The sequence below is a fragment of the Papilio machaon genome, chromosome 22 (genome assembly GCF_912999745.1).
Source record: "Papilio machaon chromosome 22, ilPapMach1.1, whole genome shotgun sequence".
Taxonomy (NCBI): Eukaryota; Metazoa; Arthropoda; class Insecta; order Lepidoptera; family Papilionidae; genus Papilio; species Papilio machaon.
The window spans coordinates 5,271,535-5,559,892 of record NC_060007.1 but is presented as its reverse complement, the minus strand read 5'-3'; the positions used below and the strand labels follow the sequence as shown (position 1 = coordinate 5,559,892).

At 34.2% G+C, this 288,358-nt stretch overlaps 21 protein-coding genes and 1 non-coding gene across 25 annotated transcripts; 11 read left to right on the top strand and 11 right to left on the bottom strand.

Moving 5' to 3' along the window:
- The first annotated feature begins 52,464 nt into the window (after positions 1 to 52,464).
- Positions 52,465 to 54,597, top strand: LOC123722256 (spermatogenesis-associated protein 21-like). Its single transcript, XM_045683450.1, has one exon. The coding sequence runs from the start codon at positions 52,465 to 52,467 to the stop codon at positions 54,595 to 54,597; it is 2,133 nt and encodes a 710-aa protein (XP_045539406.1).
- Positions 54,598 to 75,740: 21,143 nt separating this feature from the next.
- On the bottom strand, positions 75,741 to 77,986 carry LOC106709594 (ommochrome-binding protein). Its single transcript, XM_014501420.2, has 2 exons — positions 77,863 to 77,986; positions 75,741 to 76,642 (listed from the first exon to the last, which is right to left on the bottom strand). The coding sequence occupies exons 1-2, from the start codon at positions 77,873 to 77,875 to the stop codon at positions 75,765 to 75,767; spliced, it is 891 nt and encodes a 296-aa protein (XP_014356906.2). The 5' UTR covers positions 77,876 to 77,986; the 3' UTR covers positions 75,741 to 75,764.
- A 14,343-nt stretch (positions 77,987 to 92,329) lies between these two features.
- LOC106709530 (coronin-7) lies at positions 92,330 to 107,778 on the bottom strand. 2 transcript variants are annotated; one of them, XM_045683475.1, is made up of 23 exons: positions 107,700 to 107,778; positions 106,929 to 107,310; positions 105,103 to 105,289; positions 104,807 to 105,010; positions 104,066 to 104,287; positions 102,735 to 102,862; positions 101,992 to 102,132; positions 100,807 to 101,352; positions 100,425 to 100,536; positions 100,024 to 100,140; positions 99,613 to 99,733; positions 98,963 to 99,061; positions 98,610 to 98,707; positions 98,351 to 98,464; positions 97,470 to 97,712; positions 96,496 to 96,755; positions 95,812 to 95,933; positions 95,039 to 95,177; positions 94,165 to 94,296; positions 93,912 to 93,986; positions 93,463 to 93,598; positions 92,867 to 92,982; positions 92,330 to 92,591 (listed from the first exon to the last, which is right to left on the bottom strand). In XM_045683475.1, the coding sequence occupies exons 2-23, from the start codon at positions 107,235 to 107,237 to the stop codon at positions 92,499 to 92,501; spliced, it is 3,714 nt and encodes a 1,237-aa protein (XP_045539431.1). In that variant the 5' UTR covers positions 107,238 to 107,310; positions 107,700 to 107,778; the 3' UTR covers positions 92,330 to 92,498. The 2 variants fall into 2 exon arrangements, with proteins under 2 accessions (XP_045539431.1, XP_045539430.1); XM_045683474.1 differs by lacking the exon at positions 100,807 to 101,352.
- A 2,810-nt stretch (positions 107,779 to 110,588) lies between these two features.
- Positions 110,589 to 113,514, bottom strand: LOC106709531 (ras-related protein Rab-30). Its single transcript, XM_045683561.1, has 4 exons — positions 113,075 to 113,514; positions 112,654 to 112,837; positions 112,027 to 112,178; positions 110,589 to 110,842 (listed from the first exon to the last, which is right to left on the bottom strand). The coding sequence occupies exons 1-4, from the start codon at positions 113,243 to 113,245 to the stop codon at positions 110,741 to 110,743; spliced, it is 609 nt and encodes a 202-aa protein (XP_045539517.1). The 5' UTR covers positions 113,246 to 113,514; the 3' UTR covers positions 110,589 to 110,740.
- Positions 113,515 to 113,820: 306 nt separating this feature from the next.
- On the top strand, positions 113,821 to 115,012 carry LOC106719778 (speckle-type POZ protein-like). Its single transcript, XM_014514224.2, has one exon. The coding sequence runs from the start codon at positions 113,905 to 113,907 to the stop codon at positions 114,925 to 114,927; it is 1,023 nt and encodes a 340-aa protein (XP_014369710.1). The 5' UTR covers positions 113,821 to 113,904; the 3' UTR covers positions 114,928 to 115,012.
- Positions 115,013 to 115,763: 751 nt separating this feature from the next.
- LOC106719789 (probable RNA-binding protein EIF1AD) lies at positions 115,764 to 116,722 on the bottom strand. Its single transcript, XM_014514234.2, has 2 exons — positions 116,488 to 116,722; positions 115,764 to 116,177 (listed from the first exon to the last, which is right to left on the bottom strand). The coding sequence occupies exons 1-2, from the start codon at positions 116,608 to 116,610 to the stop codon at positions 115,830 to 115,832; spliced, it is 471 nt and encodes a 156-aa protein (XP_014369720.2). The 5' UTR covers positions 116,611 to 116,722; the 3' UTR covers positions 115,764 to 115,829.
- Positions 116,723 to 116,962: 240 nt separating this feature from the next.
- LOC106719735 (DNA polymerase subunit gamma-1, mitochondrial) lies at positions 116,963 to 131,586 on the bottom strand (the record flags this gene model as incomplete). The annotated part of the gene is made up of 18 exons (XM_045683448.1): positions 116,963 to 117,158; positions 117,393 to 117,509; positions 117,820 to 117,988; positions 118,421 to 118,556; positions 119,003 to 119,175; positions 119,709 to 119,889; positions 120,608 to 120,731; positions 121,056 to 121,225; positions 125,710 to 125,840; positions 126,160 to 126,265; positions 126,736 to 126,951; positions 127,073 to 127,659; positions 128,125 to 128,338; positions 128,634 to 128,782; positions 129,683 to 129,885; positions 130,628 to 130,785; positions 130,869 to 131,064; positions 131,330 to 131,586. Coding segments are annotated over 18 exons (3,483 nt in total), but the record flags the coding sequence as incomplete, so codon positions are not given.
- Positions 131,587 to 132,210: 624 nt separating this feature from the next.
- Positions 132,211 to 133,870, bottom strand: LOC106719744 (AP-1 complex subunit mu-1). The gene is made up of 2 exons (XM_014514188.2): positions 133,768 to 133,870; positions 132,211 to 133,617 (listed from the first exon to the last, which is right to left on the bottom strand). The coding sequence occupies exon 2, from the start codon at positions 133,608 to 133,610 to the stop codon at positions 132,342 to 132,344; it is 1,269 nt and encodes a 422-aa protein (XP_014369674.1). The 5' UTR covers positions 133,611 to 133,617; positions 133,768 to 133,870; the 3' UTR covers positions 132,211 to 132,341.
- A 304-nt stretch (positions 133,871 to 134,174) lies between these two features.
- On the top strand, positions 134,175 to 142,474 carry LOC106719726 (peptidyl-prolyl cis-trans isomerase D). Its single transcript, XM_045683530.1, has 8 exons — positions 134,175 to 134,440; positions 134,911 to 135,048; positions 135,389 to 135,495; positions 137,746 to 137,934; positions 138,240 to 138,362; positions 140,490 to 140,655; positions 141,486 to 141,589; positions 142,055 to 142,474. Exons 1-8 carry the CDS (start codon positions 134,362 to 134,364, stop codon positions 142,307 to 142,309), a joined length of 1,161 nt encoding a protein of 386 aa, XP_045539486.1. The 5' UTR covers positions 134,175 to 134,361; the 3' UTR covers positions 142,310 to 142,474.
- Positions 142,475 to 149,734: 7,260 nt separating this feature from the next.
- LOC106719755 (centrosomal protein of 97 kDa) lies at positions 149,735 to 156,913 on the bottom strand. 2 transcript variants are annotated; one of them, XM_014514199.2, is made up of 15 exons: positions 156,834 to 156,913; positions 156,608 to 156,765; positions 156,213 to 156,357; positions 155,910 to 156,025; positions 155,417 to 155,616; positions 154,805 to 154,888; positions 154,363 to 154,519; positions 154,112 to 154,190; positions 153,695 to 153,883; positions 152,878 to 153,418; positions 152,404 to 152,525; positions 151,919 to 152,007; positions 151,318 to 151,428; positions 150,584 to 150,669; positions 149,735 to 149,900 (listed from the first exon to the last, which is right to left on the bottom strand). In XM_014514199.2, exons 1-15 carry the CDS (start codon positions 156,835 to 156,837, stop codon positions 149,789 to 149,791), a joined length of 2,193 nt encoding a protein of 730 aa, XP_014369685.2. In that variant the 5' UTR covers positions 156,838 to 156,913; the 3' UTR covers positions 149,735 to 149,788. The 2 variants fall into 2 exon arrangements, with proteins under 2 accessions (XP_014369685.2, XP_014369700.2); XM_014514214.2 differs by having other exon boundaries at positions 152,878 to 153,415.
- A 652-nt stretch (positions 156,914 to 157,565) lies between these two features.
- On the top strand, positions 157,566 to 162,847 carry LOC106719717 (GPI mannosyltransferase 3). Of its 2 annotated transcripts, none has more exons than XM_045683610.1 (10): positions 157,566 to 157,619; positions 157,942 to 158,213; positions 158,297 to 158,522; positions 158,716 to 158,863; positions 159,144 to 159,272; positions 159,700 to 159,852; positions 160,361 to 160,462; positions 161,472 to 161,654; positions 161,933 to 162,158; positions 162,625 to 162,847. In XM_045683610.1, the coding sequence occupies exons 2-10, from the start codon at positions 157,950 to 157,952 to the stop codon at positions 162,703 to 162,705; spliced, it is 1,512 nt and encodes a 503-aa protein (XP_045539566.1). In that variant the 5' UTR covers positions 157,566 to 157,619; positions 157,942 to 157,949; the 3' UTR covers positions 162,706 to 162,847. The 2 variants fall into 2 exon arrangements, with proteins under 2 accessions (XP_045539566.1, XP_045539565.1); XM_045683609.1 differs by having other exon boundaries at positions 157,577 to 157,624.
- Positions 162,848 to 165,097: 2,250 nt separating this feature from the next.
- Positions 165,098 to 200,886, top strand: LOC106719709 (hemicentin-1; the record flags this gene model as incomplete). Its single annotated transcript, XM_045683447.1, has 47 exons — positions 165,098 to 165,194; positions 168,357 to 168,644; positions 169,241 to 169,470; positions 169,864 to 169,986; positions 170,432 to 170,521; positions 170,647 to 170,787; positions 171,083 to 171,248; positions 171,461 to 171,633; positions 172,000 to 172,072; positions 172,247 to 172,275; positions 172,825 to 172,940; positions 173,168 to 173,289; positions 174,333 to 174,473; positions 174,622 to 174,735; positions 174,955 to 175,221; positions 175,862 to 176,028; positions 176,932 to 177,103; positions 179,248 to 179,496; positions 180,069 to 180,141; positions 180,950 to 181,164; positions 181,690 to 181,846; positions 182,587 to 182,711; positions 183,408 to 183,576; positions 184,101 to 184,195; positions 184,500 to 184,653; positions 185,023 to 185,144; positions 185,401 to 185,544; positions 186,028 to 186,162; positions 186,975 to 187,093; positions 187,194 to 188,828; positions 189,378 to 189,531; positions 189,644 to 189,761; positions 190,208 to 190,418; positions 190,678 to 190,897; positions 191,091 to 191,393; positions 192,035 to 192,216; positions 192,943 to 193,170; positions 193,770 to 193,932; positions 194,706 to 194,822; positions 195,241 to 195,335; positions 195,817 to 195,954; positions 196,123 to 196,209; positions 198,732 to 198,831; positions 199,249 to 199,362; positions 199,726 to 199,854; positions 200,282 to 200,407; positions 200,777 to 200,886. Coding segments are annotated over 47 exons (8,496 nt in total), but the record flags the coding sequence as incomplete, so codon positions are not given.
- LOC123722278 lies at positions 173,608 to 173,810 on the top strand. The gene has a single exon (XR_006756459.1). It is a non-coding gene; the product is annotated as a small nucleolar RNA U3 (small nucleolar RNA).
- Positions 200,887 to 201,589: 703 nt separating the features above from the next.
- Positions 201,590 to 203,282, bottom strand: LOC106708216. Its single transcript, XM_045683601.1, has 6 exons — positions 203,224 to 203,282; positions 202,939 to 203,150; positions 202,725 to 202,777; positions 202,306 to 202,404; positions 202,127 to 202,227; positions 201,590 to 201,599 (listed from the first exon to the last, which is right to left on the bottom strand). Exons 1-6 carry the CDS (start codon positions 203,280 to 203,282, stop codon positions 201,590 to 201,592), a joined length of 534 nt encoding a protein of 177 aa, XP_045539557.1.
- Positions 203,283 to 203,592: 310 nt separating this feature from the next.
- LOC106708226 (centromere/kinetochore protein zw10 homolog) lies at positions 203,593 to 207,179 on the top strand. Its single transcript, XM_045683577.1, has 3 exons — positions 203,593 to 205,169; positions 205,591 to 205,794; positions 206,601 to 207,179. The coding sequence occupies exons 1-3, from the start codon at positions 203,660 to 203,662 to the stop codon at positions 207,077 to 207,079; spliced, it is 2,193 nt and encodes a 730-aa protein (XP_045539533.1). The 5' UTR covers positions 203,593 to 203,659; the 3' UTR covers positions 207,080 to 207,179.
- Positions 207,180 to 208,638: 1,459 nt separating this feature from the next.
- Positions 208,639 to 211,461, top strand: LOC123722264 (proline-rich protein 4-like). Its single transcript, XM_045683539.1, has 3 exons — positions 208,639 to 208,727; positions 209,166 to 209,296; positions 210,311 to 211,461. The coding sequence occupies exons 1-3, from the start codon at positions 208,713 to 208,715 to the stop codon at positions 211,395 to 211,397; spliced, it is 1,233 nt and encodes a 410-aa protein (XP_045539495.1). The 5' UTR covers positions 208,639 to 208,712; the 3' UTR covers positions 211,398 to 211,461.
- A 974-nt stretch (positions 211,462 to 212,435) lies between these two features.
- LOC106708221 (UPF0587 protein GA18326) lies at positions 212,436 to 213,621 on the bottom strand. The gene is made up of 3 exons (XM_045683587.1): positions 213,298 to 213,621; positions 212,929 to 213,048; positions 212,436 to 212,551 (listed from the first exon to the last, which is right to left on the bottom strand). The coding sequence occupies exons 1-3, from the start codon at positions 213,545 to 213,547 to the stop codon at positions 212,436 to 212,438; spliced, it is 486 nt and encodes a 161-aa protein (XP_045539543.1). The 5' UTR covers positions 213,548 to 213,621.
- A 386-nt stretch (positions 213,622 to 214,007) lies between these two features.
- LOC106708225 lies at positions 214,008 to 221,638 on the bottom strand. The gene is made up of 8 exons (XM_045683504.1): positions 221,362 to 221,638; positions 220,028 to 220,893; positions 218,195 to 218,329; positions 217,256 to 218,081; positions 216,574 to 216,718; positions 216,075 to 216,138; positions 214,510 to 214,571; positions 214,008 to 214,267 (listed from the first exon to the last, which is right to left on the bottom strand). Exons 1-8 carry the CDS (start codon positions 221,517 to 221,519, stop codon positions 214,142 to 214,144), a joined length of 2,382 nt encoding a protein of 793 aa, XP_045539460.1. The 5' UTR covers positions 221,520 to 221,638; the 3' UTR covers positions 214,008 to 214,141.
- A 272-nt stretch (positions 221,639 to 221,910) lies between these two features.
- LOC106708215 (E3 ubiquitin-protein ligase SH3RF1) lies at positions 221,911 to 253,749 on the top strand. Its single transcript, XM_045683469.1, has 15 exons — positions 221,911 to 222,202; positions 225,670 to 225,795; positions 243,283 to 243,459; positions 243,630 to 243,718; positions 244,359 to 244,473; positions 245,119 to 245,218; positions 245,632 to 245,758; positions 246,170 to 247,267; positions 247,366 to 247,556; positions 248,434 to 248,612; positions 249,093 to 249,168; positions 249,648 to 249,715; positions 250,051 to 250,229; positions 252,993 to 253,097; positions 253,517 to 253,749. The coding sequence occupies exons 2-15, from the start codon at positions 225,682 to 225,684 to the stop codon at positions 253,692 to 253,694; spliced, it is 2,796 nt and encodes a 931-aa protein (XP_045539425.1). The 5' UTR covers positions 221,911 to 222,202; positions 225,670 to 225,681; the 3' UTR covers positions 253,695 to 253,749.
- Positions 253,750 to 266,082: 12,333 nt separating this feature from the next.
- On the top strand, positions 266,083 to 266,901 carry LOC123722268. The gene has a single exon (XM_045683584.1). It carries the CDS (start codon positions 266,153 to 266,155, stop codon positions 266,597 to 266,599), a length of 447 nt encoding a protein of 148 aa, XP_045539540.1. The 5' UTR covers positions 266,083 to 266,152; the 3' UTR covers positions 266,600 to 266,901.
- A 2,913-nt stretch (positions 266,902 to 269,814) lies between these two features.
- On the top strand, positions 269,815 to 270,459 carry LOC106708222. Its single transcript, XM_014499700.2, has one exon. It carries the CDS (start codon positions 269,852 to 269,854, stop codon positions 270,440 to 270,442), a length of 591 nt encoding a protein of 196 aa, XP_014355186.2. The 5' UTR covers positions 269,815 to 269,851; the 3' UTR covers positions 270,443 to 270,459.
- Positions 270,460 to 274,987: 4,528 nt separating this feature from the next.
- On the bottom strand, positions 274,988 to 284,114 carry LOC106708214 (nuclear pore complex protein Nup58). The gene is made up of 13 exons (XM_045683537.1): positions 283,918 to 284,114; positions 283,427 to 283,806; positions 282,879 to 282,995; positions 282,069 to 282,197; positions 280,879 to 280,929; positions 280,425 to 280,502; positions 279,587 to 279,717; positions 278,730 to 278,874; positions 278,294 to 278,437; positions 277,407 to 277,565; positions 276,583 to 276,711; positions 275,754 to 275,837; positions 274,988 to 275,297 (listed from the first exon to the last, which is right to left on the bottom strand). The coding sequence occupies exons 1-13, from the start codon at positions 283,995 to 283,997 to the stop codon at positions 275,170 to 275,172; spliced, it is 1,755 nt and encodes a 584-aa protein (XP_045539493.1). The 5' UTR covers positions 283,998 to 284,114; the 3' UTR covers positions 274,988 to 275,169.
- Between the last annotated feature and the right edge of the window lie 4,244 nt (positions 284,115 to 288,358).

Here is a 288,358-nt window from a genome sequence, read left to right as displayed (position 1 = left end):
ACGTTATATAAGATTTTTTCACGTTTTTGAAGAAGAAAAATGTTAGAGATAATTTAAAAAACTTTATAAGAGTAATACGTAAATATAGATTTTTACTCCCATCAAGCTTAAGATAAGGGCGTCCAGAATTTCCTTGACCACCCCCTCCCTTCTACGCAGCATTACGATGAAGGATAAATATACCAGTCCTTACCATTGTTGTATAAAAACATTAACTCCACTTAAAGCACATAAAAGCGATTTTATGTGATATTACAAACACAATATGTTTCCTCGTGCGATATGTTGTTATTATTACAGCGGGAAAACGAATAAAATAGAAGATTTTAGCGGCAGTAAATTATAAGAGATGGAAGTGAAATGTATTGTTTTATTGTAACCCAATGAAATAAGAAACAATACAATATAGAAATAATAAGTTTTGTAATCTTACTAATATTATAAATACGAATGTTTGGATGGATGGATGTTTGAAGGTATCTCCGGAAAGGCTCAACGGATCTTGACGAACGGCACAGATGCAGAACATAGTCTGGAAGAACACATAAGCTACTTATTACGTTTTTTTCCCGCGCGGACGGAGTCGCTAGCTAGTTGAAAATAAAATTGTTCTTATATATTCTTTGCCTTATAGATTCTTAATAAGGATTATAATTTATTGTTAATTAGCTTTTACCCGCGACTCCGTCCGCGCGGAATAAAAAATAGAAAACGGGGTAAAAATTATCCTATATCCGTTTCCTGGTTCTAAGCTACCTGCCCACCAATTTTCAGTCAAATCGATTCAGCCGTTCTTGAGTTATAAATAGTGTAACTAACACGACTTTCTTTTATATATATATAGATTTACAATATTTTATTATATTAATGTGTAAGTTTTGCTTGTACTTTACCGTGTAAAGCTATCATTCCGTATATATAGTTAAGGAATTAAATTCACTTACCTCTTATGTTTAAAAAAATTAAGCAAACTATCACTATACCTAATTGTATTATGCAGGTTCAAAAGACCATTTTACAGAAACAGAAATATACTTTCTCAACTGGATATGAAAACGTTAAAATTTACTGTATTTTTAATATTATTAGATAATTAACCCACAACATTCACTACAAACGACAAGCATGTTCTCAATTACAAAGTAATCAATTCGAATGACCATATTTAATGAGGTGCTGTGCGAAATATTTCTCACTCGATAGTCGAGCGCGCTAGTTCATAACTCAATCGTTCCAATTTCAATCTCGATTCAATGAATTGATATGATTTATATCATAGCGACAGGAAAAGAAATACAACTCCTATAAGTTGTACGTTCCCAAAACAAAGCTGGAGGTATTTCTAGACAATAAATTCTGGCCCGATGGTATATCTTTTCGACGCTTTGTAAATGAAGCCTATGAGTCGAAGAATGGCAGATTAGAGCAAACATCGTAACACTTTATGGGTGACAAAAACAAGTACGAAACAGTTCAGTTCATCAGTTTTAACTGCAAATCTGTTAAACGTTCTGTAGATGCAATAAGACGTTTGTGCCAGACAGCTACCTTGGTATGTCTCCAAGAAACGTGGTTGTTGGACCATGACATACCATTCCTAGGTCAAATAAATGAAAACTTTGAATACACTGGAAAGTCAGCAGTGGACACATCATCAGGGATTCTGAGAGGGCGACCGTATGGCGGCGTAGCGGTTTTGTGGCGTAAACATGTGTTTGATTCGGTATCTGTTGTTAGCTGTGTTAGTGTACGTTTGGCAGCTGTGAAAGTGTCGCTCGGGGACAAACGTATGTTGGTGTTCAGTGTATATATGCCAACTGACTCTAGTGACAACTTAGCTGAGTTTACTAATTGTCTAAGTGAAATCAGTGCAATTATCGAAAGTAGTAACATTGAAACAGTTTATATTCTTGGCGATTTCAACGCACATCCGGGTGAGTTGTTTTGTAGTGAACTTCTAGATTTTTGCAGCGAACAACAGTGGATTTGTGCGGACATTGAAAAGATAGGTTTAAACTCGGGTAATTATACGTATATTAGTGACGCGCACAACTGCCGACGATGGTTGGACCACTGTGTTGTCACACAATCGGCGTGGTTGTCAATTGCGGACGTGGGCGTGATTTCTGATGTGTATTGGTCTGATCATTTTCCCTTATGTGTAGAATGCAATTTGGATATAATTAAACCAAAGGTTAATTTTGCTAAATCGTTTTGCAATAAAGTAATATGGGGCGAAAGGGACAATGATCAGATAAAGTTGTATCGGGACTTATGTAACAGTAAATTAAAACTGATCAATTATCCCGAAGTATTTGATTTATGTAGTGATAAGCACTGTAACAATGTAGAACATAAGCAAATTATTGATGGAATGTACGCAAATATTGTATCTATTTTATCCGAATCCGCTGTACAGAGTCAAGTCGAAACTCGGTCGCGCAGACATGCTGGCCGGATTGTTGGCTGGAATAAGCATGTAAAAGATGCTCACGGGAAGGCCAGGCTAAAATATCAGCTGTGGTTATATCACAACAAACCAATGTCAGGCGAAATTTATAAAGACATGTGTTCCACTCGAAAAATTTTTAAAAGCAAATTAAGGTGGTGTCAGAACCATCAGGAACAAATAAAGCTTGATATAATTGCTACCCACCACAAGGCTAACAACTTTCAAAAGTTCTGGAAGTCTACCAAAAAGCTAGACGTTAGACCGGGCCTCCCCGTGAGTGTTGGAGGGGCTGATAATCCGGAGGGCATTGCTAACATGTTTTTAAACCATTTTAAAATTGTCTCTCCACTTGGATCGCCTCTACGGGTGCTCGATGACGGACATTGTCGTGAGGCCGACCATGTGCGCTTTTCCGCAAAGCAGGTGCACAATACAATAAGTAAAATGACTCGAGGAAAGTCCCCTGGTCACGACGGTCTGAGTGTTGAGCACCTGCAGCATGCGGGTCCACACATAGCTCGAGTGTTAGCTATGTTTTACTCGCTGTGTATGTGTCACTCTCATCTTCCTACCGATCTAATGCGAACAATTGTTGTACCTATTATTAAAAACAAAACTGGAGACGTTGCGGATAAGAGCAACTATCGACCCATCTCGTTAGCTACTATCATTGCCAAGGTGCTGGATAGCCAGCTGAACGCGCGTTTAGACCAGTTTTTGCGATTACATGATGCGCAATTTGGCTTCCGTAGTGACCTGTGCACGGAAACCGCCATTCTCGGACTTAAGCATACAGTACAATATTATACAAGTCGACGTACACCTATCTATGCTTGTTTCTTGGATCTCTCACGTGCTTTTGACCTCGTATCATATGATATCTTGTGGAACAAGCTACGAGAGAGAAATGTACCAGTCGAATTGTTGCGTATACTTCAGTATTGGTACCACAACCAGATAAACTACGTTAGGTGGGCCGATAAGCTCTCGTCGCCATACAGTTTGAATTGTGGAGTTAGACAAGGCGGGATAACCTCGGCGAAACTTTTTAATCTCTATATAAATGACCTGATTGTTGAGCTCAGCAGCAAGAAAATTGGATGTCGCATTGATGACGTGAGTATCAATAACATCAGCTATGCTGATGACATGGTGCTGCTGAGTCCAACAATCAGGGCAATGAGAAACTTACTGACTTGTTGTGAGTCATACGCTCTGACGCATGGCCTAGTATATAATGTGGCAAAAAGTGAATACTTGGTCTTTGGGGCAGGTGGTGGTAAATATCCAGAGGTCGTACCTGTAATTAAACTGAATGGTACTGAACTAAAACGTGTCTATCAATTTAAATATCTAGGTCATTATGTGACTGCCGACCTTAAGGATCAAGTGGATATAGAGAGGGAGCGTAGGGCGCTGGCAGTCCGATGTAATATGGTGGCGCGAAGGTTTGCTCGTTGTAGCAAGCAAGTAAAAGTAACGCTTTTCAAAGCTTACTGTCAAGTGTTCTATACGTGCAGCCTTTGGGCCAACTATACGCAGCGGGCTGTCAGTGCTTTACGCGTCCAATACAATAATGGATTCAGGATGCTGATGGGGCTGCCTCGTTTCTGCAGTGCATCTGGTATGCTTGCTCAGGCAGGAGTTGATGGATGCCATGCCATCATAAGAAAAAAGTCTGCTTCGCTGCTCTGCAGACTGAGAGCTAGCTCCAACTCCATCCTGGGCACCATAGCATGGAGATTTGACTCTCCGCTGTTACTAGGAATTGTTCGTAGATGCATTTCGAACAATAACCTAGTAACAAAATAATTTAAATATGAACTGTTTTATTTTACTAACATAGTCGTAGGATCTGTTGTTTTATTTTTATTTTCTACTAACACTTTATGGATGTAACTGGTCCGAAATAAAAGTTATTTTATTTTTATTTTATTTTTATATCACAGAGCGTGGCGTTCATTTCTGTTCCTGTACGCATGTGGGATATAAATCTAAGACCCTTTTTCCACTAAGCGACTATCCGAGCGTAAGCCGCATTATGACTGTTACTATGACCAATGTGAATCTCATCTTGACTTGGTTAAATATTTTGGAAGCCTGAGCATGAAGATGTAAGACTAAACACACTAGTAAAAATTGGGTCTAATTTATTTATTTCTTTCATGTGACATATTGGGAAAATATTACATATTTTTTTTTTTTATATAGTTACAATATTAGAATAACACACACTATAAACAATTTAACAGATTCATTATCTAATATATAAAATTCTCGTGTCACAGTTTTCGTCACCGTACTCCTCCGAAACGGCTTAACCGATTTTGATGAAATTTTGTGAGCATATTCAGTAGGTCTGAGAATCGGCCAACATCTTTTTTTCATTTTTTTTAACTGCGCGCGGACGGAGTCGCCGGCGATAGCTAGTATTATATATAATTAAAAATATGTTATTTATAAAACAATAGACAACATAAATCCTAATCGAAATTTATAATAATCTAGACTGTCTGGCGCCAGTCATGTGGATATGTGCACGCACTTAGTGTCACACTATCGGTCAGTCAGGCTTGTCGCTAAGGCTTCTTAGTATGGTAGTTATTATTATTTTTAGTATTAATAGTCCTTTAAAAATCAATTATATTACCAAGCAGAGATTAACTAAGTCTGTCTGGAATACCCTAATTAGATGGATTATATTACTTAAATTTAAGGATAAAAGAAAACAAAGTTTATTATGCTCCATGTAATTACTCTTATGTGATTTAACAAAATGAAAATTCATTAGCGTTTAATCTACTAATGAAGGCCCGGTTCCACATTAGTTTACTTTTGTTTTACATTAATTAATGACCCGTCAACTAAATTTTATATTAAAGCGCTGGTGTATTTAACTTGAGGCGATATTTTACTTTCGCAACATATTTAAAAGTTAGCCTTTTAATAGATAGTTTTGTTTGAGTTGAGATTATAAAAAAATTACGAATCTGTAAGAGATTTTATTAAGAAATGCTTTTGTTAAAAATTACGTATAAAATATACTTGAAAGTAATTTCTTATTTCTCGGTTTGTTAAACATAGAAATAAAATTCAATTATCTGGAATATTTATTGTTATTTATTGTTGGTATCTTTTTGAAAGTAATTTTGAATTGTTTAGTTTATAATTACGTATTATAGAAAATAATATTTTATTTTAATTTACTCCTCCCAAGTAGGGTTGGACAGGCAAGCGGCCGGCCGTAAAAAATTAAACAAACATTTAGGTTTATAAAACCTTGTGCGCCAACCCTACGTGAGTAGTAAAAGACCAGGGAGGCGATGATGAAAACTATCTAAAACGTACTGTAGAATTATACTTTTGACAAATAAAGATAAAGACATTTTTCAAGAGCGTAATAGAATTCTATAGAGGTGACATTTCGTGAGCAATATGTCTTATTGGATTCGCCATTTCCGGAAAATATATTGAAGAAAATCTCTTAGTCGGAAATCCCCAACCGAAGGTTCTTATCCTAATCTCTAAACAATGTTGTAGGCTTTCGTCCAGTATTTATGTCGCTTTCCTTAAAAGAATATGATTTGACAGAACATTTTATAGACCAATTTTTTTCCTTACTAGTAGTTGTACAACTGACAATATAACATAATTTTAAACTGCTATATAATTTTATCTGTTTTCAAAAATATGTCATGATTAAAAGAAAAGATGTTTATATTGTTGCCAAAAAAGTATTTATATTTCAAATACCAACGTAATTTAAAAAAAATAAAAAGAACATGTAATCGTAAGTTAAAAACGGCACTTTAGTTACACACACCAGCGAACAAAGTGCCATAATATAGTAAAAGTTGAACCAGGACATATAGTTAAAGTTACTAAGTGGATACCTAACAAAGTTATAAATATGATTTGCTGTATCATTTAAAGCGACACACAAATTCTATACTATATCTATTTACTATACTCGTAGAATTTAACGAAGGTCTACGATTGTCTACAATACCTTGTAGCGTAACCTACGACGTAGAGGCTCTACGTTACTATTCGTAGCAGATACCAAATGTGACTCGTTGTGTAAATACCCATAAGTAAATGACGTTTCCACTTCTAAAATTCTTGTCGTCCCTCTCGGCCTCTACAAAAAAAGAGGGACAACATTATAATGTACAATTGTTGGAAAATCATGATTTGTTCGATACGTTAAAAACAAGCATCTAGTACCTTTACTTCACCAGTAACTTAATCAAACCCTTAAATTAAATAGCTTCCACCGACATAATCTGAGTTTTACGACATATTTTATGCTACGCGTTACCTTTACGACAAAGTTTATTGCGACGTATTTCAAGTAGTTAATGCTACAATTCTTACGTTATGTCGAAACAAAATAAATTATTTTCATAATAGAATATCTTTTATGTTTTTTTTTACAATACATACTAAGGCATTATTACAAATATACTAAAATTGTACTTTTCAATTCGATGTAATAAATATTAAAATAATTTTTAGGCAAAACGTACACAAAAAGATGTAAACTCGCGACGCAAGGTTACAATGTTAAAAGATTTACGTTGTTTTGTGTACGAAGGCTCTTAGTGTTAAGTGTAATGAAACTAGATAGTAGCAAAATTATGACAATCACTTTAATACGTACTTACGTTATCTTAAGTTAACTAAGGAAAAAAAATTGCCAATTATTTTTTGTGTAAAATGGTTTTCTGTAACCACTTTCACGGTTTCTTAGCATCGAATATACATCATACATGAGATTGCTTTACTTTCGACTGCAGTGTTATTTTTACTACTACATTTAACAGTGGTAAACGGCAACGACAACATCTGTTAGACGAATCAGCCTGCGGTGTAATACCACGACCACACAGAAGACAGGCGTGAAGTGAAAGCTATGCATTTCGACTGATGAGTGTGGTGCTGTAGGATTAATTTTGGTCCACTGCCTTTTCCCACCGTTTTTTATAAGGAAAGGATGTGTAGGGGCAGTGGACGGGACGCATAGGAAGGGGAAGTATTCTCTTTCTGCGCCCCCTTCTCTGGCGATTAAAAGGCAACGCATCTGCAATTGCGGGTGTCTATGAGCAGTGGTCGTTTCGCTGTTTCAATGGATCAGGATGCTTGCTCGTTTGCCACCTTAGAATATATAAAAAAATATCCATATCCTTTACATTCTCTATCAAAAAATAGAGACACCAAAATGTAATTCATTGTGTATTTAAAAATGCAGTGACATATTTCATTTCCAAATTTTATAAATTACAATTAAATTACGGATTCCAATATTATATATTAAATTTATTAATTACTAAGATTAATTTCTGCTATAGTTATTGGAAAATGTGAAAAATTTATATAGAGTTCTACTTTGATATTAAAATGACATTATGAAAGTTAATTATACATTAATTATACGTTTCATTTTATTATAGTAAATGTTACTTAAAGGTCAAATTAATGTGCATAATAAGACAAGCTAATCTGAGCCAGTAGGAGGTGCTGCTATCGCAGTTGGTTCTATTAGATAATATATAAAACTTATTTAGATCTAGAATATTTGAAGGGAATAAATATAATTAAATATAAATTACTCTAGAACCTATACCTCTATACCTATAAAACTAAAAACCTTAACAAACAAAATATAAAAACTAAAATATATCATTAAAAGGAGTCCCTTTAGGCAAGGTTCCGAAGATACTGGCAGCGTTCCCCCTATAAATGGCTAGACTAATTCTTTGTCCGAGGTAGCTGCCAGCTCTTCAGTCCCCTGCGATGTCGACTAAACTTTTTACTGTTTACTTAAACAGCCTTCTAGAGCTAGGACTCCACGGACCAAGGGTCTCGACACCGAATGGGACAAATTCATATTCGCAGCCTAGACCCCTATATTTGGTAGCTTTAGCTTTCAGCCGCTTCACAAGCCGCACCAGCTCTGTTGTTGGTTCTATGTAGATAGGAAAGGTCTAGCGTGTCTAACCAGGTTGCATCCCATACCAGCACCCGACCAATCTTCCATGGAATCAAACTTAAATTGTATGTTTAATGTTTGTAAATATTTAGTGATGTCTACAGCGCACTAAATTCCAGATAAAGTGAAGCAGCGTAGAGCGTCATATAAATTGAATTGTCGATACGTCGCTCGTCAGACCGTAGTCGACTTCTGCGACAAACATTTTGCCTACAATTTCAGAGAGACGCAGATAATATACAATACATTATAATTATACTAGCTTTTACCTGCGACTCCGTCCGCGCGGAATAAAAAATAGAAAACGGGGTAAAAATTATCCTATGTCCGTTTCCTGGTTCTAAGCTACCTGCCCACCAATTTTCAGTCAAATCGATTCAGCCGTTCTTGAGTTATAAATAGTGTAACTAACACGACTTTCTTTTATATATAAGAGAAGATATTGCATCTGTAGATTTATATTATTTACCGAAATTAATTACATCAAACCATAGAATACTAACTAAACTTTATTTAACATTAATATAGAAAAATTACAAGAATTAAAAAATATAACATTAAAAAATAAACCAAACAAAACGTATGACAAAAGTTGCACATTAAGTTTGTACAACGCAAGCAGTTTAAAGTTCTACGAATCGTAGTTTCATTCTATGAAAACTTATTTCCACTCGCGCCATTTGTAAATACGTTTATTATAAGACTTCGTCGGTTCTAAGTTTGCACTTTGCTTGTATCTAAAAGTTATTTTTGTCACTGCAAATTTTCATTTCTGCAGAATTGCTTCACCTTTTCTCTTAAGTCAACTGTTTTATTTGATGCTTTTTAGAACTGGTTACTTTGACTTTAAATTTTTAACCGCAAGTTCCCATCCGCCAAACATTTGTTGTGAGAGTGCAAAAAGACAATGATAGGGCTTATAATATGTTGTTATACATATGTTTCGACAATGGAAACCCAGGATAATAACGGACATAATATCATAAGGATATATTTTGATAGATAAGGATTAGAAAAATTCTAGAGCGGCGACCACGGACAAGTCGACGCAGCGTAGGTAGGCCACCTGCAAGATGGACCGATGACCTGGTCAAAGTTGCGGGAGTGCACTGGAAGCGGGCGACACAGGACCGGGCATTGTGGCAATCGATGGGGGAGGCCTACGTGCCAAAGATGGAGATACAACCTGTACATTCCTGAAAAGAAATTCAAATATATGTATGAAGTTAACCAACCTGCCCGACTAACTTAGCCACCCTTAACTTAAGGTGGGCTACGAATACTTCGTTGAGGATATATGATAACGATGAAGTACATTAGTCGTATATTCTATATACATTAATATATGAAATATCTTAGTCAAATCCTCGAGTCAAATATCTCTTCTTAATCTTAGTTTTACGATATATTTTACGGTACATATTGGATTTACGACAAACTTTACGGCCGCGTATCTTACCTACTTAATGTTACCTTCCGTCCGTTTTATCATAATAAAATAAATCCGAATAATAGATTAATGGCAATAAATGTTTTCAAGCGAAGCTTTTACACGGACGTTTGGGGCACTCGCTGGTAGGCACTCAATGGGTGAAAAACGTCAGATTTACTACCGTTACCCGTTAATATTACCTCGATGCGCGGGCACTCAATCCGTGAAAAACGTCAGATTTCCTACAGTTACCCTTTAAACATATATGTATGTACTATCAGGGAATCTGGTTGTATTCCATCTTAAAAGCGTCAATCGATTGAACGTCGTTTTAGAGCTCATTTAGGCATAAGATAAAATTATGCTTGCTCTGAAGCAATTGCTGAGCGTTGTTCGTATGATTCCGGTTTGTGTCTAAATGAACCTTTAAATGTGTCTTTTCGAAAAAAGCTACTAAAATTATCACTAATTGGTGATTAGTAATAAGGGCCGGAGTTTGTCTCGTTGCAAGGAACAAAGCAATTTTTATAAGTGGAACACTGCGAACGTGCCTGACTGTACTATATATTTTTAAGTATACAGACAAGAAGCGAAGCTTTATTTTTTCACGTTTAGTTTCTGTACTATACTATAAAGCTTAGCTTCTTTCGGGCGTCTCTAAAAGGCACTATTGTATTTAATTTAACAACATTACCTTGTTAACAAATAAAGGGCTTGTAGTCTGGTTGAAGGTATTATACCCGTGTACGAAAACACGATTCATGACGTCACTAAAAACAATATTACCATTTAAAAGAAGCTCGTCTTTTAGTCCTCATGCTCATTGCTCATTCACGCATTGGCTTTTTAATATTTATTAGTTAACTGAACGTTTGGGATTATTTAAATTAAAAGTTTAATATCCCTCTGGTCATGTTTCAAATACTCTTCGCATAATAAAGATGTTGTTAACATGTAAAATTGGTTAATTAAAACTTCAGTTAAACCTGACAACCATTATAAACTTTTACACGTGGCCGAAGCTAAAATATTAATTGCCGCACCTTTAGCTGGTGCATTTTTAATTACCATCTCAAACATTTTTCATATTCTGAGCTACATAATTAAAATAAATACATGGCAACGGAAATTATAAAAAGCTACAGACTTTAAAAGAAACACATTATCCAGATTATTTCTAACATTAGAAATACGAACGTTCGGATGGATGGATGTTTGTTTGAAGGTATCTCCGGAACAGCTCAATGGATCTAGATAAAATTTGGCACAGAGGTAGAACACATAGGCTACTTATTATGTTTTTTTATAATTCCGCGCGGACGGAGTCAAGGGTGACAGCTAGTCGTTGTTAGTTAGACGGATGGAAGTTTTTTAAAAGGTATCTTCAGAATGGCTCAACGGATCACGATAGATGTAGAAGTTATTCTGAAATAATATATAGGTAGATATTTATTTTTATAATATATAGGTAATAATATATAGGTAGATATTTATTTTTATAATATATAGGTAATAATATATAGGTAGATATTTATTTTTATTTCGCAAGGATGGAGTCGCGAGAGCCAGCTAGTACTGAAAATAAAAGTTATGAAATTGAATTGTTTTCTAAAACCTTTATAAAATGTTTACTTCGTTATTAAAAATCATGCTTAATCAAAAGGAAGAAACATGTGAAACAGTGACATCTATTGGCAGTTTTTCTTCAATATTACTTTTAAAAATTCTGAAAAAAAAAACTGTAAAATAAAAGTAAGCCATTGTTTGATTTTAGTGCTTATTGATAAGACAGAGGCAGACGAGTGAATCGTAAAATTTCCACAGCGCTTTGCAAATGGCGGAATACCCTCGAAATATTGATCACGTAGTAAAGTAATGGACCGCTTTACCTTTGCTTGAACGTGATGGATCCTAAAATGGATATATTAATAATATAAATGTATGTGTTAAACATTTCTAAGACAATTTAACTTGTTATGTTTCAAAAATGGCGACACCTACGTCTAAATTTATTACAGGTTGCCAGTCAATTTTTTTTTTAAAAGAGTATTTAAAAATAATGCTGATCTATTATTGCAAACTTTCTATGACAAATTATGTACTCCCTTTTATTACTAAATATGTATTTGTTATATGTTTGATCAAATAAATGTAAAGAATCTGAAATCGAACTTTTCAATCTTATTCTGTTAACACATCTTAAAATTTAAGCCAATCTCTCACAAAAGCTTAATAAAGAAGTTCGTTACATTCAACCCCGCCATCTAGTGTGCAGTTTGTAACAACAATATCGTAAATTTAGCTAAACGCTGCAACAAATTGCTTTTCTACATTACATTGAATATACACGTAAATGGAATTTGTTTAACTTTATGTTACCACAACGGAAAATTTAATAAAACAAGTAACAAAAAAGTTGATGATTTCTTCGATACCAAAATAATGAAAGAACTGTTTTTGGTGATGAAAAAACTTACAATAACAAACTTTTTATTAATAGAAAAAAATTAATAATGACATGAATAACAAAGGAAAATGTATGTACAAAGAAGGTTGCACTTTGCGCACTGGCCACTCAACCCTAGGGCCGGTGTTGCCGCAACAGTGCGTCTCCACTATCGACACACATGTATAAAAACATATTGTCATCCATTACATTCTGTTTGAGAAAATAGAGACAACAATACTTTTTAATAAAAGTGTAACCGAAATCCAAAATAATGATTAGTGCGAACGTCATGACAAAATTACATCCACCAGATTATTGACTTAAACTAAAAATGGAACGGCTCACACTCACGCGTATATCGGATGTCGACTCCGATTGACTCGAAAGGAGGGGGTGCCGACACAGGATATACGGGTGAATGAAACCGGTTTCCATGTTTAGTTTATAATAATGTCTCACGAAAGTTTAAACAAATTAAGTTCGTAGCGTACGTAGGGCATTCGTTCATAGCTCGTTAAGTTCACCTTATGTTCGAAGGGCCTAACATTCAGTTAAATCTATATATATAAAAGAAAGTTGTGTTAGTTACACCATTTATAACTCAAGAACGGCTGAATCAATTTGACTGAAAATTGGTGGGCAGGTAGCTTAGAACCAGGAATAGGACATAGGATAATTTTTACCCCGTTTTCTTTTCTTTTTTTTTTATTCTGCGCGGACGGAGTCGCGGGAAAAAGCTAGTGATTACTAAAGGAAACACTTAGTGTAGCTTTATTAATGGAAATGTAGACAAAGGGTACAGCTCAAATATTTTATCTTGTTAATTATCTGACATTTTACAGATCAAGTAATTCCACAGAGCGGACATTTTAGATTTTTTTTATTTTCAACACTAGACAAAAAAGGCAAATTTCTTTCATGCAAATGTTTACAGCACATAAATGTGCATAGTTTAAGTAAAATGTGGCAGTGTCATGAATTTGTAAAGACTGCGGCGGTGGCGCCATCTAGTTTACATGTAAATGTAGAGCCCACGTTTACAAATGGCACAGTACGACCATAGGCGTAACAACCGACTCTGTTGTTAGGTTTCCACTGTTGTAAAACATTCTCATTTGTTTTGAAACAAAGAGTACACGAGCTGCGCAAAACCATAGGGTTTTGCGCAGCTCTTTTGGCAGTGGCAATCGACGGTAACATAGTCTCCTCGATTACTTTATTAAGTTTACACTACAATTAAAAGTCTTCTAAACTAGCATCCGCCTGTAATATTTTTGAAAAAAGATTTATTCAATACATTTTTTTTTTAATTGTAACATTGACAATATTAAAAAAAATAAAAACACAAATTGCATAACACCAAAAAATACTGTTAGACACTGTTTAGTTAAACACGTGTTTGAACCTTTTGACCGCTGCTGACTTTGATTATGGACGTCAACTTTGTTATATGATTCACCATAAATATGTATCATCACAATGTATTCGGTACAAGTACTTCATTATTTATTGTTAAAGATCGCATTGCGCAAGCTTACGCGTAATGTTTCAGTAACTATGATTGGTAAAAAATGACAGCCGGGCGCCTAGAGTCACGGTATAAAAGGGGTTGAAGTATGTCTCAGCTCAAATATATTTGACTAAGTTTTTTATGGTAAGCCTCGAAATATTTACTACATAGTTAGCGATGAGTGTTAAAAATAACTAATACCTTTATAAAATATGCCAGATTTTTTTTAAATTCAATATTGACCGATGTAGAGAATTTCTTTAGTTTAATTTCTCGGAAAAGGTTATTTCTAAAATTTCCTTTGTTTCGAATTTCATTTTTACAATATATTGCTCTATTGAAGACAAATTGCAGTAATCAAAGATGGAAAAAATGAGTTATTCGTTGCACCTGCGATTCTTATGAAACTTTGTAGAGTCGGTCAGCTCAACGTATTACTTAACTTACAATATCGGAATACTAGAAAAGAGAAAATGTAGAAAGATTTTATTTTCAACTGAATTCTATTTCAATCTACTAACCGTGGGTTTCTGAGACCAAAATAACCGTTCAAAATGTAGTTATTTCTGTTTTGTCAAAGAAAATGACATATTTTACTTTAAAGATTGTAAAGAGTTACTTGAAATAAACACATTTTTATTTTATTTCATTTTTTTTATTTTATTTTATATGGAGATTTTGGTCTCAGAAACTCACAGTAATCGTTTTTATATATCATTTATATCACAGCACTATATTAGTGTTTAAATTATTAAAATTTTTATCATCTACTTTGTCATTTCTGTGTTCTTATCTTACTCTAGTTCTCGGAATCAATTATGAATATATTGGGTTGGCAACTAAGTAATTGCGGATTTCACTCATACATGGCTTAAGTTGAATTTTTAGGTTTGTAGACGTAGTACAAATGTAAAACACATTTTGTTATTTAATAGTTGGCAATTCAGCTGTCAATCAGTAATAAAAGTTTTTTGATCGGTGGCGTAGTTTTCGCTTGGTCTTCTTTGAAAAATGGAAAATCAACAGGAACGTTTTCGTCATATTTTGCTTTTTTATTTCCGCAAGGGGAAAAACGAATTGCAAGCTCATAAAAAGTTATGTGCTGTTTATGGTGACGAAGCATTAAAAGAACGGCAGTGTCAAAATTGACTTGCCAAATTTCGTTCTGGTCGTCCAGTTGAAGTTGATGACGTCCTAATCAAAGCAATAATCGATTCGGATCGTCACAGTACAACACGTGAGATTGCAGAGAAGCATCGTGTATCACATGCATTGAAAATCACTTAAAACAACTTGGCTATGTTCAAAAACTCGATACACGGGTTCCTCTACATTGAACAACTAACGAAATTAAACAATGCAGTTAAAGAAAAGCGGCCCCAATTGGCAAATCGAAAAAGCGTAGTATTCCATCATGACATTGCAAGGCCACACACATCTTTGGTCACTCGGCAAAAATTATTGGAGCTTGGTTGGGATGTTTTGCCACATCCACCATATACTCCCGACCTTGCACCATCTCATTACTTTTTGTTTCGATCTTTACAAAACTCCTTGAATGGTAAAAATTTCAATAGTGATGATGATGTCAAATCGTACCTGATTCAGTTTTTTGCTAATAAAAACCAGAAGTTTTATGAACGTGGGATTATGATGCTGCCTGAAAGATGTCAAAAGGTCATTGATGAAAATGGGTAATACATTACAGAATAAAGTTATTTAGTTCCATGAAAAAATTGTCTTTGATTTTTTATAAAAAATCCGCAATCACTTAGTTGCCAACCTAGTTCAAAAATTCACGAAACATAATTATAAGCTAATTAAAAACGGGTCAATTCGCACATAGTTTTTTTTTTATATTTTCCAATTTCTTTTATTATAATCACGCTGGCAATTTGATTTCAAACCCTGCAGAGAATGTACAGTATTATAATGCCATTAGTGCGCCGCCATATTTCACGTTTATGAATACATCGCGCAGCTCGGGTTTAACATTCAATTTATGTATCGAACGGTTAAAAATGTCTATTGAAAAAGGTAATGCATGTTACATTTAATTTGCATATAAAATCGCTACAAAACGTTAAAATTAATTCATAAAAGAGGAGCGTAAAAATAGCGCAAAGACAATATCATTTTGAAATTTATTCTCTTACTAACAGTCACCCGCGACTGCGTCCGCGTGGAATTAAAAATAAACATAATAAGTACCTTATGTGTTCATTTAGACTATGTTCTACAACTGTGCCAAACTTCATCAAGATCCGTTGAGCCGTTCCGGAGATATCTTCAAACAAACATCCATCCATCCATCTAAACATTCGCATTTTATTAAAAGTAAGAAAAGATATATTGTCCATTTTTTGGTTTAAAAATTCATGTTTATGTTTCTAGTCACAGCTGAATAAAGCAAACAGTTTTGTCAGTTTCGCGATGCATGCTCGTATTTATATGCTAATAAGATGCTCATTTGGTTTGTACTTGGTAATAATATGCAAATGTGTCCGGACGTTACTTATGTCCTGTTCCCGGTATCAAATAAATTTTCACTACTCTACGTTGCTACACAAATAAATAAAGATTTACAATATTTACACAACACGTTTAAAATTTAAAGAAATAAAACATTATTTGATAAAAAGATAACCATAAATCAACCTTTTTTTATTTGAAAAAATGGCAAACGAGCAAACGGTCACCTGAATTCGCCGAAATAGCGAGGCGACCGTTGCCTATGGACATCCGCAAATGCAGATGCGTTGTCTACCTTTAATCAAAGGAGAAGGGGGCGCACAGAAATAGGACATTTCCCCTTCCTATGCGTCCCCTCTTCCACCCAATCCACTTCCCCTTGTCATCCGTTCCTAAAATTTCTTTTTATGTAAATGTGAAGGGGAAGAGGACTAAAATTAGGCCTCCGGCACCAACTTTTGAATAAAGAACAAAATTTTCGTGGCAATGTAAAAAATATAAAAAAAAATCCAGTCGAGTTCCGCTTCGATAAACAGTTGACAAGGTACCAGGATAGTAGGCTAATCTACATTATACTATCTGAAAAATAAACAATGACAGTTAACTGAAATCGAGTTCAAACAAGCTGATTAAGATTTAAACACGAAAAGGGCGGAGTCTATTACGTAGCACAAATGGTAACTCGTATAAAGCTTAGAGTAATTTTAAATAGTGATTTTTTTTCTTACAATTCCTTGCAATTATTTGCAGTTATAGGAAAAGGTGGATAAAGTTAACAAACAAGAAGTTAACAAATTGAAAAAAAAAAACGCTTTTCCTTAAGCGACTTAAAGAATTTAATTTTACGTTGGTTAATTCTTACTGTATCACCTAAAAAAATAAAGCTAGTCACTGTTCAGTTAAACGTTTTTAACCCTTTGACCGACGGTGATAAATATGACGTCGACGTGGTTATAAAAGAATATGTAAAATAATATGTATAACCAAAACTGCTTACTTACTTTTAAATCTGCACGGAGGCAGTCGCGGGCGACAGCTAGTAACTATTGAAATTGTTTTATGTTTAACTAGCTTTTACCCGCGACTCCGTCCGCGCGGAATAAAAAAATAGAAAACGGGGTAAAAATTAGCCTATGTCCGTTTCCTGGTTCTAAGCTACCTGCCCACCAATTTTCAGTCAAATCGATTCAGCTGTTCTTGAGTTATAAATAGTGTAACTAACACGACTTTCTTTTATATATATAGAATTGGTATGCAGACATACAGTAATTGATTTTCCTGAAAATTCACAGTATAATAAAAAAAACATCTCAGTACAAGACACATCAAATGAGCTAGTAGTGTATCGAGAGAGTTTCGAGTGTTTCAGAAGTAGCATTAAAGCACATCGCTAGTGCGAATTGGCCGCTTGTACGTGACTTTCTATTTATCATACTAACCATGCGTTTCCACTGCTGAAACAAGTTTATAAAAACATATGATCACACTCATTCTCTTTGGTAAGCAGCGCGCAAAATTCGCGATTACGCAAAAATTACATAGATATTATGATAAAAGAATTACAAATTAATAAAAGTTCGAAATGATTTTTTCATTTCTCTGTACATCTAGGCGTTATTTAAAAAAACCATATTAATTATAATTTAATATAAATAATGGTATGAAATTGATCCGCAGTGTACTAATTCGTTTTCATTTGATATCGACGTGGAGTATTTTAATTGGATGAAATTAATATTGTAATACTCATTTCCAAAGTACTAAATATAATGCTACGATATTTACATGTTACCGTAAAAATGTAAACATCGTTTATTTACATCTTCACTAATCTTACTAATATTGTAAATGCGAAAGTTGGATATTTATTACTCGGCTATGCCACAAAGTACAGATTTGAATGAAATTTGGCACAGAAATAGAACGTAGTCATGATTTACTAATACTAAAGATTTGTAAAACATACAACCTAATAATAATTTAGACAAAACAATCCTTTACGTATTTTCTTTCAACCTTAAATATTAAAGTTTTCATATAAATCTAAAATGAGATCAGTTTATAGTCTTTGTTATATGAACTACGTGCATAATTTAATAAAAATATAATAGGACATTTATTACATTAGGTTTTACTAAGAGGTAAGTTTTAAAAAGAAAGAACCAAAGAAAACATGTTTTAATTCATTATAATTTGTTTCCAGAGTTCGTATGTAAACATTAAAACCGAAACGTTTTGTCTCAGTTTCTTTGATAGAGAGTAAAAGGAACAACATTCAAATGTTTTTGTTCGTATGTTTCGAAATTTGAAATCCACGGTCAAGGTCATCAATATATCTGCGACTAATATGTCGAAAAATGTATATTATCAATGTAGCCAACATATAGACACTTCTGATCTTAATGAGACCCATTCATCATCCCAGAGTCGCGTCGTCTCCGTCACACTGATTAGCTTAATGCTGAACCTTAACCAGGTGTATTTAATGATACAGCCACGTATCATATGTAAGATGTTTCTTTTAAGTCACATGTGTAAAGTTTAATGCCTTGAAAATCCATGTGAAAGAAACGATACTGTACAACTAGCAGCACTAGATGTACTGATAATGCGCATTTGGTAATTTACAGCCCCCATACATCTGTATGCGTCGATACACTCCGTGTTATATGTATAACAATGAATGAATCTAAAGAGAGTACATGGTTCTCAGGACACACGTTACCAAAGCATGCGTTCCTAAACTCCTAGTATTACCTGCTATTCGTGTGGTAACAAATAGCGATAGTAACACGCGATAGATGACCACTCGCCGCGGGCGTGGGGCTCAGGGGGTGCGGGTGTCGTGGGGGACAGGGGGCTAATTGCGTCGCTGTGAGAGCACCGGCACAGCTCTGTCACATCGCATGAAAAGTGGATATTGCGACGGCTTAAAATGGAACAGGCTCACATATGTTTACATGAAAGCTAAACTGCAACTTTAAAATGTTTCTTTTGCAAATTAATTAAATAAAAAAGAAAACCTGAAAATATAGTTAAAAAGAATCTTTATCGACTAACGAGAGTACGTATCAATAGAAGTAACTTGTGCTACAACTGCTCAAATTGGAAATATGTAATCCCTATAACTTTAATTTGGCAACGGGAATGCATTTTTAATATTTTACGTAACGAAAATTGCTGAAAAAACTTGGTACTTGTTTTTTTATTTATTCGTCATTATCTAAGATAAAGACTCTTCAACAAATACGTTTAAACAATCGGATACATTGATAGAATACCTCAAAGATATGTGTCGGTGTATTCCCAACACATCTTTGCCTTTGTACCATAATTGCTAAATATATTAGTGAAGCGAAATGAACCGTAAATGAAAGTCATTTGTCTTTGTCGCCGAATCACTTCTCGTCTGCAGCAAGGGTTGATAAACTACGTAATTAACGCGGCAAAACTGTAGCCAGGTGTCGCAAACGTAGGTCTGGAGTACACGTTACTAAGTTAGCTCAGATGTTACCTTAAAAGTTTTATGGCTTTTATAATTATAAATACGAGTTACATATTGATTGCCGGAATACAATATTGCTTACGTATATTTAATTTTTTAGGTTTATTTGTAATTGAGTTGCTTTACTTTTTACCCGACTGAGAAAGAGGGTAATGTTACTCCCACGTAAATAAGTTTATTTTGTATGTATGTATGTAAATCCTATTTTGACGGCCTAAAGCCGATTTTGTCGTATGAGATGTCATTCGATTTGGCTTCTTTCCCGAAGTAGTAAACGTGATGAAATTCTAAAAAATAATGAAAACATTTTTTTCAAATCTCACTCGCCATTACTTTTTCTTCCGTCGTTTTCAAGTATATTCTAAAATCAAAGTGTTACATAAATACAGTTTATTTAGTTTAAATAATAAAATTTACAATGTCTGTTTTAAAACGCAGACAATAGATGGCGCTAGTTCATCTCTTAGAGCCACATTCAGTCGGTTGTTTTTAAAGATTCATTATTATATTAAAAATTACGTATAACATCTTATATTTTATATTTTTATTTTTTTCACATTTCATTAAAAAAAAAACAAAATGTACATTGACGATGTTAAAAATATTCCAAAGCTTATGACTAGAGTAGAAAAATGTAAGGTTTTCTATATCGGTATGAGCGCTGTTGTCAATAGTTATTACGTATCAGGTAAGTTTTTCCATCCAATATCTTTCAACGGAGCCCCCGATCTCGTCCCCTAAGTAAAGAATTTTCTCAGAAGCTATCTCACATATTCAATTTGTTGCCACAGTTTCTTACGAAACTTTGAATTTAGTATAATAATATTGTTTATAATTATTACGTTCAAAAAGGTAGAGGTGTTTAATGCCTGCATGTTTTTTGACGTAAAACATTTGATGCAATTATTTATTTTTACTAACAATTATTGTGGAAAAAGGATTATTGGTAGGAAAGAATACAGATTATTTGTGGTCGTACTTCACACAAAGTAAAGCAAGTTTGTTACAATAATTAACACAAAAGAAAGACTATAACATACTGTATTATACAGTAATATTCAATTTTCGTACGAGGAAGGAACTTAGTCAGCCATTTGGTCGGATGTGCGGTTTCGACGCTGAGTTATTTCCTCTCATACACATTACTGGTAATAATTTATGTGTAATTTATTAGCTTATTCTTCATATATTCATCAAATATTTCACTGTGTTTAAATGATGAAGACTGATAATACATTTATCATCTTTTCGCATGCGTTTTGACACTTTCGGTGTTTTAAAATGTGTTCTAGTCAATAATTTTTATAGCTCAATGTGAACACTACTTTAAGTTAAGTATTATACATATTAATACTAGCTTTTACCCGCTACTCCGTCCGCGCGGAATAAAAAATAGAAAACGGGGTAAAAACTATCCTATGTCCGTTTCCTGGTTCTAAGCTACCTTCCCATTAATTTTCAGTCAAATCGATTCAGCTGTTCTTGAGTTATAAATGGTGTAACTAACACGACTTTCTTTTATATATATAAATTGTTAAGTTAATTACTTATGTACTCCTTTAAATAAAAATAAAAGTAAGCGCTGAATACGGAATTACATGTTTAATAAAATATTTCACGGATCTCTAAACATACAACAAATAACTCTACAGAACTACAACGCTCTACATTTCCATTCCCAAGGCACGGTTACATAGTATTTTGACTAAGTAACCACATCAAGGAGAATTTGCAGCGCTGCAGCGCTTCAAGCTATTCAAAGTGAAGCGCTTTTGTAGCTTGACGGAGTGTGCTCACCCCGTCTTTGCGCTTTAAAGATGCCGAAACGTGCATTTTATGCGGTTTTCATTTCTAACAATTTACTCACACCTTTTGTTTCGCCAACCAAAATAAAAACACCAAACTAGTTGGAATTAATGTTATATTTTAATAGTGCATAATTAAGAAAAACAAGATTGTTAAAAGAAAAAGAAGCTGGTTAGTTTTACATACGACTATATACATATTCATCCCTTTCATTGTCTATGAAGAAATAAAGACAAAAAAAAACTTGAGAGGTGTCAAGGGACACCCGGATGGAACGAAGTTCCTTTCAATTAATTAGTGAAGGAACCAATGTTTATTCTATGAATAAAAAACTTAAGTCTTCACAAGAAGTACATTTTATTTCTATGAATTTTCGTTATATGTTGTCACGTCGTTGCCATGGTGATATTGCAAAAAGTGTCGTGACAACTTTTCGTAAGAATTTTTTCCGTCTAGTCCCCTTTCACAACGCGCGATAAGGAACTTCGTTCCAATATTTGTAAATAGAAAAATCCGCTTTTGATATCTTTCCTTAAAAATGGCATATTGCAATACATTGTTTTGAAAAATAAGTAAAGAATTTCAACGAAGTATACAAGTTTATGGCACTCATGAGTTATAACTATTGTCATATTAAAATAATGTTTATTACGAGTGCCATAGGACATAAAGTTGCATCCCGCTACAATGATACTCGGTCACGTGCCACACGTTTGATGCGGTGTTAAGCTCCCTTAACAATGCCACTCGTTATTTCACTTCTGGTGCCATGATACGTGATATCACAGATTATATGATCTCAGCATTTAGTTAAAAAAAAAACGCTACAGCTGGTTTTCTCATTGAAACAATCAAGAGTAAATTCAATAAATAAAAATCAGCATAGCTAAGTTGTTTAGGCTTGAAGTTGTCTATAAAAAGTTTTGTAACTTAATGAAGAACAGTCTTGTAAAAACGACTTATTCAACTTTGCTCAAAATAACACCTCCTTTCGTAGTACATCATAGCACTAGAAATAAAACCCTTGAAGTATTCTCAAATATTCATATTACCATTTAATTTGAATACAGTACGTTTGCTATCTTACTAATATTATAAACTAGCTTTTACCCGCGACTCCGTTCGCGCGGAATAAAAAAAATGCACACAAGACAAAAAAGTTCCTATGTCCGTCTCCTAGTTCTAAGCTACCTCCCCATCAATTTTTAGCTAAATCAGTTCGACCGATATTGAGTTATAAATAGTGTAACTAACACGACTTTCTTTTATATATATAGATGCGAATGTTTGCATGTATGTTTGTTTGAAGGTATATCCAGAACGGCTCAACGGATCTTGATGAAATTTGGGACAGATGTAAAACATTGTCTGAAAGAACACATAGGGTACTACTTATTAAGTTTTTTTTTTAAATTCCGCGCGGACGGAGTCGCGGTTGACAGCTAGTAATTAATATATTAGCAAATGTTCCAACTTGAAATGTAATCGAACGTGAAACACAGAAATCAACTTCGGAATCCGTTATTTGATGTAGAGTCGTAGAGAAAGGGTTCAACGGAGACCGCAACATCAAACATCAATTAATTCAACAAAACTGTATCCAACATATATTAAACTTTCAATTCTAGAGCTAAAAATAAGATATATGAATTCGTATTTTAAACTTAATTATCTTTTATCTTTTATTATAAAGAAAGATTTGTTTATAATTATCAACATTACTATTTGTGTTCATCATCAGCTAATACGTTTCCACTGAAAGGCTCGGAGCCTACCCTAAGTTAGGGGTGACTAGGCCATAGGCAACCACGCTGGCCAAGTGCGGGTTGACTTCACACATATCATTGAATTTCTTCTTAGATATGTGCACGTTGCATCACGATGTTTTCCTTCATCGTAAGAACGTCGGATAAATGTACATATTTAAATGGAAAAACACATTGGTACATGGCGGGATTTGAACCCAGGACCTGCAGATTGCAAGTCAAGTACGTTACCCTTGAGCCACCTACGCTCATATTCTTTCTTTCTTCTGATAGTCGCGACTTGTCTATTTAGCCGCCTCACGTTGCGTGTGTCTCCACTCAGTGCGGTTATTTGTCATTTATTAATAGTAAAAACACTATAACTTTTAAGATACAAATTGCATAAAAAAGGAGAACTATTCAAACATCAAAACTACATCTTGGAATTTCACAACGAATTGTTTGTTGCACATTAACGAGCGCAGTAACAGCTTGCTTTGAACAATTCCTCTACTGAATGAGGATATTTAACGCGCTGTAAACAATTAAATTTATTACTGCTTCCACGAACCTTCTAGATGGAGTTTTCACACTTAAATTTCAAGTTATTTATTTCTACATTTCGCAAAAGTTTTATATATTAAAGTCCAGAATTAAAAAAAAGACATATTAGATTCCAGAGACTGTTAAGAATTGACTAAAAAGTTTGTTTACAACCAGAAAAACTGGCTGGTATCCTTAGAACACCCTAAAAAGTTCTATGACAATCTGATTATTGATTTAGCAACACATTTAGCATACATATAAACATTTTACATATTAAATTAACTAAATATCAAACGGTCGCGTTTATTTTTAATAGGTTTTCGGTACGATTTAATTAACTGTACCCGCACGGCTTCATTCACTTGAATATCCATTCATTTTTGTTACGAAGAAAAACTTTGTTTCATTGTTTAAATTGCGAAAGACTTTCAAAAATATCAAAATTCATTGTCTATGCCATTGGTTGATAATTACCGTTACCATGGCAACCATTCATCTTTGCTGCTATTGGCTTGCACAATTGGGCTTTTTATTACGAAAAAAATTATTCAAAAATATGCTGTGACTGCTACGATCCTGAGTTATAAAGAATTTTGTGTTTACGCTTTATTATATTAATTTAGAAATACGTAATAATAACAAGATCTTGCGACCATTACCAGCCTCCATTAGTTCGTTCCACATTGTTAGAGCGGAAGTGAGTCGACGTCAGTTGAACGGAAACTTCCGGTCGATTGAACGCCTCTTCTTTCTCTGTTTATTTACTATATACCTAAACATATATACGTCATATTTGTGTAGTACTAGTAAATATTTTAGTAATATTTTACAATTTTAAAATTGCATTTTGATTTACGCGCCTTTCAATAAAAGTAGTAAGATTGTCTGACGTCATGGACTACTTGAAGACATCTATTACCCCATCTAAAGTTTTACTTCTATGAGAATTTACAAGATATTTTGTTGCTTCTCTGTTCGAGATGTTTACTTATCATTTTCTATTCACAACTGTTTATTGATAACACTAATATCTTACTTTTAATGCGCTTTAAGGGTAGAATATTACCAATTAAAAAAATCATATTCTCAGAAAACTAAAACCGTACAGACGCCCTGGCGGCTATTGTACTGGCGTAGGGGTCGTCAATTTACTTTCATGTTCGCGCGAACAACGTTTATGTTCACATTAACGAGCCACATCGCCGCTCTAACGACCACACGCGCACTAGACTAATACAACGCACAGATATTAAGTCTAAAAATTTGGAATATTATCACTGAGATATTAAGTAATTAATTAAAAAAAAAAACAATAAACCTAAATGACCTCCTGAAGAATCTGAAGGACCCAAACCTCGAAGTAGTCGAGGAAAAATAAGAAACAATAGGCCTTTCTGTTAGCTTTTATAACGCTACACAAGTGACTCCATCCTCCTGGAATAAAACAAAACTTAATTAGTGACCTATGTGTTCTTCCATAATATGTTCCACATCCATGCCAAATTTCATCGAGATCCGTTGAACCGTTCTGCAGATATCTTTCAAAAACATCCATCCATTCATCTATCCTTCCATCCAAACATTAACATCTATATATATAAAAGAAAGTCGTGTTAGTTACACTATTTATAACTCAAGAACGGCTGAATCGATTTGACTGAAAATTGGTGGGCAGGTAGCTTAGAACCAGGAAACGGACATAGGATAATTTTTACCCCCTTTTCTATTTTTTATTCCGCGCGGACGGAGTCGCGGGTAAAAGCTAGTTTAAAATATTAGTAAGATTTTGTTAATAATGGATCCGTAAAATATATAATTGACGTTTATAATGAATACGTAACTTATTAAATAAAAAAGTGTTTTAAACGTACATTCAATATCCCAAAATTAATATTGTACATTGTCATATAAACAATAAATAAAACTGGCACCTAATAAAACATGGCGCCATTCATATTTGACAGTGACGTAACAATCAGTGAACTATTTATATTTACGTCACCACCACAAACCGCAAAATGGATACCGCACACATACATTGCCGGTTTTCGTTCACTGGCCCGACATGTGTGTGCATTGAATTACCCAATTGTATTGGATACATTGCCGGTCTACCGCACATTACACGCGCCTTGATTACGATCAGACAGATAGTTGATAAAACATTTATAGCTTTGGACTTGCGTAAGCGATGGGATTTAATTTCCATAAAATCGAAAATAAAAAAGAAGTCTACTCATATTTTTAAACAACGAGAAGTTGTAATGAATCTATTAAATCACATTCCCACTTCAAATATAGATTTCCTTCTCCCACTTAGTCATTTTTGTCAATCTTATACTGATATCTTTCTTTCAATTATTTTTATCTTTAGCTTTACTATTCTATCTTTTGACTTTCATCTGGCAAACGAGCAAACGGACTGAATCCGCCTTAATAGCGAAGTGACGGCTGCCAATGGACACCAGTAATCGTAGATGCGTTATTTGTCTTTAATCCATGGAAGACGCACTGAAAAAGTATATTTTGCCGTTCCACACGCCCTCATTGGTCAAAACCACTTCTTCGTTGCACACTTTATTTATAAGTAAAGGATAGCAAATGGATTAAAAGTAGGCCTCCGACACGCATACTCATCAGTAGAGAAACGGAATTACTTCCACTTGACGCTTGTCTTCTGTGTGGTCGTCTTGAATCGGCGAGGTCTATTATTACAACAGATGTTGTGGCTTACGTCTACCACTGTTAAAAAATACCAAAGCGATAGAAACATTTAGTATTTTTCATATTCAATTAAACAATAAACTTTTTATATGGATTCTTTGATTAACGTATTTACATGTATCTAAGGCAATCTTGAGCAAATTTCAATTCCGTGATAATGTTCACAAATCCGTTTAATGAAGATACGCTGTGAGCAACGCTTAATAGTCTACTGGGAGGAGCGTGATTCCATTACCCACGGCAGTCTATGTTGTCACACTAATTTTGTATGTTAATTTGACACCTAAAATGTTGCGCTTTATATTATTTTTATAGTTTAAAACAATTCGAAGATCGAAGAAAAACAAATCAAGTTTTAAATCAACAAGTGTGGTGATTTTTTTTATTGCACAGGATAAAAACTCGCAAAGGTTTCGATATTTTAATGTGAATTATTTTAGGTATAAATTTAAGGATCACTTTATCTTCATGATTATCGGTTTTGGATTCCTTTTATGTCCGTCTTTTATTGTTTTAATTTAAGGGTCTTTTAATGTCAAGCAAAAAAACTCTGAGAAAACCACCGGATGTTGAAGTTAATTTATAAATACTTTGGAGTTTATTTTACGATTTCCATGTTCAAGTAAAAAGTATTTTTAATCATCGTAACTCGTAGTTAAGTCGTCGAGGTGCGATAGCAAATTAATTAGTGAAAGCTTCTTTGCCGCGGCGTAATTAACATTTTGATTAAGTCATTAAAATTAGTGTACATTTTAATAATCTTGGTTTTTCGTTTTTTAAATGTTTTTTTGTTGTTATTTACCGATTCATTTGTTTTGCTCCTAAATTAATCGTATTGTTAATACTTCTTACTACTGTATTTTTATTGCAATTTATCAAAACAACTAGCTGCCGCCCGCGACTCCGTCCGCGCGGAATTAAAAAAAATAACATCTAGCCTATGTATTCCTCCAGACTATGTTCTACATCTATGCCAAATTTCATCGATATCCGTCGAGCCGTTCTGGAGATACCTTCTTACAAACATCCATCCATCTATCTATCCATCCATCCATCTAAACATTCGCATTTGTAATATTAGTAAGATGTACAAAGAAAGGTTTTTTCGTGAACAAAATAAATATGTCTACCCCTCAGATAAAAAGGCGTGAGTTCACTATGTTTTTCAAGATCCCTGCCATCACAAAAGTAAAAAGCAATATCCTAAGTAAATAATTGTTTTTTCTACGAAATTTCTGATTTCAATTTCCTTGTGCGCTACGCAAACACCATATATCAGTGTGTCATGACGGTTGCGGGCATCGAATGCATCATTTTTATTTATCGCCCTCACCTATTAGTACATAGAACGGATCTTGGTTTTATTTTTGTAAACATTGAAGAATTTATAGAACGTTAAAATTGGAAATAGTTTGTTAGAAGGCCCTAGAAAGTATAGATAAACTAGCTTTTACACGCGACTCTGTCCGCGCGGAATGAAAAAATAGAATACGGGATAAAAATTATCCTATGTCCGTTTCCTGGTTCTAAGCTACCTGCCCACCAATTTTCAGTCAAATCGATTCGGCCGTTCTTGAGTTATAAATAGTGTAACTAACACCACTTTCTTTTATATATATAGATAGATTAGATGTCGCACGCGACTTCGTACGCGCAAAGATAAAAAAAAACTTAATTAGTAGCCTATGGGTTCTTCCAGACTAAGCTTTGAAACACTATCAAAGCCAGTACCACATTCACGTTCTAAAGTAAAGTGTTAAAAGAAGGCGTGAAATTAAAATAAAATGTAGACAGCTTTAGTTAGGTTAGAGGTTAGAACAAAAAAGAGTGACGAGAAACTTACATTTAACTCTGGAACATAAGATATTTTAACAAAATGTACCATAAAAAAAAATTCTTACAAAAAATGTTGCAGTTTACATTTTCCCCACCGCATTAAAAGCGGTATTATTAAAATGCTGAGAATTTTCTTAGTACTTCAATTATTCAGTCGGAGCGGCATCGTGTTTTTCTTTTCCACTGCAACGTTATTTACAATTAACTTCGACCGCATCCACACAATGAATTAATAACAATCTTGTTAACACGATATTCTCTGTATAAGAAGATCTTTAAATAGAAGTAACCTTGTGTTTCCACTGTCTTAAAACATATACAAAAACATATGGAAACATGGAAATTAAAAAAAAGCTTAAAAGTATTTATTAGATTCTTTACTATAATACATCTTTTCTCTATACTTATTTATTTTTTACTTACATTTATTTTAATTTAACTTAATTTAATTTAGTTTAACTTACTTTTACATTCATTAAAATTTAACAATAATTTTTTGATCCTACAGTCATATTAATAAATTTAATTTTAATAGTTTTATGTGACGTAGTTGTATTCCCAAGATTAACAAAGCATTATAAATAAATAAATATTACCCTGTTTTGACCAAATGAAATAAGAAATACAATATGTTTTGTTGAAAATCCACTATTAGATTAGGCTTATTTCCGGACTAATCGTTGGTTTCATAGACCGAAAAGCCTGTAAAAAATTATCGTCATCAATTATCTTTAACAAAACAGAGATAACAAAATGTTTTAAACAGAGATTATGGTCTCAGAAACCAACGATAATAGTACGGTTAATATCTGTCAAGTATGTACTTTCTTGCTTTCTCACCATCATTGCTGCTAAAATATTTTAAAACTTGCAGCATTATATTGCAACAACTCTGCCAAAACATTCTCCTGTACGAATCACAAAATGGACGAAAGAACACTCATCTTCCTTAGTCAGCCACTTAAGTATCGAAACCTCAATGTTAAAAATTACAATGAAAAACAAACAACTTGCCCTACTCTATGTCTTACTAATTAAAATGAAAAATCATCACAAAGCTTCATTTTTCTTTCTACCGAAAAATCTTCAATGTATTGCGAATCAAACCGGAATAGAACAGGCTTTATTTTCGTATATCTTTTTTCACTGAAATGAAACGCTACTACAGTTTCCTGAAAAAATGTTTAAAGGAAGTTTCGGCAACGTTTCATTTTAGAATTCTTTTTATTTATTTTTCTTTTAATCAAAATTGAGTACATTCACTTTTATGTCAATATAACTTATTTTTAAGTTAAGTATCTAAGTAAGTTAAGTACAGGCAGTGTTATCAAAAATCTTGTGAGCTTATTAAATAACTGTCAACTAAATTTAAATTTGATTTAAATGTATTCGTCTAAATATTTAATTAACAATTAACGCAAAATCGCAAACCAGGGGACGCTGAAGTACCACTATTCTTTTCTCAAAACAACCGAAGTTATTTTGAAAAAGTTCTAAGCAGCTTTTTTATTCATATAGGGTTATGTAAATTGTTTTACAATATCCTTGAGCCTATTCATGTGTTATAGCGCAGAAATATTCCCTGAGCGCACATTCAGCTTGTGGGCAAATAAAATCTAACGATACAATAATGTAACGATCCAGAAACAACTTCCTACCATATCGACGGACCATTTTATAGACACACTAGCTGCCGCCCGCGACTCCGTCCGCGCGGAATAAAAAAAAATAGAAAATGGGGTAAAGATTATCCTATGTCCTTTTCCTGGTCCTAAGCTACCTACCCACCAATTTTCAGTCAAATCGATTCAGCCGTTCTTGAGTTATAAATGGCGTAACTAACACAACTTTCTTTTATATATATAGATAGTAGTAGACTTCTATATATATATATAGAGCTGCGTCCGTACGTAAGTCCGTAAGTCCGAAGTAAAAAAAAACTTAATTGGTAGCCTATGTGTTCTTTCAGACTATGTTCTACATCTACATCAAGATCCATGCAGCCGTTCTTGAGATACCTTGTAACAAATATCCATCCATCCATCTATATAAACATTCGCATTTATAATATTAGTACGATGTGTGCACAAATTTTATTTCTTGATACACACAAGAATTCGCCGAAATAGCGGAGCGACCGCTGCTCATAGACATCCACAATTTCAGATGCGTTGTCTACCTTTAATCGACGGAGGAGCGGACGAACACAAAGAAAATATTTCTCCTTCTTATGCTTTTCCTCTTCCATCATATCCACTTCCCCATCCTTATAAGGTTGGGAAGGGAAAGAGGACTTAAATTATTTCTACGGAAAGTTATCATTTTACCTTTAGCACTTTGTGACACTACATCAATCTTTCGTAATTTTTCTCATCTCTGCCTACCCCGTAAGATCATCATAATCTCTATTTTAATTCATAATACGCAAAATAAATTATAGGCATTAATTACATCACTTTCTCATTTTCACGACCCATTGAAGTTCCTCAAAGGGAAAACAATATTTTCCCATGCGGGGGCAGGGGCGTGGGGAAAGGGGATAAGGGGGAGTGGCATCCGGCCGTTTTGTTTAGAGAGTGTCATTAGCAACTGTCAGGAGGTCAGGACTACGCTCCGTTGCCGATCAATTATCCCAATTGTATTTAACACCTTCAATGTTACAGAGGACGTTTTTTTTTGTGGAGATGTAAACGACGGTTCGAGTCACCTGTTGTTCTTTTATTTTTATGTTTAGTAGAAAAAGATGGTCTGGGAATTTAAATCGTTACATTTCTTTGCAAGAAGTAGCACTTTTTGAATTTCGTTGGAATTATAATTCAAGTATTACGGTGGAATAAGGCTAATGCTATAGACTAAGGCTAGACACATTACACGGTATACATCGAAGTGTCTCTGTATATAAGTGTCTTTTGATTCATCCATACATAAATAGTACAGACATTAATGTCGCAATTCCTGTCATAAGCTATTCGTACCGTTACATCTCAAAATACATCAAATTTAACATACCACAAAAATGTGACCTTGCTATTTTGCCGCACTATATTTTCGGCAAAGAGTTGTCACAGAATATTAGATTCAGAGTTACTCTCGCGGGTGCTATGTTTCACCGTGAGTGTACTATGTTCGGTTTGTCAAAACGTGACGCGAAGAAATGATAACAGGGACTACCATAACTTACGTTTTTACCTTTTAAATAAAACATGTGGAGGACGAAGTGAATGGAAATCTTTTCAGGAAAAAAATCACTTTTGCTTTCTTATTTATTAAACTTAATTATTACTTATTTATCGAATCCTTTTAAGTATAACTCTGTTATAAAAAGAAGAAATAAGCCAACTCAAATGAAAACTCAATACACGTGCGATCTTCACGGTAGTTTTTGCCTCGTGAGTTTCGGCCGTTACACTTGTTGAGAAGCATATTGTTATCTATTTTTTTTTTTCAAGATTTGAATGGAATGATGATTTATACAAGTAATTCGTCAGTCGAAATAAATAGGTAGAAATTAGCCAATATTTTTAACACAATTAAATAAAACTTCAACGATAACAAAAATAAAACGTCTATACAATCTTATTTGTTTAAGCAAAAACCGTTTTAGCTTTATTTATATAATTATATAATATGCCGAGTTATGCTGTGTAAGTAACATCCGTATGAAAATACATTATTTGATAAGATCTAAGACGTCGCCTATGCAGAGAAAAATGTATTTGTAACTCAACTCTATCATAGTAAATAAATGAAATCTGAGAGTATGTCATGGTTTAGCGAATTTTCTAGTTCATTTACAGATGTGTCAATACTAGTATCTCTGCAGTCGAATCTGACAGTTAAGTTAGTCCTACTTACAGGTAAAAAGGTACAAGGTAAAAAAAAATTAAAATTCTGTACTTATTACAAAATGTAAGTCGAAAAACCATTTTTTTAATTTTTTGAAGCTGATGCATGCGGATATATTAAAGGCATTTTTTTCTACGCTGATGAAGTCGGGGGCGAGCAATAGTATAAAATATAAACAAAACAGCACTCAAATTTAATATTATTTAAAATAGACTTGGTGCGCTTGAACATTTTCCACAAGTTGTTTATGTCGACTTGATTCTAGACGTGGAAAAATTTATTAGGTTCACTCTCAAGAGGCAATATTGTGCTGCATCAGGGAAGTGTGTCGAATACATGATGAGAGAAAAGTACATCCGTATTTCTTACAATATTCTCATTAATAATTAATTAAGTAAATCATTTTTCTATCAAAATTTTTTTTGGATAGAATGTTCGGGAACACTTCATTTATGAGTAGATATATAACTATGTTTATATGTTCAATTATTAAGACCGACCTTAACCTGTACAGTCATCCTGCATTATTTTTTTTTTAATTACCTTAAGTTATACGAATAAACACAAAATATAGTTTTATCTAACTAATATTATAAATGCGAATGTTTAGATGGATGGATGGATGCATGTTTGTTAGAAGGTATCTCCCTAACAGCTCAACCGATCTTGATGAAATTTGGCACAGATGTAGAACATAGTGTGGAACACATAGGAGACTACTTATTTAGTTTTATTTAATTCCGCGCGGACGTAGTCACGGGTGACAGCTAGTGTTGTATAAAAGATATCATTAAAGTTTTTTTTGTAATAAATATCAACTGAAACATTACTGAAAAATGTACTTAGTGCTATAAGTTACAATTGCAGTTGGGAAATGGTATTTGAAAACGTAAAGGCTAACTGCGTATTTAACGTAAAATATTACATACGTTACTCTGTAATGGTCACTGTAGTACTGAAATATGTAACTTCTAGAATATAAATTTACTTAATAAACGAACTTATAAATTGAAATTGTTATAAATGTGTGACTTGGTCTAGAGAACATTTTCATAGAGATATCAAAAATCTATTAATTTTTTAAATAAATTTACCTTCAAAAAATAAAGAATGCATTTTAATTAACAGTTGTTCTTATTTCCAAAAATACAAATTAATTTCAAAAACATAAACAGAAAAAGAATAAGATAAATGCCGAAAATAATTTACTACTTTATTTTACCAAAAAGCCAAGTTATTTTATTTTAATTTTGCATTGAAGACGCGAACGACCGCTAGTAATAATTTAATCTAACTAGTTACTTTAAAATACCAGTATGACCTTTGGTCACACATTTATCAAGCATTGTGTCAAAACATACACGAAAGAGGAGGGACACGGTCGACAGGATTTATGTGACGTCACGGGACAGGTGCCGCAAGTTATTTTGCCTTAAAATGCAAATGCCCAAGGATTAGTTAAAAATCCTACATTACCAAAGTAAGAACTCTTGAACTCCTGTCACTAATACTGCTAACAATCTTACTAATATTATAAATGCGAATGTTTGGATGGATAGATGGATGTTTGTTACAAGGTATCCCCAGAACGGCTACATGGATCTCGATAAAATTTGGTATAGATGTAGAACAGTTTGGAAGAACACATAGGCTATTACTTAAGCTTTTTTAACTCCGAGCGGACGGAATCGAAAGCGACAGCTAGTCCCTGATAAATTGTTTGGAGATACCTTCAATCAAACATCCATACATCCATCCATCCATCCATCTAAACATTCGCTTTAATAATATTAGTAAGATAAGATAGTAAGATTAGTAAGATATGAGCTTAACACAATTTTATTTTTAAATATATCAATACTCTCAATTGATGTCAAAGTTGGTAAAAAACAGAAAAAAATTGCGTTATTCTGCAAGTTGCTTACTTTTCACTTAGCGTCTTAACATAGTGCGATGACCTCGGAGAGAGCTTATGCACGTCGTTACACAGTCGCAAGTTTTGAAGGGCTTTTAGACCTCACCACCTGTGGCCACGCCAGCTGCTTTTTAAAATGTACTGCATTTATTTTTTATCTTCCTTCCTTAACTAATATTTTAACTACTCAATTTTAACTTTATCCAACAATTAAACTTCTAACGCGCCACCAAAATTGAAGTTATGCACTACAAAAAAAATTAAACCAATACATCCGGCTCGAGGGACCATGTTGCAAAACGCTTGTTCCATTTTAAGCCGTTGCCATATCCACTTTTCATGCGATGTGACAGAGCCGTGCCGGCGTTAGGCGTTAGGCGTAGCGACGCAATTAGCTGCCTGTCCCCCACGACCCCCGCACCACCCGAGCCCCCCGCCCGCGGCGAGCGGTCATCTATCGCGTGTTACAATCGCTATTTGTCGCCTCACGTTTAAAGCACAATTTTGCCTGACGTTATTTGGCTGCAACGACCCTATCCATGTCTAATATTGCAGTCTGTTTTGGTTACACTCTTTTCACAGTTTTTAGTTTTTATTTCCGAGTAGGAACTTATTAAATGGATGGATTGTTATTATTTTACTAGCTGTCGGAATTAAAAAATAAAATAAATTAGCCTATTTGTCTTTCCGGGCTACGTTCTACATCTAAGCCAAATTTCAGCGAGATCCATGGAGCCGTTCTGGTGATACCTTCTAACAAACAGCCATCCATACATCTAAACATTCATTTTATAATATTAGTAAGAGGAAAGACCAATACACTTATTTACTTATGCTACTATTGTGAATATATAGTTTTGAGATTTACAGTTTTTTTTTTTTCATTTAAATATACTTTTTTGCTCACATTGCAGTTAGAAATAATTGACTGATGCCAAGATTTTACAAGTCATTACATACAAGAATGGGATTTATCACAATGCAGATAAAATATAGAAAAACTTTATGAAATCATACTAATATTATAAATGCGAATGTTTGTTGAATTTTTGTTTGAAGATATCGGAACGGCTCAACGGATCTTGATGAAATTTGGCACAGATGTAGAACAAAATCTGGAAGAACACATAGGCTAGTTGTTAAGTTTTTTTTTTAATTCCGTGCGGACGTAGTCCCTGGCAAAAGTTAGTATTAATTATTTTGAGTAATACAATTGAATTGGAAATAAGCATTTAGTAGTCCCCTTCAGTCAGCGTAAATTAATAAAAGACTATTGTTTTCATTTTCAGATTCGCTGAACCATTTTAATTGCTTAATTCGATTTACTTGTACTCTCAAAATGCAAGTAAAAATTGATGTTTTTTCTCCGTATAACTTAATTGAAATATTTAATCTCTTAACATGTTTAAGATACAATTTAGATTTATATTATTTAATATTAGAGTAGACTTTCAATTATTTACTATTTTTTAATGTACAGTCAGCTGCACAAATATACATTAATAAAACATTAGAAACTTGTATAAGCCTTCGGTTTCAAAAATATGTATGCACGTAGTCATTGATACTATGAATTTGTGGTCGGAAGAATCTTTATGCTATATGTATGCACTTATACATCTTTATGGATAATTGAATACATATTTTTCAAACCTAAGGCCTAAACAAGCATCTAATATTTTTGCAAATGTAGATATGTATTTATGCAGCTGACAGTACTTTGGTTAAAATAATGAATAAAAATCATTATTAAATTTTTAATAAAAGAAAAGAAAATATTGTTTTTTTTTTCTCGTGAAAATATGTTTTGCAGCAGAGTATAAATTCGTACTTGCTTTGAGAGGATTTAAGCATAGCTCGCCAAGTCTCTCAAGTCGCTGCGCCGTGAATTCAACCCGAACGTGTTTGAGTGCGTCGTTTGCTTTTCAATTTGAGAATGTTTTTAGTTAAATCGATACGACTGAAAAATTATAAGAAGTAACAATTAGGCTCCTATATACACACTGCTTCAAGCAATTGGTATTAATCACTTCAACGACCTCTTCAGTTGAATTCTAAGATCAGTAATGTACCAAATAGGAATCTTATTTTAAAGTCGCCACTACATATGAAGTACATATATAAATTTGTAGTAATTAATGAAATTTAATATCAAGATTTAAATTTAAAGAAAAATTTATGCCAATGTTTCAAACGATTTAAAAAAAAAACAAAACATCTTTTTATCGAAATTGATAGATATTCTGTTTGGTACGTTTATGAAAACAACTTCTGGAAACTACTGGAAGGTTTTTATTACGTCATTCAATTTCATGTTTACTGTTTAATTTATAGCATCGTATATCTTCGGAAACGTTTTATATTTCCTTTCTATTCCAAAACAAACGGATGAGAAAAACGCTGTATATTGAAATTAATCAATTTTATTGTTTCACTTCAAGTATTATATTTTATAGCTTCTGATGGTTGAAGCTATAAATTAGCCAGATACTTTACAAGCTTTAGTATTATTTTCTATCATATCATCTCACTGTTCTTACTCCATATGAAAACTGGTGTATTGACCCTACGTGGGTACGGTCGATGCTCCAGTTTTCGTTCTCCATATCAATCTTCCGTCTTCTCAGTCCTTACTATCTTCTTGGTCATGTTACCTTTTACGCAATACACCTTTTACTAAGCCTACGTCTACCCGTTTACCCTTCCTATTTATATTAAGTTCTTCTAAATTTCTCATTGTCCAAATAGATTCTTCTTTCTAGCATATCTGTCATTCTTACTACTATATGCGAAAGTTGAGATGGAAGGATGTTTGTTTGGAGGTATCTCCGGAACGGCTCCACGAATCTTGATGAAATTTGGCACAGATGTAGAACATATTCTGGAAGAACACAAAGGCTACTAATATTAAGTTTTTTTTTTAATTCCGTGCGGACGGTGTCGCGGGCGACAGCTAGTTGATAATAATCCTCTAACGCTGCATATTGTTAAATATGAATTTTTAAATCGCTTTCGATACATAAATTGAATGTTAAACCCGAGCCCCGCGCTGTATTCATAAACGTGAAATATGACGGCGCACTAATGGTATTTTAATACTGTATTCTCTGCGGTATGGTTAAGCAAATAGCCACCTTAATTATATGTTAGTAAATCATAAAGTACTGTAACATATTGAAAGACATATCAATGTAAACGAATCAAACGTTTTCATACTGTGTTTAAAAAAATGTTCGTAATTTTAAGATCATTATTGGAACTGATAAGATATTTATGTCCCCAATATATAATATTCTTATGTATTCTCTAAAAAAAAGACAAATTAAATAGAAATTTGTTCGTACCTTTCATTTAATCTATGCTTTCTTATTGTCACTTAATCCACATAAACAAAGAACGAATGTAAGAATTCATCATCATCATCAGGCTTTATCTGCCCACTGCTAGGCACATGCCTTTCCCAATGCCTTCCACAATACGCTGTCCTGAATGTAAGAATTCACATTTAATTAACTTTTTTTCCATTGCAATATAGTCTTTGTTAAGTCCATACCAGGGGCAGTGTTCCATAACGTTGCCACTCATTTGCATAATATTGCGCACGACAAATATCTTATTAGCATACAAACACGCGGCCAACGTATACAGAATAACAGACAAGAGTTCTTTAGTCTACGTCGACTCCATGCAACTGTTGTCATGTTGCAAATCTATTCAGAATTGTGGAACAGAAAACAATGGAGTTATATACAATTATAATGATTAATTAAAAAAAAAATTGTGTCAACAACTAGATCTAGTTTAATGTCACAGAACAATTTTTACGTTTCATGAGTGAAAGAATTTTCAAACTTCATATTTCTAAATGAAAATTTCAGCACGTGTTTGTTAAAAATGTTAAAATTGTCGACCTTTTTAACAACTTGGATACTTTTATATTAGACTAGAATAACGATGTTAAGTAACACTTAACCTATTTAACTACAGGCGCATTAACCAAATAATACAAAATTACAGAAAAAATATTCCTTTATATCAAACCATCTTTACGATTTGCATTGCGTCTTTTGTTGGCTAAAGGAATGATGAAAGTTAACTAAGCGCTCAATGTATAAAGTGAAAAAAAAGTTACATTTAATATTTTCTATTGATGCGATTTGTGTACACAACGAGTGAAGGTCGACAAACGTCCTTCAACTGAATGTGGACGATTTCCTAAAGAAAACTGTATTACAAATATTTGCTAAAAATTTCCTCAAAGAAAATCCTTTAATTCTATTACAAGTCTCGAAACGCGACGGCCGTTTAACGTTTCGGCTTTTTTATTATACAAACGTAAATATTTTTTAAAGGAAACTTTTTTCGTCAGACATTTTAACCTTATAGCGACTTTTGACGCTTACAAGATTTAATTCAGTATACATCTGCTGTAATATTAGAAACACGGCATTTACAAATATACAAAAATAAATACGAAGTTTTATTAAAGGGACAGAACATTCATAAACGTAAATTCGTTATTTCATAACTACGGAAGCTTAGTGTAAATTTCTTATGCTACACCTCTATATAGTCTACGACATATGCTACGAAAATGCTATGGAACGATACGATATAACCCAGACATATGCTACAAATTCTTCTACAAATTGTATGACGAAATGTATGTGTGTGAGGGGGTGTACGAATATCATTCAAATCGTATCGAATCGAAAATTATTATTCGATCCTAAATTCAAATCTAGTTTTCGAAAATTTTCATATTATTATAACGATTCGATTTATTTATATTTCTGAGTTTTTTCGAATCAAAATTCGAGTTACAAATCCGACATTAATATTCGATTCGGAGTGAATAATTTGTAAGTTCGAATTCGCTTACCGTTATTGTACAAATAATCGGCCTACGAGTTATGCTACGAAATGTGCTACGATTATCTAATTTATAACACCACGTAGCAATTTCCCACGTTTACCTAATTAAAAGTTGTTGTCATAACATATATAAATATATATATATATATATTTAATAGTCGTAAGCTTATTTAAGTATCTTAATATTCATGGACGGTAATAATATTTGTTGGGTGCACGAATGGACCGTCTCGATTGATGAAATACCACGACACAGCAGAAGATAGGCGTGAAGTGGAAGTGATTCCGCCTTTTTTCCGACGAGCTAGCGTGCCGGTGTCCACGTTTCCCTTCCCACCTTTTTCTTATATGAAAATGATAGGAAGGTTAAGTGGATTTGGCGGAAGTGGGGACGCTAAGGATAAGGAAATATTGTCATTCTAAGCATAACCTCATCTTCATTAAAGGTAGGAAACGCATCTGCAGTTGATGCCCATGGGCAGTGGTCGCTTCACTATTTCGGCGAATTCACGCTCGTTCGTTTGCCGTCTTATAATATAAAAAATGCTAAAACTGGAAGTCTTTATCGAATTAAAAGGGACAAACAAATAAATTATAACCTTAATTACTTCGCTTTCTCATTTTCACGGCCCATTGAGGTCCCTCAAAGGGGAAACAATATTTTCTACTCGGGTCAAGGGGTGGAGGGCGTGTCATCCGTTCGTTTTGTTTAGAGTGTCATTACCTAATTTCAGATCAAGGTTCAATTATACACAGCTGCTGATCAATTAACAAAATTTATGTTACGAAGCTTGGCTTATCTATTTTTATTTCTAACTTTTCACTAAAAACAACAAATGATGAATGATGAAAATCTGTCAAGTCATTTAAGATACAGTGGGTTTTCAGATGTTTTGAAAACAATTAAATAATTTGAGAAATATAAAATAAAAACTCAAACCGGTGTAATTAAAATAAAACACAAATTCACATTCGTAGACTCTCACGAAGATTAAAAAACATTCTACAATTTCCTTTAGAATCGTGAGATATTTAAGCGTAACATTCTCGCCAATAGTTTCTAATCCCCAGACGCAGTAGATTACCAGCTTCGGTGAACGTAAGGGTACATTATTCATTCGTCGACTGAACACGACTAGACCCCGCGGGAATCCCACTAGAAATTCAACAAATATCAGACGCGTGTAGATTTAGCGTCGAAGAAAAAGTGTTTTACACAACATACATATTTACAAGTGTAGTTGCTACTTGTATACAATTTTATCTTAGTGATTTTTTTTTCTTTTATAATAATTTATTTAAAATTTCTTTTTAGTTTTTTATACTTTATTAAACAAATGGTTAAAATATAAAAAACAAAGACATTGTATTACAAATATTAAATATTAATAATAAATAACGAAATTTTGTGATCATTATTCATTATGTTTTTTTAGGAATACTTTATTTATTATTTATGAATATTTCATTTTTAATGACTTCAGCTCAATATTGTAGATTTGTGTTTACGTTTTTTAAACATACTTCAGTGGTTTCGATTCACTCGTATACCATCTCTTAAAAATTCTGTGTGTAGTTGATCCTGATCAAACATTCTGTAGAAGCAAACGTAAAGAGAGAAAAAATATAGGAAGCAAACGTTTCGTCAGAAATATATTTCAAACAATGGAATATTCTTCCACGTTTTTAATTTTAAAACTATAGAAAAACTGTAGAATAAACAAAAAAAAAACTTGAGAGGTGTCAAGGGACACCCGGATGGAACGAAGTTCCTTTCGATTAATTAGTGAAGGAACCAATGTTAATTCTATGAATAAAAAACTTAAGTCTTCACAAGTAGTACATTTTATTTCTATGAATTTTCGTTATATATTGTCACGTCGTTGCCATGGTGAAGTAGCGCTCATTCGTCGTTAACATACTATAGCAAAAAGTGTCGTGACAACTTTTCGTAAGAATTTTTTCCGTCTAGCCCCCTTTCATAACGCGCGATAAGGAACTTCGTTCCAAATGTCAGATGCTACATTTTTTTAACAATGTTGGTATCATCAAAAGAAAAATAATTCAATTGTTATGTTTCTGAATAAACTTATTTTTATAGTAATTCATATCTTGAGAGAATATTCAACTAGTAAACTAAATAAAATTACTTTTAATATTTAAACATCTAATAAAAAATTAAGACAAATCCGCGGACAACAAGTACTTATTCGTAATACACAAAAGGTGGATTGTATTTCGAATAAAAGCTTACAATATGTATTGAACTGTAAAAGTAAGTGTCGTGCAATCCGCGTTCGAGAAAACGAATTCAATTTTGAAATTGAAGGCTGCAGAGTAACCCGGTTCGATATTGTAGCTTCGACTGGTCGAGCTAGCGAACATTGAATTAAATAACTTTGTTACGATACTAGCTGGTGGTTAAAATACATTCAGTAAAAGTTCAATCTTACTAATATTATAAACTATCTTTTACCCGCGACTCCGTCCGCGCGGAATAAAAAATAGAAAATGGGGTAAAAATTATCCTATGTCCGTTTCCTGGTTCAAAGATATATAGATATATAGAAGATATATAGATAAGTTTAGATAGATGGATGTCTATTACATATATCCATAACGGCCAAACGGATTTCGCTATAATTTGGCACAGATGTAGAACATAGTCTGAAAGATATACCTGCTTACTTAGTTTTTTAACTCTGCGCGGGAGAAGTACCAGACAAAAGCTAGTATAAAATGTCTTTATAATGGAACAGGAAGTTCTATCAAATATTTTTTGATTACTATAAATATATATAGTAGTAATATAATACTGTTTGTTGTTTATTCCTTCTTATGTCTGATTATTACCGTGAGTCTCCACTGCCAAGACATATCGATATTATCCTCAATCTCTTTATAAAAACTGAGACAATTAAAACTAAATAAATGAAATGTTGTCAAGATCATTTTTTCGATCTATATCCAAAAAACAATCACGAAAATCAAAAGACAAAACGCTTTATTTAGTGTCGTAATTAAATATTTATGTCTCATTTATATTCCTCATGTAAGTTCATGTAAAAGGGTTGAGAATTACAGTAACTTCACATCCCTGTAGAGGCATTTAATACAAAATGGAATAGACATTGCGGCTCACGCGATACTATTATGGACAGATAAAAGTAAACGGCATGATAACGGCCCAGTCAATGTTATTCTGAAAACAACTACAGTCCGCTCTTGCTCGGACTTTTATTGTTAGGTTGGTAGTTTCCCGCGACTTCGTCAGCGCGGAATTAAAAAAAATGTAGTTAAGATACTGTGCGGGAGTATATACACATAAGCTACCAATTAAAATCCAATAAAAATCGGTCAATGAACGCAAACGAACGGCTTAATTCACGTCGGCACCGACTAGATTCGGCATCTTCCTTGTACTTCGCAGTCGCGTCGCGTCTCGCACTGAGTGCCCTGAAGATCCGACCAAGTCCGACGGGTCCGAAACTAGTCGGTGCCGTCACCGGACAATCCTACGTGAGTTAAGCCGTTCTTAATTAATTTATTATTATGTCTCACGAAAGTTTAAACAATTAATAGCCTTGTTTTATTTATCTGATAACTTGATTCAAATCAATTACTTCATTTCTATTTCTCAAAGAAATATTTTTTAAAATTATCAAAGCGTATAAATTGAGAGTCTGCGGGATAGCCGCGGCCATAATCGAATTAAGTTTCCTTTACAACTCTTAACTTTTCTTTCTTTTAATTTCTGTAATTCAATAATATTGTTCAGTTAAAGCGGCTAGAGGCGGAATGGAAAGTTTTTCTTTCTTATTTCAATTTCTACTTAATTAATGGAAAAGAAATAATTTTACCGCACACCAGGATATTTAAATAAAAAGTATATAGGTACAATAATCTAACTAATTATTATAAAGGCGAATGTTTAGATGGATGGATGGATAGATATTAGTTACAAAGTGTCTCTAGAACTGTTAAACGGATCTCACTAAAATTCGGCACAGATGTAGAACATAAGTCTGGAAGAACACATAGGCTAAATAAGATTTTTTTTTTGCGGACAACATCTAGTAAAGTTATAAGTTAGTAAAATACATAAAACCTTCATAGCCATAGAAAATTTATAAAAGTAAAAAATTTACTTACTAACTTAAATTTACTACAGTACTTGAGATATCACGGATCTTATGACACTGTTGGTATTGCCAGGAGGGCGCTAGTGGGCCGTCATAAATTAGTTTGACGTTATGCTCACAGGATCAGTTAACTTTGTCGGTCTACAATTAAAAATATCAATAAATATGACTGACAATCGAATGACATTCTGAAAAAAAACTCACTCTTCCTAATCTAAACAAGAGATAATAGAAAAAACATATTAATACTCCCGTAGACATGAACCATTCTGTAAGTAGTGCAAAAAAACGTACATACATATTTCAAACTAGTATAATATAACCGAAAAATTACACCGCGAAGTGGAACTTTCTAACGAATTTACCATAGCGCTTCATTAAGACTTAAGTATAATTTACGCAAGTAGAAAACCTTGTTAAGAGTTATTTTTTAATTTTAAAACCGAGCGGAACAAGTGAAGTGAATATTTCGTTTGGAATGCTTAATTTACTAACACGAATTTACTTTTACAAAGATATTGTTTGTGATATTTTTATCACAAACTAGCTTTTACCCGCGACTTCGTCCGCGCGGAATAAAAAATAGAAAACGGGGTAACAATTATCCTCTGTCCGTTTCCTGGTTCTAAGCTACCTGCCCACCAATTTTCAGTCAAATCGTTTCAGCCGTTCTTGAGTTATAAATAGTGTAACTAACACGACTTTTTTTTATATATACAGATAAGATATAATCATTATACGTGAAAACTTTGTAGACCGTTTTAAGGAAATTGCGCGTACAGATGAACGTGAGAGACACAGATAATGTGTAAAAGTGCATAAAGCTATTTTTAATTTAAATAAAAGTCTTTTAATAATTACAAGCATTATGGTCGTTGTTCGACCAATATACAACAACTATTAAGAAAAAAAGCGATTATGCAATACACTATCATTGAAGAATTGACGCTACTACGAGTATTCTGTGGACCTAGCGCATCAAGTACATCAAAACTCTCATATTAATTTTCAGATTATCGACGATGTCGATACGAAGGCACTTTTCACAAATATTTGTACTAGACCCACCGTACAGATGGTAGATTGATGTTGGGAATTGGCGGGAATACGTCAAAAGTTACTAATCAAAGAGTAGGATACCAAACATATCAAACCATAGACATTAAATTATATATTGACTTATCGAATCGAAATTAGAATCAATAATACAGCTATCAAAGTAAAATGTAATCTATAAATACAACTTTAGAATTCTTTGCTACAATAAAATAGGATGAAAATAAATATACGATTGCAATAAACCTGAACAAAAGCAATATATCGTATGCAAAGTAACAGTTTTCAAAGTACGAATAATATAAAGAGGTTAGTAAAACTATCAAAACATATGAGATAGGAATAAATATACTACCAACTATCGAAATGATGTCGTTTCAGCGTTTATATGAGGGTAAGAATGCATCTTCTATTAACTTTGTGGCAACGATCAAACATTTTGTCAAACATTACGTGTTTGCCAAATCATTTGATAATGTGCAACTGTTTTGCTGTCCAACAATAATTAACTATATTTAAAAGCAATTCAGTCTTAGTAGATGGCGCCACCAATATAACAAAATAAAACATACAACTGGCATATATTGGCGCCGTGACATAAATAAGAAAAAAATGTAACGAATAGAGTTGTCTTTTGTTTTTCTTTTTTTAATTATTACTTCGTGTGTGTTTTTTCATGTTCTAACAAGTTTATTTTGTACAAAAGTTTTTACGTTTCGTAGTTGTTATGTATTAAATAATTGTTTACAAAAAAATTAAAGTCTCTTTTGTCAAAATAAAGTGTTGTCTTTCACTGAACATTGTCAGAGTAATTCTTTACAACTTATAAAATTAACAATGAGTTTTCACTATTAAAATACATGTACAGAAACATACTTTTCTGTGCAAAGAAACCGAAAAAGATAGCATAGTGTTTTATACAAGCGTTGCGACAGTGGTGACTCACTAACAATTCACTGTGTACAAAAATACAAATAGTGAAAATGTAATAATTGCTATTTCGTAATGTCCATCCAAGCGCGGACGTAACAAACAATTCTTTTAGTTTTATTGTTATTGTTTTTACTTGAAATGTGTGCTAACACGTCGTAAATAATTTGGAAACACATGAATAAAATTAAATTTAAAAAACAAACACACAAATGTAAATAAGCAATCGTCAAATGTTTTTTCGTAATCAACTTGATTCTTACACTCGTTGATAAAAGTTTTGTACTAAAACTGATGACCTGTACTTACTGCAACTGTGACAGTATGTTTCCTATTTTTAAATTACTTTTAAATTCCATGTTTTTAAGTAATGTCTTTCCTAAGGCTACAAAAATATATTTTTCTTTGAACTTTATTTTAAGTAAACACTGAAAAAAATTACGAATTGTAGTGCAGACAAATTCAATTTGAGAATTGTATTTGTGAAACGGCCTCATTCCGCTTTACATTGATACGTTCAGTTTAGTTTGGACTTACCTAAGAAATTGGATACCTATTGAATACAAAATATATTTGAAAAAAATACAAAATTGTTTATTATTATTATGCTAGTTGAGAGCGTCGTTGGCTCAGGGGTTAAGCACTTGACTTGCAATCTGCAGGTCCTGGGTTCGAATCCCGCCATGTACCAATGTGTTTTTTTATCCGACGCTCTTACGGTGAAGGAAAACATCGTAATGCAACCTGTACATATCTGAGAAGAAATTCAATGTTATGTGTGAAGTCAACCAACCCGCACTTGGCCAGCGTGGTTGACTATGTCCTAGTCACCCCTAACTTGGGGTAGGCTCCGAGCCCCTCGGTGGGGACGTATAGTGAGCTGATGATGATTATCCTAGCTGTCACTGCGACTCCGCCCGCGAGGAACTAAAATAAAACATTATAAGTAGCTTATGTGTTCTTCCAGACTATGTTCTACATCCGTGCCAAATTTCAGTAAGATCCTTTGAGTTTTTCTAGAGATAACTTCAAACAAACATCCATCCAAACATTCATATTTATAATATTAGTAAGATTACTTGTTTTTAACACTCTCATACTTTGAGTTTCAATCTTGTTTCCTTCAATGTTACTTTTTTTGTTTACGTGTATATTTTCCTTGTAAGAAACTCGCATTAACTTTTTTGTTTACTCTTAATAAGCGAGGCGTACAATTTTATGATGTAAACATTTTATTATTGAAGAATTTTGTGCGGATAATGTTATTACACTTCCATCTCGCTAGATGGCGTGATGCTTACGCTTGTTATAAGATTAGCAGTACCTTCCGAGAAGCTTTTTATATATTCTTAGATTATTAATAATAAAAGTATGGTTGATTTTTGTGTTATTAAAAACTAGTCAATTCTTGTCTTAAGAGCAATATTAAAGAGGGTTGCCAATATTTACTAAAAAGCTAAGTGAATACTGTATCAAAACAAAAACAATAGAGGCAACCCTAGCGCTAGATTAGATTAATTAGTCATCAGCGTTTGATAAAAAAATAAGAATATTATATATTATGCATGATTTACATTTTGCCAATAGAATAGGACAGTAGTAGTAGACAGTACAATAGTACAATAGGACGGCAGTGAGCCTAAACCTTCCATTACATGCCAGTGCTACTATCATATTGTACTGGTATAATATAAACTAGGTATTTAGTTTAACAGTGAGAGTCCGCAGCGGCAAAAGAAGACCGCTAGTCTGGTTTATAATAATAAAACATAATTTCGCTAAAATGGCGAAATTACCGGTTACATGTTTGCTACTTCCCACATTTAATGAAGGCAAGAATAAATATATTTAATAAATGCTGTATTCTATCACCTTTCAAGCCGAGAAGAATATATCTTAAAGTACATTTGACTCATTCAATTTATCTGAACTCTGCACCTCTACGGTCGCGTCGATTCCCAATCCACTTTGCGGTTCGAGAGTGTAACATACTCTACTCACGCGTAGTGAATGATGAATGGTGACGTTGAATGAATGAATGACAGACAGTGGACATTAGTCTAGTGATATGTTCTACATCACGTTCTATGTATATTGAAAAAATAACATATAATGCGACGTGTTATATAATATGTATAGTAAAATTCAATGGAAATGAGAAATTATTACAAACCTATCTAAACAATTATAAATATACTAGCTGTCGCACGCAACTTCGTACGGGCGGAATAAAAAAAACTTAATTAATAAGACTGTGATCTACATCCAGATACAAGCAGCCGTTCTGGAGATACCTTGTAACAAACATCTTTCATCCATATAAACATTCTCATCTATAATATTAGTAAGACAAGTCTGTATTCACAGACTTATTAAAAACAGACATGTCTATTCAAACACTAAAACGTTCCAAAATAAATCCATAGACGCATGCATTGTCAGACAGTAACGTGTGTAAATATAATTTCTCATTTCTATTGCATTCGACTATAGTCAGATAATGAAATACGCTTCCGCCTTAGTAAAATATCTTACAGCAAACTTTTACTTTAAGAGCCATAACTTAATATGTGGCTTATTGTATTATGAGCGAAAAATCAACGAAATGGGTAGGAAAATAAAGTCCTCAACTTTAAATATATCACTTGTAAAATAAGAAACATTTCATTTAAATAATAAATGTAATGGGTAGGAAAATAAAGTCCTCAACTTTAAAAATATCACTTGTAAAATAAACATTTCATTTTAATAATAATATTGGAAAGGATGAAAAAAAATGATGTTAATCCCGTTATTAAACAAAGAATAATTCTTACAAAATAACTTCTTAGCACATTTGAACAAAAAACTATGAAGAACAATGTAGAATATTAATTACTGTTGTTTCTTTACAAAGCCATCAGTTCCACGAAGAAATAATGTCTACTCGAGGCATCTTAGCAAAGTGCAAGTTAAAACAGCGTTGAATTTCTTTTTATATTAAAATAAGAGAGCGATTGTTAGCTTTGAACTAGTGAACTGTAAACGCAAAGTTAACGAGATGTAACACAACAAGATGTTACACGTTTTATACAAGAATAACCGTAGGTTTCCACTGTCGGAACACCTATAGTACTATGTAACTAGATACCTACTTTAAGAAACTTACTGTAAAATAAAATTATACGTAGTAATTCGCCCAGTAGCTGAAATACGACCATAATTCATAATCAAAGATATTATTATAAAGATAAATATTTCTCTCCATGTTAAATTTATCTGTGTCAAATTTCAAGTTAATTCATTTCATGTTTATAAAATGGGGTACAAAGTTCTTGCTTCACTTTACAATAATAATCTTAAGTGAAAAGTGAATACACTATCGGTACTTAATATTCGACGTACACAAAGTTGATTGGAACGTAAAGATATTTTCTACTACTGACTCTATTGTGATGATTCAAGTTTAATTCACATTTTATGCAATTTTCTCTACATTTTTCCTTATATAACTGACTCCTTATATCCATCGCAATGTCTTTTACTAGCTTGTATCCTTGATGTTAGTGAAGTCAGCTTTCTTTCCTAATCTTCCACTTCGCTCTATACCCGAAATCTTGATACTAAATCCACCTCATTTGGTATTAAAAAATATAACACGTGAAATAGGTGCTAAAATCTCTCGCTAGGCATTGTATTAGTTGTGGCATGTGGTCGTTACAGCGGCTATGCGGCTTGTTAATGTGAACATAAACGTTGTTCGCGCTAACATGAAAGTAAATTGACGATGCGCGGATCCACGCCTACACAGGGCCGGACCCAATTACCTCAATGTGGCCCCTGTGGTGATACCACCGACATAACTAACTCCGAGATAATTTAAGAAAAGGGTTTTTTTAATGTGTACGTTAATTTTAATTAGTTAACTCTCCGTTTATATATTTTTTCTTTTAACACCTTAGCTGCGGCAAGTAAAATCTTAAACCTTCGTCTGGTGCGGCGGCGGGCCAAAGTGTGCCCCCAATGATTTTTCCGCCAGTGCGTGGCAGGCCTTTCTCGACCCACCAGCATAAGGTTAGATTAAATCGCTATAACTTTGCGAAAACATAATATAGGTGTGTACTTTTTGGACTGTTAGAAAAACCTTGAACCCACCTTCTTTAGAGTTGATTCGCCCCGGGATCTGCCAAACAGGAAATGAGAAATGAACCAGGGAAAGTGGCGGTCGATATCGACCAGCACCGCACTAGAAAGTATTTTTAGTAGTGATGGGAAAGACAAAAATAAGGAGATATCGAAAATAAAATAGAATTGTAGAAAAGAAATGAAAAATAGTTTATTTAATTATTTATTTATGCTTGTCTTTAAAACATTTCGCACAAAGATTTTGTGTGCACATCCTATTTTTTATTTTTCTTGAAGGAAAATATCTATTTTTTTTTCTCGAAGGAAAATATTTCCTCACTGCTGTCCCTATCACTTTTATCTGCCTCGCGAATTAGTTTATTTTCCAAAATTTGTATTTTTCTTTTGTTTCCTGCCATCGTGCGTCGTTAATTTTACGAAAAGAAAAAACGCGACGTACAGTTCAGTGAGATGGCTCAACACTAACTAGCGAAGCGGGGCGCTCCGTGCGGTATCGGGTCGCCAACCGCCTGTTGGGACGGCGGGCCGCGATAGACCCCTGCCGCACCGAGTTGATATTTTTCACCGTCAGTGCGTGGTAGGCCGATAAAGGCCTGCCGTGATTTTTTATGAGATAATCGTTCCGCACCAGTGAGAGGGACATAGTTTTCTTCGTCCGCACCAGCTGAAATTCCGCGGCAGGTCGATCTAGGCCTGATCCGCAGTGAACGTGTTAAACAATCTCATACATATCAGTCAAATATACATACATATTGAGAAAATTGGAGTGTCTGTATGTTATATCGAGAGAAAAACCAAATAGCAAATTTTTTGTCTATCTGTATGTTTGTTCCGAACAATCTCCGGAACTGATGGACCAATTTTGACGGAACATTGACGGGAACGTTGATGCACGTGAGCATATTATAGGCTACTTCTTTTTAATTATGCGCTGATGAAGTTGCGGTCGACCGCTAGAAAACAGTATGTATTCACTCATCTTAACACGTTAACTGCGAGGCCATTTTGGCGGAACTTTCAGCCAGTGCGTTTGAGGCCTGTTCGTGGCAAAGTTGAACTTTTTTCCAGTGCTATTGAGGCCTCTCCTGCCTCACAAAATTATGTTTTCGAAAAACATTTTTAAAAAATCCAAATTAGACAATATTTGCTTGAAACTTCACTCTTATGAACTTAAATATGTGCATAATATGAATCTAGCTTCGCCTGGAGTTAGGACGTTTCGTTAATGAATAAAGTAAAATTAAAAATTTGTCATCGGTTCTGCCTCAAATCGCACTGAAAGGAAGGTCAATTAATGCCTCGACTAGTGATGGGATTAAAAGAGAGTTGTAGTTACGATAAATGTTTATTGAGTATTAATGACAGAAAATGTTTTACATGGTAAACAAAAAGATTTGTCACACTGGACACAAAAAGTCACAAATTTTTTAGTTTTCTTAGCAGCTTGCGTGGCATTCAATGTCAATCTTAATTTTTCGTAACAACCTACGCAGCGCTTTCTTTGACCACCTCTTTGGAACAAATGATCAGCACATCTGCCGATAGGAAATCTTGGAATAAAATATATATTTTAGATCATCAGCAAAAACATTCAACGTTCTCTGTACATAAACGATGATCAGCACACAATGGTAAAAATTGCCACTATGGACTAAACTTCGAATGGAACTGTGACTTGCTTAAAATAACAGTGAAGAATAATCCACAACTGAGCACACATTTTAAGGCAACACCCATGTGCAAAACAAAATAATGATGATAATTGAGTATTGTTAGTGGTGAATGTGCGTGCGTGCGAATATTATATTAAGTATAAGACGTACTAATCGTGCTATTTAAGTAGAATTAGTAAATAGTAGCTTGGCTTTTAGTGTTGTGTTTCTGGCTCGTAAATACATTCTGTGTCCGATTTATGCACTTTTGGTTCATCATAGACACAGGCCACCCCCTTAAAATTCAAAGTTGCAGTAATTTAGGTTTTGTACGGTATAAGTAAAATTTTTACCGAGGTCAACATAGTTTCTCATAACTCCAATAAACATTTTCAAATAAGTCAGATGAAGTACCATTATTGGTTTAAAACGTTAAGGATTTTAAAATAAAGTTCTACGCTTAATCTTTAATAAATCCTGCCAAAACGTCCTCGAAACTCGAAACGTTATCGAAACTTTCCACAACACTAAGCTAGGATGCGCGGCGCCCGCGCCGCCCGCGCTTCGTGCAGTGCGGCCATGAGGCCTACAAATTTTGAGATAGATTTGACCTCAATCCGCACTAGGCGTAATTTATTTCTTTTTAGTGCGTTTGGGGCCTGTGGGACCTCATTTTTATCTAATTACACTATTGGGCTAGATATCGCAAGAGAAACATTTCTATATATTTGTCTCTGTCGTACTCATAGAAATACTGATCTAGTAGCCTCCCGCACAGAGCGAAACAACCCGATTTTGACTGCCGCACCAGCGAGAAGTCACGCTTTGGGCCTATCCTGCCTCAATCCGCAGTGAACGTGTTAAATACATTATTAAGTGGGTACTCTATAGATTTTCCACAGTTTTTCCGTCCAAGTATGACGTGGGGGCCTTCAAGAGTAGAGCGAATAGGCATTTACTAAGCTAGCGCGTACCAACTTTACTCATCATCACTTAACATAAGGTGGGATCGTGGTGGGAGTCGCGCGCCGGTTGCCGTACCGTGTGCATCGTTTCCGTGTCGCTCCGCATTTAAAATCTTTAAATGTGGTAAAAAGTGAAGAGATTTACTTGTGTTATACATCGGGAGATGCGTCTCGGCGAGGCGCATCTAGTGGTATATAATACGTAGTGGGCAGAGACCAAATTAGTTAAGTTTTTAGTGTTTTAGTGTTATAACGGTCGTTTTGGGCGTGGCACTTTTTGACGAAGTTCAAAAAGTGCTTCGATTTCGTTGTGTAGTATACCGGGAGATGCGTCTCAGTGAGACAAATCGACCGGGATAGTTTTTAGTGTGGATAGAGACCAAATTAGTTAAGTTTTTAGTGTTTAAGTGCGTTTTTTTAGCGTTATAGAACTTTACATATGAATAGTTTACAAACGCTATGAACAGCAAAAGCAAAGTGATTTACGACATGGGGGAGGACACCTCCATGTCGGACTACACGTGCTCAGAGGAAGAGGGCGCCTCCGGGCGCCGGCTGGAAGCCGCGGGCGCCGCGTGCACCGAGGACGCCGCAAGACAAAACAAGGGAGGTAAGCCGCAGTCAGCGGGCTTGATATCAAAATTCCGAACGGGAACGACCCATAAACGGCCGTTGGCCGCTACATCCGCAGATGAGGACGCCCCGGCCGTGGCGCATAAAGTGGCCTCCTCTTCGACGAGGGGCCGCGTTAGGCGCCCGGTAGGGGTATACAGCTTCCTCAAGGAGACAAAGGACTACCTGGCTGATGGGGGGGATAGTGAGGGGGAGGACCCCGACCCAACTTACCGTCCAAGCGGGAAGAAGACGAGCCCCGTAGTGGCCTCTGCAAAAGCCTCCGACGATGGGACCCCCGGCGCCCTATCCAGGGGCACGGTCGAGGCCCTCGCCGAGGAGGCTCTCAAAAGCGTGGAGAAAATAAAGGAGGAAATTAAGAAGAGCGGCCACCTAAAAGGTACCATATGGGGGCAAATAAACCGGGCGACCAAAAGCGTAGTCGAGGCAGTTGAGGGCCTTCGCGATATAACGCCAGATGAAGAGCAGCGCAGGCTCCGCGCGGACAATGCTCGCCTTTCAAGGGAGCTGGATATTGTCCGCAACGAGCTGCGTGCCTTCAAACAGGCGTACGTGGAGTCGCAGCGGAAGTCCGTTGCAGCCCCGAGAGAGGCGACAGGGCCCCAGCAGCCCAACTTTGAGGAGGTGCTCAGATGCGCCATGGAGGAGATGAAGGGGCAACTCCTGCAGTCGGTAGGCGGGATGATCAATGCCCGCCTACAAGACCTGGAGATGCGCCTTCCTCCTGAGCCCGTCATGAGGCCCCCTCTGCGTGCCGACCAACGGCAGCCGCCGCCGCCCCGTCACAAGTCCCGATCGGGGCTCGTGGAAGGCGCCATGGAGGTGGATGGGGAAGCCCAGCCACCCCAGGCGCCCACACCCAGGGCGGTAAAGAAGGCGCCGAAGAAGGGCGCCGCAAAGCGGCCGACTGCCCCCCCGCCTCCTCCTCCCTCCAAGGGAAAACAGGGGGCAGGACAGGCAGAAGTGACTCCTCCCCCCCCAACCGCTGGAACAAGTGGAGAGGGGGAAACCCAGACGGGGACTGCAGGCAACTCCTGGTCTGAGGTTGTCCGGAGGAAGAAGAGGGGAAATGCCGCTGTCGCTGCTAATTCCCCCCCCTCAGCCGGAACAACCCGGCAGATCGCCCCGGCCCCACCAAAGGCCGTTAAAATCGTGGCCCCAAAAACCGCGGCCATAGTGGTGACCCTCAAAGAAGGGGCCACCATGACCACCTCGGAAGGGGCCACGACTGACGCAAAATATACTGAGGTCCTGGCGAAGGCCAGGTCCTCGATATCCCTGAGGGAATTCGGTTTGGAGTCGGTCAGGATCCGCACGAGCATGACCGGCTCCAAACTGATGGAGGTCGGGGGGACCACCCCCGAGGAAACCGCTGACCGCCTCGCCGTCGCCCTGGTGGAGGCGGTAGGCAGCTGGGCGGACATCACCCGCCCAACCAAAATGGCCGTCCTCAGGATCACCGGTCTGGATGACACGGTGACCACTGAGGAAGTGGCGGCCCAACTGGCATCGGTCGGCGGGTGTCCCCCCAGCTCCATGAAAGTAGGCAACATCAGGCCGAGCTTCTGGGGCGGCGGCTCCGCCCTGGTCAAGTGCCCAGCGACTGCCGCTAAGGCAGTCGTTAAGGCGGGACGAGTGGCCATCGGATGGACGATGGCCACCGTCAAAGCAGTGGAGGCCCAGCCATTGAGATGCTACAAATGCATGATGCTGGGCCACACTCGCGCGCTATGCCCAACGGAGGCAGAGAACGGGCGTCTCTGCTTCCGCTGCGGCAGTGAAGGGCATAAGTCGGCAGAGTGCGAGGCCCCCTGCAAATGCACCGTGTGTGCAACGACGGGGCGCCCACACTCACATGTGATGGGGGGTGCCAAGTGCACACCCCCGTCGGTGAAGGGCAAAGCCCCGTCGTCGAGCAGAGTGCTTCGCACTCAGCCCCAACCGCACGGCAGCCGTATGGCTGAAGAGGAAGAAATGCAGATATTTTAATGCCAAGACACCTGCATTTCGACCTACTACAGACGAACACCAACCACTCTGCCCGGGCACAGGACCTGCTCATGCAGTGCCTGGCAGAGTGGAGAATTGCTGTTGCGGTCGTGGCTGAACCCTACTTTGTCCCCCCCCAACCCAGTTGGTTTGGGGACACAGAGGGATTAGTCGCCATAGTGGTGCCGCCTTCGAGCCCACAACCCCTCTCCCTCAGGGAGCGAGGAGCGGGCTACGTGGCGGTGAACTGGGGAGAAGTAGTACTCATAGGAGTCTACTTCTCCCCAAACAGAAACCTCCGGCAATTCGAGAGGTTCCTGGATGGCCTGGAGCCGGTTGTGCAGAGAGCATCACCGGCCCAGGTCATCGTGATGGGGGACCTCAACGCTAAGTGCGCAGCGTGGGGGTCCTCCATCACTGACCTGAAAGGGGCGCTTCTCCGGGACTGGGCCGCCATGATCGGCTTAGTTCCGGAGAACCAAGGCAACGCCAACACGTGCGTGCGCCGACAAGGGGGATCAGTCGTGGACGTCACGTTCGCGACCCCCGGCATCGGTGCACGCATATCGTGTTGGCGTGTCCTTGAGGAGGTGGAGACCCTGTCCGATCATCTGTACATCCGGTTCAGGGTCTCCACCGCGCCCCAGGGGTCACAAGCCCGGACGGCGGCGGCAGGACAGCGAAGCGCCCAGGGCTTCCCAAAGTGGCAACTCTCGCGCCTCGACCCTGACCTGGCGGAAGAAGCCGCCATCGTCCGGGCATGGGCGGAGGAACCCCCCCAAACGGTGGGGGTCGACGAGAGGGCGGTGAGATTTCGCCGTGATCTGACCGCCGTCTGCAACGCCGGAATGCCCAGGGCGCGACGTGGTTTCGCGCCCCGGAAAGGTGTGTACTGGTGGTCGCAGGACCTAGCCGCCCTGCGCTCCGCCAGTAACGCCGCCCGACGGGCATTCACCCGGTGCCGCAGACGGCGGAACAGAACAGAGGAAGAGCTGGAGCGCCTTTACACCGAGCTGAGCTCGGCAAAGAAGGCGTTCTCCAGTGCGATCAAGGCCGCCAAGAACTCTGCCTATGCGGAGTTCTTGGCGACCCTAGACGCAGACCCGTGGGGGCGCCCATACCGCATGGTGCGGGCGAAGCTGAAGGTGGCGCCCCCCACGGAAACGATGGAGCCGGCGGTCCTTAGCGCGGTGGTCGAAGGGCTGTTCCCGGATAGCCCTTCTTTTGTACCACCGCGCATGACAAGAGACATGCCGGCGGACGACGACGAACAGCTGAACCGGTCTGCCGCCCTCCCCCCACCCCCGATAACAAAGGAGGAAATGGCCAGGGCGGCGGGCCGGCTCAGGGGGACCCGTAAGGCCCCCGGGCCAGACGGAGTGCCTGGTAAGGCGTTACACATTGCGCTGGAACACCTCGGGGAGCGCCTCCGCACACTGTTTAACGACTGTCTGGCGGAGGGGCGTTTCCCCGGGGTGTGGAAGGAGGGGCGACTGGTGTTGCTGAGGAAGGAGGGTCGCCCCGTCGACTCTCCTTCCGGCCACCGGCCGCTCGTGATGCTGGATGAGGCCGGGAAGCTGCTCGAAAGGGTATTGGCTTCCCGGATCATCCAGCATCTGGAGACGGAAGGGCCGCAGCTCTCCGAGAACCAGTTCGGGTTCCGGTCCGGGCGATCCACTCTGGACGCCCTGACCGTCCTGAAAAGGTTCTCGGAGGATGCGGCCGAGAGGGGACAGGGGGCGATGGCGGTGTCACTCGACATCGCCAACGCCTTTGGCTCCCTCCCCTTCGGAGTTATAGAGGAGGCACTTCGGTACCATGAACTGCCCCTCTATCTCCGGAGGATTGTGGGACACTACCTGCGAGAGCGGGTAGTGTCCTACATGGGGAGGGGGGGAAGAGAGGAGCGGCGGATGGCCTCCGGTGTTCCTCAGGGGTCCGTCCTAGGACCCCTGCTGTGGAACATCGGTTTCGACTGGGCCATCCGCGGGGAGGTGCTGCCCCGGATGGCTGTCATTTGCTACGCAGATGACACGATGATAGCCGTCCGGGACACCACCTGGAGGAAAGTTAAGAGGAGGGCGGAAGCCGGGGCCACCCTGTTGGTCCGGAGGATCGAGGCGCTCGGACTCCGCGTGGCACTCCACAAAACCGAGGCCCTCTGCTTCAAAGGGCCGAGGTGGAGAGTGCCCGCAGGAGCGACCCTCCGGATCAACGGGGACGAGGTCGAGGTTAAGGCCCGGATCAAATATCTTGGCCTTATCCTCGATGGGGGTTGGCGGTTCGGAGATCACTTCCGGACGCTAACCCCCCGACTCGTCGGCGCGGCTTCCGCCCTCGCCAGGCTCCTCCCGAACCTGAGAGGTCCGGGCGTGCAGGCCAGACGACTGTATGCCATGGTCGTTCGCAGTATGGCCCTGTACGGCGCGCCGATATGGGCAGAAGCCCTTGACGCGTCAAACAGGGCCCTCCTCCGCAGGCCGCAGCGCATCGTTGCGGTACGCGCATGCAGGGCCTACCGCACGGTTGGCCACGCAGCGGCCTGCGCTTTAGCCGGCACTCCCCCGTGGGAGATAGAAGCGGGTGTGCTGGCCGAAGCGTACCGGGAGCGGGTCGAGCAGAGAGCTCGGGGCGAAGCCCCGGCTCCAGAGGAGCTCGCCCGGTCCCGGGCGGAGAGAAAGCGAACGACCATAGAGCTGTGGGCTGCTGGCCTAGCGGACGCCAAATACGGCGCCCGCACCATAGAGGCCATACGCCCACGGCTCTCGGACTGGTGCGGGAGGCGCCACGGCGCAATGAATTATAGACTTTCCCAGATTTTAACAGGGCACGGCTGCTTCGGGCGGTACCTTCACCGCATCAGAAGAGAAGAGACGGCGTCGTGCCACGAGTGCGGCGCTGATGAGGACACCGCGCAACACACCCTTCAGGTATGCACAGCGTGGTCCGAAGAGCGCCGCACTCTGGCAGCGACGATTGGTGATGACCTCTCACTCCCAGGTGTAATTCGCGCCATGCTGGGCAGTGAGGGGTCATGGGAGGCGGTTTCCTCCTTCTGCGAAATAGTAATTTCGCAGAAGGAGGAAAGGGAGCGAGAGCGCGAGGATAATCCCCTCGCGCCCCCGCTCAGACGCAGGAGAGTGGGGAGAAGGAGGCGGGCCTTCGCCGCCGTACTTCCCCCCACAAACCACGCGTGAGAGGGTGGCCCCTTCAGGGCGATAACGCAGGCGGGGTCACGGAAGAAAGCAAAAGCGTTCCCGTGGCGCCCGCCATAATGCGTTAGAGGGCAGTCAGGTTTTAGTGGGTATTCCGGTCACCTTCTGTGGCCGGCGAGTCCCACACTCCCTACGCCATTGCACAGCCCGGCGTAGGCGTGCGTAAACGCATTTCCTGACTATAAAAAAAAAAAAAAAAAAAAAAAAAAAAAAAAAAAAAAAAAAAAAAAGGTGGGATCGTGGTCAAAAGCTAGCTTATTCAATAAAAAAAAGTAAAAAAAAAAGTTTATGAAGTCAAAATACTATAAGACATAAAATATGCTAGATAACACCACTCTAACAGTCTTAACTTGAGATTGTATCGACAACAATGATTCACAAGAATGCAACAATATTTTCTAAACAGTAAATCCCTCTTTATACCCTACTTTAGTATCCATTATAAGATAGGGATCCCGCGAGAGGAGGAGGCTTGCAGTTCGGCGCAGTGATAAATAATGCACGCTCACTGAGTCAGGTAATCTATTGCGAGTGGGTACTATCGGCCGGAATCTAGTGCTAAAAACAGTCTAGAATGTTCCGTTTTCAAATTATCACACCGAGAGAAAATCCCCAAGCGGTACGTGGAAGTAAAATGTAGTGGAACTCAACATAAAATTATAAAATTGAGATCTATATTTATACCACGAAATATTTAAAAAATAAAATGTTTGTTGCTTCCGTATTCATAAAAAAAATTTTAATTATCTCACCAATCCAAAAACTCTAAACATATTGAATTGATTTAGTGACTGCAATTTTTTTTTTATCTACTAATATAAAGCAAAAGTACTTAAGTAAATTGAATTTTGAAAATTGGATTGGAGATTGGATTCTTTCCACTTCAAATCACCCAAACTTATTTAAATCTGTTTTTTTAGTTGTGTGTTTTTTTAATTACCTTGTAATTTTTTTATCGAGATAAACCTCACATTTAACTATTTTAATTTACATCGTATAATGGAGGATGTATTAAGGGGAAGCAAGGCGAACAGGATCGCGGTTTCAGACAAATGCCTACGGATATATCTGGCTTATAATAGACATATTTACAGCTGCCGTAGTACAAAATTACTAAGAGAATCATGGCTTATTCGATTAGAAAATAAATGCGCAGTTAAAGAATACTTCGTTCTAATCCAAACAAGAATTGTTTTCATCGAAAAACTGCACATTTGTTGCTAAATAAATTTCAACATATTTCTTGGGAATCATCTATTTTCATTATTATACAATAACACTTCTCTTTATTTATCTTTATAACAATTTTCCTCTAACAGAAATAACTACTTTTCACTGTGGGCCTCGTTGCACTTAAGCCACCAATTCATTAAAAAGAAAAATTGATTTATAAGTCAACTAGCTGTAGCCTGCGAGCCTCCGTTCGTACGCTGTAAAAAAAACTTCAGTAGTAGCCTATGTATTCTTCCAGGCTATGCTCTACATATTTGCCAAACTTCAGGGTGATCCATACACCTGTGCTGGAGATACCCTCTAACAAACATCCATCCATACATCCAAACATTCGCATTTATATCAAATTGTTTAAACTTTCGTGAGACATAATAATTAATGAATTAAGAAACGGCTTAACTCACATGTGAGACGCGACGCGACCGCGAAGTCCTCCGAATAAACACTCGCCCTGAAGATGGACCCCGACGGGTCCAAAACTAGTCGTTGCCGTCATTGGACGATAGCACTTGAGTTTATAATATTAATAATACTTAGCTGTGATTTAGTTCGTGTATAGAGTAACTTATAATATTATTTTTTGTCATCGTCATAATTGCTTTGGTTCCTAAGAAGAGATTTAAACAATATATCTCTGACATTAACAGTGCGATTTTACACAGATAGAACATAGTTCTATTTTCTATATGTATAGGTTGAGATGCATTGTGCAAGCCCGAAATGCATGTCCCTGGATTTACAATCTCAGGTGGTCTGAGATTAAATCGTTTGCTTTGAAACGATAGGGATAATTTCAGCTTCTACATCGTTCTACATTCATTAATTTTCATCCATACATCCAAGTATTCGCATTTATAATATTACTAAGATTATCTATGCAGCGACATTAGATTGAATGAAAATCCTAGAATTGTCGGTAATGTTTTAAAACAGTGGAAAGCTGAGAACCCAATGGAGCGGAAGGTTCCATTCAAGCGTTCACTCACTCCCGCTCCGACAATGTGGAACGAACTAATGGAAGCTATTAATTCTTGTTATTAATCTATATGATATACCTATAAAATATAGTATGTGTAATCAACTCGGAACTGATAGATTACATCTCTTTGATCCAGTATCTAGTGGATATCTAAACACAGATTTTTATTACTAAACTGGAATCTAGATTTGTACGAATAAAAAATTAAGGAGTATGAATGTATCCAGACAATATAAGGAAGAATATTATAGTCAAACAAGGTTGACGCAGTAAGTGAGACGCCCACGGACCTGCTCGGTTGTCCGAGTGGGCGGAGAGGTGAACTCCGACGTGGCGCGTCCCCGGGTGGTGGATAGGGGAACGCCCCGGCCTTCTGCCGGGGTAGGGCTTCGGCCCCGCGAACCAAACACTGGTAGGTTAGCTAGGTTAGTTAGGTTAAGTAGGTTAGTTAGATTAGGTTGCGGGCCCCTTGTGGGCCCGCAAAAGAGAGGGCGGCGCTCGCCGCAAGGCGAGCGTCTATTAGGTTAGTTAGGTTAGCTAGGATTAGTTAGTTAGGGCTAGGTTAAGTAGATTAGGGTGAGGGGTTGGGGTTGGTGGCTGGGCCCGCCACCTCGCTCTGCCTGGATTACATACTTAAGTATGGGGCGACCGGGGTCGCCGGCTCACCACACCGGCCGCAGCCCCCCAGCGGGCCCACTTGTGGGCTCGCAAACGAGGGCGGCGTCTCGCCGCAAGGCGAGCGCCTTTTTGTCCGGGACGGCGCGACCACTAGGACCCGACCTCTTTGGTCGAGGGTCGCGGCCGCCGGACTTAGGTTAGTTTAGAGTAGGCTAGGTTTAAGGTAGTTAAGTTAGCTAAGTTAGGTTAGGGTGCGGGCCCACTTGTGGGTCCGCATATGAGAGGGCGGCGAACCCAAACCGAGTAACTGCCCTTTTCAGGGCAGCGAAAAGGGAGGGCAAGCCTAATGTGGAGGGTGGCGCGACCCATTAGGGTCGTGGCCGCCGGTCGGGACGTGGGAGCACGACCTCGGTAACACTCTGTTATACGATGGCGTGTGATCCTGCGTCCCAGCGCGTAACCCCGGTGGCTCAACATCTTCACTGGGACCGCGGGCCCCTGTCTTGATCAAGACGGGGGCCAAGAGGTGGGTCTCTATAAACCCTGGCGGCACCAGCGGGGGAGGCGGGGATTCCGAACCTGCATTGCACGGTGTCGTCTTGAGGAGCGCCTAAGGGCGCAGAGAGGGCCCCTCCCGGGGCGGTCAGTGGGGCGTCGCGGTGGCAAGCTCACGCGATCCCGTGGCGCCCCACAGTATGGCCATGAGGGAACAAGGAGGTTTAGTGGGTATGCTCCCATTCGGGGAGAGAATCTCACATAACTCGCGTGTCTTCCCCGAGGCACGGAGTATGCATTAAGCATTCCTCCTTGTATAAAAAAATAAAAAAAAAAAAAAAAAAAAAAAAGTAAGTGAGACGCTGCTAGCGCAGTTACACGGACATAGAAAATTACATACTCGTAAATGAATTGGAAAGGCATATGATTGGTATGTCCGATAAGGACGAAATTAAAAAAAAAAAAGATTAAATAAAAATAAAATAAATAAATTTGATATAACAGCTACAGCCAGAAGAAAGTTGTGACATTTTGACATTGACAGAGGGGCGCTAGTGCTCACTCACAATATCATAATTTATTTTGACTTATGACCACCAGGTTAGATAAATTTGTCGGTATTATGATACAATTAGTCCAGATAAGAAATATACATAAACCCACATAAGGTTGTTTTTATTCGAATCAATTGGTTAAATATATAAAAAAACAATTTAAATAAAAGCCTTTACATTTCAATATATCATCATATATTCAATACAGTGTTAGTGACAAGATTCCGTATCGTTTCCATTTCATCATAGTGGCGGTAATCTTTCCATCTCCGAGGCCTGTGCAGCACCGCAATATCCGAAAGGCAAATATCTCGCGCCTAACCAACAACCTTTCGGTTTTCAATCTTGTACAGAATTTCAATATTCACAGTATCTATACGAGTATATGTGTAGACTATTACAGTGTCTGCAATGTTGAAACTTCTATATTATCCTACTCCTCTTAGAAAAAAGGAAATAATTTTCTTTTACATGTCTCTCTTCTTATCTCTCTTCATAGAGAGAATGAATAGAGAAGAACTATCTTGATGTTTCTTAAGTAGTAAAATGATATTTTTTATTCATGTTAACTCATTTATCTTTAAAATAAGAACAAAGTATATTATATAAAAAATAGTGCACCATCAACTGCGGAATCCCATAACTCAAGCAACCACTGGTCAGGGCTGTAGATGCCTTTTATATCGGGCCCTTAATCCAACTGTTTAGCCAAAGCTACTACAAATGTTGGTCGGTTAGTAACTGTATTATTAACATCATATATAGTCCAGTCATTTTAGCTTAAATTAAGTAAGAATCTCGGAATTCGAGATACCCAGCTGTAAGTCTGTAAGTACTTGTATATTGACACCCTAAAAGTTGTCTCAAAACCTACATATGGTAGGGTGTAAGCAACTATTAAATTTCAAGGTCAAAGGTCACAAAAATCGGTTTTTCGCTTTTTTTTGGAAATATCTCATTTCCTATAGGTTTTTTGCTATTTGTATTTCTTATCAATATTGTAGAATACAAAATTCTCTACAAAAAATTTGTTTAAAATTGTTTTTTATACGGTGAACCGTTTTCGAGATAGAGGGCGGAGAACGCGCGGTCACAGTATCACTTCAGCCTCCGGTCGAAAACGCGCCATATAGTTGATGAACTATCAATAAATCAATTATTATAAATATTTGTCAAATTAATTAATTACTGACAAATTTGGATGAACTAGCTGCAGCATTTGAGGAAAAAAATTGTTCGGCCCAGAAATTATTAGAGAGTGGAACTCAAACCTTATTGGCAGTCTATAATGCTCCGAAATCTGTGAAAAGTCTCGATCATCTTCGTTACATGCATTACGTCAAGTCTACAAAAATTAATAAAACTGTGCAGCTTTCAAATATTCCACCAACAAGTGCAGCTGCTCATCAACATTTTAACCGTGTATATTATCAAGTTCAAACTTGGTTAGGACATGATTTGGAACCCCAGGTATGGGGTTGGGCAATGCGAAACGATTTTCTGGAGCCTATCATGACAATTTTACCACCTGCTCCAGAAGATTTGCTAAATACAATTTTCTACAACTGTAAGAGTGGCTGTGGTTCGAGATACCGATGCAGGAAAGCGGGCTTGCAATGCTCTTTAACTTGTGGCCAATGTAATGGGCAAGCTTGTCTCAATGCTCTACCATATCAGAGCGACATATTATAATTCCTATATTTTCATTAACAATTCTGCAATTACATGGGCAGGTAAGTGTTGTTAAATAAATTAATACTGAATAAAAAGTGGATAAGTTAAGAAAAAATGATAAAGTAGAATATAATAGTTAATAAAAAATTTACAAATATTTATAACAATTGATTTATTGATAGTTCATCAACTATGGCGCGTTTTCGACCGGAGGCTAAAGTGATGCTGTGACCGAGCGCTCTCCGCCCTCTATCTCGAAAACGGTTCACCGTATAAAAAAGATTTTTAAACAAAATTTGTAGAGAATTTTGCATTCTACAATATTGATAAGAAGTACAAATAGCAAAAAACCCATAGGAAATGAGATATTTCCAAAAAAAGCGCAAAAAACCGATTTTTGTAACCTTTGACCTTGAAATTTAATAGTTGCTTACACCCTACCATATGTAGGTTTTGAGACAACTTTTAGGGTGTCAATATACAAGTACTTACAGACTTACAGCTGGGTATCTCGAATTCCGAGGTGAACTTACTAAAATGACTGGACTAATAGTAAATTCAAGTTTTTCTCAGTAAAACAAAATATGTAACTTCAAATTATAAAAAAAGCTTCAATGTTGAAATGTTTTTATATAAATCTTAAATTATGTTTTATAAAGAGATGTTTTTATCAGCAGTTTGTGTTGATATAAATTGCAGTAAAGGTAAAGTGGCCACTTCGTACTAATGTCCTCAACACATTACCGCAAGTTAACGCGCGTGTGGTAAGTATCTAACACATGTTGGTCTTAAATTACATAAAAGAACATTTTACGACTTTTATGCTCTAATTATTACAATAAATAAAGCTTTCCAAAAGCTTTTTTTCTATTAAAAGTTAAACTTTCACAAACTATGCGCTCGACATCTGTTATTCTAGTTCGTCCTAAAATAGATTAATTAAAAAAACAAGCTTTTTAATAACATGTTTTTATTATCTATCTCATTTATATAAAATAAAGTCTTGTTAGTTACACTATTTATAACTCAAGATCGGTCGAACTGATTTAGCTGAAAATTGGTGGGGAGGTATCTTAGAACTAGGAGACGGACATAGGAACTATTTTATCTTGTGTGCATTTTTTTATTCCGCGCGGACGAAGTCGCGGGTAAAAGCTAGTGTTCTGATAAATTTAAAGAATTAAAAATTAAGAAAAAGACAAACAATTGAATGATGCGTCGTTTCATTGCGAAGTACATATGGCCACCTTACAGCTCTATTATCAGATCAGTAACATATCAACATAATATTGCATTTTCACGCGATTTACACATGTATGTAAAATTTCAGCCCAATCAATAACCAGGTACTGGACCAAATTCAATTTGCAACATTTGATGACAACATCGGGACAGGCAAAACTAAATAAAGCTTGTATAAAAAACTGTTTGGGTAAATTTAATTAATGTAGAGACAATTTTCTGAAGAACTCTCTCATACCAAATTTGTTGGTTCATAATTATTTCCACAGAACACATATACACAAACATAAATTGTCATGTAATTCGGAGCACTTGTCAGCTAGTCAAAAGAAAATCTACTTTGTAGTGATTATGACAGGTCATAAAGTCGCTTGGCAGTATATATCGTAATATCGGTCACGCGTTGCACCCTTAATGCCATCATCCCCTCGCACAATGGCACTCACAATCTTTTGAAGCTCCTTTATACGATACGCCATCATTGCATTTTCTACTTTCTTCCGGACAATCTAATATATAAAATTCTCGTGTCACAGTTTTCGTCACCGTACTCCTCCAAAACGGCTTGACCGATTCTCATGAAATTTTGTGAGCATATTCAGTAGGTCTGAGAATCGGCCAACATCTATTTTTCATTTTGTTTTTTTTTTTTTTAACTGCGCGCGGACGGAGTCGCGGGCGATAGCTAGTGTTACTATATTTTTAAATAGGAATTTCTTTATGTAAAAAAAACAAGAGACTTGAATAAAATCTTAGTTTCTATTGTTAAAAACAGTTCGGTCGTTTAGTTTACATATCACAATAGAATTGACACTTATCCATATAAATAAGCGAAAAAAAAATATCCTGCTAATCGTGGGTTTCTAATACCAAAATATATTTTTAAAACATATTGTTATCTCTGTTTAATTAAAGATTATAAGAGGGAGGACGATATGTTTTATACAGAAATATTGGTCTCAAAAACCAACAGTAAGTCGGATAATAAGTGAACAACAAACATTCACATCCTATTACAGATTACACCAACATAAAATAAATAAACTAAAATATGAATACAATCAAAGTAAATCCACTAAAGTATCGTTTTGACAAAGAATGGTATAACGTAAAAGTTCTTGCATAAAACCATCCTCAATGTCTTTATGTAGCGAATGGTTTTATGCAAGAGTTTAATAGCAGCACATTAAACACGAACACGTAGCCGCGTTATGGACTATATCCTTTTGTATGAACGCAAAATAGCTTTCATAATGTGGCCGTAGTAAAATTATACTTCAAAGTATTATGCGATATGAGTAATTTACGAATAATTACCAAACAAGATGCAAAAAAAAATGTCGTTTGATTTTCTTAAAAAAAAAACTTTAATTTAAATATACAGGTGATTGAAACTATTGGTTAACAAAAAAAAAACTTGAGAGGTGTCAAGGGACACCCGGATGGAACGAAGTTCCTTTCGATTAATTAGTGAAGGAACCAATGTTTATTCTATGAATAAAAAACTTAAGTCTTCACAAGAAGTACATTTTATTTCTATGAATTTTCGTTATATATTGTCACGTCGTTGCCATGGTGAAGTAGCGCTCATTCGTCGTTAACATACTTACTATAGCAAAAAGTGTCGTGACAACTTTTCGTAAGAATTTTTTCCGTCTAGCCCCCTTTCACAACGCGCGATAAGGAACTTCGTTCCAAAAAGTTTTTTTGCTAAGTTTAAGTTAGATTGTTTCTTTTAATGTTAAATAGTAACTATTTTCTCACATATTTCTTAAGTCTTTGTAACATTATTTTTTATGTAATTTGACTGCTTTGTTTCAATTGTTCTCTATTATACCTCAACATTTAAAAAGGATGTGACGTTCATAAAACACTTAACAACTTTCCATAAAACGCTTTTCGAAGAAATAAAATATGCAAAAATTTAGCTTCCTGGTCATAAAACTAAAAGTTTACGACTAATAAAAACTAAACCAAGGTCTTTCACCACTTAAACACATTTACTTCATTATAAAAAATAATACTTAAATCAAGTTTAAGTTGCCTCCAACAGTCAAGTTGTGGAGTAATCTGACCTCAGTGGAATTTTCAAACTATTACAACTTAGGTTCCTTCAAGATAAGTTCAGTTCCTCTGTCGTTGTGGATTTCTATAGGCATCGGATCAATTTAAATTAGGTGTTCTGATAGTAATTTTCTCCCTTCTTCAACAAAATAATAACATTAATTAAAAAGTATATCAACTTAACCTTTTAAGTATTCAATTATCATCAGCTCACTATATGTCCCCACTGAGGGACTCGGAGCGTACCCTGAGTTAGGGGTAAATAGGCCATAGTCAACCACGTTGGCCAAGTGCGGGTTGACTTTACCCATACTTTTGAATTACTTCACATATATGTGCAGGTTGCATCACGAAGTTTGCCTTCACCGTAAGAACATCGGATAAATGTACATTTGCAAATTGAAAAACACATTGGTACATGGCGGGAAACGAACCCAAAAACTGCAGATTACAGGTCAAGTGCTCAAACCCTGAGCCACCGACGCTCAATATTAATAAATACATATGTCAGTGACATTTATACGTAGTTTTAAGATTACTTCTCATAGTTTTAAACTACAAATAATGACTTTCTGAAGTCTTATCGGAACTAAGTTGTAAGATGAGGAAACTTTACATGTTTCTGCAGGGAATTGGCGACTCCACCCGGCTCTAGTTTTGTGCCAACTATTGGCCCCGCCGATGTGTACTTTGAACTTAATTAACTTTACCCACATCTTGACTGCTTAATTAATTAAGTTAGATTTCTTACACTACTTAAGGCTTGTATATATTCTCAATTGAATTCAAGTATTTACATTGAAACTAGATTAAGATAGCTGATAACGAAAAACCATTATTTTTGTGAGTCTGTACGTGTGTCCCCAAGGCTATTTATGTTTTGGGTAAGCTCTGGAACAGTTGCACTGGGACTTGGATGAGAAGGTAGCTAAAGGTAGGCAACAAATGGTTCGTGATGGAATATTTATTTCAGCAGCGATTCATGTGAGAAGAAGAAGAAGTAAAATATATTTCTAAATTAAAACAAAAGAATTGTAGTAACATGCGGTTTGATTACGGAGCTAAATTCTTTATTTTGGTTTGTTCAGGTTAATTTCAGAGAATGCATACATTAACCTTTTGTCCATGAAAACCAAATGAGTTTATTTCGTACAACGGTCTCGTTTACTGTTCCCTTTTACAAATACAAGAAATAAAAGCTACATTGTGTTCAAAATTAAAGCGTTTAGAAACGAACATTATAATATTAAATGAATGAATAAAATATTTAATAATAAATAGTATTCCAGTAGAATATATCTATTTAAACTATATTATGCTACTTTTTTAATTTTAATTTTAACGGTTTTTTTTTATAAATACGTAGCATATGTAACCAATTCTTCTGTAACTTCTATAATAGTTAAACTTGATACTTTACCTAAAAGACTTTCATCCTAATCTTACTAATATTATAAACTAGCTGTCACCCATGACTCTATACGCGCGGAATCAAAAAATAACTTAATAAGTAACCTATATGTTCTGTCAGATTATGTTTTAAATCTATGCCAAATTTTAGCGAGATCCGTCGAGCCGTTCTTGAAATGCCTTTTAACAAACATCCATCCATCCATCCACACGTCCATACATTCGTAACTTATATAGAAACGGCTAAAACACTCACGTATATATATCCGGTGTCGTCACCGACTAGTTTCGAGCCCTACGGGGGCTCTTCATCAGGGTGAGTGGGATTGGTATTATTTCGCGGACGCGGCCCGTCGCTCACTCAAGTCGGTGACGACACCGGATATATATACATGAGTGTTTTAGCCGTTTCTATATAAGTTAGTGATAATGTCTCACGAAAGTTTGAATAATTTAATACCATACATTCGTATTTATATTAGTAAGATGTGAATGTTTAGGCGAATAGATGAATGGATCTTTGTTAAAAGGTATCTCGAGAACGTCTCAACGGATCTCGATGAAATTGTACATAGATATAGAACATAGTCTGTAGAACACATAGTGTACTTAATAATTTTAATATTTTTTTTTACTACCGTTACGACGATTTCGCGAGCAAAAGCTAGCTATCAATATATAAGAAAATACCGGTAAAAGATGTGAATTTTCTCCTCGTTACTGAGTTTGCCTGAGAAAGCTACCCACACAATAGCGCTCGCCACTTCTTTGAAGAGCTTTGAGCGTTTAAACTGTGATATAAGCTGAAGAGAAGTATACTCGATAACCTTTTACAGCATATATATTTAAAGCTAGTTAGTTAAATGTGTAGACAGAATTTAATGCGCAAAAAAATACAGTCGAATTGATAACCTCCTTATTTTTGAAGTCTGCTAAAAAACAATTATACGAGTATATGTAGGTCTCTAATTTTACTTCTTTTTGTTTTACACTTTGTTTACTAAAATTTAAATTATCATTTTATAAAGCTTACTTATCGTCGGTTTCTGAAACTGAAATCTCTTTTTAAAACACATTTTTATCTCTGTTGTTTATAAATAACTAGCTTTTACCTGCGACTCCGTCCGCGCGGAATAAAAAAAAATGCACACAAGATAAAAAAGTGCGTATGTCCGTCTCCTAGTTCTAAGCTACCTCCCCATCAATTTTCAGCTAAATCAGTTCGACCGATCTTGAGTTATAAATAGTGTAACTAACACCACTTTCTTTTATATATATAAGATGACAGGGATGACGATATGTTTTATACACAGATTTTTGTCTCAGACACCAACGATTAATCGCTTTTTCACCTTCAAGTGTGATTTGGAAATAATTAATAGATAAAAAAACTGGAACTTCTATTTCTGAAGTTTTATGTTTACTGAAGCTACGATAGTTTTGTTGATAATCCAATATTATTTCTATTACGGCAAAGTAATAAGGCTTAACAAATTCGGATCTCGCCAACCGGATATATTTACGCGCGGATGTTGAAATTCGGGTCAAACCGAACTCAATAAGATTAACATAGAACATTGAGGACGTTTTCCAACTCTAATATACAGTACTGATAAATTGAATGACGTACTACTAACAAGACTTAATAAAGTACTTTAAGCTTCGGATTCAGTGGAAATGTCGTCAAATCTGCTGATATTACGAACGAACCCACTGATATCCATAATATCCTTTATGGATATTTATCAACTTTTAATATCAGGCTTCACTGGTATGTACATCACTGATCGTTGACCTTGGTTTTCCTTACCTTCAATAAATCAGATTTTTTGGATAGAACTTTGGACAACGCCATCTAGTAACAAATAAAAAAACTTGTACTATATTAACTGGTAATTTTCTCTAATTATTCTTCATATTCTGAATATATTTTAGTCAAAACAATTCGCCAATAACCAAAATTTCCATATTTAGAAATACAATCGTTATGACACTAGAAAGAAAGAGAGTCTGGTGTCAAAGGCTCGAAGGTGGACTTGTAACATTAGATAACATGTTAGCAACAGATTCTTATCCATTTTTTTTTTCCAGTGAGAATGAAAACAAGACAATATAAAATACAACTGCTTCGGTAGTCGCAACCCACAGGTACAATGTTCTAAATTTAAAGTTAATTCAGTTGTTTGACCACAAACGTTACGAACAAATATTGTTGTTGGAACCTGAACGAATTCACGGATCCCCTTCATTGTTGTACTGCAAACAAGTGGCTCGTGTGTACCAACTTAACTTTTTTACTCTTTGTTGTTTTTTAAAATATATGTTACTTATCTCTAAATCATTCGACATTTTTAATTTAATTTTTTAATACTAGCTATCGCGCAGATGGAGTCGAAAAATTAAAAAAAAACCTAATTGGAAGCCTATTTTTTAATCTACATCTATGCCAAATTTCAGCGAAATCCTTGCAGACATTTTGGTTAAAGTAAATAATAAAAATAATAATTACATACCTACTCCGTCTTAATCTTGACACTAACACATCTAAATTTAGCGACGGGGGTCAGTATCAATCATCAGCTGCCAAACTCAGAGTTATTTTATAGTTAATTATTGGCTTAGATTTCTCATACACAGACCATTAAACGTCTTTGAGTGTGATAGGTAGATAGGATAAATATAACATCCAAAATATATTTTAACTTATCTATTGTAACTGTATGCAAAAATGGCAATAAGTTCTCACCTCAGCTACTTTTCGATACGTCGTTTAGCATTTTATTGAGAAACGTTTATTTCGCTTGTAAATTATTCAAATGCAGTCTGCGAGCCCGCTTGACTTTCACGGAGCGGACCGAATCTAAATTCCTTGCAAATTGATAAGACGCTCACACTTTCTGCACGCTTTTTTCCTTTAAATTGTACAGAGAAAAAAGGATTATTTATTGCCAAAATTTATGATATTTATTGTACAAAAAAATAAACTATCTACAAGTTTATTTATAGCGCCATCTGTTATAATACAAAACAAACTTGACAAAATAAACCGAACGTCCAAATTCGTTTTAATTGTTAACAATTTGTAAATCTAAAAAAAACTTGCACAAATTATAAAATGTTAAGTGTAATACCAACACAGAACATGGTTTTAAAAATAAAAGCAAATGCAGAGAAATGAAGTGACATTATTTAAAGAGCTCGCGAGTGTCCGTTTACAAAAGATTAATGTCTCCATTTGTGCGGAGGTGAACTGATTTATAGCGCGGCAAATAAAATATAGTCTCAAACCAACTCTACCAAGTAAACCCACGAAAAGTTTTACCATTCTAAGCTCTTATGTAAAAGTATAAATCTATGCAGTTTTAGACACTAAAGTATATGATTTAATTTGGCCATTCTATCCGACGTCTAGAAATTTAAGGTCTATGATTTGTTACATAAAAAAATAGTGTTGGGACAAGTTGATTTTATTTTTAATTACCAAGCGTATAGCAGGAATATGATCCCTTGTTACTATAACCATACTTTCTGTGGGTTCCCACTGCCGTAAAACATGTTCAAACACACCACCATATGATGCATGATTGTAGCTTCTCTTCTTCTTCGAATGTCCCTAAATTCTATTGTTCTGATTCTAATGTTTTGGAATGCTTGAAAACCATCTGCATAAACTACTTAGTACTTATGTTTTATTATCTGTTAATATTAAATTTATATAGCGTTCAGTTGTACATTAAAACAGGAGTCGTATTTAAGTGTTCCTATCTTTCCAATGGCTGCACAATTGCGAGCGCCCATCGCCCATCGCACTCAACCTATAAATTAGTCCGGTCCTGCCCGTAAAGACATTTATCTTAGTAAATATACATCCACAATTTCTTTTCATTTCTCTTCGTCCATTGCCTTTACTGCGGGATTTAGTGACCGCTTTTCCGTTTGGTTTTAACGAAGGGAAAACGTTTTTCATTGAACGCTGAAACCCGTCAGTCTATTTTTTTATAGACATATCCATTTCGGAACTTATACGATTCGGATAAAGTAAACTAAAAAGAACATCAATTTTCATGTGTTTGTTTACTAAGCGTTCCTAAACCACTGGACAGGATAAGTTTTGATGAAACTTCTGTGTAATTCTAAAGACGCCAAAGAAAGTTCTAGAAGAAAATTTTACACTGGCATTATTTTTATTTATGACGTTATTTCAAGTTTTTAATAGTAACAAGTCTTTCGTCGATTCGTTATCCTCATACTGTTTTAATAACAGTAAAAAAATATTAATTAAATATATTGCAATTATCAGACAAAGCGTAGTCAAAAAAGAGTCAATATAAAATTTTGCAACGACACAGTTTCTGCAAACGGATAGTGAGTGTAAAATCGACGATCTGAAATTCAGTTAACGAGTTCCAATTTGCGCGAGCCGGAATATGGAAAATATTTTAAAGCTGGACACTGGAATTATGATGTCGTTTTCAGCAGCACAATGTTTGTACAATCCGTCGTGGAAAACTCACCGACGCATATACATGGAATAAATAAAGTAAATATAAATGAATATATGATATTTGTATACTTTATGCAATTTGAAATAATTTTCTTTACTATTTTTAGAGTTCCACAGCTCGGATTGTAAAAACGGAACCCTTATTGGATTACTTTGTTGTCTGTCTGTCTGTCTGTCAAAACCGTTTTTCTCAGAAACGCGTGGAGGTATCAAGTTGGAATTTATTTTCATTTTTAAAGCAATAAAATTTCAATAACTAACAAAGCTGCGTTCCATCTTCAATATTATATTATTACATGTTATTACTAAAAGAGAGAATTTAGAAATTGATTAAAGGTATCCTTGCTTGTAAGATCTCTGATAATTTGAAATTAAAAAAGTGTTTAAATAATTTTAATTTAATAAGTTAAATAACAGCATATGGATAATGTTTTCTAAATGGAAAAATAAATTTTCATTTTCCTGTATACATTTCCATTATAAGAAGGCGTGTAAATAATTTTCCATACAAAATATTCAGATAAATTCAAAATAGATAAGCTACTAGGCTCGACCTAGACTAAGCTACGATCGTGAAAATTCAAATGAGCCACCAATATCTATGCAAAAACACAACCCTACTTTATTTTTTTCTTGTTTTGTATATTCTTGAAAAGAAAAAACTTTGCTCAACAAAAATGTAAATGTTTTTATTATTATAAATATTTTTGTTTTTTTTTTCTCTTTAGGTTAAAGCAAAATAATATAAAATATTAAAAAAAAATATCGCACTAAATATTTAATCCGCAAGGGAGCTAATTTTAAAATCGAGCAATAGAAAAATTGAAAACGATAGATTATATCAATTCATATTAAATGCTGGCAGTGGAAATCAATAACTATTGACTTTTAACACCTTAGCTGCGGCAAGTAAAATCTTAAACCTTCGCCTGGTGCGGCGGCGGGCCAAAGTGTGCCCCCAATGATTTTTCCGCCAGTGCGTGGCAGGCCTTTCTCGACCCACCAGCATAAGGTTAGATTAAATCGCTATAACTTTGCGAAAACATAATATAGGTGTGTACTTTTTGGACTGTTAGAAAAACCTTGAACCCACCTTCTTTAGAGTTGATTCGCCCCGGGATCTGCCAAACAGGAAATGAGAAATGAACCAGGGAAAGTGGCGGGTCGATATCGACCAGCACCGCACTAGAAAGTATTTTTAGTAGTGATGGAAAGACAAAAATAAGGAGATATCGAAAATAAAATAGAATTGTAGAAAAGAAATGAAAAATAGTTTATTCAATTATTTATTTATGCTTGTCTTTAAAACATTTCGCACAAAGATTTTGTGTGCACATCCTATTTTTTATTTTTCTTGAAGGAAAATATCTATTTTTTTTCTTGAAGGAAAATATTTCCTCACTGCTGTCCCTATCACTTTTATCTGCCTCGCGAATTAGTTTATTTTCCAAAATTTGTATTTTTCTTTTGTTTCCTGCCATCGTGCGTCGTTAATTTTACGAAAAGAAAAAACGCGACGTACAGTTCAGTGAGATTGCTCAACACTAACTAGCGAAGCGGGGCGCTCCGTGCGGTATCGGGTCGCCAACCGCCTGTTGGGACGGCGGGCCGCGATAGACCCCTGCCGCACCGAGTTGACATTTTTCACCGTCAGTGCGTGGTAGGCCGATAAAGGCCTGCCGTGATTTTTTACGAGATAATCGTTCCGCACCAGTGAGAGGGACATAGTTTTCTTCGTCCGCACCAGCTGAAATTCCGCGGCAGGTCGATCTAGGCCTGATCCGCAGTGAACGTGTTAAGCTTCTTAACTATTTTAAAAAGCGAAACTTAATCCCATAGACTTTAAGCAAGCAAGTACATATGGATGGATGATTTCATCTTTTAACTTATACAAAACAACAAGCTAATAAAAACAACGAAGATTCAGTACCAACATAAATATTGCTCTAAATTCATATTCAAGTGTAAAAAACATTACTATAATTATAAATTAATCTATAATATCTATGATATCGTATATCTTACCCTGACTCTTGTATCATAATACATATATAAACTTTTTTTTAAATAAAAAATGTCACTGCAATGGAATTCTTTTAGGCGGTAAAAATGTTATTAGACCACGCGTAAAACTCTGACCAAATAACACTGTTAATTTATAGACTAAAAATAGAAGATCAGCCTCAAGGAGGCCGACAATTAGAGCAATTGTGTGATGAAAAGAACAAGGTCTTAGCAGCCACTAATCTCAAGAAGTTAAAGATTAAACGAAACACTTTTAACTGTCTATAATAGATGATAGTGTGGGCGTAAAAATATATATACGTTAGTTCACTGTAAATAATTTTGATGTGGATATCAGTATGTTTAATGTAATACATTTGTAGAACATCTATATACGAGTATATAAAAGAAAGTCGTGTTAGTTACACTATTTATAACTTAAGAACGGCTGAATCGATTTGACTGAAAATTGGTGGGCAGGTAGCTTAGAACCAGGAAACGGACATAGGATAATTTTTACCCCGTTCTCTATTTTTTATTCCGCGCGGACGGAGTCGCGGGTAAAAGCTAGTATTTTATAAAAAATAATAGAAAATCGTAGAAGTATTTTAATAATTTGATTCATACAATATGATTATTTACAATTCTGTCTTAATAAAACAAAATTTATTATTCGATTTATATAAAAAAAATGTAATAAAATAAACAAAAATTAAATTAAGTTAAACGCCAAACTACATTTATTAACTTCACACAAATAACAATAATTAAAAGCACATGTACTGAAAATATCCATTTTCCATTAATCATATATGTAATATAAAAATTACAAACAAAAAAATCTGATGCTTTTAAGCCACGTAATTACATCACTAAGCGTGGTTTTCTGAGACCAAAATCCCCGTTTTTGTTTGTCTGCTTTGTAAAAAATAATAGCAGGGATGAAATATGTTTTAGGCAGATATTTCGGTTTCACGAAAACGCTTTTGTTTTTTTCTTCTAATAGAACCAAACTAATAGCTAAGAACATTTTAATTCATCATTCAGGCATTTTTATAACAAACTGAAATACATTTAAGAGTAATAAATAGGTGTATTAGAAACATTTCTAAAAATGAAGTGACAAAAAATTATAAATTAAAATTGTTGCGTTTCTTTTTCGTATTAACTATAATTTAACAAATCGTTGTTGTATTAGTTTCTGTAAGTGCATATAAACCTCTATCTGATGTAAATAAAATATTATTATCGTTATCAAACACCATAGAACCTATCGTAGTTATATATGCAACTCTATGTATGTTAGATTCTAGTAAGTTCTTTGCTATATTCACTTTATAGATTCCATCAACCCACCAAGTATAAACTACATCATCTAAATCTATAGTTAATCCTCTAAAAAATGGATTATTAGATAGAAGGACAGTTTCATTTCTTTTAGTAGCGAACAAACCAAGAATACTCAAATAAACAATAACATCGTTCTTGGTTATAACGAAGTTTTTAATTCGCTCACTTTCTAAATACGCTTCGAAATTATCTCCTTTCTTTCTTGTTATTTTACTCTGACCATTTATAACGAAATACACATTACCTTTATAAAATAAATTCTGTATTGAATCACCTCTAGAACTGAAAAATGCTAGGATATTTTCTTTCGTTTCTAAAACAAAAATTCCATCGCTACCACCTAAGTAAATGATTTCGTTATTCTGGTCCACATCAAATGTACCGAAGTTCAAAATTTTATTGCCTGAAATTATACCCCTTTCTTCGGGATTGTCTAAACTAACAAAACCTATTTTGTTGTATTCCAAATCTTCCAGCGCAGGTTCGAAACTAAAGTACAATACATTTCTTGATCTGAGTATACCCATTTTATGTATCACTATGGTGTTTCTGAAAGGCGCTTGCAGTTCAAACAGATGTGTTATGTTATAACATGCTGAATTCACTTTAACGCAAGTCTTACATCTATTTCCTACAGCGCTAGTAGCAAATGATATCGTTGAAAGAATCAGACTTGCGAACAGCATACTTGCAGACACTGCGCCTGGAAAAAATAAATAGCAATTTTCCTTTAGCAAATATTTATACACTTTTATATAAGAATTATTTTTAAGCACTTTCAACTATCATAAATATTATGTGTTGGAATTTATGATTACTTTTATCCTAACATCCCCAAGAGACAAGTTACTAGATGACCTAGATCTTTAAAATTAGAGCTAACATAAACACTAAGCGACCGTCGTGACAAACAAACCGGGCCGTGGGTAATCAATAACATTCAGACACGCGAACCTAATGTAGGTAATATTTAATAAGGCTACCGTCGTACCACTAAATGACGTCAAAACTACGTCAAAGTTTCTAAGTATTTTTTATTTTTAACTAATCAAAATGGAATAAGGTCATTTGTTAAACGAAAAGCGCCAATACACAGCTTTCAATTGGAAGTTAAATGAAAAATGAAAAAGATTCTCTATGCCAATATATAAATATAGGAATCGATTGACAGACATTTTAAGTTTTTTTCCTTATTAAATTTTAAGAAGTTAGATACTTGTATTTAAGCTTTTTATTCGACCATAGTTTGCGACTATTATTTTGACAGATTCGAATCCATGACCATCGTTATCTATCAATATCATTGCACATTTGGCGCGTAAACAAAAAATAAGTACGTTTATAATTAGAGAACAAAGAGTAATTTCATCTTTCAACAATAATAGACATACAACTGGCACATCGTAACATCTTAATCGGGGCCCTTTAATCCGTAAACAAAGAAAACAATTGTCGTACGAAATCCCCCGTACTAGTAGAATTAACTCGAAGACAATGCAAGTAGGGCCGACTAATCCCAAACTAAGCTTCAAGACATAAACAAACCCCTTAATGTTATTACAGTCATTGAAGAGCAGCCCTTGTCCAGTTAGTACCCTTTTATAATCTGTTTCGTGTGTTTTATTGAAGTTACTTTTTTTTTTAAATAAGATATCAGTAATGCTTATTCGTTAAAAAAATGTGCAGCCTTTAAAATATTGTCACAACGGCACTTTATCAAATTAAAATTAAATATTGTAATGAAAATACTGGCTGAAAAGAGATGCAATCATACCAGGTGTAAAAAAAATATCTTTCATAGCGGTTAAAAATGAAATAAATAAATCCTACTAAACACATAGATTATTAAAAAAAATCAATAGCTAAATAATTTTGATTACTTAAAAATATGAATACACCAAATAAAATGAAAAAAAAACTAACCGAAGAAATACATCTTTTCGTCCAGTCACATTCCAAAAGCACTAAGTATTTTTTAAAAACAAATATTCATATAAACAAAATATATACACAACAGCAGTGGATAGTAGAGCGCACTTCATCGCACCGCGTCGTCTAATGCTGTGAGCCCAGTACTAGCGGCAAATCTATTACGAATAGCGGACATAGAGATGCATGGAGTGGTTGAATTGAATATATCAAATTCAAGCCTTTAAGATTTAAATTCTGTTGATTTTATTATATATGTTTATTTTTTTATATAATACTGACTAAAAATAGTTAGATTGATTGTCATTTATGATTCTGTTTTAAACTAATTAAGAAACGGCTAAACTCAATATTTGTAGTATGTTGTATATACAAATTAGTTTCAGGCCCAAGATTGACCTGTAACCAGTCGGCAAATTTAATCATTGCTTAATTGATACTGATTTCATTATAAAATAACTTGATTAAATATCCTTTACATTGTTTTAAAAACTAACTGGCGCATTATAAACGAAGACGTCACAAAAAATACAAACATGCAGTAAAATTATAATTTGATCAACTCTATACATGACCCTGTTCTAGTCAGTGAGCGTAACCAACGGGTGGATACAAGCGAAGGTGATATACATTATTTAGCCTATAATTTAATGAAAACGTAATGAAAATCGCTGCCGCGTGACGTCACTCAGGAAGTGACCACAATAGAATGACTCTGATGACGCTGGTAATGACCAACATACTCGTATGTTCTGATTCATTCACTCTCCCTGTTTTACTTTGATACCCGGCTGAGATGTGGTTGAAATAAAATATATATAATATAAAGGGATTTGATTGTTTGTTTGTTTGCATTGAATAGGCTCCGAAATTACTGGCTAGATAAATATATTTGTTACTACATTTTTTTATTTAAATTCCACGAAGACAAAGTCGCGGTCAGTAACTATAGTTTCAATTATACCTACTTTTAATTTACCCAAACTTATCCTTACATTTTAAATATAAACCTCTGAGATAAACCAAGGTTATTTAAATTGTATGTCTAGCGTACTAAAGTATGTCAGCTTCGTACCTAACACGATATATTTTAAGTCCGACTTCTTAACCACTGTACTATCACTTCTCATATTGTGAATCACAAATGACATAGTAAGACTGTAACCTCCATTTCTCACTTGCAGTCATATTAAGATCTAGACATGATAAAGTCTAGAATATTGCTCCATCTAGCCCACACTCACTCTCTGACTAAACTGTAATTTGTAACCTTGTCTTATATATACGTTTTGAAATGTTTCTTGCACATATTATCAATATGAGCTCCGCACGGGTGCCAAATAAAATAAACTCTCCGCGGACATTTTCATACTAAATCTGCACTAAAGAGGTCTACTTAATTACTCTAAACTTTTAAAATTCAAATCAGTAGTTTTTGAATTTAACCGGAACAAACTGATAAAAGTTTTTCTCTATACAATATTTGTATAGATCATAGTAGATGTGAACCGCATACTGTGTATAGGCATATAGGCATAGGCATTGGCGAAGGCCTACATCTAGCAGTGTGCCGACGTATAGTAGCCGTACTTCAAAATCAATGTTTTGTATTCAACTAGTCTAAAACTAAATACATAGTACATTGTTCAGATTCTAATACAGTCGTTCTAAAGTCTAGAATCTAAACAGCGATCGTCTGCCCTCCAGCTGTTTATTTACTACAAAACATATAAGAGCAAAAGGACTGCTACATCCTTTGACTTTTAAGGTACAGGAACTGGCAAGCGTGCGCATTGCCCTCTGTCAAATAAAAATGAAACAAATAAGTTCTAAACTTCCTTGCTTGTGTGATTCTTTTGTGTGCATCCTTAAAGAAATCAACCGAGATAAGTGGCAGAACGGCAGCTTTTTGCCTAGTCCGTTTCTCTGTTTTCAAAGCTTATACCAAAGTGCACGCTCTTATGTTCAAACTACGTACGACTTTTTGCTTCCCTGCGATCATAGAGAATACTGAAGTTACTGTAGTTAATAAATATATGCCTTATACGTATGGTGTAAGGTTTAAAATCGTATACGTTTTTTCATCTATGACTATCGTTATTCACGTCAGTGAACTAAAACATGCCACAGATTCGGTAAGTGTGGTTTTAAAGAAGACTTAAATACTTTGTACAAAAATTTAAAGAAAATTAGGACAGTTGTATCAATTTTAAGACCTTGTCCGACCTATATCTGGCACTTAATATTGTAACTACGTACATAAATTAAAAAAATATACATTTTACTAACAAGACCTGTAAATGCATACTAAAAAAAATCCCGCTATTACAAGCACTAGTGCAAAGTGGCATTAAAACCTCTACAGTGATAACGAGGTAATTTTGATGTTGGCCAAAAACAAAACCAAGCTAATAAGGCCCTCAACACACGATGCAGTAATTGCCACGATGCGCCACTCGCGGTCGCGGCGTTAACGCACAGTAGTATACAACTGTAAAAGCGAAGCGATAGTGAAGCGAAGCTTTATAATATGTATCTATTTTACAATTAAATCAAACAAAATCGAATCTAATAGGAATCAATCACCGTTTTTATTTCATATTCCAGTTCCGATGTGCATATTCGCTTTGGTACTAGTTCGCTTTCGTGGTGTACTACAGTCTTTAAAATATCTTTTCACGTACGCGACCCAGTTACAAAGTTTTTTTTACCACCCTGTTAAAAATTTTCAGCTGCGCCTTACAGCCAAGTTTCAATGCTACGTGACCAGACTTTACTGAAATTTATTTTTTGTTTACATTTTTATATTAATAAGTTCAAAACAACCAACCCAGACTACGATCGCGTAATCTTCAAAAATATTTTACAATCGTTGGGTCTATTCGCGGACGAAAGTGCAAGCGTGGCCGTGGTCTCGCCACCATGCGAAGGTGGAACAGAGGGGTTTAGTGTGTAAGCTTCCCATACGGAAGAAAATCCCGCATCACTACCACAGCCCCCCCCCCCTCCCGGGGCAAGTTGAATGCATATAGCACTCCCCTCTGAAAAAGAAGGGTCTAAAACTAGAAGTACTCGAATACTATAGAGTATTATGATACTAGATAAATTTACTTATAAAGCTAGAATAAATAGCTTTCGCTTTTAACAAGCTTTCGACTTTCAAAATTTCAAAATACACCCATTAGATACTGTGAACGAAAAACATCTTTGTTATTTGAATATAATTTCACAGAAAACTTGTTAGTTCCACTCACCATTAAACTATAAACCAAAATAAATAAACGATAACAATTGAACCATATACAGGAAAGCAGGTAGACGAAACCAAAATCCTGTAACACTTACAAACCACGCAACAAATGACCCATCGTCCATCATACAACTCCCCCTTTTGATATTCGACTGAGGTATAAATCTTACGAGGAGTTTTCCTTATAATCTATTACATTCCTTTTGTATATTTAAAAATAAATAGCCAAGGGCCAAGTGGTTTTGTTTTTATTATTAAGGTAATTCACGAGTAAAACTTCTTTAAAAAATTGGTATATTTCGACAGTTCCGAAGTAAATAATCATATAGTAAGGCAGTTAGGCAAATTTTATGCTGTGTACAAAGATGCGATAGACAACTTAAATCTTAAAATTCCCTCTTATTTCTATTATTTCTTTATTATCTTACAAATTAACTAAAATACTAAAATAGTATTGATGAATTAAAAAAAATAGTTAATTTGTCAAATATTGGGCATATTGTATATAGCAAAATTGTGGGTTACAACTGTTTACATGGGGCCCATGGAAATAATAGAAATAAAAATGATGAATAGTCCGCCAGATGAAGGCTTGCTTAGACCGTCAGGCTGACATTAGGGCGCCGGACAAAAGGCTCCAAACAGGGCCGCAATCAGCTGCCACTTTACGTTAGCGCAACAAATGGCGCTCATTCGTCACATTCAACCCCCCTACATCCCCCCCACATCACCAGTAGCCGTGAGATATTTTTCTTACAATTATTTTTCTTCAAATTTATTGCCCAGCTCTGGTTTCATTCGAATTATTATTTACAGATCGACGTGAAATCTAATTTTTATAAAACACTTCTTTTTAATCGAATTGACTGTTTTTGTTAATTGATAAATGAAAATAAATTTTCCAAACGTAAAAAAGATAATTACTGATCAAAATTATGACGATGTTTCGACTCTTACCCATTATTAATAGACCACTTATGTCAGTTTTGTAACCAACACTTTGTGACAAAGATTTCTACTAATTCTGCATTCTAGTTCTATTCTATTCATTTAAAACTAAAACTCTATTTACATTTCAAAAATATTTAAACTAAACGTAAAAATGTGTACGTCTTATTTTTGGTATTACTTCCTTTTTCTTTGAAGTAAACAAAGTTTTTAAAATACACGTATAAAAATCTCGGCAATGCAGGGACACTGTGAATGTGACTTGAGAAAAATGTGCACAATATATTTATTGAGCCCTTCCCCGGCCGTGAGGGACGAAGTCAGGTTGATAAATGATTATTTAGGAAGGAAAAAATATGTTCACGGTTAATATTTAAAATACGGTGGCTCAGGAGTTAAACATTTAACTTGGGTTTGAAACACGCCATCTACAAATGTGTTTTTCGATTTTCAAATTTCATATGTAATGTACATTTATCCGACGTTCTTACGTTTTAGGAAAATATCGTGATGCAATCCAACACAACTTTGAATTTCTTCTGAGATATGTGCATCCCCGAAGAAATTCAAAGATGTGTTTGAAATCAACCTACCCACACTGGGTCCGAGTGGTTGACTATGGCCTAGTCACCCCTTACTTAAGGGAAGGCTCTGAGCCCCTCAGGGGGGATGTTTAGTAAGCTGATAATGATATTATAGATGTAAACAGGAACAATGAAGTAAGGGTTAATATTTTTTATCAACGTTCCAATTTTGAAATCTCAATTTAGTCCCTGTTAAGTAATTATAAAATGTATACCAAAGAGTGACTTTTCATCAATACATTTTCATTATAATAAAAAATTACTAAGCGACGCGTAAAATTTACGATTTCCATTACCGTTTTTTGCTTGTTTTGTTTCTTTTCCATCGTCTCCGTTAATTTAATAATTTCCTTGATACATAAATCGACTCATGAAAAGTTGCGTCACAAAAAGTTTTCATTCACTTAGATGGAGATAACAATTTTTACGCAGCTGCGCTCCCTGTATGCCTTCCCTATAAACCCCATCTTATATCCTTTAAGATAATTTTTAATAAATGAGTTTGCTTACAGAATAACTTAGAAAAAACTATAAAATATTATGTCTACAAAAAAGAGCTAAAAAAGATAACTTTACAGAATAAAGAATAAAACAAAAAATCATCGTAATTACCATTGAATTTCCACACATATATAGGTCTCTTTTTCTTTATCTTGCTTCTCGCTCGTGTAACGAAATAAATTTGCATAAACATAAAGACACCATAAAATCTGACCAACCAAAGAATGTACTTATTCTACCAAAGTACTAAGTAATAAGTACCAAAATTACCTTCTAAAATACTTATTAAGCTACTAAAACCATTTCTTCGTGAAGTATAAAGAGTCAGGATCACTGAAATGATCACAATTTGTTTCCTTCAAATACCTACATCCAATTAGTGCGGTCGAGTGGCCGAATTGTGTTGCATTGTGACACCAGATGTCACGGCCGGCTGACGAGGATCGAGGCGGGAAAGTGTCAGTCGCGCCGACTGCGATATTGTACAGGGTAATTGATGTGTCAGACATTAGAAGAAATAGAATTCTGATAATGCCATAGCATACAAAAAATATTTTCCTAAAAACGTTTTAACAACTAAAAGTGTTTTCCATCTAATTTATGTACTACTAGCTTTTACCCGCGACTCCGTACGCGCGGAACAAAAAAATGCACACAAGATAAAAAAGTTCCTATGACCGTCTCCTAGTTCTAAGCTACCTCCCCATTAATTTTCAGCTAAATCAGTTCAACCAATCTTGAGTTATAAATAGTGTAACTAACACGACTTTCTTTTATATATATAGATAATAATGTATCTACAAATGTCAAGTTTTAACTGAAGAAAAAATACTTGCGGTAAACCTAACTTACCTCCAACTGTTGGCAAATGTTTTTCACCAGAGAAAAGACAAATCGTGTACAAGATAAATGTTCCCTGCTAGCTTAATATAGTCAAAAGTTCAGTCCTTTTTTACAATTAAGCACTTTCAATAAAGATTTAAAAGTCATTCGTAATTTGGTACTTCGCGTATTCTCTTTGTTTCTTTAAATTATAACCATTCATCAAACGGCCGTCAAGCTTATGACGTACGTGCTCGAGGAAAATGTACGACACGAGTTTTTGTCGCTTTACTGTTGTCAAGGGACTCGAAGATCAGTTTACGAAGTCTTTGTAAGCAAGGGTCGTAGGCATTCCACGGGTACACTTCGTTTTTGGTACTCTTTGTATATATTTCCTCTCTTTATTATTTACTAGCTGGCGGAATTAAAAAAAAAAAACTTAGTAGCCTATGTGTTCTTGTAGAATATGATCTACTTCTGTGCGAAATTTCATCAAGATCCGTTGAGCGGCTCCGGAGATACCTTCAAACAAACATCCATGCATCTAAACTTTCGCATTTAAACACGTTCACAGCCACCTACATTACGAGTTGACTTTAATATTATAAAAAAGTTCCATAGAACCACTGAACGTGTTAAGTGATTTATTTAATCAGTATAATTATAAAACTTTAATGAAATAACTTAATTTAATATTGACAAACAAAAAGTTTTTAGCCGCAAACTAGTTGAATACGGATCCGTAGTCCGTAAAACGTTTCGAATACAATAGATATTGAGCGACAGTTGTATAGGTGTCCAATTACCGAGCTATCGGATTCAGAGGCACACTACACGTCACCCACATGGCTGAGAAGGATACACACACAAATTGATAATCGTAAATCACGCTATAACTTTGACCAATGCGATTATCAAATTGAGCTTTTGTTAATTAAATTCAAATTTATTCTTACGAGGTTTAAGTTAAACGCCATCTGAGCCCTGCCACCGTATGCCCGATGAAGCTGCAAAAGTAGCGTAAAGTAGCTGCTGTTTGCCTATTCAGAGGCAAGAGGCTACTCAAAAAAACAACTTTTTAAAAATGGGATTCAGACTGCGGAACAAGTTTTTTTTTTTTGCCCGTTTAACCGTTGGTATCTGACATCAATATCTCTGTATAAAATGACATGATCCCTGTCATTACTTAAATAAAACAGAGGTTATAATATGTTTTAAATAAAAGAAAGTCGTGTTAGTTACACTATTTATAACTCAAGATAGGTCGAACTGATTTAGCTGAAAATTGATGGGGAGGTAGCTTAGAACTAGGAGACGGACATAGGAACTTTTTTATCTTGTGTGCATTTTTTTTTATTCCGCACGGACGGAGTCGTGGGTAAAAGCTAGTATGTTTTAAATGGGGATTTTGGTCTCAGAAATCCACGGTAAGAGTAATGTATAGATATGTTAATTCCATTGCGTCAGTCTGTAGTGTCGTGTAGCAAAAACGAATTCCGATTTTAAAGTTGCCGTACGATTCTTTCAGGTTTATTATAAAATTAGTCGATCTTCTTAGTTTATAATTAGTTACAAACCGATAAATGGTTGTTAAGTGTATGTGTTATTTAGTATGAAAAATTTACACTCATTCACATAGTGACCCAGTAAACTTAATTAGTTTTATCTGTTCAAGGCTTATAGTTAAAGGATTGGTTAAATAAATTGATCACGTAACAGCTTCGTTGTAATTAGTGTGCGCCATTAGTCTATTAGTTTGTTTTTCCCACAGTTTAATGGGAATGGGCGGCAGCACGCTATATTTAATTGAAGAGGCTGCTAAAAAATTGGTAAAATGCGTGTCGAATGTGCTTCAAGGGAATTGCCAAATTGGAGTAATCTATTTTCATCAAGTAAACAAACAAAAGAGTTAAAATGTATTAAAGGTTACATATTGAATTATCGTGGTTTTCTAAGACCGTTATTACCGTTTAAAACATAATATTGTTTTTCTGTTTTGTCAAAGATGAATGTTTTATACGCAAATTTCGGTCTCAGAAACCAACGGTTAGTAAATGAAATGTAACTATTTTAAATTTATCATGCTTTTTTATAATCCCACAAAATATCTTTTTTTGGCTAAGCTTTTTAAGTTAAACTTTTACCGTCATACTTTACCATACATACCTAAAGTTTAAATATTGTTGCCGTAACTAAATATAGACATTTTTATTCTGTCCATCGCAAAACTTATTTAATACGAGCATTTTTCCTCTTCTTGTTCTAAAGCCCCGTATTCACTTTACATCGTATCATATTGTGCTATTTATCATCACTATAAGTCCCCACTGAGGGGCAACGAGCCTACCCTAAGTTAGAGGTGACTAGGCCATAGTCAATACTGGCCAAGTCCGGGTGCACTTCACACATATCTTTGAATTTTCTATGTGCAGGTTGCATCATGATGTTCATCGTAAGAACGTCGGATAGTTGTACATATTATGTGAAGCGAAACTCGAAAAACACATTGGTACATGGCGGGATTCGAACCCTGAACCTACAGATTACAAGTGCTTAAACACTGAGGCACCGATACTCCCTACTATGCTATATAGTAACATTAAAATATGTCAGTATGTTCAGAATTTACCTAAGTAATGAGGCTTTTTACATGCAGGTATAAAATCATCATCATCAACCTATCCTTATCCCTATTGAGGGTCGGCAAAGTATGTACTCCTCCATACATCTCTATCATGCAGGTATAAAAATAAACACACAAAAATTTAGCAAGAGTTTAATAAAAAAATGCAAATAATAAAAATATCTCCAAATATTGAACCTTAACTCTAGTGTAATCTGTAGGGTTTACAACATACAAAAATACAAAAGTTCGCACACTGACCGCTCATATGTTTCCCGATATTTACTCCATTTTAAACTTGTTAAGAAAAAATATACATATACGTGTAAAATAATACAAACTCTTTTCATTATGTATATAATATACAAAAGAGTAAATTATACAAAATCTAATAGGAAAAGAAAAAACACAAATGAACGAACGAAATTGTTTTCCATTCCGTTCATGAGTGTTTTTAATGTAGTAAATTAAACCAATATTTCATTCAAATAAAAAATAAATTATTAATATTATTTTAGCTATACTAAATAAAAGTTGTATTTTATTTTATCTGTGAAAAATCTTGAATTTATACAGAGAATTTTTTTTAACTCGAATTTAGAAAGCACTTATTTAGGGTTGCCATTTAAAAATATTATTAAAAATTACAACCAATTAATGTGAATTTTGGCACCAATATTTTAATTGAAGCATTTCAGACAATAATTACTGAAGTACACTTTCAGAAGGGTTTAGTTCGAAATCATGTATTGTCAATTCACAACTTTATGGAAGGAATTGAGGTTTTCTTTACATTGTTTACATATATCGTATTATTTTCAAAACATTTGTAAGACTTAAAATGAAACATTAAACTTTCGTGATTTTTCCTAACGTAATATTCTTAACAGGATTACATCACGGGCTGACTGGTAATGGTCCATGACGTAACAACTGTGCCAAAATATCGGGACCTCAATAACCTTAATAGTGGTAAGAATCCCGTGTCTTACAAACATTATGTTAAAACGGAACGTTAATTCTTTAAACTAATAAAAATTAATCATGTTTAGAAGCTTATATAAATATAAACATCGGTTAGAAATCCAAATATACACCCTTATATACTTACTTCCCGTACTTAAGTATGAATGAATGGATATGAACGAATGAATGAATGAATATAAAATCTTTGTCATTATCATGACATTGGAATGACTTTAAGCTACTGTGTGCTATTAAAATCTATTTGAGTCGTATAAAAAAACCATTACAAAAATACATATTTTTACATAAAAAAGTGAGTGCGTTTAAATTGGTGCTTTATATTCTGCTGTGAAAAGCATTTTTTATTTGAGAAATAAAATGTGTTTTATTGCCATTATCAAAATTGTTAATTATTATTTCGATATTTGTGCAAAAATTATATTATTTATTAAAATTTTTCACATCCAAGGTTTTTTTCAATTCATATGAAGGACATTACTTTTTAAATTGATTTTAATGTTTTGACTAGCGAATTAAATAGCTATAACCCTTAAGCAATTACTCAATATAAAAAAAAATTCAAGACAAAAAAATATAAATCTTAATTTGCTATCTCTACATCTAAAGAGATTCACTTTTAAAACACGCCAATAAATTAAATTTAAATCAAAATTGGTAATATTTATTGAGTGCTCACCTTTCCCTATACTAACGTGATTAACGAAAAAATCACCGTATCATACAAACATTTAATTTCATACAATCAAATAATTTTAATTTAAAAAAAAAATTCAGTCCATACAAAGTAATGACTATGTACAGTCATACTTGTTTACGGTGTTCCAGTTACAATTCGTAAGCCACACATGTTAGACCAAATAAATAAATTCAAAATCTACTAGTCTTCTAGTACAAAAAAATGGGACCCATCTGCAAGCACTTCCTTTCGATTAAAATATTTTTTATCAAAATCGGACCACCAGGGGCGGAGTTTCGCGGTAACACACATAAAAAAAAATAGTCGAATTGATAACCTCCTTCTTTTTGAAGTCGGCTAAAAAATGGTTAATCACCCGCACTGTACCACCTTTCATATGAACATTATTATTACAAACAAAAAAACCTTTATCGGTTCAATGAATTCAACCGACTATTATAGCTTTAAAACTGACCGACAACTAACGCGATTGTACCAAAATTTCATCTCAATATTGTATGGTAACCATTTAAACAATCGCTGTTGTATGAATTTCATTCCTTCAAGAGTAAATCAAATTGTAAATAACCGTTTTCTTGAGTACATTTGATTCTTTGGCGTTTTGAGCAATCAGATGATTTCTTATGGCATCAACTAGCGGTACTACCTTTACATATGTGACTACAAAAATTATATGTTATCATATATCAATTCCCTAATGAGTACAAATCTATCCCTTATATATAACGTTATACATACACTATCATATATATTTCATACAAAGTGTCTAAATAAATGCATCCCATATGGCAACATCGGGAATGTTAAATGGTAGACATCTATAGACCACTGGGTAGGACTCTGCTTGGATACAACTTGTTTTCCGATTTATTGATGGCTAAAAATATCTATCACTAGCTATTGTCCGCGACTCCGTCCGCGCGGAATTAAAAAAAATACGTAATAAGTAGTCTATATGTTCTTCCAGACTATGTTTTAAATTTGTGTCAAATTTCATCAAGATCCGTTCAGACGTTCCGGAGAAATCTTCAAACAAACATCGATCCATCCATCTAAACATTCGCATTTATAATATTAGTAAGATTGGTTCAAGTTTCAAACACCGCTATCTTCAGCGCTAATATGGCGTACATCAAATAGGCACAAAATACCACAACTTATAGCCTGTCCAGTGGAATATAGAGGTCTACTTAAAATTAATTACACTAAGCTATGTATTAAGAATGCATTAAAAGATTAAATTCAGTGTATTTTATTATAAGTAATTAATAATACTTTAAAGATACAGGAATAAAAATTTAAGGAAGAATAGGATCGAATAATGCGACCGTTTGTTATTATCTCATTCCTTCCTATTTGTTACAAATGAGATAAAAAATATAATTTTTATTGCTATTTACTTTAAATAATTTTTTGATTAAACGTGGATCAAAATTATTTGTTCGAATACACTGTCAAATAAAAATTGACAACAATGTCATTGTCAAAATGTCACATTGTCAATGTCATTGTCATTATCACATTGTCCATGTCATTGTCACATTGTCATTGTCTCAATGTCATTGTCACATTGTCAATGTCATTGTCACATTGTCAATGTCATTGTCACATTGTCATTGTCATTGTCTCAATGTCATTGTCACATTGTCAATGTCAATGTCACATTGTCAATGTCATTGTCACATTGTCATTGTCACATTGTCATTGTCTCAATGTCATTGTCACATTGTCAATGTCATTGTCACATTGTCAATGTCATTGTCACATTGTCAATGTCAATGTCATTGTCACATTGTCATTGTCTCAATGTCATTGTCACATTGTCCATGTCATTGTCACATTGTCATTGTCTCAATGTCATTGTCACATTGTCAATGTCATTGTCACATTGTCAATGTCATTGTCACATTGTCACAGTGTCAATATCATTGTCAATTTGACGTAATTTGTTACGTCAACGTCAGATTTACAATTTCACAATGAATTGTAGTTACGGATGAATGAATGTTAATATAAAGCATGAGCAAAAGTCAAAATGTCACAATTGACAAAAACATATGTTATCTGTTTTTTTTTCAAAGAGACTAAGATAAGACAATATGTTACTTAAACATGTTTCATCAGTGGAAACATAGTTCTTGAGATCAAAAAACACTATTAGAATTTTATACCTGACAAAAGTTATCTGACCTGATAAGTCAAACAAAATTATGACAACTTACAAACGCCCCTATGTCATTGACAAAAAAGTGTGACAGGATCCTTGTCATACTCTATAGTCCAACAAGGATATCTGTCCGAATGAAAGGCACTGGTATTTGGCAAATAGCATAAAAGAAAAAAACATGTCAGCCACAGTGCTGAAAAGAACTATATAGTCCGGTCGCGGAGCACGAAGAATTTCGTACAATGACCTCTTTACCTACTGACAGAGGTTACAAACATTTTTGTATTTAGTGTGGTTTACATGAATTATTTGAAGGAGAAAGGAAATTTACCAACTTATAAAATATAGTTATTATTATTATATAAATTATTTATTTAGATTTAATAATACAAGTAATAAAAATCTAGACAAGTATCTAATAATAAAAAATCAAAAATCAGAATCCGATTCCTCTGTTTCGGAGTAACTGTTTTCCGAAGACGTCTCGCCTGTCACATTTATTACAAAAAAAATCAACAGTTTTGTCAACATTATCATCTAGTCTAGCTAATTTCGATTCCTTTTATTAAAAATTAAACTTATAGTCTCCAATAAAAGGTTTACAATCCCTGAGGACGGTGGCCTTTGTTTCTGTGCGAGCGAGACTCATTGTATTTACGCGGGAGTGACAGAGACAGGTAATGCGAGTTCAATGTACGAAATTCTTCCTCCTAAGCGACTGGACTACTACTTTTTTGTCAATGTCAGGAGGGCGCTAGTTAGCTATTCAGTTTGATATATACCTACCAGGTCCATCATTGTCGGTCTATATCTGTCTTGTCATATGTTTTCTATGCCTAAGTTTGACATATTTTCTGACAGACCTTTTAATGGTTCAGATAATTTTGTCACTATATTTAAATAAACAAATATCTGAACTAGTATTACCAAGTTGAAAGACAACCAGTCTTTTAAATGTTTATATATAGTTGTTATTTATTTTATACGATAATTTCCAAAACGTGAAATAGGATATGATATAAAGACGGATCTAAATTTATATGGATATAAAAAAACTAGATTAAAAAGAAATCTATTCAAAATTTCAACTGTCAAACATTTCATCATCATCATAATCAGCTCACTATAAGTCCCCACTAAGGGGCGCGGAGCCTACCCCAAGTTAGGGGTGACTAGGTCATAGTCAACCAAACTGGCCAAGTGAGGGTTGCGTCAAACATTTGACAAATAAAATTTTCAACTATAATGCGTCAATGCTTTAAATGAACGTGGCGAAAAAAAACGCCACCATTGTTGACAGTTCTCCCTATTTTTTTTTAATTAATATTTTCTGTCCTGTATACTAGTCCTTTTGACCAACAGTTGTCCCTTTGAGTCGTTGTTCTAGTCTGTTTGTGCTCTGTTTTACCAAATTATTAAGTAATTAATTATAGAAATGTACAATAATCAAATAATCAGTCAAAATATTAGTATTTTTGATAAAATTACATCCTATTTTATATTCATTCGTATTAACAAAAAAAAATATTTCATGCACATTACTGGTATAATAATATGTAAAAAAAAAACTAGAAAAATCCTTATTTAATTCCGATAATAATGTGATTATAATGCAATGGCAACATTAAAGCAACTACAGCGCCTTCATCCACGTTCATTTAAATCATTGTTGCAATTGAATACGAATAGAAATAATATTCCAATAGTAAAAAAAGGTTAAATTAGTTGAATTATTATCAACAAATATACTAAAAGTTCTTAACTGACCTGAGATTTAAAAAAAATATTATCCAACAAAAAAATCGCTAAAATACTGCAAAAAATAACCAATTCAGATACTATTAAATTAAAAACAAAGCTGTTCCATCAGTTTCGAGTCTCGGTCAATTAATAAAACAAGTATAAAACTGCTACATAATCATTAAATGGTCACTTAGGACTCTTAGTATAAGAAATCCACATTTAGAGTATACCTTAGTGGCTATTCCATGACTCTGAGTGGTAATAAGGTTGTCAAAGTGATACATAATCGTATATACCGAGTACATAAATCACTGGTCCCACTCCGACTCATCAACTCCCTCCATACTGTCCTGTTCTAACTTCAAGTTCACTTGTACTCGAGCGCTCATTGATTTCAAAATCTGTAAACAAGCAATTAAATATATAAAAAAAAATGACATGTCATGACATCTGATGACACACTTCAAAATCAATCAAGCCTTTTAGACACACATAATATGTCAAATTGTAAGTTTTTTGAATTATCTAAAATCAAACACATTTAATAAAATAAATCGTTTTCCGAGCGCTTTACGTAACATGGTCCTCCTAAGTGTAGATTTATTATGATAAATAAACACTTAGGGCATCCCTTAGTGTTCGAATAACGAATCTGAGTACGGAAATAATTACATACACTATCCTGTTTGTCCTTGTTGTCTATGGGCACGTGGGACTTGATGAGATCTGGTTTCGGCTTCTGCGTCTCTTTGGCTTTATCCCGCGACCCCGGTGATGGCGTGTGCTCCGACACTACGAAACAATTAAATACTTTACTATATGCTAAATTATTTTTCACAATATTACATTTTAAGGTAGTTAGTGATATATTTAGTAAAAAAACTAGAATATGTACGCATTAGTATACGTACATTTATACTTATGCGTATGCGCAAGTGCGTGCTTGCGTGCACGTATGTACTAGTACGTGCAAGTTCACAGTCAAGTCAGTGTCATAACTTCAAGAGTGTCATGTGTTCCTTTTACATATGTGTATTAATTCGCTTATCGGCCATCATATTATGTGGTGTGACATCGAGAGTCGTGTCGTGACGTATCGTATCGTGTCGTGTCGTATCTTGTTGTGACGTGACGTGTCTTGTCGTGTCATATCGTGACGTGCCGTGTCGTGTCATATCGTGTCGCGTCTTGTCGTGTCGTGTCGTGTCACATCATGACGTGTCGTGTGTCGTGTCGTGTCGTGTCCTATGTGTATGTGAGTGGTATACTAACAGGGCTGCATGCCGGGCGGCTGCAGGGAGGCGGTGCGGGGCGTGGCGCGGCGGCCGGCCAGCCAATCGCGTGCGCTCTGCCACGCCTCCCACGTCACCAACGTCGGCGGGAACAAGTCGTCTTGGAACAACTCACTCTGGAAACAACGTATATACATCATCATCATCATCAGCTCACTATACGTCCCCACCGAGGGGCTCGGAGCCTACACCAAGTTATGGGTGACTAGGCCACAGTCAACCACGCTGACCAAGTGCGGGTTGGTTGACTTCACACATATCACGGTTGCATCACGATGTTTTCCTTCCTCGTAAGAACGTCGGTATATACATATTATATTAATATTCAACACAAATAATATTCAGATTTTTAATCAACCGATTCGAAGTCGAATGATACGAGTATGAAAATATCTAGATATAATCTGTAAACGAGTGAGGAAAAATTACCTTTATCCTAGGCACAGTAAATGACAGCGGTTCAATATTTCCATTAGTCAGCCGCAACGCTCTCGCAAATTCAACCTGGAATTAAAAAACAAATAAATTACTAACCAAATCTAATAAATAATCTGTACGAAAACCTGTTCTATATATGCATTCTAATAGAAATAGTACTAAAATGGGGCCCACTTATGTTTTTGCTAACTTCTACCACATTAAGACTTTTATACCACTCTTAGATATTTGGCAAACTCAATACCTTTTCAACAGCTACCAGGTTCTTATGCAGGAAGGCGATACCCTGATGCAGCGTGGGTGCGCGGTGATGTGACAGAGCGCACAGGTACGGCGGCTCACTTGTCACCTCGTAACAGTATATTGTTGAATCTCCCTGCAATATAATATACTTTTAAAAACTGGTACTAACTGTGGGTTTTTGAGACTTCTAATAAAAACATATCGTCATCCCTGTTTTTGACAAAACAAAGATAACAAAATGTTTTTAACTGGGATTTTCGGTATCAAAAAGTAAAACCTCTTAGCAATTCTTAACTTTGCGCAGCGCAGATAACTTTGAGCCGCAAAGATATTTAAAGAGACTTTTATCTTACTAATATAATATACTAGCTATTACCCGCGACTCCGTCCGCGCGGAATAAAAAATAGAAAACGGGGTAAAAATTATCCTATGCCCGTTTCATGGTTCTAAGCTACCTGCCCACCAATTTTCAGTCAAATCGATTCAGCCGTTCTTGTGTTATAAATAGTGTAACTAACACGACTTTATTTTATATATATAGATGAGAAAGTTTACATAGATTGATATAGATGTTTGTTAGAAGGTATCTCAGGAACCATCAAGAAGGAAACATCGTGATGCTGCACATATCTGAGAAGAATTGATATGTATGAAGTCATCCCGCACTTGGTCAGCATTGACTATGTCCTAGTCACTCCTAACTTAGGGTAGACTCCGAATCTCTTAGTGGGGACGTATAGTGAGCTGATGATGATGATCTCCGGAACGGCTCAAAGGATCTTGATGAAATTTGACACAAATTTATAACATAGTCTGGTTTTTAAGTAAAATTATGCGATAAAAGTGAATAGATTTCGGTAAAAATGCAACTTACTCTTCCTGTAAGAAATATAGTGGCAGAATCATGATCTATGTGAGTCTGCAGTATGGCGGGAGATACATCCAGGCCTACAGTGCACAGCGGCGCAGTCAGGTCACACGCCTTGTATAGCAGGATCTGACGCTCTGATACTCTACAATACAAAAAATACTGTACATTTCCATTGTCAAAGCACTTGTTATTTAACAGTGGTAGACGTCAGCAACAACAACATCAGTTGCACGAATTGTCCTCGCTCAGTGAAATACCACGACCTCACAGAAGACAGACGTCAAGTAGAAGTAATTCCAATTACAGTCTGATGAGTGTGGTGTCGGAGTACTCATTTTAGTCCTCTTTCCCTTTCCACCCTTTTCTTATAAGGAAAGGATGGGAAGGAGAGGTGGATTTGATGGAGGAGATGCATAGGAAGGTTAAATATCCTCTTTCCTTGCGTCCCCTTCTCCGTTGATGAAAGGTAGGCAACGCATCTGCATTTGCAGATGTTTATGAGCAACAGTCGCCTCGCTATTTCGGCGAATTCAGGTGACCGTTTGCTCGTTTGCCACCTTTCCATATAAAATATGTAAATAAGTGTCAACGTAGTTGTCTATGAGAAAGAATCTAGTGTTAATAAAATAAAATTAATAATTTTACACGATTTTACAATTCAAAAAGTCTTATTCCAGAACAAAACATAAAGATAACGGCCTGTATCGAATCTAGATACACTATAATTTTCAACAGTGCTAGTTTGTGAATGTCACAATGTCAATAAAATGACTAACTTGTCAAATCCTGTGACAACAAGATGCGTGTCACTGAGTGCCCAGACAACGCGTCCGCCGCGACTTCCCGCCGGCCCTGGACCACTGCGCACAGCATCCCTTGACTCACGCGGCTTGTATATCTGTTGTTATATAACATACAACAATCAAATATACATATTTTAAATAAAAATACAGTGAATGCAACAATGAATGAATAAAATTAATGAATAAAATTAATGACATTATCAATCAAATAAATGGAATAAACGTACAAATAAATGAGTTAAAGTGATTGGATAAAGGAATGAAAAACGAATGAATGAATAAATTAGAACAAAAAATTAAAGAATAAAATATGAATTGAATGAATGACATTAACGAACAAATGAATGAGTAAATATAACTGATTGGATAAAAGAATGAACAACGAATGAATGAATAAATTACACCAAAAATTACATAGAATAAATTTGAACAAAAAGTTAATAAATAAAATAACCAACACATTAATGTATGAAATTGATAATAAAAATTTATAAATAAAATAAACTAACAAATAAATGAGTAAATATTTGATATATATATTGACTAAATGAAGTAATAAAGTGAAAATATGATTGAATGAATAATGGAATAAATTAATGAACGAATGAAAATATAAATAAATGAAAGAACGAATGAGTGAGTGAATTTAAAACATACCCGTATGAGTCCATCTTTGCATAGAGTAGCAAGATACTCTCCACACGAGGACCAGTCCAAGGCAAATATCTGATCCGTGTGACCCGTAAGTGTTATAGCTGGTTGTGGGTCCGGCTGCGAGAGGTCCCACAACTTGATGGTGAGGTCATGCGCCGCGCTGGTCAACAGATCCGAAGCAGTCGGATGGAACCGCAATATGTAGATCTTGTCCGGATGCGCGGAGAATGTACGGTTCGGCTCGTTCGTTGATTCTTGTAGACCTGGAGTTGGTGGTTCATATTTTCAAAGATGCTGACATGATTACATCTAGCAAATTGAATTGTTTAACAGGTCCTCTTTAGATTCTAGAAATCTTCTTATATTTCAATGTTTATTAAAATACTTTAATTTAACTAATACTAGCTTTTACCCGCGACTCCGTCCGCGCGGAATAAAAAATAGAAAACGGAGTAAAAATTCAGTAAAAAATTCATTCAAAAAAATCGATTCAGCCGTTCTTGAGTTATAAATAGTGTAACTAACACGACTTTCTTTTATATATATATAGATTATAAATGCGAAAGTTTAGATAGATGGATGGATGTTTGTTAGAAGATATATCCAGAACGGCTCAACAAATCTCGATGAAATTTTCCATAGATATAGAACAAAGTCTAAAAGAACACATAGATTATTAAGTTTTTTTTAACACCACGCGAACGAAATAGCGGGCGATTGATTAACATACGGGTTCATTATCTTGGATTTAACGGTGAAGGGGACGCATAGGATAAATCTTCTATATTTCCTCTTCCTATGCATCCCCTCCTTTGTAACACATCTGCAATTATGTCTATGGTCACCGCTCGTTTCGCTATTTCGGCGAATTCAGGTAGCTCCTTATTAATTTGCAACCTTATAATATAAAATAAATCTAAGATCGTATCGGCTTATATTTATATGCCCAAGTATAAAGGTGCGAAGCTACCACTTACCATTCTCTGGTAGTATCCATTCTCGGATCATGCCGTCATCACATGCTACCAACAGTCGCTGTGCACAGAATGGATCCCACGCACAGTCGTTAAGTGGCGCGGCGTGTAACAACGCATGTGGGTGTAGCCCTGAGGGATGTGGGCGGGGCGCCACAGCAATGGGCGTGGCTCCGCGCGGCAACTCCACTATACCAACACGACCACCCCCACCACTTATTGGTACAGCGCAACGTACGCCATTTGCTGTAACAATTTACTTAAATTATATCTAATTCCATAGTAAAATATTACGATTGTTACTTTTGATGTGAAACATGTATAGGCTCACTTGTAAACCTAATTGTTGGCGTGGCGACGCTTGCCGTGGCGACGGGTCGCCACGCTATACTGAGGTATACGTATGTATGTATATATATATAATATTATCTTTTATGCATATTACTTGTACACACACGATGTTTTACATCTGCCAGGCGTCTCATGACGACACACATTTTTTTTTGGTCTTCTAATAATTTAATCCATTCAGAAAGCAAAGAATAATAATGTAAAAAAAACATACTGAATGGAGGGAAAAAAACACAAAAACTATATAAAAAAAGCAACAAGCATATACATGTTAATAAGTATAAAAATCAAAATTTCTACTAGGCCTTTACTCAGCATTGTGCTTATTACTTTTCAGAAATAAACGCTGATATTCCGCAAAAGCCTTTGCGTCAGTGCGTCAGTTACAGCAATAAATAATTGTTAATTTTCATACATGTATAAGTGAAATAAGATGATTCTAAAAAACATACATAATTAAGGATTTTAGTTATGTTGTGAGAAAAATAAAGTTATTCTTAAAAAATTTGGAACTTGTTTGTGTGATCTCATACCATAGAAACCGTTGCATTCTCCGGATATTTGACGGCTAATATTTTTGATATTTTCAACATGCGTGGACTTGTGTCCGGGTGTGCCCTTCAAATGCCGGAACTTTGATACTTTACCTAAAATAAAACGAGAATTTAAAATTAAAATATGAATTACCAAAAATGTTCTTCCAAATGACCAATATAATTTAATACGTAGACAATAAATATGTTTTCTTTCGCTAACAAATTAACTATTTAATAGTTTTTTTTTTATATTTACCAAAGACAGTGGAAGTTCTCTTAGTAGTGACATTGGGCACTGAAGATCTCTTCTCCTCGCGCTCCGGACTCTTGCGGGACTTCAGCGAGTCTCTACGTCTGAAAAATCATAATAATTGTATCACATATTAACATAATAAAAACCCTACCGTACTCAGAATTATTTATTAATTACTTAGTCACTTTAAAATTTCTCTTACTAAAGACTTTCGCGCTCATTAATTAAGATCTTAGTGACAATAATAAACTGCACTAAGCAATTTAAGTGACGATTAAACGACTCCATATGTAGGTTAAAGTAATTCTAACAACTCTGCTGATCTTAGACTGCAATTAACGGACATTAATTAATACCTGAGCGGTGCGGGTGATGGCGGCGCTTCAGACTCGTTGGCTACGCTCACAGAACGCGACTCATACGCGCGCCGCCTTTCCGCTATAGATTGATTTCCACTGACAAACGAAAAATTATTTAAAATATTACTCCTACAACATGAGGCTGCTGTATTTTATTATCTACTAGCTGTTGCCCGCGACTCCGTCCGCGCGGGATAAAAAAATGCACACAAGATAAAAAAGTTCCTATGTCCGTCTCCTAGTTCTAAGCTACCTCCCCATCAATTTTCAGCTAAATCAGTTCTACCGATCTTGAGTTATAAATAGTGTAACTAACACGACTTTCTTTTATATACATAGACTAGCTTTTACCCGCGACTCCGTCCGCGCGGAATAAAAAAGAGAAAACGGGGTAAAAATTATCCTATGTCTGTTTCCTAGTTCTAAGCTACCTGCCCACCAATTTTCAGTCAAATCGATTCAGCCGTTCTTGAGTTATAAATAGTGTAACTAACACGACTTTCTTTTATATATATAGATGTAGATAATTAATCTATGTAGATAATTAATCTATAACAATTTTAATCTTTGACGCGTTTAATCTATGTCAGAGTCATAGAATAGACAAACTATAGATTCGACACGAGACAAAAGTTTAGTATACTTACTCTGTTGCCTCGAACATTTTCCTCCTCTCCGCAGTACTGGGAGTCTTCGGCCTGTATCCGGAATCGGAGGAGTTCACTTCCTCTTCTAAACTGGTATCGGACTTTCCGTTCGTGTACTCTTCTGTTGAGAGTAAAATATGTATCAATTTTGTTCATTTCTTTAAAAACTTATATGAACCACTATATTACAAAATTTAGGTACAAATTTGCTCTTTAGGTACTAATTTTTTTATTGTCTATACTATACGGAACATTAAAAATTTTACCAAAATATTTTTAGGGTCTGATAACTTCAAAACATTATTTCCCCAATAGAAAGCTCTTCTGTCAACTGTTCTTCTGTCAATCTATATTTAGTTTTTTTAATTTAATTTAGATTAGTCACTGCATAAGAATAAACAATTTCAATACCTTTAACTGCAGGTTCAACATCACTAGTGGGAGATAGAGATTTCTCTTTCTCTTCCTCCTTTGCGACAGGAGTGGAAGTAGCGGGAGTAACTGCTGCTCCCGATACCGGTGACGTCACTAGAAATAATTAAAATTATTTTTTGAAACTTTCGCTTTATATACTTATTGTATGTAGTAAAAATTTTATTTTTAGTGAATAAAATGAAGGTTTTAATATAGTCTATTAATTCATACCAAAATTACTATAAAAAAATATAAAGCTACCATATAGACATATCTTTGTCTTTTGGTAGTTTCACTAAAAGTTAAACCAATAATAAGTCGTATTAAGAATATATATTTTTTTATCTTGATAAATATGAAATTTAAATAAATATTACGTATAATAAATACATATTTACTTGAATCAGACTTGGTTACAGTGCCGGGTACCGCGGGCACAGAAAACACTTTGTCGAAAGAGAACTCCTCGCTGCTAGACGACGCTGAGAACGGCTTCGGACCCAGGCGGGGCTGGAAATATATAACAAAACATTAAAAAAAAAATCAAAATCACACACAACATAAAAAATCGGCTTTAAAAATAAAATAAAAAAAATAAAGACCACCCATCGCCAATCCATAAAATCGTTGACAAAACAATAAATTAAAGGAACTGAAAATAATCCACAAAAAATTACACATTAATAACAAAAGAAAAAAATGTATTAAAAATTAACAAAAAAAATAAAAACAAAATCAAACAAAAAAAAATTCTAAATCTACATACTGTATATAAAATACCTTATAACCAACAGCAGAGGTAGTGGTTCTTGGTTTAGGTTTAGGTGCTTCAGAATGTTCATCCATAGAACCGGCTTCAGATATAGAAGACCTGGGCAAAGGCTTCGGGGCTTGTATCGGCACACCATTGATCAAACTGTTGCTCCTCGATAAACTACCTTCAGCAGAATCCGTGCTATCATTCTTCTCTAAAACTCTCTCTTCTGCCTCAATCTTCTCCAATCTATTACATTCTTCAGTCTTAACAAATTCTTCCTCGTTCTTTTCTGTACAGTCATGGCCATTGTCGGTGATCTTCTTTTGAAAACCATTAGTTTCTTTGGTGTATTCTTTAGGCTCGACAGTCTGTCGTTCCATTCCTTTGATCATATCTTTAACGTTGATAAAATCGATTCGATCGTCTTCTCTCTGTTCTGGTACTTGAGGCTTTGGAAGTACCGGTTGTTCTTCAATTATTTGTGTTACTATAGGTTTTGGTTCATTTTTCTTTAATGGAGGCATTGCTAAGATAGCTTTAACCACTTCTTCTAAATTCCCGCGATGTACCTTAAAATAAAACAGTATTAAATTAGCCATATAGTATTTTTATAACAAAAAAAAAAGTAAAAAACGAAAGCAATAATAAAAAAATATAAAAAATATAAATTACTTACTTTATAAATGCTCAATACAAAACTAAACCACACCATAAAATAAAATAAAATAAAAACACAACACCACTACTTATAGCTTGATCACACAAACATAAAAGAGACAAACACAATAAAACATGCTTCATAAAATATAATTGAAAAAAAAATGCATATTATAAATATTTTAAGCAATAGACAACTAATAGTTCCGAGTCTGTCTGTCAAATAATCTACATACTTGATTCTACTCCAAAACCGACAAGAATTTCAAAATCACGATCCGTCAAACTCAGATATCATAGAATATTGAAAAAAAACATATAATAATTACTATTTAAAATTTAGTTTAGTACAATTACTTAGTAATTACAATTACTTTAGTTTAGTACATTATTATAATTACTTTGAAATGAGCACCTAAAGAGATTTTTCTTCAAGTGTACCACCGCAAACTAACACAACTGTACTTTATTAAATTATCACTTGTTTATGACATGAGCGTCAAATGACAATTCCATACAAATGGTTAGTAAATAAACATCCTCGACTATACCTGAGTGCAGTTATTTTGATCTGGATGCAGCGAGATGTTGGGCACTGGTCGTTCCTGATGCTGCAGCCACATGTCCGCGTTCACATAAGTCACCGCACCACTCGTGTCCGGGTACAGGTCCGCGTGGTACTCCCTATAGCTCTGTATATAAACATATAATATCACATATTAAGAAAAAAAACGAAATATAGACATTAAGATGGCTTCTATGTAAACAGCCCTAAGTGAAATAATCAAACTTTATAAGAGAGCACTTTTAAGATGCTAGAACAAGTATAAAAAGCAACAGATGCTTTTTATTTCATATCTCGTCCATTATGTTTAAAATTTAAGCATTGAAATGCTCCTTCACCGCATTCCCGTTGTTACTTGTCACCGTACTTGAACCAATCGTTCGATTTTGCTTTATATATAAAGCACTATCTGCTACTATTTGCTTTATAATTACTTATAAGTAATCAATATGTTCTTATACACTTATTTACCTAAAATGCTATTTTCGATTTTGCCAAAAATAATGTTTTTATTTATTTGTAATATTATATAAAAAAACCTATTGTGACAGTAATTGGAAAAATGTTTAAACGGTAGTTCCGCCACTATTTGTAGGAGCCATGGAAATAAGTTTTGCATTATTACGATAGGTTATTTCAAATGAAAATTTCACATATCAAATTAACAATTGAGCAGTCAATATCTTTGTTGATGTTAAATGTGTAGGCGCGGGTTTGTCATGAACTTACCTTCCTGGGCACCTGGTACATGATGGGCACCACAGAGGAGCCGGCCAGCTGCAACACGCGGTTTACTTCGCCTTCCATCACACGCAGAGCACGCTTCGGCACCAAGCATGCGCCTTTCGTCTGCTCGCCTGGTACCAACCATATTAATATTATAAGTGAGAATATTTGGATGGATGGATGGATGGATGGACGTTTGAATTTATCTCCAGAACGGCTCAACGGATGTCGATGAAATAGATATAGAACATAGTATAGAAAAACACATAGACTACTTATTAAGTTTTTTTTTTATTTCTCGTGGACAAAGTCGCGGACCAATTGAATGTACCATGTGACATTCCAGGAAAGAAAACTAATTGAATAACACCTATACTGTTAAAAAGTATAATGTATAAATTGCATTATCATACTAAACCTACAGTTAGGTTTCCATTTAAAAACTCTGAGTGCGGTAGTAAAAAAGATTAAATTAAACAATAAATTAATTTAATATAGAACCGCAGCGTAAATATTATTTACGATATGTTTGCGGTTTTGTCATATTAGGTAAATATATACAGAAATAAATAAGGAAGGAGATACATTTGAGTTATGAAGTCGGATGCTAATGTTTGTTTCCTATATTAATTGTCACTTAATTACACTTTAACACATTCAGTGCCGTCGAATTTCATCGCGGATTTAATAAACAAAATCATATTGGCATGAAAAGTGCAATGTGTACAATTCATGTTTTTGTTTTATTCCACAGGCAATATGGTGAAATGTGAGTCAACTAAAATAGATTTACATAGGAGGACTATGTAAATAGTCCTAAGTAAAAAAAATATGGAAATCTATAATCTCTATACATCTGTGTTAAGGGTAGGAAGAAATTATCATTATTGTTCTTTTTTGGTATAAAAAAAATTATATACAACATAATATTATAGCTTTGAGAAACTTGAACGAAAAAGATAAAAGATAAAGAAATCTTAGATTAAAAGTTGATAAGTAACGTTTGGTTTGATTTCCTAACTAGAGTTACGTCTTTTGAAGAGATAACGACTTTAATATATTCATTAAAATAAATTGAAAAAAAATAGAGTTCATATTTAACTCAAGTATTTTTTCCTTAAAATCCAAACCAATATTAACATGAAAATAACTGACAATATTCTGTCAAACACAACTAGTTATATAATGTTCAGCGAACTACTGATGCCCATAGACATCCGGAATTGCAGATGCATAGCCTATAATCAACAGAGGAGAGGACGCACACAAAGACAACATTTCCCTATATAAAAAGAAAAACTATAGTAATATTAGTTAAGACAACAAAAACTTACCGGAATGTCTCAATCCTTCAATCAAATATGGTTCCCGGTCCGTCAATTCCATATACAGTATGGTAGTGTCCCCCTTCCCAGCGAGGAACAGCATATTAGTATCAGGGTCGAAGAGCGGCATCAGGATACCAGTGGAACAGTCCAGCTCTAATGTCTTCTGTGTCTCGGACAAGTTCCTAATATCACGTATCATCACTTGACGGAGACGGGCTGAATCGAAACCTGTTATAAATAGATCATTAGTGTAATCAGCCATGCTCGCATTAGAGGGGGCATTGTTGCGCCCACAGCCTATCGAAGGATAATTAAGGGTAAAGTGAAAGTAATAGCTTTAATTTTTATAATGTTTTAGTTTATTATCTGAAAAGTCAGGATTTTATGTAACAAAAGAAGGAAAAGACTATTATTTATTTTAATTATAACTGTTAAAATTCAATAATTTTTACTATAAAAAAAGCCTATTGTATCTCCATATAAATATATCTTACTTCTTACTAATATTATAAATGCGAATGTTTACATGGATGGATGTTTGTTTGAAGGTATCTCTGGAACGGATCTTGGTGAAATTTGACACAAATGTAGAACATAGTCTGGAAGAACACATAGGCTACCAATTATACTGATTTTTTAACTCTGCGCGGACGGAGTCGCGGGTGACAGCTACTTTTATATAATTCAGTGATAAAACTATCTTTCTTTATTTACTATGACACTTAACATACAAAAATATACACTCACCAGTAGTTAGTATCCTATCATTATCCCCCAGCCACACAACCCGACTATCCTTGATATTCTGATGGCTATTAGCCACGCTCAGCACAGCTTCTGGTGCTCTCGGGTCCAACACGCGAACCTTCTTATCCTTGCAAGAAGTTGCTAGAAGACGACCATCCTTCTTCCATGATGTGGATTGAATTACTTCAGCATGATCCTTGTTTACTAGCAAAATAAAAAAATAATAATACCCACATATTATTAGTTACTTTAATTATCTATGTTTAAATTGAATTTACTGTGGCACTTTCTCTTACCAAACACTTCCTTCTGTTTCGTTAAATCCCAAAGAGCCAACTCGTATCCTGACGCTACATGAATAAGTCCATCAGCCACCGGATGGAAGCCTACATTCTCCACTCTTCGTTGCTTCTGTGACAATGTGCACTCCGGAGTGGAAAGGGTTTCCTTTAAACCTTCCTGAGGAATGTGCCATACTTTAACCTGCAAAAAATTAAAAAGATTTATGTGCCTTCTTATTCTAAATTTATCTGGAAATTAATTACGATATCTCAATTTTCTCAAGAAGAATGATATAGTAGATATGTTTTGTACAAGTGTTTCTGAGGTGGAAACTAAGGGTAAAAATAGACACAAAGATAAAAAACGTAATTACAGATATACCGTTGAAATTGCAATGTATAAATATAGACATAAATATTTCTATCGTAGTCTGATATGTACTGTACCAAGAAACTTTTATTTAACAAAAAAAATTGTAACTATGGCACTGAAAAAATTAATATAGAAAACAAAATATCAATCTGCCCTCTTTATCATCTCTACCTACCTCCTTAAAAGTACTATGTAAAATAAACAATGACTTCGTTTAACAGCAAAGCTCACGTTTAAGCTTTTAAAAAAAAATTAAATCACTCAGTTACTAGCATAATAGGTCTGGTATAAACAAGATCTTGGCACGATGCCAAACTGCAAACTGTATATTAAACAAGGTAAAAAGTTTAAAAACGGAAACTGTAAATACATGAAAAGAGGCACACTTAACTATGCTAGCTAGTAACACGGTTTTAACATTTAAAAAGCTTGCATAGTTAACTTAACGACCATTAAAGTATAAACTATGCAGAGTAAATTATGAAAAATTCGTATGGTTAGTTGGTACCATGATTTTTTTTATAATTAAGAGGTAGACTACGATACAGTGTTAAATATGTTTACCTGATATCTAAATATACTTATTTAGGTCTGTAAAAAAAGAAAAGACTAATACTATCAAACTTATGCTATTTGATGAGTTTTCATTTCTAAATATTATAATACTAGCTGTCGCCCGCAACACCGTTTGCGCGGAATTAAAAAAAACTTAATAAGTAGACAATGTGTTCTTCCAGACTATGTTCTATGTCTATGCCAAATTTCATCAAGATCCGTTTAACTGATCCAGAGATACCTTCTAACAAACATGTACTGCATGCTCTAACAAACATGCTAAACTCTCACATTTATAATATTATAGTAAGATCCAGATTCAGGAAATCCAGTTCAAAACTATTTTTACTGCTTAGAAATATTAGATAAGCCCAAAATAACTTTATCATTGTTTTAACAAGAGGCAGAAAGCTATTTTTAGCAATATTGTGACCATATCTTTCAAAGAAAATTTTAAATATTGATTATAAAAGTGCATCAAATTTTACCAATTTTATGAGGTAAAAAAAATCCACAAATACATAATTTCCGTACAATCAATCTTAGTTATATTATAAATGCTAATGTTTAGATGGATGGATAAATTTTTGTTTGAAGATATCTCCGGAACGGCTCAACGGATCTTGATTAAATTTGGCACAGATGTAGAACATACTCTGGAAGAACCTATAGGCTTTTTATTACGTTATTTTTTAACTCCGCGCGGACGGAGTCGCGGGCGACAGCTAATGTTAATTAAAAATGCTTTCTAAAATCATACTGGCCTCTCATAACTGTGATAATTAAAAATAAATCAAGTAGTCAGTAGCTGAAATATAATTAGAAACACAGATAAGACTGTATGCTTCATTCAACAAGTAGGACATTGCTATTTAATAGAGAGAGAAAGCAATAAAACAGAATGTTCTCTTACCAATGAGTCTTGCGAACCGGTCAATAGGAGTCCATCATGGAATGGGGAAAATTCCATATCTGTTATTGTATCAGAATGCGCATGGAGCAAAGGCATCGTCTTACTCTTTCTTCCACAATCATCTAATGGCAACACAGCCATACTAGACCCGACATGTTCCCAGTTGAATGCCATAAACGCAGCGGAGGCACAAATATTGTTTCCATACGTCTGGTATGATCCCACACACACATCTCGTATGCATGCCTCAGGCTTAGGCACAATCGGTGCCGCATTCTTATACTTAGATGCCTTAAAACGCCAGGCCATCTTCAGCCACTTTTTAAAAACTTATCAGTCTTCTAAATTCGGAATGTACGTCTTTCGCTAAATACAAGATATTCTGAAAATATATGAATCAATTAATTTGCAAAATTAATTTAAATAATTAGTAAACAGGTCAATGTATCTTTAGGCGACTAAATTAAAATATTTCATGAATACATTAAATATACAAACAGAAATTATGATATGCAATGTGAATGTAAATAAATAACAAATAATACACTTCCAATGAACACTAAAATGTTGAAATAATAATGGTTTCCATTCTTATAATTACGTCTTTATCACACGTACACAAATGAAAAATATTAAACACTTTGTTTTGAATACTGTACCAGCAGGGGCCGGAAATGTATCAAACTATGAATTACTTTAAACCACCATAATTAAATTTAATTTTATAATACTTAATATTCAAATAGTAACAGGTTGTCACTTTGTACTTACAGAATCAAGTATAAATATCAATAAGATTTTTAATTTCCGCTAGACACTCCCCCTAAACGTCGGCCATTTCAATTGAAGCGGCTTTTAGTGTCGAGTCGATCGATAAAACAACCTACGTGATGTGTCACTCATCGAGATAAAATCGAGTTGAACTGTATGCGTCTATGTTATCGATATTATGTGTCTTATAAACTTCTAAAATTAAAGGATTTTTATAAATTAGCTTCTTCTACGTACAGCATTCTATTCTATTTTATTTTCGTAGAAATATTTTCATCACATTAAGTACTGGAAACACGATCTCGGGACAAGTTTTATCCGTAACCAGTTTGATACCATGGCCAAAGAAAAGGTGCCGTTTTGTTAACGAGTTTTTACCTTACTAGACAATTACAATTCAGGTACAATCATATAAAGTAAAGCGGGTTTGACCTTGCTTTAACTGGTATTGAGGTTTAAGTTAAATAGTCTGCATATTTTTTTATCTGTATATATTTAATTAAAAAGATAAATAGGAATAAATAAAACAATATATTCAAATCAAAGTGATCATTTATTTATTGCGAGTATTACAATAATTCAGTTTCTTTGGTGATAATTTATTTTCTATGATCAATGATAATGTTAGAAAAAAATTTATTATAATACAAGATCAAACAATACAACATTAAACATGGCGTGGCAAGTAAATGGACTTTATAAGCTTAAGTAAAACCTTTTAAAATTTAATAACTTTAAAAAAAATATCTACTAATCATCATTTGCCTTTCTTATTCGTGCAAAAACTTTTCGAGGTTCTAGTAAAGCTCCCTTACATTATATATATTTTTTAAATATCATAATTACGAATCGATTTTATAGAATCGTGAGATTTATCACAAAAATCGATTAAAATTTTATGGACGTTAGCTAAATCGATCGAATTTTGAGAAAGCATAAAAAACATTTTACGTCAGATCTGTAATATTGTTTGGTGTTACACAAGTTGTTTGATAATTCTTTTATTAAAGAAATATAAAATAATATAAGACAGCCTTACTTTACCAAAAACAATCATAGCAACATTCTAAAAACAATGCCATTTGCATATAATTTAAACAAAATTGCACGACACAATAAATCACAAAATTTAATCTGTCACCAAAGTGCACAACATTTTACATATCACTACATTTTATGTGTTAAAAAAAATAAAAATAGGCACCTTAACAGTAAATGTACAATAAATACAACATGTTACACTTACTTAAAATTAACAATTCACAGATAAGAAAATATAATTCCTATATACTTCAAAATAAAATAAAAAAATATGTGTGATGTGTAAAAGTTGACCAAAATATAAAAAACAAACCATATTGGTTATTATTTTCCATTGTTCTGTGTTTAAATAAAAATTATTCCTCTATTACACAATAATATGTATAATTGCACATGTAAATATTTTTTTCGATCACATTTTTTCACAACTTGTAGGTTATATGAGTTACAGATAATGCATTATTCCATATTCCAAAGCTATTTCTTTGTCATAAAAAACAACTAAAAAGACTTAAAAATCATCCAACATATCTCACAGATTAAAAAATCATTATAACCTGCATCCAAATAATCTCAAAAAAAAAATACAAATAACTTTTTCGATGTGACTATTATAGACCAACAAAGTTATCTAAACCCATTAGGCATAAGTCAAACTAAGTTATGATAAGTCCTTCTTGTCCCTCTGTCAATGTCAAATATTCTTGTCGTATAGACTGACAAGGATATCTGACCGGGTTGGTATGTCAAAATAAATTATGACAGTTCACTAGCGCCCCCTAAAAAAGGTGACTCAAGTTCCTTTTCGTACTGTATAGTCAAAAAAGGATATCTGAACTGGTGAGAGGCGTTGCTATCGCGATTGGTTCTGTCAGAATATATTTAAAACTTATCTAGACATAGTAAAATACATAACAGCTTCAGAATAGAGATGATCCTGTGATATTTTCTTATGTCGACCGAGGTGCTTGTGAGCCTTGCCTGTTTTTGAGGTTATGTCCACCGGTTCAGATAGCCTTTCGGTCTAAAGCTGTTATTTTCTATACCGATATAGGTTAACTTATTTTTTAATATAATTAACCGCGACAGTAGCGCCTCTCATAATGCTTGAGATAACGTAAAATTATACCACGCAATATAAAAGTGCCTCATAAAATTCAGTATCAACCTAAAAATAATACAACATATGTAGATATACTTACAAACTCCTTAAATATTACCACAACGCAACTAATACAATATCTACTTAATATTAACAAAAATTGCAACAGCAAATTTAACTTCAAAACTATATTACAATGTCACAACTAATAGATTTACCTGATTCTGAGCCAGTGATTTAAACCAGTCCATACCAAGCTACCGCTACTGTCCTGACACTGGCATAATATAACCAGGCATTACAGACGAAAATTTCTAACAGAAAAAAATAATTAAATCATAGCTCAAGATAATTAACTCCAGTTAATTGACGTTTCGTGCGTGTTGTCGAAATTAATTATTGAAATTAAAGTTGAACACGAATGCACATTGTACCTATCATCCAAATATTAAACCGCGACACGCTAACATTAACTAATTAGTTATTAGAAATCTTTGATAATTTATTTAAGTACACATATAAGTTTTAAAAGAGAAATAATTATAAAGTACTACTAAAATTTGTAATTTAACGTAGCCATTGTATTTTCAAATCATGACATTGTAACATAGCTTTTGCACTAAAAGCTAATGGAATGTCGACAACCCAACACTAGCGAATACGATTAACAGATACATTTTTATAAAGAGACTTTAACTACAATTTTTAATCTACATTCTACGAGAAGCGAATCAGCTAATATTGAAAATTTTAATGTCTCAATAAAAATTATTTAGAAAATATTACTTTTTTGATGATGCGAATTTAAATTCGAATCGATTTTAAATATCGATAAAACAGTCTCTTTATAAAAACGCTATTACAACACTAATAATATCAATGAGATAAATTCGTAAGTTTAAGAGCGGAGACAACAGGAACTGTCGCCGACTGATGTTGTCTTTCCATTTATGGGACCTAAACTACCGTCGTATTTGGGCAGCTCCTTGCATTTCGCTTGCTGAAAAGGAAATAGACAGTTATTCACTTCTGTCGTTTACAAAATTCACCAAGTATTGTTAACTATTTTTAGCATTAGTTTCATTCCTATCAACAAAACTTAGATATAAAAATATATCAGGTTTTTTCTTGAATAGGGAAGATAACGTGTTTTTATATGCGATCCTAAAAACGGCAATAACTTTTAGGCCAATTACCTTCTGTCCTAAATGTAGGTAAATGTCCATTAGTATACATCATTAATATTTTATATTGTAACTAGCTTTTACCCGCGACTCCGTTCGCGCGGAAAAAAAAATAGAAAACGGGGTAAAAATTATCCTATGTCCGTTTCCTGGTTCTAAGCTACCTGCCCACCAATTTTCAGTCAAATCGATTCAGCCGTACTTGAGTTATAAATAGTGTAACTAACACGACTTTCTTTTATATATATAGATATATTCTAAATTACTTGAATCAGAAAAGAAGCTATAGAGTAGAACAGTTAAAAATATCAAACACAGTAATGCAACATGTCTGTTGATATCAGTTACAGATATGCCGTTGTTACACTGTAACCTTTTCACCTCCATTTAACCCTGTGACCTGTAGTGGCCAAGGTAATACATAATCTGCCAACTTAAAGTAATTCTTACACCTTTGGCTGCACAATGATAGATAGAAGTTTGTATTACTGAGTGTTTGACTTTCTTTACTGAGAGTTTAAAATCAAATACAAATATGTACCAAGGGAACTTGAATAACTAGAAAATCCGGATAATTAAATGTATGAAGAAAATCACTCTTTGTGCATATGTAGTTCATAATGTTGTGTGTTTATTAAAAACAATAAATACGAAATAATAAACTAAAATCTATGATGTTTACATTAAATTTTAGATTCATCCTCCAGTGATACTTAAATATGGGGCAACAGTACTGTGGAGCGCGGGGGGGTGTTTAATGCCAATTCTTCGGATTATAGCAAATTTGGATAACTGCAGTCTGTATAATTAAGTTTCTACTGTATTTCTAAACTCAAACCATTCTGCGTTATGGGTAAAAAAATATTAATTTGTAATTTACTTGTGTTATATTTTATTTACATATAAATCCTAAAAGACTAACCTATTCCTATAACTGAAAAATTAGTGGATGTATGGTCACTATCTATTCGTAACTTATATATAACTGATATCTCATTACCTCCATCAATTCAACAGCAATTTCCATGAACAACCGCTCCACATTTTCAGCCTCTTTAGCTGAAGTCTCCAGGAAATACATCCCATGTCTCTGTGCAAAGTCCTCTCCTATATGCCTGGGTATCTCCCTGTCTTCTCTGTCGGTTTTATTACCTTATAATGAAAAACAAAAATATAGCAGTTATAGTATGATAAGATATACAGAGTGATCCTTTGATGTGTCAACCCAACACTAGCGAATTGAAGGCTTTGTGGAGGTAGAGGATGTCAACTTGAATTTAAATAATTATAGATCTATAATGAAGGGCAGAACATACTTTGAGATTTAAACAAAAGCTATTTCTCTACCTCCATAAAGCTTATGTTTTCATAATTATTTTAAAATATCTGTAGGAATAAAATAAAGATCTATATTTTCATAATTACAATATGTGTTACTTATATAAATGCAGCTGCTGTTTCATAACTTTTATGTAAATTCTGTAATATTTATTGTAATGTGTTTAATTTCTGTCTAAGTTATGTTTATACTTTAATTTGTTTTATAATTAAGAAGATATAATCTGGAATGTTATATTGTACACAATAAGTTGGTTAATGTGGTTAAATAAGAAAATCCGTAACTCACCAACTAATATCCTTAGCACCTTATTATTTGCATACTCTTCAATCTCCCGCAGCCAGTCAGGCAAGCAGTCGAAGGTTGGCTGGCAAGATATGTCGTAAACTAAGATCAGTGCATGTGCCGACCTGTAGTAGCTTTGAGTTATAGATCGAAACCTCTCCTGGCCCGCAGTGTCCCATATTTGTAGCTACAAGTACAAAAAAAATAGGATCAGAGCTTTTTCAAATTAAATAGGTTTCAATGTAAAATAATCATAATAGTGTGTTATGGAATTGAATTATACTAAGAATTTTTTAATAAAAAAAGTTATTTATATTTGTAATAACATTAGACGCAAATCCTAAATAATTTATGTTGTTAAGCATTTGCGGCATTGTTTTACGTAAAAATGACCAAATTAGGCATGGGCTGTGAACTTGTTCACCTTCACTTTCTCGCCATCCACCTCCACAGTTTTAATCATAAAATCCACTCCGATCGTTGCACCTTGCCCAGGGGGAAATAGCCCCTGCGTAAAACGACGTACTAAACATGTCTTGCCAACACCCGCATTACCAACTAATACAACTTTAAATAGAAATTTATAATCCTCCATAACGAGCACCAAATTACATTTGTCGGAAACTAGCTAAAAGGAATTACAATAAATTATTTCTCCCGTTCACTGTCACGCTTTACTGAATTGACAGTCATTACAATACGATATGAGGCTGATATTCTTTTATCGCTACGATTACTTTACGATCAAATGCACATTATTGATAAGATTAATCCAAAATCAAGATTTCATATTACGATTTGTACAAAACAATGATTCAATTCAATGATCAATGATGAGAGTTGTACTTTTTTTGTGAGAGTGAAAAAAATATCGACCAAAGAGTAAATGTCGATGTTTTCGTTTGTTGTTTATGTTGACAGATTTTTATCTTTCGGATAAAGGTAAACCAAAACGATTATTTTGAAGTTATTTATTTTTTAATTTAAGATGCCTGAAAATTGTTTTGGACTACTTTAAGCAGGATATACACCGCGAACTTTAATCGAAGCTTGTAAATTTGCTTTGTGTTGTGACTTGTGATGTCATGATCAGAATTCTCATCCTCCGTAGTTCTCATCTAATCTTTATAGCTTGTCTATGATAAATGCACCATTCATAGACAAGCTAAAGTCTCAGAGAAAACGATCAATCAAAACATTGCAAAAAACATTATCCTAATTAAAACAATTTAAACTTTTGATAGCTGTGATAATATGTCTAGCATAAATTATACAACTCGGATTGAAGGCCAAACGAGGATCAATACCATACTATGGACAGTTCCAAATTTTATAAACCTGTTAGAAAATAGAAGCTGTCGAGAATTCAGAACAGACAAATCAAAAGATCACACCATGGAAATCATCGAGTCAAGATTCCAATTGAAAATGCAATTCCTTGGACGTGATAACGATATTATTGAAATATACTATCTATCTCCTAATTCGGTGTTTTTAAAGTCTATATTAACTATATGCCTTAAACGTTTTGAAGAACGTTCAATAGTTATTAAAGAATATCACACTGTTCATGCAAATAAATGGCAATATTTAGCTACATTATTTAAAAGAGACATTGCTAGTTATGATGGTCGTGACATATTTCTGTTAAGTGACGGGAGCTTGCGATTAAAATTTCAATTTTTGGTATCTAATGATATAAAAATCGATCGCTCTAATGTTTTCGAAGCCCAGCTAAGTAACGATATTGAGAATCTTCTTCATAATGGTATGTTTTCTGATGTAACAATGAAGTCACTAGAAGGAGATGAGTATAAAGTCCATAAAGCTGTGCTTTCCAGTAGGAGTGCAGTACTTAAGGCTCATTTTGAGCATAACACAACTGAATGTTTTACTAATAGTATAGAGTCACCGTTAGATGCTGAGGTACTTAGGGAAGTTCTAACTTTCATATACAGTGACAAAGCACCAAAGGTTGATGAAATTCCAGAAAAACTCCTTGCAGCGGCAGATTATTACCAACTGAGCAGACTTAAGGGCTTATGTGAGGAGGCTCTGCACAAAAAACTGACAGTTGACAATGCAATTGAGACTCTACAATTGGCCGATTTACATTCAGCTAAGATACTGAAGCAATTAACATTAGAATTTATAAAAGATGGTCAAGCAAAACTTATTACAAAGACTGAAGGTTGGGCTAAAGTTAAATCTGTTGAATTAATAAAATGTATTTACGAGTACATAATGGCAGATGATGCTGAAGCTGATATAAAGTAAATAAGACTTTTTTAAGCTTATCTTTTAATGAAATTTTTAATGATTATATAGTAGGTTGAATCTATCTACAAAAGGGATGAATAAGCAAGGAGATATATTTTATAGTGTGAAAATTTGTAGTCATTCATATATTAAATGCCTTTTCTTCTATTTACAATATTCAGTGTCATTAATATATAAAAGCAATATTAGGAATACTGGTAGCTTATATTGATTGCATTTATCTATATTAAAAGCTAGAAGTATGTAGCTTATGTGCTGCTATTTACCTTTAATATAAGTATAAATTTTTACAAAATATCTTCCAAATGTCATTTTAAAGCTATTGTACTACTTGTGGCGTTATAAAATTAATTACTCTTTGATAACATAAATATTTAAATTCAAGTTTCATGTTTATATTTCTCTTATAGTAATCTACCCAGTTTTGTCTTCCTTTAATTATGTAGTTTCCTTGCACTAAATTATATTTATCCATAATTTCTTTTAAAAGATGAAAAGCCTACCAGAATTAAAGTCCAAAGATATTTGCACATGGGGTCAGTAAGAAGTCTACAGGTTAAAAAAAGGTATTATGTAATGGTGAACACATTACATTGAGAATGGTCTATTACTTGGTAACGACAAGCAAATGAAAGAAATATATTTATAATGCAATAGTAAGTTAAGATGTTGTAATTTATATTTGTTATATTATTTATTTTAATAGAAAACAATGTTTTTATCATAGATATTGTATTATATATAAAATGTTATTATAATATGCACTCATAGTCTTAATTAAAAATTATATAGGATTAATCTTTAATCATTTAGAAATCTTACAATCCTGTAGGGCTGTGGATTAGTGCTTCTATTTTTATCCATTGACAAAATAAAAAAATTGTTTATAGAAATAACTTTTATTTCTTGGTATCATCATTTTCATTATCACTATCACTTTCTGAGTCACTTGAGTCACTATCACTTTGATATGTCTGTACATATGCACGGTTAGTGTTCACAAACAAATCATCATCATCAACTGTCACTTGCTTCTTCTTTTCATCATCAAACTCTTTAGGCCACACATTGTTCTCTTTATAAAACTTAATAGAGTCTTTGTTCATTATTTTTACGATTTCAGCTTTCACCTTATCACCCTCTAGTATCGGTTCAACAAGGACGTAATCACCTCTCTTTACCCAGATATTTTTCCTGAACTTCGTAGGCATTGACACTAAATATTCTTCACCAGATGGTGTTGTGATCTAAAAACATAGTGAAATAAAGAAAGCAATTTTTTTTTGTAGATTGTACAAAGAAATTTGAAAAAGGCCAAAAAAACATTCTTATTTGAACTCTAAGTATGTACGAATAGGTGTAAAAATTAAAAATATCAGTACGATCATATTAAAACTAAAAGATATAGTGGAAAAAATTAATAAAGAGAGTACAAGAAGTAACATACTACATACTATTATTTATTCTAAAGTTACCTATAAAATTAAAATGTTTTCTAATACAGCATTCTGTATTGGAAGATTAGGTTTAATCTAGAGAAATACAATCAAAGAATACCTCGTGCAGATTGTTTCCTTTGCTTTTTACAATTTTGACGATGCTTTGATTATCTTTTGGCAATTCATAATCATCCCACAGAGCTTCGTTCATCACATGTTTTCTTTTTGTTACTTTAGACATTTTCAATCATTTATAAAGTCAATGAGAAATTAGTATATTTAATTTAATGAGTTCTAAACTAAAGTTTTTGTTTATATAACCTCAAAATAGTAACTTCGATTTGACGTTTATCAATTAAATTACGTTTCGGTATTATGACATTTGTCAAATTTTACTGTTTTTATGGACAAGTGTGTGTGGTATTTATGGTTTTCCATACTATGGATGATTCATAGATTGTTTAAGTCCGACAAAAATAATAAAAAGGATATAATTCAAAAGAAATGAAGAGCTTTAATAATAGTATGTAGGTCTCGCTCACGTTAAAACACGGTTGTAACGAACTCAATAAAAATACGATTTAATAACGTACTTATTTATTTAATTTACACTTATCAATAGCGTCGAAGATGGTCAATGATTCACCATTGGGTATGCCGTAGCCTTTTTCCAGGCCGTGCGGGTTAGAAGGCGTTATGCAGCTAAGATTGCACTCTTTCCTCAGAACTTGATCCACTTCTACCGAAGTGAAAAACGCTACAGACTGTGGTAAATCGTATATTCCAACTCTGAAATTAAAAAGGTTCTTAATCATCTTTCTACATATTTTTTCTTGCGTAATGCGCATGATTTTGTATTTATGTTTTGTAAATTAATTAACAAATAAAGTTCAAATCTATTTTACGGAGTACTTCTGCAAGTTCGCACTACTGACAACTTTTACGTAAAACGTTCTCACAAAGTCATTTGATGTTTCAGCAGTGCGAAATTATGAATTTGACATGTTCTGTGTAAGAACTTACCTTTGAGAACAAAACGCCCTTGTGAAGAGGTTAGTGATGTGCAAAGCTAACGCTGTCTCGTACTTCAAGTGTTCGGGAACTAAATATCGCACTTCGTCATGAAAGCTGAGGCAGAATCTAAAATGAAAAACTGTATATTACAACATACACTACATTAACGCAAAAATATATTGAGTGTTTCTGATAAAGACATTATGGAAGTTAATTTCACAATTATCTGTAGTTATACACTTGATTTTTCTAACTAATTCTGTCATACATTGTCCATAATATATATAAAATTGATATAACATTTAAAAAAAACTCTATAATCGATATTTATATTATTTTTTCCGCCAAATAACCTTTTTTTATAAAACTTATACACATAAAAAATATCAAAGACATTTAATTATCATGCTAAGTGAAGCTATTTTTTTGTGTTAACCTGGCGTGTGGTGCGAGGTGTGCCATAGAGACGAGCATGAGATGCAGGAAGTCAGCGGCCGCGCTCTGCACCGCCCAGTTGAGCCTCGTGCCCGCCCACCGCCCCCCCGCCTGCTCCAGTGCACGAGACAGGCGACCTTCCAGGAACGCCGTACATGGCGCTTCTGAATCTACACAATTAATCTATGAATTGTAATACCAAGTTATTCAAATCCAGCGATCAAAATCATCGCTGGATTATTACTGGAAAGACTCACAAAGAAATGCACTGATATGAATCCAGTATGGGTTTACATTTTTCCAGTTATAATCCAGTGTTGATTTCGTTCGCTGGATTGGAATGACGTAAAGACGGCATAATTTGCCCATAGAATGTCAAAACTAAGGAGAGAAGAGACTTTTCAAATCTTTATTTAATGGATTTTGCTTTATAATTCAAAATTAGGTTTCAATCTCAACGACGGAATTAAAAAAAAAAATCTTAACCATAGACCTTATAAAAATATTAGAGGGGGCAATGTACATTTTAATAATATTTTTATTTACCAAATAACCTCTAGTTTTTTTTAATATAAGTTACAGATATACAAGTTTATTCTCACCAGCGATCTCTTCTAATTTATTAAACATATCAGACTCAGTGCCTCCGAGCCACACCGGGCGCTCGAACATGTCCTCCACCTTCTTACCGCTAAGTTTCGCAAGTCTCATCGCTTGGTAACCCGACATCTCTACTGTCTAAATAATAAGGTTGAAATTGTAATAACAGCCTTGAAATTAGTTGTCTATGAAAATTCTAAGATGACGGATGATTGATAAAAATGTGAAAATTAACAAAACTATATGTCATCCGCTATTTTGGATTCTTCATAGACTTTAATCAACTAGTCGAGCCTTTTCATTTGACATCCATATTGGGGAATAAATATGTCACTAATGTCAGGATTGTAATCCTTCTAATGTATTCTTTAATTCCCTATTTTGCCTAAAGTTTTTTTTTTAAATATAGAAATAATTCATATTTCGAAACAAATATTTAGTAATATTTTTTTTAGTTAACGAATTACTGCTAAAAAAATCGCTAATTATGTGTATATATCTGTAGATTATAGAAGTTAACTTAAATTTCCTTTTCAACATTTACTTATGATACAAAAAAACAAGCAGAAACAACAAAAAATCACCTTTCCCTCTAAATCTTCATCAATAAGACCCTCCATATATTTCTTTTTTAGCACATATACGCGTCGACCTTTAGTTGAGCTGAACATCTTCGCTGCTTTGCTCTTGGCTTCTGATATAGTCATTGTTGGGTTGAATTGTTTCAGTAATCTCTCTGCGAAATTTTGTCCTGCACCTGTTGCATAAACTTTACTACTTACTTTTTACTATACACCTGTTACCATTTAATCTTACTAATATTATAAACTAGCTTTTACCCGCGACTTCGTCCGCGCGGAATAAAAAAAATGCACACAAGATAAAAGAGTTCCTATGTTCGTTTCCTAGTTCTAAGCTACCTCCCCATCAATTTTCAGCTAAATCAGTTCGACCGATCTTGAGTTATAAATAGTATAACTAACACGACTTTCTTTTATATATATAGATAAGATGCGAATGTTTTGATGTATGGATGGATGTTTGTTTGAGAGGTATCTTCGAAACGGCTTAACGGATCTTGGTGAAATTTGGCATAGATGCATAATTTGGCATAGTCTGGATAATCACATAGACTACTAATAAAGATTTTTATTAATCTCGCGCGGACGGAATCGCGGGCGACAGTTATTTATATTCCTCTCTAATAGAATCGAACATCTTCAGTAAACTAACAAAGGAAACAATAATGTTTTAGAACAGATGTTTCAGGAAATTCGCTGATAAACTGACCATATATTCTGGCGTAGTTGATGACTTTAGCATGGTCTCTGTTAACACCCGCGGCGGCGGCGGTCAGCGAGTGCAAGTCAGTATGTCGGGACTTGTCGCCCGCCAACACTGCCCACCCAAATGCCGTGCCCCCACACACACCCATCGTACTATCCCCTAGCAATGCTGCTATCCATAGCTCCTAAAGTTATCAATCAATTGTAATTAAATTGAAACAAACCATTATATCGGATGTTTTAATGAGATATACGAAAGCTTCTAAAATGCTATTTAGACAAGTAAATCTTACTAATATTATTAATGCGAAAGTTTAGATGAATGGATGGATGTTTGTTAGAAAATATCTCTGGAACTACTCAATGATGAAAAACTATTATACTACTTGATGAAATTTGACACAGATGTAGATCATAGTCTGGAAAAACACATATGCTACTTATTAATTTATTTTTTTAAATTCCATGCGGGCAAAGTCATATTTAAGGGTAAAACATAGTTTTATACAACCACGTTGACGTTCGACGTATCAACGTATCAATCGTGGTCAAAAGGTTTAAACGATGTCTAGTTTTTTTTTTGTAATAATACAGTAAGTGCAAATAGCAAATATTAAATAAATTAATTCAATAATATTTTTTTCGATGATAACAATAATTTTGTATGTTACACTTTATAGTTATGTTATTAAAGTGTTACGTTCGGATTGATCTATTTTAAATGTATCATGAACTGTAGTGTCTCAACTTTACATTATTTTAACAGAATTATGACATAACTTTTTCAATTATTTTTTGATAAAATGAAGTGTACAATATGCAATATGTCTATAGGTTAAAATACAGGACTTTATTTATAACAAGACAAGATATAGTATAGCTTTATTGTAGTTGTAATTATACCTGTGAGTCAACATCAGCGCCTACAAAGTGATACCCGGGCGGAGCTTGCACCATAGCACGAAGCTCAGAGCCGATGCGCTCAGCGTGTGCATTGCTCGCCGTCATCCACGTCGGCTCGCTCGCACTGTACCACAACGCGCAATGGATACTTACCAATTAAGTATACATGCATAAAGTATAGCAATTTTTTACCCCCCAAAAAAAGGAGCTTTTTTTTCTATTTCTCTAATTTAATATGTAAATTTTGTAAATTTTTATTCAATGTTCTAACGACGAAGAAAAACATGGTGATGTAACCTGCACATATCTGCTAAGAAATTCAAAGACATGTGTGAAGTCAACCCGCACTGAACCAGAATGGTTGACTACACCCTAGTCATTCCACGTAAGCTAACTCTAGCCTCATTAGGAACGAATATAAGCTGATGGCTTATTTTCAGTAACTAACCGTCTCGTAAGAGTCCCGCAGACGACAACTTGCGGTATGATAGCGCCATACTGGCGGTGGTTGCGCATGCGCAGCGGCAGGCGGCGCGCGGGCAGCCATACGAGCTGTTGTGCGCGGATGCGTTCACGGTTGTTGCGCCAGTACGACATCATACGCGCAAAACTTAGCACCTAAACGTATTTATATCTTACTAATATTATAAACTAGCTTTTACCCGCGACTCCGTCCGCGCGGAATAAAAAATAGAAAACGGGGTAAAAATTATCCTATCTCCGTTTCCTGGTTCTAAGCTACTTGCCCACCAATTTTCAGTCAAATCGATTCAGCCGTTCTTGAGTTATAAATAGTGTAACTAACACGACTTTCTTTTATATATAACGGCCGGGGTGGCTCGCTATCAGAATTATTATTGATTGAGATCACTTGTGGGCGGCTATGGGTAATATCGGATTCAAGGAATACACTGCTTATCACTTCTCAACTCGTTATAATTGATTCACAGGCTCATGTACAACGAACAATGCTTTAGCTACGAACCATATTTCCAGAATGACTAATGTCAGACGCGCATCGTACAAGAAGTCTCTTCGAACACAGCTCGTGTTCTAATTTCGATTTATTAAAGTTGATTTCTTCTTCTGATTGCGACACGGCCGTCCTGCGAACACCCGTCCTCGGGTGATGTTAGATTGCAAACACCGGTCTCAGTGTGCTCTTAGCATGTGAACATTAACTCAAGGAAATATTTTGTTACGCTCGACCACTCCTGGCCCAACTTCTGTTATCTAACGGGACACCGCCGTAAAAATCAACTTAAATACTCTACAACGTTAGTTACTCCCAATCTCCCAGAAACCCACCGAGTAAGATCTCTAACGCCACGGCCTCTCGACCGAATTTCACTCAACGGCTTCTCTAGCCGAATCTTTCACCACGGCTCTCCCGCCGAATCTCTCTCCACGGCTCTCCGGCCGACCAAACACGTGTGTTACCGTGATATCACACCACCGATCTGTACAAATGGATAGGCTATTTGCTTGGAAATGATAGCTTTTGCTTAGTTCTGCCCTAAAAGCGCATGTTCACGGTTGTAACAGTTAATTCTATTTCTATTATTAGTTTGAATCATCACTACTGCTACCAACCAAAAATACAGTCAACGTCAAAATAGCGAAATCAAAAATCAAATACACAAAACACCACGTCTTCAGCCTGTCCATTTATAGAGGTCAGTGCATCACACACACTGCGGTCCTCTAGACCTCGATCTCTGCCCGTCACCCTGTGACGTGGCAGTTCCACATCACGGTCCTCGAGACCTCTGCCCGTCACCCTGTGATGTGACAGCTCCACACCACGGTCCTTGAGACCCCTGCCTGTCACCCCGTGACATGACAGTTACACAAACCGGTCCTCCTGACCCCGACCTCCGCCAGAGTAGAACGCGCACCGCTCACCCACGGACTACTTGAGCTGCCCCAAGAGATACCGATTTCCACAGGGCTACGGTTACGACGTAATAACTACTGGTACGGTCGAACACAATACGGCCGATAGAGATCTTTACCCGAGTTTCTGTTACAAATTAGCTTTACTAAATATCACCAAATTCATTATCAACTCCACTTATCTTGCACCAAGCTTTGCAATCCTGCAAACGTCGCTGGTATCCACCAACCGCTGCCACGCAGACGCTACTGCAGTGGCTTAAACCCGCCAGTCTCGGCCATACTGACATTAGCACGTCCCCGTGCTATCCTCATAACAGACTTCCTTCATATTGTACATCTGCAAAAACAAAACGAAACCGCAGAGATTACTGTGTCACACCGCTCGTCTTATTCTGACATCCTACGTATCATTACGATTTACGAATAGTTAATAATCATATCAATTAACTGTAAGAATGTTTGACCTTAAGGACATTAATATCTCCAATACAAAATTCTCTCCGTTACTAACTCATGGCAACATGGCTCAAACAATCAAACCATCTGCACCAAATGTCATTTCGTACGATAACGTCGACAACATCATTTCAAAGATTTACTTCATAAATTTAGTAGAAGTCAAACTTCCTTATTCACAATTTACAGATTTTAAAGTTTTGACGTTAAGTAAAGGAAAAATAATCGGTAAAGAAATAACAATAAAATTCGTAATGAAAACATCCTGTCATTACATGCCATATTTTCATTCAGTTAGTAGCAAACTCGAAGTCCTTTTTTTTTTTCTTAGCAAGCATAGCTCCTAGGCACCAGATTCAAATTCTCGTAAGCGTATTTATGATTACGTTAAAACCCAAAGATTTAATATCAATGCCAACCCGTTTTTATCGATTTTACTGAATTGTACTCGTTAATTCTAACATCTTTGCGACACCCACATTAAGTCCTAGACACAAAACCGTTTCAACTAGTTAATGTCAACAAACCATTTATTTACTTGCACTATTACAACTTAAGACCGAAGGCCCAATCCGCTACGGGAAAGCCATAAACAAGAAAATGAATTTAATTGAACTTAAGACCGAGAAGAGTTCTATCTGTTAAATCTAATCACGTCTAAACACATTTTCGCTTTTAAGAAACAGCTACACGACTTAATTCATTTCTGTTTAAATAATTTTCATTAAAACTGTCAGGTTATGTCAGTTGACATTCAAAGAAATCGCTATATTTTTAAATTTTGACAATCAGTTTTATTTTTCTGAAACGTCAATCATTGAAAACAACATCTTTTAATTACAAAACTGACATGATATTATTGATTAATGATAAATAAAAATCCCAAAATGTAAAATAACCGACTCACTAAATAGCTCCGAACATAACTGCATTGCACAAATAACCGAAATACTAATTGAACTATTATTTTGGTGCCACACATTAAACCAATAGTTTTGAATTATCGAATTTTACTAGAATACTTCACGACTAGTGCCCAATAGCATAACAGCTAAAACACATAATAGTACAGAAACGAACTCACCGGATGATTAAGTTGAAACCAACTACTGTTGATATGAAAGAACACACATTCACGCAGAATGCATTCAAAGCATTCAATAGGTTGCACGACCCAATTGCTTTTGGGAGACCTCTAGACCCCTTGCGTCTATCTTGCTCTTTTCAAAGCCTTCATTCTTTCTCTCCAATTTCAATTCGTTTCATTCTGTTCTAGAATATCGTTTCTTAATTGTTGATGATCATTTTGGACTTCCGTATTAACCCGCATTGAATTATTTTGAGACTTGTACTCAAGGATTGGTTTCGGGTATCGGGTTGTATTCACCGCTGCTCCAAATAATGATTCAATGCCCATGCTGAACCAATGTCTAAAGTGGCTTGTTATTATTCATGTAGCAATACATTTTTCCGTAATCTTTCTGCAATATTTTCTTTTGACATTTGGTTTCTCGAAGCATAATGTCATGGATCCACGCATGCGCGTTGGATTTTTCTTTCTTTCCTCGTAATTTATCTTCGAAATAGTTTTCTTCAAATTATTGTGTGAAATAGGATTCCCAAATTATGTTAGCGGCTCACTTGTATCGGTATGCGTATACCTCGTACTGCTGCGTAGCGACTCACGCATAGTTCGTTTGCGTATTTAGTTGCTGAAACCTCTAGATCGTACACAAAATCAAATAAATTTATCATAATCTTCCACATCAACGTTTCTTATTTACGTTCTACCAAATTAATTGCGTAGTCGGAATAATTTTCTTTAATGACGGACGGAAACGTCATGTTATTTCCTTTTCTTTTCTCAATGTCATATTTCACGGAGAATTTTACAAATACCAACTGAAAAAAATTGCGCTCATCTCCATTTTCTCAATTACGACTTGAACCGATATGGATCCCACTTCTGATAACGGCCGGGGTGGCTCGCTATCAGAATTATTATTGATTGAGATCACTTGTGGGCGGCTATGGGTAATATCGGATTCAAGGAATACACTGCTTATCACTTCTCAACTCGTTATAATTGATTCACAGGCTCATGTACAACGAACAATGCTTTAGCTACGAACCATATTTCCAGAATGACTAATGTCAGACGCGCATCGTACAAGAAGTCTCTTCGAACACAGCTCGTGTTCTAATTTCGATTTATTAAAGTTGATTTCTTCTTCTGATTGCGACATATATATATATGGATGCGAATGTTTAGATGTTGGGATGGATGGATGTTTGTTATTAGGTATCTCCAACAGTTTTTTTTAATTCCGCGCGGACAGAGTCGCGAACAAAAGTAAGTCTTGCATATAACTGTTTGTCCACGAAAAGAATACAAGAAAAACTAATATGTAATTAAGAACGATGTTAATCAAAAAACAACGATACATAGAAATTTTGTCGGAATGTCTGTGAGTTTGTGTGCGCTATTCTCAGAATCGACTTGACCGATTTAGATGCGGTTTTCACTCATATATTGAGTTTAGTTTCACTTAATATAAAGTGTTTGTTTTATATCCATATATGTATAAATAAAAAAGTTCTGTCAATTGCAGTCGACAGTTTCAGAGATTAATTTCCAATATAAGCTGACCTTGGATTTGTTTGATCATTCATATAAAATAGGTATCAACTTAGCTTAGAATGTGAAAAAAGTTACAAGCGCTTAATAATATTGTAATTTAACGTACCTTTTCAGCTTCATTCCCCTGCGCCGCGAGCACATTCTGACTGAACATATTAAGAAAGTCCTTGGCCAGAGGATTGCCCACTTTGTACTTTGGCCCATCTTTATGTGGCAACCTCAAGAAATGACAGCAACCTGGCAAATTTAACATCAATTTGTTTTATTTTTTCCCATTCTCTTCTTATAAGGAAGGGATGGGAAGGGGAAGCAGATTTAACGAAGAACGCCGTGGAATGAGAAATATCCTTTCTGTACGTTCTCCCCAACATCGATTAAAAGTAGGCAACGCATCTGCAATTGCTGATGTCTATAGGCCGCGATCACTTCGCTATTTCAGCGATTTCAAATGACCGTTTGCCACCGAATGATTTAAAAAAAAAGTTCATCTATGCTTTGCTATAATATATTAGTGTATATGTATAAATAATTTCACATTAAATATATTATATCGTACCTTGCAGCTGTATCCCGCACCAGACACCAAGACCGTGGTACTGATTAGCTGCTGCTTTATCATCGTAATTTTTTCTAGCATAATAAGCCTTTCTACTTAAATCTTCCTGTTTAAAACAACATTTTAGTAAGTAAATAAAATGATATGGTAAATAACTTGCTATTGCTGAACTTAGTACCAAATTAAAGGCACTTTGAGATTAAATTTCGACAAAATTCAAACTTTTATTAAGAGTTTTCATAAAAAAAAGTCAATTAGACATAGTTATAATATAACTAGCGTTCGCCAGCGACTTGACTCGACAAAACAAGTAACCTATAACATTCTGAAATTTGTCGGCAAGAGCGGACTTGCAGACAGACAGACGGATTTTCATCGAGATCCATTCATTTTCACGAAATATGATTTTTTTTTTAATATTACATACATTACAATTGTTTTTATTGTATATAGATAAAACATTATCTGTCTCTGTTTTTATAATAAGCAGTGAGGAGGAAAGCAATATATTTTCCATAAAGCCTTTTAAAAAAATCACTTAAATCAGACTCTTTACCATCATCTTCAGATACTCACCTCAACAGTCTTAGGCAGCACATACAGTTCTGTATCCACCTCCTTTGGCATCTGCACCAGGGGGCAAGCTTCTAGAAGCTTCTCCAACGGCAACCTCGGCTGATCTTCCACCTCCTCCAGTAACCTGCTGTACGGCACCAAGAAGCCCCAGCCCTCACCCTTAATATGGTGTAAGGGGTAACCTTCCCACGTTAAACGAAGCAGCTTCGGTGTTATCTGGATAAATTATATTGATAGGTTAATTAAAGAAATACGAAAAGGATGGCAGACGGAAACAAGATGGCGTTGTTTTCAATTTAAATTATTATTTAAAAAAATAGCTTAATTTTTAAATTACCTGCATACTAGTTGTTATATTATTAGCTCCAGGTATCCAATCGGGATCTTTGCTTGGTTTCGTACACAATTTTCTATACCATGCAGGATAACCGGCTAAATACGGTCTTTTTACTGGCAACATTTTTCCCATTTCATAGAGATATGAAAACTTTTTGGTTAAATCCTCCATTTTTATTGTAACTGGCTGGTTAGAATTATATTTTCTGTTTTCTATTATTCTTAAATATTCCTCACAGAGTATGTCACCATCTTTAACCGTATCTTGGACATTATCCGTATTAGTTATTTCAATTTCATTTATAAAATCTGAAGTTTCTGTTTCTTCAGGAACTTTGTTTATTATATTCGGTTCTTGTATGTATTTCTTTTTAGTTGTTTGTTTTTTTAATTTTAAATTCTGTGTCGACCAATCCTGATCCCACATCCATAGATCTTTCTTATATTCGTCGTTGATCATCATTTTGCATGCTTCATCAGCTTTTAATGATAATAACTGACGGGATTCTAGTTTTAGATCTTCAAATATGGTATCAGATGAGTCTATATATTGTTGCCAGTTTGAATTTACAGGAAGATAAGCTGTACCTATATCACAAACGTTTTATAGTTTCTATTAAAAAATATGATTTTATAAATAAAATTTTAAATTTACTCAATCTTTAATTCTTATTATTTGTCTTAGAACTGAATAGTTTTAGAGTTGCGGAAATTAATCTTAAATTTTCGATAGATCGAGGCCAATTGATCTAGTTCTATGGAAAATTAGCACATTCTTATTTTTACTATCAATCCCTCTACCACTAATTATAGTAGTTTTATTACAATACTAGATGTCGGTCGCGACTTGATCAAATAAAAAAAAAACTGTATTGTTTAGAGTAGTCTATATGGTATTCCAGACTGTCTACCTGTCTTGTAAATTTCATCAAGATCCATGAAGCTGTTTTGGAAAAATGTAGTAACAAACATTCATCCATCCATCCAAACTTTGATATGATATTATAATTACTATATACATTATTTATTCCAATTATTCTTGTAGCAACTTACCTAATTCCAGCATACCAGCCAATGTGACGGGATGTGGGAATCTTTCTAGAAACATCGGTAGTAACTTGTTGAGTACATTATGTGTAGCGATGACGTCACGCGCGCAGTAATCCATCAGAGTGTGGAAGTTCTCGTGCACGTCCTCCATTGTACCGTCCACAAATATATCTCTGGTCTGTTTGTCTACCGGCTTACCACAGTATAGATTGTGCACCTGTTAAATAATTATTTTTAATTACAGGAAACAAATTAATTAAAAAAGATTAACTACTGTCTTTCGTAATGATTTATAAAGTTTTAGAGAAAATAATGGCTATCAGAATATTACCAAACATATATACTAAGAAAAGAAATGACATGAGTCGGTACTACAATTTTCTCTATTTAATATGAAACATTTTAAATTTTTAAACACAAATAGATGGCGCTTATCTCAATCCAAAAGAGTAGTTTATTTAATGGTTAGTTTTCAAAATTCAAGACAAACTGATATTGAAAATTTTATCTACCTCTGTGAGACTGTTTAGAGAACTTATATCAATCCAGTTATCATCCGATGGGTCAGGCTCTTTGTTCTTAGCTTTGAGCACTGCTCTCTGGTAGCTTGTCACACCACTGACACACGTGTGCATCGACATCGTGTCCATAAAACGTACACCTTGGAATAGAATAATATTGTAGATTAGCGGTCTCCCAATCAGCTACCTTCCTTTCAAAGTCCCGTCAAAATTGGTACAATGGACGGACACAACATTTTTAAATATTGGATTTTCCTTATCACCAACACAAATGGTGGTGGAATACATCATATTATATTCGAAATTTGTTTTTTTTTTCTATTTCAGATACAGACACAGACAAAGTTTCTTCATAAGATTACATTTATGTCACTATTTTAGAACTATTTTTTTTTCATCGTTGGCGCCAATGTACATCTGCAACACTATATGTGTTGACAGCCTTTTAAATAAATTTAAGTGTCTTAAAATTAGGCACTAAAATATTCTACATAGAAGCCAATATGATACCCAGAACTTAATTGGCATTAGGGTATAATTCTCAAAATGTCAAACTTGATTTGATGTTATAATTTAGCAGTTTTTAAACATAGATCTCATATAATTTGCAGGTTTATTAATTGTCTTAATTCAGTCATACATTTTGTATATTCTTGAATGTTTGACATATTAAACTAACTAGGGTACAGATTGGCCTGAAGTGGGCCTTGGCCGCCGACAACAAAAGCCTCACAGTGGTACATTAGAATCGATCTAATTACCGTTTTATAAATGCGGATCTTGATGGGCCTGAGAAGCCTGGACACTAATACTTCATGTAGACCTGCACTACAACGTAGGGAATTTTACACTTAAATTTCTATTTCTACAAGTGTTTTGATCTGTAATAGTACAGCCCAGGTATTTAAACTTTTCGACCCCTTTGTAGGTAATGTCAGTAACTTTGAGGTCTTCTCTAGGTATTCTTGAGCTTCTGTTTCGACGCATTCTGTCTGTTCTATTTTTTTTTTCACATATTAAGTATAATTAAATGTACTCACCTGTTCTTTCAAGCCAATACTGTTCTTTAACTTTAGCTCTATCATATGAAACATTATGACCAACGACAATTCTCGCTTTACTTAGATCATTAACATTTAACTCTGATTCATCAGTTTCTAGCGGTATTAAGTCCTCATAGTTTACATTATTAAAATATTCTTGAGGATCTCCATTTGCTACACGTGTACTAACCCATCCGTACCTAGAAACATATAAAGTTAGTAGCTGTCGCCCGCGACTCCATCCGCGCGCAGTTAAAAAAAAAACTAAATGGGGGGTATGAAAAATAGATGTTGGCCAATTCTCAGACCTACTGAATATGCTCACAAAATTTCATGAGAATCGGTCAAGCCGTTTCGGAGGAGTTTAACCACAAACACCGCGACACGAGAATTTTATATATTATATTTTTATTAACAATACTAGTTGTTACTTTAAAAAGTAAATAGGCCTCACAGACTGTAACTCTATGATAAAATATTATTCGGAATCAATAATGCAATTGGTAAAAACAATACCTTCACTTCTCTTTCAAATATAACTGAGAATGATAGGATTAGAAAGTGTTGTGAAGGAAGAATATGGTTTAAAAGAGGTATTTGTGACTAGAGTTGAAAAAGCACAATTGTATGGTTTAGATATGTTGAAAGAATTAATGAAAAGAGATTAACAGACTACATTTATGACATAAGAGATAATCTAAGATGGATTTATACCATCTAGATTGATAAAATACTCAAGAAAGGTGGTATTAAGAACAATGGAACTTGACATGCAAGTATGCATATGAATGTAGAAGTGAGAGAGGAGGGCTGCCCCAACAGGAAGTCCATGGTCACTGACTACCCTACTGAATTACAGGCGTGAGTTATTTTGTTGTCATTAGGAAAAATAAGGACCATAATATTATTTAAAGCAGGAGTTTAGTTCAATGAAAGTTTTACCAAGCCTCGGATGATACAGCACATGCCAAAGTGGGCCTTTTGCCCGCCGACATGAGGACCTCCACATCAAAGATCAGAGCATCATCAGGTGGATATGGTACTGGTTCAGGAGGACCAGTGCTTGTATATTTACACCAACCTTTTGTCCTTGACCATTTCTGAAAATTATCATTATTTATAATATTTAACTTTACTATTTAAACATTTCATATTAATTAATGTGTCTTTTTTTATTTTATACCTTTGGTAATGGAGGTAGTTTACTTTTAGCTAATTTATTTAACAATGTTCTATATGGAGCGCTTTGTCTTTCACCAATGTTGTAGAAATGCTCCTCAATATCATTCCCTTCTAGTTTAGGCAATTTTAACTCTACATCTGGTATGCTGCTGTAATCTTTATAATTTATACCATGTTTTAACAAATCCTCTTGGCATCTGAAAAATATTGACACTTTATTTTTTAATTAATTTAATTTGAACTTTTTGATAAAAGTGAGATGTATGCATCTATTAGTATTTAGGCTAAAATAATATAAGCACTAACACCCTAAACATAGGGTTGTATATAGAAATTAATGTTTTTAAATTTGATTAACAATTTATGTTAAATTTTTGAATACATATAGAACCAATTAAAATTTAATAAAACTTAAAAACATATAAGGAAATTGTTACATATATTTTTGGAGTATTTCATTACTTTTGAATTATATTTGGATCTACAGCTTTAGACGTTTTTTTAAACAACTGCTCATATATATTCTTAGAAACCATTTGTATGTTAACTTCATTAACTCTAAATTCCTTAGAAATATTCTTGATTTTATTTTGGATAGTATCATCCTTTTTGAGGTTAACTTTACTTGTTTTGTTTTTACTTTTTATTACTATTGCTTCGCTTGCAGGTAGGAAATCACAGTATTGTCTTAAACAAAATTTACGTTTTCTTTTTATGTTTCTTATTAGTTTATTTACAATATCCATAATAATTAATTAACAAAATCCTAAACAAACAATAACAAACCCTACTGTTAATGTCAAGTGTCAAAGTTAAACACCCCATTTTCTTTTTAATTTTATGACCTGGTAACATAGACCTTTAGGTCATCAAACACCCCAAATGACAATAAATCAAAAAGTAAATAAAACCATTTCATCCACAGGTCACATATTTTGCTTTCTAAAAACTAAAATAAGAAAACATGACCTCTTATTTAGACCTTCGCTCACTATTTCCCACGAGAACTTTACTTTAGACGACCATGTTCATATACTTACCGTGATTTTCTGAAACCAAAAACTCTGTTATAAAACATATTGTCATTTCCTTTGACAAAACAGAGATATCATGTTCTAAACGGGATTTTGGTTTCAGGAATCCACAACATAATTAAAACCCTCAACATTGCAACACATTCTTCTACAATAATCTAAAAGTTACAAAGCAGTCTAATCTTCCAATTACCTCTCTTTGTCTTTTATGATCTTAGGTTTTATTTAGTTGAAAATAAAATACAAATATCATGAAAAATATTTATTAAAGTGAAGAATAAACACAACTAGTTAATTATAACATGGTCAATTAATTATAAGACTAATACTTTCAAATAATAAAAACAATTAAACGATGCTGATGCTCAATACACTACAGTGGTACTTAAAAATAGATTAGATATAAATAGAAGGAATGTTATTTTGCAAAATGAATTATTTTAATTGGTTCGCAATTGATAGTCACCATTTTGTGTGATATATCTGACCCAAGGCAGTGCCTGGTAGCCACTCTTCTCAATAATCTTCAAATATCTAACTTGTATTCCAGAAGTAGTGAAATAAGGAATTTCAAATTTCACTTGAATTGGAGGCTTTCCATCAACTTCTTCACATTCCACAGATGGCAAGCCAAAGTGAGCTCGCATTAAATACTCTTTCCCTCCAGGGAATGATTTAATTGACCATGTTATAGCATTTTGTTCAGGTGTGTATTTTACACTGCCAATAGTTGTTTTAAACTTAGGTGAGTCTGCATCAGCCGGGACGGGAATAATTATTTCAACATTATTTGCAGTCGAACGTCTTTTGAATTGAGATTTTGCTTTGATCATATACTCAACTCTTGAATGTGCATGACGTTCAATTACAGATTCTATCCAAATCAATGGTTTCACATGAGTGTTCAATCTATATGACATCAGCTCAAACTCACCATCAGGTGGAATAAAAGAAATGGTTCTATCATTTTCAAATCTAGATAGTCTCACGCACTGATGGAACTTTACATCTTCCAACTCCACAGACTTGGACTTTCCTCTACCAGTACTTTCAAATAGAACCTTATCATTTAACCCAAGACGCAATTCTGGCATACCAGATAAATATACTCGCATTTTAATTGCTCCAACTATTTCACTTCGTAAAACATTGCCATTCGAGTTTGCTAATAAGTTTACTGATTCAATTACATCTAAAAAGACTTCATTTTTCCGATACTTGATGCCTTCAGATCTCCATGAGACAGCATTTGTTACAGCCATTGGAATTCTTGGTTGCATTTCCAATTTATGACCTTCCTGTGTAATATATTCTTGCAAGATTTTGCTATCAGTTGTCTGAGGATATCCGAAATCTATAAGCTCATCCAGCAATTCGTAAATTACAACAAAATTATCACGAATACTCTCTTCTTCAAGTTCTTTGAAGTACTCTGTCATGACTTCTACAATTTTATACAGAAAAACAAACACTAGAGCAATGTTAGCATTTTTTCTCGTAGTTGATACAATATAGAGGTTGTTTGTTTTAATATAAGCAAAGGTGCACTCGCTAGTCTGTAACAACGGGCTCAGCATTCCTTCTTCTTCTTTCTCCATCAGTAAGGGCATAAATTTGTCTATGACACTCATGTCTACATCGCCGCGATAATTGCGTGATATAAGGACTTTGCCTTTCACGTCTAATATATATATTGCTGACGACGACATTTTCAAGCTGAAAAACAATAATTTACAGTACAGATACGGTTATATGTAAAAAAGTAGTGTTAAAAACCTGTTTTGCAATCGATCATCCTGGTAAGAGAGATTTTTCACGTGATTGTGGATGAAGCAAGAAATGTTGTAAAATTAATATAGTGTATACCCGAGTGGCTGAAGTTGCTAAAAATTAACAAATTGTTGCTTAATTTAATAAAACTTCATCGCGTCTATTGATAACCGTGATGACGCAATGAGACGTATTTCCAATGAATGACAAGTGACATTTCTTTGACAATATTAGATACGTGCTTACAGAATTTATCAACGACCCTAGTTAAATCACCTCGAGTAAATCTAACAAAACATTCTTTTAAAATAACCTTGAATGCATTTAAAAATTCTCATTGTATGTTTATAACTACAAATAAATTTAAAGTCATCTTCCAAATTTATATATTTTACAAATTTTTCATGTAAGGTCAGCGAAAAAGTTGAATGATGTGCCAAAGCCAAATGTCACCTTGTTTCTGTGTCTCTGCTAAAAAAAATTTGACAGTCTATGATTGGGGTAGGTCGCGGAATTTGGATCCCGTCCTTGCCTCTTCGTGTTTATTTTATTTTTCTCGGTGTTTTTCTATATTTTCTTTGTAAAACAATGATAGTATCTATTCAAATAACGTATTTACTGTTTGTTTGTTGGTTTTTATAAGTTGACAGGAGTTATAGCAATAAATGTATTTCATGATTTGCTAAAAAAATGATATCGGGGTCTCAGCGGAAAAGGCAACAAAGAAATCCTCTAGTGTTCTTAGATATAGTGACTGATGGCGAGCCAGGTTTGTGTAGTTTTTAAAAGATTCAATAACAAAACAACTAAAACTGTTTCTTAATCTAATATGTATCTACGCGATATGCACTTTATAACTGCATTGCTATGATTTATTTATGATTATTCCAAGTGACTGACTTCAAATTCAGTTCAGTGGGCCGAGGTCACGTAACATTGTGAAGATGAATTATTCATTAGGGCATGTTATTTTATGGTATATGACGATATATCAAAAGTAATCTAGACATTCATAACATCTGAGTGGAATACCCAATCTTCATAAACATAATATATATACTTACATTTAACTAACATAATCTACAAGACTCATTATGCATGCATTGGCCAATAACATTGTTTTTAATTTAAAGTTATATGTATATAATAATATCAAAACCAAAACCCCATTTTGTTTTGTGACCTATCCACATTGTAGCTATTTTCAGTGTAAAAAGACTAATAACTATTTTTTTTCAGCTGGACGAATAGTAATAGAGCTAAGAGCTGATATAGTGCCTAGAACTGCTGAGAACTTTAGAGCATTGTGTACCGGAGAGAAAGGAATAGGTATTAATGGAAAACCTCTGCATTATAAAGGAGTTCCCTTCCATAAAGGTATATTCTTATAAGATTCTTATCAGATTTTCTTGAAAAGAGAAGGAAAATATTTACTAAGTGAGTTTTTATAGACAAAGGCAACAATTTATAGTTATGTAAAGTATTGTATTACAACCAAACATTATGATACGCAGTTTGCATTATTCCAGTGCAGCAATGGAATGTAGCACTGAATTGGTTGCACATAACTGGTTATATGTAATTCTACACTGGAACGCACTGTGTGGATTTGATTACTGGACTGAAGTAAAGTAAACTGGCATAAAGGGAAAAATTGATTTCATCAAAATCAAATTTTGAATATGTATAAACTATAAAGCATTGTATATTTTTTCAGCGGTGTCTCAATTCATGGTTCAGGGTGGGGACATTGTAAATGGCGATGGCACCGGAGGGGAGAGTATATATGGACCAACATTTGAAGATGAAAATTTTAATCTCAGGGTACATATTTATCTTATATTTAAACAATGTAATTTACTTGGTTATATTGTCCAAAAAAAAATTATATTTGTACAGTCAGGGCTATTCATAGTGTTCCCCTTAAAAAATCTACGCTGGAAGACAAACTCTGGCTCTTGTCACAAAATAACCAATTAGGTTGCAGTAAATTGCGTAGACGATACATAATAGTAAAAAACAATTAGTTGTGTATCACTAACCTATATTATTTTACAAGCACATTTATTAATATTTATTGTTTCCTAGACTTTGTCTCAAATATTACAAAGTGTTCAAACGAATGTAGCTTTTACAAAATCACTGTCAGGTTCCCTGATAGTACATATGCATATGGGCATTACATTCTAGTTAATTATAAATAAACTAGCTGTCGCCCGAGAATCCTTCCGCGCGCAGTTAAAAAATGGGGGGGGGGGTTATGAAAAATAGATGTTGGCCGATTCTCAGACCTACTGAATATGCTCACAAAATTTCATGAGAATCGGTCAAGCCGTTTCGGAGGAGTACGGGAACGAAAACTGTGACACGAGAATTTTATATATTAGATTATTTGACTGTAACAGTAATGAAAAAATAAAATGATCTACAAGACTGAAATTCCTTCTTTAGGTACTAAATAAATGTTTGTCAGATGTAAAAAATGAGATTATTAACTTCGGGTAGACGACAATGGTTTGTTTTGTTTTCAAAGTTAACAAGTCACGTTGAACATGGAATGCCGCGTGAGGGCTTTCAGTCATGATCGCTGAGGTTTTTGCCTATTTCGTAATTGGTCTCGTGTTATTGAAATCTTTACATACCAAATCTACTATAGCTATGCTAAAGTTTTATAAATACGCGTTAAAAATAAACCATTTTTAACTTCTGAAGGTCTGGTTATATTTTTTAAGGTACTATTTGATTTTTTATTAATATTGATGAAGATAGACTAAATTAGAAATTGAATTTAAAGCTCGGATGGATTGTGGGAAAGTTAATACGCGTTAGAATTAAGTGATTTCAGATATGAAGTTTGATAGAGATGTATGGATGTGTAGAGCATACTTTGTCTAACTTCTGACAGAAAATGAAAGGCTGATAATGTTTAAGTGTAGAGTTTATAAGTACTTTACATGTTAATACTATCACATCACATTCTTAACTGATATTTAAATGCTGTAAGGCACTTCGTACATAAAGAAATATAAATCTTCGAAACTATGAATACTTACGTAGCGAGTATCGCGTATCGCGCTCCGTATATACAAAGTTGAACCGTCGAAAGCGTCATATATTCAGTCACTACCGTTATAGCGACTACATAGCTAACATGAATTAAGAAAATGTCAACTATATTTTGTTCTGCCATCTTGAAAATCGCAGCGACTTTTCCCATGTCGGTTTTTTTTGGTGACGAATGAAGTAAATGTTGGCAACGCGTTCCTGTGTACGAAACTATGGAATTATATTGCGTAAGTCGCTTAGTGACTAAAATAAGCGGATTTTAAAGATTTACGTAGCTTTGTGTACGAATGGCCTAATGCATAATTGATATTAGAGATATGTAATGTGATTCATATTTATACGAATCAGGACGTAAACATGTTAATAAATATTGAATATGTAATTTACGTAAGCATTAGCGTTTGTTTAACTATTTTATTATTGTTTATATAAACATCTTACTATTACTGTTAGTTTATATCAAAGTTACATTGTACAATGCAAGAGTTAAACAGTTGCGAAAATAGCATCAGCATAGTATGGGGGGAGGGAATCTACAAAATACACTCTTCCTTCTGGGGTAAAGACAGGGTAATGTGAGACTTGACTCACTAAAACCCCCCTACGGTCATGCTCTAGTGAATAAACGATTCTGCTACAACCTTGAACAACACCTATAGTAGTGGAAGCACGTCAGGAAGATTTTACATTGACATTTTGAAAGCCAAATAATATTTTTGAGACAAAAATAGATTTTTAATAATGTAAAGTATATAAGCTTGAAAAATTGGATGTGGATTAGGGGGAGAGGAATATCATTTTTTCCGTAATATCCTTTGTTTTTTTTAAGATAGACAACATACCTACCTTATAAGTTATTGCAGATGTCTATGGGCAGATATAATTTCGTTATTTTAGCGGGATCAGATCACCGTTTGTTCTTTTGTCTCTGTGAAGAAAAAAAAAATTATTAGATATATTAGACAAGATCTTAGCTCTTCAGAATTCTATAGAAGATAATCTTTCCAGCACGATCCTGGCGTTGTGAGTATGGCCAACAAAGGTCGTCCTCATACTAACGGTTCCCAATTCTGCCTGACGAATGTGCCGTGCCCGCAACTCGATGGCCGGAATGTAGCTTTCGGACATATACACTCCGGTCTGGGATTATTGGCTGATATACAATCGTATGCTGATGATAATGGACGTCTTACTATCGTGAGTTTTTTTTTAAATAATTCATAGTTCATTCGTTCACAGTTATTGGAAAATGTACCTAGTACCGTTTCAATAGATTTTCTGTGGGTTTGTCTGTGATTTTGTGTGAGTTAATATCAAAAAACGGTTTAACTGATTTGGATGAGGTTTTCACTAATATATTGTAGTTAGTTTCACTTAACATTTAGTGTTTGTTTCATTTTCCAATGTAAGTTGACCTCAGATTTAGTTGATCAATCTTATAAAATAAAGTTCAGGTTACTTTGGATCTTGTAACACTACTATATTAGTTGTAATTGTACCAGGAGTGCATAATAGCGGACTGCGGCGAGATACTGAATCCATTGGATTGGGGCGTGTGCTGCAATGACGGCACCAGTGACAGACTGCCCGAGTACCCGGAGGACTCCGCCTGCGACACGCTGCCCGTAAGTATTTATGTACCAGGAGTGCATAGAGTATAAGGCGATCTAGATTTTCTTGAACTGGGATATGCTCTTCGTAAGTCTTACTTCCTTGTGGTCTAAGTTTGACTATAGGTCAGCATAAGAAATACTACAATTTAAGTGGTTAAATTATCTATATTTTTCTATTACATTGCTAAAGAATGATAGTTTCCATTTATTTGCGTGTATTTATTCATACCAATTGTTAAAATTAGCAATCAACGTGGTGTAAGACAATGTGGCCACTATGTTTATGTACACTTGTGTGTGTATATTAAATACAAGTACATATGTATGTATATATACGCTCATATATTAGGTCCTTACATATGAAATTGGCGTTTTGTATGGGAGGAACAAAAAGTCGAATATTTTTTAATATAATATATTTAATTAATCAAAGTATGAACCATTATTTTCTATGCACTTTTGCCATCTCATAGGTAGTTCATTGATCCCTTTACTAAAAAAACCAGTCGGACGGGAATCAATAAAATCTTTGAAGGCGATTTGGACTGCCCCATCGGAGTTGAATTTTTTCCCTTGCAAGAAGTTATCCAAATTTCGAAAAAAATGGTAATCTGTTGGAGCAAGGTCCGGGGAGTACGGAGGATGTCTTAGACTTTCCAATTGAAGCTCTTCTAATTTAGTAGCCGTCTGTTGCGCAGTGTGTGGTCTAGCGTTGTCGTGAAGCAGCAGTGGCGTGGAGCGATTGACCAGCCTAGGTTGTTTAGCCGCTAGCTTTTCCATCATGGTTTGCAATTGCTGACAATAGACATCAGCCGTAATAGTCTGGCCAGATTTGAGAAAACTTTAATGAACAATACCGGCACTAATCCACCAAACGCTTACAAGTAACTTTTTTGGGGTTAATTTTCGCTTGGGGCAGGATTTGGCTGGCTGGCCAGGATCCAACCATTGCGCTGAGCGCTTCCGATTATCGTAAAGAACCCATTTTTCACCACAGGTAATGATTCGGTTTAAAATACCTTCATTATTGTGCCGGTTCAGTAATGTAACGCAACAGTCGACGCGCGTTTGCCGGTTTGCTTCAGTCAATTCGTGAGGTACCCACCTTTCAAGCTTTTTAATCTTCCCAATTTGCTTCAAGTGAATTAAAACAGTTTTATCACTAACATCGCAGCCTGCAGCTAACTCGGACGTGGTTTGCGATGGATCCGCTTCCACAATAGCCTTCAACTCTTCATTATCAACTTGAGTCTTAGGCCGTCCACGGGGCTTGTTCTGCAGATCGAAATTTCCAGAACGAAAACGTTGGAACCAAAAACGAACTGTGTTTTCTTTTGCAACACGACCGCCATACACATCATTCACCCTTCGAGTCGTTTCCGCAGCACTAGTGCCACGGCGGAACTCGTACTCGTAAATAATGCGATATTTTAAGTTTTCCATTTTGTAAAATGAGTGACGCAAACAGAAAAAAACAGAAGAAAAAAACAAATGAATGACGCTCATCGAACCACAAATACATGAGTCTATAGTTGTACAAATTTGAATTTGGAATTCCTTACCAAAGAGGAGAAATTCGTGATTAAAGTGGCCAGTACGAAAAACGCCAATTTCATATGTAAGGACCTAATATATACATACATATGTACTTGCATATAAGTACATATGTACGCGACATGTGCCCAGCTTGATCTGTAATTCTATTGTATGTTATGGTAATTGTTAATAAAAAAAAAACAAGGTTATTTATGGTAAACTAGTTGTCGCGTGCGGCTCTGATCGTGCGGAATTAAAAAAAAACTTTATTAGTGGACTATGTGACCTTCCAGACTATATTCTATATCTGTGCCAAATTTCATAAAGATCCTTTAAGCCGTTTAAAAGACACCTTCAAACAAATATCTATTCAATCATCCATACATACAAACAAACATTCGCATTTATATTACTATTAAAATTATTGCTGATGATATATCAAACGCTATCACTAGCAAATTTACAATGTTATTGTTGTTTTACGATCTATTTTATTTATTGTTATTACTTTTGATTTTGAAGTGTAAAGTGTAGTTTACATTCCAATTCCTCACAATAGTTTTTTTCTTTAATAAACTATAGCTTTTAGAATTAATGTAATAGGTAGAAGATCTGCTATCATGTATAAGTGGAGTGAAGCACAGCGGCAATACGTACTTCGGTCGCGGACGTCACAAGGCCGCGGCGAAGAAGTACACGAAGTGCTTGCGCTACTTGTCTCATGCCGCTGACGTGCTGCAGCCAAACCGCATCGCCGACCCAGAGCAAGGTCAGAATACTTCCGCAATCAGTTTATTCCATTTAGTGAATGTTTATTCGTAATATGTAACATAATTTTTTTTTTCAATTCAAATTTTAATAATTTTGAACGTCGGTTGGTCAAGGGTTAAACACTTGACTTGCAATCTGCAGGTTCTGGGCTCGCATCCCGCCATGTACCAATGTGTTTTTCGATTCTCGATTTAATGTACAAAAATCCGACGTTCTTACGACGAAGGAAAACATCGTGATGCTGCACATATCTGAGAAGAAATTCAATGATAACTGTGAAGTCAACCCGCACTTGGTTAGCATTGACTATGTCCTAGTCACCCTTAACTTGGGGTAAGCTCCGAGCCCCCTCAGTGAGGACGTATAGTGAGCTGATGATGAAGATAATTTTATTAATTTATTAACATATAGCAACACCATGATTAAACAGATGTCGTGCATGAATTGGAAGTTTTTTATTTATTTATATCATTAGGTGGAAATCAAAAAGCGGTTACCTGAATACGCTAAAATAGCGAAGCGACCGCTGCCCATAGACATTTGTAAATGCAGATGCGTTGCCTGTAACTGGGAAGAGAAAGGGACTAAAATTACTCCTCTGGCAGGCACAAAGTATTTTTGAGAATTCTAGTCCCCTCTCTTTCCCACCGTTTGAAAGGAAAAGATATGAAGGACTTCCTCTTGGTGGTGACTTCTGGCCAGAGAGCCTTGGATTTGACGGGGAACAGATAGGAAGGAGAAGTCTTCGTTTTGGATGTCCTTCTTTCCTCTGTCCATTAAAGGCAACGCATTTGCTACCTTTTAACTTGTAGCACATAACGTTTGCAGTGTTCGGCGTGCTCGCGATGTTCTCGCTGCAGTGTAACCTGAACTTAGCCGCGTGTCACATCAAGATGGCCGACTACAGGTCATGCGTCAAATGCTCCTCTGAGGTAATTCATTATACTTTTTTAAATTAGGGCGAATCTCTTACAATACTTACTCCTGCTATCTGTGGGAAAACAGGTTTATTTAAGACTTGACTCAATAAAATCTCCTTGGTCATGCGACAAGAAGGTCCCCCTGCAAACAAACTCAACTGGACTCATATACTATGTATGACTAGCTTTTGCTCGCGACTTTGTCCGTGCGAAATTAAAAAACTGTTAAGTAGCTCATGTGTTCATCCATACTATGGTTTAAGGTTATACCAAATTTCTTCAAGATCTGTTAAGCCGTTTTGGAGAAACTTTCTAATAAACATCCATCCATACATCTAAACTTTGAAATTTATAATACTAGTACGATGTTAGGAACGATAAGAAAAGTACAAGAGTTTACAGAAACAGTATAAAATATTAGCAGTTAGTTACAAATACTTTTTATGTGTTTTTTTATACATAATAAAAAAACTTTAGGTACTTAACGTTGAACCAGACAACGAGAAAGCGTTATACCGTCGTGCGCAAGGTAACTTTGCTCTAGGTAACTACGAAGCTGCTATAGCCGATCTGAAACACGCGAGCAATATCTCACCAAATAACAAAGCTGTAAAAAAATTACTAGACGAAGTCAGGGCCAGTAACAATAGCTACAATGAAATACAAAAACAGAGGCTGTCAAAATTTTTTCGTGACCAAAAAGAGGAAAGTATCGCGATCGAACATAACTGAACTTAAATTGCAAGTCGTGATATACAAATTGTGATTTATAATGTTATTTCAGTGCGGAATATTCCATTTAAATGTTAATTTGGAATATTTTGTTGTTACTTTGGTATATACGATGTTGCTGTGGAATAATTTACTGAAACGTCATATTAAAATATGTATAATTTAAGTTCACGTGTTATCCTAAACGTATTGGCGTAATATTTTCATTTATACGTTAACGTGGAATTATTATGCTCAAATGTTAACTTGGAATATTCCGACTAATGCCAATTGATATATTCCAATGTATAATTGGAATATAAATATTATTTTATACATAGATATAAGTTAATTTTTATAACTGACAATACAATTCAGAGTAATATTGGAGACATTATCACACCACCGAGGTGAATTAGTTTTAATTTGGAAGGATGTTTCAAGACGTACATTTCTTAACGGTTACATTTTTAGTACAACAGAATAACAGTACAACATATATTACGCCATTTTCACAATGAAATCGAAGCTTCTTTTGAGCTTAAATATATTTTGGCTTTCAATATTCGAAGCCATTTCTACACCTAAACAGGTAGAATCCTTTTCTATTTAAGGGTCTTCAAAGTTGCGATAATCTTTTTGAATATTCAAAAAGATTACACACAATAACTTTATTGGTTGGTTCAAATATTGTACGTTTGTTTGTTTGTGGTGAATTGAAAAATAATGAAATGTCAATTTTGTTGTGTGAATGCCAACTAATGTGTAAGAATTGTTCAAAATCATGATGGTGCTCTTGTAGCTAGGATATGAGGAAGGAAATTTTGAGGTTAGAATAAAATTATTGACAATTTAAGGAATTTGTATTGGAATTTTTAATCTGAAGTTTAAAAAAAACGAAGCTCAAATTAAAAAGTAATTAGGCCTATATAAGTTGTAAATAAATTAATGTACAATTTATTGTAATTTAAATTACTTCACTGTCGCATTCGCAGTCAATGCGAGGGAGCGGTACAGCTTATATTGCGTGCTCGCTCGCACTTACAGGTCTTAAGGTAGGACGTAGTGATGCGCTGTGCTGCTATCGATAAATAAATTATAAAAGCTTTTTTTTCATAAAATGTGTTACATGAACAGTTAAAAAGGTCAGTTCGGTTTTTGTCTAATGATCTCTTTTTGAATAATGCGTATTACTATAGTTTTTAAAATATGATTTTGTTTCGTAATTTTTTATGGTTTTTAGATTTGCCCTATTTTTTTATACTATGCTGTTGCTATGAATACTATAAGTTGTTAATATTATTTTAGTAAGGTTTACTAGCGGCTAGTGATTACTAACAATTAGTTTTGTTTAATAATAAAGGTTAAATAATTCCTTTTTGAATCTTATAATAAATATATATCTATAGTGCAGGCCACGAATCTTTGACATTTATCGACACTTAAGTGGAGTGAGCGGAACAAATATATACCAAGTTTAAAGTTAGACAGAGAAATCTCCTGTCAGTTTTAAGTCACTTTGAAGTTTATCTTTCAGTCAAAGAATTGTGTAAATTAATATCAAAGACAACAAACATAATAATTCCAAAGATTTAAATACTAGTGAAGTGCAAATGAGTAATTTAAATATGTTTTTTTTTAAAGCCATTGTTTCCACAAGTACTTTTAATATAGTTGTGACATATCGCATGTACGTAGATTATATATGTAGTTAATTGTCTGGTTCTTTTTATCATCGATACGTACTTAGTACATACAAAAAAAGTGGACATTTTTTTTTGGTATTTAATTTTTTTTTTTATTTTGTCATTCTGCTGCATTTTGTTTTTTTTTTCATATTTGACACAATAAGTAGTCATTAAAAAAAATATCTATGTTTCTATGAGTTGACATTTTTAGCATTTTTATGGATTTCACAAAATTAAGTGGCAGAAAATTTGTACATTGCCTTTTGTGCCTTTATTTGTTGGTATTAGAAAGATATTGCATGAAAATATTTTAATTATTTCAATTGTTATACTTTTTTTTTTTTTAAGAAAATGTAGGAATCGTATCCATATGGCAAAATGTTACTTATTTGCGATTTGTCAATTAAAATGTTGCAATTATTCTAAGCTTCCATGATTAGTTTTATTAAAAAGTTAAATACAGTTTTTAATTGTACTCTAATTTCACAGGGAAATTTAATTATAAATCTTATTTTTGTAAGTTGACAATTCTAAGAAATATTCCATTTAAATGTTTTGTGAAACAAATAGCTATGTTTTTTGTGATCGTTTCCACTGTCGAAACACTTGTCAAAAACATGTTTTGATACACGTGTTTTTGACAATTTTGTCATAACATTTGAGATATAAATTAGTTTGAAACTAAGGATATTAGAATTCCTAATTTAATGAATTAAATTATTAAAACAAAATGAAGTTATTGCCCACATGGAGTGTGCTAGTAATAATATTATACATACAAGGTTTCGATATTATTTGACAATGTGATTTTTTTTATTCTAGATAAATGATATAAATTTTTTTACAGATTTTTTTTTTAGTATAAATATGGTTATAAAAATATCAAATGGATTTTTATTCAATAACCTCAGTATATTTAATTAAGCTTACACTAGGGACGACTTAGGGACCTTCAAGAAAAGAGCGTGCGAGAGAGAGACCTTCCTTAAAAGCAACGCATCTGCGATTCCTCTGGCGTTGCGGATGTCCATGGGCGTCGATTCAAATAACTTTAGGCGGTCCGTTATACGTTTGCCCCCTTTCTCCTATAAAAAAAGCTCGTAAGATGTTTGTGGAGTGTTTTTCCACTAACTTTAGTATATATATTGTTTTATACAACCTCTTTTAATAGACTGAGATATGTGTTTTTGTATTAATGTCTCGCCAGTGGAAACACACTTGACATAGATGTCTGTTAGTAAACCGGTATAGATTGATCCATGACGTCGTGTTATATTTGGGCTGGTACAAGGCTCTAATAGACCGACAAAGATATCTGACCTGTTGGGCATAAGTCCAAGTAAATTATGACAGCTCATTAGTGCAACGTTGTCAATGTCAAAAAAGTGTCTGTCATGTTCGGTGTCTAAGTAGGTTTTATATATTTGTGACAGAGATAATCGCGACAGCAGTGCCTGTCTACGGATCAGATATCCTTCTTTGACTATACCACAGTTCAAGGATCTTGTGACAATTTTTTGACATTGACAGAAGGGCGCTAGTGTGCTGTGATAATTTAGTTTCACTTACCCACCGGGTCAGATAGTCTTATCGGTCTATAATGTGGGTTTAGATTGCAGTGAAACTTGTATAAATACATAATTGTCATCCCTTTCATTGATTTTAGATGACCGGAGGCCTAATTTTAGTCCTCTTTCCCTTCCCATCCTTTTCTTAATAGGAAAGGATGGGAAGGGGAAGTGGATTTGGCGGAACAGGGGACGCATAGGAAGGAGAAATATCCTCTTTCTGTGCGTCCCCTTCTCCGTTGATTAAAGGTAGGCAACGCATCTGCATTTGCAGATGTCTATGGGCAACGGTCGCCTCGCTATTGCGGCGAATCCAGGTGACTGTTTGCTCGTTTGCCACCTTATGATATAAAAAAAAAATCCTTAACAGAAAAGGGACAACAATTTGTATGAATATTAAAGTAATGCTATTCGTCAGTACACTAGCGTAAAGTGTAATATAGCTTTAATTAGTATAAAAAATACTGTATGTAAAAAATAACTATGTTGTTCGCAATCATGATATGAATTTTTCCAATTACTAGTTTACTTTTGTACGGGAGTATACAATATGACATAATAAATTGATTTTGTCCAAATTACTTCTTTTATTTACCAAAACTAGCTGTTGCCGGCGACTTCATGCGCGGAATTAAAAGAAAAAAACTTAATAAGTAACCTGTGTGTTTCCAGATTGTGTTCTATCTCTGTGCCAAATTTCTTTATGATCTGTTGAGTCGTTCTGGAGATACTTTCTAACAAACATCCATCCATCCAAACATTCGCATTTATATTATCAAACTTTTTCAATAGATAACATATAATATGCTTATTTTCTGAAAAAGAAAAACATTTCTGTTTTTCGTGAGCGAAGAAAACTCACAGTAAAGGGAACTCAAGAAAATATTGAATAAAACACAGATTTACTTTTAAAAGTCGTTTTATAAAACATAATAAATACAGGCTCTAACAAAATGGACAACAAATAAGGTGGGTGTTGGCGAAGAAATACGAATTCAGGACGGCAAGTATCTTTGTATCCGTTCAGACGTTCACAACAATTCCGAAAAAAGAGAGACAACAATATGTTTCTAAATAAATGCAGATAAACTCACTTAAAATAAATAAGAAATTTTACTACAATTTAACATCTTAGACTTTCAGAAGTTAATTCGTAATTGTTATAATGTAATTTGAACACTTTTTCATTAACATTAAGGTTCATTTTCGCGGAATCGTCGATTCAGTCTGACGGGTTGAACACTTTAGTTATTATACAATACTTAACATAACTTTATTTATCAAACAATTTTAAAACATAAAAAAACAGTAGCTGCTCATTTTTTATTTATTTTTTTTTAGTCAAAAAGTAGCGAATTTAATAATTAAGCTTGTTTCAAAATCGCTTGCAAAAATATAATGCTTTGTGACAGATGTTGAAAACATTTTTATTGCACACTCCAATCAGAACATTATAATAAGATTTCAATATAACTAAAAATTTTCACTACAGAAAAATCTGACAAACACAGTATTGCCATCTCTCTCTTTGTGTGTTGAAAAGACAGAGACAGCAAATATTTTAGAACAGATATTTCGACATGGTTTTCATTTCAAACGGTGCAAAAAAACACTCCGTATGTTTTTTGCATAAAATTTTTTTACGACTGTACTTTTGTAAACATTTTTCGTGTACGACTTTTTTTCTTAATTGAACAAAAAAACATTAAAGTACTGGAAAAATATGTCTTATTTTAAATAATTATGTACTTATTTAATATACAAGATACTTGCAAAACAAATAAGGATCAAGGAATGTTTATAACATATTGAAATTATAATAAAAAAAATCACATGAATACAGATAAAAAAAGGCACAAAGTTAAAAAAAAATCTACTTCTACATCACAATACCCTTAGCTTTGCTTAAATTACAGACAGACAAACCAATTGCACAAAACATTAATTAATAACGTTGTTAAAAATGACTAGGAGATATTATAAGAGATTCCGAGACATACCATCATTTGATTTCAAATACAAAAGCTGTCAATATTTTTTTTTTTAATTTTTCCTCACGACAGTAAACCAAAAGGGTAAACAGAGATCACGGATAACAATTTCGCTTGAATATAATATATTGTCACGCGTTTAAGAGAATAAATTCCGCATTTAGTTTATATGCCACAGTCCCAATTTTCGTCAAATAGTGGATTTGGTAAAGAACACTTAGGAAGGGAAAATATATTCTTTCTTTGCGTTCTTTCCTCTGTCGTTAAAGTAGGCAATGTATCTGCAAAGTGGATGTGTATGTGCAGATATCACTTCGCAATTTTGGCGAATTTAGGTGACCACTTACTCGTTTTTCACTTCATAAAATAAAAACAGTTTTATTGTCTGAGAAGTGTTCTAGTTCGGAATATTTGAAATCAAATGATTAATTCTCGAATAAAATAATATAAACCAATAGAATTATAAACTATACAAGCGTAGTGAGAGATTCAGTTGAAAAAATTTACAATATGTTATTTAAGTGTAGTTTTTTCTTTAGTATTTTTTCTCATACAAATAGTGGCCTTTAGTGTCCATTTAACGATTCTGGGTGTGACAGTTTATTATCATTTACTCTGTAAAGTCCTAATTACTGATTGTTGTTTTCATTATTAAATGTAATAAAAAACATATTTGTTAAACGTTAATACCAAAATGGTCCTTCAAGCAGGATATTTTGCTATGAAAACTCAAATATTCAAACAAAAAATACTTTCTGAATAATTTGAAAGTAATGTTTTTCTATAATATATATGTTTATTTTGACTGTTTAGGTAAAATGGCAGTGAGAAAAGGTAATATGTATGAAAAATGTCATAAATTTTACTAATAAAAATTCGTTTCAATTTCCACAATCACAAAGGTAAGTTAAAGATTTCTTTGTATTTAGTGACCATAGAGTAAATTAAGTTTTATATTAATTTGAAAAATTACTGGAAATAAATAATTGGACTGACACAATTTAACTGACTTTTTAATTTAAATAAAAAACTAGATTTGTATAAAATTAGATATTCATATTTGTTAATTGAATTAATGTAATTCTGTTTTCTAAAGAATAAAAAAACAACTGTGTATTTATAAAAAAATAATAATAAAAATATTAAGGTATTGTTTGGTGTTACCATCAGTAAAAAAATATAATTCTTATCAAATTATGAGTGAGAGCAGTGTTACTACATCTATTTACTATTTACTACTTGTTAATTACATAAAAACAACTATATAACTAATATTGTGACTTTTGGTCTAAATTTGTGAAAAATTATTCAAAATAATAAATTAATTCTTACAATTAACATTAAATGTGTTGTTTATTTCCGTCATGGGCCTTTTAGGAAATAAAAAAATTGCGAAAACATAAAAAAAATGAAGATTAATTTCAACCATAGACAAGAAATACCATTGACAACTCAACAGATACCAAAATGTCACAAGAAAGAAATTAAAAATAAATAAAATTGAAAAAACATTTTTAACTTAACATATTATAATGTACTTTTTTTTATATTCCTTTCACTATTCGTTTTGAATGAAATAAGTATTTTTTTAAAAACCATATCCTAATTAAAATGTCTTTTTTTTTTCGAGCCAAAGCGAAAATGTTCTAATATTTACTAATTGAATTAAATCACATAAAAAAAAACGTACAACACGAACTTGTATCTATTAGAGATTATTTTTGAATGAAACATTTAATATACAGTGTAAACTCTTTATAACGAAACTCAAGGGACTGAGCGTTATTTGTCGTTATAGAGAGTTATCGTTATATGGAGTGAACAAAAAAAAACAACCAAATTAACAAGATAACATAAATATTTACTGTCTACAAATATGAACACATTTCTTCATAAAAGAGAATGGCGTATCGCTATAAAGAGTGTTTCAATATGTGGGTTTTAACGCAAACCAACCAAGTTCGGCTCACTTCAACGTTACAGGGAGTTTATTGTTATAAAGGATAACGTTATAAAGAGTTTACACTGTATTTCCTATTTTTTTTTTTCATAGCAACTTTCAAATCCAAATATATTTTTAGTGTATTTAAGTCTTTAATTATATTATTTTTTCATTTAATATAATCTTTAATAGATACATTAACCTTATATATATAAAATTGCAAAAAAAATTACATCAAATTTGGAATGAATCCGTGTAAGCTCAGCTTTGCAAATATAACCCTAATAACGTAGGTAATAAGCGTTACTTCATCAATCAATGAGAAGAGTTCGTTCTTTCATCTCTATGGTCGACTCCGCTCTATCATCTATGATGGACTCCGTACGCTCTATATCTATGGTGACTGCATCGTTCGTTTTGTTGCTGAAATTGAAATATATAAAGTGATATAAAAATCTAATCACTTTATTATCAACAGGACTACTTGTAGATTTATTTATAACACGACCACACAGAAGACAGGCGTCAAGTGGAAGTAATTCCACGTACAGTCTGATGAGTGTGGTGCCGGAGGTTTATTAGTCCTCTTTCTCTTCCCACCCTTTTCTTACATGAAAAGGATGGGAAGGGGAAGTTTATTTGTCGGAGTAGGCGATGCATAGGAATGGGAAATTATCTCATTTTTGTGTGTCCCTTCCTTTGTTGATGAAAGGTAAGCAACGCATCTGTAATTGCGGATCTATCAGCAGCGGTCGCTTCGCTATTTCGGCGAATAAAGATGGAAGCTCACTCATTTGCCAACTCATGATACAAAAAAAAATGTTTAGTGATTTTTCATTACCTAAATAGAGGCAATAATATGAATACAAGTGTTACGGCAATGGCAGCTTACGAATTGTTTAACAATTACAAAGGAAATTAGCTGTCGCCTGCGACTCCGTCTGCGCGAAATTAAAAATAAAACTGAATAAGTAGCCTATGTGTTTTTCCAGATTATGATGATCTACATCTATGTCAAATTTCATCCAGATCTGTTATACTGTTCTAGAGATACCTTCAAACATCCATCCATCCATCCAAATATTTATAATATAAGTAAGATTTACCATTCTATGTCGGAGAGTGTTGTCGCGGGCACTGCAGATGGCAGCGCCAGAGACTGCGGCCGTCGCAGCCATGTGCATCTCTCCTCCTTAAAACGTACAATATCATTCAAAATTAACTAATCTAAATTATAAATAGCTTTAAATTATATTTCTCTTTCAAAACATTATCACAATTTTTTTTATTTCTTATTATTTTTGACAAAACACACACAAAAAATAGAATATCTTGTTCACTTTATATTTTAAATTTTACTTTACTAGCAATGAACCGCGACTTTATCCGTGCGGAATTTAAAAAAAAACCTAATAAGTAACCTATATGTTCTTTCAGACTGTTATAAATTTAACATCAAGATCCATTGAGCCATTCCAGAGATAACTTGAAATATCCATCCATCTAAACCAGTGTTTCCCAACCATAACCCATTTTTCTATGAACATGACTATTGCCCCTTAGAAATTTTGTTTAGAAATAAATTTCTATGGAAGGCTAAATTTACAATGTTAGAGAAATAATTAAATACTACTTTTGGCTGAATAAATCAATTTCATATAAAAATTTTAAACACGAAAACACATATTAATAGTTAGCACTGGCTATCATTGTAAGGATGTAGCTTTAAGTTTTTAAATCTTCGAATTGCCCCCCTCTAAATCCAAATGTCCCCCAGATGGGGCGTACGAAACACTGGTCTAAACATTCGCATTTATAATATTAGTAATATTTATATCACCTGCGGGGTGTCAACTGCCACGATGTCAGTCTGTGTGGCTACAGGTGCGCTGCGGGCACGTTGCGACACCGCGCTCAACACTTGCTGCATACTGCTTTGTAGCTCCACCACCTTACATACAGCGTTATAACATATAACATAGATATAACAGTGGTCAGTCAACAACAACATCAGTTGTACGAATTGTCCTCACTCAGTGAAATACCACAACCATACAGAAGACAGACGTCAAGTGGAAGTAATTCCAAGTACAGTCTGATGAGTGTACTACCGGAGGTCTAATTTTAGTCCTCTTTCCCTTCCCACCCTTTTCTTATAAGGAAAGGATGGGAAGGGGAAGTGGATTTGATGGAGGAGATGCATAGGAAGGTTAAATATTCTCTTTTTGTGCATCTCCTTAGTCAATTGAGGGTCGGCAACGCATCTACAATTGCAAATGTCTATGAACAGCGGATATAGTCAAGTGACCGCTTTCTAGTTTATAACCTTATGATATACAAAAACTAGTAATTCCTGAAACTCAATCAAGTTATTAAGTTACAAGTTACAAGAACATAACTTTGAAAAACATTACCCTCCTGATAATAATACAATAACATACCTGAGCCTGCAAACTGCAACAAGTATCAGTCAATTGCCTCAACACTTCTGAATTGTCATCTGTATCAAACAACTTGTTTTTCTGTACATCTGGAATAAAAAAAAATATATTTTTTTTTATTTATTGATACATTAAATAAATCATTGAGTCATCATGAAATAAATCATAGTAAATTTTTTTTCTTCAAAGGAAATGCTTGTAAACTTTTAGTACCATTTTTAAAATGAAACATTGAAAAAGTAGTTTTAGAGTTAACTACCTATATGGATTGTAAGCATCTTAGTATTTTATAGTAGTTTATATGTTTTGAATACTATAGGTAGAGGGGAAGGCTGCTCCCCACCATTATACTAAGCGAAGCACTTTCATTACTATGGAACTTAAAAATGTATAAATTTTTCAACCTTAGTGACTTTAAAATTAAGGAATTATTTAATCTATTTTTAAACGTTTTTTAGTGTGTACTATTTTTTTTTTCAAGTTACCAGCGTTTTGTAGAGTAGATACTTTCTTCCACAATGCATTAATGGCTTGCATTTGTAATTGTTGTATTTTTCTTTCACTTTCTAACGCTGCTTTTGTTGCTTCCATGTCACATGTCAGTCGTCTGCAAATGTATACAACAGTTTATAATATTGCTTGTATTCATGTTTGTCTGGAAGAACACATAGGCATACTTTTTCTTGCTGACTAGACATACTTTAGAACAGTGTTTCCCAAAGTGGGCGATAACGCCCCCTTGGAGGCGTTTGAAACCTAGGATGGGGCGATAAGGGGCCCAAAAAATGGGGGGCATTGAAATTAATTAAAGTAATGAAATTATGGTTTTTAAGTTTTAGGGCTGAATATAAATTAGGGGGCTCTGAAATATTAATTGATCTTCAAAGGGGGCGGTGAAAGAAATAAGTTTGACAATCACTGCTCTATATAAAACTAATATAGATAATTTGCGTACTCACTGTATATGTTGTCTCGCCCTGGCCGCTTGTATCGCGTGCAGGATCCTCAATGTATCCTTATTCAAATTCCTACTTCTGTATCCTCTCCACATCTTCTGTATTGTGACCGCTGCCATTGCCTCCACGCTCATCTTCTTCTGTCTTCTTTGGTTTGACGCTAACCGTATCATCTCCAACTTATCATGGTCTAGTTGGTCTACTTCTTTATTATTTGTTATGCCGTTAATTTTTTTGTCATCGTTTTTAATTTCACATTTTGTCAAACTGCCTTTGCGTTCAATTTTAGATTTCAATTTCGGTGATGAATTCACACTTTTTGGTAGTTTCGGTGATGATTTTAAATTTTTCAGTTTTCTATCATCTTGAACGCTGCTATTACTTGATTGACTTGATGTGTTCGAAATGTTTGCGTTCGGCTTTGGTATTGTTCTTTGGATATCGTAAATAGGATCTTGGTAGTCTGGACTCATTAGTGATTCTGGCACTGGAACCATTTTTGATGCTGCCTCTAAAGATTGGTTTACTGGTTTTGATAATTCTGCTGAAATAAAAAAACAATACTAACTGTCACATCCATAGTCGTTTAGGAAGGCCCTTAAAGTAGATTACCCACACTAAATTAAAGATCACTTGACACTAAGAAAGATCACTTGACTATGAGTGCAATAACAATATCTGTTTAAAGTAATAAAGAAAACTTTAATTAAAATAAACAATTTTTTTTTAATTTAAATTTCTAAATTAAAAAAAACATTTTTTACACTAGTATTTTTTCACACAGATTCTTAACACATATAGTAAATAACAATAAAGTTACCAGATTTCTCTCTATTGTTGTCCCGCTTTTCAAACATAAGTCCGGGGCTGTCGTAGCTCTGACTCATGGCGTGTGGTATGGGGGTGTGGTGCGCGGGGGAGGGGGAGGGTGAGGGGGATGCTGCTCGCGCGTGGTAGCTGCTGCTCAGCCGGTCCGGGGAGCGACCCATGTGACGGTTCGACATACGAGCTGCAAGTGATGGTACAGTCAGCAAGAACTTACACTCAAAATACGCAATTGTAGCGGAGTTGTGAAAAACCAATCACCTACAACTAACTAGAAAGTAGTCAGACTGTAGTTAGTTTGTAGTCAATGAGTAGTCATTGTATAGTAAGTAACTAGTCAGTCGTTAGTTAGTCAGTATCTAGTCGATTAGTCAGTCGTCAAAAAAATAATAAGTATTTAAAATTTTCTCACACTGCATCCTTGGAGACTGAATTTTAGACTTCATGGGACTGTGATTGTGATCTTTTAACTGTTGTTGATGATGTTGTGCCTGCAATAGCACAAAAATGTTTAAAGCTTTAAACTGTTTTATCTAAACTCAACCTTATCTCACAAAAAATACGTTTCATTTTCCAAAAAATATCATCAGCCTGAGTGGTGTTTAATCTTAAATAAAATTTGCAAAAATAACTTATTTAGACTTTTTCTAAAGTGAACCTTACCTTGCTCAGAATAAGTCTCAATTTCCTCTGCTCTTCAGTCTCTAACGCGTCAGCTGTAAGAGGACAGGTGGCGGCGAGGTATTCGCATAATTCCCGATGCTGGCCTTCATGGAAGTGCCGGCCTTTGCCCTGACTGTACAACCATTCTGCCTTCAAACTAAAAGACACACATAAGAAGTAGGTCTCTCTTATCTTGATTTCTAAGACTAAAACCTCTCTGACTAAACAAAGGTAACAATATGTTTTTAATGAGGATTTTTGTCTCAGAAACCAACGATCAGTGTCGTATTATCTCTAAGGATAATTTTTAGTGCAGATTTAATATCAACACTAAAGTACTGCTTATTTATCCAATGAATGACTAAGTGGCAGTTAATTCCTTGTCTTCAAGTTTTCAAGTCAACAAAAGCAATTTATTAGTGAAGAATTACTTTGAGCTCACCTCTCTATGGCACTGACAATAAACCCATCTATAGATTTGACACTCATAATCCAATTGAGTACAAACGGACGATAGTCGAATCCTCTGGTCTTATGTCAAGAAATAATCATAACATAGTCATTTACATAGATATACTATATTTACATATATACATTAATTTCATGCAACTATTTACTATGTACAGTTGAACCTGGATAAACGAGGAACCTCTATAAGTGAGAATCATCATCTAGTCCTGATGGACAATCTCCATAAGCAAGAAACTCAGGTTAGAGAGAATCCTCTACATAACTTTTGCTTATCCAGGATTGGTTGTTTATATTCATTCAATAAAATCTTATGATTATTGTTTTTATTCTAATCTCTAATAATTTACCCGTTTAGTAAGGTAAAACACAAACATAAGGTAAAATTGTCCTTACTAATATTATAAATGTGAAAGTAACTCCGTCTGTCTGTCACTTTCCCACCAAAACTATTTTAAATGAAATTTGGTAAACAGATAGACGGTTAAGTAAATTTAGCTTAAATAATTAAAATGCTACTTAAAGACAGTATTTCATGCGAAGTCGTGGGCACAGCTAGTTTTTCATAATTTTAAAAAAAGGATACAGTTTATCTTTACCAGCTAACGAGACACATGGATTGCCTTGTATACTGAAACTGTCTAGCTTAGATAAATGCACTAAATGACAGATCTCATTTAAATCTTGAATGTTGTTGTGAGCGAGACCTAAATGTTCTAATGCTGAGGGCAAGTAACGGTCACACTGACGTAGATCCATGATACGGTTCCTTTCGAGGTTCAAATGCTGTAATTTAATTAATAAATGTCAATAGATATAAAAAGCATTTGCTTTTTAATTTTAAAATCTATTTGATCAGTGAAATTGTGATGTAAATTTGAAATATTTTTTTAAGTAGCAACATTTTTTTTACTTATATCATTTAAGAACTCCAAATAGGGCAATAAAACTTTGAAAATAGATTGAAGTTATTAATTCTGCTGATTCCCATGACAACTGTTTTCGAACCATAGAATTGTCAAAATTGTTTCTTCTTAAAGACCCATGAGAAAGAATCGTAGTTTTAAAAATAATCTTACCTTTAAACTCTTCAGATATGATATATCAGCTATGAAAGATATTTGATTGTTGGACAGGTCTAGATGTTCTAAATGCATGTTGTGGTTTAAATGCTCAATAGACTTGATGTTGTTACCTAAAAGAACACTTTATATTAATATGCATGATTTTTTATCAAGAGTAGTAAGAAAAATAAGGCAGTTAGTTCTTTTATAAAAAACAATTTGATATTTAATAATTTACCTTTAAATAATTGGAAGCATTTCTTAGAATATTTACTCATTGTTATAAAAGAAATCTACAAATATTTTAAAATAACTTACCGGCTAATTTTAACACTTTTAAATAAATCAGATCTTTCAGTCCCTCTATTTGCAATATTCCATTGTTGTTCAATGCCAAGACTCTCAGATTGACGAGCCGGGATACACCATGCATTCGAACCAGAAAGTTATTGCATATTGACAACTAAAAAGCAAAATATTTTAAACACAGAGAGTATATGTAAGAAAATGTTAAGCTTTTAATTTTAATTCAAGAGTTAAAAAATATTTATATAGCTTTAAATGTGATTTTTATGGTCTCATAGTCATTAATTGGTTATTAAGGCTCCTAGTTTCAATGTCGAGTGAAAAATCTACAATAAAGGAATATTAACAACTTAATTTTTTTATTACTACTAGTAAATGTTACAAAATAGGTCACTAAGAGTTTTTACGTTTTCGATACGGTTGTAAGTTTCGATGTTGTCCAGCCGTTGTAGTTCATTCTGGTCGAGAATCAATTTTATAATTGTTTTAGAGTCTTCTACAGGCGCTTTCTCTATTTTCTTTAGCCCACGCCTCGAGAGATCCACTGTTTCATTCCTCGTTTCCTCTGTTAAATCATTCATTTAGTCAGAACACAAATGTTTACAGACAAGATTTTCTACTGCAGATACATACCCATGTTCCGAAAAATTACTGCATTTTTTGTTTAAATAATGGAAATGGTGCAGTTAATCACAAAAATCAACATTCGTAAATCAACGTTCTGAAGACGACAACAAACGGCATTCTAAAATTGACAATACTTATGATATATTTGTGCCATTGCGTAACTGCTCTAAAGAAATTATGCTAAATATTTTTTTATGTTTACACTATAATAAGTTATAAATTGCGCTACACGTTACATTATATAGAATTGAAATTAATTAAAATTATTATCGTGAATTCACAGATTCCAATAAGGATACTAGTTTTTGAACCGACTCCGGATGACACTTGACATCTAATTTTTAATTGTCATAATTAAAGTTGCGTTCATATTACCTACACATTTTTTAAAAACCATAGAGGATAGCTATATCGCAGTCACTTTAAAAAACACAATATAAAACTTCAGAGCTATCCCTGAATTCCTAAAGTTTTCTTCAGGAAGTTAGGGGAAGAAAGAGCGGGAAAACAATAACAAAACTTATTCTTTTCAGTTCAGAGGCGTTTTAAATAAAATACTACTTCAAGAATTGAGTATGGGATATGAGCTATATTTGCAGCACTTTTGATCTGAACTAGGAACTAGCATAAACTAATAACGCGGCTAACTGTTCTAAACATTGCTGTATTGGTAACTTTTTCGTTTTACAAATATTTGGAAAGCTATTTTTTGTGATTTGTGTTATCACATTACACCAACGTTAATGATGTCTATGGTTTAGTGGCGCCAGCGGAGGTTGGGTTGTTATATTGGTGAGGTTAGCCTCGATTATTATGAAATAAATATTTATAATTAAACATATCGGTAAATTTGTAGAAAAGTGATGTTTAAAAACAACCGAAAATTCTCATATGATATTTACATATCATATTAGTAGTGCTATTCATTCATATTATTAGATAATTTTAGGGACGCGTTGGTTGACTTGATTAGTTGTTGTAAATATAAAACTTGCAAATAAACTTTTTTCTCATAATCTTAAACTTTTAATAGAGATTGACGTTTAATCAATTTTAGAGAAAAGTTTTTCTTAGGACCTGAAGCTATTTTTAGCTAATGTAACCTCTTATTTAGGCGGGAAAATGGCTGCGGCAAGGGGCCTGAAGACGTTGCAAGTGGTAGCCCTTATACTTTTCGTGAGAATACTATCAGTTTTATTTGTACAAACGTGGTATGTACCAGATGAGTATTGGCAAAGTTTGGAAGTGGCACATAAGCAAGTGTTTGGATATGGAGCCTTGACTTGGGAATGGCAGAAAGGCATCAGAAGTTACCTGTATCCAAGTCTTTTTGCTGCACTGTACGCTGTCCTTAAGTTTACTGGCTTGGATAGTCCGGAAGCAGTGGTACGATTTTTTATATTATTTCAGACATTAAGTTGCATATGTGAGATAAACTTGTGAAAATGTAAATATTTTTAATCTTTTAGGTATTGGTTCCGCGGTTATTCCAAGCTGTAATCAGTACCGCAGCAGATTATAGCTTCTACAAATGGACAGGAGGTCGTAAATGGGCTCTTTTTCTAATTCTTACACCTTCATTTTGGTTCTACACATCTGGAAGGACTCTCCTGCAAACTATGGAAACTTGCTTAGTTGCTATTGCCTTGTCAGTATATCCTTTTAAAGATGGTGCACTGGCTCGTTACGAAAAAGGTAAATTTAATTAGAAATAAAATTATTGGTAGTTAGAACTAGGAAGATAATCCCTGTTGTTTCCTTAAGCAAAAATAATAATTGAGTTCATTAATTAGTTTGAATAATCGTAGTTATTCATAGTTTTCCAGAACTCTACAACTAGTTTGTGTATAATAATAAAAATAATATATGACCTTTTGTATTTTTACAGAGAATAATAAATGGGTTTGGCTTGCATGTATTTCAACATTTTTACGACCTACATCTGCACCTATTTGGTTGGTTCTGGCCCTATATAATATTAATACCACAAATCAGGGGAAGTTAAAATTATTAGCTGGTACATATTTACCAATTGGGTAAGTTGTAAATTAAATTTTCATTTTAGTACGGGAATTCTACACTAAGGGATTGCATAAGTAAATAAAAAAATATTCTGAGTGTATGTATTATATTAAGATGTTGAGTGACCAGGCTGAGGCCAGTCGTAACAAGGTGAAGGAGGGTCGCAAGCGCCGTGAGGAGCACATCTCAGCCAAGAAAGAGGAGCTCCTACAATCCTTTGCTCGTGAGGGTGAAGCTGCCGTCACCGCAATGAAGTAACCTAAGTAACCATATTGTAACCCTATATTTTTTCAGACTGATGGTTGGTGGATCACTAGTGGCTTTGGATACATATTTCTATGGCAAATTAATTATAACACCACTGGAATTCTTTAAATACAATGTACTTCATAATGTTGCCTCTTTCTATGGAACACACCCATGGTATGTATAAAACCATTTAACCAGCCATGTAAAAATAAAAGAACTGAATGTAAATTTGTAATCTCTGTCAACTTAAAGTTACAGCATTATACATTACCAGCTTTCGCCAGTTAAAAAAAACTTAATGAGTAGCCTATGTGTTCTTTTCTCTACCTCTATGTGAAATTTCATCGAGATCCATACAGCTTTTCGGGACATAACTTCAAATAAACATCCATCCATCCATTTAAACATTCGCATTTATAATATTAGTATACAAATACCCCAGAAACCACTGTCAAAACAAACATAGAGAAATAATTTGTTTTTAACAATAGAGATGAAAATTTGATTTTGTATGGTTGCTTAGAACTCACAAAAACAATATCAATGTATGCAATTCTTTCTCTTTTTAATTTACACAAGAGAACAATTGGTATATTTTCAGGTATTGGTACCTCACAACGGGTTTGCCAGCAGTACTGGGCATCAATACAATCCCAGTTGCATGGGCGATATATAACGTTCTTCGGAGGAGACAGGAAAATAAGACTGGGATGTTACTGTTGTTAGCTGCAGTGTTACATGTTATTGTTCATAGGTATAGTTACTTGTTTTTTTTATTATGATAGAGACAGTGGTAGACTCCAGTAACAACAATATTATTTGCACGAATTGGCCTCATTCAGTGAAATACCACGACCTTACAGAATACAGACGTCAAGTGGAAGTAATTCTAAGTACAGTCTGATGAGTGTGGTGCCGGAGGCCTAATTGTAGGCTTCTTTTCCTTCCCACCCTTTTCTTATAAGGAAAGGATGAGACGGGGATGTGGATTTGATGAAGGAGGAGATGCATAGGAAAGTTAAATATTCTCTTTTTGTGCGTCTCCTCCTTTGTCGATTGAGAGCAACGCATCTGTAATTGCGAATGTCAATGGGTAGCGGTCGCTTCGCCATTTCGGCGAATTCATGTGGTAATACCAAATATCTTATCCAAAGAGAGGAAGTACATCTTTTTTAATGCAACTAACCTTTTCTTTATTTAATTTTTTTTATTCAGAATTTTTTCAATGACTTTGTTTTTAAAAATATTGTATTATATTCCAGTTTCATACCACACAAAGAATTCAGATTTGTGTTACCACTTTTGCCGATTCTATTATATTTGGCTCAAAATGTCATTGTTCCGTGGAGCAGAAAGGCTAAAGCGTAAGTTTTTTTTTTAAATACTTTTTTCAGTACTTTTCAATAGTTTCCGCATGTTTTATATCTATTGAATGAAATACTATTTGAATTATAATTTAGTAAGTATTCTGTTATGACAATTTTTCGATTTAATTGCATTGTTAGTGTCAAATGCTATTTAACTAAAGTGGGTAGTAAATAAACTTCATCAAGTGTATTTGATTTTTAAATATAAAGGAGGGGGAGGCTTGCAATCAGAATTATTATCAACTTGCTAGCAAAATTTTTAAGTAGCCTATATGTTCTTCCAGACAGTATTCTACATCTATATAAAATTAAAATTTAAGTAGCAGTTCTGGAGATACATTCCAATAAACATCCATCCATCCATCGAAATGTATGCATTTGTAATATTATTAAGATTGAGATCACTTATTATGGGTATTAATGTCGGGTCTAAGGAATACACTTAAAGACTTAACAAACTGTTTATGATTAATTCACAATGATAATGTTGAACAAACTATGGTTCAGCAACTATTCCTATTTCAAGAATTTTGGTAGACGCCAGCAACAACATCAGTTGCACGAATTGTCTGGTGAAATACCACGACCTCACAGAAGACAGACGTCAAGTGGAAGTAATTCTGCGTCTCGTCTGATGAGTGTGGTGCCGGTGGACTCATTTTAGTCTTCTTTCCCTTCCCACCCTTTTCTTATAAGGAAAGGATGGGAAGGGAGGTGGATTTGATTTAGGAGGAGATGCATAGGAAGGTTAAAATTCTCTTTTTGTGCGTCTCCTCCTTTGTCCATTGAGGGTAGGCAACGTATCTGCAATTGCAAATGTCTATGGGCAGCGGTCGTTTCGCCGTTTCGGCGAATTCATGTGGCCGCTTGCTCGTTTGCCACCTTGTGATATAAAAAAAAATTATAGACAATAACCAAGAAGTTTCTTCAAACGACCCTTTATTTCTAATTTTTTTTATGTAAATTTAAAATAATATCTTATTCTGATTGTGATATATTTTTCAAGATGGAAGCTGTATTTAGTTGCAACGGTATTGTTACTTGGTAACGCAGTACCTGCTATATATTTGGGACAAACACATCAGAAAGGAACTGTACAAGTGATGCCATTATTAAGAGAAGCGATAGGCAGTAACAACAAGTCTTCTATATTGTTTATGATGCCGTGTCATTCTACACCGTTGTACAGGTCAGTTTTGTCTGTATTATATGAGTTTGTACAGTACAAGTGAGAATATGACTGATAACTAATAATGTTTGACGCTAAATAAAAAATTAAAACATTAGACAGATTGTAGCAAGATTATAAATTTCGAAATTTATTAATCTGGAAAAAATTTAATACTTTAGAGGAGTTCTCCTCAAGTATTAGATATAGGTGTGCCAGGAACATGCCAAATTGAACTCTTTAGTTGCAGTTATACATATTCCCGAAGTGTATGCAATAAACATTGTCTTTAATTCCAGTCATCTTCACTTAAATATAACAACTCGTTATTTACATTGTGATCCTCCATCTCCTGGTGAGACATATGAATCGGAAGCCTTTTACAACAACCCTCAACGCTGGTGGAGACAGGAGTACAGCGCTCGACACACACCGAGTCTGATTGTCATGTTTGATGTACTCAGAGGACGGGTTGAGAATCTACTGCAAGGTTACAAGTTAATATATGAAGTGCCGCATACACAGGTAACTTTAGTATAGTCCATTTCAAATGACAAGATACAGTCCAACCTGGATAATCGAGAATTCAAGTGACCGCGATATTTTTCTCGCATATAGAAGTTTTTATTTCAAATATATGTCCGTGGAATATATGTATTATGTACTTATATGTGTTCTTCCGGACAATGTTCTGTATCTATTAATTAAATCTGTTGATGTGTTCTGGAGATATAATATTATCCATCCGTCAATTTAAACTTTGGCATTTGTAATCATCATCAGCTCACTATATGTCACCACTGTGGGACTCGGAGTCTACCCTAAGTTAAGGGTGACTAGGACATAGTCAATGCTGGCCAAGTGCGGGTTGACTTCACACATATCATTGAATTTCTTCTCAGATGTGTGCAATCACGATGTTTTCCTTCATCGTAAGAATTTATAATATTAGTAAGATATTCAAAGCTAAAAGTGATTACTTTTTCAACAGTACCCAGAAGGAGAAGTCGGTGAGAAAGTACTAGTGTTTCAGAAAAATGTACAAGTGAAACAAACTGATGAGGCCATTTAATATACATATAACATACCATGGGATATATAGTTAAATGTTAAATAAAAATATACACTATTAACAAAGCAATAAGATCTATTTTTGTGTAAAATTAATTTTACAATTGTTGTAAAAGTTTTGTTGCTAAGAAGTTGTCGTACTAAAGGAAAAATAATTATAAAAATGTATTCCTAGTTTATTCGATTTTTATTATTAGATGATATCTTTAATATGATTTAATATATTAAATAATAATTATATCTTAATATATTTTATATACAGTCAAAACCGTTTATAGCGACATCGTTTAGAACAACATACCGGTTAAATTGACCAAAATCAAAGGTCCTGGCTGAATGTTATATACATATCTTTCCTATTAATACCTGTCACCGGTTGTTACAACTATCGGGTTTTACGACTCAATATGAGTAGTCCCTTCGATGTCGTTATAACAGATTTTGACTGTATATATAAAAAAAATTAAAATTATTAATTTAAAAAAAAAATGATTTATTAGAATTTTTTTTATAATTTATGACATTTTGATATTTAATATGAAATTAAATTATGTATTAATTAAAAACAATATTTAAAGAAATTACAAAATAAAAATAAACAAGTCAACTTCTTAACAACAATTACTAAATCGATGGACTTTATGTATAAAAAAAAGTATCAAAATTATTACAAAAATTAAAAAAAAATGTCAAAAAAATTTACAAATTCGATAAAAATAAAATAGTATATATCTATTTTTTATCGTTGTTAATTAATTATTTTATCCATAAATGTCCATTGAAATTAATACGGAGATGTTAAAAAATTAAGACTATTTTCAAAGATAAACTTATAAATTGTAATATTGACTATATGGGAGTTTTATCCCACGTAAATGTTTCTGTCTACCCCATTACGGAATATAAGTAAATGTTTTTAACCTATTCACATCATTAAATAGAGTGTTTTTGTACAAAATTCAGTAATTGAAATGTACAAAAAAAAACTATAATAAACTAAGGTCTTATGAGCATTGATAAAAAATTAAAAAAAAAATTTTTTTTTAGTTTTTTTTTTGGATGTGAATAGGTTTTTATGAAGTCTTAGTCGCAAATGTATTAATTTTGTGAAAAAAATAGTTTTTTTGCCTCATAAACTTTGAGGAAGATAATGGATAATATTTTTTTACATTTATATAAAACTTATAGATGGAGTATTTCATATAATTTTTTTAATATATAATAAGGTAGCAAACGAGCAAACGGTCACCTGGATTCGCCGAAATAGCGAGGCGACAGTTGCCCATAGACATCCGCAAATGCAGATACGTTGCCTACCTTTAATCAACAGAGAAGGTGACGCAAAGAAAGAGGATATTTCTCCTTCCTATGCGTCCCCTCTTCCGTCAAATCCACTTGCCCTTCCCATCCATTCATCTAATAAGTAAAGGGTGGGAAGGGAAATAGGAGAATATAAGAAATATAAATAAAAAAGACTCCGGAGGTTTTTTTTTTACTCAATTTTGTGTGATTTATATATCTATAGGTTATATATCAATGTTTTTGTAGTTATTAATTGTAGGGTAGTCCTAAATGCCTCATGTTAAATATTTGTGCCTTAATACCATAAACATAAAACTTTTCTTAAATTAGAAATAACTATTATTCGCTCGCGACTACGTCTATGCGGAAATTAAAAAAAAAAACTAGTAGCCTATGTGTTCTTTCAGACAGCAAGATTCATCTAGATGTTTTAGAAATACCTTATAGAAAACTTTCATCTATACATCCATCTAAACAAGGGATTCCCAAAGGGGGCAATGCTTTAAAGCAGTGATTGTCGAACTTATTTCTTTCTCCGCCCCCTTTGAAAACCAATTATATTTCAGAGCCCCCTAATTTATATTCAGCCCTAAAACTTAAAAACCACAATTTCATTACTTTAATTAATTTCAATGCCCCCCATTTTCTGGGCCCCACATGGCCCCCTCCTAGGTTTCGCCCACTTTGGGAAACAGTGCTTTAAAGCATTGCTAATTCTCACGCTGTCATCTTCTATTGACCTAAGTCAGAATAAATAATAATAATAACAATAATTGATCTTAAAAGTAGATAATTTGGCCATGGGGGGTTTGTGGTAACGGTAAATTTTGGAAAAGGGAGTCACTTGTCCTAAACAGTTTGGGGATTCCTGATTTAAAAATTCGCATTTATAATATTAGTAAGATGGTATATTTTTCTAAATATTTTATTGACCTGAAATAAGCAAAAATTAAGACAATAAATAGAAAATGTTAATGTTTGTGGTATTAAATGTTTTATTTATTTATTTTTAAGTATAAATAAAGTTGCATTTTTCATTATCCATGACTTAAATGAAATAGGACAAAGTACAATTGTACCTCAAGCGGTGAATTTCTGATGTCGTAATATTTATTATGATAATATTGCCATCCTTTTCTATCTCTTTGACGAAAAAAGAGATAGCAAATGTGTTACGTCATTTGAAATTCATAATAACTTAATAGCATGCTTGCCAAAGTATGAACTAAAATTTGCAGGGATATTATCAGGGGTTGTAAACCTTTGGAATTATTTTTTAAAAAAAATTGGTAATTTTTTTGACATAGACGTCTTTAATTGAATAATATTGGTGATGGGATTTATTAAAAAAAATAATTAATTTAGATTATCGTTAAAGGTTTGAAACCCCTGTTAGATTATTCTCAATATCTGCTACCACCGAAAATTAATCACAGTAGACTTAGAGGGTTTTTTTTTTAATTTTTTTGTGCAAGTGTTTTTTTGTTCAAAACAAGTTTATCCTGAGTTTTCACTGTCGGAATATTCATGTAAAACTATATCGTCTCATATTATTTCTGATAAATCTAGGAACTTTTGTGACGATGTTTCGACCGTGGAAACCCAAAGTAATGATGTTTGTAGATTATTTCTTATGATGTAAGTAATTAATTTAAAAAAAGCATCCATTTGACATCTACTCCACAACTTCGATATAACATGGAGTCCTCTTTGGACCAATAATAAACCAATAAAAGCTTGGAAAATAATATGCAAAGATTCAATGACAACTAATAGATTTTTACATCGAAAACTACGTAAGTATTATAATATATTATATTATTTATATAATTATTTTGGAACCCCTGACATTTATTTTACCGTCATTCGATTTGGTTGTAATTTGTATTAATATTTAAGTATAACTTTAGTTTTATATTCGCGCAGTAGTTTCAATTTGATTGCTTATTATTTTTCGTATAGATTATAGTTTATTTATATTGGATTCATTCTAATATAATATTACGAAATATATTTATAGTATATTGCTCAAGTTATAAAGACAGGTATTATATAGATTTTTGCTAATTCTAAATCCTTCTAGATTCAGCCGTTTGCTTGCAACCTGAAAAAATGATTTAATAAATTATTCTATTTCACAGTTGTCAACCCCTGACTTTAACATACAAGGTAGGAGTTTTCAACCTTAATTACAAATATAGTTTATCCTTTAAATTAATGTTTTTTTTTACTGATATATATTTAATCTGTAATAAAATTATTAAAAATATTTTTATAGACATTGTCAATAGCAAGCAAATGGCGTCGGGAATATTAAAAAAATGTTTACAATCCATTACTTCTTTACAACTTACATACTTGTTTAATCGAGAGAGAGAGAGATGCCAAATATCCTTTTTAACTCACGCCCTTTGCACATAATTTTGCTTTTTACTTAGCATAACTTTAGTTAGTAGTTGCTTGTATTGTTAAATGTCTAATTTAGATATAAAAGCGAAACCTCAGGCAATCCAGTCAAGGTAATTTTACTTCTGTATAATTAATGACGTGAGGTATCCTAAACATTTTTTTAAAAATCTAAAAAAAAAACATTTTAGGAACCACTGATTTAATTGAGTTAAGGCGTTATAAGTATACATAGGGACGGACTAAGCAATAAATCGTAGATAATAATTTTTAACTTAATAACAGTAACAAAAAATACGTACGGCGCAATTTTACTTTCAAATGTGACACTTGACATATAGTTCAAAAAGAAGTTATTGAAGTAATTCCGCGTACAGTCTGATGAGTGTGGTGCCGGAGGCCTAATTTTAGTCCTTTTTCCCTTCCCACCCTTTTCTTATAAGGAAAGGATGGGAAGGGGATGTGGATTTGATGGAGGAGATGCATAGGAAGGTTAAATATTCTCTTTTTGTGCGTCTCCTCCTTCGTCGTTTGAGAGTAGGCAACACATCTGCAAAAGCGAATGTCTATGGGCAGCGGTCGCTTCGCCATTGCGGCGAATTCATGTGGCCGCTTGCTCATTTGCCACCTTGTAATATAAAAAAAAGTTGTCTTTATTTTGTTAGAGTATGAAAAAGATGGCACTATTAATCCAATAATCACGATAATTGAAAAAAGCGCTCTACGTATTTTTTTTAAATCTTATGTGCAAAGGGCGCTTGTCCGTGAGTTCGTTTGTAGAATAATTTTGAGCAATTTTTTTCTGTCAAATGTTTGTTGTCTTTTTTTGTATAAAGAAATTAAATGTGTGAATTTTAATAAAGATTTTATTTTTAATAAAGGATTATTCAATGTTTGATTTATGAATAACATCTTACTTGTAACATCTTCATTTATATAAATAAGTTTAAAAGGTTTTTATTAAAGTTTTAGTGTAGTTTAGTTTTTTTAGCCGACTTCAAAAAGAAGGAGGTTATCAATTCGACTGTTTTTTTTTTATGTGTGTTACCGCGAATCTCCGCTAAAGACCGCCCCTGGTGGTCCGATTTTGATAAAAAATATTTTAATCGAAAGGAAGTGCTTGCAGATGGGTCCCATTTTTTGTTTTTTTTTTGTAAAGACATTAATTAATTTAACGTACTGTTATGAGCCTCAGGAATTTAGGTTTTTAAAAAATGAAAACTGATTAATTGGTTGAGACAGCCGTCTAACTTGGATGATGGAATGAGACTGATGAATGGAAGGGATCGCGGGCTATGAGTGTGCAAAAGGAGAGCGGCTGGGTATGCAAGAAAGGGTGCATCGACTATCTATAACTGGATAAAGTCAATTTATAACAAAAACTTACGATAACTAAGCGATTTTGTTCACTTATCAACAAATCCCTATATAATATAGTAGGCTTACGTCCGCGGAAGTGGAAAATATCACTGCAGTTTACGTCCACTCAACCTAATGGGTCGTTTGTTTTTAGTTTGCAAAATAACTTATTATACAGGATGTTCAAATAGTTATAAGCTTATAAGTTGATAGATTATTGATATATTTATTGTTGCATAGGTGTTGCGTTCTGTTTTTTAGTTTATGTAAACCATAGCATTGTAAACCTCTATTCTATTCTATTTCTATTTCTATTTCTATTTTTCATAAATATTGCGTTGAGGTAAATATAAGATTTCTTTATTACTTCGGAAAGTCAGCATCATCTCTATTGGATGGTCGTTAAAAGTATAAACTTTTTGCCGTATTTTTTAATAACTATATTCAACACCCTATATATCCCTAGTTTGCTAACTAACGTTACGCATAGAGATATGAACCGCTAAGTACCGAGGGCCTTCTAACCCACATTGATTACTTGGTCATAGGTTATATTTGATAATAAAATATGCCAGTCTGTCTTAGTATTGCTTTGTTATATTATATATGCAGTTGTGTATAACATGAAAGAATTTATATTTTTAATTTTAGTATACGCAAGTAATATTCAAAGTTTGGAATTTAATAATGTTAAAGATAAATCCGTGGATAAAGATGAAGGGAAAAGCAGTTTGGCTTTCGTTTTTGACACAACTGGCTCAATGTCGAATGACCTTAAACAGTTACGGGAAGGCGCGGAAATGATTTTAAAAACTGCACTGGAAGAAAGCAATATTATAGCTGATTTCGTTTTTGTTCCGTTTCATGATCCTAGTAAGTGCCTTTTAATATTTTAGCCAATATGTTTATATTAATACAAGTATTGTCACAGTAGAAATCCACTGTTATGTTTTAATAATACAGCAAAAATCTTAAAATATCTATCAAATCTATTAATTACTACAAATTCATTCACGGTCTTGAATGCTAATTTGTTCCTTTATGCCTGGTTTATATTATGTCAGTACAGTAAGACAGTAGCGTTGGCATGGCATGCTCTGTTCTCACTGGAGTCAGTTAATATTAACATTATGCTGGCGGTGATTGTGAGCGCTAATGTCCTACTGTACTGGCATAATGTAAACTCAGCATTGTCTTTTGATTACTTAAACGCTGTCGATGTTCTTACAATATTTCGCAATTATTGTATTACTAGCTGTCGACCGCCATTCCGTTCACGAGGTATTAAAAAAAACATAATAAGTAACCTAGGTGTTCTTCTAGACTATGTTCTCCATCTGTGCCAAATTTCATCAAGATCCGTTCAGCCGTTCCTAAGATACCTTCAAACAAACATCCATCCATATATCAAAACATTCGCATTTATAATATTAGTAAGATTTATTATTTATTCCCCTATAAATCAACAGATATAGGCCCAGCGACTGTAACAAAGAGTAAAGAAGTGTTTAAATCCGCATTGAATATAATCCATGTTAAGGGGGGCGGGGATTGCCCTGAGAAGTCTCTGGGCGGAGTACTGTTAGCGCTCAGTGTAAGTCGACCTCGGTCTTACGTGTACGTTTTCACGGATGCATCTGCTTCTGATTACAAGATCGTTGGCAAAGTATTAGATGCGGTTCAAAGGAAACAGAGTCAGGTTAGTACGCTTGAGCGCAATATATTATAATTAGAACCCGTTTCAAATTGTCTGACAAGTTACTTAGAACTTATTTGTTTCAAAAAAGTCGCTGTCGTATCACAATTTCCAAATAAACTGTGAAACGCATGTTGGTAGGAAGTTTTATGTGCCAGTTACTTTTGTTTTTAATTATCCAGCACTTTACTTGGTCATTGTGTATCCTTTACCTACATATAAATGTGGAAGAGATAAAAGAAGTGTGCCAGGACCACGCCAAATGGAAGTCAACTCTGTCTACCTGAGCTTGCAATGTTGCGTTAAATACGCCCGCGCATGTCGTGTGATATAGATAATGCTCTTTGAAACGTAATTGTCTCTTCCCAACATTCTTAGTAATTAATTATGAAACAGGTGGTGTTCGTTCTAACTGGACACTGCAACGACGTGAAGAGGCAGACGTACAAAGTGTACCAGCAGGTCGCCACCGCCAGTTCCGGACAAGTGTTCAACTTGAACAAGACTAATGTGCATAATGTATGTTGAATTTATAATAATTATTAGTAGAGTAGTTGTTGTATCTTGACAGCTCGGAACATCGTATGAATCGCTGCGCAAAACACGATTCTAGGTGTTGCAGGGCGTAAGTAAAGGGATGTTGTAGGCGTCGTAGGAGGGCACTGCGCAGCGCGCATAAACCTTAGGCTGCAGATACCTACGACAAGACATTACCTATCAAAATACAAGAAGGAAGATTATTATTTTGTTCTTCTCATCTTCAAAAGTACCTAAAGTTACCTTTACTTTTTTATAGTTTAGTTTATAATTTGCCCAGTCAGTTTATTTACTGTCAAAGTTTACAATTGATCAGTGACACTACTTTAGCACGTGTTGTATGACGATAGTTTTGGGATGTTTTAGGCATTTCAGATCAAGTATTTATTCACTATTTGTACATTGGCAAGTTTTCTTTATCTCCCAGGTGTTGGAATTTGTGAGAAGTTCGATACGAGGCAGAAGTGTTAATTTGGGCTCTGCAGTACATCCTGCTGGTTACAACTACACGCAAGCGGTAAGATTACGATTAAGCTTTTAACGATACTGGAACATTTTTTATATTAAGATGAAATCGTAGTCACTTTATGCACTACGTGACTTCAATAACGTTTTGATTTATTTGTTATGAATCTGTTTAAGATTCCAGTTGACAGTAGTTTAGGAGAAGTGACTGTATCAGTGTCAGGAGCCAAACCCACCATAAAAGTGGTGAACCCGAGCGGACACGAGGTGGTGGGACCACCACAGCTTATCACCACATTGGATCTATCTGAGATTATGGTATGTATAATATATAAACGAGTGAACGAGTGAATGAACCGTGAATTGAATGACACAATCATTTATTGAACGAATTATATAATTCTCGTTCTCGATTAAATTAGTAGCGTAACAAATTTAATAAATAGTCAATCAACAACTATGAATTGTTTAAACGTAGGTTTCCACTGCCATAAAACCAGTCCAGAAATATTGACACTGAATCATCTGACAATATGTTTTTACACGTGTTACCGTGAAAACAATTGTTATACGATACGTGAAAAAATAAGGGTAGTTTTTTTTTAAATTCCAGATAGTAAAAGTACTAGAACCTGAACCTGGAAATTGGACTATAACAGTAGGCAGTGAAAAAGATTATTCAGTCAAAGTGTCTGGTCTATCAAACATCACCTTCGACCATGGGTTCTCTGTAGAGAAAACTAACTCTATGGACGAAGCTAGCTATAGACCTCTGCAAGGTAAAGTACATTTATTTATTTCTTCTAAATTATATTTTATAAATTTTCTTTGAAAAATTCAACTCTGACTTCTAAATTTAACTTAAAAATTGTCATTCATCTTGAAAACTCAACTCGGGACCCAATCCCGGTCTCTGTCGTACTTAAAATCGTTTAATAGAGAGATAAGATAGTCGCTTAGTGTAGACTAAGTACCTATATCTCTTTTCCAGGAACATATAACCATATGTTAATTTCAATAACACCAGAAGTCGATATTAAGATTGACTTCGCTGAGATATTGACTACAGATGGAAAGACGCTTTTCGAAGTTCCCGTCAAACAAATGGGTGACATGTTCTTAGCGGACGCCTTCATACCGCCTGATGATTTCTTTTATATTGCTGTAAGATTAACTGTTGCTTTCTGAGACATTAATCTCTGTATAAAACATATCGTCATCCCTGTCATTGTCTTTGACAAAACAGAGATAACAATATGTTTTAAATTGGGATTTAGGTCTCAGAACCACACGATAAATATTTTTTTTTTACATTTTTATAGTTCAGAAATTAAGTACAAAGTAATCGTAGTCTTAATTCAGCCATCTCTAAATAGATTAAAAAGGCTGGCCACATTTAAAATAAAAAACATTTCTTTTCTTTTTTTTTTTGAATTTCGAAGATATCGTTTAAAATTTAAACTAATTCTAATGTTGCTATTTTTTTTGTAAATTTAACATTAAATATATTTTTTATCTACCTGGTTACAGATAAATGGGCGAGATGAAAATGGACAAGAGTTTCGGAGAGTTGGTCCTACAGCTGTACAGGCTAAACCACCAGGTAACCTTCATTAACAACAACATAAGTATACAGTCAAACCTGGAAAAGCGAGATCCCTTTATAAGTGAAAAACTCTGCTTGGAGAGAAACTTCTTTAAGCGAGAAAAATATGGCCGTACTTTGAACTCTCGCTTAAACAGATTTTCATTAATGAACGTTTAATGATCTTTTCAGATGTTCCGTATTTAACTGCGCCTAAACAGGTATGTAGATAGTAAATAATTAAAACTTTTAAATTCCTACATCTTAGTTAAAATAAAAAATCCTATCTTAATTAATAATCTTAGTTTTTACTACGCTGGCGCAGCCTCCCAAAGTCTCTGTGTCGTCTCCTGCCAGTCGTATACATATAGTATTATAGCTTTTGTCCGCAATTCCGCGCGTTATTAATAAAAAATCTAGGTATGTATGTGTGTTCTTCTAGAACGTTCTACATGTGTGCCAAATTTCATCAAGGTCAGTTGAACTGTTTTCAAGATATCTTCTAATAAATATTCCATCCGTTTTTATCAACTTTCGCATTTATAATATTAGTAAGTTTGGTGTGTCTGAATGTAATATAAAAAATCATATATACAAAAATGTTTTTCTCTCTGTCTGTCTGTCCGCAAGCCCAATTTGTTCTTCCTTGTTGTCCTTTTTGGCTGGACCGGTTGACGGGACTTTGACTGGAAGGTAGCTGATGTATGCAGGCATATAGGCATTTTTTTTTTAATTCTGCGCTGACGAAAATTTAAATAACATATTTCTAGATAGAAGCCCGTTCTCACGATCGTGTTGTCCTCAAATGTAATGTGGAAAGTCTTGTTCCTGTTACCGTTCAATGGACCAGAGATTCACCAAAGATTCAAAGGAAGACTTCAAGTCTGTGAGTTTAACATAAATCCATTTCTCACACTCCTTGAGAAAGCTGAGATATGATTTTGTGGAAGTTTCTGCTGAAAACTGGCGGTTAATTTGTAACTTGATCAGCTTAATATAAACCAATTCAAACAAAAAAAAATCATCACTTAATAGATAAACAAATAAAAAAATAATATCAAGAAGTCTGAGTGAAACTATAAGTGTGGTAGTTACTCAAATTTATTTTTGCAGACAGAGCACTTCAATAGAATACGTAATAGAAGACATGAGTGAAGCCCACGTTGGTACGTACAGATGTTCTGCAAGCAACGCCGCGGGACACAGCAAGACTAACACGCAGCTCTCGTTACTAGGTAAATTATTATTAATACAAATGTAAATAAAAGAAGTTCCATAAAGTCTAAATACGGCAGTTTTGTTACTTAAAAAAGGGACCAAACAAATTTAATCAATGTTCAATGTGAAATAACAGTTTTTATGCGTCTGCGCAACCTTGACAGTAATAATTCACGCTTTATCGTAAGATGGCGCTGTTACCTATATAGAAATCTCTAAAATAAATTGTTTTAGTTTGATACTAGATGTCGCTGTAAGTGTCTAGTTAATCTGTCAAACTCGATATAGAATACTGTTCTGTGGTAATGACCTAGGCGAGTTGTGTTACGACAGACAAGACCTTACTTCATAGGATCATTTCTATAGTAAGTTCTTCACGAGACCTTCACAACATGTGAGATCGTACCAACCACGTTGATGAGACGTGGCGCGGCGTCCTGAGCGTGAGGCGGGCGGCAGCAGCTCGCTGTCAGCCCTCGATGATCGTTCGCTCTCTGCGCAAGCGGAGGGAGTGGGGCGTTGTCGCTGTCTGAGTGGTTTTTTTAAACTTTATTATAAACCTACTTGATTGTTCATTTAAAGGATGGATTATTTGAATTTTCTTATGTAAACTTGTTAATCGTGCATTCAGGAAAAATAAACCGACAACACAACTAGTGTAGTTTCAATAATATTATATATGAAGTAGTGCTGTTTCAACTATAATAATGAGAACAATTATCTTTTAAGAAGCGGATTATTTAAACGAACCCTTGATACCTAGCATTTCTTATTCTTAAGCCTAGATTTAGCAAACTTCTATTTATTTGCGTAACTCTTTCCTCGCGTCTTGTTCTTAACATTTTTAGATAAACAACGTATAATTTTTGACTTAATTTTCCCCTAGAACCTTATAGTACTCCTTAAATATTTAATTATATTACGTTATATTTCAGTAATATTGTAAGCAAAGGTTACTTTTGTACGTAGTAAAAACGGTTTTATAAAGATCAAAAGTTTAAGTTGCTGATTTACTCCTGTCTTTTTCTACTCTGATGACATAACAAACTTTCTTCATCAGTGGAACCACCGCAAGTGTCAGTGTTGCCAGTGAACGCATCACTATCTGCTGGGGAAGACCTCACCGTGTCCTGCGCGGTGTTCAGCGAAGCGGTTCTCCTCAAGAGCCAGATTATATTTAATAATGGCAACACTATTAATGGTGAGTTTCACTGACTTTGTCAACATGTACGTCCCTACTTAGAAGTTCTTCACATGTGCAGATCATGATGTTTTCCTTCGTCGTAAGAAAATCTGTAATTGTCCTATCCTAAATGGTAAATAAAGAATTAGTTGATTTTTTTTTTCAGTGACTAATATTAAGGTTGGTCGGAATATTGATGGTTTCTATTCCTTTAACAAGACTATTTCTAACGTCAGTGAAAAACATCGCGGCACATACACTTGTCTCGCTGCTAACAGAGGTTAGTTAACAATAAATATTTAATCAAGTCATTTACTTAAAAAAAAACGGATTCAATTTTTTCTATCATTAATTTTTTGTATGCTTAGCTAAAGCCTCAATAATCGATCTTGATACGTTTTTACTTTTCTAAGTTTTTTTAAACTAGATATCGTAATACAGGATGATCCACAGATTTTTCTACATAAGTAAGTACATATATAATATGTATTATTAACAGGCGGTGCAACAAATCAATCAACATACATAATTATAGAAAGTGAACCAACAGCTAAAATATTGGGAACGCACAATGTCGCAGGACAAATTTATACTAATCTAAAATTACTCTGTCATGTTGATAATGCTAATTTGGCACAATGGATGTCACCAAATGGTACAGTGGCAAAAGAAGTGGCAATCAATGGCACCTATAATATTACCTTAGATGTGACTCTTACTGAGGAAGGATATTGGACTTGTATTGGTTTACGAAATTCTCATAGAGGTTGGTGTTATATTTGCTGTTTGTATGAAATTATCTCATAATTAAGACCATTATGATATATTTTGTCAGTTTCTTACTAACAAGTGTGTCATACTAACAAGGTTCTCTGAAACGTTAGGCATAAGTCAAACTAAATTATGACAGCTCAGTAGCGCCCCTCAGTCAATATCAAAATGTCACAAAATCCTCTGTTTACTGTCACTGTTATGACATTTTTATGTTTAAGTAGGTTTATATATTCTGACAGAACCTACAGCGATAGCAGCGCCCCTCACTGGTTCAGATATTCTTGTTAGACTATAATTACAGTATTTGCTGTCACATAATAATAATAATTATGTAAAGAGCGCCATATATTAGTCATAATATCTTATATTATACTTAATGTCTGACTTCATCATCAGCTCACTATACGTCTCCAATGGGGGGCTCGGAGCCTACCCTAAGTTAGGGGTGACTAGGACATAGTCAATGCTGACCAAGTGCGGGTTGACTTCACACATATCATTGAATTTCTTCTCAGATATGTGCAGCATCATGATGTTTTCCTTCACCTTAAGAAATGTGTGACCTAAAATATAATTCATAATTCTATATTAAATACTTTTAAAACTAACTTTAATGTCTATTGTACTTCAAGCGTCAGATATAGTACAAGTGAACATTGAGATAAAGCCTGAAGTTAGCATTGAAGGTAGGAACATAACAGTAGTTCAGGGCAGTATGCAGCAGTTGGTGTGTACAGTGCGCGCTAAACCACCTCCAAGCGTTGTATGGCGGAGGGGAACTGAACACTTTAATAATACGGTAAATATTACTACTTACTAGTATTATAAACTAGCTATCGCCTGCGATTCCATCCGTACAAAATTAAAAAAAAAAAAAAACTAATTGCGAACCTAAGCTTATGTATTCTGCCTATGTTCTACATCTCTCAATTTCTCCGATCCTTGAGTCATTCTGGAGATACCTTTTAACATCCATCCATCCATCCATCTAAACATTCGCATTTATAATATTAGTAAGATGTGAAAGTTTGGATCGATGTTTGTTACCACATATCTCCAAAATGGCGTATCGGATCTCTATGGTATTTGGCATAGATATAAACCATAGTCTAGATGAACTCTTAGGCTATTTACTAAGTTTTTATTTTTAAAGCTAATTAAGAAAGAATAATGCTTTTTGCATACAAATGTGTAAGAACTTTATTGTGATGTTATAGTCTGGAACCTTAACGTGAAACAGAGGGTCTAGCACGAATATTCGCGACACGCGCCATCGTAACGTTACGACAATATATTTCAAAATTTGTGTGATATATGTTGGTGTAATTAACGTCCCATAAAGCTGCACAAATACAAATTTAGTCGCTAACGTTACGAAAACGTTCTCACGAATATTCCTGCTAACATTTTAAATAAGATTTCTTTTTAATTGCATTATCAAAGTTTAAAATAATATGAACTAGCTTTTACCCGCGACTCCGTCCGCGCGGAATAAAAAAAAATAGAAAACGGGGTAAAATGTATCCTATGTCCTTTTCCTGGTTCTAAGCTATCTGTCCACCAATTTTCAGTCAAATCGATTCAGCCGTTATTGAGTTATAAATAGTGTAACTAACACGACTTTCTTTTATATATATAGATTACTGAAATATTAGATTTAAAGTGCACATTTCTAGTTTTTACTACAGTTATATAATTCCAGCAGGTGGTTCAAGTGAAAGAGACAGTATATAAGAGTGTGCTGATGTTAGACAGTGAAAGAGAGAGTGTCAACGGGACCTATTTCTGTGTAGCAGAGAATTCAGTCGGAAAAGCGCAAGACACTATTAACGTAAATGTACGCAAAAAGATGCGAATATTGGAAAACTTTACAGGTAATTAAACTTTTTAATGGTCACTAAGATAGCACTTAGTGTAGATCTATCATGTTATATGTATACTAAGGGACCACAGGTGGGCACAGTTAATCGAAAAGTTAACTTCGTTAATCGTTAATTCGTTAATTAAAAAATTAACTTCGTTAATCGTTAAAGCGTTACATTCTCGAAAATTTAACGCAAGTTAAAGTTAATCGTTAACAGTTAACCATACCAAAATTATACATACTAATTTCAGTTATTGTGGCGAAACTTGTTTAAAATAGTAATTTGACTATACATTCTATAACACATTAGTATTAGAAACAAGTATGAATGCATTTTAGTATATTTCATTACGAGGGCGGAAAGCCTGTCATTGCAGAGTTCCGACAAATGTCTACCCAAGCCGAGGCGCAGCCGAAGGTGAGGGTTGACAGTTGGAACATGTTGTAATGACAGTTCCGCACGTGTACTAAACAACTATTTAAATACAGTTGCGAAAAAATGCAGCAATTTAATAGAATAATAAAAACACAATAAACTCAACTAACTAAAATGTTTGAAAAATGGCGCCAACTGTAAAAGAATACAAACATAGATTTTTTTTTGTTTTCTTCACCCATTCTGGGTAGGCAAAGGGAAGTATGCCCAAACGGCCAAGTCTTCAGTAGATTATTTTTATTGATATGAAATGAAAATGAAATTTAATGAGATGAAATAAAATGAAACCTAACCTAATTCATTGAATCAAATCATTAAATCTGATATTGTAACAAATTAGGAACTTCTTTTTAGAAATATTTGCATGAATCATAAAAACTTCAATGATTTTTTTTGTAAAAACTTCGTGGTTGGTTTTTTCTTTTTAATAGACATTATTTTGACAGTTGGGAAAGAGAACGCACGAGTTTGGAAAAGCTAAAGAAAAAGCACGAGTAAAAAATTGTTTTAATACAGTTGCTCAAAAAGGGATTGGAGGGTATTGCAGGGACGAAGAGCGTTCGGAATGTGGGCTATTACATACTCTTGTTTTATATACTCGTAATGAAATATACTATTTATAACCTTCTTTTGATTTTGTCCTGTAGGTCACGTCTTTCCCGAACGCTCTGATGCATCATACTTGCACGCGAACTTCACGTATATCAATTATCAACTCGTTCGTTCACCATTCGAGTCGCCGACAGTCGCCCAACATAGTTGAACTTACGAGCGTGGCGTGGCAAGTAATTTAAACAAAATGACAGCTCGTCTCAAAGTTTCTAATTTAACGATTAACGGACTTTTTTTAACGGAAGTTGAATTTAACGGAAGTTAACAAAAGCGTTAACACTTTTTGAAGTTAACTTAAAAGTTAATCCGTTAAGCAAAATGTTAACTTCGTTAATTAACGATTAACGGATTAACGAGTTAATGCCCAGCTCTGTAAGGGACTTTATAACTTTTTAACCATTCTGTAGTAGTAAGTTTTTTTTATTGATATATTAATATTTGTAGAGAAATTACATCCTCCAATTTAATTTAAAAACCTTATTTTTCATGATTTTATACGAATTTGAATTAAATAAAAAAATATTTTCATACATAAATTTTTAATACTTTAAAATTTATGAGTGTCTGTATTTATTTGAATTCTATTTTAAATACTTTGACTATGGTAAATTTTTCTTTTATATAAAGTGAAATAAAATAAAATATTCTTTCTTTAACTAAAAGCCATTTTTCACAAAATTAGTGGGGCTCTATTTCCCGAACTAGTTAAAACTGTGTTTCGGGAGGCAGCGCCTTCTCTTATATATTACTTAATTAAGCGTTAGTTGCTATATTATATATATTAAAAGATACATTGTCTTTTGATATATTAAACAGACAATTTGTGTGTAATAGTATGTGTTTTGTGTGTTTGTGTTTGAAAGTGTATGTGTGTGTGTGTACTTTTTTTTAGAAATGAACTAAAAAAGCAATAAAATAAAATTAACTTTCTCTAGAAACGTATTTCGAGATACATAAATAGAAAAGACAACAAAAAATACAATGACATTAAGAATGTGTTCTTTTTTATACATTTTAAATTCTTCTTTTTTTCTTTATACCATTAAAACAAAAATATATAAAAACTCCTTGAACAATAAACCTTAATATATGTTATAAATTTTTAGACCAACAAGTAGAACTATATTCACAAATAGACCTTCACTGCAATGTGGACACCCATCCTCCGGCTACAATAAAATGGCAACACAACAACACAGACATACAAACAGATGACAGCATTGATATATCTGAAGATGGAACCACTTTATATATACAGAAGATTGATTTTAATGATCTAGGACTTTATACTTGTTTGATGGATAATGGATATGAAAATATACAAATTAATGGGACGTTACAAGTTGTTGGATTGGGTGAGATGTATTAAATAACTAGCTGTCGCCTATGACTCTGTCCGCGCCGAATTAATAAGTAAAAAAATAAGTAGTCTATGTGTTCTTCGAGACTATGTTTTATATCTGTGCCAAATTTTAGCGAGATCCGTTGAGGCGTTCTGGAGATACCTTTAAACAAATATCCATCCATACATCCATCTGAACATTTGCATTTATAATATGTTATACACTTATAAATATTTTAAGATTAATCGTGGGTTTCTGAGATCGTAATCCCCGTTTAAAACATTGTTATCATTGTTTTATACAGAGATTTTGGTCTTAGAAATTCATGATAAACCAACTATTTCATATGATTCAGTTTTTAATAGAAAGTAATTCAAGCAGGTATACTTTTTTTGTTTAGTTTTAAATGAGAATTCGCTGGAAAAGATTATCCTATTTTTTTAACTTTGAGCTATGACGTCACAAAATGGCGCTGGTTTACATACATTCTTATTTAAATAAACATTATGTTATTGAATCTAAGTCTAGATTAGTTTAATTATTGTTGAAAGGATATTTTTTTTAATTATATTGTTGTTTTACAGAAATTCCCGTTTTGTCTAAGGAACCGTTTAGTATAACAGCGCGCAGGGGAGACACCGCTTTTATATCATGTAGGTGAGATTTTGTATCATTTTACAATAAAAAAAAAACATTTGAAGAAAAAAATATTGAATATTAATTTACAATCTTAATATTCTTTGTATTATTTTTCGTTTTCATTCTGCATGTTTCAAATCATAGCGTTAAATATCGTAAATTAATAACAACGTAAATTTTATTCGGAAACTCATTAATTTTAAAATAATTTACATTTCCTAATATAATCATGTCAAAAAATTGACAATTCCGATGAAAATATCAAATACTAGTTGTCGCCCGCGACTCCGTCCGCGCGGAATTAAGAAAAACATACTAAGTAGCCTATGTGTTCTTACAGATTATGTTCTACATCTGTGCTAAATTTCATCAAGATCCGTTGAGCTGTTTCGGAGATACCTTCAAACAAACATCCATCCATCTAAACATTCGCATTTATAATATTAGTAAGATAGTAATTATATCCATTTATGGGACGTTATTTTATATATTGAAAATATTTACCGTTGGTTTCTGAGACCAAAATCTCTGTATATCTTTGACAATACTGAGATCCCCAAACTATTTTGGACAACCCCCTTTTCCAAAATGAACCATTACCTCAGACCCCCCATGAAATTATCTACTTTTAAGATCAATTATTGTTATTATTAATTCTGACTTAGGTCAATAGAAGAAGACAGAGTGAGAATTAGCAATGCTTTCCGTTTAATATCGACCCCTTTGGGAATCCTTGTTTCAAACTGTTATTATGGTCTCAGAAACCCACAGTACAGTTCATTTGGACTAACATCTTTTATTAAAATAACAAAATATCTTATTATAGATTATTAAAGGGCAACCCAGAACCAAAGATAACATGGCAATACAAAATCAACGGAATAGAAGAATTTAAACATCTCAGAAATAACACCAAAGTGAATGAAGAAGGTTTTATAGTGACCATAAACAATGCGAGTCTACAAGATGAAGGTTTCTATCAATGTTTAGCTGAAAATGCTATTGGAAAAGATATATATCAAGTATTCCTAAATATACAATGTAAGTTTTTTTTTCTATAGTTATGTTATAGAGAGAAAATACGTATATTTCTATGTTTAAACTAGTTGTCGACCGCGTCATCGTCTGCGCGGAATTAAAAAAAAAATTAGTAAGTAGCCTATGTGTTCTTCCAGACTATGTTCTATATCTATACCAAATTTAATTAAGATCTGTTGAGCCTTTCTGGAGATACCTTCAAACATGATTATCCATCCATTTATCCATCCATCCATCTAAACATTTATAATATTAGTAAGATAAATTTAACAGCTGTAGACACCAGCAACACGACGAAAGACTACTCTCAAGTAGAAGTCATTCCGCGTACAGTCTGATGAATGTGGTGTCGAATGCCTTATTTGAGTCTTTTACCCTTCCAACCCTTTTCTTGTAAGAAAAAGATGAGAAGGGGAAGTGAATTTAACGAATTTTTGACGAACTTAATATCAAAATTTCTTTGACCATTGTATTACTTTATCTTTAATTATTGTTATAAAATATTTGAAAAAAAAAATTACGTTACAGATCCGCCAGAATTAAAAAATTCATCACAATTGGTACAAAATCAATTAGAAATCAAATCAGGTGACAAAGTTGTGTTAAATTGCAACACAATTGGTAATCCTCCGCCTATCGTAGTTTGGACTAAAGAAGGGAAACCTCTGTCTTATTCAAATAATGTGTAAGTTATAAAGCTATATTATATCTAGATTTAAAACAGTATCCCATTTTCTACTAGTTCCACTAGACCTTATTCTAAAAACAATCTTAATTTCCACTGGTGCGGTTACGATTGGCATAAAAATAGTCGCGCGGTTTGTCTCTTAGTGGAAATGTAGTTTAAGTTGTTTCAAATTTTATTAACACATCCGATCTAATGTTCTGTTCATTTTGTCGCCTCCGACTCCATTCACAAGGAATTAAGAAAATACTTAATTAGTAGCCTATGTGTTCTTATACACTTTGTTTTATATCTATATTCATCCACCCATCCAAACATTCACATCTATCTATATATATAAAAGAAAGTTGTGTTAGTTACACTATTTATAACTCAAGAACGGCTGAATCGATTTGACTGAAAATTGGTGGGCAGGTAGCTTAGAACCAGGAAACGGACACAGGATAATTTTTACCCTGTTTTCTAATTTTTATTCCGCGCGGACGGAGTCGCGGGTAAAAGCTAGTATATAATAAACTGTCTATCGACTCCGACTCCGTTCGCGCGGAATTAAAAAAAATACTTAGTAACCTATGTATTCTTGCAGACTATGTTTAATATTTATATTGAATTTCATCCAACATTCATCCATCCATCCATCCATCCAAACATTCACATTTATAATATTAGTTAGATATAAAAAAAATATTGGTTTTCCGGTTAATATTTATTTTAAAGCGTATTTCAACTCAACATTTCAGATATATAACAAATACAAACGAGTTGATTATATCAAATGTAACATTGTACAATTCCGGTACTTACAGTTGTAACTCCTACAATAATTTGGGCTCACTCACTACTAACTATACTTTGCAAGTCTATTGTAAGTATATTTATAATTATAACATACTAGATTTAACCCGCGACTCTGCGCGGAATTAAAAAAAAAAAGTAATACGGAGTCTATGTGTTCTTTTTAGACTATGTTCTACATCTGTGCCAAATTTCATCAAGATCTTTTGAGTAGTTTTGAGACGATGATACATTCTGACAAATATCCATCCATCCATACATTTAAATTTATAATATTAGTAAGATATTTTATGGAAATTAGTTAATTTAGTTATATCTTTTGCTCGAACGCAATATAACATAGAAGACAGGCCTCAAGTGGTAGTTATTCCGTGTACAGTCTGTTAAGTGTGTTTGCCAGAGGCTTTATTTACTCCATTTCCCCTTCTCTTCCTTTTCTTGTAAGAAAGAGACGGAAAAGGGAAATGGATTTGGGCGAGGACGTATATGTAGGAGAAATATCCTCTTTCTATGTGTCCTCTTCCTTTGTTGATTTTGCTATTTTTATAAAGTTAAAAAAATATATATTTTACAATAGCTATATCTTGTTAAAGCAACGTTTTTCCCCTTTTATATTTCTGAATTATAAGTAGGCAATGGATGGATGGTCAATCATCCATCCATTCCTTACCATCGATCTAATTTATGAATAAAAATTCTGTCATTCAAACATATTAGGTTCCAATATTATTGTTTTTTTTGTATAATTATTACTGAACATTTTCAGTATCGCCAACAATAACCACACATTCAGAGCAAGTTGTACAAGTGCTGGAAGGTCAGCTGGTGGAGTTGTCATGTGATGTGACAGGCTCGCCCTCACCAGCTGTCACTTGGTCACATAATGACAACAATGTCACTGAAGACAGGAAATATATCGATGAGTATGGATTGAGGTATGATACATTTTACTAATATTATAAACTAGCTTTTACCCGCGACTCCGTCCGTGCGGAATAAAAAAAAATGCACATAAGATAAAAAAGTTCCTATGTCCGTCTCCTAGTTCTAAGCTACCTCCCCATCAATTTTCAGTCAAATCAGTTCAACCGATCTTGAGTTATAAATAGTGTAACTAACACGACTTTCTTTTATATATATAAGATGTAAATGTTTGGATGTATGGATGTATGTATGTTTGTTTGAAGGTATCTCCGGAATGTCTGAACGGATTTTGATGAAATTTTTCACAGATGTAGAACATAGTCTGGAAGAACACATAGGCTACTTATTAAGTTTTTTTTTAATTCCACGCGGACAGAGTCGCGCGCAACAGTTAGTTTTATAATATTTTTTAACTTGACAATTTTAAATGTAAAAAAGGTCTGAATTTTAATTGCAAAGTACTGTATCCTATATTCAATATCTAATTTTGTTACATTTTTCGTTAATTTGTGTGTTTAATGTATATTTTTTTCAGATTCGTTGCGAATTTGACAGACTTTGGTGAATATTCGTGCATCGCGATCAACCCTTACGGGAGAGCGACATTAAATTACACAGTTTATGTATGGGGTAAGTATTGATGGATAAAACACTTAAAAATTACAATGGTAATCAGATCCAGACAATTTAGATCGTTAAATTTGTCGGAATGTAACTAAGTACAGTCAAGATAATTCGCGGTGTTCGACTTACAGAAAAATTAACTTGTTCCTTGCAACAAAATAAACTGCACCGCGCTCTTTTCTCTGTTATTATTTCCGCATCATCTCAATGCTTCTGATACATTCACACGACTGTCACTTTTAAGATAGAATACCGAGAGATTCCCTGATAGTACTTCATGTTCTTAATTTTGTCATATATTTATTTCCAGTGGCACCATTTTTAGAACCTCCATTATTAGAAAGAAAGAATATTTTATTAGGATCCAATGTAACTTTACAATGTAGTGCTATCGGTTTCCCAGTTCCTATAATCTGGTGGAAGTTTAACGATACTTTAGTGATTGAAAATACAACAGATTTAAGGTAAAAATTTGGTATAATTTAATATTTACTGTCTCTTACATTCTCTTTTATAAATAACTAGCTTTTACCCGCGACTCCGTCCGCGCGGAATAAAAAATAGAAAACGGGGTAAAAATTATCCTATGTCCGTTTCCTGGTTCTAAGCTACCTGCCCACCAATTTTCAGTCAAATCGATTCAGCCGTTCTTGAGTTATAAATAGTGTAACTAACGTCGAATAAATGTACATATGTAAATCTAATACATTAGTACATGGCGGGATTCGAACTTAGAACCTGCAGATTGCAAGTCATGTACTTAACCCCTGAGCCACAGACGCTACTTAGATGTTTCATAGTATATTTTTAGCTCTATTTTATATATATTCCAGTTTTAATGATATTGGACAATTGAATATTACAAATGCGAGTTACAAACATGAAGGACAATACGAATGTGTTGCTGAGAACTTGGCTGGCTTCGGTGCAAAGACAATTACTCTAAACATATATGGTTTGTATACATTTGAAGAAGTCAGACCTAAAGTGGAGACAATTCTATGTTGCCTTCCAATCTTTACAAACTTCGCCAAAATGGCGAAAAATAAATGTCGTTTCGCCATTTTAGCGAATTTAAGTAACCGTTTGCTAGTATAGAGTTAAAATTAAACTGCAAATCCTGTGTATTTCTTACCTCTCAGTACAAAGTTAAAATATTACTTAACAAACTCTTGTTATCTCGATATTTTAAATAGTTCTATATTTTTTAGAACCACCAAAAATAATAGAAGATAATTACACCGGACCGTATGTTGCTACAGTACTGGATACTTCTCTAGCAGTCGCCTGCAAAGCGACAGGCAAACCTAGACCTTATGTTGTATGGATTAAGGACGGTTATTACTTAGATAAAGGTAAGATATAACTAATAAAAACATATAACTAACCATAACCAGTTCTAACCAGTATTTGCCGGGTATTGTTAAATCAAACCATGATAAATTATAACTATCTAAATCTTTATAAGTCTGTAACCATAGACTTATTAAAAACAGACATATGTGTATTAATTCAACACTAAATTTTTCCAAAATAAATCCATAGACAATTAATGTCATTGTCAGTCAGTGACATGTATATTTTTTTTCTTTTGAATTGAGCCAGTAGGTCCTGGAATAGCTGGATAGATTGCGTGACATGATTAAGAAGTGACAACTGGAATGATGGCAGATGTAACTGGAAGACAGAAACCTAGTGCAAGTAAATAGAGTGGGAAAGGGATAGGGAACTTAATAATGACTAAATAGTTAAAGCATAATGTTAGTCAATTTAATTGGAAATATATAATTACATATTATATATAATTATTATATATTTATATATTTATGTAAATATAGATTTCCGTTATGACATCGATGTGGAGGGCACATTGACTATTAAGTCACCTTCAGAAGACCTCAGCGGTGACTACACTTGCCTCGCTAAGAACATTCTCGGTACCGCAACAAGGACTGTGCCAGTTCAGATATATTGTTAGTACAACTTTTTGCCTGACTAATAGGAGAGTAATGTTTTCTGTAAATTTCACTAATTTTGAAATAACCGAGATCATTCGATTCGTTTTCTTACTATTTTATATAAAAAATATCTGTCTTCTTTAATTCCCCGAAGGCGGAGTCGAAGAAAAAAACATAAGTAGCCTTAATATTCTTCCAGACTATGATCTACATCTCTACCAAATTTCAGCAAGAATCGTTGAGTCTTTCCGGAGATACCTTCAAACAAACATCCATCCATACATCCATCCATCCATCCAAATATTCGCATTTATAATATAAGTAAGGTTATCGTATCATAATGTTAGTTACCATACTCCTTCAAAGCGATTTGACCGATTTTTATAAAATTTAAAAAGCATATTTAGTAGATCTGAGAATCTGCTACTATCTATTTTTCATATCCCCTTTTTTTACTGCGCACGGACCGAGTCGCGTAAAAAACACTAGCTAACTAGGTATATGAGCTATTCCAAATGGTAATCTATCTCTGTTCTAAATTTCATCCAGATCCGTTCAGTCGTTTGGGAAGTATGTGTTAAAAAAAAACTTGAGCGGTGTCAAGGGACACCCGGATGGAACGAAGTTCCTATGAATTTTCGTTATATGTTGTCACGTCGTTGCCATGGTTACTATAGCAAAAAGTGTCGTGACAACTTTTCGTAAGAATTTTTTCCGTCTAGCCACCTTTCACAACGCGCGATAAGGAACTTCGTTCCAATTATCCATACATCCATCCAAACTTTAGGATTTGTAATGTTAGTAAGACAGGTAATATTTTATTCTAGCCGTCCCCAGTGTGATGTCAGAAGAGTCTCAGTCTGTGGTGCACGTGGTGGAAGGCAGTAATGCCACCATCGATTGTCCCCTGCGTCGTGGATTTAATGACACCCTCAAATGGTATAAGGTTCGATGATTTTTCTAATTTGAATGTCAAATATATTCTTTAGAATCGTAAGTATGTTTGCTAGTTCGAGCTTCAAAGTTTTTGAAATGTTTATTTACAGGACGCGGTGTTAATATCAACTAGTTCATTACACCTGACACCGGTAACGCGTGCGCACGGAGCGACGTACGCGTGCGTAGTGAGCAACATGGCGGGCGGCGCGCACGCAGCGCTCACTGTGGACGTGCAGTGGCCGCCGCTCGCACACACAGCGACACAGCTGCTGGAGGTTGTTAGAGGAGATGATGTCGACTTGAACTGTGATGTTGACGCTAAGCCTAGAGCTAAGGTAAGTTATACACATGTGACGCGTGCGCACGGAGCGACGTACGCGTGCGTAGTGAGCAACATGGCGGGCGGCGCGCACGCAGCGCTCACTGTGGACGTGCAGTGGCCGCCGCTCGCACACACAGCGACACAGCTGCTGGAGGTTGTTAGAGGAGATGATGTCGACTTGAACTGTGATGTTGACGCTAAGCCTAGAGCTAAGGTAAGTTATACACATGTGACGCGTGCGCACGGAGCGACGTACGCGTGCGTAGTGAGCAACATGGCGGGCGGCGCGCACGCAGCGCTCACTGTGGACGTGCAGTGGCCGCCGCTCGCACACACAGCGACACAGCTGCTGGAGGTTGTTAGAGGAGATGATGTCGACTTGAACTGTGATGTTGACGCTAAGCCTAGAGCTAAGGTAAGTTATACACATGTGACGCGTGCGCACGGAGCGACGTACGCGTGCGTAGTGAGCAACATGGCGGGCGGCGCGCACGCAGCGCTCACTGTGGACGTGCAGTGGCCGCCGCTCGCACACACAGCGACACAGCTGCTGGAGGTTGTTAGAGGAGATGATGTCGACTTGAACTGTGATGTTGACGCTAAGCCTAGAGCTAAGGTAAGTTATACACATGTGACGCGTGCGCACGGAGCGACGTACGCGTGCGTAGTGAGCAACATGGCGGGCGGCGCGCACGCAGCGCTCACTGTGGACGTGCAGTGGCCGCCGCTCGCACACACAGCGACACAGCTGCTGGAGGTTGTTAGAGGAGATGATGTCGACTTGAACTGTGATGTTGACGCTAAGCCTAGAGCTAAGGTAAGTTATACACATGTGACGCGTGCGCACGGAGCGACGTACGCGTGCGTAGTGAGCAACATGGCGGGCGGCGCGCACGCAGCGCTCACTGTGGACGTGCAGTGGCCGCCGCTCGCACACACAGCGACACAGCTGCTGGAGGTTGTTAGAGGAGATGATGTCGACTTGAACTGTGATGTTGACGCTAAGCCTAGAGCTAAGGTAAGTTATACACATGTGACGCGTGCGCACGGAGCGACGTACGCGTGCGTAGTGAGCAACATGGCGGGCGGCGCGCACGCAGCGCTCACTGTGGACGTGCAGTGGCCGCCGCTCGCACACACAGCGACACAGCTGCTGGAGGTTGTTAGAGGAGATGATGTCGACTTGAACTGTGATGTTGACGCTAAGCCTAGAGCTAAGGTAAGTTATACACATGTGACGCGTGCGCACGGAGCGACGTACGCGTGCGTAGTGAGCAACATGGCGGGCGGCGCGCACGCAGCGCTCACTGTGGACGTGCAGTGGCCGCCGCTCGCACACACAGCGACACAGCTGCTGGAGGTTGTTAGAGGAGATGATGTCGACTTGAACTGTGATGTTGACGCTAAGCCTAGAGCTAAGGTAAGTTATACACATGTGACGCGTGCGCACGGAGCGACGTACGCGTGCGTAGTGAGCAACTCTCAGTGATTCTCAAACTGTTTTGACTACGGAACCTTTTTGGGAAAGCGAAGTATTTGACGGAACCTTCGCCTTCGTCGGTCTTGATTAGTTCTAGGCCCTAGAACTTGGAATTTCTTGTATATACGTCATAAAAATCTTTTAACGTATTTTCTTTCTGGAACCTTATAGAGTACACCTTTAATATTTTTTAAATAATGATGAATGACCTAATTTCGTGGGCCACCCCAGAAAAGAGCATACTTTGAGAAACGTTGGTTTAGAATTTAGAATGGAGGTGAATATGGTCCACATGTTGTAAAATAAGAAAGAAAGAAGAAAGAAAGAAAAGAAAGACTTATGAGTGGAGAAAAACGCCAATAGTCAAAGGTTTAGAATCAAAAGATTTGTAATTTTTTATAAATCTATATGTATCTGCTAATATTTATAAATTAAAATAGGTTACAGTAACGAGGTATATATTTTGATATCTGAACGTTTTTATTTCAGACGAAGTGGTTGTTCAATTCCAAGTTGTTATTAGGAGAGGACAAGAGCCATTTGAAGTTAACAAATGTCCAACTCCGACAGACCGGAGTTTACAAATGTGTAGCTGCCAATGAACACGGGACAATTGTGAAGGAATTCACTCTAGACGTCTTAGGTTTGATATATTTTTAAATAAAAATACTTACAGAATTCTGAACGCGTTGCATCAAATAATCAATTTTTTTTTAATTTCTTATAAACATTATTTTTTTCTTTTTTTTAACCAGTTCCGCCATTTATATCTGACTTCGATGTATTGGATGTTCAACTGAAGGAAGGTACTAATGCTAGTCTCGAATGTAACGCACGGGGATCTCCTAAACCTGACATTAAATGGACGTTCAAGTAAGTATTTAAAATTGTACAAGCTTAAACGAAACGGTTGTGTTATATTTGACACAAATTAACTCAAAATTTAATTTTAATTTAGAACTATGGATTTACACTGCTGAAACATCCATACAAAAATGTGTTACCTCAGTTTTTGTACATCAAATTTGTTTAGCAATGTCTCTACAGACAGAACCTCGAAAACGGACTTTAAAATCCGACTCGAAGGACCATTTAGTGGCTTTGTTAGCTTTATGAGATTAAGTTATATCAATAAAGAAACTGAAATATATCCGAGTGATATAAATATATATTTGAAATGAAAGAAAAACAAGTCAAACGACAAATGTCAAAAACTTTTGACGCGGAGCTGCGCGATTACACCGCAACCCTGAGGAGACTGTGTTGCTATAAAATTATAAAGACGAACTAAACCTACGTTCCTATATTTAACATTTCAGCAACACATCATGGTTAATTAGAAATTCAACAATAATAAGTACAAATGTAACAATAGATTCAGAAGGTACATATAAATGTGAGGCGAGCAACAAAGCCGGTGTTACATCACTCGTGTACAGAATAAATGTGGTTAAAATCGCTTTGATTGAAGATATAATAGTGTTCAATGGTTCTGTAGGTACTAGCGTTGTAGAGAAGCTAGAAGTTGTTGTAAGTACTTGATAATTTATTTAATAGGTAGCTATCATCATCAACCTACCCTTATCCCTACGGAGGGCCGGCACATTATGTACTACTCCTCCATACATATCTATCAGCCGTCATATCTGAATTTACCTCTCTCTCCTCTCTCCTCTTTCACACAATCTATCCATAATATAATATTTTTGGTCTTCCTCTACCTTTATAGAATTTAAGGTTTTCTAGAACAATCTATACTTGTTTTTTTAATCACTGATACTTTCAACAGCTAGACTCTCGTATTCGTATCGCATGTAGAGGTTCCGGTAAACCGATACCTAACATACAATGGATACGATATGGCAACACTGTCAGTAATAACACCGCAAATATTAGATACGCAGATTTAATTATAAATAAAGTGGCAACATCGGATGCTGGATTATATGTTTGTGTTGCATCAAATGAAGGTGGGGCAGATGAGAGGAAAATTAAATTAGATGTTTTAGGTAAATATTAATATATTAAAAAAATAGCTTTTACACTGTTCCAGGCAGTTATCATACGTTGAACTGTTATGGAGATACGTTCAAACATCCATCCATTTAAATATTCGCATTTATAATATTAATACATACATGCATTATTATTTAAATATCAAAACTAATTTGTTAAGAATAAAAAAAAACTTTTTATTTCCAGAGCCGCCGAAAATATTCCAAAATGTATTCCAAGAGAAATCATTATCAAATATAATAAATCTAGAAGTTTTATCTGGGCAAGCATTTTATATGCATTGTCATCCGTATGGTAATCCATTACCAGAGATATATTGGTTTAAAGATGACGTACCGTTAAAATTATTTGACAATACAATGATCTCTATGGATTATAGTGAAATTATTCAATCACCTAACGCGATGTATGAACAGACAGGGAATTATACTTGTATAGCTAAAAATAAAGTTGGAGAAACTGGTCTGGTTTATTTAGTTGATGTTTTAGGTGAGTTTTTTTTATCCGACTTCAAAAAGAAGGAGGTTATTAATTCGACTGTATTTTTATGTATGTTACCGTGATACTCCGCCCCTGGTGGTCCGATTTTGATAAAAAATATTTTAATCGAAAGGAAGTGCTTGCAGATGGGTCCCATTTTTTTTTTTAAACTATTTACGGTCGGTTTTTGAAACCAAATTTTACTTAAAATATATCGTTATTTCTTTTTGAGAAAAATGAGATATTAATATGTTTGATAAGAGGATTTCGGTTTCGGAAACCCACTATTAGAATCATTAATAATAATGATAGAAAGAACAATGGAAATTAATATCTTATGAAGTTTAAACTAGTTCACGTTAGTGTCAATTCAATAATGTTGCGTCGAAATTACATTAAAAAATATCTTTGTTTATTTTAAACTAGCTTTTACCCGCGACTCCGTCCGCGCGGAATAAAAAATAGAAAACGGGGTAAAAATTATCCTATGTCCGTCTCCTAGTTCTAAGCTACCTGCCCACCAATTTTCAGTCAAATCGATTCAGCCGTTCTTGAGTTATAAATAGTGTAACTAACACGACTTTCTTTTATATATATAGATAATTTTTTATAGATAAGTGTATTTTTTTTCCATATTTACGTTATTACAGTACCACCGCCACAGCCAAAGGAAAGTATGAAAGAAGTGAGAACAAGATTTGGTAAAGTATTAAACTTAACTTGTCCAGTAGAAGGAGTTCCTAAGCCTTATGTAACTTGGATCAAACATCCTTATATGGAGATCAGTGAACATCTACCGAGGGTACAGTTGACTGAAGATAATGTTACTATAGTAAGTAACACTTCATCATCACCTCAATATACTTCCTCAATATACTTCCTCAATGAGGAGTTCGACTATCACTACGATTATATTGTTACTAGTTGTCGCCCGTGACTCCGTTCGCGTAGAATAAAAAAAAATCATTAGTAGATTATGTTTTCTTCCAAACTATGCTTTATACCTTCAAACAAACATCCATCCATCTAAACATTCGCATTTATAATATTAACTAGTTGCGTCCGCGCGGAATTAAAAAACAACTTTGTTAGTAGCCTATGTGTTCTTCCAGACTATCCTCTACATCTGTGCTAAATTTCATCAAGATTCGTTGAAGCGTTCTGGACGATACCTTCAAACAAACATCCATCCATCCATTCAAACATTCGCATTTAGAATATAAGTAAGAAGAAAGATTTAACAAACACATAAATATATAGAGAGCGTCGGTGGCTCTGATGTTAAGCACTTGACTTGCAATCTGCAGTTTCTGAGTTCGAATCCCGCCATGTACCAATTTGTTTTTCGATTTTCGTTTCACATATATACATTTATCCGACGTTCTTACGGTGAAGGAAAACATCGTGATGCAAATATCTGTGAAGAAATTCAATGATATGTGTGAAGTCATCCCGCATTTGGCCAGCATTGACTATGTCCTAGTCACCCCTAACTTAGGGTAGACTCTGATTCCTTCAGTGGTGACTTATAGTTAGCTGATGATGATATATATTTCAGATAATAAACGATACATTAGTATCCGACAGTGGAATATATTCTTGTATAATGACTAACAAAGTTGGCGCTATCGAAGTAAACTATAACGTGATTATAGAAAAGCCTCCATACATTGTTGGTAATGAAGGTAATGACACAATGGAGTACCACGTGGTGTCATTGCGACGCAGCATTGTACTCAAATGTGATGTGGATGGACATCCATCTCCCAAGATAACATGGTTAAAGGTATTTTATGATTTACTTTTTTATTTCTAGATTTTTTTTTAGTAAAATGGCAACTTAACAGTGAAATTTTCTTTTCGACTTCTAAAAGATAATTCGTTTTCCATTTTGTACATTATTATATTTGTGACACATTATTCATTTAAATCAGTTTTAAATAGATAACTAAGTGAAGCCCTTAGTGTGGCTTTCCCGCAATGAATTTACATTAAATTACATTTTATAACTCTGAGTGCGGCAGTTAATCTTTATTTCAATTCTAATGGCTCATAATGTTATTAGTATGAGAATTTAATTGTTAATTAACAATTCAAACATCACTTAGTGTGACAGATATAACGCTCTACGAAATAAAAGATCTGTCTCTTTAACGATCTATTGAAAACAACGCCATCTAGTGAAAATTTATTCAAATATTTGATTTTGAATGAAAAAGCATTATTTTCAACACGATTAAGCTCACTATCATCCATCCTACCATCCCATATTCTTGAATCCCTACAAGTTATTTCATCTATTCCTTTTGTATGGAAGTCACTTACCCCCTAATAGACATGACGAGATCCTCTACTCCAGCCTACATGGTAGTTGGTATAACGCAGGACATCCAGCGTGTGAGTGGTGAGGAGGTGCACACTCAGCTCGTGTTGGGCAGCAGTCTGCTGGCCGTGTGGAGTGCGGAGACGCGGCACGCCGGACAGTACATCTGTGTGGCGGAGAACAGCGCCGGCACAGCCTCCCGCCGCTACAACCTCGCAGTCAGAGGTATGACACTCAACTACATTATTTACAGGGTGTTTCTTTGGATTGATCGCCTTTCAGATTTTCCCATTGTGCAAAGGAACAAAATTCTCCTTGTCCCAATCGGCCTATCAGGAAACATCCTTTATACAAATCAATTTAAAAAAAAACTGATTGTAATTCTACGAAACTCTTGAGTACAATATAATACATTAAGGCAACAAAAAGGTCACAATGGAATTGTTTTGGGGTGTGATTTTTTGTAGGTTAATTATACAAGAGCATCGGTGGCTCAGGAGTTAAATATTTGACTTGAAATCCTCGGTTCAAATCCTGTAATGTACAAATTGTTTTTCAATTTACATACGTTCATTTATCCGACGTTCTTAAGGTGAAGGAAAACATCGTGATGCTGCACATATCTGAGAAAATATTCAATGATATGTGTGAAGTCATCCCGCCCTTAACTTAGGGTAGACTCCGAGCCCCTCTGTTGGGACGTAAGTCCAAAGTAACGACCATCTATTATATTCTATTGTGATTTGCTGTAAATTAAACTTTCAAATTATTATTAAATTAATTAAGAACTCACGTATGATTGTCTGGTGACGGCAACGACTAGTTTTGGACCCGTCGTCGGTCCATCTTCAGGGCGAGTATTTATTTTTGAGTACTCGCACTCGTGACGTCCTTTAGTTAAGCCGTTCTTAATTAATTTATTATTATGTTTCCCGAAAGTTGAAACATTTAATTTCTAATTATTGATAACTAATATACAACTACAAATCTTTTTTTAGTTCCTGGTAAATGGAGTGCGTGGTCTCAATGGAGTTACTGCAATGTGACTTGTGGCTTAGGTTATCAGAAGCGGTCTAGATTCTGTCATTATGTAGACGATAACAATAATACTATAGGTAAGGGAATGCTGCTTAGGTCTTGAAATTTAATAGAAGTAAATAAGTATATCTGACTCGGTGAGGGGCGCTGCTATCGCAGTTAGTCGTGTAAGAAAATAAATGAAACATACTTCTTGTGGGTTTCTGAGATTAAAATTTCCATATAAGAGATATTATTATACGATTAAACGATATAATTCATACAGAGATTTGAGTCAAAAACCTACGGTTAGACATGACATTAAAAATGCAAATAAACTTTACAACAAATATCTTGTGACATTTTTTTGACATTGACAGGGCGGCATTAATGAGTTGTCATCATTTAGTTTGACTTAACCCCGCCGGGTCAGATAACCTTGTTGGACTATATATGATATAAGTCAATTTATTTAAACTGTCAACACAATATTGTTCCATCTGTGACTTGTTACAGATAAAACATCTCCGTCAGATAAAATTATTCTAGACGAGAGTGCGTGTAAAGGATCTACAATTGACAAAAGGAAATGTCACATGCCATCTTGCGAAGTAAGAGGATATGATTTCAGTTCTAATAGATTAATAACTAGCTATCGCCCGTCACTCTGTCCGAGCAGGATTAAATAAAAAAAATCTTAATTAACCTATGTGTTCTACTAGACTATGTTCTTCCAGATCCTTTTAGCCGTTCTGAAGATACCATCAAACAAACATCCATCTGTCCAAACAGTCACATTTATTATATCAGTAAAATGCATATAACTGACCATAGAGTCTTGCTAATGTAATTTAAAACATCCTGTATGTAATAGTATAAGATATTTGATGCAAAAGTATTTTAAAAGAAATAAACTAACAGCGTAATAATTAATTTAACTCTATTTCATAATAATCCTCGCTGTAGTATAAACTCAAACCGAACCGAACCGACAGATGGAAAGAGACTGCCTTGAGCAGCAGCGCATGCTTACTTATAAAACCTTTTGTGAGAATACCCTCAACAGTCCTAACAATAGTTATTGTGTACAAGGAGGAGGAGTCAGGTTGGTCCAGCTGGTCCCGCTGGGGCGCGTGCTCGGCGACGTGCGGCGCGGGCACGCAGGCGCGTGCGCGTCGCTGTCGTGCGCGTGCGCGTGCGCATCACGAATGTACCGGCGACAACGTACAGGTATAGTTATACAGTGATAATGTACCAATTTATAACTAGATTTTTTTACCGAGCTAGTAATTATTGAGTTTTTCCTTACACACATAGAAAAATACTTTTTTTTCAGCGCACTCATCTTAATATAATATATTCAGTAAAAAATATAATATGTTTCTTTCATAATAACAGATAAGAAAATGTCCAAACTTACCAAAATGCAATCCCCAGTCGAAATATACCAATGAAGTCTACAGCAGCCAAGAAATTAATGAAACAGTAAGTCATTTTACATTCAAAATGTATACCTTTATTTGTAATATGTATACTAGCTAACTAAAAAAAACTTTATAAATAGTCTATATTAGGGTGATTCAAAAAAAATTTTTAATTTTTTTTTTAACCGATACCCTCTCAAATGTTTCGCGTTTCTATTTGATATAAAAAAAATTCTCACCAAACCCGAGCCCTATAGCTCAACTCTAAGGGGTCGCTACTGATTTTTTATTTTCCCATGTTAATTAAATGGGAAAATAAAAAAACAGTAGCGACCCCTTAGAGTTGAGCTATAGGGCTCGGGTTTGGTGAAATTTTTTTTTATATCAAATAGAAACATTTGAGAGGGTATCGGTTAAAAAAAAAAATTAAAAATTTTTTTTGAATCACCCTAGTCTATATGTTTTCCAGAATGTGTTCTACATCTGTGCTAAATTTCATCAAGATCCGTTCAGCCGTTCTAAAGATATCTTCTAATAAACATCCATCTAAATTTTCGTATTTATAATGTTAGTAAGATTATGAAACTTTGTTTTTAAATGTATACTACAGTTACTTAAAATTGTTAATTGCTAAAATGCCGTGAATATGGGTTTTTGTAATTTTGTGCACAGAATATTGTATACCTATATAAATAGCCACAGGTGGGCACAGTTAATCGAAAAGTTAACTTCGTTAATCGTTAAAGCGTTAATTAAAAAATTAACTTCGTTAATCGTTAAAGCGTTCAATTCTCGAAAATTTAACGCAAGTTAAAGTTAATCGTTAACAGTTAACCATGCAAAAAATTATACATACTAATTTCACACTTTTGTGGCGACACTTGTTTAAAATAGTAATTTGACTATATATTCTATAACACATTAGTATTAGAGACAAGTATGAATGCATTATAGTATATTTCATTACGAGTGCGGAAAGCCTGTCACTGCAAAGAGTTAGGACAAATGTCTATCCGAGCCGAAGCGCAGCTGAAGGTGAGGGTTGACAGTTGGAACAAGTTCTAATGACAGTTCCGCACGTGCACTGAACAACTATTTTTAATACAGTTGCGAAAAAATGAAGCAATTTAATAGAATAATAAAAACACAATAAACTCAACTTACTAAAATGTTTGAAAAATGGCGCCAACCGTAAAAGAATACAAACAGAGATTTTTTTTGGTTTTCTTCACCCATTCTGGGTAGGCAAAGGGAACTATGTCCAAACAGCCAAGACTTCAGTAGATTATTTTTATTGATATGAAATGAAAATTAAATTTAATGAGATGAAATAAAATGAAACCTAACCTAATTCATTCAATAAAATCATTAAATCTGATATTGTAACAAATTAGGAGCTTCTTTTTAGCAATATTTGCATGAATCATAAAAACTTCAATGATTTTTTTTTTGTATAAACTTCGTGGTTGGTTTTTTTCTTTTTAATAGAAATTATTTTGACAGTTGGGAAAGAGAACGCACGAGTTTGGAAAAGCTAAAGAAAAAGCACGAGTAAAAAGGGTTTTAATACAGTTGCTCAAAAAGGGATTGGAGGGTATTGCAGGGACGAAGAGCATTCGGAATGTGGGCTATTACATACTCTTGCTTTTATATACTCGTAATGAAATATACTGTTTCGAACCTTCTTTTGATTTTGTCCTGTTGTTCACGTCTTTCCCGGACGCTCTGATGCATCACACTTGCACGCAAACTTCACATATATCAATTATCAACGCGTTCGTTTACCATTCGAGTCGCCGACAGTCGCCCGTCAAAGCTGAACTTACGAGCGTGGCGTGGCGCGTAATTAAAACAAAATGACAGCACGTCTTCAAGTCTCTAATTTAACGATTAACGGACTTTTATTAACGGAAGTTGAGTTTAACGGAAGTTAACAAAAGCGTTAACACTTTTTGAAGTTAACTTAAAAGTTAATCCGTTAAGCAAAATGTTAACTTCGTTAATTAACGATTAACGGATTAACGAGTTAATGCCCAGCTCTGTAAATAGCCTATACCTATACTAGGTATTGCCTAGAATGGGCATCACCAGATAATCCTAAATAACCATAAATGGTAACTTAGAACACCACCTTAACATCAAGTTTAAATATTCAGTTACGTGTAACTTTGTGTTAGTATAAGATTTATTGTCTTTGGTTTAGTTTTTTTTTATATGAAAAGGTGGCAAACGAGCAAACGGTTACCTGAATTCGCCGAAATAGCGAGGCGACTGTTGCCCATAGACATCCGCAAATGCAGATGCATTGCCCACCTTTAATTAACGGAGAAGGGGACGCACAAAAAGAGAACATTTAACCTTCCTATGCGTCTCCTCCATCAAATCCACCTCCCCTTTCCAGTCTTTCCTTATAAGAAAAGGGGTGGGAATGGAAAGAGGATTAAAATGAGTCCTCCGGTAACACACTCATTAGACTGTCCTTGGAATTACTACTTACTTATTAATTATATTATCGTTATCGTTGTCTTTTATTTTTTAATAAAATCTTTTCTTTCTTTCTACTTTATTATTTGATATTTTCAGAATATGTTATCGTATTTACCTGAAACTACAATAGAGATGCAACCAGATGACGTTGACTTTAGAAAATCTTTGGACACAGAAGAAAGTTATGTACCAACTGGTAAGAACAAATCGGTTGAAAAGTAAATAAACCAGTAAATTACAAAACGATTTCGAATGAAAATGTGTATTAAAAAAACTCTTATCTTACTAATATTGTAAACGCGAAAGTTAAGATGGATGGATGTTTTTTTGAAGGTTCAACGGATCTTGATGAAATTTGCCATAAATGAAGAACATAGTCTGAAAGAACACGTAGGCTATTTGTTATTTTTTTAATTCCGCGTTGACGGAGTTGCGGGCAAAAGCAAGTAGTCTTAAGTATCTTTCCTGACTATGTTCTACATCTGAGCCAAACTTTAACGAGATCCGTTGAACTGTTGTGGGCAACATCCATCCATCTTAACTTTTGCATTTATAAAATTAGTAAGACTTACATACTTTAAGTTTTTTTAGTAGGTAATGAAATAATTTTCAGGTAAAAAACCTCAAATGTACTTCGATGTGAATGTAACAGAGAATTTGGACCGCAGCGAGCGTGGTCCTTGCAATGTTGGCTTTAAATATATTGCCGCTGATGATACTTGCCAAGGTGAGCTAATTAAAAAAAATAGTTTTTTTTAAGGATTATCCTACACCGGATACTAAAACATGATTTAACTTTTTATGCCTCACAAAAGATTTAGATTAATTTTTAGTTTGGTTCTTTAAATTTGACATTTTAAAATACTATATTATTATATTTATATTAGACGTGTAATTTTTTTTAAAGTTTTTGTAAAAAAATTATTAAGTTGATAAATACCTTAAAAAAACGGCTGAATTTCTTGTACGAATAGATATAATGCTTTTAAATAACTTGACGGCAAAGTGATCAGTGCGAGCAACTTGGCGAAGTTAACAGTCGCCAAGATATATATTATAAAAAAACATTGTACATAACAACGTATAACAGATGTGGACGAGTGCACTATCTCCAACAACCAGTGCCACGCCACTCAGATGTGCACCAACACGGCTGGCGGCTACCGCTGCAGCTGCCCCGCGGGGTATGTCGCGCTAGCCGCCGGACTGCGCTGTCTAGGTAACACTACCCGCAGATATAGTTAACACTATCCACATTTCACTAAGCCTTATGAGCATTGCAAGGGGGGAGGCAGCTGCCACCCTAACCCCTCGGCGAATCTTAAGAACTACTTCGAATAAGACATATTAATGGTAGTTCCCCCCCCCCGCCCTATACCTAGTCTAGGACATCCGACCAGTAGGATGTGGAATCACCCCTTATTTGGATGACCACAGAATATCATGACCATGTTGTGTTTTAAATGTAGTCTTAACTAATTAAATTAACGAAATAATTGCACCGTTAATTGATCCGTTATTTAATTTTAAAAAAAAATCACAACAAAATAACAATTTTAATTCAAACTCCAGATTAACACTTAATAATTTATTTTTTAATTTTGTGATGATTGTCCTTTGTCTCTCTCTCTCTCTCTCTTATGTAGATATAAATGAGTGCGAGCAGGAGGTGCACGGGTGCGAGTACGCGTGCGTGAACGTGGCGGGAGGTTACGTGTGCGCATGTCCGCGACATCTGCGACTGCATGTCGACAGGCACCATTGTGTCTTACGTACGTAATATATCTCTCTCTCTGTCTCTGTCTCTCTTTCTCTCCCTCTCTCTCTGTATCTCTTTCTCTCCCTCTCTCTCTTTCTCTTTCTCTGTCTCTCTTTCTCTCACACACATAGGTATAAACGAGTGCGAGCAAGAGATAAAACTAATCTTTACGTGTAGACGAACGAATGTACTTTATTGCGATGGACATACAGACTTATACTACTCGTAGTTGTAATATGATTCCGTTTACCTTAAAAAATGTTTATCCGTTGCAATAAATTAATTATTGCTTTATTTTTTCTTTAATTTCCTTTTTCTAATGTTGATCCGTTTTTATTTTTACATAAAAAAATAATTTAGTTGTTTTTTATTTCTGTTACAGCACCACTTTATCAGAAACCGCTTTCGTTTTACGAGAATTCTGTATCTGATGAGTTTTTAAACGCAGACGTAGATTTCTCAGCGAGGTATACTAAATATAATAAATATTAAATTTATGTAGATTAATATTTATTTAAATTAAATAAAACATAGTTAGATGTTTAATTTGTTTGTAACTAAGTAAATTAATTTTGTAGACATTTAGATATAGATTTGTATTATTTAATTATTTTATTAGTTATTAAAATTATTAAAGCAAATATGTGCAGTTTGATTTATAACTTTTTACCATACAACGTAAGTTTAACGTAACGTAAATTAACGTTATCTTTATACTAGCTTTTACCCGCGACTTCGTCCGCGCGGAATAAAAAAAAATGCACACAAGATAAAAAAAAGTTCCTATGTCCGTTTCCTGGTTCTAAGCTACCTGCCCACCAATTTTCAGTCAAATCGATTCAGCCGTTCTTGAGTTATAAATAGTGTAACTAACACGACTTTCTTTTATATATATAGATTACTACTACTAGTAAAACACACACGATCAACCTTTTTTAAAATGAATCACTAATTCTAAAGACCCTTGCATAATCTATGGATCTATAACAATCTGTAAGTACCTACATTTTCTACAATGTTCTACAATGTTACTAGTTTATTAATTTAAAAATCTACTAATATATCTTTTTGGTAGAATTTACTAAGTAACAATTGGCGGTAGACGGTCGTTGCAAAATATTTTCTTTATAGGTCCTCGCTTTGGGTCCAGGATTCTCTCGTCGTTTTTCCGGGGAATATTCCTGGAATTAAATACCTATTCAAAACTTAACAAAATATATTTAATTAATCTAGAATTGTAGAACAAAAACCATATTTCATATCATAATATAAATAAATCTTTTGAAGTTATTCTCATACTTAGACGTCTAATCAATATTTAGTCGCCCCTTAGTAATTATTTAAAGACTTTGAGTGTGGCAACTTTAGAGATGTTTTTTTTTATATCATAAGGTGACAAACGAGCAAACGGCCACCTGGATTCGCCACAATAGTGAGGCGACCGTTGCCCATAGACATCCGCAAATGGAGATGCGTTGCCTACCTTTAATCAACGGAGAGGGGGACGCACAGAAAGAGGATATTTCTCTTTCCTATGCGTCCCCTCCTCTGTCAAATCCACTTCCCCTTCCCATCCTTTCCTAATAAGAAAAGGGTGGTAAGGACTTAAAATTAGGCCTCCAGTACCACACTCATCAGACGAAACGCGGAATTGCTTCCACTTGACGCCTGTCTTCTGTCGTGCACCCAACAAATATTGTTGTTACGGGATCTACCACTGTGAATTACTTACTGCCAATAATTGCCATTTCTTTGCAAACGCATTATATTATTATGACATATCATCAGCTCATTCTGCAGATAAGTTCTCTGGTCGTTCACGCGTACAAACAACTGAAATAAATTAAACCCGTATTTATATCGTATAATATTAATCCTAAAATCATTTTATATTGTTTGGTAATTTTATACCTTAGACTCAGAGTCCAAGCGCCATTCTTTACTACGTAGTGTACTTATTAAATCCGTTTTGAGTCTTTCAAATTTTTTCACTGTGCGAAGAAGTTCAGCCTGTGAAAATTTATAAATGAGAATTTATTAAACAATAGTGGTCGCCCGCGACTTCTTTACGAGAAAATTTTAAAAAAGTAGTCTATAATATGCCCACGTGTATCAGCTACTTTCCGGCAAAGTTCTGACAAAATCAGTCAAGAGAGTATCCGGAACAAACGTGGCCTTGCAGACAGACAGACGGACAAAAAAAAATTAAAATTGGTTTTACGTTATCGTGTACGAATTTTTTTTTTCTTGAAATTACATAGACACTCCAATATTATGAATAAGCATAGCTAGCAACGGGATGAAATGAAAATTATCTATGAAGTACTTACAGGCGTAAGAATGTCAAGATTGATGTTGAGGTCGTCATGTTTCAGTTTACAATCTGAAATTCAAAAAGATTTGTTAATATAGGTCTTGCTATCAATAAATTAACTCCAATACCAGTCATTTGAACCTCCGAAATACAAACTTTTAACGACTACAAAAAATCACGAAATATAGCGTTGAAATTGCGAAATGTACGCAAAATTATTCCGAACACACCTGGTCCACAGACTTTTGCGTTCTTAATTCTTTCTTTCAAAATAGGTAATTGTTTTTTAAGCATTTCTATAGCATCTAGTAGTTGCTTATGTCTTGCGCTCTCCTTCTGCAAGTCGTCATCTTTGTCCCAAGGGTAATCAGATTTTCGTAATTCCTCTTGCATAGAAACTATTTGTTTCTCAAGTTCCGTATTCTGCCATGCCGCGGCTTCTCTATAAAATAAAATGTAAAGTAAAAATATATTTCATATTTTAAATGAGTACACATAGGTATCATTGTAAGTACCTGCAAGTCTTTTCATGTTCCAATTCATTTTTCAGGACATCAATTTCATTTTCATTCATTTTAATGCAAGAGTCTTTACCCTCTTTCTGCTCTTTCCGGAATTGATTTAACAATCGTTAGCAACCATCTTATCAGTCAATAGGTGACGTATGTTAGTTCATTTGAATAATAGTATAATATAATATTTCGTAACATTTAGTTTTCCATTTTCTTCTTTTTATCATTTTTCAATTGTAGCACAGCACACATTGTAGGCACCATTTTTAACATCTGTGTGAAATTATTGTCAAATATAATCTGCATTTACAAACAGTCGGTAAATGTCAAATCAATTCAAATTTAAAAAATTGTTGAAATTTAAAAGTTGGAACGTAAACTTGTAAACTTGTTATCTTTTTATTTTTTATTGTTAAATTGCGAGATAAAAGTTAAGAAAATGAGTTCAATAAGTTCTGCTTTACACGAAGCTGATAAAGCCATAAAGGAAAATGTAAAGAAACAACGCGAAGAAATAATGCCAATATTGAAAGATTTAATAGAAAGAGTACAATTATTTTCATGGGCTCTACAGCAAAACTTTATCGACACATTTTGTAATTTTACACCTACAAAAAGCTTGGAAGAATTGAACTATAAGAATCGCAAATCAAACATATTAGCCGATTACAACAAATTATTAGAAGACGTAAAGTTAGTGTATGAAAAGTCGGAAACTTTGAATGAAGAATTTAGTAGTTCTGTTAAGAAATTAGAAAATGCTATGAAAGTTTTCAACAACTTATGTATCGTTGTAGAAGGTAAACAAATTCTGGATAAGGCAAGTCATGAATTCGGTAGATATAATTACATAGATGCGATGGTAAGCGTTAAAGATTTGCGTAAACAACTTGCGTCGCTTAAATTCGAAGGTAACGCTGGTAAAGCGTTATCGAAGCTCAACGATCAAGCAGAAAATCAATTAGCCATGTACGCTGCACAACTTAGCATAGAATGGGAGGATATATTTAACTGGGAAGAGAAAAAAAGTATTTATCATCTGACATATTCTTTATCCATACAACAAAGTGATCCAATTTTAATACAAAATGTCTTAAAATCTCTCTATGCTACTGAGAGATTAAATGCAGAACTTGGTGTATTTTCACATTTCTTTATTGACAAATTACTTCATAATGTAATTAGACATAATTGTAATATATACACTGAAGATTACTTAGGAGCTTTGGTATTTAATATTAAGATAGATTTAAATGATCCTAATAAACCAAACTTTCAAACCATTTTCAATAATTTAACAGCCGTTTTTGAATTTCTACAATCAACTTTGGGACATTTTGAAGATGGTAAAAACTTTGTACAAGTTTTTGCCGAGTCAATTAGATATAAATTTTTCAACAAGATAATAAAAGACTGTATCAGAAATAATTTACCTTCATGTGATAGTAGTTATGAGAATTATAAAAATATTGTCATAGAACTGGAGTCGTTTAATAAATTCTTAATAGATTTAAAATTTGTCGAAGCAAATGAATCACCACTTAATAAATATATAGAAAATACAGAATGTGTTTTGTATCGTAAAAAATGTGATAAATTATTATCTGACGTAAGAAATATGCTTGGTGAAAGCTTGTCATTTGGTACGATAACTGCAGGCAATATATCTGATATACCAAATGATTCAGTACTAGATTCTAGTAACTGTCCTAATAATAAAGATTCCTTGTGGGAATTAAATAATCCTATATTCTTATCCAAATGTAAGATTTCTAGAAATGTAGAGAAAATAATGTCAATGTTAATTGAACATTTGGAAGAGAGTACAAAGCTTCCGGAAGAGTATAGCAGGCAGCTTGTTATGTATATAAGAGATATAGCTATTATGTACCAATGTTTGATACCTAAAAAGTTTAAAGTTAACTTAGAATGTTGTCCTTTGGATATTGGTAAGTTTTATTTTTATTCTATTACTAAAACTTTACTTAAGCTTAAGAAAAAAATTTTTATTAAATTTCAGACAGACTAAAGTCGTGGGCAAAATCTATATATATAAAAGAAAGTCGTGTTAGTTACACTATTTATAACTGAAGATCGGTTGAACTGATTTAGCTGAAAATTGGTGGGCAGGTAGCTTAGAACTAGGAGATGGACATATGATAATTTTTACCCCGTTTTCTATTTTTTATTCCGCGCGGACGGAGTCGCTGGTAAAAGCTAGTTTCAAATAAAAAATAAATCAGAAATATTGTTATATGTTTTTAATTCTAAACTAGATTTTAATGGTATTGTTTTGATTGTATATCAAAAACTTATGAAAACTGTGAATATTTTGAAAGTGAAAAAACTTATTATATTAAATATTTTCAGCATTATTCTTCAACAATTGTTTCTATCTGGCACATAGCCTGATCGGACCACCATGGAAGAATATCCTGCCTTCATTTCTAGCAGATCTACTGACAACAGTACTGCTGGAATGTATTCAAGACCTCAGAGTTGTAGGTTTAGAAAAAATCTCAATATACCTGCAAACACAAAGAAATGTTATTGTTAGGAAAATTGAAGAAACTGGTAAGAACATGCATGTTTAATGACTGTTTACATGTGCAAGTGTAGAAAAGACTTCTTTTCAAATATCTTGGCAGCTCAAGGTCATTGCACACTGCGCAGTACACATCCCACCACACTACACAATTGTATCTCTCAGAAAACTATGCTAAGTTACACTAAAGTATGTTTTGATGTGAAACATCTATAGGATCACTTGTAAACCGAATAGTTGGCGTGGCGACGCTTGCCGTGGCGACGGGTCGCCACGCTATACTGAAGTATACATATGTATACATATCATCATCATCATCATCATCAGCTCACTATACGTCCCCACCGAGGGGCTCGGAGCCTACCCCAAGTTAGGGGTGACTAGGCCATAGTCAACCATGCTGGCCAAGTGCGGGTTGGTTGACTTCACACATATCATTGAATTTCTTCTCAGATATGTGCAGGTTGCATCACGATGTTTTCCTTCACCGTAAGAACGTCGGATAAATGTACATATGTAAATCGAAAATCGAAAAACACATTGGTACATGGCGGGATTCGAACCCAGGACCTGCAGATTGCAAGTCAAGTGCTTAACCCCTGAGCCACCGACGCTCATATGTATACATATATATTATTATTATTATTATCATTATCATTATTTTCATTATTATCATTACCATCATCATTATCATTAATATCATTATCACCATTATCATTATTATTATTTATTTAATTATAATATTTAATATTTTATGCATATTACTTGTACACAGACGATGTTTCACATTTGCCAGGCGTCCCATGACGGCTCACATTTATTTTTTTTGTTTTAGAACTACCCTGGACTCATGACTCATACCAAACATTTGATGCTGCAATAAAAAGTTCTTTAAGCCTTATGGAGGATCTAAAGACCAGCTGGTTTAATGTTCTTCCTATTAGAATGTACGAACTATCTATGTGTACTTTAGCCCAAGCTCTTTGCCAAGCGATGTTGGACCGAATATTTGCCGATAGTAAGCCAATATCTGAAGAGTTGGTCTACATGTTGGCCGTTAGGTTTGAAGATACGATGGCTGAAATTACATCATTATTCGATGAGGAGGTGGAATTAGATAATAAAATAAATATATGGGTGAAATTCAGTAAAATGCCGCAAATTTTAAAAGCTCAGTTGCTCGAAATAACTGATTTGTGGCGCAACGACAAACTTTTACTGCAGTGTTACGCTTGTGAAGAGATCCGGCAAATTGTCAAGTTGAGATTCCCCGATGATAAATATAGGCTGAAGATATTGATAGAGATTCAATAAATAAATAGTTTTTTTTAATACCTTTCCCTTTTCTTTACTGGTAAATTATAGTATTTCAGTGTTCTGAAATTATGAATTAGAAAAGTTCATTAAAATAATAACGACCCGTCGTCTTTTATGATACAAAAAATTCCTGCTTTTTTTTTCTATCCTATACTCCTCTTTTTACCGAAAGCATACCATATTTATAATCTACTGTTGAGGTTGTCAAATATAGTTTTTCCTACGGGATATGCTACTATTATCAAATCATCAGCTCACTGTACATTTCCACTGAGAGACTTGGAGCCTACCTTAACTCAGGGATGAATAGGCCATAGTCAAAAACGCTGGCCCAATGCGGGTTGACTTCACACATATCATTGAATTTCTTCTCAGATATGTGCAGGTTGCATCACGATGTTTTTCTTCACCGTAAGAACGTCGGATGAATGTACAAATCGACGCTGGAAAACATAAACGCTGTAACCCTTGAAATCGCGAATATGTTTTTCACACGTTAATAATTTCAACCATTATCAAACGATAATGATTTTATTATAGGTTAGCACAAACTACACAACATTGCTAAATACCGCATGCTTGTAGGCGAATCAGCTCACGAGTTATGATTTTTTGGCTCTCCTGTAAAGTTCATACTTTCGGGGTTACAGCGTTTATGCTTTCCAGCGTCGATATGAAAATCGAAAAACACATTAGTATATGACGGGATTCGAACCCAGGACCTGTAGATTACGAATCAAGTGCTTATCCCCTAAGCCACCGACGCTCTTATAATACGTTAAATTAGCAATGGGCGTTTACAGACTACTGTAATGCGATAACAATTTCATAATTATTCAAATAATATACGAAATCAATACATTATATAATAAATAATTTCATGTATATCGTGCAATTGAATAACTAAAACGCATGCCAAATAATTTAGTTCAATTTGCGTGCAAAAATAACAGGGTTGTGCAATTAACAGATTGTGCGGAACAAAGGAAGTAGGAAGGTTTGGTAACTAGGTACTTTTAATATTACATTTAATAGATTGTCCGAAAACGCAATATTATGCACGTAATATGCGTGTAACTTGAGTATTCTTGGATAACTAAATGTTAATTTTACAGAAGAGAGAAAGATTTAGTGTAAAAACTATTTCTGGACAGTTTGAATTATTATTTTCTTTTCATTAAATAAAATTAAAATACAATAGATAACTAGCACTTATGAAAAATTAATTTTGGCAATCGTTAAGGTAGTAATCAACTGCTGTGTGCACATTTCTAGTTACTATTATATCCCCACAAAAAGTGCAGTACCTAGTTTCTTGTTGCTTCATAAAGACAATGCATTACCTTTATTTATTATCTTAAATAAATAGTATTTGAACACCTTAAGAATCCAAAAGTACTCGATAAGCACCCAAAATGAAATAGAACTAATAGAATGAATATAAATTAGACAAAAGTAATTTTTATCATTTTTAATAATTAAATTAATAATTTATATTATTTATTAAAAATAATCCGAGTTTGTTTAGTGAAAGTGGATGTTCCCGCCCAACCGTATGCTATTTAAGTGAGTGACGCTTCCTTGGACGCAGCAATTCTTACATGTTCGCTAGAGGCCGCCGCTCCACACTATGCAACAATTATCGGTAGGTACAACACTAAGAATTAAAAAAAAAATTAAAAATGCGCGCGAAATCAAACGTCAAACTGCCAGTGAGGTGTTTCAGTGTAAGTGTTTTTTTAATGGTGAAAAAATATATATACGGTGTTATTTATGTGGTGACAGTGTTTATACAATTTCAGTGTTTATTTAATTTAAAGGATATGTTACTTGAATAAAAAGGTAATAGATGTCCTTGGAGGAAGAAATGATTTAATTAATTATTTTATTTTAATTTGTTGTTACAATAAAGAATTAAATAATATAAAAAATACCTATAGTCATGTCCAGTTATATTTTTTTACGATTTGGTAACAAAAACATTTATAATTACTGATTGATATGAGACAAAAATGTTTATCCAGAAACACCGCCGCGTGATACCAGCTTTTTTTAGATAAATCTTATATTTATTTTGTTGCAGACGGCATTCCTGATCATTGCGTTAGCGATCGTCGTCAATGATGGTGGCGCGACGGTACAGAACAAAAACGGAACCGACCAACTAGCCGAGGAGACGAAGACTAAACTTGTGACTATCATAAACGGCCCAAAGTACGTAAACCTAACCTCAACATTCAAGCCCCAGCCGTCGCAACTCGCAATAACAAACTTCGCTTACAAACCAGAACTGAGACCACCCAGCAAACCGCCAATCAGAACTTCTCATGACGCAAAGAAAAAACACCTAGAAATACCACAACAGTACTACGGCCAAATGCCAAGACTTCATACACAAAATTCCTACCCCAAAACACCACATAAATTACACACGTACCAAAAATCAGTCTACCAGTTTCCTCGAGTTATACCATTACCTGGACATCATTACTACAGGACTCAAACTCCAAAAACCCCACTCGTCTTTGCCGCATCGACCGGTAAGTCATTCGTAGCGAAAAGTCCAAAATTTAGTTTACCAGTTCAGGTTATTAACGGCATAAGATCAGATTGGGTCAGACCACCACCAATATTTAATAACACTTCTACAACGACCACGACAACCCCGACGACTACGACTCGAGTGTTGAGGACAAAGAGGATATGGCCCAAAAGAATTCTTGAGAAGATGAATGCGACCGCTAGCAACACGACGGAGACTTCAAACACAACTGAAGCGAAAACAAATAACAACTCAACCGATCACGCACCATCTGAAAGCACACATATACGATTTAAATTTCTTAAAACAACAAATAATGAAGTCCAATCCACAACAACAACAGCTCAACCCACCACCCGAGGCTACCGCCGATTTACAAGGGCTCCCAAAAAAAAAGTTACAACACCGAGCTTCAAAGTTGAAACTAATGATTGGATACCAATAATACCGACGCACTATCCTATATTCAAACAAAAGGCTCAAACGCCCATAAGCAGACGATCAGACGTTTTTTACCCACAACCAAAATTAACGCACACACCGAGAAAACAAACGCTATTCCTTAACTCATACGGACTGGTCCCAGCCACTAATACTGAGAAAACATTAACACCGGAGATGGAAAGAAAAAAAATGGTTTTCTTCAAGAGGAAACAACTGAATCCCTATCTATATTCTGCTTACAGTTCGCGAGGGTTGCATTCACCGACGCCGTTAATAGTCGCCGGCCTGCACACGCAGCAAGCTCCCTCCCCACCCAAAGTTCTTACCAAAATTAAACACCATCACCATCATCACCACCACAGATATGTCAAAACGGTGGAAAAACCCATCAAAGTCCCGTACAAGGTGGAAGTGCCTCAACCTTATCCGGTCGAAAAGAAAGTACCCGTTCCGGTACCAGTGGAAACAGTTAAAATAGTGGACAGACCATATCCGGTGACTGTCGAAAAGAAGGTTCCATATCCGGTAGAGGTTAAAGTTCCACATCCTGTACCGGTCAAAGTTGTGGAGAAGGAATATATTCCAAAACCGTACCCGATCATTCATCATGTGCCAATAGTAAAGGAAGTCAAAGTCCCACATCCGGTTCCTTACCCGGTAGAAAAGAAAGTTCCTTATCCGGTTCACGTTCGAGTGCCCGTGGATAGACCCGTTCCATATCCGGTCGAAAAGAAGGTACCTTACCCCGTGCCCGTAAAAGTTTTCGTGCCTAAACCTTATCCGGTTGAAAAGAAAGTGCCGTACCCAGTTGAAGTAAGGGTGAAAGAACCGGTGGAAGTTATAAAACATGTAGCTGTTAAAGTGCCAGTGCCACAACCGTATCCTGTAGAAGTTATACGTCCAGTACAAGTTACAGTCGAGAAAAGAGTGCCCTACCCAGTGGAAGTTGAAAAGAAAGTTGAAGTGTACATCCCTCAGAGAGTGGAAGTTGAGAAACGTGTACCGGTATACGTACCAAAACCTTATCCGGTTGAAAAGAAGGTTCCATATCCGGTCAAAGTTCCTTATCCGGTGAAAGTGCCGGTTAAAGTTCCAGTAAAGGTGCCAGTTGAGGTTCCGGTTTTCATTCATCATCCATATATTTACAGCAATGATCGTTCTTTCGTTAGTAAGGGAGGGGACAATTTTATCAGGGAAGCAGTCAATTCTGAGGAGACTGCGACTGATGCACCAGAGCATACAGTAACAGTTCACGGGAATACTGGTTTCACTGGGTTCAAAACTGTAACCGAGGATGGCACAACCTCAACTTCGACGGAAACTCCATGACATTAGACAACTTATTTATATTGAAGACAAGACTCATTAGTTTACAATCTAGTTTTTTAGTATCTAATAGGTACAATAAAATGGTGCGCATGTTTGTTGTTGGAACGCTGTGTATGAGTAAATGAGTGATTCTGTGATACTATTCTTTTGTTATTTTTTATCTCGTCGTATGTAATTTCACACAGGAATGCTTGAAACTTCTCATCTCCCATATGAATTTTATATTTTCCCGAAGTTTCGAAATTTTTATTTACAAATAATTACAAGTTACATCGTTGACGAAGTTTTCAATTTTCATCACCCTGAGATCGTTAACTATAGAATTATGTTCAAACGATGAGAATTATTTGTTACAATAAAAACATTACATACAGGTAAGTAAAATTTCAACCGTGTATCTTAAAAAACACAAATGTAAAGAACTTTTTCTTTCAATAGCATTGCACATTTTGTTATAAGTACTGACGCATGTTGCGTTTTCGCGAACCAAGTCGACCGAATCAAATATTACTTTCATTTAACACTTCCTATTCCTTGTACAATAATTTTGACGCTTCAGTGATCAGAATGAAATAAATATCATTATAGATGTAAACAACGCGTAAGAAATAAGTAAATTCAGATGATATGAGTATCCTTTGCCTATGTTGTCTGAGTTGCCAACATTCAAGACGGAATAAACTTTTCTCAAACCGGTGACAGTTCTTCCGGTGTCTTCTAAGTGAACGACGCTTTATATTACACGGGGAATACTAAACGACTAACTGATTATTATGGACCTAGATTCTATTAATTCTAAAACTTAAAGATTGTGGACCAATGTTGTATACAATGGTTTGTACAATATTGTTTTTCCAAGACATCTTTGATAAATATTGCCTTGCAAAACACACTAGTTGAAATGTTTCTATTTTGACTTGATTCAAATAAAACAAAATGTAACGATAAATAAAAATTAATTTATTGTAAATTAAAAAATTTAATTGAATGATAAAAGAGTATGTAGTGAACATAACTTTTTGATATTATATTTTTTATTTATTTAACTTTAACAAACTGCCACTCTAACTCATAAATGCCAACAGAGTTCTGGTTTTTTTCATCATAATCCACCCATTCCTTCTCCGAGAGGTCAACATCTTCAAACTTTTTTCCTGTGTAACATAGTAAAATTATATAACTAAAATTACTAAATAATCTCATGTTAGTTACCCTTCTTTTGATGTCTGAAATGTGAACTGGTTTGTCTAGATTTTTACAGCGGAGAGAACTTGATACCCATTGGCATCATTAATTTAACATTTTATGCAATTGGAACACCTTATTTTTCTCTATACAACATTTAACTTTTATAAAAATCTTTACATTCCCAAAAGAAAGGCATGAAACTCTATAAATAATCCTAAATATAGTAAAAAAAAAAATAAGAGTCAAATATAATGGAATAAAGTGATGGAAATTATGAAAATCAAATACCACTAATCTTTAATTTTTATAAGAGAATTTTATAAGTGTATTTCATATGTATTACCATCATCTTCAGCTTCAGCAATCCATCCAGATTTTGGTTCAAAGTCAACGGGCTCCACTCCTCTGCAGTCAAATATTACTATTGTTTTGAATTTACCTACATCATTGCTTGTGAAAACTCCTGAAAACGTAATCATAGATTTTAATTTAATTCCACAGAGAAAAGTTGAAAAAGGAAAGTGACCAGAACATTTGATGTTGCCGTTCCTAAGCACTTTTAGAAATGTTTGTCTACAAATTTTTTTAATGAACTCGGAAATGTAACTAAGTAAAACTAAATTTATCTTAGGATTTTCATACAGATAAATAAGATTACTAAAAAGATAGTTACAAAATTCTCACAGTTTTATAGGTTATTGTATAACTATACCATTGCTTCCTTCAATAACATCCATACTGTTTTCTCTGGAACATAACTTGCACTTAATTAACAGGTTTGTTTCGGATCTGTTATGTTTCTGTGGAACTTTCTCGGCTTCTGTGAGATCGTGAAACTTTTCCGATACCTCGCCGCAACTTCCACATTTTAATTTCAAAAACCACTGATAGTACGGATGGTTTGTATATAACTTTTCAACACATTCTAATGTTGCTTTAATTTGAAGCGCTATTTTCACCATAGTTCACCAATATAATCTTGATAACTCTGTTTTGTTAATACTTTTTGTACTTGTTGAAAAAAAACAACAATAATGTCTGAGTTGGATATAGAAATGTCAAAGTCAACTTGATGTTTCACGATTGTCGTTACGCAAAATAATAAATCCAAATTCTTATAGTTTTATTTTTATTTCGCAAACAAATTAATTGTTCTACTATAAGTCTTTTTACTGTTTTACAGTTTTAAAATGAATAGAAAACAAAGATTTAAGCAATAACGGCAAATTTACATTGTGACTTTTTCCTTTAACCTTCATTGTATTGGTAGCACGAGAATATTTCTTTAATATTAAACTAGGAAAATATTGGGGTTTAAAAGTAAATCATCAAATTAATTTTAGCACGTTTTTATTTTACACCATACATAATGTACAGATCAAATAATATTTATTAATTCATATTTTACTTCATTCTTCTACTGTCGTTAAAGCATTATGCATTCCAGATTAAACATTTTAACTGCTGGATCGAAAACAATGCAATAATTGTATGAATGGTCGAAGCGTAAGTTTATTTATTTTATTAATGAAGAAGCCTGTATTTCTAATTTATTTTTAAGCTCGTTGCAATGGCGCTACTTTTATAGTGTTGCCTTGTGAATCCGTTTGAAGTGTGAGGCCCATTTCTTGGAGTAACTCGTTGTCTACGGGCCCTTGGAGAGTCATTCTTGATATAACCTCCTAGAATAAAAATGAGTTACTTAAACTGCTGAAACACTTATACAAAATTGAGGTAAGAAAATATGTTTTAAACGGGTGTTGTGGCTTTGAAAATCCCGGTTAAGTATTCATGGACAACGGATTTTTTTTTAATTACTAGCTATAAAGGACCGAAACAGAGCTTGATATTAGATTTGTTCATAATACGAAGGATTTGTAAGTTTTCTGTTGAGTTCAGACTGTTTTGTAATAATTTACTATACCTGATTTTCCGGACAGTTTTCACACAAATTGCGTACTGCGAAAATCACCCATTGCATGATAACTGTAATTTTATAAGGAAAAAGAATTGATTTTGTCGAAAAATACATTATGGTTTTAAAATGAATTGTTTAACAAAGAGTACTATAATATTAGGTCCTTACATATGAAATTGGCGTTTTTCGTACTGGCCACTTTAATCACGAATTTCTCCTCTTTGGTAAGGAATTCCAAATTCAAATTTGTACAGCTATAGACTCATGTATTTGTGGTTCGATGACCGTCATTCATTTGTTTTTTTTCTTCTGTTTTTTTCTGTTTTCGTCACTCATTTTACAAAATGGAAAACTTAAAATATCCCATTATTTACGAGTACGAGTTCCGCCGTGGCACTAGTGCTGCGGAAACGACTCGAAGGGTGAATGATGTGTATGGCGGTCGTGTTGCAAAAGAAAACACAGTTCGTTTTTGTTTCCAACGTTTTCGTTCTGGAAATTTCGATCTGCAGAACAAGCCCCGTGGACGGCCTGAGACTCAAGTTGATAATGAAGAGTTGAAGGCTATTGTGGAAGCGGATCCATCGCAAACCACGTCCGAGTTAGCTGCAGGCTGCGATGTTAGTGATAAAACTGTTTTAATTCACTTGAAGCAAATTGGGAAGATTAAAAAGCTTGAAAGGTGGGTACCTCACGAATTGACTGAAGCAAACCGGCAAACGCGCGTCGACTGTTGCGTTACATTACTAAACCGGCACAATAATGAAGGTATTTTAAACCTAATCATTACCTGTGATGAAAAATGGGTTCTTTACGATAATCGGAAGCGCTCAGTGCAATGGTTGGATCCTGGCCAGCCAGCCAAATCCTGCCCCAAGCGAAAATTAACCCCAAAAAAGTTACTTGTAAGCGTTTGGTGGACTAGTGCCGGTATTGTTCATTACAGTTTTCTCAAATCTGGCCAGACTATTACGGCTGATGTCTATTGTCAGCAATTGCAAACCATGATGGAAAAGCTAGCGGCTAAACAACCTAGGCTGGTCAATCGCTCCACGCCACTGCTGCTTCACGACAACGCTAGACCACACACTGCGCAACAGACGGCTACTAAATTAGAAGAGCTTCAATTGGAAAGTCTAAGACATCCTCCGTACTCCCCGGACCTTGCTCCAACAGATTACCATTTTTTTCTAAATTTGGATAACTTCTTGCAAGGGAAAAAATTCAACTCCGATGGGGCAGTCCAAATCGCCTTCAAAGATTTTATTGATTCCCATCCGACTGGTTTTTTTTAGTAAAGGGATCAATGAACTACCTATGAGATGGCAAAAGTGCATAGAAAATAATGGTTCATACTTGATGAATTAAATATATTTTATTAAAAAATATTCGACTTTTTGTTCATCCCATACAAAACGCCAATTTCATATGTAAGGACCTAATATTAAGACCCTTTTTCACTAGATGATTAGTCGCGCAGCATTGACCAAGCACGTCTTTTATTTAGAACCCATTTACATAATACCCTATAAGTCTGTCTTGACATCTTTAATTTCTTACAAAAAGGATACGAGGATTACGTGCATCGATGTTGCAGCAATCTAAAAGTACGGGAATAACTTCCAATTCTCGCACCTGAAAAATAAATAACAATGTAACTTGTAACAGTGGTATGTAATCTATTGCAAAAGTTGGTCGCCTCGTCTGGTCCAATACCACAACCATACAGAAGACACGCGTCAAGTGGAAGCAATTCCGCGTTTCTTGATTATGAGGCCTAGTTTTAGTCCCCTTCCCATCCTTTCTTTACAAGAAAAGGAAAGATTTGACGGAGGAGGGAATGCATAGGAAGGGGAAATATTACCTTTCTGAGCGTACCCTCCTCCGTTGATTAGAAGGAACGCATTAGAAATTGCACATGTCTATGAGCAGCGTTTGTTTCGCTACTTCTTTTTTAGAGATTTAAGTCTCAGAAACCAACGATAATCTCCTGCCTTAAGGCACGTTATCTGAAATAGAAATTTTCTCATTGCCGCGCGAACTTCTGAAAGTCAGAAGACCTGTATCTACCTGTCTCTTGTTCTCCTGGTGTTTCCAGCAGAGGTTGGCGAGCGTCCTCACGAGCGCCGCCTTGAAGCCGAAAGCCACGTGACGCTCCACAGTTTCCACGGAGGTAACCGTCTTCTTTGATGTGTTCATGTCTATTGCTCCCAACCTTTGTTACAATGTACATGGAAAAAAATCTTTTGAAAATACCTAGGAAATAATCTCATAAGCTCAATAGAATTATCTAAAACTAGCTGTAGCCCGCGACTTGTCCGTAAGGAATTCAAAAAAATCTCGTAATAAAGCCTACCGGAGGTAGTGTAGGTTCGCAATAGTGCATGATTTTTTAATCAATTTAGTAGTTTCGGAGCCTATTTAATACAAACAAACAAACAAATCTTTCCTGTTTATAATCTATATATATAAAAGAAAGTCGTGTTAGTTACACTATTTATAACTCAAGATCGGTCGAACTGATTTAGCTGAAAATTGGTGGGGAGGTAGCTTAGAACTAGGAGACGGACATAGGAACTTTTTTATCTTGTGTGCATTTTTTTTTATTCCGCGCGGACGAAATCGCGGGACCATATGTACAACTTTTTATTACATCTGTCTTAGTAGACTAGTTTTTTTTTTATCAATTTTAAATAAGCATATATCTTCGGCAATGGTAAATTAAGGTAAATAAATATATAAAGAACTGTACCTTGTTTTCTGTGTTTCAGGTGAATCAATTTTAACCGATGGTATTTTAGCTGAAGGATTTTCTTCCACTAATTTCACTTCTTTAACCGGTTCAGTTTTCTTTTCGACATTAGTTGAATCGCCTCGCGTTTTCTCCGATGATATACCTAAGATTTTCTGCAATTGTTCGCTCAAATCAAAATCCGTTGATAGATTTTGACTTTTCTTAACCTCTTTCGGTGTATCGGGCGATTGTTTCTGTGAGTCAGTATCAGGTACCGAGTCTGAAAGTGGTGGGGATATTTCGCTAGGAGATGCTTTAACTTCTTTAGTTTCAGTAGGCATATGTATTTCAGTTGGAGGATCATTCGGTGAACTATCTTGAGAATCGGTTCTACTCCCTTCTTGCAAATCTAATCTCGGTTGAAGACCTACTGGTATAACTTCCGCTATTGTATTCATACTGCCAGAAGGTGATTGTGAATCCATAATCAAAGGTGGTTCGTTATCATCACCGATATCTATTTTATGTTCTAAACTGATTCTTCTAGTCGGCATAGAGATACGTTCGTCAGTCTTAGGTACGGAACTACTCCTTTTGAAGGCGCCTTTGGCCAAATCATTATCGATCTTAACATTTGAATTGTAATCCGGACTTCTTTTAGAATCAGGCATTGATTCCATGAATTTTAAATTATCTATTGCGTTTAATGTATCTATTTTTTCAAAGAAGGGAGGATTTTCATTACATTCAAAGTATTGTTCGCTGCTCTCCGATTCAGTGCATTCGGATGTTGTTTCGTTACAAGATAGCATGTTGTCGGCTGAATCATTTTTACAAAGAGGTACTGAAAATTTGGGAAGGGAAAATGTTTTTAGAAGATTAATTAAAAACTTTAAATAACTTGTAATAAATAATTAATATACTAAACTATATTAAAAAAGTAGTATGTGTACTTACTTTCTGGTGGGACATTATTGGAGGATATATTTTCATCGTTGATCAAATGCTTTCCCGTAGCTTCGTAAAGTTTGTTGATTGACGAAAAGAAATTATTACTCTCCTTACCTAATTTGTGAATGGCACGAAGAAGAACTGAAAGAAACACTTTATATTAAATAATAATTGTTACACTTAATGTATTAATATACACAATTCCTACCGCATATTTTTCGTATTAGAATTTGTAAGAAATAAAATTAAAGAAGCTCCATCAATTTGCATAACAATGGATAGTTGGATTTCAATTGATGAAAAGTCCTATATTGCAATAACTGCACATTTTATAGATGAAAATAGTGAGTTATGTTCACTGATGTTATTTTGCATTGATTATTATGATTTAGATGCAAGTAAATATTTGAGTGAAGTACTTAAAAAAAAATTTGTACAATGGGATATCAACAGCAGAATATGTGCAGTGGTCAGTGACAGTAAGTCTTGTATTTTAGACGGGATTCAATTAGGTGGCTGGCAATCTCTATTATTGTACTGAATAGCCTTAAGTTTGAAGAAATTGATAGAACTATTTCCAAAGTGCGAGGGCAAGTTCTTTAAATATAACAATAATAATAGAAAAAATCTACAAGAAATTCAGAAGCAGATGAACTTGCCCGAAGTGAAATTAAAAGTAGACAATCCATCCAGATGGCACAGCACATTTATTATGTTACAGAGAATAGTAAAGCTCAAATATGCTGTTATTGAAACAATCTCATTTCTTCAGAGCGATTTAAGTCTTTCAAATGAAGATTGGGAAATCATTGAGAAAACTTTGCCAATACTCAATATTTTCTATGAACTTACTACAGATGTCAGTGGTGACAAGTATTCTTTAGCTTCTAAAGTAATTGTTTATTGTAACTTAATGATATCCAATCTTGATACAATCACTGAAGAAGATAATAAAACAATACAAACATTCCTTCAAAATTTAAAATCAGACCTAAGATTAAGATTTGGTGAGGTTGAAACCAATACCCTTCTTGCTGAGGCAACAATTTTAGATCCCAGGTTTAAATCGAAAGGATTCCTTGACATCTGCAATTACTACAAAGCCTTGACATCTTTGAAATTGAAATTTGTCAATTCCAACTCGGAAAGTACGTCACACATTCAGCCTGTACAACAGATTCAAAGTGAACCCTCACTATGTTCAATATGGAGCAAGTTTGATTGTAAAGAAGCACAATCACTACCACAAAACATAGCAACAACAGAAATTGAAAAGTATCTTCAAGAACCCATAATAAAGAGACAGGAAGATCCACTGGCTTGGTGGAAATCAAGAAAAGCAGACTATGCACTATTATATTCTTACGTTTTAAAAAGGTTAAATATACCTGCAACCTGCATTCCATTTGATATACTTTTTTCTAAAGAGGGTACTTTTCTCTATGAAAGAACGTATGAAAGACGTACTGTACTTGACTCAGATTATCTTGTCCAGATGATTTTTGTTAGCGCCAATAGCAATTAATTATGTTTAATCCATTGCACTAATTTGTTTATGTTTCAATTTGATTTATAAAAATTGATTACTCAAAGAAAAATGTAAAAACAAAATTTCTTTACTGTTTTGTCAAAGTGATAATACTATTTTAGTAAGTTACTAGCTGTCGCCCGCGACTCCGTCCGCGTTAAAAAAAAAATAGATGTTGGCCGTTTCTCAGACCTACTGAATATGCTCACAAATTTCATGAGAATCGGTCAAGCCGTTTCGGAGGAGTACGGGAACGAAAACTGTGACACGAGAATTTTATATATTAGATTAATAAAAAAAATTATACTTACAAGCACAATTGATGAATAAAGATGTGTCATTTTGCAAACAATCCATATATGCATCCATACTGGATGCTGTGGCAATAATTTCTAATAGAAACACAACTTCTTGAGGTTCAATGCTGTTCACATATTTATCAACAGTTTTCAATATGCAATCCGATTTGCTTTTAAACTCATGCGCCATAAACTTGACAAAATTAACCGACACATTTATATCCTGCGACTCTGTTGACATTAGGATATTATATGCCAGATTTAAAACCAGCATTCTGCATTCAGGATCTAATTTAGAATATAACCTTTCAATGTATGTATTCTCTACACCGATAAGGTATTCAATAATTAAATGTGGATACTCAATGTTGCCATTATTGTACATGTATGCAAGTGAATTTAGTAAAGATACATCATCTGGCAATACATTCGGTTGACCTAAGAGTATGTTGTAGACTATCATAGCTGCGGCAGAAGCTATTTTATCATTCTGTCCAATTAAACAGTTCAAGATGATTGAATCAAATTTGTTCCAGATCATGATTTGATTAAAAGGATTGTTAACAACAAGGTTGCCTAGAGTTTGTATTAAAACAGTCATACAGCCTTCAAATTTCTTTTGTAATTCCTCATTGAGTATTTCCACACTTGGATGTTGAAATTCTGTGGCCAAGATGAGCATGGAGTCAAGAATGGAGAGTTCTTTTGAGATGTAAGTCTGCATCTTGGTGCCGGCAGCTGCACAGGAGCGGACTAAACGGAGGCATTGCTCAGCTACTGCAAGTGTACTGCGGTTGTATGAAGCTTGTTCCACATCCAGCCTCATGATGTGCAGAACTTCTGCTATTAATCGTAATGTGTACTCTGATGCTTTTTTACTGAAATTTTAATTTAAAATTTGTTAAATTTGATTATAATAATTTTAAGATTTGATTTGTTTTGTGTTATTAGAGTTCTTATTAAAAATGATTGAAAAAAGGTTTTCTGTATTATTTAGTAAAAATATATTATTAAAATAAGTTGCCCATATAACACTTACTTAACACTTTAGCTTCAAACAAAATTAATCTAATTAATGTCTTGAGGCAAATACAACATCACATTTATCACACCATAGTTTTACCATCAATTTAATACATTAAATTTTAAAAAATAAGGAAATATACAATATGAATCAAAAGGAACAAGACGGATTATTTTCTTTTCAGATTACATATAAAGCATGACAGTTTCGTTACTGAGTCTTAACTTTTAAATATAGCAAATTTTCAAGAGATAGTCAGCTCTACAAAGTCAAACAAGTGCATAAAATTGTTCATCTACAAAACACTGTAGTTTATCCTTACGGTCTTAATCGTCCCGTTTCTGCATCTCTAGATAACTGTGCTTCTGCACGTAACATTTCCTCCACCGCATCCCATTCCCCTGTTTCTAGTTGAAAATTAATAAGCTTGGCGTCTAAAAGAATTTCCTCCGCAAACCAGACACTTTTATCTCGTGACATTGTTTCGAAGTTTACAATTAATAAACACTTCTTTACTTTAATTTGTAAATTTACTTACTAAAATCAAAGAAACTATCGAAATCTGCAATAATCAACAACAAAAATCACTGCCAGTCAGCTGTCAGTTATCAAACTGACATATACAGATGAGAGAAATTTTACAGATGTTACAACAAGCTTTATTTTAAAGATGGGTGGATATCACTACACTATTTTATTTTATATTATTCAATATAAACAACATTAAAAATCACATTTTTCAAAGAGGTTTATAAAACCTAATTGCAATTTCCGAAGTTATACGGCTACATTTTTAAAATTAATATATTGCAACCCGTTAACATTTCTCGCTCCCGCCCCCGCTTCTTCTCAGTTTGTCGAATGTCGAACGAATCACGAAGGAAATAAAAGAGAATGAAAGGAAATAGCGGCTAAAAGGGTATTTCTTAGTTGGATTTTGTTCGTTTTTTATGTGAATAAGTGTATATTTCCGATAACAATTTCGTCAGTGGATAACTTGTTTATTATTTGTGCTAAATGTTCTATGAAGTGCTATTTGTAATTATGTGTTGTTACGAAGCGTTGGTGTGTCGAATTTGTGAGTGATCTAGGTGGTATCCTGGTTCTGTGTCGTGCTGAGCAATAATGCTTCCCGCTGGCATCGTTGGAATTTAAACAATTTGGTGAGTCATCAGCGTTTAAAGTTGTCGAAATAAAAAAAACGGCGGGTGTTCCGAAAATATCTGGAATGGTAGTTTTGTATTAAGTTCGGCTTTTTACCGATAATCATCACAATGTGTGCTATTTTTATTAGTAATGTACAATTCGTTATCTTTCTGATGCCTCAGTTATGTCTTTTGGTATATAAATAACTATGTTATGATCGTCAATTTGTAAAAGTGAAATGAACAGGAATTATTGCGTATATAAACATGCTTTATCGTGATAACAACTCCTTAGGAGAAAGATTACAAACATAAGATAAAGTCATATTGTTTAATCAGACAGTAATGCTTTAAAATCCCGGACTAAACAAATATAAAAAAGAAATAATATTTGTCTAATTTTTGCCTTTAGATTTCAATCAAGTAAGTATATTAATGCCTAGTTGTTATTGGCAACTTATGAACACTGTTTAGAAGTTTATAATTTTTAAGAATTTTGCTTGGACAAATAAATTATAATTCAAATAAAATATAATCAAAGATGCCCATAATAATAATAAAACTTTATTGCAGACACATGGTCCATACAAGATCAACTTAGAAATTAAATAAAATAAATAAATTTATGCTCCATCTTAATAATAATAATATTATAAATGGGAATGTTTAGATGGATGGATGTTTGTTTGAACGTATCTCCAGAAAAGCTCAACGGATCTCGCTGAAATTTGGCACAGATGTAGAACATAGTCTGGAAGAATACATAGGCTACTTATTATTTTTTTTAATTATGTGCAGACAGAGTTGCTGGCGACAGCTAGTAAATCATAAATTGAATAAATTATTAGACTAATTGTGGGTTTTTGAGAGCAAAATCCTAATTAGAAATATGATTTTATCTCTGTTTTTTTCAAAGTTAATGACAATGATGTCACTATGTTTTATACGCATACTAGCTTTTACCCGCGACTCCGTCCGCGCGGAATAAAAAATAGATAACGGGGTAAAAATTATCCTATGTCCGTTTCCTGGGTCTAAGCTACCTGCCTACCAATTTTCAGTCAAATCGATTCAGCAGTTCTTGAGTTATAAATAGTGTAACTAACACGACTTTCTTTTATATATATAGATATAGAAGATGCGAAAGTTAAGATGGATGGATGATTGTTTATTAGAAGGTATCTCCGGAATGGTTCAACAGATTTCGCTGAAATTTGACATAGATGTTGCACATAGTCTGGGAGAACTCATAGGCTACTATTAAGTGATTATTCTGAGAACAAAATCTCTTTATATAACATATCGCCATCCCTGTCATTATATTTGACAAATCAAAGATAGAAATATGTTTTATACGTTATTTTTGGTCTCTGAAACCTACGGTTACTCATTTAATGAATGAACGATTATTGAATTAATTAGCGGCACTCCCCGTTTTCGTCGGAGTAATCGTCAACATTTTTATATAATAATGTGTCACCCTATAAAATATTCTAAAACATACAATTTACACAAAACGTTATTCAGTCCGATGATGAATGAAGTTACCAAAAAAATTAAGATACGACTGTGAAAGAAAAGCCCTTTGTAATTTGTTGCTTCCAGAAGAGGATACTAAGGCATACTAAGTTTGTGATTTTCAAAAAAAAAACAACATAACTCTCGGCCGTAAGAGAGAGGCCAAGAGAGGTAGGTAGAGACCTAACAGACTAACATTCTTTGATTAATTGTTTAACGCGTAATACTAATTTAAAAGCATAGATTTTACTGCGCAAATTGTATGAATACGTAATAAATGGAGTAGCGGATGGTGGCATTACGATTTAGCAGATGTTTGTACCGGTAGTTGCTTGCAAACGGAATAATTAAACACGGGATGCTTGTGTTGAAAGAAAAAGTGAAAGAGTCATACGTTTCTTTTTTTCGTTTGTGTATATAAGATTACATTGGGGAAACATTCACAAAAACATGTTATTTTATGAGAAATATATTCTGAAAACTATCAGAGTAAATCTTTGTAAGATTGAGATGGTAAAATGTATCTTTTTTTTTTTGGCTGTGCGAACTCGTGAACGAAATAGAATAATGATACTTCTTCCAGAACTTTTCGATAAGATTCTGTTTTAAGATATGAAATGACGTCGATGTTGATAGCAGTATTTCATCTATAACTAGCTTTTACCCGCGACTCTGTCCGCGCGCAATAAAAAATAGAAAACGGGGTAAAAATTATCCCATGTCCGTTTCCTGGTTCTAAGCTACCTGCCCATCAATTTTCAGTCAAATCGATTCAGCCGTTCTTGAGTATAAATAGTGTAACTAACACGACTTTCTTTTATATATCGCGTCTGTATGTTTGGACACGATACATTATAATAAGTAGTTCTGAGTTGCTATTATTTTAACTGACTGTTGTAATAACTATAAATGAAACATTTTTTTCGAAAAATGAGAATCGAAAAATTATTTCATTCATTCATTAATCAATTTTAAAACATTGTGTACTTGCATGATCACACCAAATGCATTTCGCTTCGTAGTGTTTTTGGTGTTGGTATTAACCATAAGACAGGCTGCTGTTGGCTCTGACCTCTGAGAGTGAAATAAATGAGAAAAAAATATATCATTCGATTATTGGTTTGAATATGATCCTTGTATAAAATCTCTTTGCTAATCTTTTACACTGACAATATTCATGAGATTTTATCGCAGTATTTATAGTCTATATTTATTTTCTCCAATGCTGCAGATTTCCACTCCCGAATTGTCTGCACAAAACACTTTATTATGTCTGTTATTTACTTAGAAAAAAACCTTGATGGTTACAACTACATAGTATAAATATAATCAAGCTTACGAACATCGGATCTTGTAAAGTACATTGCACTCGACAGCTGGTAAAAAGTGATCCTCATCAGCCAGTAGAATGTTCCCGTGGAATCTCGCTGTAACTTGTACGCGCTGAAATGTACGTAGGCCATGTAAATCTATGTTGATATAATTAATCTTGAACATATACGTTCTTATGATGTTTACATAACCACTGATCATTTATATGTCTACTAGCTGTCGCTCGCGACTCTATCCGCGCGGAATTAAAAAAGTAATAAGTAGCCTTTGTGTTCTTCCGACTATGTTCTATTTACATCTGTGCCAAATTTCATCAAGATCCGTTCAGCCGTTCCGGAGATACCTTCAAACATCCATCCATCCATCTATTAGTAAGATATAAGGTGTAATATTAGTAAGATTATTTATTAAGATTTTTTGATTCTAGATATTGTTTATTCATATTTTGTTTTTATTTTTAATCGGTTTCATGGTAAAATTCAAATGCGAAAGTTTGGATAACGCCTAAACGGAATTCTAAACGAAATTTCGTGAGAGATGCTATAAAATTTAAATATGAAATAAAATTAGATTTTTTTTTAATTCTCCGCAGACTAAATCGCAGGCAATAACCTATGCTAATTAACTTGTCCCAGGTTCCGAACGGTATGGATGAAGGTCTACTAAACGATCTACTGGAGTGCTCCGTGTGCTTGGAGAGGCTCGACACCTCCTCGCGCGTCTTACCCTGCCAACACACATTCTGTTTGAAGTGCTTGAAGGTTTGTACAATAGCTGTTTAAAATCCCTGACAAGGACCCTGACATTGAAGGTCATTAAAAAGCTTATTAATGTATTTGAGTACTTGAAATTTTAAGTCGTTAATTCGAATCAACCCAACTATTGCCTGGAAGACATCCACCATGTTGTTTTGGAGTGTGCTCGGAACGAACGGCTTAGACGTAATTATTTTAAGGTGTTCGGGTATAATGTCGGTCAGATAAACACTATCCTGGCTGACCCGTCTTCTGACGAGGCCAGGATGATGTTTAAGTTGACCGACATGTGTTTAAGAAACAATGTAAATAATTAGATGTAAGGTGTATTTATTGGAAGGCTTATGGGGCGATATGGTCGCATTGCGACAAAGCCTCTTAAATTATTAAATAAAAAAAAAAAAAAAAAACTATTGCCTCGTTCTGATCTCCAAACGTAAGTTTATTAAACACATCTTTAATGTAGTAAAGCACCATCAAAGAACTATTATATCCTACTTTAAATAATTAAACATAATGAGTATAATTATTGATTAATAATTAATCTATTTATATACTCTTAATATAATAATTAATTTTATTTAGTTACCTATAAATAAAAAGAGTTTATTGACTTTTTAATTATTATGTCAAAGTAATTAAAGTATAATGTACAGAGTAATGTAATTTATCTTATTCTTGTCTAATTTTAGTAGGTAGTTGTAGATAATTTGACAGCTATGTTATCTCTAAGCAATATATCATAGTGATGCATGCAGCAGGAAATACTTTATGTACCATTAGACCAGCTGATACGTATGTACTGTACGCATCTTAACTACTTTTAAATTAGGACGGTATTGTATAAATAACCGTCTCTCCCGATACAATGCTCTGGAAAAGTGTTTAATAAATAATAAAAATCCGTACAACCGTATGTTCTTTTTACAGTTTTTGAGCATATGTTAAATGTTTCCTAGTGATAGCCAAAGTCTTTGTGTATTAGTAATTTTATTCCCTGAATATGATTTTAATTTATAAGTGGCCATTATGAAGACATGTTATATACGTTTTAGATAATAATTTGTCACTAGATTACACAAATAAATAGTAATATCGGTGTAAATGAACACTAGTTGTACTGAAAACTAAAAATAGTTTTTAAACACTTTTTCATTCGCGTGTACACTAGCAATCCGACTAAACAACCCTCTTCCTTGGGCAATGTAAATAAACATAATTTTATTGCCCTTCGTCTTATCTAGCCGGTTGGCATTTGCTTTGACTCACTCTATTGAGTCATGCTTAAGTAATTAATAAAGTACGGTAGCAATTTATATCTTTTTCTTTTTAGGTTTCTTTTTATCCATGATTCTAATTTTATGCATTTGTTTAAGCTTGACCAGTACTTAATTTTTTATTTTTATATATAGGTACTAGAAGTTGAAAGAAATGCTCGTAGCTCACGTTTTTAAAGTACTGTTTAGGATGTGGAAACTTCTACCATTCTACGTTATAACGTTTATTTTAGACAGTGTTTTACTCGTGATGTTTCATAAATTATTCTTACGACAAACAAGGTCAGTTGGCTATTTATACCTGCTTCATCGAAGGTCATGTGAATGTTGGAAAAAAAAAACTTTTTACCTGATTTTTTACAGAGTCGATCACGTTGATATTCAATCCCTTGTCTACGTTCGTATGTTACTATTTTTTTATTTAAGTAATAAAGGCAAAAGTAATACGATATTCTGCCAATGTTTATCAATTATCCTGCAATACTAAACTCGATACGAAGGTTTAAAAATCGATTCAAATTAAATCGACAATAGCCCTTAGTTGAGTCACTTACTCGTTCATTTCGATCACGAAGTTGCATCGTTATCGAATCTCGTATTTTGTATTCTAGTGATACTAGCCAAGTCGTATGGTTGATGCATACATGACGTCCCCTATTGGTGACAAGCTCTAGTAGAATGAGTCTCAGTTTCACACCCTTTCACATAAGTGACTAAATAAACTTTAAATTCATCTGTAAAGGTAAAAGAAAGGACACTATTTAAGATAGTTCTTTTGACCTTCCTGTAAATAATACAAGATACGCCTACTTACATTAACTAGCTCTTTTGTGTTTTGCACACGATTTTCTATACGGCAGGATAGCTAATTAATAACACAGTCACACTGCCACAGACTAACATTTCGGAGAATAAAACGAATGACACCTCATTCTTTAAAGTTGGTTATAACTCACAATGAAAAGGAACGTAGTTAAAGAATTAAATTCGCTTCCCACTTAGGAGCAAGTATTGTACAGGAAACTGTCACCAAATAGCGTCACAAATGTTGGCATGATAACTTTTTAGCCGACTTCAAAAAAGAAGGAGGTTATCAATTCGACTGTATTTTTTTTTGTGTGTTACCGCGCAACTCCGCCCCTGGTGGTCCGATTTTGATGAAAAATATTTTAATCGAAAGGAAGTGCTTGCAGATGGGTCCCATTTTTTTTAAATTACTAGTAGACTAGTAGATTTTGAATTTAGCTTCAAAATTTTTGTATATAATAACGATTTGAGTATAATAACAACAAAACGTGTAGTTAATAAACAATTTATACTCTTTGATATAAACAAACGTATTCCTATCAAATCGAAATTTGCAGACTACAGACATAGCGCTGCCAGGCGTCCGGATAAAGCCGGACATAGATAGGCTTTTTGATTGCGTGTCCGGCCAAAATACCGAGTTGTTAGGTTTTTTACATTTCTCAAACGAGAGTGTACCTATTAATACTGAGACAAAATTCTAAATAATACAGGGTGTCCGACCTTTCTACCCAAATGTCCGGCCAAACTGGATGGTCTGTCCGGCTAGTAGGTTTGGCGACCTGGCAACCCTATACAGACATATTTAAAGTTCATTTTTCTTCGATCGATCGATAACAAATACATCGACCCGTATGTAACGTCCCGCTAAAATATCGCGGCATCGAACTCACGTAACGTAATTGAATGCTACACGTGCGACTCGAATATTAATGTCCTGACTGATTTACTAAAGCTCTTTGATACACGATAAATGAGTTTTGTGAACCACTAGCTGTTACCCGCGACTCCGTTCTCGCGGAATTAATACAAAAAAAACTTTATAAGTAGTCTATGTGTTCTTCCAGACTATGTTCTACATCTTGCCAGATTTCATCAAGATCTATTGAGCCGTTCTGGAAATATTTTCAAACAAACATCCAACCATCCATCTAAACATTCGCATTTATAGTATTAGTAAGATTGCGCACTTCTCATACTTACTTAAAATCAAATTGGCGAATGACATACTTGTCTAACAACTCATAACGTGTTTAAGGACATTTTTATAAGAACCAAATACATACAAATATCACCCGTAACAACTAAGTTATAGCGGTTATAATACAAATGCATTAGTTTATTTATTTGTGCAGCGTGCGACTTCTTGGGAAGTTCTTCTGAGTCATACTCAGATGTTGCATGCGGGATTCCACTCACAGTTAATTTGTTGACCCGTTAATGCAAGGTCTCGACAGACTGGCGGCGTTGATCGCATCATTTCACTGTTGTATTGAGAGACGTTTAATACTCACTTAGAGACTGCTCCTTTAGTGTGGACTCCTGGTGCTATATTTACTCAAAGAGACTTCTTAATTAATCTTTTAACGACATTTCTAACTGATTCAATTAGTATTAAATGCATAATTTCGGAATAAGACAATTATTTCGATGTTTTTTTTTAAAATATAAAATCACACGTTTTACTTGGTAATCTGGTTTATAATAATAATATCTGTAAAATCTTGTACAATGCGACTGTCTGTATGGACATCTCATTTGCACACAGTGCTTTTGCATACGTTTTGTAAATGAAGCATGTTTGTCTTACTTCTTACTATTATTATATTAGGTCCTTACATATGAAATTGGCGTTTTTCGTACTGGCCACTTTAATCACGAATTTCTCCTCTTTGGTAAGGAATTCCAAATTCAAATTTGTACAGCTATAGACTCATGTATTTGTGGTTCGATGACCGTCATTCATTTGTTTTTTTTCTTCTGTTTTTTTCTGTTTGCGTCACTCATTTTACAAAATGGAAAACTTAAAATATCGCATTATTTACGAGTACGAGTTCCGCCGTGGCACTAGTGCTGCGGAAACGACTCGAAGGGTGAATGATGTGTATGGCGGTCGTGTTGCAAAAGAAAACACAGTTCGTTTTTGGTTCCAACGTTTTCGTTCTGGAAATTTCGATCTGCAGAACAAGCCCCGTGGACGGCCTGAGACTCAAGTTGATAATGAAGAGTTGAAGGCTATTGTGGAAGCGGATCCATCGCAAACCACGTCCGAGTTAGCTGCAGGCTGCGATGTTAGTGATAAAACTGTTTTAATTCACTTGAAGCAAATTGGGAAGATTAAAAAGCTTGAAAGGTGGGTACCTCACGAATTGACTGAAGCAAACCGGCAAACGCGCGTCGACTGTTGCGTTACATTACTAAACCGGCACAATAATGAAGGTATTTTAAACCGAATCATTACCTGTGATGAAAAATGGGTTCTTTACGATAATCGGAAGCGCTCAGCGCAATGGTTGGATCCTGGCCAGCCAGCCAAATCCTGCCCCAAGCGAAAATTAACCCCAAAAAAGTTACTTGTAAGCGTTTGGTGGACTAGTGCCGGTATTGTTCATTAAAGTTTTCTCAAATCTGGCCAGACTATTACGGCTGATGTCTATTGTCAGCAATTGCAAACTATGATGGAAAAGCTAGCGGCTAAACAACCTAGGCTGGTCAATCGCTCCACGCCACTGCTGCTTCACGACAACGCTAGACCACACACTGCGCAACAGACGGCTACTAAATTAGAAGAGCTTCAATTGGAAAGTCTAAGACATCCTCCGTACTCCCCGGACCTTGCTCCAACAGATTACCATTTTTTTCGAAATTTGGATAACTTCTTGCAAGGGAAAAAATTCAACTCCGATGGGGCAGTCCAAATCGCCTTCAAAGATTTCATTGATTCTCGTACGACTGGTTTTTTTAGTAAAGGGATCAATGAACTACCTATGAGATGGCAAAAGTGCATAGAAAATAATGGTTCATACTTTGATTAATTAAATATATTATATTAAAAAATATTCGACTTTTTGTTCCTCCCATACAAAACGCCAATTTCATATGTAAGGACCTAATAAATGCGAATGTTTGGATGGATGGATTTTTGTTACAAGGTATCTTCAAAACGGCTCAACGAATCTCGATGACATTTAGCATAGATGTAGAACATAGTCTGGCAGAACACATAGGCAACTAATAAAGTTTTTTTTATTATGTTCGCCCGGACTTAGTCGCGGACAATAGCTAGTTCATATATTTTTTAGTTACGATTTTTTTGTAACAAGACTTTTTGATGAAAACTTGCCAATGCTTGCCTTTATTTTTTTATCTAATACAGTTAAAATTATCAATAGTTTAACTGACATATATAATTTCTTTTAATGCATATAACTATACTATTTAAATATAAAGATTGGCAATAACTAATGAAAATGAAAATCTTTATTATTGCACACTAAGTTTAGGACGTTTGTTTGCAAGTTGGATCAATAGTGGCTCGTGTGGCGAGGCCTTAAATGTGCAAAATTAATAAATATGACCTTGTATAACAATTAGCTGACTTCGCAATCGTTGATTTTTTGTTATTTGTATGAGTTAAAATAATTGTTGAATTTTTTGCGTAAGAAGGGGGTAACTTCAGATATGACGGCTGATAGAGATGTATGGAGGAGTAGTACATACTGTGCCGACCCTCCATAGGGATAAGGGCAGGTTGATGATGAATTGTTGAATTTTTATTTATGTGAGTTATGAAAATAGATAGCGTATTTTTAACCAATTATGGTTAAATGATGTTTTTTATATAAGCTAAAGTATCTCGCTGTTATTGTCTTTCTAACTACAATTTACTTAATTCATAGAGATTTTCTTATATATTTACCGAATAGTAAAATTAATTAACTAGACAAGTTTATATACATAATTGAAATAATGTAAATTTTATTGTGAAATTAATTAAATTAGTGTTTAAAATTGTTCATACGTTCGACCAGAAATCAAAGATTTTTTTTAATTTTCGATTTTAAAGAAGGTTTGTTAAGTTCTTCTGTACATTAATTTTAACTGTGTTTAATTCAGCGTTCGTCCATTTCTTTAAAGATGGGTACAAAGTTTTTGCTTCAAGTATTAATAATGATTTAGTTTTGCATAAGTTGCCTAAATTAGATGGTAATTGTTGAAGACATAAGATTCCATTTAAAACTATAAAATTGTTGAAATAAAGACTGCGAATCATTTATCAATTTAAAATTTTCCTTTTTATTTTAATAGACATTTTTTATTCATTTAGACGTCACTTTGCACAGATTAACTAAACGACAGACTCGACGAAATTAATCTTCCGTTTAATTTTTATTGACACGATTACATCGCTTGCTTAAAATCCCCATATACCCTAAAAACACCTTGCATTATTTGCGTCTCTTTGTGAAATTTCTGACCTTACCTGTTGGAGCTAAATATATAATTTTGTTTAATTATTAAGTCGGGTCGAGCTTTTATAAAAGGCGTTTTGCGTGCGCGTTTTAACCTAAATTAACATTTCCCATGGTAATACTGGATTATATTTTACAAAAGTTAGACTATATTTGTAAGCTCTTGCCTGTAAGCTTACAAAGAACGCTGTGTTGTTTTAAGGTCATGAGGTCAGGGAATTTCAGATAAGCTTATTGTTGGTTATTTGTTTTCTTTTTAAAATTACTAAGCTATGAGTCGATCAATCTTGTGGAAGATCTGTTAGTGCCGTACCTGGTCTCTCTTAATTTAGATTTAAAATTGAAAGTCTCCTTTTGTGATCAATTAACTCTTGTATATAACCCCAAAAATATAGTTATACAACGTTTGATATTATGTCCATAACGTCCGTTAACGTGGTTATATGTTTCAGTATAAATATGTATAATCACACTGCTTTTTAAGAACTTTATTATTATTTTTTATAAGGTGGCAAACGAGCGAGCAACATTGCATGCCTACCGATGCATTGCCTACCTCTAATTGACGGAGGAGGGGACACACAAAATGAGAATATGACCCATTGATTACTTGGTCAAGATTGCAAGTACGCATACTAATGTTACGATAATCTTTGTCAAAAATACGCGCCGGACGCTAGTCACGGTATAGAAGGATAGACGTATTTTTAAGTCAAAATCTAATTGAAACGTTGTCCAAGTTTTTTTTTTATGGTAAGGCCTTAAGTTTTTTTTGTGGTTAAACCCATTTTAGAATTTAAATCTAACAATATACGGTTCCTCTGTTCAACGAATATATACGTTTGGGATCACTTAGACTACACGTTTTCTCTCTATACAAAAAAAAAAGCCGGAAATGCGCTTGCTTAAAATTAATCGTCGTGTGGCATTAGCGTTAACACTTGGTATATGTCACGGACACCGAAGTTACTAATCCAAGCTAAAGGTGCGTTTACATTAGAGCGGGAAGCGGATAAGTTCACAAAGTTTATATTGGAGTTGAGAATTTACTGCAAAGAAAGAAAATTGTCATATTTTTTATTGTAATTAATAGAATTGTTGCGTTTTTAATCGTACTATCATACTAATATTATAAATGCGAATGTTTAGATGGATGGATGTTTTTTTAAGGTATTTCCGGAACAAATCACCGGATCTCAACGGAATTTTGAATACATGTAAAATATATTCTTGAACAACATATAGGCTACTCATTTTTTAATTCCGCACGGACGGAGTCGCGGGCGATAGCTAGTTACTTATATAAGTTCAATTTAATTTATTACACTTGTATTTCGTTGTTATCGACCACTTGGTTTGTTTCTTTCAAATTAGTTTATCAATGTTTAACGATTGGTCCGTACATTGTAAACTTAAAATTAAACCATTGTGTAAGTTTATGTTGAAGTTTCAAAGATGATTTCAGCATGTTTCGACATTGTAACATTGATTTTCAATTGACCCGTTTGACTTGGGGCGACGTGTTTCAAGCTCGCACTCACTGTCCTGTATAAATAGACATGGCTCTCTTTATATTTTAACGTTTCTGGCAACGGTAATCTGCCAGGGTTGCCGCAACATTTATTTTTGTAAATTTGATTTTGTGATTTTTTTTTAAAACTACAAATAGTATAGTAACAAATAGTATTTAAAAATATTACCATGTACTAATTTCTACTAGAATCAACTTTCGACTAGATACTAATAATAAAGATTGGGTATCAAATATAAATGTCATTAATTTACACCGTTTTACGGATATGTATGTACTTTTAAAGTTAAATTATAATTAAATAATTTACTACTTCTCGCCCGAAATTCCGTCCCGGCGGAATTAAAAAAAACGTAATAAGTAGTCTATGTATTCTTCCTGACTATGTTCTACATCATTGCCAAATTTCATCAAGATCCGTTGAGCTGTTCCGGAGATACCTTCTAACAAACATCCATACATCCAATAACATTAAATAATTCTATCGTCATATAAATTGATACTATTGTACGGCAATCTCTAGTTCTTTGCGTGTGTATTTAAAAAAATCTCTTTAGTGTCAACCCTGCATCAATATGTAACAGTATGACGTTCAGCAGTTTGTTTGCTGCCACACGTTGCAAGACATTGTGTTTACACTGTGTTAAGCAATGTCGGCTGTTTGTGTCGGATGTCCGTCTGACGTGATGTGAGATGATTTTATGCAGATACCATACCAATGAATACATAAGACTTTCAAGTTACTGGTTTAATCGTTTTGTTTTATCATTTAAAATTTAAATAAAAAAAAAGTAAAATCGATTTCAGGGTTTTTGATGGAACATTGTCCCGCCTATAGTCTACAATGTTAGTTTTTAGCCGACTTCAAAAAGAAGGAGGTTATCAATTCGACTGTATATTTTTTATCGTTCATAAAACATCTGCAACATATTAGTGGTCGCTTAGCATATGATGCTTGTCTCTCAAAAAAAAAAAATGTGAAAGTACATAATCTATCGGCAAAGTAGTGTACAACACTAGTTCGGCATTCCGTACGTCACTGGTTTGGGGCTCGGCCAGCTGATATTGTCAGGAGAAAGCCTAGGTCACGTCGATTACGCAGCGGTGGGCGGGTATCGGACACCTGTCGTTTGCAGAGTCCACTGAGACTTGGTTATGTGTCACGATTAAATAATGATGCAGCTTAGTTTTTTCTTTATAAGTTTTTAACTGTACGGTGTTATTTGAATCAAATTAACTTTTCTGTTTTAGTTTGCTTGACAGACGTACAATTTGTATTTTTAAATGTCGAAATAGGTTGACTTTTTTTTGTAAATGCAATTAGTTTAATATGTAGGAATGTCTATGAAAATGATGTCGAAAGGTATCTTTTAAAGTGTTCAAAATAATATACATTATCTTAAATTACCTTTGTACAATAGTAAACGGGAATACCTTAGGTTTAACTGGGCGAAACGAAACATGGGAATATGTTAATTTTTTTTAATAAAATTACAAATAACAAAGCTTATCAGTTATATAGACAGAGTTTCGAAGATACTATATTAATTTCTTGCAAGAGTTTTTATTGCTTTTGTCAAAGAATAGCAAAAATCTTATCTTATCTATATATATAAAAGAAAGTTGTGTTAGTTACACCATTTATAACTCAAGAACGGCTGAATCGATTTGACTGAAAATTGGTGGGCAGGTAGCTTAGGACCAGGAAAAGGACATAGGATAATTTTTAACCCATTTTCAATTTTTTATTCCGCGCGGACGGAGTCGCGGGTAAAAGGCTAGTCTGTAATATTAAAAGATAGAAAACTTTTATATCGACTTTTGAAGGAATTTCTTCATCTTACTAATATTATTAATGCGAATGTTTAGATGGATGGATGTTTTTGAAGGTATCTCCGGAACAGCTCAACGGATCTTGATGAAATTGGACACAGACGTAGAACGTAGTCTGGAAGAACGCATAGGCTACTTATTGCGTATTTTTTTTTAAATTCCGCGCGTACAGAATTGTGGGCTAGTATGCTAGCTAGCTAGAGCTAGAGCAGAGCTAGTATGATATAAATCTGAGATTAAGGAATAAAGGCAGATCTTTTAGTATACTTTTAAAATACAAGTATTGTAATTAAAGAGTTTAGAACTAGATTTTTGTGTTTGCCTTTTTTCCGAACTCCATTCCTGACTCACTCTCTTATTAGATGACTTATCTTTGATAACAAGTGATAAACTGATAATAATCTTTCTGATAACGATGAAAAATATGTCAAGATTATGTAAATTTTTTAATAATTTACAGGCTGGAAACACGAAGAAATAAAAAATATAGTCTATGGTATCTTTACTAAAACTATGTAGTGAAGCGTGGTCTCAGTTTTTAAACATGTCTGACTTTATTTCTTGTTTTTCTTCTTACGTTAAAGCAAAGTGAGGGGGTTCGCGCATTGACGAAATACAGTGTACAAAGACATTCCATCCTTACCATTCCCTTTGAAAAAAATAGAGATGTCGATGTGTTTTTGTACAAGTATTACGATAATGTAAACTAGCAACGGTTGCAAAACATAGGCATAGAGAATGGTGATCGTGTACGATGTGCCGCGAATCCGGTGTGTAGTAATGGAACGCTTCCCGCCTCGCCTGTTGTCTCGTCACGACTCTCTCACGGTCGCTCCATGCCTTGCTGATGATTTTTTTTTAATTCACTAAAGTCGGATGTTAAGGAGCGGTGGAATTTACCTGATGTAGACTTCTAAATATATAAAAAGCAAAATCAATCAATTTGATCGGTCAAGGCTACAGTATGTAAGAATAGAAAGAACACTTTTTTTTTCGGCTCCCACTGTCAAACATTTTATTATTAATAAATAATAATACATAGTTACAACAACAGAGAATGTTTAAATTATGTTTTGGCTGTGGAATTCCACGGTAACTTTACATTAAACTTAGGTTACAATTTACCAGTACAATACAACCATTACAACAGTAGCGTTGGCACCAGTTAGTGTTTATATTATGCCATCGGTGATTTTGTACGCTACTCCTACTGTACTGGAATAATGTGAACTAGGCTTTACTTTACTGTTCGTCTATTAATGTCGTCGTCTGTACTTCGTCGGCTATTAGTTTAAAGGTTACTTTTGTATTGCGTGTTGCCAAGTAAATTTAAAAAAGTAGATAATTACAGCTGCCTTAGAGCGTTTAAAATTCCATCGCCTGAGCATAACGAAATTGAAACCAGTAGATACGAAAACGTTCCAGAGCAAAAAGTATCGTTGATTAATATACCAATTGGGGAAATGAGTTGCGTGTTTGACCTTCCGAGCTCGATATCCCGACGAAATAATCGTAGAAACTACGAGTATGTTCGGAAACAACATAAAAGTTAGTTGTAATTATTTTCACTTGTTTACTAAGACTGGGTTTTTTGATCTTGTTACTAAGCAAGTTTTTTTTTTGTATATAACACGTCACATACTTGATATATATTTATGATAGTAAAGATGAATTTTGTTGATTTAAATTCAGATTTTCTTTTATCATAATGTTAAATTTGTTAGTATTTTTTTATCGCTGAGAAATCGTACGGGAACTAATGAAAAGATTACATAAAAATTAGCAACGTTTGAGATATTTTGTTACGCTAAAGGTAAAATCGTTTTCAATTAAAATCTGCAAATTCCGATTTTAAATGCCAAAAAAAAGTTCACTCTACACAAAGCACCTGTTACAAACACGTTTTATAAACTGGTCAACCGTTTGTACAGTCGACAAAAAGCAGTTTACGTTAATTATATATTTACTGCAGTCATAGCCGTTACAAGAATAACAGAAATAGATCGCGTGGTTCCACACCATCTGTGAACTGCGTTTGTATTCCATTGGGAGTAATAATTGACTATAGATGAGGTATTCTTTAGGAATTACTTTAATTTTGTATCTACTTAGATAGTGTTACCAATATTATAAATGCGAAAGTTTAAGTTTAAAACGGATCTGATTTAAACGCATAGAGATTACTGTCTCTCATAAGCTACTTAATAAGTTTTTTTTTTTATAAAATTCCGAGTGTATGAAGTTGCGGGCAAAAGATTTAGTGTATTTATAAAAAATAAAAAGTAATTGGTAAATTCTGATTAATTCTTTAAAGGAATAACTAGCTGTCACCCTCAACGCTGTCCGAGGAGAATTAAAACTTAATTAGTAACCTATGTGTTCTTCCAGACTATGTTCAACATCCAAGGCAAATTTCAGCGAGATCCATGCACCGTTCTGGATAGTAACAAACATCCATCCATCCAACCATTTATAATATTAGTAAGATTAAGATATTTTCAGTGTGTTAGATTTATGTGTGATCCTTAAAATTCTGTAAACGAGCTGCCAAAAGCTGTATAGTTTCACCTATTAGAAGCGTCCATTTCTTTCGTTTTTCTTCACTAAAGTGTTTCACAAAGAGCTAGTGAAAAACACCTCCGTTGCTCGAACGTATAAATAACACAGCTTAAAGTTTAAGCGCTTGCAGCTAGTTAAGCTTTCTTAAGCTTGAAACACCTTTTTTTCTATCCGTCCGCTTGAGTGCTTTTAAACTGTTGAACCTCTTACGTAAGGTATTTGCTCGGAACTCGACTGCGGCCATAAATAATAGAGTGTTCATGACTGACTCTCTGGAGAATGTAACACGACAGCGTTTGCGTTAGCGGTTTGTTTCTCTTAAGTTACCCTCGTATGTTATCATTTAAAGAAAACTAGTACAACTTCGCACACCTGGCTCATTAATAGTTAACGACGAGTTTCCACTATTGTCTTTGTTTTTTTTCTAAGAGTATAAGCGGGATGACAACATGTTTTTATACATGTGTTTCGGCAGTCGAAACGTTAAGACTTCGTTTTATTAGTTAATGAATTAGATGGCTGTTATTAATTTTTTTTTCAATAACAAGGCCATAACAATAGAATTTGTGTCTTTGATGTGGTTGTTTAATAACTTGTTAGTCGTTATAGAGCTCCACCGACAAATATAAATATATCTCATTGTTAATTGACTGAGGAAATTCTCGTTGCTATGGCGACGCGGCTTTCACGTTTACGCGGAGAACCCTTAAAAGGCATGACGTCTGAGAGCAGGCTTATTTGGACCGACGAAGTTGAAGAATTTCACATTATATTTGGCAATGTACTTTTCCAGTGTACATTTAAATACAAATTAAAGTTGTGCACTATTTACCTAACATTAGAAGATTAATATAAAGACTAATGTGTACAAAATATATATATATACTAAAAAGTATACATATTTTGTATACATGGTGTACATTGCGTAACTGATAATGATAATTTTTTTTTACATTTATGTATGTCTGACTGTATGTTCGCAAGGCTGTGTTTGTTCCGGGTAATCTTCGGAACGGCTGGACCGATTTTGACGGGACTTGGACGGGAAGGTAGCTGATGCCCGCGAGCATATTAAAGGCTACTTTTTTAATTCAGTGCTGAATGAAGTCGCTGACGACGGCTAGTATATTGTATACCAGATTGAAATTATAATATATAGTTATTTAAGGAATAATTAGTTTCACAATACGACAAGACTTATTTCTACAATTTGTATAAATGAGCTTTGTTAGCTTGTCGTTAGCCTGTCTTTAAATGACTAAATAATTGTAGTTGCAAAATGAAAATGACTATCGCTGTAATATTTCATATTCATTTATTTACTTATTATATATATAACACATTTTATAAAATAATTAACAAAGTATGTTATATAAAAAACTAGCTTTTACCCGCGACTCCGTCCGCGCGGAATTAAAAATAGAAAACGGGGTAAAAATTATCCTATGTTCGTTTCCTGGTTCTAAGCTACCTGCCCACCAATTTTCAGTCAAATCGATTCAGCCGTTCTTGAGTTATAAATAGTGTAACTAACACGACTTTCTTTTATATATATAGATAGTATACCGTTACCGTAGTATAAAGTTATTTTCTTAGTTACGAAAATTAATATATTTTTCATCCTTTATCTATGCCATAGATCAATGTTGTCTGCTGCTTGTTACTACATTTTGATTGATAAGTATGTCCTTTACCTATTATTTTCAATGATTTAATATTTAATGATAACCTAATTAATTGTATTCATTTATCATCAAAATGATTTAATGTCGGCACGTCACTTTAACTTAGTATACAGAAAATTAGCAAATGATAAGATAAGCTAATATTATCTAGACTACGATTTAATTTTTTTTATAAGATAAGGGGGCAAACGAGCAGCGGGAACACCAAGGTGTTCATCGACGCCCATTAACATCATTAATACCAGAGTAATCGCAGTTGCGTTGCCGGAATTTTTGCCAGATTTGGGCCCGTGAAAGTTAGCGATGAATACGTTAAAAAACGACTCTTATTTAAAACTAGCTGTCGCCTGCGACTACGCGCGAGGAATTAAAACAAAAACTTAATTAGTAGCCTATGTGTTTTTCCCAGGCTATGTTGTAAAGACTAAATTTCAGCGAGATTCATGCAGTCGTTTCGGACATACTTTGTAACAAACATCCATCCTCTAAAAATTTGCATTTATAATATAAAAAAAATTATGTCTGTGTAAAATACGCTTTACATAAAAATATATTTTCGATATAAAATATTCAACAAACTAAAATAATATTTCTAGCTCGCAAACAGAAATAATGATGTTTACGTAAATTAGAACGTTTAAGAAGGATCCATCGTCTCGTCTGGCTGTTTGTATTCTGAGAAAATATCTTGCGAATGACGACGAAGTACACAGCGTTTGTTGCACTCTCTTATCTAATAACAGGGCTGTCAAATGTCATGTAAATATTTGCTAAGAAAATGTCTATGTTTGTTCTTTACGTCTCATATTTGATAATACCCAGTAAACAAAGTCGCCTCCAGAAAGGCTGATTTTGTCTAGATGTGGTGGTATTTTGCAGTTTTTTAAGATTGATTGGAGCTTTAGCTAGATTTTTTAAAGTCTATTAATTCTCGGATGCAGATTACAAAGGTGTCGTCATTTGTTGAATTACTAGCTGTCGGCCGCTACTCCGTTCGCGCGGAATTAAAAAAAACTAAAGAAGTAGCCTATGTATTCTTCCAGATTATGTTCTACATCTGTGCCAAATTTCATCAAGATCCGTTGAGCCTTCAACCAAACATCCATCCATCTAAACTTTCGCATTTATAATATTAGTAAGATATTGTAATCTTAAAAGTTAAGAACCCACACAAACTCTAAAATATAAGTAGGAATAAAAGCATTAAAAACAGATAAACTTTTATTTATTGGTTTAGAAGCAGGCTATGGAAACATACTATGTTATGTTGTGAGAAATAAAAATAATAAAAATTATAAAATTGGCAACCCTATCGGGAGCTTTTATTAAATTGACCTTTACTGTTTAGGGCACTCGATGTAGCGATCCATGAACCTTTATAAAGGGTTAGTTCGATATCGCACGATATCGTGGAATTTATACACTCGAATTTTCTAAGTACATGTTTCCACTGCCTAAATATATATACAAAAACATATTGATGTTTCTGTTCGTGATCAATTCAAAATAAACATGTAATTTGTACAAACAATTCGATGCTCACTAAAGTGAATTTTATTTTCATATTGGTTTTACATTTTCATGCATTTCACCCATCAATTACTGTTCCCACGTACATTTAGTTTGCACTTAAATGCAAATTGTGTTAGCCAAAGTTGTGCAGCGCTAGCTTAGCTCAAGGGGGGAGCGTTACTTAATCCGGGTTAAGTTTCCTACTAACGGATACCGACTAACTTATCCGACGTCTGACGATGTTGGACACGTATTAAATTGTACATATGTGTATATAAAATAAATACGTTAATAATAAAACGCACAAAAAAAAATAAGTAGCCGGTGTTTTCTTCCGGACTATGTTCTACATCTGTGCCAAATTTTATCATCCAACATCATCCATCCATCCAAATTTTCGCATTTATAATATTAGTAAGATTCCAACAAAGGATTAACATCACACGCTATCGTGTAAGCCTCATGACCTTAATGAGGTCGGATAAAGACGCATGAACAGTGGTAGATCCCACAACAACAATTATTTGTTAGGTGCACGAAGGCGGGGTCGACCGGTGAAATACCACGAACACAAAGATGGCGTGAAGAAAAAAGAAATTCTCTTTATGTGCGTCCCATCCCCCGTCGATTAAAGGTTGGCAATTCATCTGTAATTGAAGATATCTATGGGCAGCAGTCGCTTCGCTATTTCGGCGAGGTGGTCGTTAGTCACTATATAATTTAAATAAAGAACATGTTCAAATTCGTACATTGTTATCCCAGTAATTTTTTACTAAAACACAGCTACAAACGTATTTTAATGTTTTTGTGAAGGTGTTTTGTGAATGAAAACAAACGGTTGAAGTCACAGACGTACGGATAGTCTGTGTGCTGTTTTATTCACGCGAACGACGCCTTTTTTTGAACGAGATTAAAAGATTCTTTCAAACCCTTTGAGTTGGGGTTTTTTGTTTTTCTGTTTTTTGTGTTTAGCGCAGTCAGACAGAACGCATGAAAGCATTCAAACAAATGCGATCATTTGTGCGTTTAGATTTGGAGATTTTAATAGTAGGTACGATTAAATATAGGTTTTATTAAATTTAGTTGCAAAGAAGTTATGTCAAGTTTTGTTAAGTTATGTTTAACAGTGGTAGACGCCACCTTGTTATTAAAAAAATAATGTCCTATGTAATATTATACAATATTTAATTTATAAATATAGTGTAGGAGTTCGTGGAAAAGATTTACATCAACGACATTACTAATACGTACGTGTACAGAAACGTGAACATATTGCCATACAAATTTGGTCTCGTTGACAGTGCTACAGGACAATTGGTTATACTAAGATTTACTTGATTTTTTACGCCTACCTTACACTTATTCGTATTTATTAAAAAATTAAAAAACTCGTAACTAACGGTTGAACCCAATAATAGATTTCAATGTCATCTTTGCTTATGTATCTATTACATATTAGGTTTTACCCGCGACTCCGTCCTCGCGGAATAAAAAAAAAATGCACACAAGATAAAAAAGTTCCTATGTCCGTCTCCTAGTTCTAAGCTACCTGCCCATCAATTTTCAGCTAGATCAGTTCGAGCGTTCTTGAGTTATAAATAGTGTAACTAACACGACTTTTTTTTATCCTTTTGTTTTTAACCGATCTAAGAATCGCTATAACAATCGAAGAACCCGATCTATCGTTTAGGAGGCATAATACATATTTAATTAAAAAATCTTTAGATCGATATCACGGATCGGTTATTGGGTCCGTCGTAAGATTTTATGTAAGGAGGTTTTTCTCTCTGTTAATATAACAACGTTTTGCATTCCAGGTGATTGTAGAGTCGCACAAGGAGCTACGATGTCCGGAGTGCCGGGTGCTAGTCGAGGCCAAGGTGGAGGAGCTGCCTCCCAACGTGTTACTGATGAGGATACTCGAGGGCATGAAGAATTCTGCCCCGAGGAAGGTCAGCGTTGTCCAGCGAGCGCCCAGGAGTGGACATTCTCAGGTACACTAAGTCCTAGTGAAAATATTTTATGAAGCTTGTAAGACGTTTAGGTAAACATCTGGGTTTTCTTGACTTCAATATGTTTTATAGTAGTATGTAAGACAATAAAGTACCAAATTAGTCAATGTACAAAATCAAGATATTTATTACGATATTGTTATGATTTTTAGACGCAGACGCAGCAAGGTGCGCGGACGGAAGCCAAGCAGCTGCCGCCGCACGCCCGCGCTATCTACGACTTTATATCCAAGGAGCCGGGGTCAGTGTGCATACACCTTTATAACCTTACTTAATAATATTATAAACTAGCTTTTACCCGCGACTCCGTCCGCGCGGATAAAAAAATAGAAAACGGGGTAAAAATTATCCTATGTCCGTTTCCTGGTTCTAAGCTACCTGCCCACCAATTTTCAGTCAAATCGATTCAGCCGTTCTTGAGTTATAAATAGTGTAACTAACACGACTTTCTTTTATATATATAGATGCGAAAGTTTAGATGGATGTATGGATATATGTTTGAAAGTATCTCCAGAACGGCTTAACAGATCTTGATGAAATTTGGCATAGATGTAGAGCATATTATACTGGGAGAACACATAGGCTACTAATATTTTTTTTTCTAATTAGGCACGGACGGAGTCGCGCGCGATTGCTAGTATCTAATATCGATACAAGCATTTATACTCATAGTATATTTAGCGATAGATTAATTTTAACTGTGCAAGAAGTTTCTTGACTTTTGACTTGAACTTGATTTTACTATGGAGAGAATTCATCCACTAGTTGACCAGATCTTCAGTCCATTTTGTAGTAAACTTACAATCCAGCTATTATAATTTTTGTACCATAATGAGTTGATATTTTGAACATTTAAATAATGAATTATATTTATTTTACAGTGACCTTTCCTTCAAAAAAGGTGACACTATTATGCTGCAAAAGAAGTTGGACCATTTCTGGTATCAAGGCGAGTGCTCAGGGAGAACTGGCATGTTCCCTATCACATATGTACAGGTAAAATTATCATTGATTTTAGTCAATCTCACTAATATTATAAATGTGTATGTCTGGATGTTTGTTACAAAGTATTTTCAGGGTCAATTAATTTCGATAAAATTTGGCATAGATGTAGAATATATGATGTTTTTATACGCAATTGTTTTATTTAAGATTTCTAGAAGCTTGTCGATGGCTCCTACGAATAAGGGCCTATGTGAAAATTGACAACTTTACAGGAGATGCTCTCAAAGTTTCAACCATGTAGGAAAAGAAGTCCTTTTACCTCAGTAAAAAAATAACATTTACACAAGTAAATATGTATTTTTAGCCGACTTCAAAAAGAAGGAGGTTATCAATTCGACTGTATTTTTTTTTAATGTGTGTTACCGCGAAACTCCGCCCCTGGTGGTCCGATTTGGATAAAAAATGTTTTAATCGAAAGGAAGTGCTTGCAGATGGGTCCCATATTTTTTGTTTAGTGCATATTGTTAACTAAACTAAGAGGTAACTTTTAACAAAAAAAAGTAAAAATCATCAGTCTGTTACTTTGGCCCTTATAGATAGGATCCATCGTTTTTGCCAGACAACAGTAGATGTCTGATTTAATCAAGTTAATCTATTTAGTTTGATCTATCTACAATAGTAAATGTTTTATTTTAGGTAGTGGTAGCTTTGCCCGTGCCAACTGCATTGTGCAAAGCTCTATATGACTTCAGGATGTCAGCTCCTGATGAGGAAGGTTGTTTGGCTTTTGATAAAGGTAAATTTCTCAACAGCTGTTGTACGAATAGACTGGTTTTCATGCTGCAATACCACGATCACACAGAAGACTACCTTCAAGTAGAAATGTGTTACAGGCCTAGTTTTAGTCCTCTTTCCCTTCCCACTCTTTTCTTATAAGTTAAGGATGGGAAAGAGATTTGATAGAAGATTAATGTATAACTAAAAAAGATCACGACATTGAAGTTAGCGGTTTTCGTTGGATAGATTGATCTGTCCAACAGAAACACCCGAAGTGACACAGATACAGGATAACCTAGTCCAAGAGCTAAGGCTCCTGGACTAAATGTATATAAATGAGTGTCGGAATGTATAAAAAAAATTCAGTCTAATCACTGATAGATATAGCGTTGAGCTGGAATCTGTAATGTAACATATAATGTTATGTTCCAGGTGCAATAATAACAGTACATAGGCGTGTAGATGAGAACTGGGCGGAAGGTCGGCTGGAGCGCCGCGTTGGCATCTTCCCCATCGCCTTCGTAGAGCTCAACCAGCCTGCGCGACATCTCATGAACAGGTCTCATCACATATAATTTAGCCACCACATGAAATTATAAGATTAGGGGACCACTTAGTGTAGTTTTAGTATGATTAAACATATCTGTGTGCGGTCGCTAGAAGCATTTTACACGATATATAAGGAAATGATGTGAATTTTTCGAACAGATTTTTTAAAATATAATATTAAATTCTTTAAAATACTAAGATGCTTACAATCCTTATAGGTCCACATTTACTTGTCAGTTTTTCAATATAAATTGGACCGTTCTTGATAACTTTTTTTATGACTAGTCTCCCACTAGATCTAGTCTAGATGATCGGTTGGCGATGCCCTAGACACCTGAACAATGTCTTTGTGTTTAGTGTTAACATCTGTGTCATCAAATTTTGTATATTACGTCGTTAATAATTGAATTTAATATTCCAGCGTCCCTCTAAACCGAGCAGTACCACCGTTGCCCTCTGAAGAGACGAGACCGGGTCATTCGGAGCACAGGCACACACAGCACACACACAGATACCAGCCCGTCTCCCTCTCCGCACCCCCCACAGCACACGGCAACTACCAGAACATGGCCCCTATGACACCCATCACACCAACACCTCACAACTACCCACCTCACGCACACAGCATGCTCACACAACAACAACAGATCCTAGTGCCTCAAACTGTCTCACATGGACCTCTCGTCACCAATATGTCTAGAAATATCGTGGAACCTGCCCAAACTAAACTATCACTAGACTTTATCAATCATTTTGTCAATGTACACAACAATAAAACCGTGGGCATACAAAATGTATCACGTATTAATGACTACGAGCGCATGAGAGTCGGGAAATTTGAAAATTATTCACAAAAATCCGATACGACTTATCAAAATGTAAGAAGTCATGAACATTTTCCGATATCAGTGGCAAATTTCAATACAAATAATGTCAGCTCAGATTCTAGCTCTAGTATGAACACGCCATCAGTCGGTGTCAGTTCTACGACAACACCAAATACTAGCTCCAATACAAGTACTTGTGAAAGTGCTGAACCAAGCTTACCAAGTTCCCCGGACAATAACACGGAACGAAATTCAACCTTAAACGTATCTAATACGGTTCAAAATCCAACACCCGATGTAACCAATGATAATGAAACTGATACGTCAATAAATACTTCTATGGGAGTTCTAAGTCTGAACGAAAGTTCAACAGCGACTAATACTTCTTTAAATGTTAGCTTACCACCTACTGAAAGTCCTAAAAACATAGCCAATACATCGCAGACTCAAAATGAAAGTCTAGAAAATGATACATCTAGATTAGATGTACCTTCATCATCTAAGAATGTACGTCCCAGTGGACCTGATTCTTTATTAAACTTCGGCCTGGGTCTACAAGCTGCATTGTCGCCATCTCACGGCAAAGATGGAAACTATTCCCGGTCCCATAGAGAACACCATAGAGAAAGAGAGAAGAGACACAGTTTGACTCCTTCTACACATCTACAGGGGAATCACACACCAATAAATAGGTAAGATTTAGTACACAAAGATTGAATTTCAAGACTATTTAATCTAGTAATCTATGTTTTTCTAGTTAAAAAAAATATATAAATTGTACCTTTTTTAGACATTCTGCTGAAATCCTAGCGACCAGTCTTTTAGATCATGCACCAGAAAGGGAGAGAAAACGCACAGAAAGAGAAGGTGAGAGAAGACGTCGTCGTTCTAGAAGTAACGAGCGCCCTCTACCTGCAGCTTACATCGCCATGTATCCATACAAACCGCAGAAGTCTGACGAATTGGAACTAAAGAAAGGAGGTGAGAAAATAAATCTATATTAATTTTTTTTTTGAAGTGGATTGATAATAATTTGGTTGGATGTTAAATATTAAAAATTATGAAGGTCCGAGAACAAAAGATTTTTTTTTATATCTTAGGGTAGTAAACGAGAGCCTTAATTCGCCGAAATAGCGATTTGCAATTTTAATTTTCAATCTTCCGTTCCGATTACAGTCTTTAGACTTTTGGTTGTCTATAGAAGTTGTTTTTTTTTATTATTTTTAACGTAACAGCGAGTAAATACAAACATCCCTTAGTTTTGATTTGCTATGAGCGATCAACACTAAGGTATTATTTAAGTCAGGGATTCCCAAAGTGGACCCCAGGGGGTCGATATCGAATTTAAAGCATTGCTAATTCTCACTCTGTCTTCTTCTATTGACTTAAGTCGGAATAAATAATAATAATAACAATAATTGATCTTAAAAGTAGATAATTTGGGCATGTGGGGGGGGGTCTGTGGTAACGGTTAATTTTGGAAAAGGGGGGTCACTTGTCCAAAATAGTTTGGGGGATCCCGGATCTAAGTTATCTATACTAATATTTTAAAGATGAAAGATTTCTTTATTTTCATTGAATAGACTTCGAAAGTTCTGAACCGATTTAAAAAAAATCACTATTGGAAATCTACACTATACTATTCCTAGATGATATAGGCTAGATTTATTCCTAATTTGTTTTTTAAATCTGTATTTCTGATTGTGTATATTTCAGTGAGAAGAAATTCAATGATATGTGTGATGTCAACTCGCACTTGGCCAGCATTGACTATGTCCTAGTCACCCCTAACTTGGGGTAGACTCCGAGTACCTCAGTGGGGTTGTATATTGAGCTGATGATGATGATGATATTTCAGGATTGTATACTGTTACGGAGCGTTGTCGTGATGGTTGGTACAAGGGTTACTCTGAGAGTACACAGCGCTGTGGTGTGTTCCCTGGCAACTATGTAGCACCTGCTGCAGCTGCGCACGCGCCGCTCATACAACATCATGCTGCGACTGCGCATCTCCAGACACGACCTAAACATGATAAGGTGATCTTAAATAATGTTTATTAACTAAACTTATCTTTCAAAGCAACAATTAAGAAGGTTAATGTGACAATCCCCTGTCATCCATCCATTCAGCCTCGTAATGCCCACTGCTGGGCATAGGCCCAAAGATTGCTACGATGATTGGTCCTGTGCAATCCACATCCAGGATAGTCCCACAACCTTGACCAGATCATCGGTCCATCTTGCAGGAAGCTTGTCCACCTTGAAGAATTGTAAACCTTAAGTCAAATGGGGCCGCAAAGTACTGAAATCCCCTATGCTTCATATCAATTCATCCATCCATACATTTGTAACAGCTGTAGAATCTGTGACTAAAATTTCTTTTGACAAATGGTTCGTTTTATAAAGTTGACAAGATATGCGTACAATAGTTTTTTTCTGCGTCTTTTTTACGATTAATGATATGAGTTTCTTAATAAAGAAAACTTAGTTTAACTTAGTTTTTTTTTTTTTTTTCAGGCGGTCGTTCAAGTGAATCCTAAAACAACACAAGCACCACCAGACGCACCCCCGAGGGCTGCCAGTCCCACACCTGGTAAATACAATACTAAGTTATTTATATATGCAAAATTAAAAAAAAAAAAATAGCCTATATTTTTCCTGCATACATAAGCTACCTTTCAGTCAAAGTTCCGTCAAAATTGGTCCAGCCGTTTTGAAGATTATCCGGAAATTACTTACAGACAGAAATTTTAAAAAATATTTTTTCATTTTATCGAAGTTAAATCAATTAGGTTTTTGAAATATGTTTTTTTTTATCTATATATATAAAAGAAAGTCGTGTTAGTTACACTATTTATAACTCAAGATAGGTCGAACTGATTTAGCTGAAAATTGATGGGGAGGTAGCTTAGAACTAGGAGACGGACATAGGAACTTTTTTTATTTTGTGTGCATTTTTTTTATTCCGCTCGGACGGAGTCGCGGGTAAAAGCTAGTATTATATAAAAACACTTAAATTTTATTAATTGTATAGATAAATATGTTTTAATTATTTTTCCTCCATATTAACAGTCCAACCTCTGACATACCCATGGAGTGCGCAAGCGACACAACCGCAAGCTGCAACTAAAATAGACAAGGTAAATAAAAAAACAATAATCTTACTAATATAAATGCGAATGTTTAGATGGATGGATGTATGGATGTTTTAAGGTATCTTCGGAATGATTCAACGGCTCTTAATGAAATTTGACAGATGTAGAACATAGTCTGAAAGAAGGCATAGGCTACTAAGTTTTTTTTTAATTCCGCGCGGACGGAGTCACGGGCGACAGCTAGTATATCGATTCATATCAGATATTTCAATTGATTATGGATCTTTTTAAACAAAATTACTTGAAATGGTTTTAAAAAATAACATTCTTGTAGAAATAAATGAATTATCTGCGATATATTTTGGGTATATTTTTTTTAGCCTAAAGAGAAGACGAAATCGGAAAAAATCTCAATATCTACTGGCGTCAGTCTGATGAAAAGGTTGGCTGCAATGAAGAAATGTAAATCACCTCCTCCAGTGGGGTACAGTATGGATAACCCCGTGTTCGAGGACGGCCCCGGACCTTCTCTGGCCGCCCCTCACCCTGTACACGTCAGGTAAGGGTACTTACAGGGTATTGAATTAAATTGTTTTGTCGATTTGTTTGTTGTTTTGCTGTGATTTTAATTTTTAGATGTCTAAATTGTATGTATAAGTAAAATCCATCCAATCCATCTTAGAAATTTTAAATATTATGCAGTTATCGCACAATGTACAGTCAGGGCCCTTCGCGGTGTTCCACTTACAGAAATGCTTTATTCCTTGCAACGAAAGATATTTTGTTTCTTTACAGATAATCAATAAAATAGCAGTGAGTTGTAATAATAAAAACAATTATCGTGTTTTTCTAAGTCCAAAACCTATGTATTAAACATATTGTCATCCCTGACATTATCTTCGACATAACAGAGATAACAATATGTTTAAAACGGGGTTTGTGGTCTCAGAAACCCACGTTTAGTCGTCTAACTCTGAAAAATTACGATCTATTGGTTATTGTTTCCATGTCATCGTCTCAATGCTTACGTTGAAATGACTGTTACTTTTAAAGTTGAATACCACCAGATTCCTTGATAGTACAATATTTTACAAATTTAATATTTAAATGTAGTTTTTGATAGAAATTGCATTAAATAATAATCCAGCAAAACTGCAACAAATTACAATTTCCGTGAAATTCTACTGTTGTAATACTCTTATTAGTTGCAACAGTGGAAATCCACAGTTTGACTAATTTTTGTGAAATGTATTACTAAATGTTGGTTATCACATTCACGAAACATTGCATTGTGTGTGCATTTTTTATGTAACATTGTTTTCTATTGAAAGAGTTGCAATAATCCTTACGAACTGCTTATAAAAAAGTTCATTTAGCTATAGAAAGGAAAAAGATTAGTTTATTTGTGCCAAATAAACTCAAAAACTACTGGGTCTATTACAAAATTAGTTTCATTATTACATGCATATATTATCCCTTAGTAACATTGGCTATTTAATATTTAAAAAAGAAACTTAAATCTTGAGTTATTTTCAATTTAATAATTGATTTAATAAATTTTTTTAATTAATTTCATGTAAAGATTATTGTAACTGTGACGTAATAATGAAAGGACTATCACCTGTCGACTACATTGCATTTTGTGTCACCACTAAATGGTAACAACTAGAGTTAGTAAATCACCTAGGAATATCATTACCTTGGGGTGTTTTGGTTAGTTACATTTTCTAGTAATAGATCCCCCTATAGTTTGCACATAGACATATTAGTATTGTTTTAAAGTATACCTTTTTTCATACATTAATATCATTGCGTCAATTAAGTCCATTGTCCGCTCTGAATTTTTATGTTGTCATAATTCTATGTGCAGCATTTTAGTTTAAATTTGTATGTAAATCTACATCGCGCGTACTTTTCTTCTATTATTTTATATAAAGTCCTATTTATAAATTTAAATTTCCTTATAAAGACTGTCTTAAATCATTTCTTTGAACTCTGCTACATAAAAAAGATAATTTCGAAGAATACTTTTCAACCTAATATGTCGCTGATATGTTTTATGAAATGGCTACTTAATGGCACATCTAAAACTTATTCCGAAATGAAAACACATTCAAGGATCTTTATTATTTTTTACCTTCCCATTTTCTCCTCTCGTAAATCATAAGTGGATTTTCTTTTAAGTGGCATATTTATGCCATTCAAAAAGAGTTGTCTTTGGGACAACTGTTTAGTGACATATTGGTGGGAACAGGTCGGGTTCGTGCCCCTCTCAACTCCTGCGCACGCTGCCGGGGGGTGGGGGAGGGGGCGGGGGCGGGGGGGAGCGCGCGCGCCTCAAGGAGAGGGCGGCAATGCTCGCGCTGCACGACCACAGAATGCACAGGTTGAACACGCACTATAGTAGGGCAACTGCAGTAGGACATTTTCACATCGAACCTAATAGAGGGTTAAGGTGTAATTAAATATATAAAAAGAAAATTAAACACAATTTTAATTATTATACTCAGTGTCAAAAATAAGAAGTACACAATAAAAATTGAATATTTTTAAATTTGGAACTTATCCTTTTATCGAGAAAGTTATGTTACTTATTTTGTCGTTTATTTTTTATGTTTGTATGTTTATTAATCTTTGTTTACTTAAAGTTTTAGAAAGAAAAGAGGTTATGTTAGTGAAAAAATTATTTCTAGTCTTGATAAGACTGTGACTTTACATTTTTCATTTCCCTAAGATATTTTCTATAAGTTCGATGTGAAAGTTATCTGCATGCTGTAAATTAATAAAACAACTTGAGACTGCATGATTAAAAAATGAAATAAACCTGTAAATTAAAAATTAATTTAACATTTTCATTAAAAAAAATTAACTATTGTATTATTGTACGCAAATAACAGTATTAAGGCTTTATTAACCATCTGCTTAGTACTAATCAAGCACGAAGTATGTCGTGTGACGTCATTGTAATTGTTTTTTTTGTTTTCTTGAATATACCTAACGCACTAATCATTTCATATTTCTGTAAAAAGAAACATAAAAAACGGTAAGATCAGTTTTATTATTTATTTTAATAAATCAAATCTCAGTAATATTATTTTGTGACCAATCACTAAGAGATAAATTAGAATTTCTCAGTAATTCTGCATAAAGGATACCTAAATTTCTACTGAAATGACTCTTGAGTTTGGCAGTCAAATAGTCTTGGTTTTTTTATGATGATAGAATTTTTTTAACACATCCAATGCCAATGACTCGCCTTGTGAGTTTACTTACCCGAAATAATCTTGGCATGGAAAGTGTTAAAGTATGTATGTATGTATAGAGCGAGCAACGAAGGTCCATGGCAGAGTCAGCATCGCAAGTCGCAGTCATTAGATGTGACAGTCGCTCGCCGTGACAGGCATCACGCGCAGCCTGTCAAAGAAAGGTAACAATGTCATCATTATTAGTGATGAAAAAAAATTGAGAGGTGTGTTGGGACACCCGGATGGAACGAAGTTCCTTTCTATTAATTAGTGAAGGAACCAATGTTTATTCTATGAATAAAAAACTTTAGTCTTCACAAGAAGTACATTTTATTTCTATGAATTTTCGTTATATATTGTCACTTCGTTGCCATGGTGAACTAGCGCTCATTCGTCGTTAACATACTTACTATAGCAATAAGTGTCGTGACAACTTTTCGTAAGAATTTTTTCCGTCTAGCCCCCTTTCACAACGCGCGATAAGGAACTTCGTTCCAAAAAAATTAAATTACCAAAGATTTTATTTTATGCAAAATAGAAATTTTAAAAGTGTACTCTTTAATTTTGACGTTGAGTGTAGATTATTCGTAACTTGATACAGATTCCGCTGCATAGCTCCTTACCCACCGAACTCTGAGTACGAATTAGAGTTGAAAGTGGACGATATCGTGGTGGTGTCTCGTAAGCGCGGTGACGGCTGGTACAAGGGTACGTTGCAGCGCACAGGACGTACGGGACTCTTCCCCGCATCCTTCGTACAGAGTTGCCCTCACGAATGACAACGTACACCTCACAGATATTATGATACGTTGTATTGATAGGAAAAAATTCAATGTTATCTTCAAAAATTACAGAAAATAATTATTTCCTATATATATATCTATATGTCTGTCTAACTGTTGGTTTCTAAGACCAGAATCTCTGTATAAAACATAGAAAAATGGTATATAGTCGTTCCAATTCTTCTGTTGGTTGACAATCAATTTCGCCAAATAAAACTCCAAAGTTTGGTTAATTCGTTCCACTATTCCATTTGATTTAGGGTGATACGTGTTGCGTGTTTTATATATCCGCATTATCTTAGACTTCTTGTATGAACATGGCAGATTATTTGACAAAACATTATGTTTTAAATGGAGAGAAACTTACGTTATTCGGAATACGTCATTATAACTGTATTAAATAGTACTTTTTTTTTCTTAAATGATATGCTGCGTAAAATGTACGTTTGCAATTCATTGTCAACATTTGAAAACTGTTTACTAATCTTTTACATACATATTTTTTTGATGAAATCTTGATTTTCGTTCCGTTTTAAAGAGATTTTTAGCAAAAAATGGCAGTAATTTTTTTTACTATATAGATAATTTTGTCGATTATTTTTTTAAATAACAAATGCAATTTACATCACAATATGTTTATGTATAAGGTAAATAAATGGTATTTTGTGACTTAGCTTAGCAGCTAACTGATGAACTTAAAAATAATTAATATGGATACGTCATTTAATAAGAGAAATTTTTGTAATATTTAAAAAAAAATATGTTAAATATAGCGATAAATAATTAATCTATTAAGTCGATAGTAAAATTACAATTTTATTATCTTTTTAGACCAGTGTTGCCATTTTCGTGTACAAAAATATTAAATAAATTTCAATTGAAATTTATAATTTAGATAATAAAAATTATATGTTGAATGTAGTTTTCAAAAATCTTTCTATTAATATTCTTTTTGTAAAAAAAAAAATATTTAACGGTAATTTTTGTGTAATTACCATATTTAACTGAGGGCCAAATACATGTCCAGTGTGGAAAGTGAATGTATTTTTATAGGGGGTAGTAGTAAAAAATAAAAAGTATCTTCCACAAGACACTTTTTATTACTCGTATATTTAAAGCAATTTTATTTTGGGTCAAAAAATACTCAGGACTCTAAAATCTCATTATTAAATTAATAAAATTGTAAATTTTTTACTGATAATCCCGGATATATTAAACATTGAACTTGATAAAATTAGGGTGTCCATAGTTTATCATTTTTCTGGGGCTATATAAAATCAGATAGCAATAAAATAGCAACTATAAAGGTCATATTTTTTATCAAAACTCGAACAATGAAAGCAACTGCCTTATTACATACCTGGAATGGCTGAATTAGATGTATAGTTTTAATAGGAATTTTTATTCATACCATTTGATAAATACTACTAGAGGTTGCTTAGACAAATATATTTGTCTTTATCTTTCTTATTACAATTATTAGACGTGAGAAAGAGATGGTATGTTTTATATTCGAAAAGATTATAATTAGTTTTTAAATTATTAGAAAAAATATTTCAATGTTGGCAACACCTCTAGTAGTACTAGCTCCGTTTTTTACTAGGATTAGGATATATTTTTAAACAATTTTTAGATATTCATGTGTAACTTATTGTAGGCGAATGGGTTTTTTTTCGTATACCCCCCTTTTTTTTAGTATTTTTACGATACTTTTTAGGATCACTACGCTTATTACGTTTAATTATTTTATATTTAACGACACTGCCATATTAATCTTTCGTCGGTAACTTTTAGTAGGTTAGTAACATTTTGACAGGTTTCCTTTTCAAAAAAATTTTTCAAACTCGAACGTCTGTTTTAGATTAATTTAGAACAAATTTTAATCAGTTAGATGTATTTTCAAGTTGTATTTTTTACCCAGTATATTTTGAAAAAGCGGAATTTTTAAATTGAAATTAAAAAAAAAAACTGAATTAAAGACTGTGTGGTTAGTTTGTGTTTTTTGGTATTTTATTTAAAATTTACTATACTTAATTTTAACCTTATTTTAAATAATTAGCGCTATGTAAAATATATAATTTTCTATTTATGTATAATGTTATTTTTAAATTTAACTTATTCATTGATATTACTGGCTGGCACAAGAAATTAAAAAAAATGATCTGTTCTAATTTTAAAAATGAGTTTCTATTTTTTATTAACTGGGTCAGCTATAAAAAATGTAGCCACAATGTACAGACTAAAAATAAAAAAAAACCGCTCAAGGATATTTCAAAAACATTTTGTAAATTATTAATTAAGTGTAAAAATATGTCTTCTGTTAGATAAGTTAATCTTTTTGTACTATTTATTGTTTTTTTTAGAGATTTTTTTACCTAATGAAAAGGTTTAAAAAGAACTGATTTGTTTGGTATTTATTAATATTTGGTCCTATTTTTAAAATTAGCTTTCGCGTTATTGTGCTTATGCTTTTATCTTTTCCAACTACATCTTTTGTTTAAATGTGTGAAAGTTTTTGATGGAAAATATTTTTTAAACTTTTTTTTTTACACCTTTTGGTTTTTATTCTTGTAAAAAACTGCGTTTTTTATACATATAGTATTTTGAAATGCATGACGATATTTTCTGTGGGTAGTTGCAGAATTATTATTGTAGGGTAGTTGGATTTTATATGAAATAGCGTTGAGTTTTGTTCGTATTTGTTTGTATGAAATTTTCACAGTTATTTCTAAGGGAAACCATATCGAAGAGTTGATAGATATCTTTGAAGAGAAATAAACAATTCTTAAATTCAAGTTTTTTATTTTTTTCCCTTTTCATAATGTCGGAAAGTTTGCGAATTCATTTCTTCTTTTGTACTAGAGAAGATTTTTGTATGAGAAATGAAACAAACTTTTTACTCCCAGAAAGATAACATTAGGAAAAAAAAATTGACTGAAACCTACTTCTATTGTCAAAAAGGAGTTCAGCCCAAGGCATGTTTTCTTAGTAAATTAAATAATCTGCCATCTCGCGGCAGAAACCCAACCTATAGTTAAACTTTAGCTTTTCGTCACCTGATGGCGTTACTGTACTAGTGCACACAAAAATAATATTGTGTTCCTTTTCTATCCCTTTGAAAATGACAGAGCTAAATATATTTTATAGTAGTATTTCTGCAAGGAAACATTGCACGCGGAGAGATAATATATAAGAGGGCGTTAGTATTACATCTCTTATTTCCTTTCCCGGTGCAACAACCTTTTTTACCTAGATCAATAATAAATTTACCTATAAAGAGTAGAAACTGCACACCGTTTATAAAATTTAATCTCTATGTAAGGCCTTCTGGAACAAAATAGGTTGCTCCCACACAATTGCAACTTTAAAATGCCCCTTTCGTTTTTGGCATCTATTCCAAGCTCAATTTTCCTCCCACGCCATTTTACAGGACAAATGTATACCTAGAATTGGATTACTCGCCCACTTGCATTCAGAATATAATCACTGTCTGCCATTTATGGGAACATTAATTTATCGAATTGTTTAAAAGATGTATTACGATAAGATAAATTAGATCTTTCTCATCACAATGTGTTTGATGCCCACTTTAAAATTCAGACAATAGGTGCCCAAACAATGATTAAAAACAGCAATTTTTCCAAAGAACGACAATTCTTACTCTACTTATTCTAATAATAAGATAAACGCGGGAAAATGGATTTAGAACAGAGTATAAATAACTTTTTATAAAGTAAAATACAAATAAATTAACTATCAGGTCTTGTTTGGTAAAGTTAATCTGTTGATATTAATTAGAGATAATTTCAGATGTACCAAGAAATAATAAGTAAAAAGATTTAGAGATGAAGAGGCGAGTAACTAGATTTCAAAAGAACTAAATTACTCCCATAAATCGTGGATATAAACTGCTAATAATAAATTCTTTCGCTTATAAATTTAATAGAACCTGTTGGTAATCTTTAAATGATCGTAGGCGGCCATTTTGTTTATCTATTGTTCAGTCCTAGACCTAGACTTTCACTAGCCAATTGTGCGACGTAATTATTTGACACCGAAAGTTGTGATTGCTTTCGAACAAAACAAGCGTGGGTTGAAATCGTACAAAAAATATTTTAAAAACTCCGGTATCATGTGTAGGTGTTTTCTGGAATTTTAACAATTTTTTTAAATAGAATGTCATCAGAATTTCTTTCATTTGTCGTTAAGAAGTCCTTGTTATTGAGAAAGTGTTTTTGTGGTTTCTCCCAAAAGTCATGTACACCAAATTTATAGTACGACTGCCCACAACAAAAGTAAATTGAAGTCTTCGCCTACGCAAGTTAAAGGTCACGAGATGACTTATGGCAGCCACAATTCTTTAGTATTAAAATGGTTTTCTATTCCAGAAAATTCTATTTTTAGAAAAAGAAAAAACGTTACCGTTTGTTTGCATCGAATAGGCTCCGAAATTACTGAATTAATTTTAAAAATTCTTTACCTGTTGAGAAGCTACACCATTCTCGGGTGACATAGGCTATATTTATTTTAAAAGGGCAACTGCTAATCTTACTAATATAAATGCAAATGTTTAGACGGATGGATGGATGGATGTTTGTTTGAAGGTATCTTCAGAACGGCTCAACGAAACTTGATGAAATTTGGCACATATGAAGAATATAGTCTGGAAGAATACTTAGGCTACTTAATAAGTTTTTTTTTTAATTCCGCCCGGACGGTGTCGCGGGCATTAGCTACTATTTCAATAAAACAAATACAGAGAGCATGTTCTTTTTTGAAGCTTATTAATATATGTAATTTCAAAATTTGTAAATGGAATTTTTAATTTCATAACATTTTAATGAAATAATGGAATACGAAATATTTTTTTTAAAATTTATTATTGCATTGGATATCACGAAATATGTATTAAGTTGTAATGTTGCTACATGTTTCCGGTTAAATTAAAAATTCTAAGTAATACTTAGACTTTAAAAATTACATAATTATCTTATGTGATAAACAAACTTCACACACGTTAAATTACGTAATTAAAAAAAACGCCAAACTTGAAATACTTGTTAATTTAACAGGTCGGTAACCGTGTGTTCCGTTTAGGCGTCTTATGTATCTTAATTCCTTATAAATTTGCAATTAAAAACACTTACGGTTTAATTTAAAGTTATATTTTATCGTATTGAGTTAACCCCTTTATGAAGGTATATTTTGTCAGTGTTGTCACTTACAATGCAAAATGACATTTCGAAGACCGACTCTCGATTAGCCGTCCAACTTATATAGAACATTCCATCTACAGGTTATTTATCTATTGTTGTCACTAAGGGAGTCCGTAATTATAAATTTATTATCTGTTAGCACCATAAAACGACTCGTGAGTGAGGCACTAAACCTGTTTATTTCTTTTTAAATATACGATTTGAAAAACTAAATTATTTGTTGTTTTTTGCGGGAATAAATTTCCGTTATACAGTGTTACCGTTGAACATTTTGAATGTCCGCCATCTTGTACAAGCGGAGCGTGTTGTTGACATCAGGTGCGGATGCGGTCACGTGACACGTGCAAAACACACGTGAATACAACAATACTGGGTAATATGTTTGTGCTGTTTAATACAAAACGTGAGAATACCTCGAGTTTCCATTGCAGAAACAATACAAAAATACTACTGTACTACTATACTCATGAAACATTGGCATTTTTAATACATTTGGAAGGTGAGTGTTGTTGTTCTCCGTTTAAAAAAAGTTAATTATAATAATCTTTAGAATATTCGATCTCATCGATCAAATATTGTTTTCGGCTGGAGTTGGAGTGACCAGAAAAGAGTTTCCTCTCCACTTTTCCCTCTCATACTAAACTTTGGTAAGTATTTTTTTTAATAATCCAAGATAATGTTGACAAGGAATCCTATCTTTAATTTTAATCAGCTTAGAGACAGCTTGTTTATCTCCGCGAGGCATTAACGTCATACTCGGACCGAATGACTTGGTACTGACGCAAACAAATTATTACAATTGAATGCGTTCGCATTAAACGATACAAAAGGATTGGTTTGATAGTACAGTCATGCACAAAAGTATATTTGATATGTCTATTTTCAATTTTCAAATGGTAGGTATTAAAATATGTTCAGATACAGTCAAGTGGAAAAGTTTATTCTGGCTCAGTGCGGATTAGTTCAGTGATTGTCAAACTTATTTCTTTCACCGCCCCTTTGAAAATCAATTATATTTCAGAGCCCCCTGAATTTTTATTCAGCCCTAAAACTTAAAAACCACAATTTCATTACATTAATTAATTTCATTGCCCAACATTTTTTGGATCTCTTATCGCCCCCTCCTAGGTTTCAAACGCCTCCAAGGGGGCGTTATCGCCCACTTTGAGAAACACTGGATTAGTTGAATTCTCACACTTCTTTGAAGATACGTGTTGGTTGTACGTAAGTTTTGAAATTCGTAAATCATGGCTTGTGAAAAACATAATTTTCATTCAATATTTAAGTGAAATGATATCTTTAGATCATAAGGACTAAATGACCTAGAATGGCTAGCGGAAACATCGATCCAACCTCAGGTCGGTAAAACAGTTGCATCGGGATCACTAAACAGTATGTCGCCACTGTCGTTGCACCTGTATGAAACATCGCGTATCTCTTTCATTTGCAAAGGAACAGAAATGACAACATGAATATAACCAAATTTAGATACGAGTTTTTATCGATTATTTTTTTATGTTAAACACCTCTGCCCATTTAGGTTGTGTTTAAACATTTTTCTAAATATTCCTTAAATTATTCAACTAAGTTTCAATTATGAATCTCGGTACGCACCAAATCATTTACATCGGTAAACAAGTTTTCATGTTTGTTTTCATGTAATTTAATGTACGTTTTCATGTATTCTACTTTTATTATGTAATTGCTTTATTGAACTCAATACACGAACGACCAAAACAGAAATGATAATTTTTTTAATAAGAGAAGGGTGCAAACGAGCAGCGAGAACACCAAGGTATTCATCGACGCCAATGGACATCTGCAAAACCAGAGAAATCGCAAATGCATTGCCGGCCTTTGAGATGGTGATACTCTCGCTTCTTGAAGGACCCTTAGTCGCAGCGGTTTGGAAATACCGCCGAGGACTAGGTTTTTATACCATTCATTTGAGAGGAAAAAAATAGTGAAGAGAGAGAGAGAGAAGGAAAGAGAAATAGGAAAAGACTGTGAATTTAATTTATCTAAGAACTAGGTACAGAACAACTCAAAAGGTAGTATATCTAATCGTTGCTATGACTTAAGTTTATAAGAACGATTGAAGAATTTTTATATACATTTGTATAGTATTACGACAGTGGAAACTTACTGTAAAACGTTACATAGCAATAGATTTAAGTGTAAATCGGTTATAGCATACATAAACTGTGTCAACCATGTTTACTTGCTTCTTGTCTGCGTATATTGTGAACACGAATGGTTTATGCAATCGTGTTTTTGCATTTGACTGTACGTAACATGTCTGTCCTCTTACTTATACTAGCTGTCGCCCACGATTCCGTCCGCGTGGATTAAAAAAAAGTAGCCTATGTGATCCTCCAGACTATGTTCTACATCTTTTGCCAAATATCATCAAGATCCGTTGATCCGTTCCAGAGATACATTCAAACAAACATCTATTAATCTATATAAACTTTCGTATTTATAATTTTACATTTACTTATACGGAATGGACAGAGAATAACTACGAAAATAGTAGAATACCGATTTTGAAGAGTGGGTTCTTATTAGATACGTAATCTCGCAGTGATAGTAAGTCGAGTTTATATGTGTAATTAGAAACTAATGCTATTTTTTTTAATTTATATCGTAAGAAATCTAACAGGTGTTCACGAATATTTGAAGTTCTGTTTAAACCTTTGTCCTTCGAGGTCAATGTACCATCTCCGTGAGTCAGCTTTTGCGCATAAGCTGTTTGCTTTTTATTTTAAATTCCAGACACCTCAGAAGTTACGAAGGTGAAAGAAAAAAACAATAGATTATCGATCGTTCTAAGCCAGACATTTTAAAGTGAAATCGTGAATTGAATCGAGGTTAAAAAATGCCTTCTTTTTTACAAAGAGAATAAAAGACTATTTGGTAATTAAAACTCGGCTTTACACATATAAACACTTATTTTGTATTTACTAAATAGCAGACAGGATATCTCATGCACCCTGCATGAGAGGTTAATTATTTTGTCCCTCACTAGCTTACGATTTCAATTTTCTTGTTTCCATTGCTTGCACAGTGTTGTATTAAATTTAAAGTTAAAGAAGATATAAATCTAATATGTGTAAAAATACATTTTATGGGTCTTAATAAATTAATGTAATACAACCGAGTGGTTATTTATTTTGCAATGTAAAAGGACATGACAGTTTCTATAATTTCACTCAATCTGCCAATATTTCGTAACATGTTTCATGAATTCAATGTAACAATCTGTGTGTTCTAAGTCAAATGAAAAATTTAAATGTACCTTATAGATTGGTTACTTTCATGTCTATATATATGAAAGTGGTGTTAGTTACACTATTTATAACTCACGATCGGTCGAACTGATTTAGCTGAAACTTGACGGGGAATAGCTTAGAACTAGACGGACTTAGGAACTTTTTATCTTGTGTGCATTTTTTTTATTCCGCGCGGATGGAGTCGCGGGTAAAAGCTAGTATATATATATAAAAGAAAGTGGTGTTAGTTACACTATTTATAACTCACGATCGGTCGAACTGATTTAGCTGAAAATTCACGGGGTATAGCTTAGAACTAGACGGACATAGGAACTTTTTATCTTGTGTGCATTTTTTTTATTCCGCGCGGATGGAGTCGCGGGTAAAAGCTAGTATATATATAAAAGAAAGTCGTGTTAGTTACACTATTTATAACTCAAGATCGCTCGAACTGATTTAGCTGAAAATTGACGGGAAGGTAGCTTAAAACTAGGAGACGGACATAGGAACTTTTTATCTTGTGTGCATTTTTTTTATTCCGCGCGGACGGAGTCGCGGGTAAAAGATAGTTTAATATAAAAAGATCTTTCAACGAATCTTCGTAGTTGTTATTTTTTGTTCTTTTAATTTTTGTAAGTATAATTTGACATAAAAGAAACGACCGAATTAAATCTGTGTCTAGACGGATGATTATAAATATTTGATGACTAGTCTAGACAAAAGATGAAGTTTGAAATTAAATACTATTTTATATGTTAATAGAACTTACCTGTGTATATATGTACCTTCTAAAGTCAGACGATATAAAGTCCTGTAACTGACAACTTGAGTAGAGAATCAAGCTTTTAAAAAAATAGAAACTTATATTAATTATTTATCTCCTGATAAATAATTAAAACAATATATATGGGCAATTGGCCTCGCTATTTCGGCAAATCCAGGTGGCCGTTTGCTCGTTTGCCAAAATTTTATATTAAAAAAAAAAATACATGTTTATCACTGACTAACGACCTTTTTAGTGATGAACTTTTTAAAATAATTCTTTGAGTTTTTTTTTTCTTTCTTTTAGAGATTTAATCCTAAAACACGCGTTGATATTTCCTCTGCCAATACACGTGTAAAAAAATATGTTTGTCTATGTTTATTTTTCAAAGATGTGAAGGATGATGATATGCTTTAGTACATTTGCTTTAATAGTAAATACGTACGGTAATAGTAATACGTGATACATTCAGTGTCACGATATATTAGAAGTCAAAGAAGGTCACAAACTTTATGTGAATATCTCTTCTGTCATTTATTGGACAAAAACTAACTATGTGTCAGCGTCGACCTTGCCAAGGTCGTATCGAGTCGACATATCGCATATTAAACACAGACGTCTGTTTGCCTACATATATTAAAGAAAACTAGTTTTATATATAGACTAGCCCGCAACTTTGTCGGCGCAGAAATAAAAAAAAGTAGTAATATTAGATAACCTATAATGTGCATGAAAATTCAAAATCGGTACAGCCGTTTCGAACATTACCCGGAACAGACGTTGCCTTGCGGACAGATATACAGAAAGAAAATAAAAGTTTTATTTTAACGGAAAAAACATCACGTGTACGAAATTTGATTATTTTTTCTAAATACAGACACTTTATATATTGATTATTTTGTTTTAATTTTGGTTTGATAGATTTTAAATGTTAATTAAAATAATTTCTTAGAGACGATACAAATGTTTGTATCTATGTAGATGGTAGGATTTTAATTTTAGTGAATTCCCAATGCGGTGTGTAATTTTCCCGCTAAAACCGCGAACCGCCTTCCTAAACGAAGTCTTAATAGTAAAAAAACTGTTTGAAATAAAAATCTTACAAAACACCAAACTGTCGTGAGTCGTATTTGCGGACTGCTTATAAAGTTTACGTGTAATAAATCATTTGGCATTTACTTTGCGAACGTAACCTGCAAATGTCAAATGAACCATAACAATATATTTTGTTTTACTAGAAACTTTCACTATTATGCTAATTTTATACTTTATGGCCTATAGATGTTTTCAATTTGTTTTGTTAATTTATTAATGGAATTCTTAGCAATTTCGCTTTTAAAGTTGCAGATAATCTGACAGATGTTGTCATATATTTATTTACCCACTTTACTAGTGTTGCCATGTTTACAGGTTTATTTAATATTATTATGAACAACTAAATGAGATACAATAAGCATTATAGGTACATTCTCTTGTCAACCTTGAACATAAAATGGGAAGGATAAAGGTCTGTTCAGACCAGGGCAGAGCGGAGAACAAATCAGATTTTTATCGCAAGTAAAATTGAGCTTTATGTTTTTACAACAAGGTTTAATTTCACTTTGCTCATCTTTTCTTATGAAGATCAAGATTAAAAAAGACTTGAAAAGTAAACAATTCAATATTATAAAGCTTAATTTTATTTGCAATAATAATCTGCTCTACTCTTCGCCCCGATCTGTATGAACGGACTCTTAGAGCCTTTGTCTGTCTCTTAGAGCCTTTGTTTGTCTGTCGATTTAAATATGTAAAAGACTGTATTATATTAAAATTGATGTCTACACCAATTCCTATCAAAATGTAAGGTAATGAAAAGTACATGCAATGTTTAATTTCAATGAATTTCTTCTTCTTCTTCTTGAAGTGTCTCTTCGACTAGAGAAGGTTGGCAATCAGTTCTCCATATTTTATTTTGTCTCTTGCAAGGCGAAACAGTTGGGCGGTACTCGTAACCCCTGTCTACTCTCGGATGTTGCGCAAACAAGGTTTTTTTTCTGCGACCAACACTCTTTTTACCGGGGACTTTTCCCATCAAGATGAGTTGGAGGAGTTCGTATCTATCGTGCCTGAACACGTGACCGAGGTAAGATTCTTTTCTCATCTTGATGGTCTGCAAAAGTTCCCGTCTTTGATTAACTCGTCGCAGAACCTCTTCGTTTGATACTTTGTGAACGAATTTAAGAACCGTTAAATACAAATCAATTGTTTATTTATTAATTAAATATGTAGATAGGTTGATAAAATACAATAACTTCTCAGTTCATAAGATACAAACGAAGTATACAATTAATAATGGTTTTATAGATACTGTCGACCCCATGACCGTCGCCGGAGTGGCGACGACCTTTGCAAAGGTCAGATGTTCCCGCTGTGACGTACCCGTTGTCTAGACGATCTATAGCGAATGTATATTCTGAATGTCTTTTTATTTTACTATTGTACCAGAGTATTTAAGAGTAATTGAACATTCATATTAGTTGTTTATTTTTGATCTTTTTTACGTAGCGTTCTTCGTACGACAGAGGATTTTCAAGATTTTATAATATATTAGAGGAATATATCTATTTTTGGTAAATTTGTCTATTCCTACAAATCCCAAAGCTCGATTCCTAGCTATCTTTATTCTTCTTACTGGAATAATAGTTTATTATATATAGATTATAATAGGTCTAGACAACAGATCTTTCTGCATTCTTATGGGTTCCATTTTGTCGAATAACGAAAAAATCTAATGTTGATGGATGGATGGATAAATGTTCGTTAGGAGGTATCTCGGGAACGGCTCAACGGATCTTCATAAAATTTGGCACAGATGTAGAAAATAACCTGGAAGAACACATGGCTTATACTTATTAAGTTTTTTTTTAAATTTCGTGCGGACGAAGTACAGGCGACAGCTAGTCTTCTAATATTTTATGGCTGACTCTACTATAGCGCAGTATACAGGTGGTTCTTTTGTTATAATTAACATTTTTGCTCGGCCTAATGAAACCTACGGCGAAGTGAATGCAAAACCGATTCCATCCGAACCTGCACGAAGTTGACTTCGGGTCACAACGCACTCGGTATGAAACAGGGTAACAGTAAAAGGGGATTGACTTCACTTCACTTCAGTTCAATTCAGACGCCGAGGGGAGAGGACGTGTTTCTGACGCACGCGCTGTGATGCGAGCTTGTGAAAATCAAAACAGGGAAATGCCGACCGACATTATGCCGAATTGTCGCGCGGAACAGTTCACTAGATACAAGAAAACTTGCGATGCGGAAGTGAAGTCCGGTTTTCTTGTTTTATTGGGACCGGGCGGCATGCGGCAGGACGTTAGAGTGGTTGTATACAGAACATCACTGGAGCACTTTGCTGTTATATACCCGAGGAAGCGCCTGTCGAAGCCTATCGGAGTGGTGAACCTGAGGAACACAATAGTCGAGCGCGTCGCTTCAAATGGAGGCTTCTATGTGAGACAGAAGGGCTACGACAACGCGATATCAGCCAAGTTTCTCTGCTCCGAACGAGATATAGACGCCTGGCTGTCAGCTTTTACTTCAAACACATCACCAAATTGTCACCATCACGCCAGTTTACCGGTTTTAGTTGAAGCCGAAGAGAGTTAAACTTGTTAATCGATATTATCGGTTTTTGTTTTTCGGTGATCGAATCCCCCTCGGGGAGTGTATTCGTGAATCTCTATTCGAGGTTGTTTATTTTGCAATGGGATGTGAAAAAGTGAAAGCCGTGATTTTTTGCGAGCGCATGAAAGTGTTCTCTTTATTCGATATTATAGATGCGTAATGAAACATAGAGTTGTTGCTCTAGTTTGATAAAATGTGTAATGTTACCATATAAATATAAAATATGTAAAAATGTGCCCCTTTCTCGTCAACATTTCAAGATACTTTGTATAAAGTTACTGTGATTTAATTAATTTCGTAATATTCAAAACAGTTTTATTTGTTAAGATGTCTACTATCAATAATGCAAATTGTGTTCCGATAAAAAAAACAAATCCCTTCTGTTTAAAGGCCTAATTATGCTTCCTAATACCAACATATTTGTATGCATTTTAACTGATTGTGTAAAGAATGTTGTTTTAAAATTACCTCCGTGACTAGTTCTCAAGGTCTATTTGTAAACAAAACTCAGCAACACACATTAATATTTATAAAACTATTACATTAGTATTGCACAAAGCATTAATCTATCATAAATTATACTTAAAAGAAGTTATGAAGTTATTATATAAATCTTGGGTAACAAAAAATATTTAAGTCATTTTATTGAACGTAACAAAAATCATTCATCAGTTTGTAAAACACAAGTTTAATATTTATTTGTAAAATAATAATAAATATTCGTTTGGAAATAAATATTACGATGATAAAATACTTATTTTTGGAAATAAGTTAGATTTTTTTTCGATGAATAATTTGTGATTCCCTGTATTCGGTTTTATTGGTTATTTTTTGCCAGTATTCTACGAAAAACTACAGTGATGTCTTTTATAGTTATCGATAAATAAATTGGTCGAGAAATTGTTGTGATTTTATAATATTCCGTTTTACAATTAAATCCTCGATAATTGAGGACATGTAACTAAAAATCTAATTTGGAAATTTTTATCAGAATTTACAAAAAATTATGATTGTGATAGACTTAGCTCTATTTTTTATGTACTGTGTTGTTGACTTTTTATTAGAAGTCAAAAATATTTCTTTGACTTTAGGAATGGTTATGAGCTATGAGCTTATCTTTGACCGATGTGGTAAAATATAATCGTACTTTATGATAAATTTAGATTTTTAATTAAAAATACAACTTAGTCTTATATTCATTGACATTCAATTAGAAGAAATATGTATGGGATACTTATGAAAACATTTAGTCACAAAACTTTGATGGATATGAATGTTACAAATTCAGTATTTTAATTAAACCGTTAAAAGTTACCGTTTTAATTGTTAAGGTTTCAATAGATTTTCAGAGAAATCGCCTATAAAATTATATATAAGCGTTGTAAGAAGAAAGTGTTGTTTCTGTGTTTTAAATATATAAGCACAATTTATCGACAAAAAATAATGATACGTTTGGTAATAAAAACCGTATGTATCGACATAGGGATTTAAATAAAGTAATTTTTTAGCAAACCGTTCACATCACTAACTTATCTGTCAAAAAAAAAAAGTTTGTCAAAGATTATTTTAAAGAACCTTCGTTAGGTATATAGTGAAGAGTTCACAAAGAATTGTATGACCAATTTTAAATTAAAAATCTAAAGTTTCTTAACAAAAATTGGTAGTGTTAGGTAATTTTAGTTTGATTTAAGATTTGTGTCAGTGGGAACATGGAACGTTTTTGCTTAACCTAAACGTTTAAATTTGAACAACATCGTTTGTATTCTACTTGAAATTCCATAATATTGTTTGATAATTGTTGTAAAAATAAACATTTTCTTATTATAGAACAAAATTTGGTCTGATCTCAAAATAATTGTATTTCATGTACTTGATCACAAATAAAATGTAAGATTCGAAAACCAAAATGTCCCTTTTTTTAAATATTATTTCCGTAAAATATTTTTACCTACTTTTCATTGTAAGATTCAAACAGCGGGTCGAATAAAGTTAATTGTTCCAACGCCCATGGACATACGTAACACGAGAGGAACAGATGCGTTGCCGGCCTTTAAGGGTGGTTTACGTTCTTTTCTTGAAGAATCTTAAGCTTCTTTAAATACGTTGATATTATTTGTCAATATTTTTTTTTATCTGTTAGATGAAATAACGAATGCAATTAAATTAAAAACAAAGATATTTTGTTATTTAAGGTCCAATTAATTAACTGAAGGCTACATCCTTACAATGATAGCCAGTGCTAAAAAGTACATAAAAACGTTTTAGAGACAAAAATCCGTTGCATTTAAACTATTTATATGTGTTTTCGTGTTTAAAAATTTTATATGAAATTGATCTAGTCAGCCAAAAGTAGTATTTAATTATTTGTCTAACATTGTAAATTTAGGTCTCGAGAGAAATTTATTTCTAAACAAAATTTCAATAGGGGCAATAATCATGTTCATCCTGAAAAATGGGACATGGATCCAAAAAGGTTGGGAAACACTGATCTAAAGGATCTTACATAATTAACTAGATTTTTAACATTGTATAATTACATAGCTATGTTATTCCTATATAATAAATGTTAATGGTACACGTCATGTGTATTTTGGACACCTTAGCTATAACCGTGGATTTCTGAGACCAATATCTCCGTTTAGAACCTACTAGCTGACGGCCTTAACTCCGTCCGTGCGGAATTAAAAAAACTTCCAGACTATGTTCTACATCTGTGCCAAATTTAATCAAAGTCCGTCCAGCCGTTTCGGAGATACCTTCAAACAAACATCCATTTATCCATCTAAACATTCGCATTTATAATATTAGAAGATTGTTATCTCTGTTTTGTCAAAGATAATGACAAGGATGACGATATATTTTGACTACCAATGCTGAAGAACGTTTAATGAAGGAAGTAACGATCAGTAGACTTCTAAATTTGAAACTTTTAAATCACTAGCCATTAATAATCACAAAGCATGTAGTGTAGACATTTTTTTCTATCTTTTGTTTAGTATTTTGAACAGTATGTTATTACATACTCTTTGGCCACGTCCATTTAACGTTTCGAGATATAATTTTTATAGTTTCCTAACTGTTACGATAACAATTAGCGAGTTATTCACACCAACTGCCAAATAACACGTCATTCTTCGTTAACCATCTCTTTAAATGCAATATTTTCAGTTCGAACATTTCACTAGCATGAGGATTATAAAAAAGAAAAGTGTGCCCAGTAACAGAAAAATAAAAATGAATAATAATCATTCGAATTTCGTAACGGTCATGATAATTTTGGTATTCGTCTCGGTGTTCTATCTCGTTGTAACATTCAAACCTCTGACGAAAGAGGAACATATTGAAAAAATAAATAAAATGAACAGTGAAGTGGAACCATTCAGAAGAAACATATCGGAATGCGCACGTCAAGTTAAAGCGGGAATGGGGGACGTCGAAAATTTCTTAAAAAGAATACCACAAGCTACTATGGAAGGCAAATGTTTTGTAGCTTGTATTCTTAAAAGAAATGCTATTATAAAAAAGAATAAAATAGACCATAATGCTCTATTAGATGCTAATAAAGCTATTTATGGTGAAGATAGTGAGGTTATGACAAGATTAAAAGCGGCGATAGTCGAATGTAATAAGGTTGTTGAAGGTATTTTCGAGATCTGTGAATATGCGTCAGTTTTCAACGATTGTATGCATATTAAAATGGAACATATACTAGATAAAGTGACTATGGAGAGAAGAATGGAGGCATTGGGACAAATGAGCAGTAATCCAGATGAATGGACCGATGAGGAAGACGAGATTTTAAAATTGGTGAAAGATGAACTTTAGTTTTGATATAAAAGATTAGTATGTATTTTTGTGCGTTTATTTTCTTAGGGCTTACCATAAAAAACTTAGTGTTTCAAGTACATTTTAGCTTAAATATACGTCAATCCTTTTATACCGAGACTAGCGCCCGATGCGGATTTTTAACAAGTCATGGTTATTGGAATTATGTGTAGGCTTACGAAATGCTATCTTTACCACTAAATAATGTATTTATACCGAAAGCATTGTGGTGATACATACATACTTATAGTGAAATATATTACCACGTTGGCGTCAATAATATCAATCGTCGGCTGTCAAAGGGTTAATACACGTGTTTTAATTAAACTGTTAAAGAAAAGCAAAGAGTTTTTATACAACGAATACATTCAAACCAAATATCGAATGACATATTTTTATATAATTTATTTTTTCTATTGTTTACTTTTGATATATGTCAATTAAAAATATATAGTCTAAAATTGGATTCAAGACGAATAAGTTGTTTTCATTTTATAAATAGTTTCCACAACATCTGGCGACCCTGCCAATAGATTTTTTCAGTTTAAAGAAATGGCTGAGAAAATAGAACAAATAAAAAGGTATGGATAAAGAAGACACTTAACCAAGTCCGAAAGTGTACTAGATTCGTTATTGTGTTCTACGGAAAAATATTTAAGCACAATATATACCAAGTACATGCCAATTACAAGATGGTAAAAATATTTACGATCAGCTTATAAAATATGACTCCGAAATAAAATAAATATTAATTGTGACCGAGCCGTTCAATGAAGAGAAATTTGAGAAAAGTTACATGAGGGAGATAAATATTTTAATAAATGAAACTTGCTCGACGTAACGTACAGGTCACTCTCAGATGAATATGTCGGAGATCAGAAGCAAAAAGTAAATATGAAGATGCCAACGCTGGAGAATGCATCAGATTTTTGTAATCTTGAGATTTTAGGCATTCAAGATCCGGCGCACGTACAACAAAACAGGAAAAAGGAGAAGAAGTCCTGAACTATCTCGGTAGATATAGAGTTATATCTCTTAGAACTTTCTTCTTCTGATATTTTGTTTGCGTTTTATAAATGTTTATTTTGTGCATAATTTTATTGTAAAAGTTAGTGTCCATTTTGGTTTGAATATTGTGAGGAATTTCTTTTCGCGGTGTGGAGGATGTTAAAGAATAGCAAAGAGTTTTTATACAACGAATACATTCAAACCAAATATCGAATGACATATTTTTATATAATTTATTTTTTCTATTGTTTACTTTTGATATATGTCAATTAAAAATATATAGTCTAAAATTGGATTCAAGACGAATAAGTTGTTTTCATTTTATAAATAGTTTTCCACAACATCAACAGTATTTTTTGGTGTAATACAGTTATTGTTTTGTTAGTTGTGTTCGTAGAATTTTCCCGAAAGATTGTGTCATTTCAATTTCAACGGTTAATTTTTTAATATATTTGAATTTATTGTTTGAGACTTAATAACTTTTGTGTTTGATTTTGTGTGTTTTGTTTTTAAATGCTAAATGAAAATATATAATAAAATATAATTTTAAATGCTAAATTTTTACCGTTTTTTAACGAAAGTTATCTGTAAAATGTTTCTATATTTAGTGTGTACCTAAAGCGAATTAAGGTAAGGTCGCCCATGAGATGGGCCGACCAGATTAGAACGGCTGTAGCTGTCCCCCTACACGAATGCACAAAAAAGGCAGAGAGTAGGGAGGAGTGGCGGCGCTTAGTACAGCGGGTCACCGATACATAATGACCACGACCAGTCTGAAAAGACTGCAGCGACGAAGAAGAAGAAGAAAGCGAATTAATTAAGGATAGTTTCAAAGCAAAAAATTAGCCATTTTATTATTTTATTTATTTAATCATAGTGGTTAATATATGTTTTACATATAGCAACATTTAAACACGACATATTTAAATGGGATTTTATTTAATAAATGGAGTGAATCAGTTATTTTCATTAAAAGTTAAACTTTGATAAGAAATATTCATACTTCCCTAAAAATGTATACATCAAGATATATTATTAAATTCATGACAAGTATAAGAAAAAGTCGCGTCAAAAAACACATTTTGATAAAAAGATGAAAACATTTTTTTAATCTATATACTGTAGAATGGATAGTATAGATTAAAAATTAATATAAAATATCATTCTTATAAAATAAATTTACAAAAAATAATAAAATCTTATAATACGTAAAATTATATTTTACAAACAATTAAATTAATATTGTCGCAACGCGCATATTTATAGAATAGAAATAGAGCCAGCTATACTGGGTACTACGTAATATGTTGGATTTGAGTTATTGATTTCTACTCCCTTGGGGTTGGTCATGTGCATATTCAATGCTCTTCAGCCCAAGTTGTTTACAACAAGCGCTGCCCGGAGTGAGGTCAGTCAGGTTAAAGTCACTCTCATCGAAGCCTTCGTTCAGCATGAAATCGGCAAAACACTTCTGAAACTCAACCAATCTGTTCTGGGAATGCTGATCAAGAGATACTGAAGCGAAAGCCGCGCACAGCTGGTCATCTGTTGACAATTTCTCAGCATCTTTAATCCTATCTTCGGCGTACTCAGGTACGCAGTTGCATTCTCTTATAATCTTCTTCTTGTAAAAGCAAACCCTCCATTTCTGATTCTCTCTATCAAACTTCTTAATGCAAACGATTCTCAGGATGACGTAGTCCAAATCATCTCTAGCGCAAAGAGCACTAGACCCACCGTTCTCAAATCTGCTAGGAGGATACTTTTTGCGAAGATTTTCACATCTGGTTATCCCGCCCAGTTGATATTCATCCACTGTTAATTCGTATATGGCTTGTTTTATCACCGCGGAATAACAATCTCGTCGAATCGCCATTATTTTAAAGTTTTTGTTTTAATATTTTAATTCACAATTTTATATTTAAATTATAAAATACGTGACTATGAAAACGGTCCAAATGCTAAGGCGTTTTCACTAATGTTTGATTATTGATTTTGTCCAGCGACAATGTTGCTACCCCTTGGCGTAGGTAATGTATTTTCCCGCGAAAATATATCCTTTGTCTTTGGTTTGTTTGGAATTTAATTTTACCTCTTTATATTTTCAATTGCACTATTATTATCACTTTTAATCTTAATTTATGGTTTTTAAGTATCAAACATTGAAAAAAGCAATATGAGAAATGGGCGTCGGTTTTTATTGATTTTCCAATGGACGTGTTCTCTTCGCGCAGAAAACAGGAATAAAGTATGTTTCCATTGTTAAAATATTCACACATTATTATTAACTATATTAAGCAGGTTTGTTGACTAAATCGAATTTCTTGTATCATTTCGACCAAACGTGTTATGGTTTACGTCGATAGTCGAATAATGAGATAGAACCCTCTACCACGTGATTGGAAATCCGTACCCTTGAACAAAATGCTATAGGAAGTTCGATTGAGTTGTGACTCACAAACTGTGGTTTCTTAGAAAGAATGAGTAATGATGTTTTTGTATGAATATTTTGACAATGGAAACCCACACAATGTTAATAAAAGAAATTTAATTTCACCAGTAAACTCCAAAGTGTTAAAAAAGGAACCTTATGTATATATCCTTTTATCCCTTTTATTTTATAATAAATTAGCTATCTCCCGCTAACAACATCCATCCAAACATTTGAAAATATTAGTAATATTTATTTTATTTGGAATAATTTAATATATTTTTTTTCAAAAATGTTTTCCTAATGAAATAAATAAAATTTATGAATTATCTAAATATTAAAATCAAAAGAAAATTAATCTATGTAATTAGTTGACAAGGAAAATAAAACGCATTATTGATATATACAAAAAAATTGTAACGGTACTTTAATAGCAAATATTTTTTATCAAATTATTTATAAAATATTACATTAAAGAACTTATTTACTTTTAGTTAACAAATATTGTAGCAAATATTTGAACTGAGTAATAATAAATTTGGTACATATTTTTTTTCTAGTATTCAGTTTACAGACTGCCTAAAATTTTGAATAATCATTTAAATAGATAGAAAATCCGATTTTATGTAAAAAAAATCCTTAAAATGGATTTTTAAAAGATAAGTCGTAACAAAAAATTTACATATTTATTATTTATAGAGTTATTTAAATAATTGTAAGAGACATTTAACGCTAAGTTAAATTTTTATTAACAATTAGTAAAAAAAAAATCTATACAAACCAAATATAGAAATACGACTTTCCATTATTCTATTAAATTAATAATATACAATCTTCATGTTTCGCCCAAAAATTATTTTTAATCAATATGAAAGAAAGAAAAAAAAACACTTATTCTGCATTCACTTTACACTTTAAAATGTCACTTTCACTTGTAGTCCACTTTAAATATTTACGTTACATTACAAAAAAAAGACTGTAGGCAAAAATTTTTACACTTGGCAAAAAAAAAAAAATTATGTTAATTTATTACGAGTGAAACAAACTATAAAAAAGAAAAAAAAACTTGCATTTTCAAATTATGTCTAAATCCTTTCTTTCTGTCTAAATCTGGAATACTAAAAAAATAAAACACCCACAGACCGTAAGAAAAGTTATCTGAAAGTAGATGCCAAATAATAATTTCTGCCTACCCTCTTTTCTACATACAAGATGTCTATATAAGGTAAATACATGTATGTATGTATGTATGTATGTATGAAGGCTGTATGACCTCCTAGCGCCAGTATCATTGCTTGCCGCGCTTGCCGGGAGGTTTCTGCAGCTGGAAGCTGGAGTCATTCTGCGCCACTGTACCAAAACTGTTGAAATTCAGTGACGAACTGAAATTATTCTGTTGCTGGGGTTGCCAGTTGCCTGAAACATTGATGAGCTTAGATTTATTTTAATACAGACATACATCTATAGAAAAACTAGCTGTCGCCCGCGACTCCGTCCGCGCGCAGTTAAAAAAAAACTAAATGGGGGGGGGGGGGTTAAAATAGATGTTCGATTCTCAGACCTACTGAATATGCTCACAAAATTTCATGAGAATCGGTCAAGCCGTTTCGGAGGAGTTCAAGTTCGAACCCCATGACACTAGAATTTTATATATAAGATCTATAGAAATAAAAAAAAATCGCAATATAGTTTTTTTTTCTAAGGTCCCAAAGACTTTTTGGGACCTTAGTATTTTACAATAAAACAATAATTTTCATTCAAACAAAGAATGTGATTAATCAATGAAAAGCTCTAGTACTACTAACTAACTAGCTCATAGAAAAAGAAGTCGCGCGGCTATTGGATTAGTGAAAAAGAGGTTTAATCACTAACCTGTGCCATCTGCAGTAGGGAAAGGTGACACAGCTGTGCCTAAATATGTAAACGGTGTTGGACCTGCCAACTGTTGAATGTTGCCTGTGTAAAAAAATACACAAATTATTATTTTTTATCAATAACACATTAAATAAAGTGTAATATGCTCATCTATAATGGAAGAAAATCGCTTTTTAATTAAATATCAGCGTAGATAAAAAAAAAAAGAAGCCCATATATATAGTCCCGTCAAAATAGGTCTAGTCAAACCGGAAAAAACGCAGCCTTGCAGACACACAGACAAACAAAAATTTTAAAATTAGTTTTTGGTTATCAACGCAAATATATCACGTGCAAGAAAATTTTTTTTTCTACAAATTCCATACACTACAAATGTTATTAATATGTATAGAGTTTATTCAGAAATTCATATTTTTGTCCACATTTGTATATCTTACTAATATAGATATCTCTAGAACAGTTCAACAGATCTAGATGTAATAATGTAACATATCACTGAGGGACTCAGAGTCTACCCTAAATTAGGGATGACTAGGACATAGTCAATGCTGACCAAGTGCGTGTTGACTTCACACATATCATTGAATTTCTTCTCAGATATGTGCAGCATCATGATGTTTTCCTTCATCGTAAGAACGTCGGATAAATGTACATATGTAAATCTATAACACATTAGTACATAACGGGATTCGAACTCAAAACCTGCAGGTTGCAAGTCAAGTGCTTAACATCTGAGCCAACAACGCTCTTGCTAAAGAACATAGTCTGGAAAAATTAAAAAAAAACTTGCAAAAAGATATTTTAAAGTAAAATAAAAAAAACTTACCTAAAGCAGCTCTAGGATCAGACAGCACAGCGCTGCCTAGACCTAGACTAATGTCTTGTAAAGTATTGGGTTTCAGTTTCTTCCGAGATACTTCAGCGTCATGCAAAATCTGATCTAGACTTGCGCTCGCTGGAATAGGAAATAACAATTTTAATAAAAAAAATACAAACTTGAAAATAACCTAAATTATTTCTAACCAGGAATTGTCAATACCATGGATGGATGGATGTTTGTTTGTTTGAAGGTATCTCCAGAACGGCTCAATGGATCTTGATGAAATTTGGTATAGATTTACAACATAGTCTGGAAGAACACATAGGCTACTTATTAAGTTTTTTTTTAATTCGCGCGGACGGAGTCGCGGTCGACAACTAGTTATGACAATATATAAGGAGTGTAGGAACAAAAACCAATAAATCACATATTATTTTATGTCAATTATTTGTGAAACATAAATTTTTACACTATTCCATAAAAAAACAATATTATTTATAGGTAATAACCTATAAATAATATTGTAGAAAGTCGTGTTAGTTACACTATTTATAACTCAAGAACGGCTGAATCGATTTGACTGAAAATTGGTGGGCAGGTAGCTTAGAACCAGGAAACGGACATAGGATCATTTTTACTCCGTTTTCTATTTTTTATTCCGCGCGGACGGAGTCGCGGGTAAAAGCTAGTTTACTATAAACAACGCGTCTATAAATGCGGATGCTGTTATTCCCTCCTCTGTCAAAACCACTTCTTATTCCTATTATTTGCTTATAATATAATGGGAAGGGGAAGAGAACTACAATATCTTATACGCAAGTATAACTAACCTGAGGGTGTATCAAATACATTAGTAGGATCTTTGAGTATATATTTCCTGAGGTTGAGGTACTGCTCCTTCTGCGCCTCTACCTGTGTGTGTACAGTCTGCAGGCGGCCCGCCAGCGCCACCAGGGACTCGTGCATACGACGTATACCCAGGGTTAACTCTGGAAATTATAGTATAACTCTAATTTTATCAGTTTTTGATGTGAAACATCTATAGGATCACTTGTAAACCGAATTGTTGGCGTGGCGACGCTTGCCGTGGCGACGGGTCGCCACGCTATACTGAGGTATACATATATATATTTTATGTGTTTTGTTTAATATTATTTATTATTATAATTTCTTTTATATTAATTTAGTCTCCGCCTGTCTGGTTTTATTATTATTATTATCCCACATATTTATTAATATTCTGATTTCATACATTTTTCTTATTATTATTACTTATTTAATTATAATATTTTATGCACATTAATTGTACACACACGATGTTTCACATCTGCCAGGCGTCCCATGACGGCTTACAAGTTTTTTTTATTGGTACAACACAAATTTTATAAAAAAAAATAAAAACTGTAGTAATAATTCAAATTATGTTTTTTATTGACATCTGCAATTGCAGATGCGATGTCTTTGATCAATGGAGAAGTGGTCGGATAAGAAGAAAATATTTCTCCTACCTAAGCGTCTCCTCCTCCGTCAAGTCCAATTAATAAATTGGTAGTTGATAAAATAATTTCGGACCATTGCATAATTATTTTTAATTCAATTACATACATACATACTAGATATTACTAATGAATACAGAGTTCGGACATCCTGTCTCCGGCTTCTACTGCCGTGACACTTGTGCAAGGTTCACGTCAATGGAATTCTACTGTTATATTACCTTGTTCAGTGAGAAGTTTGGGTGATGCTTGCATCTGCTTGTCTGCGACATCCATCTGCCGTCTGAAGGTGATCAGCTGCTGCTCCAACTCGCAGATCAGATCCTTTATGTATTTTGGTGGAGCGCTACCTTCCAACTCCGAACCTGGTGGTGTCACAAAGAGGAAGTTAAATTAGATAATTTTTCTATCTACTAACTAATAGTACCAATTATAAAGTAGATCACCTGGAAGTAGATTCACAGAAAACCTGGTGGAAGTTTAAAAAGGTGGAAACAAAAAAAAAAGTAGCAGGAAGTAAGTTCACACAAACGATTAAATCTTGAAAGCTTTATATGGAAGATAATTAATTTTGAATAGTCAATGCTTCGGTTGACACGTAATTTAAAGGATTACTCATGCTTTTCACGTGCCAACTCCAAAGCAGGTGATACTGACCTGTTGGATCTCTACCAGCTGCTTCAGCAGCAGCGAGGGCGTCTGCAGCAGCAGTGCGCAGTCGTCGTGACTGAGCACGCGCCTTGTTAGTCTCACCGCGCAGTGCGAGCGCAGCGCGCAGTGTTGTCTCTGCCTCGCGACCTACCTGTAATATAACAAAAAAAATATAAATCTTGGTTCTTTTTTTAATATACATCAAAAGGTGGCAAATGAGCAAATGACCACCTGAATTCGATAAAACAGCGAAACGATCGCTGCCCATAGACATCCACAAATACAGATTTGTTCCCAATTCTATGTGACCCCTTCTCCATCAAATCTCCATCCTTTTCTTACAAAAGGATGAGAAGGGGAAGGGAATATCATATCAGACAATCATTATCCACTGTTTTATATTTATGTTGATTGTTTGTAGTTTAAGTGTTAAGTAGAATAGTTATAAAATATGACATCTGTTTTTATAAGTCTATGAATATAGCCTTATAAGAGGAAAATTGTTTAGATAGGTTTGTTACATCTCATTAAGTTCAACTATATATAAATCTATATATATATATAAAAGAAAGTCGTGTTAGTTACACTATTTATAACTCAAGAACGGCTGAATCGATTTGACTGAAAATTGGTGGGCAGGTAGCTTAGAACCAGGAAACGGACATAGGATCATTTTTACCCCATTTTCTATTTTTTATTCCGCGCGGACGGAGTCGCGGGTAAAAGCTAGTAAATACAGTTGAACTCAATGAGATATGGGTCTTGAAATCTTGAGGTCTTTGGTTGTAAATTATTTAATTCATATGAAACTTTATTAATTTCTTTGTTTACTAATCAATATATAAAAATAAAAATGACATTACCTTATGTAAAGGTTTGATAGATAACCGCATCACTTCTGAACTGAGCGACTTCTGTTTTTTAACAAACTCCTTAAATGTATCCACAAGTGTTGACAATTCATTTGGTAGTTTTGTTTGCTTCGGTGGTTCAGCTGTAAAAAAAAACACTTATCATTTTTCTATCAGTTTCCCTAAGATCTAGTAATAACTCTAGCCCAGGAATTCCTAACTTAAAGGAACTTAAAGCCTTGCTAATTCTCACACGTCATCTTCTATTGACCTAAGTTAGAATGAAAAATAATAATAATTGATCTTAAAAGTAGATAATTTGGTCATGGGGGGTCTGTGGTAACGGTTCATTTTGGAAAAGGGGGTCACTTGTTCAAAATAGTTTGGGGATTCCTGATCTAGCCTGTAACCCGGGATTAATGTACCTTCCCAACAGTGAAAGTATATTAATTAGAACCAGACAGACCAAGTTATATATAGAATATTGTAAGTTTTTTTTGCTGTTAAATAATAAACAGCTATACAGAAAAGAATAACATCTAATTTAGTCAAATTCCATAGAAATGACAAATGACAACAAACCTATCTATACAATTTTATCTTTATAAGTCTGTTATCACGGAGTTATTAAAACAGATATTTTTGTATCATCAATTTTAACACTGAAACTATCCAGAATAAATCCATAGACAACCTCAAATTTCTCATTTCCATAGAATTCAACTTTACAATAGAACCTAACATTTGATACTTGATCAAAACGAATCATTTATGCTCTTTAAAATGGAATAAACTTATTAGAAACCTATATTAAAATAGTCAAAAATAAAAAAAAATATTATTAACTCACATTTACCATCTCCTGTAGTATTTGTGGCACCAAAAGCAGATGTTGCCGCTCCGCCCAGACCCAGACTTGGGGTTGCTGCTACAAAAACATAAAGTTTGTTAATAATCTTTAAAACATAGGGAAAAAAAGCTAAAAATTAACATCTGTACACCTTTGTTTCATAAAAATAAAAAATATATTGAAAACAATATGTACTATGAAAGTTCAAAAAAATATAATTTACCGATCAACTAAAACTTACTAAGAAAAATAATACCTTTAGAAATATTAAACAAAGATTTTTTAGCATATAAATAAAAAAATATATATATTAATAAGTAATTTGCAATATTATTAATAAATTACATCTACTGCAACGGCTGAAAAAAAGACCGAAATGTACATCAATTCTGTCTACTATGATTTCTAATCAAACTATAGAAAAAAAAAGATAAAAACACAAAAAAAAATATACCTGATACAGATGGTTGTGTTCCAGACACATTACTATTGAGTGTACTAAGTCCTGTAATAATGACAAAAAACAAACTAAATAAAAAGAAAAGAAAAAAACACAAAAAAATCAAAACAACACCATTTAAAAGCTCGGTGGGAACATGATCTTATAAATAATTTAACATTAATTGATAAAAGTGGTAGCAACCACATCTGTTATACGAGTAGGTCAGCTCGTCTTCTGCAATACCACAACCACATAGAAGACTCCTCAAGTGGAAGTCATTCCGTGTACTGTCTGATGAGTGCATGCCAAAGGCTTTTATCAGTAAAGGATGGGAAAGGAAAGTGAATTTGACAGATAGAGGAGACGTATAGGAAAAAGAATTATTCTATTGTGCGTAAAGTGTCCTGTCGATTAAAGGTAGACAATGCAGATGTCTATGGTCGCTTGCTCACTTGCCACCTTATAATAAAGACAAGTTTTTACTCAGCATTATAGTTTGTCTAAGTTGAATATAAGTATTTTCAAAAAATTCAAAATTTCAAACGTTTCTTACCCTTTGAAGGGCTTAAAGTAGGATAAGAGTCTCTCGTAGCACTTTTTATAACATAACCTCTTTTCCGAGTTGTCTCTTCTGTTTCAGTACTCTGGGTGTGTACATCCAATGATATTGTAGGTATTGTATGAAGAGTTTGGGTTAAAGGAAAAAAGGGAGACGGTGAACCGTGGTAGGGAAACATTATACTGAAAAAGGATAATTGGTATAACCTTACTTATATTATAAATGCGAATGTTTATATGGATGTATGGATGTTTGTTTAGAGGTATCTCCGGAAAGACTTAATGGATCTTGATGAAATTTGACACATATGTAGAACATAGTCTGGAAGAACACATAGGCTATTAAAAAGTTCATTTTCTAATTCCGAGCGGTCGGAGTCGCGGGCAACAGCTAGTCCCTCTATAAGCGAGAAACACTGGTTAGAGAGAAACGTCTACAAGCGAAAAAAATTACTTGGTCCCTTGGACTCTCGCTTATCCAGGTTCGACTGTATATATAACTAGAAATATTCAAATATAATACTAGTAATAGAGCAAACACTACAAGCACTTTACCACTAGAAGTATTTTTTGTGACAGTATGGTTTGGTCTGTAATGTCCCGTGTATTTTATTTATATGTTAAATGTCTTATTATATACTTACCAAATGTACTAGCAGCGGTTGTTGTGGTACTGGTATTAAATAAACCGAGTCCAGTTTGAGTGGTTGCAGTGCCAAAACCAAAACCTCCCAGTCCAGTCTTTGTTGTTGCCGGGGTACCGAAGTTCAAACCTGAAATAGTTTGGAAAGATATAGTAAACATATACTGCATTTAAAAGACGTAACTAAAATTTGATCAGGGATCCCCAAACTATTTTGGATAAGTGACCCCTTTTCCAAAATGAACCGTTACCACAGACCCCCACATGGCCAAATTACCTACTTTTAAGATCAATTATTATTATTTTTCATTCTAACTTAGTTCAATAGAAGAAGACAGAGTGAGAATTAGCAATGCTTTAAGACCCCAAGGGGTCGATATCAACCACTTTGGGAATCCCTGGTTTAGATTATTTAAAACACATTGAGGTTTATTTCCAAAAAAGAAAAAAGCTGTCTCATTATTTCCAGTTCATTTGTAGATGGATAACAACCACCATATTATTTTTTGACAACACAATGAATCAGCATCAATTTACAATACAGATTTAAAAAAAAATCTTACTAATATTATAAATGTGAATGTTTAGATGGATGGATGTTTGTTTGAAGGTATCTTCAGAACGACTCAACGGATCTCGATGAAATTAGGCACATGTAGAACATAGTCTGGAAGAAACCATAGCCTACTTATTAAGTATTTTTTAATGCCGCGCGAACAGAGTCGCGGGCAACAGCTAGCATGTAATAATTACAACTTATTAATATAACATTGTAGAAGAAATTTAGCATAATTAGTATAAAATGACTTACCAGTTGTAGCACTTGTGGTTGTTGTGCCGGCACCAAAACCAAGGGCACCAGTGCCCAGACCTGTAGTACCAAATGCCGGAGTGGTTGTAGCACCAAATGCCGATGTTCCTCCCGTACCTGAATATTTCATTTGTTTTTAATAATAACACTAATTTTTTTAACTAATATCTAATAGTCAAAGCTTACTAAATGTTAAATATGGATTCAGTTTATTTTAATATTTTTTTTTACGTCGAACAAAACACTAAAGAAAACCTCTATAAGTGAGTAACATGGGTTAGAGTTTTTATTCAGGTTTAACTATATACTCTCTTTTGTCGATTTATTTCGAATAATATTGATCTAATCTACACGAGATTAGATCAATTTTATTCAATGAAAATATTACTTTCCAATCATAAAAGATTTTTTGAAATTAGTCCAAGAGATTTTTAGTTTATTTGTTACATAGCAAAATACAAATCTTTCGTCTATAATTTTAGTATAGATAATAATGTATGTAAAACTGGAAATTGAGTAAATATTATAAACATACTTAAAATACATACCAAATGCTGGTGTTGTTGTGGATCCAAATGCCGGTGCGGATGTACTAGCCCCAAACGCAGGAGTTGCGGTGGCACCAAAAGTTGGTGCTGTGGACGTGGCCCCAAACGCGGGAGTTGCGGATGCAGCACCAAACGCAGGTGCCGCCGTGGCTCCAAACGTCGGCGCAGCGGCACTAGTACCGAAAGCCGGTGTTGCGGTGCTTCCGAAAGCTGGTGCTGTAGACGTAGCACCAAATGCTGGAGTAGCGGTTGCCCCAAACGCAGGCGTTGAGGTACCAAAACTAGATGTAGAACCAAACGCAGGAGTTGCAGATGTATTACCAAATAGTCCAGTCGAGGCCTGTGTTGTAGCCGTTAACCCAAAACTTGGAGTCGCTGGCCTGAAAAATTATTTCTCATTTAAATTTTAGGTTATACTCAATTGTCACTTTCAAAAAAGAAGGTGGTTAATCGAGTCTTCAAGGAGGTTGTACTATGGTAATTGTACTTACTTATTTCCGCCAAAATTGAAGCCACCACTTAAAGAGGAATTAGCGGGAGCGCTTGACGGTGTTCCAAATGAAAAAGACATATTTGTAACGGACTTTGCTTTCTGTCACTATTCATAAATTATCACAAAAACCATAAGCAAGCCGTATATAACGCAGAAAGGCCACTACGAGTGTTAAACATTTGCTTTTATTTCATAACTTTAAATTCAATCAAAAACTTTTGATTATAGACGCACAGTTAAATGCAGTAGATACAGTAAGTCGACTCAGTAGCAATTGGTAGCAAATTGGACAGTACAATGATCAGTGCTGCTAGTTGTTATTAGGTTTTAAAATCATCATTTGGGTAGGTTATTTTAAAAACAATAACGTTTATTAAAATTTCTCATGATAAAATTAACATTTTTTAATTTTTTAACAAATGTCTTAAACCTTAAGTAAACCTTTTTACCGCTTAACCTTCTTGTAACTTACAGATAAAAATGAAAGAAATTTGACATTTTCCGTGACAAAATCATCCACATAAATTATTTCTCTATCCATGATTAGTGGAAAATGAATTTCTTAGCCGGAAGTCTTTCGAAATATAGTAAAGCGGTATTTAAGACTACACCAACTCGAGAAGGAATTCAATTCCTTACAATAAATTATCCGAAACCTGCAATAAAAAAATACCAACCTCCTCCAGTAACACAGTCGAGGAAACATCAAAAACGACTGTTAACAGGCCACATGAGAGTAGAATCTGGATATAACAAAGGTGCTAGAATTTTAAATTATTTTCAATACTAATAAAATGTAACAAACGGTTTATAATTAGTTTTATTTGGTAAAAAACGTCATATAAAAAGTTTTAACAAGAATGGAAAAATCTGTTGGAAAACTTAAATTACGATGTTTTTTAATAGATTTATTAGGATGGAGAAGGATTATTAGGATTTAGGAAACAAGGTAAAATGGTATGAAATAATTACTTTTAAAAATTGGCACGATTTGACAACTTGTTGACGATTAGAGAATTGAACAATTCACAATACTCTGTCTGCTTTTAATCTTCCGATAATTCAGTTCAGGGAGATCATGAATTCTAAATTGACGAAGGTCACAATGTTCTTCGCCCTTACTTTGAGCTAATGTTGACCTAACTCGCTAGAGGGCACTATTTTCAAAAGTATGGTCATTTTTGGTAATTTCATTTTTCACAAAGTGTTTGTTTGAATATTTAAAACGTAGCATTTTTTTATTCATTTTAGTTTTATATATATTTTTAATCCATCTATAAAAAAGAAAATCCCATGTACACGTTTCATCGTCAAAAAGAACCTTTGTCTCAAGTTACGTTACACCCTTTAATTTTTTTTTATCAAAATTGTTAAAGCTGTTTCGAGGTTCTTCTGCCGAAACTTTTTTCTGTAATAAAGCTTTGAAAGAATACAAAAAATTATGTTTTTGGTACAGATGTTCCATCAGTGGCAATTCACAATATCAGGCATTTTTTGTTAACCTATAGGTAAAAAAGAAATAAAAATGTTCTAAAATACGTACAAGACAAGCGTAAGGAAGTTTTATTCAATGCTCAAGGTAATAAAATTCCCGCTTCATCCGTATTTTCATTCCGACAACTGCAAGCGATGCAGTGTCCCCCAGGACTGTACTGTCAGTGAAGAGACCCCTTGCAGCTTGTTGCAAAACTGTCACTGTATCATAGAGGTAAAGCAATATGAAATGGAAGCTAGAAACCTATCAAACAATATGTAGTCATTTTTAGGCTTGAAGTTTTTGAAGTTTAAATACTCTTCGATTTTGTAAAATAAATTCCTGTTATAATATTATATTTGATTTGATCATTCGTTTTATTTTTTTTCAATGTAACTTACGAAGAGTTCTGCAAAAATATTCTACAAAAATTGTTTACAAATTTACGAAAATAAAATCAAATAAATAAAAAATAAAAGCAGACATCCTAAAACGCGCTATCAACTTTTTTCTTCACCCTCTGTATATATAAATAGGGTGAATGTCCTCTTATAGGGGGTCCGTTTCTACACAGTCAAATAGTGATGGGTACAGAGCTACTAAATCGTACCCAACCCAACCGCAAGCATGGAGTAGTGACCCATGCCCGGTTCCTCAAATCCTTTGGGCACAAACCCACTGCGATGTCATGATTCTCGGCTTAGTGCCGCAGCAACCTAAGGCTTAATGTCTTATTTCCCGACTGAGGTGTTCATTAAACAACTTCTCAACACCGCTGTTGTAGATAATATGACTCCCTTTTTGAGATTTTTTTACGAAAGGTACTACGGTATAAGTACTGAAAGTTCCACGACAATGTTACGATGACAAATGACACCAAATAAATGTAATATTTGAAGAGAAACCTTTTTATGATGGTAGAAGAAATACATAAAGGTATGTTTAATCTTACTAATATTATAAATGTCAATGTTTGGATGTATGGATGATTGGATGGTTGGATGGATGTTTGTTAGTTTAGTTTTGGAACGGCTAAATGGATGGTTTAGGAAGTAATATCCATCCAAACTTACGAGTATATGGGCAAGCGATGTAACCCCTATAATATCCCGCAATGATTACAGTTTTGTGGCACACTTTACTAAGAATATTTTGCTCTGTCAGATTTGGAATTTGCCACAGTAATTTAAACTTATTTCTAAAAATATCTAATGTATCTAAGGTAAAAATCCTTTGAAAACAAACTAAAAAAAGAAGATTCTATTTCATTATATTTTTTTACAATTAATGAGGTTTGCAAGCATCGCTCTTGCTAGTACTTCATTTAAGATATTACAAGGCCATGCTGTAAGGTCATTAAATATTTTATTACAGGTGCAGTACTCCTCGGGGATTGGAAACTGCACGTACCACGGTATTACGTAGAAGCAAGAAACGTTCGTAGTCACCTACGTTAACTGAACGTAAATACTACGAGAGCTTGTAGGGACGTTAAAGAGAAGCCATTAAAGATTTACGACGTCACTGGACGGCATCTGTGGCTATCTGTATGGATACCTAGCAGTACTAAAAAGTATTTGTTAAGAATCTAGCTGGGTGACTAAGAGCGCCCTCTATAATATATTTTTTTATTTTAAATCAGCGCCATCTTTTGTTGATTTATATAATTTAATTTTTCAATCAATGATAAGAATTTATTTATTATTTTATTAGCAATAATCCTTTAATTTTTATTTTTGTTTTAATTTACTACTACTCTTCTTACTCTTACTCTTTCTACTACTACTCTTAATAGTATCTGCACTCCCTTCTTACGCATATTATCTTTCACACAATGCATCCCTACTTTCTTCAGTCTTCCTCTACCTTTGTAGCCACATTCAATCTCGTTACTTTCTTATCAATGTGATCATCATCTCATCGCATTATTCCATACCACACTAACCTTCTGCTTCTCAATCTCTCCATCTCTGGCACTACTTTCAAACTTCCTCTAATACTCATTATATCTTATTATCTTTACTGAGATAACTTTTTTCCGTAAATTTTTTATCTGAAAAATATTGTTAACACTGCTTTAACTTTTATCCTTCACTCTCCTTTCTTTCATTAGTATAATCAATAGCCAAATTATTTATTTCATTTTAGAAAGAACCTCGAAGACTTAAGATGAAGTGTGTATAGATATTGTGTTATATATAAAATGTAAGTTTGACTTTACGCAAATCTGAATTGAAAGAGAGACGAGCCCGCGGGCGCCCTCTGAACAAGTTTAATTGACTTTCGAGATTTTTAATTATGAACTCGAAGAGTGAGACACCGAGCGGAACGAATCTTAGACTTCCATTTATTATGAATGTACAGTTCTTAAGAAAATTATTCGTTAAAAAATAATACGACCTAGTTTAATACTTCGGTTCTACGTATTTATTTATAAGTTGTGTAGATGTAGACAATTTTAAATAGACACACGTAAAATGTGTAAAGTAAATTCTAAGGCTTTTAGTTTCGTGAAACAAAAATTACATGAACATTTCCAAATTGTAAACAGTGAAATTCTTTAATAGTTAATTTAATGTTAAATAGTTAATTCTTCTTGTTGTCATTCATTTATGAAAATAAGAAGGATAGACAAAGGTTTTAGTTATTTAGCTTATTTAGCGTGGTCCCACTGGTCTCTCTTGATTGCTTTGAAATGACAGCTTTTGTTTCGTACCGATTTAAATGTGTCTATTGATGTTACGTGACAGTTATCTATATATATTAGGTCCTAACATATGAAATTGGCGTTTTTCGTACTGGCCACTTTAATCACGAATTTCTCCTCTTTGGTAAGGAATTCCAAATTCAAATTTGTACAGCTATAGACTCATGTATTTGTGGTTCGATGACCGTCATTCATTTGTTTTTTTTCTTCTGTTTTTTTCTGTTTGCGTCACTCATTTTACAAAATGGAAAACTTAAA

Coding starts and splice junctions, on each gene's coding strand:
- LOC123722256 (XM_045683450.1), top strand. CDS start 52,465: ATGGGGGAGGACACCTCCATGTCGGACTACACGTGCTCAGAGGAAGAG.
- LOC106709530 (XM_045683475.1), bottom strand. CDS start 107,237: ATGGCCTGGCGTTTTAAGGCATCTAAGTATAAGAATGCGGCACCGATT. Junction 102,863..104,065: donor TGAAGGATTGAGACATTCCG/GTAAGTTTTTGT, acceptor GGTTGGTACCAG/GCGAGCAGACGAAAGGCGCA. Junction 98,465..98,609: donor GAGAACTTCCACTGTCTTTG/GTAAATATAAAA, acceptor GTTTTATTTTAG/GTAAAGTATCAAAGTTCCGG.
- LOC106709531 (XM_045683561.1), bottom strand. CDS start 113,245: ATGGAGGATTATAAATTTCTATTTAAAGTTGTATTAGTTGGTAATGCG. Junction 112,838..113,074: donor TGGATGGCGAGAAAGTGAAG/GTGAACAAGTTC, acceptor TTGTACTTGTAG/CTACAAATATGGGACACTGC. Junction 110,843..112,026: donor TTGCTGTTGAATTGATGGAG/GTAATGAGATAT, acceptor TTTCCTTTTCAG/CAAGCGAAATGCAAGGAGCT.
- LOC106719778 (XM_014514224.2), top strand. CDS start 113,905: ATGTCTAGCATAAATTATACAACTCGGATTGAAGGCCAAACGAGGATC.
- LOC106719789 (XM_014514234.2), bottom strand. CDS start 116,610: ATGTCTAAAGTAACAAAAAGAAAACATGTGATGAACGAAGCTCTGTGG. Junction 116,178..116,487: donor AAGGAAACAATCTGCACGAG/GTATTCTTTGAT, acceptor CTATGTTTTTAG/ATCACAACACCATCTGGTGA.
- LOC106719744 (XM_014514188.2), bottom strand. CDS start 133,610: ATGTCGTCGTCAGCAATATATATATTAGACGTGAAAGGCAAAGTCCTT.
- LOC106719726 (XM_045683530.1), top strand. CDS start 134,362: ATGATATCGGGGTCTCAGCGGAAAAGGCAACAAAGAAATCCTCTAGTG. Junction 138,363..140,489: donor CCGCCTGCGACACGCTGCCC/GTAAGTATTTAT, acceptor TTAATGTAATAG/GTAGAAGATCTGCTATCATG. Junction 141,590..142,054: donor GCGTCAAATGCTCCTCTGAG/GTAATTCATTAT, acceptor AAAAAACTTTAG/GTACTTAACGTTGAACCAGA.
- LOC106719755 (XM_014514199.2), bottom strand. Junction 156,358..156,607: donor CTTACAACCGTATCGAAAAC/GTAAAAACTCTT, acceptor TTTGCTTTTTAG/TTGTCAATATGCAATAACTT. Junction 152,008..152,403: donor ATCTACTCTACAAAACGCTG/GTAACTTGAAAA, acceptor TTTTTATTCCAG/ATGTACAGAAAAACAAGTTG.
- LOC106719717 (XM_045683610.1), top strand. CDS start 157,950: ATGGCTGCGGCAAGGGGCCTGAAGACGTTGCAAGTGGTAGCCCTTATA. Junction 159,273..159,699: donor TTCTATGGAACACACCCATG/GTATGTATAAAA, acceptor GTATATTTTCAG/GTATTGGTACCTCACAACGG. Junction 159,853..160,360: donor TTACATGTTATTGTTCATAG/GTATAGTTACTT, acceptor ATTATATTCCAG/TTTCATACCACACAAAGAAT.
- LOC106708216 (XM_045683601.1), bottom strand. CDS start 203,282: ATGAATGAAAATGAAATTGATGTCCTGAAAAATGAATTGGAACATGAA. Junction 203,151..203,223: donor GAACATGAAAAGACTTGCAG/GTACTTACAATG, acceptor TTTATTTTATAG/AGAAGCCGCGGCATGGCAGA. Junction 202,778..202,938: donor CGCAAAAGTCTGTGGACCAG/GTGTGTTCGGAA, acceptor TTTGAATTTCAG/ATTGTAAACTGAAACATGAC.
- LOC106708226 (XM_045683577.1), top strand. CDS start 203,660: ATGAGTTCAATAAGTTCTGCTTTACACGAAGCTGATAAAGCCATAAAG. Junction 205,170..205,590: donor ATGTTGTCCTTTGGATATTG/GTAAGTTTTATT, acceptor AAATATTTTCAG/CATTATTCTTCAACAATTGT. Junction 205,795..206,600: donor TAGGAAAATTGAAGAAACTG/GTAAGAACATGC, acceptor TTTTTGTTTTAG/AACTACCCTGGACTCATGAC.
- LOC123722264 (XM_045683539.1), top strand. Junction 209,297..210,310: donor ACTATCATAAACGGCCCAAA/GTACGTAAACCT, acceptor TTCTGCTTACAG/TTCGCGAGGGTTGCATTCAC.
- LOC106708221 (XM_045683587.1), bottom strand. CDS start 213,547: ATGGTGAAAATAGCGCTTCAAATTAAAGCAACATTAGAATGTGTTGAA. Junction 213,049..213,297: donor TGTTATTGAAGGAAGCAATG/GTATAGTTATAC, acceptor TTACGTTTTCAG/GAGTTTTCACAAGCAATGAT. Junction 212,552..212,928: donor TGCTGAAGCTGAAGATGATG/GTAATACATATG, acceptor TATGTTACACAG/GAAAAAAGTTTGAAGATGTT.
- LOC106708225 (XM_045683504.1), bottom strand. CDS start 221,519: ATGTCACGAGATAAAAGTGTCTGGTTTGCGGAGGAAATTCTTTTAGAC. Junction 216,719..217,255: donor CCTGAAACACAGAAAACAAG/GTACAGTTCTTT, acceptor ATTGTAACAAAG/GTTGGGAGCAATAGACATGA. Junction 214,268..214,509: donor AAAACTGTCCGGAAAATCAG/GTATAGTAAATT, acceptor TTTTTATTCTAG/GAGGTTATATCAAGAATGAC.
- LOC106708215 (XM_045683469.1), top strand. CDS start 225,682: ATGGATGAAGGTCTACTAAACGATCTACTGGAGTGCTCCGTGTGCTTG. Junction 225,796..243,282: donor TCTGTTTGAAGTGCTTGAAG/GTTTGTACAATA, acceptor TTTGCATTCCAG/GTGATTGTAGAGTCGCACAA. Junction 244,474..245,118: donor TCCCTATCACATATGTACAG/GTAAAATTATCA, acceptor GTTTTATTTTAG/GTAGTGGTAGCTTTGCCCGT.
- LOC123722268 (XM_045683584.1), top strand. CDS start 266,153: ATGCGAGCTTGTGAAAATCAAAACAGGGAAATGCCGACCGACATTATG.
- LOC106708222 (XM_014499700.2), top strand. CDS start 269,852: ATGAATAATAATCATTCGAATTTCGTAACGGTCATGATAATTTTGGTA.
- LOC106708214 (XM_045683537.1), bottom strand. CDS start 283,997: ATGTCTTTTTCATTTGGAACACCGTCAAGCGCTCCCGCTAATTCCTCT. Junction 280,503..280,878: donor AACACAACCATCTGTATCAG/GTATATTTTTTT, acceptor ATGTTTTTGTAG/CAGCAACCCCAAGTCTGGGT. Junction 275,838..276,582: donor TGATCCTAGAGCTGCTTTAG/GTAAGTTTTTTT, acceptor TTTTTTACACAG/GCAACATTCAACAGTTGGCA.